This window comes from Scardinius erythrophthalmus (assembly GCF_964197995.2).
Source record: "Scardinius erythrophthalmus genome assembly, chromosome: 16".
NCBI classification, from domain to species: domain Eukaryota; kingdom Metazoa; phylum Chordata; class Actinopteri; order Cypriniformes; family Leuciscidae; genus Scardinius; species Scardinius erythrophthalmus.
The window spans coordinates 10,957,121-11,194,643 of NC_138236.1; the positions used below are offsets into that span (position 1 = coordinate 10,957,121).

General features: G+C 37.2%; 15 protein-coding genes across 30 annotated transcripts; 10 read left to right on the forward strand and 5 right to left on the reverse strand.

Moving 5' to 3' along the window:
• Positions 1-17,025: 17,025 nt before the first annotated feature.
• Positions 17,026-24,239, reverse strand: LOC308704383 (uncharacterized protein). The gene is made up of 6 exons (XM_081388615.1): positions 24,122-24,239; positions 20,104-20,190; positions 18,632-18,718; positions 18,066-18,145; positions 17,618-17,724; positions 17,026-17,337 (listed from the first exon to the last, which is right to left on the reverse strand). Exons 1-5 carry the CDS (start codon positions 24,180-24,182, stop codon positions 17,659-17,661), a joined length of 381 nt encoding a protein of 126 aa, XP_081244741.1. The 5' UTR covers positions 24,183-24,239; the 3' UTR covers positions 17,026-17,337; positions 17,618-17,658.
• Positions 24,240-29,497: 5,258 nt separating this feature from the next.
• On the reverse strand, positions 29,498-55,664 carry plekho1b (pleckstrin homology domain containing, family O member 1b). Of its 2 annotated transcripts, XM_081388297.1 has the most exons (7): positions 55,211-55,649; positions 53,811-53,957; positions 53,552-53,656; positions 42,896-43,036; positions 40,578-40,682; positions 36,720-36,821; positions 29,498-34,159 (listed from the first exon to the last, which is right to left on the reverse strand). In XM_081388297.1, the coding sequence occupies exons 1-7, from the start codon at positions 55,235-55,237 to the stop codon at positions 33,476-33,478; spliced, it is 1,311 nt and encodes a 436-aa protein (XP_081244423.1). In that variant the 5' UTR covers positions 55,238-55,649; the 3' UTR covers positions 29,498-33,475. The 2 variants fall into 2 exon arrangements, with proteins under 2 accessions (XP_081244423.1, XP_081244424.1); XM_081388298.1 differs by lacking the exon at positions 53,552-53,656 and having other exon boundaries at positions 55,211-55,664.
• Positions 55,665-72,297: 16,633 nt separating this feature from the next.
• Positions 72,298-77,577, reverse strand: LOC308703932 (retinol dehydrogenase 13). 2 transcript variants are annotated; one of them, XM_081387976.1, is made up of 8 exons: positions 77,289-77,577; positions 77,122-77,190; positions 76,369-76,503; positions 76,093-76,284; positions 74,013-74,174; positions 73,384-73,503; positions 72,967-73,171; positions 72,298-72,764 (listed from the first exon to the last, which is right to left on the reverse strand). In XM_081387976.1, the coding sequence occupies exons 2-8, from the start codon at positions 77,186-77,188 to the stop codon at positions 72,659-72,661; spliced, it is 987 nt and encodes a 328-aa protein (XP_081244102.1). In that variant the 5' UTR covers positions 77,189-77,190; positions 77,289-77,577; the 3' UTR covers positions 72,298-72,658. The 2 variants fall into 2 exon arrangements, with proteins under 2 accessions (XP_081244102.1, XP_081244103.1); XM_081387977.1 differs by having other exon boundaries at positions 72,425-72,764; positions 77,122-77,297.
• A 689-nt stretch (positions 77,578-78,266) lies between these two features.
• pogzb (pogo transposable element derived with ZNF domain b) lies at positions 78,267-91,933 on the forward strand. Of its 3 annotated transcripts, none has more exons than XM_081388793.1 (21): positions 78,267-78,388; positions 78,883-78,951; positions 79,143-79,255; positions 79,408-79,527; positions 79,833-80,017; positions 80,107-80,215; positions 80,309-80,560; positions 80,838-81,017; positions 81,111-81,211; positions 81,293-81,576; positions 81,740-81,894; positions 84,919-85,019; positions 85,113-85,259; positions 85,525-85,659; positions 85,763-85,959; positions 86,053-86,193; positions 86,334-86,384; positions 86,464-86,576; positions 87,854-89,506; positions 89,742-89,775; positions 89,958-91,933. In XM_081388793.1, the coding sequence occupies exons 3-21, from the start codon at positions 79,147-79,149 to the stop codon at positions 91,789-91,791; spliced, it is 5,901 nt and encodes a 1,966-aa protein (XP_081244919.1). In that variant the 5' UTR covers positions 78,267-78,388; positions 78,883-78,951; positions 79,143-79,146; the 3' UTR covers positions 91,792-91,933. The 3 variants fall into 3 exon arrangements, with proteins under 3 accessions (XP_081244919.1, XP_081244918.1, XP_081244920.1); XM_081388792.1 differs by having other exon boundaries at positions 78,315-78,388; positions 78,883-78,960; XM_081388794.1 differs by having other exon boundaries at positions 78,315-78,388; positions 78,883-78,960; positions 89,991-91,933.
• Positions 91,934-93,516: 1,583 nt separating this feature from the next.
• On the forward strand, positions 93,517-103,597 carry selenbp1 (selenium binding protein 1). Of its 4 annotated transcripts, XM_081388795.1 has the most exons (13): positions 93,517-93,593; positions 94,309-94,436; positions 95,441-95,497; positions 96,894-97,006; positions 97,144-97,329; positions 98,502-98,622; positions 98,696-98,878; positions 98,950-99,131; positions 99,268-99,346; positions 101,316-101,437; positions 101,558-101,650; positions 101,866-101,984; positions 102,704-103,597. In XM_081388795.1, the coding sequence occupies exons 2-13, from the start codon at positions 94,433-94,435 to the stop codon at positions 102,864-102,866; spliced, it is 1,422 nt and encodes a 473-aa protein (XP_081244921.1). In that variant the 5' UTR covers positions 93,517-93,593; positions 94,309-94,432; the 3' UTR covers positions 102,867-103,597. The 4 variants fall into 4 exon arrangements, with proteins under 4 accessions (XP_081244921.1, XP_081244922.1, XP_081244923.1 ...); XM_081388796.1 differs by lacking the exon at positions 93,517-93,593 and having other exon boundaries at positions 94,163-94,436; XM_081388797.1 differs by lacking the exon at positions 93,517-93,593 and having other exon boundaries at positions 94,184-94,436; positions 98,950-99,135; positions 99,272-99,346; positions 102,704-103,404.
• A 418-nt stretch (positions 103,598-104,015) lies between these two features.
• pi4kb (phosphatidylinositol 4-kinase, catalytic, beta) lies at positions 104,016-124,335 on the forward strand. 3 transcript variants are annotated; one of them, XM_081388801.1, is made up of 12 exons: positions 104,016-104,209; positions 106,901-107,925; positions 114,962-115,006; positions 116,883-117,110; positions 117,226-117,453; positions 117,545-117,654; positions 117,920-118,024; positions 118,109-118,232; positions 119,116-119,381; positions 119,469-119,601; positions 122,243-122,363; positions 122,477-124,335. In XM_081388801.1, the coding sequence occupies exons 2-12, from the start codon at positions 106,906-106,908 to the stop codon at positions 122,656-122,658; spliced, it is 2,562 nt and encodes an 853-aa protein (XP_081244927.1). In that variant the 5' UTR covers positions 104,016-104,209; positions 106,901-106,905; the 3' UTR covers positions 122,659-124,335. The 3 variants fall into 3 exon arrangements, with proteins under 3 accessions (XP_081244927.1, XP_081244928.1, XP_081244929.1); XM_081388802.1 differs by lacking the exon at positions 114,962-115,006 and having other exon boundaries at positions 104,017-104,209; XM_081388803.1 differs by lacking the exons at positions 104,016-104,209; positions 106,901-107,925; positions 114,962-115,006 and adding an exon at positions 116,639-116,704.
• Positions 124,336-124,716: 381 nt separating this feature from the next.
• On the forward strand, positions 124,717-139,098 carry myo1eb (myosin IEb). The gene is made up of 27 exons (XM_081389350.1): positions 124,717-125,132; positions 126,422-126,559; positions 127,742-127,831; positions 128,163-128,257; positions 128,363-128,450; positions 129,166-129,255; positions 129,985-130,116; positions 130,365-130,499; positions 130,604-130,736; positions 130,841-131,037; positions 131,389-131,469; positions 131,562-131,648; positions 131,733-131,819; positions 131,919-132,086; positions 133,260-133,345; positions 133,649-133,730; positions 133,947-134,152; positions 134,268-134,412; positions 135,244-135,358; positions 135,541-135,710; positions 135,894-136,039; positions 136,191-136,337; positions 136,460-136,617; positions 137,215-137,289; positions 137,381-137,573; positions 138,036-138,205; positions 138,300-139,098. Exons 1-27 carry the CDS (start codon positions 125,130-125,132, stop codon positions 138,374-138,376), a joined length of 3,294 nt encoding a protein of 1,097 aa, XP_081245476.1. The 5' UTR covers positions 124,717-125,129; the 3' UTR covers positions 138,377-139,098.
• Positions 139,099-139,366: 268 nt separating this feature from the next.
• Positions 139,367-151,054, forward strand: prune (prune exopolyphosphatase). Its single transcript, XM_081389351.1, has 8 exons — positions 139,367-139,515; positions 144,459-144,563; positions 144,713-144,915; positions 145,358-145,542; positions 145,755-145,913; positions 146,027-146,121; positions 148,921-149,079; positions 149,482-151,054. Exons 1-8 carry the CDS (start codon positions 139,477-139,479, stop codon positions 149,890-149,892), a joined length of 1,356 nt encoding a protein of 451 aa, XP_081245477.1. The 5' UTR covers positions 139,367-139,476; the 3' UTR covers positions 149,893-151,054.
• Positions 151,055-153,359: 2,305 nt separating this feature from the next.
• bnipl (BCL2 interacting protein like) lies at positions 153,360-165,603 on the forward strand. 2 transcript variants are annotated; one of them, XM_081389369.1, is made up of 10 exons: positions 153,360-153,560; positions 158,330-158,410; positions 158,492-158,562; positions 158,785-159,036; positions 159,151-159,342; positions 159,411-159,513; positions 159,628-159,759; positions 163,882-163,968; positions 164,079-164,177; positions 164,311-165,603. In XM_081389369.1, exons 1-10 carry the CDS (start codon positions 153,517-153,519, stop codon positions 164,333-164,335), a joined length of 1,086 nt encoding a protein of 361 aa, XP_081245495.1. In that variant the 5' UTR covers positions 153,360-153,516; the 3' UTR covers positions 164,336-165,603. The 2 variants fall into 2 exon arrangements, with proteins under 2 accessions (XP_081245495.1, XP_081245496.1); XM_081389370.1 differs by lacking the exon at positions 153,360-153,560 and adding an exon at positions 156,864-157,089 and having other exon boundaries at positions 164,311-165,602.
• Positions 165,604-166,417: 814 nt separating this feature from the next.
• On the reverse strand, positions 166,418-178,047 carry cdc42se1 (CDC42 small effector 1). Its single transcript, XM_081389372.1, has 5 exons — positions 177,958-178,047; positions 176,051-176,383; positions 171,270-171,374; positions 168,934-169,013; positions 166,418-168,846 (listed from the first exon to the last, which is right to left on the reverse strand). The coding sequence occupies exons 2-4, from the start codon at positions 176,102-176,104 to the stop codon at positions 168,945-168,947; spliced, it is 228 nt and encodes a 75-aa protein (XP_081245498.1). The 5' UTR covers positions 176,105-176,383; positions 177,958-178,047; the 3' UTR covers positions 166,418-168,846; positions 168,934-168,944.
• Positions 178,048-179,420: 1,373 nt separating this feature from the next.
• gabpb2b (GA binding protein transcription factor subunit beta 2b) lies at positions 179,421-185,964 on the forward strand. The gene is made up of 8 exons (XM_081387882.1): positions 179,421-179,596; positions 180,433-180,540; positions 180,648-180,815; positions 180,915-181,109; positions 181,255-181,408; positions 182,382-182,546; positions 182,632-182,750; positions 183,834-185,964. Exons 2-8 carry the CDS (start codon positions 180,433-180,435, stop codon positions 184,188-184,190), a joined length of 1,266 nt encoding a protein of 421 aa, XP_081244008.1. The 5' UTR covers positions 179,421-179,596; the 3' UTR covers positions 184,191-185,964.
• A 92-nt stretch (positions 185,965-186,056) lies between these two features.
• On the forward strand, positions 186,057-187,725 carry elp6 (elongator acetyltransferase complex subunit 6). Of its 2 annotated transcripts, XM_081388340.1 has the most exons (8): positions 186,064-186,165; positions 186,272-186,343; positions 186,425-186,503; positions 186,578-186,648; positions 186,722-186,846; positions 186,969-187,173; positions 187,272-187,427; positions 187,523-187,725. In XM_081388340.1, exons 2-8 carry the CDS (start codon positions 186,290-186,292, stop codon positions 187,643-187,645), a joined length of 813 nt encoding a protein of 270 aa, XP_081244466.1. In that variant the 5' UTR covers positions 186,064-186,165; positions 186,272-186,289; the 3' UTR covers positions 187,646-187,725. The 2 variants fall into 2 exon arrangements, with proteins under 2 accessions (XP_081244465.1, XP_081244466.1); XM_081388339.1 differs by having other exon boundaries at positions 186,057-186,343.
• Positions 187,726-188,606: 881 nt separating this feature from the next.
• On the forward strand, positions 188,607-196,558 carry aldh5a1 (aldehyde dehydrogenase 5 family, member A1 (succinate-semialdehyde dehydrogenase)). 3 transcript variants are annotated; one of them, XM_081388547.1, is made up of 11 exons: positions 188,607-188,691; positions 189,087-189,341; positions 190,034-190,117; positions 190,219-190,389; positions 190,488-190,604; positions 192,368-192,511; positions 192,603-192,746; positions 193,745-193,903; positions 194,188-194,351; positions 194,641-194,699; positions 195,155-196,558. In XM_081388547.1, exons 2-11 carry the CDS (start codon positions 189,117-189,119, stop codon positions 195,364-195,366), a joined length of 1,479 nt encoding a protein of 492 aa, XP_081244673.1. In that variant the 5' UTR covers positions 188,607-188,691; positions 189,087-189,116; the 3' UTR covers positions 195,367-196,558. The 3 variants fall into 3 exon arrangements, with proteins under 3 accessions (XP_081244673.1, XP_081244674.1, XP_081244672.1); XM_081388548.1 differs by having other exon boundaries at positions 188,620-188,691; positions 189,065-189,341; XM_081388546.1 differs by having other exon boundaries at positions 188,691-189,341.
• A 625-nt stretch (positions 196,559-197,183) lies between these two features.
• On the reverse strand, positions 197,184-212,744 carry kiaa0319 (KIAA0319; the record flags this gene model as incomplete). Its single annotated transcript, XM_081388050.1, has 20 exons — positions 197,184-197,394; positions 197,593-197,684; positions 198,189-198,279; positions 198,670-198,792; positions 198,921-199,057; positions 199,195-199,354; positions 200,529-200,667; positions 200,764-200,915; positions 201,948-202,096; positions 203,334-203,463; positions 203,552-203,675; positions 208,956-209,184; positions 209,514-209,646; positions 209,735-209,830; positions 209,933-210,020; positions 210,125-210,222; positions 210,298-210,396; positions 210,515-210,671; positions 211,505-212,214; positions 212,696-212,744. The coding sequence occupies 20 exons, from the start codon at positions 212,742-212,744 to the stop codon at positions 197,222-197,224; spliced, it is 3,129 nt and encodes a 1,042-aa protein (XP_081244176.1). The 3' UTR covers positions 197,184-197,221.
• A 1,467-nt stretch (positions 212,745-214,211) lies between these two features.
• tdp2a (tyrosyl-DNA phosphodiesterase 2a) lies at positions 214,212-218,400 on the forward strand. 3 transcript variants are annotated; one of them, XM_081389396.1, is made up of 7 exons: positions 214,212-214,509; positions 214,893-215,026; positions 215,278-215,931; positions 216,581-216,672; positions 216,750-216,868; positions 217,017-217,187; positions 217,290-218,400. In XM_081389396.1, the coding sequence occupies exons 2-7, from the start codon at positions 215,019-215,021 to the stop codon at positions 217,578-217,580; spliced, it is 1,335 nt and encodes a 444-aa protein (XP_081245522.1). In that variant the 5' UTR covers positions 214,212-214,509; positions 214,893-215,018; the 3' UTR covers positions 217,581-218,400. The 3 variants fall into 3 exon arrangements, with proteins under 3 accessions (XP_081245522.1, XP_081245523.1, XP_081245524.1); XM_081389397.1 differs by having other exon boundaries at positions 214,421-214,456; positions 217,290-218,394; XM_081389398.1 differs by having other exon boundaries at positions 214,431-214,509; positions 214,971-215,026; positions 217,290-218,394.
• Positions 218,401-237,523: the final 19,123 nt, after the last annotated feature.

The window sequence follows — 237,523 nt, forward strand, 5'->3', positions numbered from 1 at the left end:
AGGCCTACTGTGGTTAATGAGTTGAACAAACGCCACTTTAAAATGAGTGTCCACAAAAAGATTTAAAAAATTGTAAATTTTTATTGACAGGAGAAGGGATATTCTGATGTTTACTGTGTGTAGAATTTTCTAAACTCATCGGAACATGAAGTTTTAATCCAACCCAAGCCGATCTGAGAATGCTGCTGCTGTTAAAAATACGCCATTATTTCACCACAGGGTGTCCGTGTTCGTCTAAACTAGTGACCATGACGCTTAAGCGTGTGAGAACAGATGAATAACATCACTACGAACCACGATTTTTTTTTTTTTTTTTTTTTTTGGATTAAATATTTTAATCATTTTGTGTCATTTTTCAATGTCAATCTTTTTACTATGTAGGCTATATGTTTATGCCCAAAATGCTTAACTAACAGCATATGAATCAAAGTAGTTGACTGTCATTCTCTACACTGTATGCATGCTTAAGATTAATTAGATAGCTTATAGCCTATTTAACATCGTTAAAGGCACCTCGCGACCATTCATTCATTCAACTATTTTAAAGACTGGAATAAAGCACCAACACACAAGCAATCATTTTTATTAGTCAAATTCATTTAAAAAATGTAAACTCAACGGGTATGAAATATAAGTAAGAGAAAATCTATTTTTTCCATTCCACTGCGCTAGCCTACCTTATTTTTCAATGTAGCTGCTGTGTGACCGTTGTGTTCGAGTCTCCCGTCTTTTGCATCGTTTCGCTCATGACACGACGTTAGAAAAACGCGGCACACTCAAGTTAGAATAATTTTTTTCAAAGCAAAACCGCTTTCTGTGTGAACCAGCCCTAAGAAGCAGAAATGGCCAAAGTAATTCCATCATGTCTAAACTTTTGAATTGAGAGGGGAGTCCGGGACCCGGGATTTTATCTTATTATTTTACCTCACGTTATTATGCCTCACGATGACGGTAAGATAATATTTCTTTATTTTATGATTGTTTGGTAGGCGTAGGCAGGGCTTAATTTGAGCCGGAACACGCCGGAACATGTTCCGGCACCTCCGACATTGGATCCGGAACCTTTTTTATTGGATCTGGCACCTCCCGTGTCAATAAAATTAATTGCCTAAATGAAATAAAATAAAATTACTGTTTTAGTGTTCAATGTTTGTGACACATGACTTGCGCGCTTGTTGTACGAGTTGAGATTGATGTTAGCCTCGATCGTTTCACTCAGGGGAAAAATGTCAAAAAGACGCTAGACAGTCAGATCCCAAACAAGCAAAAATCGTTTCTGCTGAGGAGACCACGGTGGACACAGTAGCCTAGTATCGACATTATATCTCGTTATTTCGACATAATAAGGGGACATTCTAATCTGCCACATTAAGCGTTATAATGGTTTTCTATATATGGGAGGAAAATGCTTAACGTGTAAATGCGTTCATATTATGGGCTCATCTGATTTTTTGTACATAGCATATTTGTCAGGATTTTAGTATCATAATGATTAATAACGCACAATTATCCGTGAACTTGATTTGAACAAATGCCTTTCACTTGTGTGTGCAAAATTCAGAATTAAATTAATGTGCAGAAATGTGTACAAATAGAGAGTATGTAGGCCTACTATGCCGTTGTAGCCATTAAAAAAGCGCATTTAGTTTCATATTTGTTAAAATATTATAATGTTTTTTTTTTGTTTTGTTTTTTTTTCATTTATGTTGATTTATGAAAAGTGAACAGCACGACCGAGTAAGATAGGATGCGCAATATGAGACATGGAGCGGGTCAGACATGATTTTGTCCGTTGAAGTTGAAGTTGTTTAGAAAGCCTTTCTTTAAAGTGAATTTCGTTTTGTATAAATTGTATCTTAATTTGAATCAAATTTTCATCAACCATTTGCCTGTAGGCCTATTTATTGAATACGAAACAAATATAACGGAGGCGCCCGCGCGCTCACTTGCATTGCACGTGAACTGCAGCACGAAACTCAGTGTATGCCTCACACAGACATGACAAATACATCAAATACACAAAGCTTGAAATGTCTTATATGTCTTAAATGTCTTAAATGTCTCCTAACGAAATAATTCAAAACGAAAAAGGAAAAAGGCTCGATTATGTAATCCATTAGGCCTATTTATGTGCATTTCTCTCTATAAGTGCGTTCACACGGAGATGGCGATCGTCAACTTCATCTTTGCAGCTGAGTCGACACTTTTAGAGAAAACACTTTATTGTTTTTATTAATAAAAATCAATACACGCGTCACCGGATTTACAGATGCACGCACACATATTATTTCGAAATAACGAGATATTTTGTTGAAATAACAGTCATTATTATTAATTTATTTGTTCTATCTTTAATAAAATAAATAAATAAATAAACATTATTATTAATAATAACCTACATCTTTTAGAATATTTGATTGAATGCTGAATGTTAAGTAGCCTACTTGTTCAATTTAATAAAATTAAAACTTTAATTGTGATCATTAACATAACTGAATATTAAATATTTAGTGGCCAAGTTTTGCGCAGCTCCCCGTCAATGATCTATCTATAGCACCCACTCAGCTGGCGCTGTCCCTGCAGAGAAGCTACGTAGGCAGTGTAATTATTATTATTAGGGGTTCAAGCACTTCAGTGCTGAACACCTATTGTAATTGTTAATTTTCCCATGATGCAACATTCAGACATAAAACTGATCGGGCAGACCAAACCGTAAGTCGTGGAGACTTGAAACTTTGGGGGCTGATAGTACTCACACCGCCTACAGCGTCACCAAGGCCCGCCCCGATCGGCCTGACGGGGGCGCTACAGCGGGCAAAAGTACGAAACGGCTCATAACTCATCAACCGTGAGGCGTAGGCTCAAGTGTCTTATATCGCTGGAATCCTTGGCTCGAGGCGGATCAGATGCATGCCTCAGATTTGCTTGCCCTTCAGCGCCAATTTTGAGTAAATTGAGGTTTTTTGAAAAACCTACTTTTGCGAATTACTCCTAGATTTTTTGCCCGATCGAAACCAAACCAATGCAGAAATATTCTCTGGACAGAGACTATCAATAATCATCAAAAAAATTCTTAATTTAAATTCACGGTCGCTAAGGGAAATCAAAATGTTTGATGGCACCAGGGCCACTTTTACTAAAACAATTATAACTCGTGAACGGAAAGAGATATTTTCGCTAATCTTGGGAAACGTGTTTATGAGCTCAATCTGAGATTACTTGAAAAAAATCGCGACGATTGGCCACTTGGTGGCGCTACAACATGGAAAAAAATTTATGAAAATGGCTATAAACGCACCCAACCGTTAGTCCTTTGAAATCCTCAATCCTTCCCGAGTCCAACAATACCAAATATGCCAGGTTTCTCCTTATAGTTTGTGTATCATTGTCATTAAGCACTTAAAAAACTTGCAATTATCTTCGAAACCGATAGTCCAAATTTCTTGAAATTTGAAAACATAGATCAATAGCTAAACAATAACGCCCAAATGTCACAATTAAGATAGGAACTGACAAAAATAAATAAACAAATAAAATTTTTAAATCATTGTCACCCATGGATCATTTTTATTCTCTCATAAACAGAAGTGTCTAAACTTCAAAACAAAATGAGATATTTACAACAAATTTGACAGACATGCATGGGCACACTTTGAGGACACTTGAAGTGGTGGAAATCAGGCAAGATGTGGTGCTATAACTGTCAAAAAAACTTTCCTCAGTAAATTGCCTGTATTGGCTGTAAATGGTATTTTCCATCAATGTTATAAGTTTATTTGTTTATTTGGATCCCCATTAGCCTCTTTCTAGGCAGTGGCTACTCTTCCTGGGGTCCCAAAAAGTAAATCATACAAAACTACATTTAATCAACAACAATAAAAAGTCAAGTCAATGAAACGCACTAACCCATCATCCATTCCAAATATCAAAATCAACAATTTAATATATTTTGCCATTAAATATTCCTTTAAATATTTTTTTAAAACTAATTTTTCTTGTAAAAATGTGTGATATCAATAGTAAATGATTCCATATTTTCATTCCTCTATACATTACTGTCCGTTGGTTTCTAGTGGTTTTCGAAACAGGAAATAAAAAACATTCCTTTTATTCATGCCTGGTGTAAAAAAATATGACTAGTACTATTATACAAAAGTTGAGAGTACAGCGCATTAGGAACTCTAGACACAGAAATATTTCTTATAAAATAAAGCAGAGAGACAATCCTTCACCAGTTCATTCTCAGTATATTAGCTCTTCTATAACAGTTTAAATTCAGTCCTGTCGCTCTGTTCTGGACAAATTTATTTTTTCAATTACATCCATTTTTTTTATTTACTTGATGCACTGGTAAAAACCACTGGGCAAAAACACGCGATTCGTCCAATCACTGATTGTGCTGCAGTGACTGCCACCCCTGAGAGCCAACAGTAGCGGCATATTCTTAAGGCCCGCCCACTGTTCGCGCAGGCGCTGCTGCTGTCAGCATGATGAGAGAACAGAATAGATCAGATGAGACAGCAGCACGGAAACTTTCTTCAGAAACTCCTTGTACTAAATGATCATCATAATCTATCGGGAACTGTGATTGTGTGCACTTGGAAACTTTGGATGCATCAACTTGTCGTCAGAGAAAGGTGTAAAAGGTGAAATCGGAGTAAAGATTTATAGTGTGATAATCTTTATTGAACAATCTTCTTTAATTGAATATGTGATGCAGTCTCGTTTTGGTGAGTGACTTTTTTTTGTCATATGTTATCTTATGACAGATATCTATTTCAGAAATGATTTGATATGAGCTGAGTTGACTAGGCCGCAGTCACAGCGCGAGCTGAACTAGTTAGCCGTGTGCTAAAGCTACCGCGTGTAGCTAACATCTTTGTATCATGAGTTGTGACAGTGACTGTTTTATGAGTGTCGAATCGATGTGTTAAATAAATTTGGATTAATGTGTCATTTGAGCTGTGCATGTCATTTGTTACTGAAATGTTGAGTCAGAAATTAATTATTGTACGTTTGCCTTGTGTTTTCCAAGGCTGCGTTTTCTTGTTCTCTATTTTTTTTTCCCTATGTGAACGTGATCGGCAAGTGTATCCTGTTTTGTGCCATAAATAATCCTGTGAAGGTGAATCGCCTGCCTAGTGGATGCAATTACATGCACAAATGCTAACCAGTGCCCATGGACCTGTTTCCCATTTGAACTGTAATTTGAAACCATCAACTGGTAGGATAACTACAATTTTCTTTTGTTTGTTTTTGTTTTTTATATTTATGTGTTGCTATATAAATAAGTGTTACGATGTGTATAGCATGCACAAAAATCAAGGACATTTTTTGTAACGAATGTAGCGAAAACTAAACAGCGTCTCTGCGCATTGAAAGGCTGTCACTCAGTGCACAATCACATTGTTACAGCAGGCACGTGCACAGGTAGGGCTCAACCTGTGCAGAGCACATGCCCTTTTTGCCCTTACACTCCGAAGTGCCCTTTTTTGGGTGGTGGTTTTTTTTTTTTTTTTTGTATTAATGCTATTGGTCACCATTTACGTCTGTCTGTCTGTTTTACAAATATTTAGCCAATGAAAGTTCTTTAAATGAACTTGTGTAAATCGCATTCGATCCTCAAGCTGTCAGTAAGCTGATAACTCCGCCCCCCTCTATATTCACTGAATCAACTGAAGTTCCACAGCAGCCGCACAGTAGACAGCAGCTGAACGAAGTTTTGCGAAGGGTAAATAAAAATCTTGTTGTTTGAATAAATAGGCTACTACTAAACACGTCTATAAAGGCTAATATTTTATTTATTTGATGTCTGACTCACTGAGACATGTGGGACGTCGCCTGAGACTGAGAGGTATGGCTAGCATTTGCCATCTAGTCATAGCCAATACATAGACACTTAAATAGCCTGTGCATATAGTAACGTTAGCCTTTCATCTTTTATAAAATGCGATTTTGGCCAAATGTATTTTACAGAAGGAAAAACTGATCGCCCATATAGCCAGGTACAACAAACTAGTTGGTTATAACCTGTTGATGAAAATGTAATGTGATGCCGCCGGCGCCGTTTTAATGACGGACAAAAAATGCACATTTTCACACATTTGCTGGTCAAAAACTAGATACTGATAAGTAATACAACAACATATAATTTGTTTTTACCATCGGAAAAATAACAGGTGCGCCCCCGCGCTGTTTCGTACTGGAACTTACACAAAGCGACGAGTGATCCTCGTAACCTAGGTACCATATATTTCTAAGAAGTAAGACATTTCTTCTTTGATTTATGATTGCTGATATACACCTAATTTATTAACATTTAGACTAATCATGTTATGGTTAATTCAAGGCTGTTAATATGCACGTATTATCTAGCTAATTTTTTAATCTATAGTATTCTATTAGTCGAGTCCCAAAATAGATAAATAGCCCTGGATAAGATGCAGTAGGCATTTTTGAGGAAAAGTACTTCAAGTGTTGTTTCTATATGATTTTTAGGTGCTGAATCCATTTCTGCCGTATAACAAGTTGTAAACATCACTGTTTTGGCATAAACAATAAAAACAAAATGGCTGCCAAAAAAAAGAAAAAAAAAACGTTTTAATGCATTTATTGCAGTTTAAACATTAAACATTAGAACTAAACTATGCATTCTCAGAATATTTAAACATGTAAACAATGAAAAACAACATTAACATGAAAGGGACAGTTTTTAATGGCTGCTGGAATTATGCCAAGGTACCAAGGTACACTGGGAAGCATATATCAGTGGAAATATGCAATTATGCCCAGCCCGAAGGGGGGGACTTGGGATACACATGACCCCAGGGGGCTGCATATTGAGAATCACTGGGGTGTCCAGCCGCAGGTGGAATATTTCAAACCCAGGGGTGGCAAGGTGGCTTGCCGAGGGAAAGACACATGCTCAGAGAGGCTTACAGTGGACTACACACGTGGGGGTCGCCCAGAGGCCGTGTTAGGTGTCGCCCAGCCTGCAGCTCTACAGATGTCTGTTAGCGAGGCGCCATGCGCTAGAGCCCAAGAGGATGCCACACTCCGGGTGGAGTGGGCCGTCACACCAAGGTGGCATGGTCGACCTTGCTGCTGGTAAGCCAAAGCAATGGCGTCCACTATCCAGTGAGACAACCTTTGCTTGGAGAGAGCCTTTCCCTTCAGCTTCCCACCATGACAGACAAAGAGCTGGTCTGAAGTCCTGAAACAATGCATTCTGTATACGTAAGCATGGAGGGTGCGTACTGGACAGAGCAGTGCCAAGGCTGGGTCTGCCTCCTCCAAGGGCAGCGCTTGCAGGTTCACCACCTGGTCTCGAAAGGGTGTGGTGGGAACCTTGGGCACATATCCAGGCCGGGGTCTCAGGATCACGTAAGAGTTAGCCGGTCCAAATTCCAGGCACGCTTCGTCAACCGAAAATGCCTGCAGGTCCCCTACCCTCTTGATGGAGGCCAATGCAACCAGGAGCTTCATTGACAGGAACTTAAGCTCCACTGATTGCAGAGGCTCAAAGGGAGCACTCTGCAGAGCAGTTAAAACCACTGAGAGGTCCCAAGAGGGAACGAGAGGAGGACGAGGAGGATTCAGTCTCCTCGCTCCTCTCAGGAAACTGATGATCAGGTTGTGCTTTCCAGTGGACTTACCATCAACTGCATCATGATGTGTGGCAATGGCGGCACCATACACTTTCAGGGTGGAGGGAGACAACCTTCGCTCCAACCCTTCTTGCAGGAAGGAAAGCGCGACACTGATCGGGCCTTTCGTGGGTTCTTAAAGTTTAGAAGAACACCAGTTGACGTTCCACTTCAACGCATAGGCATGTCTCGTGGACGATGCTCTAGCGGAAGTGATGGTAGCCACCACCACTGGTGGTAGGGTACTCAAACCTGCCTCGTCCCGTCCAGGAACCACACATGGAGGTTTCAAAGATCGGGACGAGGGTGCCATAGGGTGCCCCGTCCCTGAGAAAGCAGGTTCTTTCTCAGAGGAATTGGCCAGGGAGGTGCTGTCGCGAGGAGTACTAGTTCTGGGAACCAGGTGCGGTTGTGCCAATACGGGGCAACCAAAATTACCTGCTCCTCGTCCTCCCTGATCTTGCGCAAAGTCTGCGCAAGAAGGCTCACTGGGGGAAACGCATACTTGCAGAGGCCCCGCGGCCAGCTGTGCGCCAGTGCATCCGTGCCGAGCGTGCCCTCGGTCAGAGAATAAAACAGGTCGCAGTGGGACGAGTCGTGGGAGGCAAACAGATCTACCTGTGCGTCCCCAAACTGATCCCAAATCAGCTGAACCGACTGGGGATGGAGTCTCCATTCTCCAGCGAGAGGCCGAAACCGAGACAGATCAGCTGCACGGTTCAGGTCTCCCGGGATATAAATGGCTCGAAGCGACCTCAGATGCTTCTGACTCCATATGAGGAGGTGGCGGGCGAGTTGTGACATACGGCGGGAGCGCAGACCACCTTGTCGGTTGATGTACGCTACTGTGGCGGTATTGTCTGATCGGACTAATACGTGTTGACCCCTGAGCAACGCACAGAAGCGATGCAGGGCGAGACGTACAGCCTGCAACTCGAGGCAATTGACATGCCAAAGGCGCTGGGGTCTTGTCCAGGAGCCCGCGGCAGCATGTCCATTGCACATGGCGCCCTAGCCCATTGTGGAGGCATCTGTTGATACAACAACATGCCAGGAAACTCGTTCTATGGGCACTCCAGCCCATAGAAAACTGAGGTTCGTCCACGGGGTGAAGGTCTGACGGCAGGTCGAAGTCACTGGGACTCTGGGAGCGTGCCGTGTTGCCATGCCCACCTCGGGACTTGATCGCGAAGCCAAAGCTGAAGCGGTCTCATATGAAGCAAACCGAGCGACGTTACTGCGGCTGCGGATGCCATATGCCCCAGGAGCCTCTGAAATAGTTTCAGTGGAACCGCACTCTTGCCCTCGAACTGACGAAGGCAAGTTAGCAGTGACTGCGCGCGCTCGCTCGTAAGCTGCGCGCACATGGCGACCGAGTTGATTTCCATACCGAGAAAAGTGATCCTCTGCACGGAGCAGAGTTTGCTCTTCTCCCAGTTGACCCGAAGGCCCAGACAAGCTAGGTGCCGGAGCACTAGGTCCCTGTGTTCGCAAACCTTGTCTCGAGAGTGAGCTAGGATCAGCCAGTCGTCGAGAGGAACAAGGGCTGCCTCGACAACCTTCGTGAAGACGTGAGGAGACAGGGCTAGCCCGAAAGGGAGAACCGTGTACTGGTATGCCTGCCCCTCGAATTATATATATATATATATATATATACTGGTATGCCTCATTTGCATATGTAAACATGACATTTCAGAAAACTTGTAATACAAAAAATGTCTGTCTCTATGTAAGTGAAAAACTGGGAAGGTTTTATGGTGATATCTATAACTTAAAAATGTTACCCTATCCACCTGTAGTGTTTCGGCTGTGAATAATGCACCTATTGTTTCAATAACAATTACAAGAAAATGGGATCCTTATTTCAATGTTATACGGTGGATCCTTATTCAGGAGACATTGAACTTTCTAAAAATGTGGTATAACAACTTTTCCTCAAAAATGCCTACAGGGTTACACAATCTTGAAGATTCGGACCTGACTATATACTCTCCGCTCGTTCTCACATGGTTTTACTACAGTAATATTGTAGTAGTGACTTGCATTTTTTTTTTTTACAGAAGATGACTGAAATCTTTATATTTTATCATGCAGAATGTAATTCATGATTTAATTCATTCCAAGGCCTCATTTATTTGATCCAAAATACAGCAAAAACAGTAATATTGTGAAATATTTTTATAATTTAAAATAACTTTCTGCATCATTACTCCAGTTCAGTACTCTTCAGTGTTACGTGATCCTTCAGAAATGCTTTTCACTGCAACTGTACTTTTCACACTATTTATTTATTTATTTATTTTTTCATTGCTGGCTTATTTTAGGGTAAGTGTAGTGAATAAGAGACCTTCAAGAGACCAACATCCCTGGCTCACAGAAGGTTGCTGTTAGGTTTAAAGAAGCCCTTAAAACCATGTTTATCTATATTATCTATATTATTATTATTATGATTGTTATTAATCGTGAATAAATCTAAAGCTTTTGAGACTATTATTTTGTGTTATTGAAAATGGGAGGGGGGTGCCCTTTTTTTAGTTTCAGCACATGCCCCTCAAAAAGTCTGTGCACGGCCCTGTGTTACAGCAACGGATTGTCTTTGAGTCATTAAACCGTACATGTACAAACATGTTCAAAAACACTGATTCGTTAAAAAGATAGATGTGATGAAACTAGGTGGTAATTATTTTTAACTTTAAGCTCCACTTTCGAACTTCACCTAATTTAATCGAAGCTTTTAGGCTGTTGAATCATTAAAAAGAAACAAGTCGGTGATGTCTGTTTTCATTTACTAACTCTCTATTGTTCTTATTTGTCACTCATCTTTCTGAAACAAACTACAAAGAGAACTTTTTAATTTATCAATATAATTTTCTCTTTGAATCAGAACAAAATTGTCAACTATTTGCTCTCCTGTTGCACCATTTCCTCCCTCCAGTAGATGATCCTTGCTTCTAATTATGCCCTACCGAATACTATATCTAGGTGTAGCACATCAAGTCAAGTTGCGCACTACATGCTACACAGTGTTGTGTAGGGCTGGGTTTCGATTCAAATTTCAAGAATCGATTCGATTCCGATTCTCAAGATCTTGAATCGATTATCATTATTCGATCCGATCTGATCCGATCTTCGAGATTTAGATAATGTTAATTTCCGCCATGATAAATTTTCCACCATTTTGAATTTTGTCAACAACGTACTTTTACTAACTAGTCCTAGGTTTTTCGCCCGATCGGAACCAAACCAGTGCAGAAATGTATAGAAATCCTATAAATGTTAAACAGCTTAAAACCATGTATTTCCTATGTTACATTGCCTGTATTGGCTGTAAATGGTCTTTTCCATCTATTATGTCAGTGGTTACATGCTTGCTAAATAAAACTTAATAGATTTTAAAGCTTTTGTGCTTTAAGGCCTTAAAGGCCTTAACTGCTTGAACCCCGATAAATGCTGCTTGCAGCTTTAATTAGGGCCCGAGCACCGATGGTGAGAGGACCCTATTGTTTTTGCTCCGTTTATTAGGGCCCGAGCACCGATGGTGAGAGGACCCTATTGTTTTTGCTCCGTTTATTAGGGCCCGAGCACCGATGGTGAGAGGACCCTATTGTTTTTGCTCCGTTTATTATTATTCTTCTTCTCCAAAGTGAATCGCTTTTTAGAGGGCCTAAACATGCTCGAAAACTCATGAAACTTTGCACACGCTTCAGAAGTGGTGAAAATTTACGTGTGATATGGTTTTCAGAATTGGGGGGGGCAAATTCGGTAAATTATTGCCCCCACATTTTGCCCCGGCTCCTGGTTTCACGTACAGGTATGAAATTTGGTACATACATGTAATGACCCAATACCTACAGAAAAGTCTCTTGGAGCATAGCCCTAAACACAACAGGAAGTGAGCTATTTTGAACTTCCTCCTGGATTTTGGGCATTTTTCATAATTTCCTGATGTTGTACTTTAACGAACTCCTCCTACAGATTTGATCCGATACTCTTCAAATTTGGTGAGTGTAATCTTAAGGCCTTTGTGACGTTAAATTGCGAAGATCTAGAGTTTTCGTCGAAGGGTGTGCCCTCGGCGGCCTGACAAACATCTATCTATAAATTACAGGAACGTCTGTCTGTCTGTCTGTCTGTGTGTGTGTGTGTCTGTTCCTCGCATATCTCTCGAACCGTTAGTCCGATTGATTTCAAACTCGACAGGTGTCTCGCCACGGGCACGAGTAAGTGCAGTGCCAAGTTTGACATTGTTTGGATGAGAAATGCAAAAGATATCGTTAAATATATCATTTTTAGAAGGTTGTGGTTTAAAAATAAACATTCTGACATTAGAGAGTTGTATCGGTCAAAGAAGCCCCAAGAAGGCTGTGGTTTAAAAATAAACATTCTGACATAAACACTCAGTCAGCTACACTGTTTACTTCTGAATATTATAGTTTGGTTCCCGAACGTGATAAATCCATCTATCTATAAATTACAGAAACGTCCGTCTGTCTGTCTGTGTGTTATTCGCATATCTCTCGAATGTGAGATAACCACTAAATGTGTGAAAACCACTATTTTCTGTTTCAAACTTTCACATAGAATCTTTAGGTTATAACAACATTGAAAATCAAAATCTGGATTTGAATTTTTTAAGATTTATTATAAAAACGGATTATTTTTTCCCAAAAATGCAATAAATTCATGACTTTTTTTTTTTTTTTCAAAATGCTATTAATCCATTGAATCAATATAAAGTTATTTTTGATCATATTGCCATCGCAAGAAATATCTCCTGAACTTTTTTGACGGCGATCAGCTCACAAAAACTGATTTTGCACGGGCACTTTGCACTGCTCCCTGAATCGAGGTGCTTATTCATTTGTGGATGTAAACTGAATCTGTATGTCAGCTATGCTGTTAGTGTTTACTTCTGAATATTATATTTCATTCTGGTGCGCTTAACGTTGTCGCTACTGTGTAATAATAGCCTATGCTATTCACCAACTAAACATATCCTATTCAATGCGTTCACAGTCTCTTTCACGGGCATCATTTGTAGTTGCCTATTCACAAACTGTTTGCTCAAGCATAGCGTTTTCTCGGAGTTCACTGTGTGCTTTTTACCATGCACAAATAAAAATGTCACTGAACTTTTGCTGTGTAATTGTAACAATGAGCACACACCAAACCAACAATTACTAAAAACACACACAAAAACTGATTTTGCACGGGCATTTTTTGCACTAGTTCACCCAATTTCGGCCTTTTGGTGATATATGCATGATCAGATAAGTTCAATATTAATGTTGCTTGCAGTTCTGATGTTGCTAGGCAACCACAGACAGCTTGCAGTAACTCAGGCATACAATTTTCAATCTGCCACAAACTTCACATGTTTGATAAGACTCCTGTCCTGAACACATGCCAATGCTCATTATGATTATAGCAATAGCACCACCTGCTGGTAGCAGGAAGTGTGGCAAATACAAAACGTGCTCGAAAAATCATGAAACTTTGCACACGCTTCAGAAGTGGTGACAATTTACGTGTGATGTGGTTTTAAAAATTGGGTGGGGCAAAATGGCTTACTTATTGCCCCTACATTTTGCCCCGGCTCGACGTTTCACGTACAGGTATGAAATTTGGTACACACATGTAAAGACCCAATACCTACAAAAAAGTCTCTTGGAGCATAGCCCTAAACACAACAGGAAGTCAGTTATTTTGAACTTCCTGTCAGATTTTGGGCAGTTTTTGCCATTTCCTGATGTTGTACTTTAACAAACTCCTCCTACAGTTTTGATCTGATCCTCTTCAAATTTGGTGAGTGTAATCTTAAGGCCTTTCCTAAAGGTGCCGGGTGGCGGTGGCAGGGGTGCGAGGGCCCTTTTCATCGCTGCTTGCAGCTTTAATTATTATTATTTTTTTGTTCCGTTACCTCCAACCTCCGTTTTGAGTCGCCGGACTTTAATTAAGGACATTATTACTGGTGAAAATGTTCATCAGGTGAAGGCTTTTTTGTGTCAACCATGACAAAGCAGGGTTGCTAACTCTCACGAATTGTGCGTGAGACACACATGCATTGATTATTAGCCTACGCCGAAGACAAACATGCAGATCAACCGTTTTTGTTATGAATTGTATCCTATTTTCTGTTATGTATAGCCTAATACAATTAGTGTAGTATTTAAGGTTAAATGGAGAAAAGGGTTTTAAATTCAATGCAAAGAGGCAAATTAAAGTAATTTTGTGGCCAGAAAAATAATAATTTCCATTTGCAATGCCATTGTTTACCCACTCTCATAAATATACATGTATCTAGTCTAGTTGCTCAAAAGAGTATTGCAGGTCATAACTGCTTAGCCTACTTATTTTTAGCTTTTGCATTTGAATAAATATTTAGACATGATCAAACACTAGATTTTCAAATGAGACATTTTAAAAAGATACTCGTATAGCCTAAGCACACACAAGTGAATATTAATTAATGCAAGAAAATACTGAATTTAACCCAAGAAAAGTAAGTACAGTAGGCCTATTCATGTGAATTGATAGTGAATCAAGAGATCGAAATTGATCAGCATCGTAATTGTATCAAATTCTTTCTATTTTTTCCCTCTTGTAGAAACACTATTGTGAAAAAACATATATTTAATGTAGTCTCTCATTCACCACTATAGAAGTTTACCCAACTATGACAACTTCCGCTTGAAAATATGAAAGGGTTATGTAACTACATTCAAGATAAATTAGTTTTTTTTAATGAAATGCCTACATGTGCACTGTTCAAAGTATATCACCATTAATAACCTTAATAAGTAGCATGATTAACATGGAGTGCTTTCTTAAATATATTCACAGAAATGACAACAAATATAATACAGTACTTTTCATTGACATTAATGGCCCCCCTCTCAAGATTTGATGCTCTCTTTGATGCTTACCCGTATATTCAGACTTGGCTTAGGGAGAAACATTGTCTGTCAGCTGCCAGTAAAACAGGGAGACGAGACAAATCTGCTGAGAAAATCAGGCCACTGTGGGTTGTTCTAAACAACAGTGAATGTAGCAATGCTGGCACTCTCTTTTAAAATAATGCTATAATTACATCTTGTTATTACATAGATTTTTATTTAATTTTACATATAGTAAATGCTCAGCTGCAAAAACGTTCTGAAACACACCAAGTAAATGAAATTCACAAGTAAAGTAAATGAAATTATATTATTATATGAAATAAATAAATACAAATATGTATATTATTAGTTTTTTTTTTTTTTTTTTGTGGGTGGGGTGGGGTGGGGGGGGACCCCCCAAGAGCTTTGACACAATTCGAACACTGAATACAGCTGTACATTAATTCCAAGTAAGATAACCATCTCATGTGAAACTAAACAAGATAGCCTACCACCACACATATTAGACAAGATCCCACACGGAGCAGAAACGGGAAAAAAAAAAACAAAAAAAACAAATGGCATGTCTAGCCCAGAAATAGACGTACATTTGTCAGAGTATAAATATAGCCTACTAAATGTCTGGTCTGAATAGAACATTTGAATATGAGTATGTGATTTTAAAAGATGTAAGAGACAAAAAGCATAAATGGATCAATACAAGAATAATGTTTGAAAGTATTAATCATAGAAATAACCTTAAAGAATAATCATAATAATAATCATACGCATATTTTTTTCTTTTTCTTATACACTAATATTAATGAGTGTGAATGAATAATTTTTACTTTTTAGTTGCATATGTTTGGTTCTTTGTTCATCCTCAAAAAAATATATATATATTTTAATTATTAAGAGGTTTTCACAACTTAACTTAAGTTAACTGTAAACTGCATACATTAAACTTTGCTGAAATTAAATGTCCGTAACTGGAAGTGTTCTATTAACTCTGCCAAACTATAATTACTAAAACTGAAACTAAATTTATAAAAAACTAAATAGAAATGTGTTCACAAAATAGAAGCTAAACTAAAATTGACAAAACTATTAATGAAACTAACTAAAACTAAACTGAAATTTATAGGAAATTTGAAAATGATATTAAAATAAAAAATTTAAAATGCAGAACTATAATAATCGTGGTATAACATCACTGCTTTGAATTTGATGTGAGCAGCTATTGGCAACCAGTGCAAATTGATGAAGATTGGTGTGATGCTGCGCTCTCTTCGACTTGATCAGTTGCAGAGGTTTGACCATACATGCTGGAAGGCCTGCCAAGAGGGCATTACAATAGTCCAGACTGGATAGTACAAGAGCTTAGACAAGGAGTTGTGTAGCATGCTCTGATAGGAAGGACCCGATCTTCCTAATGTTGTAAAAGGCAAATCTGCAGGACCGGGCAAGTCTAGAAATGTGGTCTGTGAAGTTTAACTGATCATCAATCACAACCTCAAGGTTCCTGGCTCTCGTGGAAGGAGTTATGGTTGACGGACCTAGCTGAGTGGAGGAACTGTGATGAAGTGTTGGGCTGGCGCGAGACCACAATCAGTTTCATTCTTTGAAAGGTTGAGTTGAATGGTGGTTTTTCATCCAGTCAGAAAGGTGGAGAAGAGAAGTGGTCCAAGCACTGAGCCCTGAGGCACCCCAGTAGCTAGATGTTGTGACTTGAAGACCTCGCCCCTCCAAGACACCCTGAAGGACCTACCTGAGAGGCAAGACTTGAACCGTTGTAGTGCAGTTCCTGAGACGCCCATTGTCATAAGGGTTGACAGGAGGATCTGGTGGTTAACTGTGTTAAAAGCAGCAGATCCAGCAAGAAGAGTACTGTATTTAATGTAATTAAAGTAATGTATTTAACATCATCAACAACAATAATAATAATGTGAGATGTGTATATTTGTGATTGTTGTAAATTGTAATCATTATTAAACAAAGCTAAATGTTTTACCTCTGACCTTTTATACAGAAACTTTGCTTTAATTAGCATGCATTGCTAATTTTGCTAAGTTTTTCTGTAATTGTTAGTTTCATTTAGTTTTAGTTTTTCATTTATGTTGAAATTTCTGTTTTATTTCAGTTTACAAAAATGTTTTTTGACCAATAGTTTTAGTCTTAGTTTCAGTTTTCATTTACGAAAATAGCCTTGACGTGTATTGAGCTAGACTAGCTGGCTGTCACAGCACTTATTATTGCCCTATTGTTGGTTTGATTACTTCTACTGTTCTCATTTGTAAGATGCTTTGAATAAAATCGTCTGCTAAATGATTAAATGTATAAATAATAACAACATCTGTCTCTTATCCAGTTCTCAGTGATTTTAGCCTGCATATTTGTGTTCTTAAATTATTATTTTAGTACCTCATGAAGAATTTGTCAAATATAAATGAAGTTCACACTTAGAGCTGGAAGTTGCAGACATGTAAATCAAACCAGCATATATGATAATAATGATTTATTTCAACATTTTTTGCAAAAGTGTGAGAATAAAGGTTACATTTGTTAGAAAAGCTCCTCAGATAATGCATAGACCCAATAAATCATGTAAAACAAAACAGTATGCAATGCAATGTGATCATTTCAAGTTAGATATAAAAGTTTCAACCACACAGATATGTTTAGTATAAGTTTTTTTGTTTTTTTTTAAGCTCCAGACTTTAATTCAGTGAAAAAGTCAGTACTGATGCCACAGTGTGCAGACAGTGAAAGGATGTTCCGGTCCTTCCTCTTAGATAACATCAGCTGCATAATATCTTTGAAACATAAAACAAAACATGTTATTGTGACACTGACATGTAGCACGATCATAAATGATCAGACTATTATGATATACTAACAGTGAAGAACGGTGCAATCAATAGAGATTTCCTAAATCCCAGCTTTGACTAAATACAGACTTTGTGCATGAAAAATGCATTTCTTACTCCAGGATGTGAATGTTCTGTAAAACGTCATAAAGGAGAGATAAATAATAGCCAATGAAGTGAATTACTTTTACAGTGACCTTGCATGTGATTGGCTTTTTCAACTCACTTTTTTTTTTGGTCCGTTGTCAACTGTCATTTTCATGTTTGCTAGCAGATCTGCAGCGCCATCAATCCTACTAATATTCCATAGTGTCTATACACTGACACTGAATCCTAAAAAACAGTTAAGGAGTCAGTAAGAATATTTTCTCCCAGTCAAGACAGTTTGCTCTTTGATTTCCTATTTGGCCTGCAGCATTCTTGGTAAAACAAAGCCATCAAGCAGTTGCTTGTTCAAAAGATATTCTAAAGTTTCTACCTCATCTTTCCTGTCATCCTTCCTTTTATGTGTCTGTTTAATCATTCATTCCTTCACTTTATGCAGTGACAGCAATAGCCAAATTAGTTCTATTCATTTCAATTGTCACAAGTACCAAAAAAGAAGGTGGTGGTTAATTAGGCTTTTAGAAATGTGATGCCTGGAGAACATTAATAGAGAGTGTATGCCACTTTACCGTATTCCCTTGATTTCTTTCATTTCGAGTATCGTGTAGAATTTCAAATAAATCATAATTAATGGGTTCGTTGGTGCCATCTGAAATGGAAACAAGCCATAAAAAAACAGTTACATTTACAGCAATGCACATATTTTGCGATTTTTTGCAACCTTTGATAACATTGCATTTCTAGGAAAAAATAAAATTTTATCCATTGGGAATTGTATGTGTTGTACAACTGGACCATGAAAACTAAGTGTTACATGCCAGAATCGAGCCAGACCAAATGTGAGATTGTTAAAACAGCGTCTAAATATTGGTTAACAACGTTATCCATCATTTTTATTACACATACCTCTGGAATGCTCGATTCTGATTGGTCAAAATTGTGGCATTGAGTGGTCAGATAGACTATTTCATAATATTTGCCGTGGAACAACGTTGTTTTTCATCCCATACTCTGTATCTCGAATCACACCGTGGACTCTCACTCTCAGATCGTATTGAAAATGACCTCGGAAGACTTCAGGACTGCTGTTGGCTGAATGCACCAAACAGTAGTCAGGAATATAATGGTAACTTACTGTACATATAGTAGTCGAAGGTAGAGTTATAGTCGAAGTCTGGTGTTGGTGTCACGTCTTCATCGTCTTCACTGCTAAATGAAGCATCTGAGAGGATTTGACAAAATTATTTTATCTTTCATTGGGATGTCTATCAGAAGAGCTTTAATTCTTTCTAATGCCTTACTGATTCTTTTGAATGAATCATACAACAATAAGCATGTAAGGGATAATGTACAGTTAACTGGCCATTATAGCAAAATAAACCTTTGAATGGGGGCAGTTATATCATTGAGATACTATTATAGTTTTTATTATTTTTTGATTAATAAAATATTTTTAATTGTTTTTGTTTTCATATTTTTTCATACATTTTAATTAAAGTTTTAGTAAATTTGATGTGTGTTTTTTGTCAGTTTTTGTGTTTTTAATACATCAAGTTAAACTAATTGAAAATGATAAATGTTGGATTGGCAACTAGCTGACATAAAATAGCTTTAAGGTTATTTTAATTTATACCATGGTCTGGGTGAATACTCGATTCTGATTGGCTGCAGGGTGTCCATTAAAAAGTGATAATGTACTCCTAGGAAAGGCGTCCCGTCAATTTGCCTGATGACAGTTGTAAATGATTGCGCTGGCTCAAACTCACTGATCAACTGCTGCGGTCGGGTCGCTGTGGCCACGTTGCTTGGCAACGCCTGTATACGGGAGATATTAAATAGTGCGCTCGACTTAATAAATAAAAACCCTCAGGATTTTTACTCTAAAACCCATACTCTGTATCTCGAATCACACCGTGGACTCTCACTCTCAGATCGTATTGAAAATGACCTCAGAACCCAGCCAACATTTGTATGTGGGGCCCATATGGGTATGAAATGGGCTGAAAAATGGGCCCCATGTAGGATTGTCCGCGGGTTCCATAATGGCCCCATGTTAATTGCCCAGATGGATTTCATGTAGGATTGCACTTGGTACTAGGCGGGACCAAAGTGGGCAACATGCACAAGACCCATCTCGGTCCCATCTTTAACCCAGTAGACATTTGTATATGGGGCCCATGTCGGTTTGAAATGGGCTGAAAAATGGGCTCTGTATGGGATTGTCCGCGGGTTCCATACTGGCCCCATGTGAATTGCCCAGATGGATTTCATGTGGGATTGCACTTGGTACTAGGTGGGACCCAAGTGGGCAAAATGCACAAGACCCACCTAGGTCCCAGCTTAACCCCGCCGACATTTGTATGTGGGGCCCATGTGGGTTCGAAATGGGCTGAAAAATGGGCTCTGTATGGGATTGTCCGCGGGTTCCATAATGGCCCCATATCAATTGCCCAGATGGATTTCATGTAGGATTGCACTTGGTACTAGGTGGGATAATAACCCAAGTGGGCAAAATGCACAAGACCCAACTCGGTCCCAGCTTAAGACTTCAGGACTGCTGTTGGCTGAATGCACCAAACAGTAGTCAGGAATATAATGGTAACTTACTGTACATATAGTAGTCGAAGGTAGAGTTATAGTCGTAGTCTGGTGTTGGTGTCACGTCTTCATCGTCTTCACTGCTAAATGCAGTACCTGAGAGGATTTGACAAAATTATTTTATCTTTCATTGGGATGTCTATCAGAAGAGCTTTAATTCTTTCTAATGCCTTTCTGATTCTTTTGAATGAATCATACAACAATAAGCATGTAAGGGATAATGTACAGTTAACTGGCCATTATAGCAAAATAAACCTTTGAATGGGGGCAGTTATATCATTGAGATACTATTATAGTTTTTATTATTTTTTGATTAATAAAATATTTTTAATTGTTTTTGTTTTCATATTTTTTCATACATTTTAATTAAAGTTTTAGTAAATTTGATGTGTGTTTTTTGTCAGTTTTTGTGTTTTAAATACATCAAGTTAAACTAATTGAAAATGATAAATGTTGGATTGGCAACTAACTGACATAAAATAGCTTTAAGGTTATTTTGATATATTTTATTTCAGTGTTTTATGGTTTTAGTTTTAGTTTTAGTTAACTATAATAACCCTGAATGGGGCAAATATAAATTATAAAGTTTAGAGTCATTATAAAAATTATATATTCTTAGAAATATTATATTTATATATTATATTATTCTATATTCTCTTACAAATCTTAATTCAGCTTTAAGTGAAGATTTTCATAGTATTCGGTATTCAGAGAACCATGGAATTAAAATAATAAAAACATCTTTGAATTTGAATGATGTTATTGCCATTGTAACTTTTTTTTAATTAAAACGATAGTTGAGTGTTGAGTAACTATTATTCATTGTGTTGATAATATCATCTTCAACTTCATATCATCTTTAACTTCAGCTGCCAAGAATGGGAAATGTATGATTTGTCTGGGCTTGTGTTCCAGTGGTGCATTATTCATTCTTAAGTATGATGTGTTCACTGAGAGAATGAGAGTCAGATAACAAAGCAGCCAGAAGACAGGTGATCCAAACCTGTTTTAGTCCTGTTTTGGCCTTAGATGAATATCAAATGAACCTTTCTATTTGTATGGACTTTTCTGTGCTAATGAACACTTGTGTCCTTCTAATTTCAACATTCTTTCTTTCATTTATTGATGATTTTCCATTTTATTTATCTCTTAAGCATGCCATTGCAAGTCCATTTTTGTCAGATTCACTCTCAACCATGCACAACGATTCAATCAAAAATAACATTTTTATTTCTTTATGCATTTTAAGTAGGGCTGTCAAGCGATTAAAAGTTTTAATTGCATGATGTGCTGATTAATTAATCGAATTAATCGAATATCCGATTTGGCTGAGAAATTATATTATATTAAAGTCATTTTTGTGTTAAATGAGAAAAGCATCAAATATACATTACAAAAAGTAATGTATTTTATTTTATTCATTTTAAAATATATTACACATAAACAGTCATGATTTTTTTCAGAAGCTGAACTATGTAGGCCTGGGGCAGGTGCGTTAAATTATTATAAAACGTTACTTTTCCATAACTAATAAATGCTTTAAAACGACAGCCCTAATTTCAAGTTTTAAAGCCATTTTTTGCTATTGAACAATCTGTCTGTAATTTCATTTTTAAAAAGACTGCATTATTCCTGGAAGGACAAATACCACCAAACTTGAATGGGTTTTGTTATTGCGACATTAATGGTACTGGCCTTTACAGAATAGACCTCTTCATAACATCTGTCAAAAACAAATGAGACTGGCCTTGGCAAACTATCTATCGATTTGGCAGGCTCATTTTTGCCTACATTTTACAACAGGCAGAAACACGATATAGATGTGCTTTAACCTTAAAGAAGATTAAACAACGTTTTTTCCCCCCTAAAACCCTGTCCTTTCCTCCCTCCCTCGCTTTCTTTTGTTAATGAGACACACTACCTTGGGCTATAGTTTGTTGAGTGTAAGATGAACCCAGTGTGGATATGTTTCTTCATGTTTTCTTGGTTAAATCATGGTTATGCAATTTACTTAAAAGAACTGTCTGCCTTTATAACATAATTTAAAGGAATAGTTAGAAAAAAGAATTCTGTCATCATTTACTCACCCTCATGTCGCTCCAAATTCATGCACCATTCACATTTATTTTATTTTATATTTTATTTTATTTACAAAACTTCTTTCATAAAAGTGTGTGTGTGTGTGTGTGTGTGTGTGTGTGTGTGTGTGTGTGTGTGTGTGTGTGTGCGTGCGTGCGTGCGTGCGTGCGTGCGTGCGTGTGTGTGTGTGTACTTGTACAACTATCTTTGTGAGGACCAGTTTGAGTTTTAGATCATTGGAGTGAGGACAAAGAGAGTAAAGTGAGGACATTTTGGCCGGTCCTAACTTTCTGAGACCTCTTTAAAGGCCTTTTTGAGGGTCAAGACTTGGTTTTAGGGATAAGGTTATAATTAGGTTAAGGGTAAGTTTAGGGTAAGGGTTCAGGTTAGGCACTTAGTTGTGATGGGTAAGATTTAGGTAAGCGGCTAGAGATTGCATTGTGTCAATGAATGTCCTCATAAAGATATGTACAAGATTGTGTGTGTGTGTGTGTGTGTGTGTGTGTGTGTGTGTGTGTGTGTGTGTGTGTGTGTGTGTGTGTGTGTGTGTGTGTGTGTGTGTGTGTGTGTGTGTGTGTGTGTACACACCTTATGCTTAGGCTCTCTTGAGTGCTGTTGGCATATTGGCTTCAGTGCTATTCTGGATGTTCCAAGAACAGGGTTTAAGCCTTCTCAAATTCTTTCGGAATTCTTTCGGATGAAGATAATGTCCGCAATATTGCGGTGGAAATTCCCAGCAAATGCCATCTATGTGAACCATGCCAGTCATGCCCCCCCACCACAGATAAGGCCCAATGCTCGCTCGTTTGTGATGCCCTCTGATGGGCATCAACGCAAGCTAAATCTACGGTAAATTTTTTTTATCACATCAGTGGCAACTGTAGCATATAATTGCTCTTATAAATACAAATATTTAATTTATTGTTTATGCAGCAATGTTCAAAGTTTTGGGTAAGTAAGATTTCAGTAAGGTTTTTTAAAAAGCCTCTTCTGCTCACCAAGGCTGCATTTATTTGATCAAAAATACAGTAAAAACTGTAATATTGTGAAGTATTATTAACATTTAAAATGACTGTTTTCTATCTTAATATATTTTAAATGTAATTTATTCCTGTGATGGAAAAGCTGAATTTTCAGCATCATTACTCCAGTCTTCAGTGTCACATGATCCTTCAGAAATCATTTGGTGCTCAAGAAACATTTCTTCTTTTTGTAATCATTGTAAACAGTTGTGCTGCTTAATTTGTTTGTGGGAAATGTGATGATATTTTGAAGAATGTCGGTAACCAAACAGTTGATGGACCCCATTGACTTCCGTAGTATTTTTTTATTTTTTTTTTCTACTATGGAAGTCAATGGGGTCCATCAACTGTTTGGTTACCGACATTCTTCAAAATATCTTCTTTTGTATTCAGCAGAAGAAAGAAATTCATACAGGTTTGAAACAACTTGAGGGTGAGTAAATGATGACAGAATTTTCATTTTGAAGTGAACTATTCCTTTACTGTACATAGCAACAGCATTTATTATATACATTTTTTATAATGTAAAAGTATTTACTGTCACTTTTGATCAAACTTTCGAAGGATAGACTAGTGTAAGTTTTAGTTCCTGCAATGTGACAATAGAACATTTCTCAGACATGACTGACATAAATAATGTGTTCTTGGCTAACCACATGTTTTCAGATCACCCTGTCACTTTTTGTTCCTCAAATTGCCAAGAGAAACAGTAAAACAGTATAAAAGCATAGTGACATTTCTTCGGTGGCCTACTTTTCTGCTAAATAAACCCAAGTTGGCTTAAGGCAAATAAAAAAACAAAGAAAGTTGAAGAGCTACAAAGGGAAAGACATTTTACTGTGCAGAAGAAATGTATAGACACAATGGCATCTTATAATACGCATGAATGTCTGTGACAGGTTAAGGGGGGTCCGTTTTTTACTTACCCCAGTTCAGGGGCAGCAGCAAAGCCCCAGTCACCCAGAGAAAGAACAGTCGTGTGAACATGCTGGAGGAGACAGGAGAACTGAGTGCTTTGTCTCTTACTATCTATATATATGAGCGTGTGCTGATGTGAAATAGAGTGGGAGACAAGACTGGGAAGGGCTTAAAACAGATACAGGAAAACTCCTGACTAACAACACAGTATTGCTACAAGGGTCATTCGCTTTCAGTTGTATAACATTTAAGGCCAAAAGTGTTAATTTATTTTCTTTGCTATTTTCCCTTCAAGTATGAAGAGCATATTTTCTTTAGTTTTTATGTTCTTTATTGTTATAGTCTTAAGAGCCTTTGTAGCAAGCAACCACTAAAAGAATATGAAGCTATGAGTTTCGCACACAGACAAATCCAGACATGCTCTAGACATTTATCAGCAGTTTCATTTGACATGTTTCGCTTGATTTAAATGAGCTTTCAGACTTTTATGGACTGAACGTTACTGTTTTAACACAAACATTAGATTCACCCATTGGAATGATAACAAATGATTCTGGGAAGGCAAGATGGCTTACTCAGGACACAGGTGGCTAATGTATTACTTTGTAAGGATTGTTTTCACAATCTCACAAAAGATGAACACTTCTAAGGCCATTTCTGTTTTACTAATTTTCTTTTATATTCTATTTTTTAAAAGGATTTTGTTAGATTTTTAACGTAAGAAGATTTTTTCTTATTCACGTTTTATCCTCGTCACTTTCCCAAATACAACTGTATGTGTTCAAATGTATTTATTTTCAAATAGGCTAATCTGGATGCAATCTAGCCTATTTGTTTTTCAAGTTTCAATAGCTGTGAGCAGTTACACGGTGAACCTGTTTGCCTACATCACGATGCATCCGAGCCGAGGAATTATTACGGAATAAGTTCTGACAAGTAGTATCTGGAAGTCACCACTTTCCCTTGCCAACCACGACTTCAGGTGGTGATCGATTAGCCCTACATTTAAATACGGCAAACAACCAAAACTATTATTCTGACTGAACAGGTTTCATATGGTAGGCTAAGTACACTTTGTTCTTTAGCCCCAAGGACAGGATTCTGTTATGCAAGTTATAAAAACAATGTTCAAATGTGCTAATCAAAAATAATCAGGTGAATTCAAATTCTGAAGTGTCTACCATATCTAAAAACATGTCAGTGTTGGCTTGTCAAGGAAGAATCTTTCCACAAGATGGCGCTAAATACTACAATTTCATGCAGAAACGGCTAAAACACCCTCTGTAGTTTTTTCAAGCTCCCCCAAATGTTTTAATCAGACAACAATATAAGAAAATAGGATATATAAGAAAATATTTAATGTATTTGCTTTGGTTATTATTATTATTATTATTATTATTATTATTATTATTATTATTATTATTATTATTATTATATGATTCAATTAATAGTTGTAGGTTTCTGCCTGTCATAAAACTTGAAAGTGCGGGGCAAAACTACTAAAGTGTTAGCTATATTTGAGAAATGCGTTGTTAAATATCAAAACCCAGGTGCAGTATTGGGCAGGATGTTACTACTACAAATCATAGACAGTATATAAACGCTACAAATTAGACTGTTCAGTAGCAGAACTAGCTACGCCAGATTCGCCAATGAATCACTCTTGCGAGTCGATTGCTTTCAATGAATCGTTCGCACGTTATCAAAACGGTCTGAATCGATTCGTGAATGATTCACTTTTGCGAGTCAATTGCATCAATGAATCAGTCACCGGTTGTCAAAATAATCTGAAACAATTCGGGAATGATTTATTCTTACGAGTCGATTGCTTCAAACGAATTAGGTTCACGGGTAATCAAGGTTCGGACAAAAATTACCCAAAAAGAACCTACAACAACTGCAAGCACGTCCAGTCTGAAGTACTGCAGGTAAAACATTTCCCAGCCAGAAGATAATTAAAACACTAAAAGTAAATGCCGTGCACACACAGCATCAGTAATGTTGTTTAGTTTCGGGTTTACATTTTATTGGCAATGTTTAAAACACGAATTTGGTCAAATTACATCTGGTTATTTTTAATATTCCATATTTTTACAATATGAAGTTGTGTTTTGCAGTAACTAGCTGTTAGCTGTTATACTTGTTTTTGACTTTAGCTAATATATTTTTTTCTCTGTAACGTTAGCTTGCACACTGTCCAAGAGGCAATTGTTCTGTTTTCAGAAGTAGCACGGCTTTGAAGTACTTAATCTGTATTAATAATAATGCTTTTGCATGAATACAATACTTTGACATAGTAAACCAGTTGTTGTCAACAAGGCATAAATTAAACTAAACATTGCAGGGCCAATAAACTGTCAGATTTGGCTGTCAAAGTTCGAATGCTGGCTCTTCCCCTCAATCTTCGTGTTTTATATCATAAATATATGGAAGTATGAAAATAAATGAAGCATATGATGCCCTAGTGTCACCACCAGTGTTGGGGAAAGTTACTTTTAAAAGCAATTTGTTACAATATGTGTTACTCCCTTAAAAAGTAACTAATTGTATGACTTTTTATGGAAAGTAATGTTTTACATTACTTTTTCTCACCAAGGATGTGATTGCTTGTTTGTTTTTTAATAACAGAAATAAAAAAAAGTTCTAAAGGCCCTTTGACATCAAAAGTGAAATGAATAATCCTCAGACTGAGGGAAATGCAAATTCACGCTTTTACAGTAGAGGTCAATAAATGAGAAAACAGTAACTTGCATTACTTATTTGAAAATGTAACATATTTTGTTTTATTGTTGTAAATTTAAAAGTAATGCATTGCTTTAGTTGTTACTTTTAAAAAAAGTAATCTGATTACGTAACTTAAGTAATGCGTTACCCTCAACACTGGTCATCACCACCGTCAGGTCATTAGTGCAAGTGGTGCTCACTGTAACAGAGCCAAATATCATCCAGCTCCCCCTCTCTGGACATCATCTTAATGGGTGGAGCTTGACCTAATTAGGGTTAGATGCTGCATCCCAATTTGCCTACTTATACTATGCCCTAAAACAAAGTATGTACTTTTTTTTTTTTTTTTTTTTTTTAATGAAGAAAAATAACGTACTTTTGAGTGTGCAGTAGAAGAGAAGACAAGCTTTGGGACATACTATCACGTCATAAAATTGCGTCTTTAACCGATGCTCACATAGCCACGTGCATCCTGTCACCGTAAACTGGCCTGTCAATCATCCTCCACCACATTTTTTTTAATTTAATATATTTTCCTACTGTATTGGAGAGAAAAGAAGTAGAAAGCTGATCTGCCAGTTGTGGGTCTTTCATGCGGAGATCTTTCCTCATATTTTTGCCTAATGATGGATTTAAAAGTTCACGTTGTTGAGGATGAATTATAACACGGATAATATTAAATAAATATTTTATCAGGTTAAATGTTGATTATTAGTTACCCAAACCCCTTTATCTAACCTCTCTAGTCTCTACTTAACCGTCGGTTGCACACATCCGCCATGTTTGTAGTTTTTTTTAAACATTTTTTATTTGTGTTTGTAGTTCTGACCATAAACCTCCTCCAAAACGCAGTGGGTTGTGAGCAATATTAGCCGTTAGAGTGTGCACGGATCCACACTTGGAAAATCCACCAGAATAGTGGACTTTTGGCATACTATCTATCTTTTCAACATACTATCCTTTAGTTTAGGACAGAATTATTCTAATCTCACATACTATTTAGTATGCACACTGGGATGCAGGGAGAGGTAGGGTCACAAATAATTTTTCATAAATTAATATAATAATAAACGACCTCTAATGTGGACAAAAAAGCATTAAAAATTACTTAGACGTTATCTCCTTTCTGCGTGTTGATGTCCTCCTCCAAGCCCCCTGTAGTGAATGGGAACATATGGACAAGCTCAACAGCTGTGGGGTTCAGCCCTACTGGACCCTTGAGATTAATTATTGCTTGGTACCACCAATGTATCCCTTCCCATGGAAGTCACCATGGAAACCCTTCTCGCCAGATTCAAAGTGCCATTTTGCATTGCTTGATTAGCTGTGTTTTAGAACATGTTAGCTGTTTTCTAGCTGGTCTCAGAAGGTCATTAGCAGGTCCAAGCTGATTTTTGGAACATGTTTGATAGTCAACAAGCTATTGGAGCAACTAATAACCAGCTAAGGGCCAGCTTAGACCAGCTAGAAACCAGCTACCATATAAAAAAATAAAATAATAATAGTTTAAGTTGAATTGTAGATGTGTAAACTGCTTTCATAAACCTATAATGCATCATAAGTTGCATCAGCACAACATGAGATATTTGTCTGAGACAGTGTTATTGTAATATTATATTAGATATATTATTATAGGTTTAAATGAGGTTTTTGTATTGTCCATTTTCGTTTTAATTTTTAATTTTTTTAGAAATGTTTTGTTGTTTTTATTCGTTTTTTAAATGTCTATAATTTAATTTCCGTTTTAGTTGTTTTTTTTTTGTTTTTTTCTATTCATCAAATTAAACTAAATGGAATAGAAAAATCTTGTTTTGACAACTAGTTGAAATAAAATAACTAGTTAACTAAGCTTTTTCAGTTTATTATGTATGGTTTTAGTTAATATCCCCGTTCTGAGATGAAGCACTCCTGGGGCTCATCCTTCAGCTTCAGTCAGGCTGATTAGGAAGATCCTGGTAACACCTTCTCATTTCTGTTTGGGGTGTGAGGAATGCATTGACACCTCTTGACACAGTCCTAACCAGGTAGAACGTTTCTATACCGCCATGGCAACACACCCTACTTGGCTCCTAGCCAATCAGTGGCTTCTCCTGTCTCCTGTCAGTCAGACTGCTTACGTTTCAGGCCTCATGCGGTTTGGCACACGCAGCACCTGCTGAGTTTTGTTGTGTTCTTACAGCTCCCTCAGTAGTGTATTTGCACCAATTGATTTATTTCAGTGTAAATGTGCAAGCCACACATTGACTATGGTTGAAATGAAATATTTATGGTTAATTTGACAATAGTATTTAATTATTAATTTAATAAATAATAAATTAATATTCAATTAAAGTTTAATTTAATATATAATAATTTAAAATGTAGGTCATTTCTAGGTTGGCTTGAATACAAGAACAGTCTATTGAGAATATATTTATGGATTAAAAATATGCATTTGGAGTGAATTTATTGCATAATGTGATAGACTGATATGCCTTTTAAGATGAAAACTGTGCCCCTTTCTGATGAACAATTCTTGCTAATTTAATGATGGCAAATGAGACTAGAGGTTGACCAATAGTGGATTTTTACCGATAACTAGGTTGGTCTGATAACTGATTAATCAACAAATAGTTTTTAAACTGGATACTGAATGAAACCAAACATAACACGTAAAATAGTGCTGAACTTTATTACAAAAATTGCAAAACGGCACTGAACCATGAAAATGTACTGTCCTTTTAAAATATAAAAAATGATATATGAATTATACCTTGATCATTAATGTTAGTTCATAGTGCATTAATATTAATACAGCTTTAAAATGTAAAAATGTATTAGTAAATGTTGAAATTAACAAACGATACTTTTATCAACCTTAGTTAATGTTACAAATGGACTCTCATTGTAAAGTGTTACCATTTCATATAAATCCAAAAGGTCATGCTTAAAGATAGCCATCTTTAAATATCTACACAAAGGCCACTGCATTGAAATTAGACACCTATGTATAGTGTATGTGTTTTATGTTTCTGTCGGCTACATGAGCGAGGATACAATTTGCTTACTCGTGTCACTAGTCTCATGTGTCAAAACAAACTCCACGAGGCGTCAGTGATAGTTTTTATTTCGTCTCTAGAGGCCGCTCTCGTACTGTATAATGACAACAGACTCTTCTCAACCTGGAAAAACGAAATTAAAATTAAAACTAGATCAAAATTTTGTTATGATATGAACACTCAGAATTCAGGGATGTTACATGAGGATCACTTTAATTGCACAAGTGGTTGTGTCTCAAGTACATCAGAGATTCGCCGGTCCTGAGCTTACAAACACCCACAGGGTTCTGCTCTCTCTTCACACTGCAAACTGACCCCCATTTACAATTAGCTACAGAAATGTGAAATAATGTACACAGAGATTTACAGTTTTCCATATAAATGTGATTAGCTAGAGCAGAAAAGACAATTGAGTATCTAAGTTGTTTACCAGCAGCTTGTAATGAATTGTCCATCTGAGAGATTGTGTGTTTGTGAGGATGATGGAATTGAAAAATTCCAAAAACATTCAGATTTTCTTCTGTATAAATGTGCATTTCAAACCTTAAAATAGCCAAGGTCTGTCATTGAAAGTAGGTAAAATCGATTGTCCGTTCCTTTCTGATTGCATAAGTCCTTTTTCCAGTGGCAGTCTAGCACTGACGCACTAGCTTACACAAATTCAACATCCCTATGCAAAATTACTAGTCTGACCACAATAACACAGTCAAGAACCAAATGAGAGGTTTTCCTCTTCATTCACATTCACATTTTATCAAAGGTCTGCAGAAGTTCAGAAAAATAGAGACAGCAGATGAACAATGTTATGGCATACATAAATAGTTCAAAAAAGCATGAAGGAAACATCAGCTCTAGGCAGTCACATGGTTTATGATGTCAACATAAAGTAAACGTGTCATAAATGAGAAATTGAATGTATGACTATCAAAGTACAGGAGCAATTTGGCTGGGTTTCTGTTATCCTTTGCAATGGGATCTATGGGATATAGGAAAGATGTCAGGATTGGTTTTGATGTAATCTAATATGAGCCCTGCTGATCAGATGACCTGACAGATACCTGACAGATGCTCTGTTAATTAGATTCACCTTCCGCTGGCACTGTCAGAAAAATCAGATCATAACACAGCCAGCTGACCAAACAAAAGCAGTTCATCTGATTAAACCTGAAAAGATCACTCAACATAGCTCTGTTTGAGATACGAATGTATGAGGTACAGAAAACCTTTGGCATCTGTGTGGCGATAATATGATAAGAATAGAACTTAAAATGTGAGGGGTAGTGAATAAAACCTTTGAGTCATTCACCTGTACTTTTTTAAAAAGCTAAGGACTGCCATAGGCTTTGTGCTTTATTACCTTTGGAAATGGAGATTTACAGTTGTTGTTTTTTAGTTTTTTTTCTGACAAGATTCCAGAAGCGAGGAATGTCCGGTCGAGTTGCGTTTCCAGGGAAGTGTTTTTTTTTTAAATCAAGCGTTTTAAAAGCAAAAACTCTCCTCGAAGTCTTTCTCTACAAAAAAGCACTTTACAATAAAATGTACAAAAAAATATAACACTGTTTATAATCAAGTCTTCGTAACAGAACAGGTTGACCTGTACCCATAGAATTGTGCAAACACATTTATTTAGCTACTAACTGTAAAACAAGGTGTTTTATACTGGCAAGACATACCCTTTGGTCGTTTAACGCAATACCGTACTGCACACTGCCAGTGAATCCTGATACCGGTGGATTATTTCAAGCTTATATGTAGGGGAATCTCATGAAACAAACCCAAGTCACATTTTAAGCCAAAATTAAGAGAGAAAAAAGAAATTATATTTTGCATAAATAAAATGAATACAAGACCATTATTTTTTAATGACTTTTTGTCTTCGTGCCAATTGTGAACATTTTCCAACAAAACGTTTTCAATTTTTTTTAAATTGAATACCAATAAAATTCAACATTTTTTTATCAGCATAAATGGATGCATTATGATGTTTGAAGGGATAGTTCACCCAAAAATTAGAATTGTGTCATTAATTACACACCCTCATGTTGTCTGTCAACACTTTCATTCATCTTTGGAACACAAATTAAGATATTTTTAATGAAATCTGAAAGTTTTCTGTCCCTCCATTGAAAGTCTATTCACCCAAAGCTCTTGATGGTTCAAATTGCTCATAAAGAAATTGTAAAAGAAATCCAAGTCTTCTAAAGAGACTCGATCGCTTTATATGATGAACAGATTTAATTTAGGCTTTTATTCACATATAAACATTGATCAGTCAACATGCATAGAGCACTCAAATATGGCAAAAGGAAGCTCAATCGTACTTACTTGACAATTTGTTGCATCACGGTAATGAGAATTGGGTGGGGATATGCGCACATATGATTAATTGGCATAAAAATAAAGAAACAATACAAAAAATAAGCTTAATTTTCCTTTACGCATAATATAATTTCTTGTTTCTTTCAAAGAAATTTTGGAGAGAAATGTGACGCGTTCATGTTCTTGACTGGTTTCGTGAGATTCACCCATGCAACCTTGCATAGTTCCCCAAAGACAAAAATCAAAGCAAAGCAAAATAAAATCATGCTTTAAAAGCTTCTCTTGAGGTGCAGGCAACTTGTTGGCGAACGTTTCGAAAATTAGAATATACAAGCGTTCAGAGTCTTTGAAATGCAGTTTGCATGTGCCCTTATGAAAATACGCTAAGGCAGCTTTTGATTTTGAAAGATACCAACATTTTCGGAAATACCACTTAGGTGTAAAGACTTGGAGCTACACGACCCATATTTCCCTGCCTACAGTAGATTGTCTGTTCTGCCTCTTAGGTTTGAAAAGATAGCTTGCCAGCGTCACTCTCGTTTTACAGCATTCTCCATAGTGCAAATGTGTAATTATTATTAATCGTTTCCTTTACTGCATGGAGTCTCGTCTTTAATGGCAGCTGTTTTTTCCTCCACTTTCCGCAGCAACTCTGGCACCAGACGTCATCTGTGTTCATGTTCATGGCTTTGATCACAATTGGAGCCCATCTGATGGGATACAGAGCACCGCCGGACAGAGCACATGTTCCACTATCCGTGAGCTTTCCGCCAATCGCCTTTGGCTGCACCCTGATTGCATCTTATTATGAGCAATGGTTTGTGTTAACAGCAGAGCAAGTATGCTGGGAATTATTATTATTACGTACAAAAATGACCCAGGGAGTAAAATAGACCTGGTGGTCTGTGACCATTTTGAAACAAAGCTCCTCCAGTGTAACATTCACATTGTGATGGGCTAGTGATGACAACAACATCACCGCCATCTGGTGCTTCTTCACCCTGTCTCGAGACCGCTTGGTGACTCCGTGGTTTTACTATCCCTGTTGACATCACTGTGAAAAATGATACTGCAGGGTATAGCGCAACAGCTTGTGTTTGGTAAAACCACCGGTCCCTCATACTTTTGTTCTGACGCTGATATTAGGGAGTGGAAGCTCTTTAACGATTCATACATACACGTATAGCTCATGTTATTTGATTCCAGCGATACTAAAGCAGTCAACAGGAAGATTCCATTGAAAAACGACGCCATTAAACCGTTAAAGGACTTTCTGTGTCCTCACATCATGCTTTTCCGGTGGTTTGCTTGTTGAGGGCTGTTTAGTTTGCCGTTCTGTGAAGGACTGAGTGGGGCGGAGTCAAGCTGCTTGTATAAAGCTCTGAGTTCTTTCACTTCTTCCAGTACATCACGAGCCTGACCCCAAGTGGACGCCGCTTCCTCCAGAAGCCGCTCCGCCTCTATCCGTTGAACCTCTGGGCTGGAGCTCTTTCCAGCCGGCGATCCCTTCCCCTTGCCCTGTGCCCGCACCTCTGTCAGCAGGTCTTGAGTTCTCTCCAGCTTCTGGGTGATGAGGTCCTGGAGCTGGCTGATGGGCTGCACTGGCGCTGAAGTCGAGCAGTGTGGAAGGGCCCGCGTCTCGCAGTGCGTGAGGATCTCGTCCATGGAAGCACAGCGGTTCTTCTCGGATGTAGACGTTTTTTTACGGAGTTGCGGCGTCCGATGGTTTTCCGACCAGTCAAAGGCGCTCTCGCTTTTCCGCGGCAGACTCTGGGACTTTCCGGGGGTCTCGTTACATGTTGAGAGCTTCAAGGTGTCTGGGTTGGAGCGCTGGGAATCTAGGGTATGCTGAGAAGCGGCTTTATCGAGGGTATCCTCATGAGAGTCCTGACCCTGCTCTGCAAGGACGTCTTCTTCCTGGATGAGGTCAAGTGTCAGCATGCCATCCGAGTTTGTGGTAGAAGCCTGAAAAGGGTGGGGAGATTTTAGACAAAAGTCTTTCTGTAGGTTAAATGCAAAAATTTTACCGCTTCATTCATTGTGATGGCATTTGAAATTAAAGGTCCCATGACATGAAATTTTCACTTTCTGAGGTTTTTTAACATTAATATGAGTTCCCCTAGCCTGTATATGGTCCCCAAGTTTCTAGAAATTTCAATCGCTGTAAATAGAGCTTTTGCTATCTTTCTCTGCCTTTGAGAAAATGGACGCTCAATCGCGCTGATCTTGAATCTCCTCCTTATGACGTCATAAGGAGGAATGTTACCTCCCCTGTCTCTGCTTTGCCCGCCCAGAGAATATTTTCCGCCCATGAGAAAATGAGCTAGGAAGGAAGTAGGAACGCGCGCGATTTTAGTTTGTCCACGAGAGATATCATGGCTTTTGAGCGAGCGAAGCATAACAATTGCTCAATAATTGGATGTACAAATGAACACCGAAGGGTCAATACAGAGCTGGGCTTGCTGAACGTCTGAAACTAAAGTCTGGATCACTCTCTTTGGCTCAGCTACACACCTCGGACAAGTAAGTCAACTAATGATATATAAGTGTGTTGCTTTACTGTTTATGTTTGCCTAGACTGTTACACGTAGAATGTGGCTGTCACATTAGCTATGCAGCCATGCAGTTTATGTGTGTGAATACACACACTGTAACGCGAGTGTTGTACACTTCTTTGTTATTTGGATAACCGTTTTCCTGTTGGTTATACGGCGCGCGCGATATCCGCATTTCAAGATCGCAGAGCTTGATGATGTAATTGTAATAAGATAAATTACAGATGTTACAGATCTCTCATGAAAAGGCAACAGTAGGTTAGCGTTAGCTACATGATAATAACTGTAAACCATCCGAATAAAGTACCGTATCCAGACATAATATTTTAAACTAACCATTCGGAAATGTCCTGCTGGAACCGCTGAGTTGTTGCTTCTCCATCTGGATCAGATTCTGCGTCAAACTGAAATGCTTGAACGACTGCGTGTCTTCGTGCCATTGCTATATCCAACGTTAACATGCACGGACCGGTACCGTTGCGCAAGATGGTCAAGGCCACACCCACCCTCCACCTTACGCCGCCTATCTCCTCCTCATTAACATTTAAAGCTACAGACACCGAAACGGCCCGTCTGAAGGAAGCTCATTCTGGGACTGGCTTATAGTGGCTATAATTCTGCACAGAGGCTGAATTTTTGAAAAGAGATTTCAGATACAGTACTAGGGACCACTAAGGCCTATATTAAAGCCTACAAAAAATAGCATGTCATGGGACCTTTAAATTTTAAGATGAAAAAGTACTTCACGCTTCTTATGTTCTCAGAGTTTACCATTTTTAAATAGCAGGGCTTAAAGGGATATTTCGGCCAAAAATGATATTAAACCCATGATTTACTCACCCTCAAGCCGTTCGAGATGCATATATCAATCATTTTTCAGACGAACACATTTTCAGTTATTTTAGAAAATGTCTTAGATCTTTCAGTGGTTATAATTTCAAGTTATGGGGTCCACTCCTTCAAGTCCCAAAAATGTACGGTCGACGCGCGTTCACGGGAGATGGATGCCGGCGTATGACGTAGGACGTAGCGTTTGATTTAGCTATACTTCGTTCTACGTCACGACGCTTCCTACACTACGTCCTACGTCATACGCCGGCATCCATCTCCCGTGAACGCGCGTCGACCGTTGCCGGAAGCCAGTTATTTTCATTTATAAAGTTTTAAATATGTATATTTTTACGACAAAACCGCACGGATTACCCTCAGAAGGCCTTCGTTTATCCCCCTGGAGCCGGATGGATTACTTTTGTGAAGGATGCATGCACATTTTTGGGACTTGAAGGAGGTGGACCCCATTACTTGACATTATAACCACTGAAAGATCTAAGACAGTTTCTAAAATAACTGAAAATGTGTTCGTCTGAAAAAAGATTGACATATGCATCTCGAACGGCTTGAGGGTGAGTAAATCATGGGTTTAATATTTTTGGCCGAACTATCCCTTTAACAAGAAGAAGATGTAAAATCTTGGTTACATTAGTAAACATCTAGTCTTGGTTACATCAGTAAAAATGGGTTTAAAATTACAAAACGATTATTAATCTTTTACTATATATGCATTGTTTTGCAGCAAAAGTAATTATAATTTATATATAATTCTCAACTATTATTGCCAATTTTCTTTGTAAAGAAAGTTTAACATTTGATGAAAAAAAGCTATATTTTATAATATATATTATTATAATAAATGTAAAATATAAGCATTTTGAATAATAAATAAAAAAATTATTGTATTGGGGCTAGTGAAAATGTTGGCAGGGCAAGTAGAAATCTGAACCACTGGCCTGGCCTGGCATGAAAATCTGGACAGTTGGGCCCTAAATTGTCTTAGAAACTGATATCATAAAGTAGAAAGTATTTCATCACTGAAAAAAAAAGGTACATACTATTATGGATCATTATAGCCTTTTCCCAGCAGGCTGTTCATGTTTTAATGAGGTGACATTCAAAGCGAATGGACTGCTTACCACAGCCATGAGGTGCCCGCGGGTGGGCAGACGGCGTGTGTGAGGTATCTTAGCTCTGTCACGCGTCGGATGGGCCAACAAGCTGTCCTCTTCCACCGTCACCTAAAGGGGTCAGACAAAAAGCACTGGAATAAAGCCCAACTGAATAAATCAGTCACATGGAAACTATCAGCAGCTACATATTTCACGCCAGCCTGCAGGAGGAGCAGAATTATGTCTGTTTGTTATTTGTTTGTGATGTACAAATAATGATACATGACCACTTGGGAAGAGTGGATGAATGTTTGAGTTCTGGGCAAAATGCTTGTCCAAGCTAGAAGGAATAATCTGAGAATTTGTTACACTGAAAAATAACAACATGCATCAAACGTGTCAACACAAGTCTGTTGTTTACGAGAAAGCTTAAGCTGTAAATGTTAACAACCAAGACTTTGTGTTCTGAGATGGCTTGTGTTTGTTGGCCAATGGAGTGCATGTCTAATCTCACTGTGTTTGGCCAGGATTTATGGAACACAATGAAAGGGTAGTGCACAACGAAACAAAATATTTGTTTAGAAGATTACCTTTGTTTCTTAGCATCTAGCATCTTGTTTCTTCATCTAGCAACAGCATGGTGACTGCTTCATGCACCCTATCCTGCTTGTGGTGGTGAGTTTCGCAAAGTTAAGCTCAGGAATATATAAAATCTAGTATATATTTGTGCATGGTGATGTTTGTGGCTAGTTAAAGCATATTCTCATTGTCTAGTAGGCACTAAACCTGCCTACACATTTCCCACACTTGCAGCTTGCAGCAGTTCTTGGCAACGGATAAGCAGTGCATTGATTTACTGAAATTAGAAAAACCAAACCATCCAGATCAGAAAAAGAATATGTCTGATGTTGAGAAAACAACTGTGAGTGACGCATCCAGCAGTGGAACCTGCTTCTTTCAGTTCCACGACCACAAATAATCAATGTGTGCCTGTTGACATTATAAGTGAAATCACCACAAATGAATTATTATCGAAACACATAAAAATCAAATAGAGTCGAAAGCTTGTCAATTGGAATCGAACTGACTGAATAGATACCCAGCCTTGGTAAAAAATAGAAAGTGCAAAAGACCTTTTTATTGTTGTTTGTTCTGTTTTTTTTTCTTCTGTTGTTTTAAAGGGATAGTTCACTCAAAAATTTAAATTCTCTCTTAACTCACCCTCATGTTGTTTCAAACCCGTAAGAATTTGATCATCTTTGGAACACAAATGAAGATATTTTTCATGAAATCTGAGACTTTTCTGTCACTCCGTTGACAGATACGCAACTACCACAAAAAAGCTAATCCGTATCAATTGAGCGTTTAGTCCAATTTTCGATCGTTTGAGCTTCTGCAAAAAAACAAATTTGTTCTCGTGCGTCAAGCAGTTTCATTTGAGCTTCTATTTATGTTCGCTGATCATAAATTGAATCTGTTCATTATATAAAGTGAACGAGTCTCTTCAGAAAATTTGGACAAACCGCTAGATTCATGTGGATTAGTTTTACGATCTCTTTATGAACTTAGATTTCATCAAAAAGATCTTCATTTGTGTTTCGAAGATGAAATTAATGATGATGACTACGAAATTAACGAAGATGAAACTGGTTTGGAATGATGTGGGTGAGTAATTAATGACAGAATTTTCATTTTTGGGTAAACTATCCTTTTAATTGATTTATGTTGGTATCGTGACTGACAACCGTAAAAAGAACAATGTGATACAGTACCATTCTGTCATTTTAAACTGGCACTGAATGGCTATAAGAACAGTCTAGTTATGAGTAAGGTTCAACAGAAGCACTCTCAACATAGCCGGCTGTTATCGTGTGCTGACTCAGTCTATTTCCTCTCCTGTTGAGTGGTATGGGAGACCTTGCCTGTTTAACTCAACTAGATGTAGGGTATGAATCACACCACAATCACATGTGAAAGGGAAAGCACACGCTCTGCTCTCTGATTTATTTAAATGAATCTCTAGAACATTGACTGTGTCACAGTCAGGCATCCTGATCTGCCTGTGTGTATGTTTATGGTCCTAAGCAATGACCTGGTCCCCATGACATGTCAAGTGTTGATCTGGAAAAAGCAGACAGCATGCATGGTTAGGCCAGATTAAATCTCGTTCATTAGCGGAAGCTGAAGGTGCAGATAAGCTCTGATATGGCTGCTTTAACGCTGAAAGTCGTGACTGCCGTCTATTTTTGGTGGAGTGATTCATTTTCTCCCACTGTGTGTCGAGCGTGATTATAGACCCGCTTTTAAATTGAGCAAATCCCTTTCGCAAACAAACTGTGAAAAGATCAGGGAATGAGAGGGCAGGAAACTTTGCGATGTAAAAGTTTTTATTAAAGTGGCTTCTCCAAGGACCTGCGAATGACAATCTGTATTCAGTTTTTTTTTTTTTTTTAAGAAAATATAGAGCGGTGCTTGCCTATATAAATCACTACTAGGGTGTTCTGGATGGTTGCCTGGCATTATTTGGGTTGCTGTTTGGTTGCTAGGGTGTTTTGGGTGGTTGCTAGGTGAATGCTCACTGACCCAAGTAAAAAAAGTCCTTGCAACCACCATTCTGGGGTGTTGTCGGTAGTTCCCTGAGCATTGCTATGCATTTACAAAGGTGTTCATAATGTTATTAGCACATTGTTATGTGGCTGCCATAGGGTGTTTTGAGTGATTGCTAGGTGAATGCATACTTTATGATATTCCCATCCCTATTGTCAATCAACTTCTTGAAAAACTAATGCTGTGTTCGAAATCGCCCCCTATACCCTTATTCACTATTCCCAAGTACATTTCTCCCCTAATTTAGTCCACTGAAGGAGTCAATGAAAACGAGTGAATTCGGACATGTACTGTGTGTGGCGGAAGCGTGCTTCATTAGTAATGAAAAGATTTATGTTGAACTCTATGCAAACTAGCAAACATAAATCGTAGTTAAACAATCTAATAATCAATTAAAAAGGAATTAATACCTGTATGATAATGCTAACCACATTGGATGATAACCACATTGGACCAGTGGTTTGGAAAATGGATGGATGATTCAGCTGTGGCACCATCTTCTAATCAGACGTGGAAATTCATTCGACACGCGACTCTTACCCTGCTTTATGAGTACTATCTAGCCATTGAGCAAACATCAGTTGTACACTCGTTATTGCGGTGTATTGTGGGATTGAATGAGGGCACTCAGTATCGTCCACTATGGTTTCGTCCACCACTACAAATGGCTGTCCCCTCAAATAGTGCCCTATTTAAGGGTATGGGGGCGATTTCGGACGCAGCCTAAGTCTAGCACACTTTTCTTCAACAAACCACAGGATTGGAGGTGTCATTGATATCTGTAACGATGTTGGACGAATTTATTACTTGTGTTTAGGGGCTAGTTCACATCCTTAATCCTACGTCAAGAAACATAACTAATGGAAGTATGCTATCATATGGTCAGTGCATTACTAACTTACGCTCTGGTTGAAAATGCTTAACTCTTTTCCTGACATTGATGGGATTTTCTTTCAAAACACATTCGAAAAAGAAGCAGAAACAAACGATTAAAGTATTGTTTATGAATGCTGTAGTCTTTGAATAAATGTGATTTTTCTCAGCTTTTTTTTTTTTTATGAAACATGCATTCAACTGTTGATTATTAAAGTATACATGAAGCTAGAATAAAAGTATTTTGATTAAATTGCATGCTAAGAAATTTATTCAACAAAATAGTGTGGGGGCCATGAAAGGTTTGTGAAAATGATCAAAAATACTGGCGATGGCTAGGAACTTTTTTTTTTTTTTAAACAAGCAGCACTGTTATATGCAAAGACATAAGAATATTTAGCTTACCTCATCCAATATGCGATTCTTGGCTCTGGTGATCGCTGCATTTAAAGCATTGATCCATGACTCCTTCTCTTCTGGACTGACGGCCAAAAACACCAGATTTGGAACCTGCATTTTGAGGATGAAAAATACTTTAAAACATGTCTTTTTTTGAGCAGATCATTAATCCAAATACAAACATACAGGCCAGTGCAGTTTATAGAGTAACTGCACAGTTTGATGTATGACCAGTGTTGCCCTGAACCCTGCTGGCTTTTCATTTTTACGCCTACAAACATGGTGAAAATTTCTTCAGTCTTGTGCTAGGTGGACACAAACATGTAGTGAGCCAAGCATAAATGAGCAGGTACAGCCATATGGCTCTGTCTATAGACAGCTGATGCAGCAACAGTGTTGAGGCAGAAACCACCATATTAGGCAACAACACTGCAAGTCTTCCCAACACAGTCTGCTGGAGCCGTGACAGACAGGCGGCCCTTCTGTTGATGCTGCAGCTGTGTAGATAAGACTCTGCTATGCACCCAATGCTACGTATTTGTACTGTTGTTGACACAACACTTTGACAATTAAAAAAGACATAGCATTTGAAATCATCGCTGATAACATTTTTTTTTTTTTTTTTTTATCAGTGCAGCCTTAGTGAGCATAAGAGACTTCTGTTACACTTTATTTTGATGATCCCCTTTAGACATTCTGTTGACTATAAGAAGTAACACTGCACCTACATGTCAACTAACTCTCATTAGAGTTTTAGTTCAGTATTAATAGACTGTTAGGGTTAAGGTGAGTAGATTAAGGGGTTCAGGTTAGTAGAACAAGTTGACCTGCAAAGTTACTTATGGTCAGTGTATGTTGGTGGAACAGAACATTAAGTGTTAGCAGATACTAAGAAGACAGTCTACTAATACACTACTACTGTAATACTTTAATGAGAGCCTATATAATATAAGGCTGCAATGTGCATTATACTAAAAAAGTGCACAAATAATACTGTTCCTGTAAGGCTTTTGAATTATTTGGTAAGAATTAAAAGTAGGTGATGAATCTTACTTGTGGAAGCAAGTTTTTAAGGGTGCAAAAAAAGAGGCAGGCAAGAGAAAAAAGCAGAAAGATGATGATTTTCATGAGGTCATGTAATAGGGTGTCTCCCCTGTTGAGCTGCATATGGAACAGCTGTTGTATGTGGGGCAGAGGGACTTATTAACCATGTAGTGGTGTGTTTCTGTGTGTAAAGGGGTGTGTTTGGGAGGTTGGGTGCTGTATTTTCCTAAGACCCTCCATGTTTTTTCCTAGGGATTAACCCCTTGTCTCTGTGCTGGATTTTAAAGGATTGGTCAGACGTAACCCCTTACAGTCTGTTTCTCCTAGCTGTCAGAAATCCTGCAAATCTAGTCTAGACTGTCAGAAAAAAATCAACAATAAATAACTAAAGCAGACTTCTAAAAGGAAAGTTCCTTTTACTGATAACATGTATTTTAGAAGAGGTTAAATTAAAATATAAAGAGATGGATGGATGGATGGATGGATGGATGGATGGATGGATGGATGGGTAGGTGGATAGATAGATAGATAGATAGATAGATAGATAGATAGATAGATAGATAGATAGATAGATAGATAGATAGATAGATAGATAGATAGATAGATAGATAGATAGATAGATAGATAGATAGATAGATAGATAGATAGATAGATAGATAGATGGGTAGATAGATGGATGGGTAGATAGATGGATGGATGGATAGACACACTTCACCTTTAAGAAACTTGGAGCTTTAACTCAATTGGTAAGATGTACTATTTGTGTTGGTCTAAAGGATAAAGGATATTTGTGGTGGCCTGTGGTTTGCTAGTGAAAGCAATAAGCTGAGCCGTTCTTACTGAAAGCCAATTACACAGGATTGGATGACTACAGAGGTCGGGCCAAGTTTGTGCTTGGAGACTAACATGCTGGAGTATGATTTATTGTCTAATATTTTCTTAGATCGACTCGAGTCTGAATGGCTGCATTAACAAAAATCAGTGTTCTAACTGCATTTAGAAACAGGAGTGACTCTTGAATTGTCCTATTCATATAATCGATTACAGAAGCAGTTTGAATACTCTCTGTATGGCTGAATAACCAGTTAAGAGCACCTATTTTAGTCTCTGTTATTCTCCTTTTGCTCATATGTGTGAATGCAGAGACACATCACATGTGACATGTGCAACAAATGATTGCTTTTCATGACTGCAAACTGACTAATAAACCAGCCCTGACTGGGCTAAACCCATTAGCTATTATCCTCTACTGACAAACCCTACTTCCTGTAGTGACTGACCGTGTTGCCTGGCTGCCGTGAACGCAGAAGCGTGAACTTGCTGTGGTTCTTTTTGCTCCTGCTTTTGGCCTTGCGAAGTTCCTCAGACCTCTCGTAGTCGGTGAGATCCACCACCTCCTGGATTTTCTTCTCATCTTTGACCTGTGGGATAAAGTACAGATTTGGTGTCAATATTGTGCTTCAAATATATATTCGATACAAATATCTCAATATTTAAGTATTTGCTCGGAAATAAATTAAAATGGTGATTTATTATCATTATTTATTTATTTATTTTTCAGAAGAACCATCATTATAATATAACTATTTTAGTAGTTTTAAAATGTTTCCAGTAATGTCTAAAAACATTATTGTTAATTAATTATATATATATAAGTTTCAGTACATTTCATAATTATGAATGGATGATAAATTGACAAAGGTTGCGCTTACAGTTGATGTGACATACTGTCTCTGTATGTGCAGTGGTGTGCTTTCCATAAATCATTCAAACATATTATTTGCTTACAAAGGCAAATTTAAAATGACCATTTTACTTTTGGTTTCGGCACAGGATGTCCAGATGTCTTGTTTCAAACAAGAATTGTCATTTTGGTGCATCATTACTCAAAATGTACTGATTATATTGTCAATCCCTACAGTATTTACAGCTTAAGTCACTTTACAAAATGGCACAGCATTTTAAAAGTATACAATGATTGAGCTCAGTGTTTCGGTCTAGTTGGTGCAGCCACAAAAGTTAAGGACATCTGGATGACCAATCTGACTTTCAACCGGGACAGACGTCAAAACGTAGCTCGAAAACATCATTAGGCGTGGAAGAACCTTTTAACCCAGATTCACAGTGAACACCATGGTCTGATTTGGTATCACCTGCCAAACGATCTCATTAAGTCACAATCAATTTCCATTAGTGCTCTTCTATAGACAAATAAAGCTCTGTCCACGCAAGGCCACATCTGGTAGTGTGCTGTACTACAGAGCCGCTCTACAGTGCAGTACTTAAAAGTATTGGCATCACACCCAGTGCACTATGGGGTGCCACGACAGGGAATGGCTGTACAAATAGTACATCTACTGTTCCAGCAGTACAAAGGCGGCAATTAACTAGCAATCTGATCCAATCCTTTTTTCCAGGAGAGGACAGTCGGGGCACAGTACATTTGCACTCAATACCGGACATTGAAAACTTTTAAATACAACTAGATTCAAGATCATTCTGCAGTTTGCTGTAGTGACTTCTGATGCACTATATAGTGAATTAAAAGGAGGTGTAGAAGAAAGGTGGAAAATATGTATTTGGAGTTAAAAAAAAAAAGAAGTGTGATACCACATTAAAGGACATTTATTTCACAAAGATTGCGTGTAAAATGACCCTGATATATCTGACAACACATCTGGCTCAGTAAAAGACTGTAATCCGAGATCCTACAGAAACAAAAAACTTCACTGGTCAAATTCATTGAATGAATGTGAACTAGAATACTACTTTTGTTGTTTTGCTCTTTGCTCCTTTAAACTGAGTAGGCATATCTCTCCTGAGTCTAATTGAGTGATTGTATATGAATCTAACACCATGTCTTTATGCCCTATTTGGACTTCATAGCATTTGAAACTGCCACTTTAAAAAGGAACTGGCAGATGCACCAGCAGCAAGCCAATTTTTGTATTAGCGACCATTTTAACTGGAAATAAAGAGCATCATCTATATTTAATACTGTGTGCATTACGCTTTTTAAAAAGATGCATCTCTTTGCAGAGGAGACACAGAGTGTGAATAGCCAAAAATGACATCCTGAACAACCAAAAAACAGAGAAAATCGGCAGAACGAAGGGAGGAAAAAGTAGTAGTCTTGCCAGGCTGTCTGAAATGTTCTCTGTAATCAAGCTACTTTCTGTTGTGTAACTAAAGCTGTAGCTGTAAACAATATTTTTGTTGTGTGTGATGTTAGAGAAATGTTCCGGGCTCAAAAAAAAAAGTCAGCTATACAAACAACATCTGTGGCGTGCTGTTGAATACCACAGAAAATCATTTTGACGCATTCGTGTTTACATTGATGCATGATAGGTATACAAATGTTTCAGAGAGAAACCAGAAATTTTATGAAAACAATGTAGGAAGGAAATTGATTACATCAAGAAAAAAAGGATGATTAACAACTTTACATCTCATATAATAATTTTTTTAAACTAAAATAAAATTCTCCTTTGACCATAGAATTTCATTATTGTCCATTTTAAAATTAAAAAATATACATACACTACCAATCAAAAGTTTGGGGTCAGCACCCATAACTCAAATGATCCTCAAGAAATCACTCAATATGCTGATTTGGTGCTCAAGAAATATTTCTTGTTATTATCAGTGTTGACAACAATTGTCTTGCTTAGTATTTTTGTGTAAACTGTAATACATTTTTTCAGCATTTCAGAAAGTTGGAATAGAATAAATAAAATGTTTTAACAATATAAAAGTATTTACCATCACTTTTGTTTTCTTTTTTTTTTTTTTGATTGAGGGAGGAGTCAAAATTATTTTCTGTTTATCGACAACATGGCAGAAAGTTAGAACTTGTATTGAACCTGCCTGGAAAAAATCTTTTAAAGTTTGCTGTTTATTTGTTATGTGAAACATTTGCTCACCAGCATCGTTTCCAAAGTGTATTCATAGTCATGTTATTCAACAAATAAACTGTATTATGGAGCATTTCAGGTGTCCTTTCGTTTCGATTTGAGGGCAGGTGGACAATTCAGAGACAAACAGTCATCATCTCATATATCATGTCATTCAAAGGACTGTCTGAATTGAATTTAGCCATTTACTTTCTTTATTAACCGGTCTTACCTTTCATAAACGTCCATTAGGGTCACAAAACATTGCAGCTGAGAGGGTGTATAAGAGAAGCCAAATACCCTGAAGAGGAATTTGAAATGAATGCTCCCTGGCAATGTGTCCCATCGGCCCACACATGAAAAATTCATTGCAAAGAGTTTAAGTGGAACTATGTGAATGATACAGCCAATCCTGCTTTATATGATATAAAAGCTGCTGGAGAGATCTCAAAGGGTTAAATCCAGCATGTTGGCTCAGTCAGGTGAGAGAAGGGGAAGTTGACATCAGCAACTGCAAACAAACTTTGCCAAACTTTTTATGACTTCTAGCAAAGTTGTTTTCAACTGGTTTTGCTTCACAAGTGGTGACCCAGCACACAATTGCCAAAATTGTTTACGCTCTTAAAAATAAAGGTTCTTTATTGGCATAGATGGTTCCATGAAGAACCTTTGACATCCATGGAACATTCCCAATGCACAAAAGGTTCTTTGTAGTGGAAAAGGGTTCTTTAGATTATTCAAATGTTCTTCACACTAAGAAAAACATGGTTCTTTGGGGAACCAAAAATGGATTTCTATGCAAAACACCCCTTTTGAAGCCTTTATTTTTAACAGTGTACCACATACAAAAGTAAACAAAACATTAACATTTATTCATATCACCATTACACCAAACAATATTACAAGGCCTTTGACATGAACAACAAAAGGCCTGTTCTGTCTTTTTTGTCTTCGCTATCTGTCCTGTTCTGGTCTCCATAGGAACCCATTGTTAAAAAGGGGTAAAAAGAGCAAATTAATTAAAGGAATACTCCACCGTCTTTTCATATTAAACTATGTTATTCCCTTAACTAAGACGAGTTGATACATACCTCTCTCGTCTCAGTGCGTGCACTTAATCGCACTGGCGCGCGGCGAAACTTTGTTCACTCAGTTCATTCAATACGGGCCAAGCAGAGAAGCTACCAAACACCTCCACGGTTTCCCTATTTAAACACAGTTACTCGTGTAGTGTAACTCGACCTAGGACGGTGACACAAAACAAAACGTTGCGCTTTTCTAAGCGTGTAAAATGGATAACTATATTGTATGGCGGAATACCATAGCAAGTGCTTATGAGCACTTCGACTTGGCGGAGTAATATCTTCACTCGTGAAAAATCCTCACACCGGCCCCCGCTCCCTCTGGTGAAGATATTATTCCGCCAAGACGAAGTGCTTACAAGCACTTGCTATGGTATTCCGCCATACAATATAGTTATCCATTTTACACGCTTAGAAAAGCGCAACGTTTTGTTTGTGTCACCGTCCTAGGTCGAGTTACACTACGCGAGTAACTGTGTTTAAATAGGGAAACCGTGGAGGTGTTTGGTAGCTTCTCTGCTTGGCCCGTATTGAATGAACTGAGTGAACAAAGTTTCGCCGCGCGCCAGAGCGATTGAGTTCACGCACTGAGACGAGAGAGGTATGTATCAACTCGTCTTAGTTAAGGGAATAACATAGTTTAATATGAAAAGACGGTGGAGTATTCCTTTAATTAAACAGAAACTTTTTGAACATACTAAAAAAATTCAATGTGTGCAGGGTTAGGCTGTGCTGTTGGGGTTGGCTGCTACAAAAAACAGCAATAACCTGAAGAAATTCCTGGGAAGTACTTGTTTTGAGCACCTGCAAATCTGAAAAGAATGTCTGTATACAGTGCCTTATGCCTTGCATTTTATGCCAAAGACTGGCAAGAGAAAACGAGCATGGCTTGCAGAACTTAAGTTAAAAAACTCCCCATAAAAATATATGTGCACTCTTATCATTTTGAGGACAAAACCTCCAGAACAGGAGCTGTATGTAGGATATGAGCGCCCATCTGTTTTCAGTGTAGTTAATTTTGGGCAGCTTCATGTCATCTACAGTCATTAAACTTTGACGGGTGAGGCACTGACAAAAGTCAAAAGTATAATCATGACACTATGGAGCCATGTGGTTTTAAAAAACATTTTCATAGGTTTAACGTTGCATTATCAGCTCGGAAAATACGCTAATTTGACTAGAAACACCAAAGACTGGAAACGTAAAGTTTAATTCCGCTATGAGGAAAAAGTTTGAACAATCGTGTTTATTTTTTCCTAAATATTTCGTTTTTATTCTGATCACAACAGATTTTGGGGTCATGACCATAGACTGTAAAAAATATGGACGTAGTGTCCGTGACGTCACTCGTATGTTTCTGAAGACCATTTTTGAAGCATAAAGTGGGTGTAGCCGACCGACGCCATCTTGGCAGCGCGTCACTCCCGAATTTATTTATTTTTAAAGTCAGACAATGAGCTGAGGTAACATGACGGCTAATAGACAACAGACAAACGGCTAATGATGACTAATGACCACAGCAGCGGGAATCCACCTGTCACTCAAAAGTGGACACACCCTTAATTATGAAGAAATATAAGGCTTAATATAATTTAAACGGATGAGTTATAAAAAAAATTCACTTTTGCAGCCAGCCTCAAGCGGCCAATTGATTAATTGCCATTTAATTCACTTCCGTGTTGGTTTCAAGAGAGAGACAGGGAGGTTGCCGCTTGGTCATGACCCATCAGTTGAGAACCACCGTTGCAGAGTTTATAATTTCAGTCCAACAAGCTTCTGATTTTGAACGTCCCGATGCTATTCAGCACACTGTTGTTCCAGGGTAAAACCAGCCTGCAACAGGAATTTCTCCCTGACACCCATTCAAAATCTTTGGAACAACTTGCAATTGCAGTGATAATCATCTGACACAATGTAACCAAGATCCCTTAAAGAAACCACCTAAAGAAACCAGACAGAGAAGAAATGCTTTGATGACTATACAGGGCATGACAACCTCCAGCGATCTCACTTTCCAGTAAGTGAGTCAGAGCCGTGCCAAGCCCTGACGTGTGAAATGATTCATCCTTCGATTTCATTTGCGACTCCACTTGTGTTAATGTAGCTGAACGACTGCACCCCATTACCTTAGAGAACGATGACTGACCGCAATTGTAAAAGGAAAACTTCTCACATCTTTCCTTGATTATTTACATACGTATGACGTATGTATCTGCAGACATGTTACTTTTACTATTGCACTGCATGATCCACCTAAAGAAACCAGGCAAGTTGTTCCAAACGTCATTTCATGACGTTTTCTATTTACATCAACTCACAGCGCTAGAATAATGCAGCCCATCTGCAGATCTCTTTATTAGGAAAAGCAATACACATGTACAAATATGACAAATAAACTGAATTTAGATAAATGGGATGCATGAACTAATTCAAGCACTTGATTAAGTAAAGTGCTTGAATCAAAGTGTAAATGCAATATAACATGATCTGTTTCTTTTTAGGGTGGAGACTGATTATGAATCACCTAAATGGAAAGGCTATAATTTCAATGCAGTTTCGGTGGCGCCTTAAAAGGTACAATATGTAAGATTTTTGTAATAAAATATCTAAAAATCACTTGCACAGTGTGATATATTTCCTGCAGTTGTGTACTTACAATATCCCCAAATTTCCCAAAGATTTTTAATTTCAGAGAAATTCCAATTTTAAATACTGGTTCGTCCCCTGGTTATTGTCGCCTGTCAATGATGTAATATCCGCGATATCCCTGGTTTCTGCTCATACTGCCAGCCGTTGTTGTTTCGTTCAAACATTATAGACCATGGCAAGCAGACTTTGGGACAAAAGGAGAACTAAAACGAGGATCAATATCGGCGTGGCGTTTTCGAGATGCTGAGAGCTCCACATCCGCGACAAACTTCGACTTGACAGAGATGCCGCTCTTGCATGTACTTTATTAGACAGGTGAGCAAATGTACATAAAACTAATCAATGTTATATAGCTCAACATGATGAAATGTTAGAATATGATCAGTATGTTTTTCTAATGTTGATCTAGCTTACTGCTAGTCTCATACAGCCAACAAACTAACACATAGAATAACATTATAACTTTCAACATTAGTTTAGTGTGATAGTGTAGAGTAGACCAAGTGAAACAGCGCTGCGTTACCTCACAAGCTTCATTCGTCTAATAAACTTAACTGACCTGTGTGAGTAGTAATTCTGCACTTGCGGGTAGTTCGGTAGAATGAAATATCCTTATTCCTTTATATCTGCGGGACTCGCGTGTGGCGCTGATATCTGTCTCTCATTTGCAATCGCAACCTGCTTCATACCACAGTCATGTTAAAAACATCAATGCATTCACTCATCCATAAACATTATTAGATCCATCAGCATGACAAGTTCCACAGTTCCGCTTATGCGTCATCAACCTACGCCTTTGTTATTCTAAGAGGTTAGCAACTCCTAGTGGCGAAAAAAAATACATATTGTAGCTTCTTTAAGGAAAGCAAAGGGGAAAAGAACTTTGTGAAAGAGGAAGTGTCAAGTCCAGAACAGGCTGTGACCATTATACCCACGTCCATCATCTATACATGTGACTCCAAAAAGCAGAAGAGCAATATATGTCAAAGATCACAACTTCCTTATTTTGGCTTGAGTGGGCAAACAGAAGACACAGGCAGCTCTTATCTTTTTCTTTTTTTGTGTTGAAGCTCTGGTTGATGCCATTTAGGGTAATCGGAAGAAACAGTTTTATAGAGACATGAAACTGTGCTTTGTTGAAACTGCAAAATCAGAGTTTGTGTTGATTGGCTGTCTTAAGCAATCGTGAGAGAGAAATGTACCAGGATAAGTGTGTGAATGTGAAGACAGTCCAGGGTGAGTGGGACAAATCTCTCCTAGTATCTGTGCACTCTCCCTACATCTGCCACTTCGACGCCCAGGAATCTGACCCCAAACAACACTCGCATGACATCTGTTCTGGGAGAGTTTTGCAGGACACATTCTCAGCTTACTGCCACCCTTCAGTCTACTATCATCTGACTGAAATATGTCAATTTGATTTAAGCAGAATCCCATACAATGAATGGCCAGTGGTGCTTGCTATTACAATTTCTCATACCTAGGTTTAGGGATTTCAACAAAACCTCTAACTCTGCAGATACCTCAAATTGTGCAGTTTATTGAGGAGAGGTGTGCTTATACTTTTCAAAGCAATTTGACTTAAATTTATACCTGGTACACTGTTAAAAAAGATTAAGATTAAGATTTTTTAAGTACAATTAACTTGAATGTTTAAGTCATTTTAACTTAAAGAAAGTCATTCGAAAGAACCAAGTTCCGCCGTATATTTTTTCTGATTGTTTGTTCACTCGGATGTGTCACAATATGGAAGAAAAGATCTGCCGCTACTTTTGTTTCATTGCGACTTTAAGTAACCTCCAAGCAATCACACAGCAATGCAGTAAAAAACAATACAGCTCCCTAGTAGCATGGCAGCTAGTTTTGCATCGGCATGTATCACTGACATTTTCATCATAAAATCCCAAAAACTGTTTACACGTAAGCGGTTTCAAATTTTTATGCATTTGGCCGTTCATTTACACGACAACAGCGTTTTGGGTGCCTGAAACGTTTGAAAACGGGTTTCAAAGTGTACGTTTTTGAAAACAGTCTCCATGTAAACAACAAAAACGCAAATCTGTGAAAACGAAGATGTTTTGCACATGCGTTTTCCATATTCAGTCTATAGTGTTTCATCGGCCTGGCAGCAAAATGCAGCGTTTTTAGTCGTTTTCGCGGATCCGTGTGAATGGGGATTGTTTTGACAAGGTGTTGTCTGTATGCGGAAAACAAACAAAAAAGCGTCTCCGTTTTAAGCATGTTGTTGTTGTGTAAACGTACCCTAAATGTAAGATGGTAACCACAGTTTCTAAAGTTGCTGTTACTACTGTAAAACAATAGTATATTAATAGGGGCACTTTTAGAATCTTTCTGTAAGTTTAATTTATTATTTGCTGAGGAAAGTAGTATTATTAAAAGTTACCACAACTTTGTTGTAGCTAACTGTGGTGTTTTGACAAAAACTAATTTCCATGATACATTTTTGAAAATGAATTTACAATTAATCCTTTTCTGATATTTTTTGGGTACTTTCTATTCACTGACAAAATACAAAGTTCAATCATGAAACTCTAGATGGTGCATGCTGATATATCCTTCACTCAACCTGCTAGCAATCACATCATTCTCTAGAGGCACAGCTGATTGGTTCCTGCTGTATCAGTAGACAATGAGCTCGCTGATAAACTTTCAAGTCCTGTACTTGCTCTGCAGCAGCAGCAATGACCAACAGCAGCAACGTAGCAGATCTATTCCACCAAGACCAAACATATCAACAATGTCATATCCATTACCATGCAAAACAGTCCGAGAGTTGCCATGACAGAACTATTATTATTGAAACTATTCATTACAATTTCTTCAAATATTCTCCTATTGTGTTCTGCAGAAGATAAAGTATATGCTTTTGGAATGAAATTTTCATTTTTGGGGGAGCTCAAGCTCAATATTTAGATTACCATATAAATATGGGAATCATTTTGGCATTTATCTTTTAGGAAACATGATACCAAAAACAACAACATCAGATCATTAAAATCTGTTGTCTGTCTAGACAGCTGGAGAGAAACATCTAGACGACAGCATGATGAAACCTCAGTCTGTTAAGCACTAAAAGGGTCAATCCTCCCTCTGAGCTGTGAGCCACAGCCCATATGCTGCCTCGGCATTGTTTGATCTGATGCTGAGCACAGCAAACAGTCTTCTGCGTGACCATGACTCAACCTCAATCCTGCTTTCCTTCCCTTCGTCCTCCCACACTGCAGTAAATCAGCCTCGCTCCAGAATAAAGGGCCTTTATTTTCCTGTTCCTTCATGCTTACTGAACTTGTTAAACCTCTAACATGCTGACATGCACATGCTGACAGTCTGTGTTGCATGGGACTTGGAAATGACAGTCTGCTAATTGAATGTTAACATGTTTATTGTCATGCTTGGCCTTTCATCACAATCACAGCTCTAATTCCAGAACAATGTCTGCAATTGGATGTAGCCTGACCTGAATAGAGCAGGATATTAAAGGATAGTTCACCCAAAAATCTATCAGTTCTATCATTTACTTCCCCTCTCATGTCTTTCCAAATCTGCGTGACTTTTTCCTTCCGTGGAACACAAAAGGAGTTTGTTTATAGTGTAGAAAGTTCAAACTGCTGCTTTTCAGACAGTGAAATATAATGATTTTAATTTTCTAATCTTTTATGGTGCTTTTTGGAGCTTGACAGCCCCTGGTTCCCATCTACTTTCATTCTGCTAAACTTCTCATTTCCTATGAAGAAAGAAAGCCACACAGGTTTCGAAAGACATGAGCAAATGATGACAGAACTTTTTATTTTTGGCTTGAGCTATCTATTTATTTCTGTGCAGCTCATGTGAGAAGCAACCGGAGGAACTCATGTGATTTCATTAATAGAACTAGAGGCAGTTAACTTCCTGTATGTCACAACATACCATCACCAGAACATTCATCATTATAATCAGGGCAATCAATATGACTTTTTACCTCTGCATATGTTATGCTAAAGACCTCATGCGGTTTGACTTGGATCACACTAGATATTTGTAAATAATTTGTTAACATTAAATGCATGCATTTGAATAGCCTGACTGTCTAGGTAAAAAAAAACTAATGATCACAGACCCATTATACACATGACCTCAAAGTTATGTAATCTGCCTACTTTCATCATTAATCGGAAAACAGTAACATTTATTATTATTATTATTACCATGGTGTACCATGAGTGTGCCATTGAGTGATGGGTTTCTTCTTGTCTCCTGAATTTTAATACATTGTGGTCAGTACAAACCATGTTTATCTGCATTGGAAGTATACCCTTATATTGTAGTCTGGATCATATTTTCTTTTACGTTGTGTAGTTTTGTTCATGGTTTTCGAGGATGAGGGCATGTCATGTAACTCGTCCATGCCTCCAAGCAACTGGAACACATTTTACACACTTTCTCACACACACTATACTGAAAGCAGTACTGAATATCATTGTAAGAATGTTACACAAGTAGCATCTCATCAGTCAAATGATGATGATGTGGAGAAAAGCATGAACAGGAAAAAGGTTTTGTCCAAAACTTACCTCTTTTTCAGAAATGTAGAGTTGGTCTCCTTTCAGTAAAACAAATCTGTTTTTCCAAATTTCCCTGAAAATTCCTTTGCCACAGAACTTGCGAATCCAGCCAGTTTTGTCAGGCTGCACGGGCTGTTGATTGGCTTCCTGAGGGCCCTGCGTTTACAGAGAGAAAACAGAAGCATGCCAGTGAGACTTTAGGTTCCCAGTGAGTTATGGTCTAATTGTCTCTTTCAACGCATTTTTGGGCCTTCATAAATCTATGATGCACATTATGCCGTCTAGGAAGGCAGTTCACAAGTTTTTGAGACCGCCGTAATCTCTAGCAAGGGGGATACTTTCTAAAAGACATTGTCTTTGTCATGTAGATCATATCACATTCCTGGCGCTTACTCGCTTTTCTCACACAGCACAAGCACATACACATACACACACCAGTGTTTCCTCGATATTTTGCCTGAGTTGGGATCTTGCCATCTGAACTGAGTATGATAAGATTAAAAGGCTGTACATGCAAAATAATGGAAAGAAAAAGCTTTTGTCTGTTGTGTTAAACTCAAAGAGTGCACAAACAAACATAACATCCATAATTTGGTTATGCCTTTATTCTAAAAAATATGTTTAAATGCTCCTCAGCATCAGCATATTACCTAAATGTATTTAAAATACATTTATTTCATGCTTAGTGCAAACCCATTAACATATTTACGGATATAAATATTATAATTAAACTTTATTTGGAGTACTTCTTTATCGCACAATGCACATTTCTTAATATTAAGCCTAAAACGTGTTTTAATCTCATTATTAGTAAGGATAGTATGATCACTGTAGCTACTTCAGATGAAACATGCCCATTCTTTGCCTGCTATTCTAGTCTGGAAATATTGGAGGCGCCATTTATTATGCTTTTTAGTCGTTTTGGACAGTAATTTAATCGACTCATTAATACTGCATGTTAAGTGTTCAGTTTGTAGATCTAAAACCCAGAAGAGAATTAGCATTTTCAAGCCATGCTTCCCTTGGGAATTTTCTTTCAGGTTTTTAGAATGGATGATTTGTTAAGTTTATATATATATATATATATATATATTTATATATATATATATATATATATATATATATATATATATATATATATATATATTCCGAAGAATTAAAACAAAAAACTTACTCCTTTCGCTACTATAAGCCTGGTCAACAACTTCCAAAAAGGGCGTGCAGAAGAATTTCATGTCGACTTTAAAATGTACAGCCAGAATAAAACAATTATAATGCATGTGCTAGGTTGGAAAATGTTTTTAAACGTTGTGTTTTAGTAAACTGAAGTGTTCGTGCTGCAGTGTTTCACACTAGTGCACAAAGGCTCGGCGCTCCTCACTGACAATAGAGTGGACTCGATGTCTTACCCGCTTTGTTGAACTGTTCTTCTTCATGACTCAATAAAACGGAGCTTTCCGACTCTCCCTCCGCTAAATCCAGATCCTTCCGTGCACAATGTGCTGTGTACAACGAAACAAAATCCTGGTGTGGACTCGAAACGTTCCACTCAAAGAAAAGCACGGCGCTGCTGAATGAGTCGCTCCCCCGTTTGTTTCGTACGCCTCTTGTCTATTTACTCCCATTCAGTGTCCTCCAGATCCGCGCAGATTATCATCCAATGGCTTTTTCTCAGTGGTCACGAAGACAGATCTGAGAAATGTGCCTTCTAGAGCAGCATATAAGTCTGTGATGGTGGCATCAACATCATGATCGTTTCGTATGGGTTGATCTCCTGCCGTCATGTGTGTCTTTCGTAGAGTTGTGTGAGTGAGCTGGAGAACTTGAGGCTGTGTGGTCCCTCTCTTTGTCCTCGACAGCTCCACCTATGGACACCACAGTGATGTCACTGGGAAGAGAGAGGGGGACTTGCTGTACTGAAAGGAATGTGCAATATTTTGCTATCATTTTACATTGTGTAACACAGTATTTGCCTATATTGTAGGCTAGCTAAAATATTATGCATATAGCATTATATCATTATTATTATTATTATAAAAAATATCAATAATGACGTGTTAAGAAATAATTATAGGCCTACTACTAAATACAGAGTCAAAAATGTAACTTTTTTTATTATGGAGCAATATTTGCCTCATGGATTTGTTGAACTAATTGACATGACACAAAAAAATGGATGACATGGTGATAGAGGCCGGAGGTTAGAGAAAAATCTAACCATATCTTGGTGTCACCGTGTCAATTAAGAGGAAAGAAAATCAATCTGAGCAATTATGATTGGTACACAGCAGCAGTTTATATTTTGAAGGATTTTCTTCACATAATATCTAAATGAATGGTTTTATGGTTAAGTCATAAATGTGTTTTTCCCCAGTGATTTCAGGTTTTTTTTTAAGCAGTATTTAGTCATCTATAAATACATTGATAAAATGTGGGTAACACAAAAAAACTGGTAAAAATCTAATTTTTTTAAAGCTTTTACAAGTCATAAATATTATTTAATATGACTGAAGCAACTTTACTGCATTAGGTTTCAATTGACAGAGGTCATTTTTAAGGGTCAGGTAAGATATATTCTATTTCAGTTTTTACAACTTTAGGATACACTTTATTTTAAGGTGATGTAGTTACATTGTACTTACTCAAATGAGTAATATTAATTAACTACATGTATTTAAAGAGAAAGGGTTAAGGTTTGGTTTAGGGTTAGTTGCTTGTAATTATGCATTATTTATGTTATTACCTTAGTAAGTACATGTAGTACATGTGTAACCTTAAAATAAATTGTTATCCAATTTTAATATGTATATAAATATATATTTATATTTTTAATTTCTTTAATCCCCTTTGATATAAAATATACAGTAAATGATGAATTCTTTCACCTATACAGATTAAAAGGAACATTTTGCAGTTCCAACGGCAAGCAGCCGGTGAGGTGTTGGGATAAGGCTCCCATAAAGTGATGTAGCTCAGCAGCAATATAAACATGTCCACCTGTCGTCTTAAAACCATCACAGTCCTTCTTAAGAGTTTAAAAATAGTATATATAGTAATGAATACTGCTTTGATAAGCTTGAGTCTGAAATGCCCCTATCCTTATATATTAGTTTCTTCATTACTTCAACAGTAAGCAATTCACTGCTTATGTTTTTTGTCGTTAAGCCAGGAGAGATTAGGCTACCTGAAAAGGTAATAACTGGATTAACGTTCTATATATAATCACAAATGCATACACAAACATGTTATACAGCCTTTTATGACTGAGATATTATGATCCAAAATTTAAGTAATCACGGATTTCAGTTTAGGGCATTTAAGGGGTCAAAATGGGTCAGTCAGAGCATCTGTTTGTCAGGCGTATGACACAGGGTGAATGGCTGCTGTTAAACAGAGTCTGACACATTTATGTAAGTCCCTTAATAAAAAATCCACAAATTAAGTGAGAAATGAGAGCATTTAAAAGCTGTATCAAAACAGGAAGCTAAGGCAGCTTGTATAACAGGCCGTGTTCATCTCTTCTTATTTATTGGCTGGTGAGACTTGTAAGTGTAAAGATAATTCACTCTAGTCTGTGCTGAATTCTCAATGCTGTCATTTGCCATTTAGTAAATGAATGTCCTTTTTGTGAGCATTGCTGTATGAGTTCATTCCTTAAGATCGGTATTCACCTCACAATCCTTCTGCTTGGCCAAAACAAGAGGCTTTCAGCAAATCCATCTAGGAATGGGCTGAAAACAACAAAATGGTGCAATCTCTCTGTCTTTCTTTCGAGTATAGGCCTAATGCTTTTAACACAATAAACTTTCTTTCTGCATTTTTCCATTTTATGTGAAATAGTTTTCTAATCCTTGCTTGTACAGTATAAATGCCCATTTTTTAGTTAATGCTGGTCTTCATAAACCCAGGTAATCTTACAGTGGCATCATTGTAATGACACACGCTAATCCAGCACTGAAGTAGAATTAAGCAACGCCGCTGTCCCAGTTTAAACAGAGCTCTTGCACAACCGCAGCGGAAATCAGCTTATACAGTTGCTTCTCGTAAGGCTTTCAACTGCTGCCGAAAATAAGAGGAAACATAAACAGCCAGACTTGAGGTCACTTTTCTCATCGAGCTAAATTGTCCATGTGAAGAACTAGACATTTTGTACTGCTAATCACTGTGTCACTTTATTTTATCATACTTGATCAGTTCAAGTGTTCTGTTCTGACACACACTCAGACTTTGTCACTCTATATTGTGATTGAACACATTTATAGTTTATATATGAGGCTTGTGTTTCAGAGTAGCATTCTCATTTGCCATCGAGTGCTAAAATCTATATTGATTTCAAGATTAAGTTTGTGTAATTGGCTGGTTTTTATATCGATCTTTATTGGACAGCAGTGTGTTGACCATCAGATGTCATGTTGGGAAGAGACACAACATGGGCACTATTGCTCCACTGGATATTCTTGGGTGGAGATGAACAGTCGTTTGTACAGTAGATTATGGGGGCGCAGCTGGCCTTGGTTTATCCACCAAAGTATAGGCCACAATACATACATAATTTATAATGAGTGACTTTTAAACAGCTAATATTTAAAGGTTATGGTCTTCATTGGTGTTGAAAGCAACAACAACAACAAATCTAGAGAGAGAAGAAGAAGAATCCAACCTGTCTCCAGATTTGAGAAGAAACGGATGAGTGTGTAGTAGTGGAATCACATGACAGATGCTGATAAGAAATTGATCTAAGCGACCAACTGTATAATGGCCAGATGTTGCTATGCTGCTTGAAGTAGAGATAATGTTTCAGTTTGACCTCAGCAACGAGAGACCAATTAAATAGCACAAAATACCATTAAAGACACTGGAATGACATGAGACAGAGTTCAAACAAAATCTGTCAAATCTGGTCTTAACAGTTATATTCAAATTATATATTCAACAATGTTCGTTGAACTGATGAAAAAAAAAAACATTTAACTGTATAAACTGTGTGAGCTATTAATTTGCCATTCTTTCCTGCATTTCTTTTTATGTGCACGTTGTTGTTACTTTGTTTGCCCTTGTTCTTGTTTTTAACATAGTCATTCCAAGATAAAATGACCAAGGGTTTTAATTTCCAACCCATTTTGGGTTCATTTTTAGTCATTTTAAAACATAAAAAAACACCCTTTTAACCCAAAACAACCCAGCACTGGGTACGTCCCTTTTTAACCCAGCGCTGGGTTGCCAAAAATGACTCAAACTGGGTTGTTTTTAACCCAGTATTTTTTTGGTTTGGGGGTGAGTAAATTCTAACAGAATTTTCATTTTTAGGTGAACTATCCCTTTAATTCTTTAATCACAGGTGCTTGAATTATAATTGCATAGCTGTGTTGCTTATGAGGAGACAATGGGCTCCTCTCCTGTGATTATGTTGTTCTCATACATTATATTCATCCAAATGAAGCTAAATGTTTGGTGACTCTAACCACGTCTCATTGGCCATTTGCACAGGACAGAAACATATACTTAAGTTTGAAGGCATGAGTTTTGGGGATGGTTTTAGAAGGTTTATTGCGGCCCAGAGTGAATGTGGAATGTGAAATAAAAGCCTTAAATTTTGAAGTGGCGTTTCAACTGTGCTGACACAATCAGACAATCAAGACACACCATCCCACATCCTCATACCACAGGGGCTGATTCGACAGAAAAGTAGCCGCAATAATAAAAGCTGTTCCAACCTAATTATCTTGTTGTTTCAGTCTGGACAGGACAACATGCATTCTTTGCTTTGAAAAGTAAAAGCGCACCACTCCGCAACAGTTATGGCCTGACGATTCATTTTTAGACTTTGAACAAATTCAAATGGGTTTGTTCAAATTCCTAACTAAGTGCAATAATAACTGTGATGCGACATTAATTCTTCATTTGTTTTTAAATAATACAAAGTCAGGTGTTTTATTCATTTACTTTAATTCTATTCCTTGATTTGCATATTCGTTTGAGAAGATGTGATGCCACCACAGCAAACATGAAGCTATACCCATCAGTTCACTGTTGGCTCTCTGTCGTTTGTATTGTTACCTTACACTAGTCAATAAAACATTCAGTGAAACCTCATCTCCTTCACACTGATGAATCTACTCGTCAACCTTTGAGTGACCAAGTAGTAAAATGTTAGTGTAGAGTGAGTTGTGGAACTGTATCCGTTCTCAGACGTGTCGTCCCACTAACATTTTCAGGAAATATCAGGCACAGAGGATCTGATTTCATCACTTTAAAATGCTCCGCAAAACAGGAGCACTTTATTATCGAAAACATAACCAGGGTCAGGGTTAAGTCCGTTTCTTATTCTCTTTTCCGCCAGACACTTGAATTGATGGATTGAATTGATTCCAAATTGCACAGAGAAGGAACAATATGACTGATGTTGCATACAAAAGAGCAGCTGCTTCTACATTTAGTTCCAGAATGTACCACAACAGCATGTTGTTTCACTCCATTCATTACATCAGCGGGTCATGCAATGCTAATCTCATGGAGAATGGACTCTTGAGCAAATGTCCCAGCTTCATTGGGATTATAAATGAAAACAGGTGGATTTGGGAGGGCATAACAGTCTACTGTGCTATAAAAGCTGATGCTCTCTTTCAGAGGCACAGAGCATTCTTTCTGTGTTTGGCTTCCAGTGTTGGGCAAAGTTACTTTTAAAAGTAATGCATTACAATACGTTACTCCTTAAAAAAAAGTAACTAGTTGTGTTAGTTACTTTTTACAAAGTAATGCTTTACATTACTTTTGTGCTACTTGCTCACTTGGGCAGGGCTTGCTTGTTTGTTTTTAATAACAAAAAAAACAATCTTCAGAAAAATATTAAACAAATATGTGACCCTGGATCACAAAACTAGTCACAAGTTGCACGGGTATTTGTGGCAGCCAACAATACATTGATTGGGTCAAAATTATCGATTTTTCTTTTATGTCAAAAATCATTAGGATATTAAATAAAGATCATGTTCCATGAAGATATTTTGTAAATTTCCTACCGAAAATATATAAAACATTTATTTTTGTGAGTGAATGCAGCACAATCGCGAATATAAATGGACAACTTTAAAGGCGATTTTCTCAATGTTTCCATTTTCTTGCAGCCTCAGATTCCAGAATTTCAAATAGTTGTATCTCGGCCAAATATTGTTCTATCATAGCAAACCATACATCAATGGAAAGCTTATTTATTCAGCTTTCAGATGATGCATACATCTCAATTTCAAAAAATGCTGCAGGGTCACATATGATGTTTATATAGGCCTAAATCAGCTTATTTATGATTCAATTGGATCTTTGAAGTTCAGCAGCTAAGACAAGATTAAATAAAGTATACAGTATATGTGTTATTTAACATATTTGCACAATCTTCTGAGTTTGCATTTAGCTGTTTTTCTATTTTTATTCCTTTTGAGGAATATTGAATCTGTTTTTGTGCAAGTGAGATGCCTGCTCACATTTAGAACTACAATAGCCATCATGTTTTACCCAGCGCACACAACGCCTCTGCACTTACTCCTGATTTCTCTCAACATGGGGACTGGAGAGGTGTCAGTCAATAAAAGGCAAAACAGTAAGCTGCGTTACTTTTTTTTTTGAAAAAGTAACTCAGATATTTTGTTGTAAGTTTAAAAGTAATGCTTTACTTTACTAGTTACTTGAAAAAAGTAATCTGATTACATAACTTGCGTTACTTGTATTGCGTTACCCCCAACACTGTTGACTTCATAAATCAAGCCTGCAACCATATTTACTGCTCTGTGTGCCCTGAAACCGCACTGATACTCTTTTTACCTTGTTTATAAAATGTGTAAGAAAATTATAAATAAAATTATGCAGCATTTTGTTTATTGTGGGATTTTAAACAATTAAAAATAATAATTTATTTAAAAAAAATTTAACCTACCGTAGTTGTAATTTGTAATCTGTAATCTATTTTTTATTTATTTTTTGCTGATTTTGGGCCTGCAAGCTGTATAAAATAACAAATACGGTAACACTTTAGAATAATTTTCCGTCATTAATAGGTAACTATGCAGGAAGCAAATGCATGAAAGCAGTTCTAACACTTTTACTATTTACTAATATGTAACTAATATGGTCCAGATTACTATAGTTTCTGCAAAGTGGCTACTTGATTAACTAGTGATGCATTGTATGACCATGCTCATTGTAAAAAATAAAATAAAAAAAGTAAATTGCTTATGTCTCAAACACATTAATGTTGTGATTAATAAGTTGATAATTCAAAATTTGTCATAGCAAATAGTTCTTAATGAGGGTAATCTCATTCAGTAAATATTGATTACCTAATAAGGAACTATCTCAGTCCTTAATGTGCGATTACTTATTGGTTAATCTGAGATGTTAAAGAATTAATAATCACAATTTTTTTTTTTTTTATGAACATGGTCATTAAATGCATCACTAATCAACTAGCCACTCTGCAGTAACTACTAGTGATTAGGATCATATTAGTTCCATATTATTTAATGGTAGAAGTGTTAATGTAGAACTACTCATCTCTTCCTGCATAGTTATTTAATGACGGACCATTATTCTAAAGCAAGGATGGGCAACTTTGGTTCCTGGAGGGCCACTGTCCTGCAGAGTTTAACTCCAACCCTGATCAAAACTAACCTGTAGCTTTAGTAATCATGAGGAAAATAATAAGCTTGTTCATGTGACAGTAGGAACAATTGTTGTATATTTTGTTGTAGTGGGGACTTAAAAAATAGGAACACACCTGGGGTTAACCACATCTGCGTATAGGGCTCATAAGTTCATTAAAAAAGAGTCAAGTGAAGTTAGTTTCAGATGCTTGCCTTTATTGAATAGAAAATATGTATACATTATTTCAGGAGTGTTTGATTAGATTTGGAACTAAACTCTGATTGCCCATCCCTCTTCTAAAGTGTTACCACAAATGCTATTATTTTATTTTGTTTTTAAGTAACTAAAACCTTTTGCACAATCTGTTAGTCTCAGGAAAAGAAACGTTACTGTAATACCTAATTCCAGGTAAAACGAAAACCTGCAAAGAGCACTAAAGTGTCATTAGCAATGTAAAGTGTCACATTACGACGGACAGTCCAGATATATCAGAATGTTCAAAAACAAGCCCAATCTGTTGTTAATTCCATTTTCTAATGATAAATGTTCTAGATATTAAATTTTGGTGCAAGAGAAGCTTTTAGTATATTTTAGAGAGAATGTTTTGGACAAAAGATGGATTGCTTCTGCTCTGACAATAGCTGAAGGAGATACAACCGGGTCTTGTAATGCTAGCTGTGAAATTCAACTCTGGAGACCTATCAATTATAAAGCACATCAACGTCAGGGACCTTTAGTGACACTCTCTCCCGCCTGCTATCTTTCTTTAAAATATGTCTGCGCCATTCAGAACAACAGAAGAATAGCTGCAGTTTCATTTTCCAAGTCTCATTGTGGTTTCAGGAAATAGCGGAAATGCACACAGGTGTGTTGATTCTCTCTCTTAACCATCCAGATTTCTGCATGCTTTGCATCACCGAACAGTGCGTACTATCAAGGAATTATTGAACCTTTGACAGATCATTTGGTATTCTAGATGCTTGCATCCTGCATACAAACACATTTCAAAATTAGAAAGGACTGCTTTCTCGTAAAAGGTTTATCAAAACTTTATGATGTCGGCATCAGATTTTTTTTGTAGAAACCCATTTTCTGCATAACGACATTATTTTTTATTTTTTGTAAAATGTCTATCAACATTTTATGACATCAGCATCCGGTTTATGGTTCTCTGCATTTTCTGTTATATTTTCTTTAGGCTTTAATGAGGATGTGGAGTCAAAATCAAAATCCACAGTGCATCCTTGAGTGTCATTTTAGGACTGTATTTTAGCATCACAGGTTGGTCTGAGGTTTATGTGTGATCTGAGTGCCCTCATTCATTATTTAAGCATCTTTTATTGGATTGCACATTATTTATAAGCTTTAAAAAGGGAGCGGTGTCCTCTCACTCATCCTTTAGAGATCCCGTCTTGTCATTAGACCAATCCATCATATACCACAAATAAAATATAGCATTTAGAGCAGGGGGTTTCAACCTTTACAGATCCATGGACCCCCCCACACAGACTCTGAACAAGTCAAATATAAAAAAGCAAGACACTCTATGATCAATTTCAGATCATTCATTTATTTACAGATAGTTCACCCCAAAAAATAAAATGTTGTCATCATTTACTCACCTTCAAGTTCCCAGTTTCTTTCTTCTATTGAACACAAAAGAAGATATTTTGAAGAATGTTGGTAATCAAACTGTTGGCAATAGCCATTGACCTACAGTACATAGTAGGGAAAAATACTATGGAAGTCAATGGCTACCATCAACTGTCTGGTTAGTGGTTACCAACATTCTTCAAAATATCTTCTTTTGTATTCAACAGAAGAAAGAAGCTCATACAGGTTTGGACCTACTTGAGGGCGAGTAAATGAAGACAGAATTTTCTTATTTGGGTGAACTATCCCTTTAATGTCATGAAAATGTAAGAAGATGTTGATTATCTTCACAGACCCCTTCACGTGCCACCATGGAACGCTGGATTTAGCCTGGCATCTGTTTTACAATTGGCTAAAGGTAATAAAAATCATTTTAATTTACTCAACATGCCATGTTTTGTATATCCAAACACAAAACATAACTTGACTCTGCAGTTATGCAATAATATTAGACACCACCATGTCCAGTCAGTTCAAACCAGGTCACTGGGTTTTAGATATTGACCTGCTCCACTGCAGCACAGCGCTGTTGTGTGCCATATGATCTTTCTCCATCACAGACAGACACTGTTTTGTGTTTTTCCATTTAGAGCACAGTGTGGTCACTTGAAAATGTCTGCCGGCTACATTAGGTTAGATAACGCAATCGAAGCTCTCGAGATCAATACAGCCTTCTCTCTCACTCATTACAAGGCCTGTGATCATGCATCAATGTCACAGTGACTTTCAGCGAACATCTGATGTTGTGATGAAACATAAAATGTAACATTTCAGATTGATTTTTATGATTCTGGAAAAATATGGATGAGAAAGCATTATTTTGATTTAGTTTATAATTATAAATGCACTATTTTTAGTCTCTGTAGTTTTTAGTCATTTGTGTGGTACAAAGGAAATATGTAAAAGAAAAATGTCATTTCTATGTTGATTGATCATTAATTTGAAAATTTGTATGTGGTAGGCTACTAATCATTATTTTTTTTTTAAATATGTTAAAATGTTAATAAATTAATGAGAGCCTCAGATCCATAGCAATTATATCTTTCTTCCTCAGTTTTTCAATGAAAAGGTGAAAGAAAACTGAATGGCATTTTAGATGATCCGAAGTAGGCTATATATGTGTTTGCCTGTGTCAGCTGACAGGGAACATTGTTTGGCTAACATTCTGGAAAGGTTCTCTCAGAGTTATGAACAAACATTATTCAAGTAATGTTAATAGAACATTTGTTCAAAGTCATCTGGTCTTTAATAATGTTCTCAAAACTTTAGACCAAAAACATTTATGAATAATGTTTTTAAGAACATGTTAGCTGGGTGGTTGTTAATGTGTTTTGAGTCTGTTAGCATGTTGCTATATGGTTGCTAGCAATGCTCTAGTCGGTCACTAGTTCTGGTCCCTAAGCTGCAGTCTACAAGATTTTTTACCTGACCACAAGGTGAAATTCATAAATCTGATAACTTATAGGCTAAGTAATGTCATTCCTCCCCTGAACAATCCACATGGTTTAGGTATCATTCATTTAAACAGTGGGAAAACTTGCACTTAAAGGAACACTCCACCGTTTTTTTGAAATAGGGCTTATTTACATTCTTTCCTACATTTAGATAGGCGGGCAAATGCATTTTTGTCTCAGTGCATGCATTGTTTTAGTTTGACAGGGTCGGCGCTAGCTTAGCTTAGCATAATGAATGGAATCCTTTGTTGCCAGCTAGCATGTCCTGAGTAAAAGTGATATAAAAAATAATAAAAAAAACACCTAATTTCTTCTTGTGGCCTGCGTATTCACAACAAGTACAAATAGCGATGCAGATTAACACTAGGCGATTTCCTATGCAGATATTGACTTGGGACTATATTAGGGGGAAGCACAGGCGAAGCACTGCTACTTGGGCGCAGAGATATCACGCCCAAGTAGCAGTGCTTCGCCTGTGCTTCCCCCTAATATAGTCCTTAATATATAAGTCAATATCTGCCTAGGAAATCGCCTAGTGTTAATCTGCATCACTATTTGTACTTGTTGTGAATACGCAGGCCACAAGAAGTAATTAGGTGGGGTTTTTTTTTATATATCACTTTTACTCAGGACATGCTAGCTGGCAACAAAGGATTCCATTCATTATGCTAAGCTAAGCTAGCGCCGACTCTGTCAAACTAAAACAATGCATGCACTGAGACAAAAATGCATTTGCCCACCTATCTAAATGTAGGAAAGAAAGTGAATAAGCCCTATTTCAAAAAACGGTGGAGTGTTCCTTTAAGTTTCATAACTAGGGCTAGTCTAAACTACTGATGATTAATACAGGTCTAATTGAGCAATCAGCACTACTTAAAAATCCACAGCACTGATTTTAATTGTTAAATTGGTAGTTACTATAATAGTTAGTGGTTACAATATTATTGTAAGGATTGGTCTCCTAATTATCACAATAAAGGAATGTAAATTTACAGTCAGGAGGTTTTCTTCCTGTTCCATTTGAAAGATGTCTGTGGGGTTGATTAGGTCTAAATGGATAGGATTAAAAATGCATCAGTATTGATCATAATGCCGGGAAAAATAAAGCACTGTTACCAGGCCATTATAAATGAAGATCACTCATCCAAAACAACAATAGTCAGCATACAGTAATCGCAAAAAAAATGTTAAAACAATGTGAATAATCTAATAATATTATAATAATATTAAATTATTTTAATTGTAAAGGACCTTTGTTAAGTATAGTCTTCTATAAGTATAGAATTCGCTGTATGATGTTTTAAATTAAAAAATATTTTGTTACAGATTGAGAATTTAAATGGAAAATGTACTTAATTATCATGAAAATGTCACAGTGCAAATATAATTATTATAGAAAAACTATATTTCACCATTTCCACAACTGTTTTCAACATTGATAATAATAAGAAATGTTTTTATGAGCAGCAAATCAACATATCATAATAATTTCAGAAGAATCATGTGACACTGAAGACTGGAGTATGATGCTGAAAATTCAGCTTTGACCTCAGAGACATCATACAAAATACATTTTAAAGTATTAACACATTAACATACTGTTTTTTACTGTAATTTGATTAAATAAATGTAGCATTGGTGAGCATAAGCATTTTTCAAAGCATTAAAAAGTCGTGCACCTCAAACTCAGAAAACAGCTGAATAGTAAAAGTGATTATTTCTTTCAAAAACATTTAAGTATTCTGTGTCTTGTGAGTTCAGTGCCTTACACTTGCCATGTGTCTGAGACAGCTGGTTGTGGGACATCAGTTAGTTTCATCAAGGAGTTCAAAAGTTCAACAGCACAACATATCATGAAACCTTGTGTGTATGTGTGTCAAGGCTTACTGACCTGCATTCATAAAAGCAGCCAGCTGTTTCTATATCACTCACACGATATTTGTGAGCATGTCCATGTATCTGTATAACAGAAAGCAGTCTGCAGCGATTACTGTACCCAAGCAGCTGCAAGCTTCCGTTAGAGATCAGCATTAATTACACAGCAGCCCTGATGTGCCGAGCAGCTTAAACTCCCATCAGACCAATGCAGATTCAGGGCATGTGAGAAGCTGCTGTGGTGCTTGGTATGATTACGCTCTTGTTCTGTGTAACCTATCATCACAAGAAGAAGGACGTTTGAGGAAGATCCCTCTCATCTGGAAGTTTTCAGTTTTAACAGCTTATATATAGCATACCATAGTAGTATTTAGTTTAGTACGTAGTTTTTTTTTTAAATTCAGTCGATAGAGTGGATATTTTGATGGTCCACTTTAGACATTCCACTAACTATAAGTAACTTTGCAACTACATGTCAACTAACTCTTATTAGAGTATTAGAAGACTATCTGCTTAATATCTGCTCTCAATTTAATTCGATGGTCCTCCAACAGACATTCTACTGACTATAAGTATCTTTGCAACTACATGTCAGCTTATTCTAACCTGAACCCTAAAATCAAACCCTAACCTTAAGTCTACAAATACTCTAATGATAGTTAGTTGACATGCAGTTTTATAGTTAGTAGAATGTCTAAAGTGGACCATCGAAATAAAGTGTAACCAAAAGTCCAAAGTCCGGTTGAAACAGCTGTTTGTTTTTGACGTATAAACAAATCATCAAATTTGCATGTTATATGTAAAAATTACAACCATGCAATGCCACTGAACCTTGTTTTAACAGGGCCGTAGACTTTTTATATCCACTGTATTATGACGACTGTATTATACAAATATTTAATGATTAAACTTTGTTTTATGCATTTAGCATTTTATCCAAAGCACAATAGTCAATGTTAAAGGGTTAGTTCACCCAAAAATGAAAATTCTGTCAGTAATTACTCACCCTCATGTTGTTCCAACCCCGTAAGACCTTCGTTCATCTTCGGAACACAAATTAAGATATTTTTGATTAAATCTGAGAGCTGGCTCACTCCTCCATAGGCTTCTATGTGATTGAAACTTGCTGGCCCAGAAAAGTTATTAAAGAGATCGTTAATATAGTCCAAGTGACTACAGTGGCTTAATCTTAAATTTATCAAGCGACGAGAATACTTTTTGCGCGCAAAAACAAACAAAAATAACGACTTTATTCTACTATTCATTTCCTTCTCTCTCGTAGTGTTTTTGCGTAGCGCGTCTGTGTTGCACGTCATCACGCATCACATACATGACAAGCGTCGACCAATAGTGAGCATACGTGGTGACGTGCAACACAGACGCGCTGCGCAAAAACACTACGTAAACTAACTCGAGGCTCAGAGAGAAGGAAATGAATAGTAGAATAAAATTGTTATTTTTTGTTTGTTTTTGCGCACAAAAATTATTCTCTTCGCTTGATAAACTTAAGATTGAGCCACTGTAGTCACTTGGACTATATTAACGATCTCTTTAATAACTTTTCTGGGCCAGCAAGTTTCAATCACTTAGAAGCCTATGGAGGAGTTACTGACAGAATTTTCATTTTTGGGTGAACTAACCCTTTAAGAGGTATAGTTTATATGAGGACATTTTCAGAGATTTTGGCCCTGACAACTGTAGCAAAACAAGTAGCCTACAAACACACGCGCACACACACACAAACACATCAGTAACCTCACAAGACTTGAAATCCCTACATGTGTGTTTGTAGGGGGTGTCGTGCTGAGTAAGCAGACCGGGAACGACTGCGGTATCCCATCAGCTGTTGAAGATAACTGGTGGCCTCAGATTTCACTCTCCCTCACCTGTTCTCGCCCCTGGCCCACTGCCCCTCCACATCTCCACCTTCTCTCACAGTTGCAGCATGTTTACTGCGGTCGAATCCAAGATCAGGGAGATGAGCTCTCAAGTTTCAATGGACTGTTATGCATGGCAGTTCTCGCTGAACTGATTATCTCTCGAGATAAAAACAGTTAATCTGTGAGTAAAAGAGTGATATTCTTCATGCCTCCCTCTTGTCCCTAGGCTATTTCTGTTAGTAGTTCCCTTTGTGCTGGCACCCCATGATTCAAATAGCTGTAGAGGTAGTGTGTGTATGTGTGTGTGTGTGTGTGTGTGTACTGAGAGACAATAACCCCTAAGGGACTGCAAATCAAACTGGCTTGCCCGGAATGGAGTCCTGTACACTAGTCCATTCTTTCAAATGAAAGACCACTTCATGTACCATTATTATTGGGTCTGCTGCATTCCAGCACTAAGTTGGCCAGAAAACCACGGCGGTTAAGCTGAATCAAATTCCCTCAGAGCTAGTGAAGGGCTGGCTTTAATGGGGCCCCTAACAGTCGAGTCAAGCGAACGGGTCAGCAGTTGCCGTGACCCCTAAGCTCTTGGAGCCAAGCACACTGACTCAGGAAGATGTAGCTTTTATGATCGTTTCAAAGCTCAGCTGGTCTCCAATGAGGTTTTACTACGGCCCTCCCATTTCCCACAAATCCTCCCAAAAGCCTCATCAAGGCACAATGGATAGGGGGTTGAGCACAACATTAACCCCTGGGGCAAAACAAATAGAGATTGTCACGATGACGTACTTTTATAAGAACACAGCCATTTTGACTTGAAGTGCATCAAAATTTTGACTTACTTAAAAAAAGAAATTATATTAAGCCTAAAATGTGTTTTTATATCTAAGGATAGTATGATCACTGTAGTCTTTAAATGCAAGATAATTAAAGTGTACCTAAAGTATACTTGCAATAGTTCCACTTTAGCACAATCAGATATACTTATTTATATCTTTAGTTGCACCTCAGCACTACTTATGGATAACTAAAGACTTTAAGTATAACAATTTATTACAACAAAAGTACAACTGTAGGGTATTCATATTAAGTACATAGATATTTAAATGTATTTGTAGTAGTTGGCACACTGAAAAAAATGATTCATTGAATTTAATAAAAAAATAGGCCTATGGTAAGTGGTTGCACACAATTGATTTTAGCTACATTTAAACAAATGTATTAAGTTGAACTTTTAAGTTGAATTTTAGTTTAACTTAATGCATTTGTTTAAATGTAGCTAAAATCAATTGAGTGCAACCACTTACCATAAAAAAAATTTGATTAAATTCAACTAATCATTGCATTTTGGTATATTTATTTTTCACAAGGGCAGGTATAAAGAATTGCAAGATATAAACTCATAATTTTGAGATATAAACTCGCAATTGTGAGAAAAAAGTCAGAATTTCGTGATTAAAAACTCACAATTACCTTTTTTATATTTTTATTCCATGGCAAAATATACACTTCCAGACAATATGGCAACAGATACAAGAGCCGTTGAAAGAATTCCCCTAAAAATAAGCTCAGACCACATCACATTTGAATACAAAATTTATATTGGTTACATGTAAATTATACATGACCTGCGGGAATGACACGCTGTAATACATCCGCATCTGATGATATCAGCACATTATGGATATTCAAGTCTGAAAGATGATGCAGAATTGTGACACAACAATAGGTTTTAGTTTAATGCTGCTTTTTCTTTTCTTATAATAAAGAGAATCAGCACATCTCTGTTTAATGCTCTTCCTCTTGTATGAAGCCAGTGGAGACGAGCAGGCGTCAGGCATTGCCCACAGGGGCCACACATGCAAGAGCGCTCATTGATTGGGTTCAGCTCTTGACAAGCATTATGGTGCTGGATATGATGGAATGAGTTTAGTGAACTACGCTCTGTGTCGACCATAAATGATTTGCTAATGCTACAAGCTAAATTGCGCTGGGAGTTGGATGGTTTGAATGGCCCGGCAATAGGTTTTTAATTGGATTTCATCTTTATTCTCTGTTGCAAGGCACTCAGAAATGACTGAGGGTGTAATGCATTGCCATGCCTTGCCATGCCTTGATTAATCTTTTTTTTTTTTTGGACTAATTATGTTTACATGAAACATCTCTGTCCTGTCGAGGTGCAAAAGTGGTTCTGTGTGCCACTGTCAGCCACACTGCACACGTTATTATTATCACTTGTTTTCAGTAATAAGCATACAAAGAATTGAATACAGGAAAATGACTCAGCTGTTTGGAAGCAAATTTCACACAGGAAACTTTCTCAGGGACAGAGGCTCAATTGAAGAGGAAGATTTGTTATTTGCTGGCAGTGAACTCATCAGCAATGTTTTTTCAGTCTCAATCAGACAATTATTTCCACATTGTTTGGCTTTATGCAGCAGCTTTTTTACACATACATTGTTATTTAAAAGTTTTGGGTTTGAGGTAATTTATTTGACAAACATTATAACGTAAACATAATATTGTGATATATTATTGTAATTATTTTTATATTTTAATATATATATCGGAATGCAAAATTCAATAAAGAGAAAAAATAGGAGTTGTGCTGTTTAATATTGATTTGAGTGCATGTCCTTGTTACATAATTGCAACTGTAACCTACAACCACATCACAGGGTGATCATGTGATCCAGGGTCTGCATCTTTCCAAACCATATTTTCCTTTAGTTTTCAATTGACCTGCAGTGTTACAGTGTGGAAGGATGCAGGCTTGTTGTATCATAATTCAAGTAGAGGGAAATGCACAGCATGCCGTGCTTCTAAAAACACATATTTAACGCCATCTAGTGGTTAAATTATATATAAATTATAGCAAACATAATCTATATACGTAATTAGGTATGTACATACTGGACACAATGTACCTCTCGTTTCTTTTTAAAGAATCGTACGGGACTTTGTTCTGATAGAATGTGCTGGGCACCATCAAGAATGAATCCTGAGAACAAAGATTTAATAAAAAAAGCACAACTCATTGTTGGATGGTTAACAAACAGAGCATGATTTGCTTCTTGTTTTTTCTCTAAAGCGGTCCACTTCTAATTGATAAGAATGTGATCAATTTCAAATAAAACACAGCCACACACCTGTGCTTTATTTCTTGGAAATCCTGTTCCAAAAACTAAAGCAAAAAAATAAAATAAAAAACAATGCTGACAAATATGCATCTCTCAATGCAAATCATGTAATTTGCCTTGGCACTAGCTCTGCCATTGACGTCCTATCTGTGGTTCTGCTCTAGTAAGTTTTGGGTCACAGGTATCACCACTAGGGGGAGCACTTGCAATCAGGAAGAGTGTCAGTGCTGGTTGTTTAGTCCGACCAGTAGAACACTTTCCTCCCACAACCTTCTAGCCACTGCATCATCTTTTCCTTCTGGAGCAGGGTCTTTTTCAGCACAATCACTGCACAAAACACAGATGCACAGAAACCAGTCTGAGTTGATCTAGTTGACTTGCCAAGTCTTTAAAAGTCGGCATGAAACGGAAGTTGCGTTTGTCTTTTCTTCCCTATTGTGATGTATATCAGAGTGAAACTTTTTTGCTTGCAAATTGTGTTTGAACAAAATGGTCAATGCTTTAGCAATTGACAGAGTATTGCGTTTACCTGAAGTAGCAGCCAGACTTCCTCTCTAAGCCTTCAGTGACAGCGCAGTAGATAGAGGTCTGTGCGCCCTGCCAGGGAGTTTTCATCAGCAGCATACTGGGCAAAGACAGTATAGTCTTCAGCATCGGGTACCATAACAGAACATGACGATTCAGCTCTGTTCGAATCACTCCTGGATGCAGGCAGAATGAGGAAACTCCTGTACCTATGGAAGCATCCATTTATATATAAAGCAACTGGTTGTGAACTTGATTAAACACGGCCATTGAAACAGTATGTGACAAAATCAACAATGACGTAACAATAAAACATAGAATATTGTCTACTTTTTGCTTAAAATAAGCAAACAGCTTTTGTTAGTTTGTTTGTTAGGTTTCAAACTTGTTTGCTATACCAAAAACTGCAGTTGTATCTTACCTTTCATTCTTCGTGCAAGTTCTTTGGAGAAAAGCACATTGGCCAGCTTACTCTGTTTATAGCTGGCCAGAGGACTGTAAGGCCTTTTGTCAAAGAAAAGGTCATCAAATTCAATCTTACCTATATGAAAACAGTGACAAATAAGGATATTTATCGGACTAAAAATGTTCTTTTTTTGTCGTATTTTACTTTAAAATCTACACTACTGTTCAAAAGATTTTAATTTGTAAAGAAATAAATACTTTTTTTCTGCAAGAATGCATTAAATGTAACTTTCTATTAATCAAAGAATCATGATTAAAAAAGTTTTCCACAAAAATACTAATCTGCACAACTTTTTTAAACATTGATAATAATAAGAAATGTTTCTTGAGCAGCAAATCAGCATATTAGAATGATTTCTGAAGGATCGTGTGACACAGAAGACTAGAATAATGATGCTGAAAATTCAGCTTTGCTATCACAGGAATAAATTAAAATTTTAAATATATTAAAATAGAAAATAGAAATATAAGTGATATAAAAATATTTCACAATATTACTGTTTTTTCCCTTATTTTTAATCAAATTAATGCAGCCTTGGTGAGCATAAAAGAACTTTTGAAAATTAGTGAATTTTTGTAAATTACCACCAACATGTACAACACTGGACACATTCACTACGCGGCTGGGGGAGGATCTCTTTAGCACTCCTAATAGTAGATTGGTCAGAAGAAAATGTCCCAAGTGATTGACAGCCATCTGTGTCTCAAAGCCATCCTCTGTGATCAACTTTGGACACATCATCACACCTGTCAAAAAAAAAAAACTTTAAAAGGGACCTATTATGCAAATTCACTTTTACATGTTGTTTGAACATAAATGTGTGTCAGCAGTGAGTGTACACAACTACCCAATAATGGTAAAAATCCACCTACACTTTTTTTTTAATCCCCATAAATCATAAGCAGTGTCTTAGAACATGCCGTTTGCAGAGTCTAGCATTTGTGATGGTAAAAAGGATAACTATAATGTATGGCGGAATAGCACTTGGGAGCACTTCGACTCGGTGCAGTAAAAAGTCACGTTGGTTCTAATGACAGAAGTGAGAGGGAGAGGGGGAGAGGATTTTTCAGGCTTGACTTTTTACTGCGCCGAGTCGAAGTGCTCCCAAGTGCTATTCCGCCATACATTATAGTTATCCTTTTTACCCGCTTAGAAAAGCGCCACGTTTTATTTTGTGTCACCATACTTGGTCGTGTAACTACTCGTGTAAAACGTGGAGATGTTTGGTCGCTTCTAACTTCATCTCTGTTTGGTCCCTAATGAATGAACTGGGCTAAGCTAAGTGCTATCAAAGTGTCGCCGCGCGCCAGAGCGACTGATTGCACGCACTGAGACGAGAGAGATATGTATCAACTCGTCTTAGTTAAGGGAATAACATAGTTCAATATGAAAAAACGGTGGAGTGTTCCTTTAACAGCATCATTCAAGTCAGAAATGTTTTCTTATTAAAGCTACTAAAGTTCAGTCAAGAGCAGTGAGTGATTTTCTGTTTTTCTTTTGTTATTTGATTCATATTAACAGCATAAATAGCAGTAGGTACTGTATATTACTCTGCTTTGACTTTAAAGTCCAACTGAAATCAAAATTGACCCTATTTACTTTGTTAGCGCATATTACTAGTCTTGTGGTGAACAATTAATCCGTGCAAGTTAATACACAGAAAAAAAATTGTTTACCGTCGTAATCTTTAATCAAAGTCTGAAAAGTTGCTTCCGGTCTGGAATGGCGTTCCTTCTCTTATGACGTAGGTATGACGGCTTGGGTTGGGAAACGCTTAACCACTCCCCTCAAACCGTTAGTCTGTAATGAGCGAGAGATGGAGAGGAGGAGTGCTAGAGTAAAACCCTGCCCTCTGTTCAATATTCCTTTTCACTGGGAAATACGTCACAACACTGGAGAAAAGTCGTTTGCAACTTCCGGTTCACGCAGACTTTAATTCTAATCTAATATACACATGCGATTTCTTTACTTGCTGTTTACGTTCATAACCGACTGTGTTTATGTGAACTTTGTTTGACATAACCTTGAATGAATTTGACAGTTTAAGCCAGGGATGGGCAACTTCGGTCCTGGAGGGCCAATGTCCTACAGAGTTTAGCTCCAACCCTAATCAAACACACCTGAACAAGCTAATCAAGGTGCTCAGGATTACTAGAAAGTTACAGGAAGGTGATTTTTTCAGGGTTGGAGCTAAACTCTGTAGGACAGTGGCCCTCCAGGACCGAAGTTGCCCATCCCTGGTTTAAGCGCATGAGAAACATGAGAAAAAAGAACTAGTTTAATACTCACGGGACGTGCCATCTGACATCCAGCGATATGTGCGCCTGCGCTCAGATAACCATATCAGAAATTTAGACTGATATGGCTTTAAAACGCACGCAGATAATAAACTTTCATGATGATGAAGAACTGCAATGTCACGTGAGCGTAACCGCAATAGAGATGATAATCAAAACCAAAGAGATGTTTTCATTTTTGGCAGAGTATTACAAGCAAGAGCTTTAAAGGCTTCGCCCTGTGCTGGAAAGCAGGGTGGGGAGCAGCAGCTCATTTGCATTTTAAGATACATGTATGAAAACAGGGGCATGTAAAAAGGGGCATAATAGGTCCCCTTTCAAATCTGTCTCTGTATTGCTTGCTTCATTCTTGTGAAATCTTACTCACCTGCATTGTTGATGAGTATATCCAGTCGTTCTTCTGTGGATATGAACTCTTTGGAAAATTCTCGGACAGAATAGAGAGAGGCTAGGTTTAAGTGTCTGATGACTACATTGCCATTTCCTGTGGAGCGCCGAATATGTTCCGCAGCTTTCTCAGCACGTGTCAAGTCCCGGCAGGCCATAATTACCCGAGCCCCTATATGCACACATTAGCATATATACATACTTATACAGTGAAAGTAAGAGAATAATAGATGAGGACGAAGGTATTGTGTCATACCTCTACGAGCCATATCTTTTGCAGTTTCCTTGCCAATCCCAGTGTTGGCACCAGTGATCACAACTGTCTTTCCATCCAAACGAGCAAAGCTTTTGCAGACACCACCAGCTATCCATTTTCGCAGCAGCATAAAGCCTGTATGGGAGATGGCATTACATACACAGTGTTCAGAAAGTCTCTTATGCTCATCAAGGCTGCATTTATTTAATCAAGTATACAGTAAAAACTGTATTCTGTATTCTGAAATATTATTACAATTAAAAATATTGTTTTTCTATTTATATATTATTTTAACATGTAATTTATTCCTGTGATGGCAATTTTCAGCAGGCATTACTCCAATCGTCAGTGTCACATGATCTTTCAGATATCATTCTAATATGCTGATTTGGCATGCAACATTTCTTATTATAAAACTAAACAGTTGTGTTGCTTAAAATTTATGAGCAAACCTCTATACATTTTCAGGATTCTTTCTTTGATAAATAAAAGTTCAAATTAACAGCATTTATTTGAAATAGAAACATCTTATAAGTAATACTTTCTACGTAAAACCATTTATAATGGTATAAGTCTTATACCATTATAAATGGTTTTACGTAGAAAGTATTACTTTCTTTTAAAATGTCTTATCACACACAGAGAGAGAGAGAGAGAGAGAGAGAGAGAGAGAGAGAGAGAGAGAGAGAGAGAGAGAGAGATTATTTTAATTCTTAAAGGTTCTAAAGATGTCAAATAATGCACGTAACTTACTAATCGACGTCAGCCCGAGGACGATGCCATAGTTCACTCGATCAGATGATGTGACTCGGTCCATCATATCTCATGTAGCAGGTGTACAAATTGAAGAATAACCCTGGAATGTTACATTGTGTCCTGTGCAAAATGCTATATATAGGTCTTACAGCTTAGTGGCCTACCTGCTGTCCGTTTCGTAACCTGGCTGATTACGCGCGTCTCATCATTTAGCAGCAGATTTGAAACGTTGTGAAACGTTTATCTCAGCATCAGTTTCTGATGAATAGCCACTAGTCAGATAGTGGTTTTAATAATATTCAGCGCTGAGAGTACAGACCTGGGACATTTTGCGGTGGATATTTTAAAATAATGTATTTATGTTCAAATAAAGTACAACATAAAACAATAAAGTTATTGGTTCAGTCAGATTACCGCTTCTTTTGAGTTGTTTTTGATTCACTAAAAAGAATCGGTTCAGAAGAGTCATTTCGTCCTACTAAACTGGTCGCACTGTTTGATGAACTAAAAAGAATCGACTCTTAAGAGTCGTTTGTTCTTGAATCGGACATCACCACTCGTTTTTTTCGTGCTGAATTATTTAGTAGCGACTTTGCAGTAAATTGGAATAGTAGTGAAGTAAATACTGCAATGGGATGTTCCATCCACATTGGCGGAAGGACGCACGTTTGAGAACCGTTAATGAAACCGAATCTCATCAATATATTTCTAGTTTTAGAACCGGTTGGAACCGGTTCTAAAAAGTACTGTTTTTTTGCTTTTTGGTTCCTAACCTATTTATCAGTGCTTTACTTGTAAGGGGGGTGTAAATTAATATTTATAGCCAATATTTTTCTATGGGAGATGTTTTAAGTGATCAATAATTTAAAATCATGAATTGAGTTAAGAAAACACCAGTCTATGATGGTCTTTATAGTTTATCTGCAAAACACCAGCAACGTGTTTAATAAAATCCAAACACTATCTGCTTGCCACTATTAAGCCAGCAGTTGGTTAGATAGTGTAAAATGTTGTCGTTGCAAGGAAGGAAGCCATTTTCTTGTTCCAGTAACCACTCCTCCTTATTTCAGAGATTACAGCCAATCAGAGGTCCGAATCTAAAACAGGAAGTGGCGTTTTGCACGCATCAACCAATCGCTGCCGCAGAAAGAGCAGAACCTCTGCCCATTTAGCGCATTTATTCGTCTCGTCTGTGACGTACCGGCTGGCTTTGTGTGCTTTCAATATATCACATTGAACATATTTCCATATAGACTATAATCCGGTAAGTATTATTTATAAATTCGACAATATTCGTTATATTTGCGCTTTAATCCACACATTAGATGATCGTCGTTCATTATGTGCGCAGGGGACAGTATGCGGAGTGCGCACTTAGCGCGCGAGGTGGTTGCTGCATAATTTGTGACCGAGTAATTGTAATAAACATCGCGCTGTCACTCGTTCCAACCTACTTTACATTTTAATCCACATTTATTGTTATTATACACATCTAAGGCTCATGCTTTTATTTAGGTCTGTCAAACCATCTAGTCTCACGCATTGGATGAAAGGGCACAGGAACTACTTTTCTCTTCGCCTCTTTCAGTTGGATGAAATCACATTGCGCGTACTTAGACAATTTATTGAAGGCTTTCCTGAAGTGATACGGCAGCACACTGAATATCTAACCCATTTTATTACAGATTTGTTATATATAATATATGTGAGCACAAAATGTGGTTTACTCACTCTTTTATTTATTTATGTAATTTGCAGGATGAGGCGGTTTTGTAAACGTCACCCTTGACGTTGATACTGGTCGGACCTGAATGCTGTCAGAGCCCGGTGAATATTGTGAGGGTCTTCACTTCAGACGTCATTCACCTGTCAAAATCTAAAATGAAGCCCTAAAATTTCCCGACTTATGATTTATTTATACACTAAATACCATGGGCAGCAATAACATTACTGTTTTTTTTTTCATGTAGATTGTAAAAGCACGTTAACCGTTTAAAAATAAACACTTTATGTTTCAGAAACATGGACGCGGATTTGTTTATGGAGTGTGAGGAGGAGGAGCTGGAACCATGGCAACAGCAAAATTCAATGGATGATTCAGAGGGAAATGCTGAAAGTAGTACTCCCACTGGTGTGTAATTTTATATATTCTTTTTGTATTAGTTATAGTTAGATGTATGTTTAGATCACACATATTCCAGAGATTCTTTGTGTAATTAAGAAAGATTTGTATTTTAATATCATTATGCCATCTAAAACCTGTCCTTCTTCACTGTTGTTTAGTGTCTTCCACTCCTGCCATGACGGTGGTTGATATTCCAGCTGAGCCTAAGACTGTGGTGATCCAGAACCTGCCACCCGTAGTAAATACGGCAAACGCGGTTCCGCTGATCACAAATACATGTGAGTATCCTGGTCCGTATTATCAGTTATTTTGCCTATTAAAGGAATATTGTGTCATTATTTACTCATCCTCATGTTGCTCCAAACCCGTATGGCACGTTCCATTCTGTTTAACACAAACTAATTATAAATACTATCTTGACTGCTCTTTTTCCATTTAAAATATTATTATAAAAGTGTTTTGTATGATGTGTGAGCACAAAAGTTGTATAAACTATAAAAATGGTACACCAGGGCCATCGCCACTATCTTGATGACAGCATTTTAGCTGCACTATTTCTTTACTCAGTTATTTATTCTTTCAGTGACTCAACGCATGGTTCCTGCTGCTGTGCCGGCGGACATTCCTAAAGCAATGCAAGGGCAGCAGGTCTTTTTAACATCAGGAGGAGGAGGGCTGGGCACTGTGGCTCTGTCGCAGGTTCTCCTGCCTGTCACATCTTCTATTGCCAATGCCACCAACAGCCAGCCGTTTTACTTTACCACACAGGTGCTGCCATCCCACCTCATAGATCCCAGCTCATTTCTGGTTATCTCAAAATTTGTTGATCAAAATGTTTCCTATTGTGTATGATACAGGGCCTTCCTGTGCAGAATATCCATCCTGGCCAGCCCGGCCAGGCCCCAATGAGTTTGGTGCTGAATGTCCAACAAGGCCAGACTGTTCGACCCATTACTTTAGTCCAAGGTATGTCAAAGTGCGCCTTAAACTTCAGTTTTAGTTTTATAGGGTTTGATTTGCTCATTGATTTAACAATGTTTCATTTTTACGTCTTTTCAGCACCTGGGACACAAATATTTAAACCAGCTGTTGGAGGAACCCAAATAATTACCCAGCCAGCTCAGATAAGGGCCGGAGCGCCGGTCACAAACAGGGCCCAAACGCCTAGCACTTTCAGCACGATGCAAATCCCTGCTACTCTCACTATTCGTACCACAACAGCGGTCGCCCCACCTGCAGTCAATTCTCTGGCCACCATGTCCTCCACAACCATTACTCAGCCCTCCACAGCACGAACCACTACTAAAATCTGTAAGATGCTCCTGTTGAGAACTAAACTATATTTATGTTTTTTAGACAAAGATTTTAGCTTTTTTAAGAACGGTATGAAAAAATAATTGAAAAACTAGGGACAAATTTTGATTAAAAAAAGTACCACCCAAATTCATTAAGCACCATCATCTGCTTCAAGATAAATTCACATAAATGAGTTTTTATTACAGATGGTAATATTTATTTTATTACACTGTATTGACCAATACAGGACTCTAATGATCTGTTTTAAAATTGGGTTTATTCCTATTTACAGTGACAATAAAGCCAGGAAATGGACCCTTGGACATGCAAAACATAATGAGCCTTGTGAAATCTGTTAACCTTCCCGGTGGGGCTCAAGCACAGACATTTGTTGTCATGAGCAATCAAAAAACCAATAACGGCCCTATTGTTTCCTCTGCTGTTCCTGTCATGACACATAATGTTGTCCAAAGTAAGTTTGCTGTTCTCTTCTTTGTTAATGCATCAGTTTCATACTAGAGTAAAGCCATGCTGATCAATTCCAAACACTTTTCTTTCTTTGTAGCAATCCCTGTTACCCATACAACACCATCAACGATCACTCATTTGTGTCCTCGTTGTGGAGCTCAGTTCAAAATGATCGAGGCTCTACGGAGTCATATGTGTGTAAGTATATACTTTTTGCAGATACTATATATGTTTCTGGTCACCTAAAAAGTTGTCAATTAATAATTATTCCCCCTTTAGTTCTGCTGCCCAGCACTTGTCCAGGCGCCCGAAACAAGCAGTACAGCAACTGCTGTGAACACACCAGCCACAACACCTAAGACCCTCTCTGTTGTGCCTAGTGTCAAGCTGGATAGCCCACCGACAAAGACTGGAGATACTCCGCCCAGACTTGTCATGCTGGTGGATGATTTCTACTACGGCACATTTGAGGGGAATCGAGTCTATGTACCAATGGACAACTCAAAGGAACCATTATCGTTCAAATGCCTTTCCTGTAACAAGAGACTGAAAAATAATGTTAGGTATGTTGATGGACAATCAAGAATTATGGATATATCTGTCTACTTGCAGATGATATGTTTAATTTTTAGGATATTTCCCAGTGCTTCTTCTAAACTTGGACAAAAGGTGTTTTCTTTCATATACTAGAATGCTGCATTTAGTAAGTGCTTATTCTCATTGCAGGCTTATGAACCATATGAGGTACCATGTTGAGTTGGAGCAGCAAAATGGGGAGATGGACACGCACACTTCCTGCCAGCACTGTTTCCGCCGCTTTCCCACGCCATTTCGTCTTCAATGCCACCTGGAGAGCGTCCACACTTCCATTGAGTCATCTAGTAAGAACTTTTCCAGTATAATAAAGTTAGGGCTCTATATGATTTAAAAAAAAAATGTTTTTTTAAAAGGAAACTTATGCTAACAAGGCTGCATTTATTTGATCAAAACATACAATATAAAGCAGTAATATTGTGAAATATTATTACAATTTAAAATATCTGTTTCATATTGTAATATATGTTCAAAATGTATTTTATTTCTGTGATGGCAAAGTTGAATTTTCAGCATCATTACTCCAGGCTTCAGTGTCACACGATCCTTCTGAAATCATTCTAATATGCTGATTTGATGGTCAAGAAACATTTATTATTATTACAATCACAGTATTATTTTTTCTTTTAAAAAAATCTCACTGACCTGGTAGTGTACATTAATGTTTAGATACAACTGTATTTGTTTGTTTTCCAGAATTATCTAATGATGTTCACAACATTCAGTCTGTAATGTTATTCCAGTTAAACATGTAGATGGGCTGTGATGTTGTATTTTCATCAATGAAATTTATACAAATGTACTCACTAGGGGTGTTAACCGATGACCGTTTGACCAATGGTTGACCGTAACAACGTTAACCGATCAAAGTTGTCGGTAGTCGGTAAAAAAAAAAGAAAAAGTGATCTCTAAATTAGGCTATTATAGACGCTACTACAGTTAGCCATCTCATTCCAAGATCTTTTTGTGTGACGTGAACAAATCCCTCACACTCAATTTTGCATAACTCGCCTGTTTGTAGCCTACTTAATAAACCAATAAAAACATTTGGCGCGAGGTCACAGCGTTTGGGTTTGCGCGCTCACAAGGTTTGCGAAAAGTAAAGGCTAGGCTACAGGCTAAAACACTCGAGGTTAGAGCCAGGGCAGCACTAGCGGTGCCAGGATTTTTATTAAATTTATTTTGAAAAAATAAAAACGGGTTCCCCTTCATCTCCGTTTCAGCACTTTTCTGCGGCACTGAGGACAGCGACTCAGTAGCCTACCTGAATTTAATGCGTAATTAGTATAGGTAAAAAAAAAAAAAAAAAAAAAAAAACTAAAAACAGGAATCTTTTTGTTGCTTTTTAAATACAATTACACTTTCATTTAATTTATTGTTTAATAAAATTATAGGCCTATTATTTTTAGTTTATTAACTGCAACAACAGCTGTAAAGTTCAAGTTGACGATCGCCATCTCCATAGTGAACGCGCCAGAAAAATGCACATCATGGATTACATGATCAGAGAGTAGCCTATTTCTTTTCGTTTAAAATTGTTAAAAAGACATTTCAAGCTTTCTTAAGATATATTTCATGTCTGTGAGGCATACGCTGAGTTTCGTTAAGTTAGGATGAGATGCGCTCCAGTTCACGTGCAATACAAGTGATCGCGCGGGCGCCTCCAGGATTATATCGTCTGCCAGGCTATATTTCTTCTTATTAACTTAACTTCTTATTTATTAAATCCAGGCAATTGGTTGATAAAAAAATTATTAAAATTAAGATACAATTTATACAAAACGAAATTCACTTAAAAAAAGGCTTTCAAAGGTGGTCAAAATCATGTCTGACCCACTCCATATCTCTCAAAATAGTGCGCATCCTATCTTACTCGTGCGGTTCACTTTTCATAATCAACAACATAGATGAAAAATAACATTATAATATTTTAACAAATATGAAACTAAAATGAGCTTATTTAATGGCTACAACACGTAGGCTATAGTAGGACTCTATTTGTACAAATTGCTGCACATTCATTTTATTCTGAATTTTGCACACATAAGTTGAAAGGCATGATAATTTCACTGATAATTGTGCGTGCATTTATTAATTATTATCTTAATGAATAATGTAACAAGGACGAAGCATGTAAACTGCGTTGTTTGTTTAGAATGGAATGGATCGCAAATAGATCCGAATGAAGAAACGTACAAAACCATAGTAGAAAATGGGTAGCGCCGCGGCTGCAGGGCAGATGACAGGATGAAGCGTGCAAAGAAAAGTAGTGTGTGGGACCATTTCACCAAAAAGAATGACACAGATGTAAGTTGCAACTTGTGTGATACAGTGCTATCATCTTTCTTTATTATTGTTAGCACTACCTCAAACTAAAGCGGCGTCTCTTCGGAGATGTCATTTTCTTAAATGAGCCACGGCAATGTTTCAAATGAGCTTCTAACGCTAGACAAACGCCTTTATTTTCAACTCGATCACCTTGTAACTGTTACCCAAACCATTTCGAAACTAAGGAGCCATTTGTCCTCCGATTACATACAAGCTCCGCGGCGCCGCGTTTGCGGGACTCATGTTTCACGCTGTAGGGGATTTTAAAAAAGTGACGCGAGTCTTCGGCCAAGGGCAGTGTGTGTGCGCAATAGCGTAGCATATTTTAAACTAATCGGTTAACCGTTTCAACCGGCTAATGAGGCTCGGTGGTCGGTCAAGAAATTTTTTAGTTTTCGCCATCCCTAGTACTCACAAAATTGGATTTCACATTTGTGTCTCCCACCACCTTGTTGCCAACCATTATTTCTGGGAAGCAATGTGTGTGTGTGTATTTTTTAAACTGTTATTTTCTTGTTCCATAATATTCTTATGCACAAGAAACAATAGCAGCTTTTCTTTACAGTGAAACAAGTCATACAGACACAGATAAAGCTTTTAGAGTTTTTTCATCATCCCACACTCAGTTGGCAACCTGTTGGAGTCAGATTTTTTATTTTTTTTTAAACAAACAAAAAAAAAAAAACGAGCTTGCAAAACTGGTTATGCTGGTTAGAGCCTATGCAGATACAGTGTTTTCAACAGACACACTTTTGCCATGTGCACTAGTATATAATATTTGACTAAATTCAAACATGAAAACTGAAGAGGTGACTGGGGCAACAAGTGTATTTTTAATGTTAACACATTTAACTTTAACACGTATTGTATTCAGATGGTGCCTGTTTGCCTGACTTTTTTTTTTTGCTGGTTTGCTACTGACTGTAAACTGAAGTAAATTCAGTTTATCAGCTGATTTAGTGATTGTTATGCTTTCTGTTCAGCCAAGTGTAAGATATGCGAGTGGTCCTTTGAGAGTGAGCCAGTGTTCCTGCAGCACATGAAGAACACCCACAAACCTGGAGAGATGCCTTATGTGTGCCAGGTAAATTAAGTGAAATTGACCTGCATGAACTTTATTACCCGTCTTTATAATATGAGGAATGTCTCAGCATCTATAATGCCTTGACACTTTCAGGTGTGTGAATACCGCTCCTCCCTCTACTCGGATGTATTTAACCACTTTCGTACCTGGCATGAGGATACCCGCCACCTTCTGTGCCAGTACTGCCTCAAAGTTTTCAAGCATTCCACCAGTTACCAGCAGCACTATATTCGTCATCAGGTGAGCATAAGTTATGAGAATAAATTATAATATAATAAAAATAAATAATAATTGCATGTATAAATATTTTCAACACAATCTCCTTTGCAGACTATTTGCTGCTTTTGCAAAGTCTTAATGGTTAATTAAATAGTGAAGGGACCTATAAGGATGCATTGTTTGAATATTTTGCAAAGAAAGATGCAAATGTGCTCCTATGTCCATTATTGCTTGACTCAACAGACATTTTGAACCATTATGTGACTGTTTTGTTTGTTCTCTCCAGAAATCAACAGTTTACCACTGTAACAAATGCCGTCTCCAGTTCTTGTTCACAAAAGACAAAGTTGAGCATAAAATCAATCATCACAGGACTTTCCGAAAGCCTTGTGAATTGGAAGGACTCCAGCCTGGGACAAAAGTAAAATTTGTTTGTTTGTCTGTCTGTTTGTTTGTTTGTTTGAGAGCAAGTTCAACTATTGCAAAAATATATATTGCTTTATATGTCATCTGTTTATTTCTAGGTGACCATTAGGGCATATGTTGGGATGAAGAAGTCACCAGGTCAGGCATCAAAAGCATCCACTAACTCTCAGAAGAATAGTGTTAGCACTTCACAAACATCAAATTGTAGTGGTGACCAGCAATCACAACGACATGGACCTGTGAAGAAAAAGGTCAGCAAGACGTTTGACTTCTTGTCCAAGTTCCAAGAGCAGAGGTAAGCTTATGTTTAATTTGAATGGATTCATCGAACCATTTCGACTCGATATCGGAATTTTGAATTATGTACTTTTGGTCTTCCTCTCTCCAGGGCACTACTGGGCAGACATAAGTGTGTGGAGTGCACTTTTGACATTCCAGACTTTGCGAATCACTACCCTACTTATGTTCACTGCTCACTCTGCTTCTACAGCACATGCTGCTCTCGTGCTTATGCAAACCACATGATCAAGTAAATCAAGTCGTATACCTTTCTTTACATCCTCTTGCACCTTTGTAAATTAAAAAACTGTGCCACTTGAAATTAGAGTTTGAAGTTTAGTTTGGTATGCCAGGTCAATATACTGATTGCAATGAATTTTTTTATTTCAGCAATCACGTTCCTGGAAGAGTCCCAAAAGCTTCTAAAAAGGGGCCGCCAAGGTAATATATTAATCTTTCGATTTTAAGTTCTATTTTACAAAATCTGAAACAGTACAGGTAATTTGTTGCTCTTTTGTAGCGGCGTGAAGCTGAGCTGTGCGGGTTGTGAATACTCCACTGCTCTGGGGAATATGATGGCCAAACATCTCATTAAGTTCTTTAATCACTCCCACTGCATCTTCACTCATAAAGGTGGGTGTACTCCAACTCAATAGAACATTAATACATGTTTTTCCTGAGTCTTTAGAAAATGTTGTGTCTTACTGCATGCTTGTTTTTCTTTCTCTGCTTTCTTACTTCTGTAGTTAGAAGGCATCCAACTCTATTGTAGGTGTCATTAATTGCATGATTATAGTACTAATACAGTGTAGACACAAAAGTAAAAATACCTTGAAACTAAATTAATAGTATCATGACATACATTGCTACTTGAATCTTGTTAGTACAACTTATAACTGTAAATTACATCTACTAAACAACAGGGTCCAAAATGAATGCTTGTCAAGTGCCAAATGCATGTGTAAACGTTTTTGGGAATAAATAAAAGTTTTTTTTTCCTGGATCTGTAAAATTATTTTATAATATCAATATAATACAAGTTTTATTCACAATGTAAGACCTGTTAAATTGCTGTAGAACTGCCGGAATAGCTTTTCCAGTAAAATGTACGACATCTGCTATTTACACATGCAACACCTTTTTGTCTTATCCATATCTACAGGCTTAATTAAACAGCGTGTAGTAATTACATCAGTTCGTTCAGAACTTTGTAATTGGATCAAACTCTCTGACAGCTGTTTTCTTACATCAGAGAATCTTAACATTGTACATATGCAAACTGTTAAACTTGCGGCTTGATTGACACACCCTGCATAGCACTGTATATACTTTCACAGGCTGAATGTTATTTGTCCAGTCCATAGACACCTACAATAAAGAAGGATAATTTTTCCATGCATACTTAGCTAAACTCAAACATTACAGATATGCTTAAAAACTTGCAAAGTCTTGAGTAATAGCCCGCAGTATGTGATGTACAGCAATCACACGTGTGGGGTATGAACTCAAGCTGTCCATTGTCAAAATGGACAAACGTGGGCCTTTTGTACTTGGTGTGACTTTGCAGGACTTACTGGCAAGCCTTTGCAAGAGCACTCTGGATGAGTAAATGAGTATTTACACAAAACCTGCACACCACCTGAACTGGAGAATATCAGGAGGAGTACAAAAAAAAACCCTAAAATGGGTTAATTTAGAAACATGACAAATGAATAACGACAAGGACTATCCATCGGGAAATTATCTGCTGCTTCTGAGCTGCTTATTGTTTTCTTTTTTCAAAAGCTAACTGACCTATCAGAACCACATATACATTGAGCATGGTGTTATAAAATGGATTATTGGTGATGGTAGAGACTCCAAGGAGAAGACTAACTCTGTGTTCCTATAATCCCTCCCCTCCCCTACAGAGTGTTTGGAGACAGATATTGAGTTCTGCCAGGTTGAGGAGGAGGTGGAGGGTCCACAAGGGGATGAAGCTAGTGATGTTGGGACACAGCCTGACTGGTTGTCCATGAAGCAGTGGATTGTGCCCAAAGAGGAAGGAACTGTGCCAGAATTCATGGACAGTTGTGGCCCACAGCATATAATGGCCCGAAATAGTGATGTCCTCGACTACTTCCAGCTTCTTTTTCCCGACATCCTTTTTGAGCAGATCGTTTTTGAGACCAATTCTTATGCTACTTATTGCTGCTCTTTGGGGCAGGGGGATCCTTCCTGGAACTCTGTGTCCATTGAGGAAGTCAAAGGCTTCTTTGGTCTCTCTATCCTCATGGGGCTTCAAGGCCAGGTTGAGCCAGAGTTGTACTGGTCCTGGGACCATCACCATGGCCGCTATGGCTCCAGAATATGTGAGCTCTTTTACAGGACCATGTCAGTCAAACGCTTCAAGCAGATCAGAACTCACATCCGAATGAGCAGCATGCTTGTGGAGAACGACAACCAGAGTGCTGACAAGTTGTCCTTTTTTCAGCCAATGCTGAGCATCCTGCAGACAAGTATGCGGGAGGCCTACAGGCCAAATAAGTGTCTGACAGTCGATCAAGCTTTTCTACCAAGCCATGACAAAGGAATCGCTCAGGAGAAGAGTAGAAATTCCCAGCCGAGGATATGGCTACTGTGTGACTCAAAGTCAGGCTACTGTCATAAACTGCTGGTTTTAACACAACAGGAGAAAAACAAAGACTTGGGAAAATTAGTTGTACCTCAACTCATAGAGGGCTTTGAGGGTAAACATCACCACATTTTCTTGTCCAGCTCACTTGTGTCTGTGCCACTCATGCGGGAGCTGTATGACATTGGTATATACTGCTCTAGCTCCGTCCTGCCCCAAAGTCCAATTTTGCCCAAGGAGTTTTGGGATGAACCTCCACTGAACAATCCAGGTGATTTCCAACAGAATGAACTCACCCCACTCCTTGCCACAAGATGGAAAGATAACAAGCAGCTGGTATGTCTCTCCACTAATGCTGTTGCAGGCCAGCCAGACGTGGTGTGGAGGAGATCTCCCACTAAGATTGGTGAGCTTTGCGCCATTGAAAGACCCCAGGCCTTTAAGTTGCTCCAGGACAACATGCGTGGTGTGGACATCTGTAACCAGCTGCTGACGTGCAACCAACTCGGCGGGCTGGTTCTTGACACCAATTGGCGGCGTCTCTTCTGGTTTCTTGTCAACTTGAGCATCATCAACTCTTTCATTGTCCTACGAGAGACCCGCAAAGACAACCCACCAGGGTGGTTACCGGGAGGGCACTTTTCCCAGGCCATCTACCGTAAACGTCTGGGGTACCAGCTGGCCAAGTGTGCCGAAAGATATGCTCGCCAGAACCAAGTCCACGATAGCATGCCTGAGCAACAGATTGTTAAAAAAGAAAATCTGGAGACTCAAGAAGGGGTCAGACATCGATTAGCCAAAATTACTCGTAGGACAAGGAGATGTAAAGTTTGCAACCTGAAAAACGAGCGTCATGAGAGTGTATATGGCTGCACAGCATGCCTTGTGAATCTGTGCAAACGTTCTTGCTGCTTCTGGGACTTCCATGGTTTCTCACCTAATTACCAAGGTTATAAAGCTCAAATTCTGACACTAAATATCTGTCTATTTCTGAATGTTTGTTTTCTATTCAGATGTTGCACATAATTAAAGAATACAGTTTTCAAACAGCTTTTTAATTGGCATGCATTAAAGTGATAATGCATTGTATTACATATTTTTAACATGGAAGATAGCCTAAACACATTGTTTACATTTATTGTCTTAGATTATTATAATTCATGTTCATTTTTTTTCCTGTACAGGTAACGCTAAAGTTGGATTTATTGATTCTAAGAGGTACGTATACTGGAAACCAAAGTTGTTTTCTGATGAACTGAAATAATTGTTGGATTCAAAATTGCAACCTGCAATAGATAACTTCTAAAACCCTTGAAATTTGAAATGTAAATGTAATGTGCAAAGGCTTCTTTATTTTTAATTCGCAAACTTTAAGTTTCAACATTTTTCATGTTATACAGACCCTGGAAAGTGACGCACTATTTCCCTTCCAGGGAAGGCACGGAGCCTGGACTTAAATATCGAACTGAAATGTTGGAAAGAGGCCTGCACAGAGCTTCAGTGGACGTCAAAACTTTTTCACGTGTTGCCAATGCTAGTCTGGATGAAGACGTGGACCAGGAAATGGCCCCTCTAGAAGAGGAAGACACTGACTCAGTCTCTGAGACGACTGAAAGCGATGAGGACATGCCACATCAAACAGTGGCAAAACATAAAGTAGAGGGAACGGTAACCAATATGCTTTCACAACCTGTGAAAAACAGAGAGGAGACTCTGTCTATTCATCAGCGTCGAATACTACTCCTTGCGCTGTGCTCCGGGATCCAGAAAGCAGCTAAAGAAATGGACACCAAACCTCAGCTCATTAAGTCCTGGCTTCAAGCCAAAGAGAATCAATTAAATGAATGCTGCAGCAGGAGCTGTGGAGAGGCCGTTGATCATCTAGTGGAGTGGGTTCTGACCCAACGGGAACAGCAGCGTCCTATCAGTGAGGCAAAACTGTTCGAAAAAGCTTCAGAGCTTCAAACCCAAACTAATGAGAGCAGTTCTTTCCGTATTTCTTACGAGTGGGCCGTGAGCTTCATGATGCAGCACAAATTGGGCTTGGATACCTCTTTCACAGTACATCGGGAACTCCCTAATGCCATGGAGGAAAACTGTCGCCACTTCACAGAGTTGGTCCACAGTCAAATAAAGACAAACAACGTCCCACAGTGTGTCATTGGTGCTATGGACCAGCTTTCTGTTTTTGTAGACTTCAACATGCTGAAGGAGAAAACCAGGATAAGCAGAGAGACTGCTTTTCAGTTTGCTGGTTCTGGTAAGCCTTTTGTAAAGATTTACATTGCAATGCTTGCAAACGGTACAATGCTACCTGCAGCTCTCTTCACAAGTCATGCTGCAAGCATGCTGAGCAGAAGCCCACCAGACTCAATCCTACTAATGGCCAAAGAGGAAGGTTTCAGTGCATCGGAAGAGCTGGACGTTTGGGCCACCAAAGTGTGGAAGAAGCATCTGGACTCGCAGAATGCGAACGAAGCCCTGCTGGTTATGGATAGCCATCATAGCCAAACATCTGAGAACGTCATATCCACAATCAGTAGCACCAAAGCATTCCTTGCCACCGTTCCGGCTGGGTGTACGGGCCGACATCAACCTTTAGAGATGTGCGTACGCCCTGTGCTGCAAAGGTTATTTATTGCTCGTTGGGCACAACAACCTAGTGATGCTGCATCTGGGGTTAAGTCTGAAGACCTTGTGCAGCTTCTCGTATCTTGGTTGGAAGAGGCCATGTCTTGCTTCTCTGGTAGGCCTGAATTTATTCAGCACTCGTTCTGCTTGGCCCGTCTGCTTCCTGATCAGGAAGCACATACAAATTTGCCTGGTACTCCGTTAGAGCTGTTAAATATGCTGTCGGAGGCCATGCTTGAACCTGAAATAGTAGATCTGGAGTCAGAAGTAGTAGATCTTGAGTCAGAAGAAGAGCCAATGGACACACATACTGTAGACCAAGTGAACCAGGTAACTGAGAAAATTGATCTGACACTGGACCAAGACGATACAGAAAATGAAATCGATCAAATGAAGGATGAAGACGCAACGCCAATTGAGATAAAAAAGACAGAACAACAAAAGGAAAAAACTGATGAATGTTTGGAAATTGCAAGCGAGTCCACAGATTTTTCACATTCATCCCCTGAATCTGAGACCCCTTCACACAACTCTGAACAAGATCATTTCTCTGAATCCGCTCTGGATCCCAGTGCTTGCCATACAGACTCTGCAAACAGGTGATATTTGATCTACTAAGAGACAATGTGAAGGTAAATAGAAGGATTTGGGTCAGACATACTTATTTTGGGCTGAATGTGACTGTGGATATTTAAAGGAGAACTCCGGTCAATTTTAACATTGAGCTCATTTTTTTGTACATTTGGAGTGCTGTCAATACAGAGAACAACGACAAAAATCGGTGTTGCCTACACCGAGTTATTCTATTTTTAAAATTTGCACCCTATTTACTTCAATGGGGCAAGTAGTAAGCCTGCTTTTTAGCCTCTTAACATCCTTGATGTATCATTACAAGTGCACAGAAAATGTGAGTGATTCCTTCCGAGTGAACACGGGTGAATCTGACTGCAGTAGATGTTAGAGATATTAATAAAAATGAAGTTAATTAAGCCAGCGCTCATACCTCTGTTTACATCCTGTTTTCGGTGGAAGGCCATAGTAATCGATTGTCGAGTTCACGCGCGTGATCATAGGCACTAAACCTATGCGCGTGAACTCGACAATCGATTACTATGGCCTTCCACCGAAAACAGGATGTAAACAGCTATGAGCGCTGGCTGAATTAACTTCATTTTTATTAATATCTCTAACATCTACTGCAGTCAGCTTCACCCGTGTTCACTCTGAAGGAATCACTCACATTTTCTGTGCACTTGTAATGACACTTAAAGGATGTTAAGAGGCTAAAAAGCAGGCTTACTACTTGCCCCATTGAAGTCAATAGGGTGCAAATTTTAAAAATAGAATAACTCAGTGTAGGCAACACCGATTTTTGTCGTTGTTCTCTGTATTGACAGCACTCCAAATGTACAAAAAAATTAGCTCAATGTTAAAATTGACCGGAGTTCTCCTTTAATTTACAACTTATGTGGTGGAGTGAAAATGTTAAAACATTTGAAAATCTTTTTCTTTTTTACCCTAAAAATGTATAGATTTACAGATGAAACATTGCATGATTGACTTAAGTTTTCTACTGTTGGTTCTTTTTGTTTATTCACTTGTATAAAACAATCTAATATCTTCCACAGTGTTAGGCTTTTTTTTGTGTGTCTATGGACAGATATTACGTATTTAGATTCTACATCCTCTGTAAGTAAATCAGTGTTTTTACATCTGCTTATGTTTGTCATTTTGAAACTGTAAGGAGAGAAATTTCAATTCATCAAGCCACATTGAGGCCCGCAGTGGCAGGCGATAATAAAAAAATAAAATAAAAAAAAAGTTTACACTTAAAATTGTAAAATCAAGCAAATACAAAAAGTACTAATTAATATTCTTTAACTTAGCGATAATTGATTATTATTTAGCTCTTGCATTTGGATAGGCCATTACTGAACAATACAACTTTTATTCCATAGCTTTACAGTGTCTGTTCGAGATGCAACACGATTACCATATGTGGCTGTACTAAAGTCCAGATTGCTATGCTAGTTGGACTAAACAGACTCTTAAGTTCTTCCATTTTAGTTATTTATCTACTTACAGACCGCATAAACCATGATACATGCTGAAGAGTCTTAGCATTGGTATTGCAGCAGCAGTGAATGGAGTAGTATCAGTGAATGTATATTCAGTATTACTTTCAGCATCTGAATTTACCGTAGCACCCACAGGATGGTGTAAGTACACTCCAGGTGACATCCATTGACATTCAATTCAAAGATGTTCTGTAGCACTTTATTGGTGCCCTCCCATGTTTGTAAAGGTGCTTTGATTTCATCTCTGTTTGCTGCAACAATTTTGTATGTGATACATGTGATGTACTGAATGGTGAGACTCCATGTAAACATAGTCTGATTACGAAGGTAAGTGGGAGTTTATGTAACTGGGGGCTATATAGCCTAAAATGGATAATTTAAGAGAAAAAGTGTTACGTGTGTGACTTGGCGTTCTTTGACAATTCCTCATGAATAAACTTTAAATAAACTCAACAGAAAGACCACTCTTTTTCCCCTTTTTGCTTTTTTATTTATTTTATTTTTTCACCATGCTTCCCTGGTTATTTTTTCACATTTTGTGGGATACAGCACCACAAATTTTCTACCAAATAGTTTTCAGGTAAATTGAAAATAAACAATGAATTCTACATTTAAGGTAAATTTAACCATTCTGGGAAATGTAAGTTGCTGTCTGTAATGTTCATCCACTGTGGCCCATTAAATTAAAGTTAAATAATTCAATATTATTCAATGTACAAGTTAATGTTTTGACATTTGAATTACATTTATGCACTCTTGCTACCTTAATTCAGTTTCAGAAACCGATTTGGAATGTAGAGAAAAAACGAATCTCTAACAAACATTAATAGTTTTGTGATTTGTTTTCGGCCGTGGAAAAGATCAGCCTATAGCAGCTGCAGAGTTGCTTTTCTCTTGTGTGAGAAAGTTATTCAATTGGGCAAATACACAAGAAAGGGGGTGAATTTCCTGTTTGCGTGCTGCTTTCCAGGGACAGAGGTGCAAACGACATTTGATCTTTTTAATCTTCAATCGAATATCCGGGTGTGGTTTTTTTTTTTAGGATCATCTCTCAGTCCCAGTGGTGTTATCGCTGAAAGAGTTAATCCAACAGTTATAAAATATTTCTGCACGTCCGACGCGCTTTATCGCGTCAGTGAGTTTCCGCCTGTGCAAGCAGCAGCAGCATGGGTAAGTTAATTCACTTCTAATGCACGTTTGCCCATTGCAGAATTATCGATTACACTTTATTTCAAGCATTCGACATTTCCATCTCATGTTTAGAACGCAATAGCTCCAGTTTGGAAGAAAGTGTTGCTTCAGGTTGTCAAAGTCAGGTCGATTTCGTGCAATATTGAAGCTTCGTTTCAACATTTTTACCGAGGCATGTTGAAGACTTTAAAGCCCCATGTAAACAAAATCGAAGTTGTTGTTGTTGTTGTTGTTGTTTTTATCATTGCGGATAGTGCTGCGCATTAACGTTGTTCAGTGTTTACAGTTAACTTAATTCTTAGTTTTACTTTATTAATTGATCTCGTGCAGTAGTGCAATACAGAAGTAGGCCTAATTATGTTAATACAAATAATAAAAAACGTATACAACATATTTCTTATTGGTGCCTCATTAGACTCCACAAGGAATTGACATAATTTAAGACAGACCTTTAAAAAAAAGTTACAATTTTGCTTTATTTCCACAACACTTTTCAGTCAGAGATAGTTGTTCAGTAAGGAGGCTGACCTTACTAACCCATAAACATTTGTCTAGCTATCAAGGGAAGGATGTTGAACAATTCTTGGCAAGACACGTTGTCTCCTAGTTCGTGACATTGGCCATCTGTTGTAGTTGGTTTGTATTTGTACGTGCATTTTTTTAAAAGTACAGAACAGTAAAATGTATTCCAATAGTTCACTTGGCTAGGCATCATTCATGCCTTTTAAGAATCTACACTGTAACGGACTCATACTCATATGGTGGTGCACCATGCAGACAAATATTTTTTCACTTTGAAATAATATATATTTTTTAAACTTCATGCTTTTATTCAATCTCTCAGATTTTTATTACTGATGAAATGCTATAACAAGCAAAGTTGGGTGTATACTTCCCAGATTGCATTGAGTTGAGTCTGGCCTGCTTTCATTTTTGATAGTTTGAGTGTAACTCACATTGTGATATTTGATGTGTGCTTACAGCTTCAACTTGTTCAGGATGTGGCCCAGGATATAAAACCCCTCTGGATGCTATGAAAGGTGAGTTGCTTTAAAAGCACAAGGCAACATATTGTGTGAATGAATAGGTTGGTAGAGTATATTAACATGAGTCATAGTTGCAAGTCACTAAAAGGTAGCTTGCACTACAAGGGATTTACTGTCATCATCTTATCTGGCAGCTCCTCCTCCCTACCACCAGAGGTCCCTCTTACTTGTAGATTGGCATTGTTTTGCATCGTTTGGTTTGCCTTCTGTTTTACCCATAGACAGTAAAAGAAATGGACACAGCGACCCCATTGGAACTCAATTGAGACAAGTGAAGCCCGTTTTCAGCGATTTCTTAGCACTTCCTTTCCTGACGCGCAGACTCAAACCGAGCAAAGCGTTACACGGACCACGTGAGCAACCCGTCTGTCTTCTAGTAGCTGCGCCAAGAGAAATCTGAATCATTCCCTTCCGAATCTTGCAGAGACGGAGAGTGTGATTAGGAGCTGTCCATGAGCTTGGAGCAGGAGAAACTTTTGCTAAGTATTCTGATTAATTATATTGTCATTTTGCCTCCACGTCTCCCCGATTGCCCGCGAGCTTCTCCTCCCGTCCATACGGTAATCTCTCTAGTGTGCGACAGAGAGTCGCGTGGTTATGACGCAATCGTTAGCCTACTTTTACAAAAACTGCTTCTACGGGGCCATAACATAAGCTACAAGGTAATGGAGCATTTTATACATTGTCGTGTTTCTTTAGAAATAAAAAATGGACAAATGGAGTCTTCAAACGCCTCAGATGTAAAGTTATTCGCTGTCAAAGTGACGCCAAAATGAATGGAAGTCAATGGGATTGCTAACGCAAGTGAAGTTCTGCTACAAGATGGCGGCACCCGGTCGACTTCAACTTCCGGTCGACTTCCTTCCCGCTTGGTTTTACCTCACATTTGCCCAGTCCAGAAACCCCCACTGGTGGTGTTTGCACTTGTTCAATGTCCACTTGTCTACTTGCATGACGTATTTCCTGTATTTGGCCCAAGTGTTCAAGTAGGCATGAAGTGTGTATAGAACTTTTGATTACCCGATTGGTCACACCAATCTTTTATAATCTTTTATTGGTCACACCAATGTTTTATAGTCTTGGAAAAAATGCAAGTGTTTACATAGCTTTTTTTTATTTTCAATTCTTTGCATTTTAGAATAAACTTCTAAATGTCTTATAAACGTATAAAAAACACCATAATCACATTAATTTTTAAAATGGAATAAATATATTATTTTTTATTTGTTTATTTAAGCTTGCAACACTCTTAATAGCAGATGTTAAGTGCAATTCATTAAATGTTTTAGACACAAATAGTACACCCTTTAGGAAATTAATTACTAAATTATAGGAAACAAAGATCAATAAATGTTTAAACTCTAAACTTAAAAATAAATTCTTCCAACAGGTCCTCGAGAAGAGATCGTCTACCTGCCATGCATTTATCGCAACACAGACATCCAGAAACCTGATTATCTTGCAACTGTTGATATCAATCCAAAATCTCCCAATTTTTGCAAGGTAAAAGCAAATATGATTCAAAACTAAAACTGTTCTCGATCAGAGTGTGGCAGCAACACATTTGCTTTAATTATTTCCTAGTATAACTGTTGCTTTAGTAAAATTTCCATTTCCATCTCCATTTTGTGATGGTCTAGGTGATTCATAGGTTGCCCATGCCCAATCTAAAGGATGAATTACATCATTCTGGTTGGAACGCCTGCAGCAGTTGTTATGATGATTCCTCCAAAAGGCGCAATCGTCTCATTCTACCTTCCCTGATCTCCTCCCGTATCTACGTCGTTGATGTAGGGACGGATCCTCGGGCTCCACGGCTTCACAAGGTTCGCAAGAGTCTGTCTATATAAGAATACACATATTTTGATGGTGTTAACTTAGTAAACATATGGGTTAGTAATTTGAGGTAGTAAAAGCTCCAGAAGGGCTGTTCTTACTTCAATGCATTCACTTGAGATTTTGATAATTTACTGCTTGCTAAAGTACTTAATACTTCAAGTTTGGTAAACTCAGACCAGCTAGTTTGTATCATGAAAAAAATTTTGACCAATGGACGTCACAATCTAAATGATGAACCACTTGGGTGAACATCAAACAAAAAATGTTAGTGAATTCATATCATCTTGATTTAAAAGCTCGATTAAAGGAATAGTTCAGCCCAAAATGAAAATGATACTTTAATTGACTCGCCGTCAAGCCATCTTAGGTGTATATGACTTTCTTCAGAGTTATATTAAATAATATCCTGGCTCTTTCCAGCTTTGTAATGACATTGAATTGTGCTCGAGTTTTTGAAGCTCCTAAAAGCGCATCCATCCATCACAATGCTTCACATGCATTCACGCGAGAGTCGATTTCCGGCGGAAGGGTGACCTCTGACCTGACGTAGGACGTAGCGTAAGCTTAAGTGAGAATAGACTCGTGAACACGTGTGCGGCCGTTGCTGGAAGCCAGTGATTTATTGTTTATAAAATATAGATTTAAAAAACTCTTCGCTTCAGAATGCACTTATTAACCCACTGGAGTCGTATGGATTACTTTTATGATGGATGGATGTTTTTTTGGGGGGCTTCAAAAACTTGGGCATTATTCAATACCATTACAAAGCTGGGAAGAGCCAGGATATTATTTAATATAACTTTGTTTGTGTTCGGCTAAAAGAAGAAAGTCATTTGCACCTAGGAAGGTTTGAGGGTGTGTAAATTATTGGATCATTTTCATTTTTGGGTGAACTATTCCTTTAAGTTAAGAAGAAAGTTTTGCAGTACAACAGTAAACTTCAGTGCATTTTAACAGTTTGATTTGATTTTAGAAGCCCAGAAGCATGACGTCATGTCCTGTTGCCTTTATTGATTGGGGTCAGAAGTCATTTTCTTTAACATCTACAACACAATGCTTAACCTCAAGAGTGACCGCCCCTTAATACATGACGGTTGACTCTGAGAATGTTTTGCTCTTGCCAAACTCGTGAATTCTTTCCATCTCTGTCCTTCTCCAGATAGTCGAGCCCACAGATCTTTTCTGGAAATGCGGCCTTGCCAACCCGCACACTTCTCACTGCTTAGGCAGTGGCCAAATCATGATCAGTACCATGGGCGATCCCTCTGGCAATGGCAAGGGTAAGATGCTGTGTTTACCTCGCTGTATTTACAATACACACTCGGCTTACTTTTTGTTTGCGTTCATTGTAAGGTGGTTTTGTGTTGCTGGATGGCGAGACTTTTGAAGTCATTGGAAACTGGGAGCAGCCAGGTGAAGCAGCACCGTTTGGTTATGACTTCTGGTACCAGCCTCGCCACAATGTCATGATCAGCACTGAGTGGGGAGCACCCAAAGCTTTGGGAAATGGCTTCAACCCTGCAGATGTCAAAGCTGGTATGTGTACGTTCAGCAGTATACTTGATGCATTGCAGCCGACTGGGAGTGATGATCGGATCTGTTTGCAGGTCACTATGGGCAGCGCCTCCATGTGTGGGACTGGACCACACACAAGCGGATTCAGACTTTGGATCTGGGGGAAGAGGGTGCTATTCCTCTTGAGATCCGGTTCCTGCACGACCCTGCTGCGGCTGAAGGATTCGTGGGCTGTGCGCTTCCGAGCACCGTCTACCGCTTCTACAAGACTCCGGCAAGTACCTAAAAAAACCTTTCACAGTTAAAATCGTATCTAGCCTTTTTATAAAGGCTAAAACGTGAACGTTAAAGGCCTTCTTTTTTCAGTTTTTAGGCAATTAATATTTTTAGCTTCAAATTTTGTTTTACAGAAAGGGGACTGGGCTGCAGAGAAAGTCATCAAAGTTCTTAGTAAAAAAGTGGAAGGTTGGGCTCTTCCTGAAATGCCAGGTAAGTACTTTTAGAAATGTACTATAGTATAATTATTTTTGTTTCATTTTTTTTAATTAATGGAAATACTAGGAACAAATTCTTATGCACAATGTGATTTCCAAAAAAACACAACTGAACAGAGAAAAGAAAAAAAAGAAACATAAATATACTCTAGAAGATCAATAACCCCAAAATATGATGATCCCCTCTCTAAAACAAAGGCGGCTATATATTTTTGTGTATAAAAACCCATATATAAAAAAATTGAAATGTAATATTATACATAAATTAAATAATTGGCTTTTATTGTCGTACTAAAGTCTAAAGAAATTATTAAAATATTGTATGGAGAATATTAATTTGTGGGGGGTTTTCTTTGTATTATTAATGTGATGTAAGATTTATCAACCTTTACATCTGACTGTTAAAAACTTGGGCTGTCAATAAAATAGTTATGGTTATAGTTATTCATTTTTTTATTTGAACTTTTTTTATTCTAGTTTTTAAATGAATCTGTTTTAAATGAATGAATCTGTATGGAAGAGGATTAGGGCCAAGCAATAATAAAAAAAATAAAACCATCTCGAGATTAAAGTCATTATAATGCGAGATTAAACTCGTTAAATTTCGAGAGAGAGAGAAAAAGTCGAAATACAATCTTGAGAATAAACTCATTAAATATCGAGAATAAAGTCGTTGTGTTTCGAGAAAAAACTTGTTAAATTTCGAGAAAAAAGTCGAAATACAATCTTGAGAATAAACTCATTACATTTCGAGAAAAAACTTGTTGTGTTTCGAGAAAAAACTCGTTAAATTTCGAGAAAAAAAACTCGAAATACAATCTTGAGAATAAACTCATTAAATTTCGAGAATAAAGTCGTTGTGTTTCGAGAAAAAAACTCTGTAAATTTCGAGAAAAAAAGTCGAAATAATCGTGAGAATAAACTCATTAAATTTCGAGAATAAAGTCATCGTGTTTCATGAGAATAAGTCAAAATGAAATGTAGAGAAAAACGCATTCGATCAGTGTTCATTGCATAGCTTACTGATAGAGGACATGGCAGAGTTAGATCACTTAATCAAGCTATATTTTAGACTTTCAGTAACAAAGAAATACTATCAACTTTAGCTAATTATGACAGAATAATTAGCATATGAACTTTAAAGAGAATTTGCAAGTGGCTAGGTCTTTTTAGAAGAAAAATCAGTCCAATTTGCGCGATGTACTCGCTTGTCCAACATGAAATGACAACCAGTGGACAAATGCAAGGTTATCGCTGGCTTCACCTACGCGCGATTCATCAAGGTTTCGTGGTTTCCCAGGATACCATAAGACGCATTATTAAACTTGTTGATCCTCAAGGTGTGGAATTTCGACGAAGGAGACGCTTGAGAAGACGCCAGTACACTTGCGCTGGCCCAAATGCACTCTGGCATATGGACAGCTATGATAAATTAAAACCGTACGGCATTGCCATTAATGGCTGTACTTTAGGATCGTTGTTGGTTGTGTATGCCTCCATCCACAGAATGTAACGACTGTAACCATCTATACAACACCTTGAGGGTTTAATAATGCGTCTTATGGTATCCTGGGAAACCTCGATGAATCGCGCGTAGGTGAAGCCAGCGATAACCTTGCATTTGTCCACTGGTTGTCATTTCATGTTGGACAAGCGTACATCGCACAAATTGGACTGATTTTTTTTTCTAAAAAGCATTTACTTTTTACATTTTTTTATATATATTTTATGGGATTTATTTTCTCAATTTTGGACTAGTTTATAAAAGAATAAAATTGTAATAAAATTACATTTTAAACATGTTGCAATAAACATTTAATATATGAAAATACATTTAGTAAAACTTTTTCTTTCTTTCAATGTTTTCCCCTTTTGGATTTTCTCTGGATCCCAGTTTGACAACCAATATCAAAAAGTTAAAAAATATAAGACAACGTTACTCATGGATTTTTTTTTTGCCATAGGTCTCATTACTGATATCTTGATTTCATTGGATGATCGCTTCCTCTACTTCAGTAACTGGTTGCATGGAGACATTCGACAGTATGATGTCACCGACAGGAGGAATCCCCGTATGGTTGGTCAGGTAAGACAACTTCGATTAGCAGGATCAAGATTTGTCTTCATTTATAGAATCATGTGAATGACGAATAAAGTGTCAAAACAGCAAAACTTGCATTTTTAATTCATGAAATGCTGTTTTGAGGTCTTCCTTGGCGGCAGTATTTTGAAAGATGGACCAGTGAAAGTATTGGAGGACAAAGAACTGGACAGCCAGCCAACCCCAAGGATACTGAAGGTACCTTTTCATTTCCAAGTATGCTTCATGTGAGCTCTGTGTATACATTTGAGTTAGACATTTAAGCAGAGGAAAACAGCCTAAAGCTGTTGGCAGCTAACTAATTGACAGATGACCCAGCTTAATGTCCTCCAAATCATTAGGTCATACAGAGCTGAACAGAGCAATTAGAGCACATAATTTGCTTGAGGTCAAAATGTTCTTTTCCTCATCAGGGAAAGCGGGTACAGGGAGGTCCTCAGATGCTTCAGCTGAGCTTGGATGGAAAACGACTGTATGTCACCACTTCTTTATACAGTGCCTGGGACAAGCAGTTCTACCCTGACCTTGTCAAGTGAGACAAAAAAAATATTTTTAGAAATGTTATTTGAGTATTTTGTGTAAGTAATAATATAGGTATGAAAGCTTGTTTTCGCCACGGAATAAAAAAAAACTTAAAAAGGTCATTGCTACTTTTTTATCTCAAAATTCTGAGAAATAATGTCAGATTTATGGGATATAAACGTGTACTTCTAACTTTATAACTCGCAATTGTGGGTTTACATCTCACAATTGTGACTTTATAACTCAAATGAAGTTCTGTATATCTCACAATTCTGAGGGAAAAAATCTGAATTGCGAGGTATAAATTCTGACTTTATTTCTCAGAATTGTGATTAAAAAGTTGCAATTACCTGTGATTGATTTGATTTTTGATTTTTTTTTTATATAAACAGAGCAGATAATTGAGAGATATAAACTCGCAATTCTTAAAATGAAGTCGCAATTCTGAGAGATAAAATATAAATATAGGTATGAAAGCTTGTGTTTTCCATGCAATTAAAAATTTAAATAGGTAATTGCAAGTTTTTATCTAACATTTCTGAGAAATAAAGTCACAATTCAGTCTCAATTGTGAGATAAAAAGAAAAGAAACAATTCCTTTTTTTTTTTATTCTGTGGCAGAAACAAGCTTCCATTTGTACAGGTCAAGCATTATAGGCTTGTAAAGGCTGTTTAAATTGTTTCAGAAATAACCTCTGATTTGTTTATTATGCTCTTATTTCACTTTAGGGAGGGGTCAGTCATGATGCAGATTGACGTGGACACAGATAAAGGCGGCCTGAAGCTCAACGAGAATTTCCTTGTGGATTTCGGAGCAGAGCCAGAAGGTCCTGCTCTTGCTCATGAGCTCAGATATCCTGGTGGAGACTGCACTTCTGATATCTGGTTATGAAATTAGGGCCAAGCCATCATGTTCCTAGGAGCAGAATTACTATTCCCATATTCTCACAATTGAATGGAGATATATATATGTATGTCTATGTATGGACCTAATCCTTAATCATATTATGTGTCTATTAGCGATTCCAAGAGTGAATTATGTTGTAAATGACATCTCAACTTCAAAAACTTATTTTTGATTGTCTTTGTACTCTTTCTACTATTGCTTTAAATACACATTATGGATCCCAATGAACTCAAAGGTTTTGTGATTTGTTGTTGTAAGGGCTTTCCAAATCATTAGAATTGCAAAGCAGATTTTAAACACGTGATGCAGCCGGTGCACAGAGAGAGGACACACTCACCATTACTGAAGTATCCGGTTTCAAATATGTTCTAACATAAAGCAATCAATTGTTGTATTTTTGTCTTCTGTGTTCAGAAACTCTATATGGACATATAACAACTGTAATAATAAATGTGAAGAATTTTACATCTTATTTTTCATCTATGTGCAAAGAAAGAGAATAAATACAACAGCGCAAACAATTTTCAATGAGTTCTTTTAGTACTTGGGCTAGTTAAGTTTTAGGTTTATTGCCATTCATATAATACAAGTATGAAAAGTTATCTCTTCAAGTCTGCAGATAAGGACACATTATTTTGTAAACAAGCAGACTTTTAGTTTTTTTAAGTACTGTAACATGAATAAGTACAATACAACAATAAATAGAAGGAATAGGTAAAATGGTTAGTAATAAATATAACAAGTATCAAGTGAAATGTCATCCACTGACACAACCAGATTAAATCTGCAGTAGTAATGATTGTGCTAATGAAAATGTATTTAAATTTTATTTTTAAAAATTAATAATTACTTTATGTGTGTGTGTGTATATATATATATATATATATATTACTTTTCAATTAATTTATTATCCTTATTAGTATTATTGTTGTTAATGTTCTTTCTTCTTGTTCTTAAATGTTGAGCAAAACGTTTCAACATATGTTTTTAATGCATTAACATCCTATAAAAAAGAGCTAGCATGTAAAATATTTATCACACACACTGTGCCTGTGTCTCATAGCCAAGAGAGCTTTCTACCTGGATAACATTTGTGGGCATTGCATAAACGGCCCGGAATGCTGCCTTGTGTTTTGAGCCACAGGATGTAAGTGTGTATGCTGGAATCAGGCAGTTGATGTGGGCAGCCTCTGCGTGTGTCATCTCCCCAATCACTTTCTTAGCGAACAACACCGGCTATTCAGCAACAGGAGAACCGCACCTCCCAAATGGGGCAGTTAAAACACAGATAAACCGATTATTTATACATTCACCCGGATTATTTTGAGGTAAGTCATATGAAAGCATGATCAGTTGGGTCGGTTCAAAAGTAGAAGAACGTTATAAAGTAGAGACGTTGCGTTAGCTGCTTGGCTAAGTGTAGCATCCGTTTGTGTTTTTATGAGGCTGATCCATTCAGGCCTTAATAACAGTTGAAGTATGTAATAATGTAATAGTTAAGTTATTCTCAAGTCCAGCACACTTACTGTTGCACTGTTTTTCATTTAAAAAATGAGCTTGAGCCCTACAAGAGAGAAAAGTAGTTTACGTGTCTTTTAAAGGTCTCAGCTAAACATGCTCAGATGCTAACTTGAGTGCAAAAGTCAACTGAATGATAGACTGCTTACTTTTTAGCGTCTGAAGTAAGAAAAAACAGGCAATATTATGATTATAAAACATATCAGAGTGTAAATATGGGCGTTATTACGAGGTTTGGCACCAACAACTGCACATATTTAGCTTGATGTGCTTGTACTCCCAATTGACTACGAAAGGAAATAACATTGATAATGTTTTTATGGCAAGTTGATTAACCAGTTCACCACTATCATTTTAGTTTATCTAGATATGTATGTCCTGTTTGGGACAACTGATGCATCACTTCGGTCCCAAATTATAGCTACCTATAACGTTAGCCTATTGCTATTGGCTTGGCTCTAAGTTTGTTGATTTTGTTTCAGTGTGCTTGATCTGAAGAATGTTAGATTTCATGGTTTATTTATGTCGTTACAGTCTTGTTATCTAGTTACTCAAGTGTTTCATCAAATAGTTCTATAATGGCTTTGGATTGTGGAAAGTGTTGTGGGTGTTGGCAGAAGGAGACTCTTGAGACTGATCATTCATGATCTACATATTATGTGTTCCTGTAGATCACTGTGTCACTGTCCTGCTCTCACATTTCAGGGCAAAGCCTGATTGAATTTACTTTTTCCATTGCAATCTGAGAGATTCAGTGAAACGGTTTGATACCAAGAAATAAAGTCCTGTGCTTGTGGTTTGATTGCGTGAATCAGTGTTTCAACTGTTGCCACTTTACGATTGTTGGGTTTTTTGTTTTTGTTTTCAGTTGTGCAGAATTTAATTTGGAGAAAGAGCTGGCAAGCTAGAACAACACACAAAATGTCAGTTCTGAGTAAACTATCCGAGTTGGATTCAGCATGTGATATGTGAGAGGAGAGCTGGCATCTCCGTCAAAGGTGACTCAGTCTCCTCTCCACCAGTTGACATGTGCTTTAATCTCATCACTTTCAGAATCAGTTTTCATTTCTTCTGTTATAGTTTCTGTTCTTACAGTTCGGTGATCTAAGAACAACCACTTTTTCTCATGCTGATTTCTCTTTCATCAAGCTAAACTAATCAATCGAACTCATCTGAATTTCCATTGTTAACTTGAGGACTTTACATCATAACCACTAACAACATGAAAGTGGAACCAGGGATACATCTATTAAATTCATGACCTTTTCTGGTGAACTGCGTCTTTCTGACAGAATGATGTGTTTTAAAGCACAATGGGTTTTATAATGTAGCAGCTTTGTGGAATCTGAGACTGATGCTTCACTTTATCAGATATTGGCCTGCTGGTAATGGTGAGGTAATCTGCTGGAGGCGGATTATGGCGCTGTCCTCCATAGCTGTGGATCAGTGGGATGCCATGACCCTGAGGAAGGGGCTGTTAGTAAAGCCTGTTCATCTGAGTTATTGTGAATTTTATATTTGAATGGCTGTTTACAGGATTTGTGGTCATAAATTAGCCAAAACTTCAGTTTTCTTTCATCAAAATGTACACTACCATAAAAAGTGTTGGGGTTGTGAAAGAAGCCTCTTATGCTCACCTAGGCTGCATTTATTAGATCAAAAATACATTAAAACAGTAATGTGTGTGTGTGTGTGTGTATATATATATATATATATATATATATATATATATATATATATATATATATATATATATATATATATATATATATATATATATTTATTTATTTATTTATTTACTTATTTTTTAAGTGTTCTATTTTAATATATTTTAAAATGTAAGTCATTCCTGTGGTGTCAAAACTAAATTTAAAATCTGTTTCATATTGTAATATATGTTCAAAATGTATTTTATTTCTGTGATGGCAAAGTTGAATTTTCAGCATCATTACTCCAGTCTTCAGTGTCACATGATCCTTCAGAAATCATTCTAATATGTTGATTTGGTGCTCAAGAAACATTTCTCATTATTATCAACGCTGAAAACGCTCATATTTTTGTAAAAACTGAGTTTTTTTTTTCAGGATTCTTTGTTTAAAATAACACCATTTATTTGAAATACAATTCTGTTATGTTATGTTACAAATGTCCCTTTTCATCAATTTAATGCCTCTTTACTGAATTAAAGAGGTAATTTCTAAAAAACAACAACAAAAACGTATTTTGTAGTGTAGGTAATATATTTTTCTGCCACTGTAATACATTTTCTGCTGACATAACTAAGGAAAAATTCAGTCTGGGAAAATAGTTATCAGTGTATCATAATAGCCTATAACGTTTCACATGATCCAATCAAATCTTGATGTCCTGCCCCACATTATTATACAAAATTTCCTATTTCACTCATAAACGTCACATTACAGCGGTTTAAATGCATTGAACGTCATCATGTTTTCTGCTCTGCCAAGCTTGCTGATTGTGTGTCTTTTTGTGTTTTGCAGTGGCCATGGGTGACACAGAGCTGGAGCTCTCTCCCGCCCGGCTTGAGGAACTACAGAAGAGCCCATCCACCTCCTCCACATCCAGTACCTCCTCACTGTCCCTGCCCTCGTCTCCCTCTTCTGGCCCTCGTGCCCTTACCAGCTCCAGCCCGAGCACCAGCGAAGGCCTGCCCACCTCCAGCCCCACTCTAGATGTCATATCAGAGGGAGTGGGCGAACTCAGCCTGGTCATTGATACCGAGGTGGCGAAAAAAGCCTGCCAGGAGGTCCTTCAAAAAGTAAAGTTCCTGAAGCCTGATGGAGAGGTATCTTCAGCCACTTCAGAGCCAGTTTTGGTGAACGGTACAGCGCACCCCGAGTCCACCAATGGAGGAAAACCTCCTAAGATCACCACGGAGGAAGCGGAGCCCGTGAAGAGCGTGCGTCGTCGTCAGAAGAACAACTCCTCCAAGCAGTCCTGGCTTCTGCGGCTCTTCGAGTCCAAGCTGTTCGACATCTCCATGGCCATCTCCTATCTTTACAATTCCAAGGAGCCCGGCGTGCAAGCCTACATCGGCAATCGGCTCTTCAGCTTCCGGAATGAAGAAGTAGACTTCTACTTGCCCCAGTTGCTCAATATGTACATCCACATGGACGAGGATGTGGGCGATGCCATCAAGCCCTATGTGGTGCACCGCTGCCGGCAGAGCATAAATTTCTCCCTGCAGTGCGCCTGGCTGCTGGGGGCCTACTCCTCTGACATGCACATCTCCACGCAGCGCTACTCCCGTGGCACCAAACTGCGCAAACTCATCCTGTCAGACGAGCTCAAGCCCTCCAGCCAGCGCATCCGCAGGGAGGTGCCGCAGCCTCCCCCCTCCTGCCCCCCACCCCTCCACCACGGCCAGGGCATGAGCGAACACAGCCTCTCGCCCTCCAAACGCACCCACCAACGCTCCAAATCTGATGCCACGGTCAGCATCAGCCTCAGCAGCAACCTGAAGAGGACCGCCAGCAACCCCAAAGTAGAGACCAGCCAGGATGAGGTGAGACACCTGTGATGTCACATGCTTGCTTGCCTAGTTAGTTACACGTAAGCTGATTTGAGTTGATCAGCCTCTGGCCGTCACTTCCACCTCGCACAGATGGTGTTTCTCAGCTGTTTCATGCAAACGAGGAAGGCAAACAGCCCAGATTTGTGTGGTTTCTATGGCTGCGCTGGAAAAGGCGTGTCGATGTAAAGCTGACACTCAGACAAGCTCTGTAAAATAAATCAAATTTCATGTAGTTGCTTTAATGACAGACGGATGAGCTACTATTTTAAACACAATGCTGTCTTCCTAGGCAGCATCCTAACTTAAATTGAACCTAAAAAATTACTGATTTGGCACAATCTTCAACAAACAACTCAAACTTGTCAAATCAAACTTTGACAAACAACACTCTTTATGTAAAAGCATAGGAGAGTCAGTTTACAATGGATTCTCATAAACTTTTATGTTAGCATCTAATAAGCATAATACAACTTTTTTTCAATTACAGTTTTTTTAACATAAGATAAATTGTCAATGTTCCTCTTGATATCATCTGACTTTTTGTAATAACTTTTTCACTGATACTGTTGTGATGATGACTTACAATTTGGCCAAAACAAGTTATAAGGCAGCCTTTTCAGAACAGACTTGGTGTCAGGAGTACGCCTGTGATGCCTTAAAGTTGGCATGAAATGAAAATTCTCTATTTCTAAGTGCATGTTATTGATCTATCTTATTGTGAACAATTCATCCATGCAACGTTTCATTTTTTTATCAAAATGTCATAACTTGATCTTCTGGTGAAACAACAGACTTTTACCAAATTTAGTCTGCTCAATCCCTGCCCCTTTCTTACAATTAACTGCAAGCTCACATTCAGAGCTGCTTTTATCCAATCAACAACCCATGGATTGAAACAAATCTCCACCCTACTTTTTTTTCCATTATCCTTTTTACTCGGATGTACGTCACAATATTGAAGAAAAGATCTGTCCCTACTTGCGTTTCATCAAGATTTTAAAATGTTGTCAACATAGCTCATTAGGTTTTGGAACAGAGCTGTGTCGTCCTACTGCGCTTGAGTTGGTCTGTCACATGGCAGTTACGAATATACATTTTTCAGTGCTAATCCCTGTAAAGGCTGAAGCCAACAGGGAGATTTTTGTTTTTGCTATCAGAAAATAATTAACTACCTCTACTGCCTGATTTCCAGAGGAATGATGATCTCTTCAGCTCTTCTTTTAAGACGACGTCCCCTCTTTCTTTGTGTTCGTTTGCACAGTCATGATAATAGTCCTCAGGGCTAAATGTTATGCCACTAACAAATCACTTCTCACGCTGTTAATAATTGCCACGTTGCGAATCACAGCTCTAGGATTAGATCCGAGGTCAGTGTGGCAGACAGATCAGATCAGTTTGTACCACATGCATCGGATTATTATTGTATCATGGAAGTTTCCAGGTGGCTGAAAGTACATTTTAATAATAGCAGATGAGACATACACAAAAAATCGCTGAAACACAGTATTTACTTAAAACATGTGAAAAAGAGAGCTGCACGTAGATTTTGGAACTGCTAGACAAGTAAAGTTACACAAATATAGACTACAATGCACCTTTCAAAGTGAATTTTTTTTTAACAATGTTTTTGAAAAAAAGTCTCTAATGCTTATCAAGGTTGCATTTGTTTGATCAAAAAAGTAAAACAGTAGTGTTATGCAGTTAAAGTTGAATTTTCAGCAGACATTATTTCTCCAGTCTTCAGTTTCACATGATTCTTCAGAAATCATTCTAATATGCTGCTCAAGAAACATTTCTTATTATCAATGTTGAAAAAAAATTTTTTAATAGAAAATTTTGTGGTAACCGTGCGATGCTTTTTTTTCAGGATACTTTGATAAATAGAAAGTTCAAAAGAAAACCATTTATTTGAAATAGAAATCTATATAAGATTATAAATGTCTGACTTTTGATGAAATTAATGCACCCGAGCTGAATGAAAGTGTTAATTTCTTTATAAAAAACGTAGGAACCCCAAATGGTAGTGTATCGATCACTAGCATAAGTAGTGTATGGTTTTCTCTGTCAAACAGGAAGACTTGTGATGACTTTGAACTTTAGATTGTGCATCTTTTTTTCCCTCTTAGTAGTAGGCTAATCGGTGTTGTCAAAGGGAGTTGAGAGTAATTACAATGTAGCAATGCACCATAATACACTCTTTAATTATTTTCTGATAAGGGTTTATGGTTTGTATTCGAAAGACATTTTCATATGTAGACTAGGAAATTAATTCACTGCTGTTTATCAGTGTGATTTTGAAAACCCTTAGCTTGTCCTTGCCAACCATATTAACCCATTTGACAAAATTATTACCTAATGCTGTTAATGTCAAAATGACTGTTTAGTTGGTCTTGCCAATATGTGTCAAAGCTTAAGCAGCAGCTTTTCACCTTCTAGATGGAAACGGTTTGTTAGTATAGTCGTGCCCATTGCCATTTGTATTTCCCGACCATTATATTGTGTCAGTGAAACTGTATGGCAGAACGTTATGTAAGAACCTACCTTGGATCAAGTTCTGTTCTGAAGTGTAACTTTAGAGCTCCCTTCAGATTTCAACCTTGTCGTACAGCACGCCCTCTGTTCTGACGTTCAGTGATGTGCACATGATCACTCGCCTTCCTCTTTTATCTTCCTGCAGCAACAGTTTCTTCCCTTCCTTCTTCCTCGAACGTGATCTTGGTGCAGCATTTGCTGCTATGGCAACGGCGATGTTGCCATTCACATGGCTGTGAGCCGCTCCACTGGTAAATGGAGTAAAGATCAGCGATTATGAAATGCGTTGCTCCATAACTCCTCCACACTGTTAACACACTTCAGCAAACTTCTTTTGAGAGCAGAAGGTGTTAACGTAGGAATGCCTCTCTTTGCTTTTATCTCCACCATGTGAAGTGTAGAGGTGTCTAATGTGAATTGCATTAAGCCGAATAAACATTAATCAGTATAGTGCTGCTCAAAGGCTTGATGGCCTTTCTTTGAGAAAGAACAGCTGAATGATGAAAATAAAAAATACAGAAATGCTGTATTGTAGGGGTGTAACGGTTTAAATTACTCACGGTTTGGTTTTTGTCACGGTTTCGGTACGGTTTGGTATGTGCGATGTTCAGGGGAACTAACTACTGTCAAATAAAAATACAGAAAATAGGAAAAAATAATCAATCAAACAAGCAACAGAACAAAATAAATACAATCGAGCAAAGATACAAATTCCTTTTCAGGTTATATAGGTATCTAACGGTAGTTTTCAGGTACAGAAATTGAATAAAGAAATCAAATGTAAAATAACATTGATTAAGATTAATCATTATTAAAGTTACAAAAGCTATTGTCAAGAGCAGTGAGTAATTTCCTTGTCTTTTGTTGTTTGATTAACATTAAAAACACAGACAATTAGGAATATTAGGCTGCTGTCACTTTAAGACATAATAAACTGATCCAAAATACTGATACACGTGCTGTCTTGTCAGTTTACGTTAACTTAAAGGGATTGTTCACCCAAAAATGAAAATTACCCCATTAATTACAGACCTTCAAGCCATACTAGGTGTATATGACTTTCTTCTTTCAGACGAATACAATCAGAGTTATATCCTGGCTCTTCCACGCTTTATAATGGTAGTGAATAACAGTCCTGATTTTGAAGTCCAAAAAAGTGCATCATAAAAGTATTCCACATGACTCCGGGGGGGTTAATAAAAGCCTTCTGAAGCGAAATGATGCATTTGTGTAAGAAAAATATCCATATTTATAACTTTATAAACTAAAAGAACTAGCTTCCGACAGACGTCCATACGCATCGATTTACGGCGAAAGAGTAACCCCTGACCTGACGTATGACATATTGACGAACGCAAAAGCTCAGATGATAGAGCAAAACAAAACACAGTCACGAATTAGAAGTCTAAAACGTGAATTTTTAAAGAGAAGAGGGTTCTCTTGGGAGGAGCTTGAGTTTGTTGCCCAGCTCTATTTGTCTGAACCGCGAGAGGCGTCACAGCTTACGCTACTCCTACGTCATACATCGTATCAGGGGTTACTCTTTTGGCGTAAGTCGACTTGCGCTAGTTATTTTAGTTTATAAAGTTTTATATATGGATATTTTTCTTACAAAAACCCATCGCTTTGCTTCAGAAGGCCTTTATTTAACCCCCTTGAGTCGTATGGATTACTTTTATGATGGATGGATGCACTTTTTTGGACTTCAAATTCAGGACCGCCGTTCACTACCTTTATAAAGCTTGGAAGAGCAATGATATTTTTTAATATAACTCCGATTGTGTTCGCCTGAAAAAAGATGTACCTAGATGTCTTGACGGTGAGTAAATCATGGGATAATTTTCATTTTTGGGTGAACTATCCCTTTAAGACAATTGACTATGAATTCTCAGCATCATGGGCGTGTTGACATAATTTTGGTGTAAATTTGTCTGTTCAAGCGCAGGACTTGAATGTTTAAATTGGCAAGGATTAAATGAGTTTAGTTTAAACACAGATAGCAACGTGTGCTGTTCAGGTCTCAAGTTAATCATAAGTTAAACAGATCCACTGTGATTTATTTGCACATTTAAGCTGCAGTTTTTTCAACCTAATCATGTAAATATTTCAGTTGCTGGATTTCTCCAAACAGTGAAGATTTATTCTAGAAAGATAAAACAAATCTTATCATCTCCCTCTTTTTTGAAAGCTTTTCAGGAGAGAGGTTTACCATTAGAGAAAGTCCACTGTGTGTTATCGTGTGGAATTTGGACCCCTGTTTGACCAGACAACTCTTTCACAATGTCAATTCATCCAGTACACAGACCAGAAACCTGAGTTACAGTGAGGACAATAGAAGTGAATAGGGCCAAATTGTAAAGATTAAAATACTCAGTGTTTCAATAACATAGCCACAAGTTATTTCCATTTTTATAACTTTGTTGCCATGACAATGTAATGCCTAAAACATTAAAATGACCATAAAAATAACAAGAACAACTTTTACAGATCAAATAATTCACAAGTAAATACAATAAATCAAGTGCTAAAATTATAGGTTATAATTATGTCAAATTAGTTATAACCTTTACATTGCTGCTTTTTACTCAAAAAATGGCAACATTTAATTTCATTGTAAGTTTCACTCTGTAACCTTGATTCTTGTTTTTTCCCCAAGTCTTAACATTATATAAGTGGTGCTTGCCTGTGCAAGAGTTGCCTACACAGGATGCTTGACCACATCTTGTAAACAAGACTGAAATGTAAATTGACTTTGTTTGTTGGATGTGGTACAACTAAACATGACAGCTGCTTGATAGCAAGGCCGCTGTTTGACACTCCCTGAGAACTGTTGTTCGAGCAGCTGTTACACGACCCTGGAGAACAGAGTTCGGTCAATGCAAGTTAAATGCATAGTATGTTTATTGGTGTCCAACGCAGGTTTGTAATTACAAGTGCAGATCCGTTGAGTTTCAGGTGGGCGGCAAGCAGCTTAGGTGTCCAATGGCCATACGATGTGGGGGATTTTTTTTTTGGGGGGGGGGGGGGTATATTTTAAAATAAATGTTTTTTTTTTTTTTTACTTTCTAGCTTTCTGTTCTTCAAAGAATCCTGAAAATTAAATTAGTTTCCACAAGTTATTCACATGTTAAGCAGCTGTTTTCAACATGATGATGATAAACCAAATCAGCATTTTAGAATGATTTCTGAAGGATCATGTGACACTGAAGACGGGAAAAATCAGCTTTGCCATTACAGGAATATATTTTAAAATAAAGTATATTTTAAAAAATAAGATAATAAACAGTTATTTTAAATTGTAAGATTATGTTTCACTGATTTTACTGCATTTTTGTTTTGATTAAATGCAAAATCGTACTGATCCCAAACATTTGAAGGGTAGTGTATTAAATTAAAATATTATTTTTGGTTATATTATATTAATAAATGATATTATGAATTAAACGTTTGAATCATATTTGACATTGTTTTTGTCAACACACCTTAACATTGGCCAAACCACTGTAACTCACAGACTTTTGCGGTTTATTGCTTTAGTATCTAGGAGGAAGTAATCCATTTTTTGTTTGGGGCTTCTTCGCTCTTGTGTGTTAGTGAGCAAGAACACGGCCTGTGTCATGTGAGTAAAAGCATGATTAATTTATGCAGTCTGGAGGTTAATGCAATAATGAAAAGTGCCGTAGGCATAACTTGTTTATCTGTGTATCATATCCACATACTCAAGTCTACAACTCATTTTTGTCAGCATATAGTAATAATCTAGTAGTACTATTTTAATTTGGATAATTAACAATAGGATAATAGTAGTTTCAATGTTAGTAGTATATAAGTAAAAGTTTCATGCTTAGCTCTGCATTTTAACCAGGCGTGGTGTGATACATTAACGTGATTTCACGCTCTCTTTCATGTTCATGCCCTAACCAGCCATGACTAGTGACAGTTATTCCTGTGGCTTTATCACACCCACCATAAAAACTGCTGATTCTGATTACAGTACATTAAACGTTACGTATCTCCTGATTGGCTGTGATCAACAGCTTTTTTGGAAAATAGTAATCGGTATGATCAAAGATCATGGGGAGTGTTCGCTTGGCAGTACACCATGATAATAATGCTTTATGGTTGGTCTTCTAAATCATGCAAGTTTTATGTTAATATTTAGATGATAAAACTAATCCAGCTGTAAGCCCTGGCCTTGTCGGAGGAGTGTGTATGTGTGTGAATGCCTGCTGTAATCCTTCAGCTTGTCCTCACCACCAATCGTGGTGCTTTACATGGGTTTAATCAGAGCGGCTTTCAAGAGTCACATCATCAGCCAGAGATAAATATGACACAGTATATTTTATAGCCCTGCGGAGTCATGGCCAGGCCCTGCTGCTCAAACAGATGGGATGAGTGTAACCTTGAGATGTGTTTTTGTCTTGTTCTGACCCTGCTCCACCCTCCCCTGCTCTTGCACTGTAACTCCCCCCTCCCTCCCTCTTCCTTTTCCCAGGATCTGAGCTCCAGCTCCGACAGTCTCGAGCTAGAGGCTGGTACAGTAAGTCTCTCACCGTCTAATAACACTCCTCTGTGCGTAGTGGGATGATGGCTGTGTCTGTTGCAGGCTGGGTTGACTCCACAGATTCCTTCAAATGTGTGCCTTAAAGATTTGCAATCATGCCATCAAACATCACAATATTGGCACTTCACATGAAAATAGGGATATTTTTCCCTATTCTTTAAAATCAAAATATTTTGTAAACCTCTGGAGACAAAACTAAATATATACGATATGTCATTTTCTTTTTATTTAAAATTATTTTATTTTATTGTAGTGCAAGGTTTGTTTTTAATTTTTTTTGGCAACCCTATTACCTAAATTTGGGACATTTGGTGTCTGAATAGTTTAAAACCAGATTTTTCTTTCTTTAAAAAAATATATTTTTTCTTTTATTACAATAACATTTGGGAACAGTGTTAAATGATAGTTTAATTGCAGTAATCACTACAATTTAATAATGAAAGCTAGTTACTAGTTATGTTTGATATTGTATGTAACAAGTGGATGTAGGATTTGGGCCTTTATTTCTCAAATAAAAAGTAATGAGACACCAATTTGTACCTATTTGGGGAAATGCATATTGCATGTTGCATATTAATATGAGCAATACATCTTCATCGGTGATCTGATGGCATGCTTGCAAACACTTGTTCTTTGTGTGGTTGTTCTTTTCCGTTTTAGCTGTAATTAGTTGGATGTGACATTCTCTTATTAAATAAATCAATGTATAAGTGTATACTTTTTTGACTAATAAAGTCAATAAAGATGGGACAATTCAATTTGTTTTGGGTTCTGTGATCTACTGCAAGACCTGTGGTTTCTTACAGAGATTTTGTAAACCTGGGCAAAGGAGAATTCTCTGTAAAGTGTTTTAATTTGGTGGATTGAATTCTTTCCATTGGTGTTTCGGGTTTTCTTTTGCATATTTGCAAAGGATTAAATGGTATTCTTAGTTGTATGAAAAATAATTTTAGGACCTTGTCATTTGTTTCTGTAACCCCTTCTACATGGATTACAGATATCCATGTATTATTTTGACATCTGTAAACCATAGGTTGCACATGTGGAGGAGTTTGATGAGTCTTTCTCCACATTTTCCTGTCCTTTGATGTCATGTATTTGTGTTAATAATTTTTCCTCATTTCAGGTGATGCTATTCATTCATGACTCACTTGCTCTACCCTGTGGTCAGCTGTTGCTAAAACACTCTACTCTCTCTTAACATTTCTGATTTATTTTTACACCCATGCTTCACTTTTGAGTTTAGAATGCTGTACCGATCATGCATGCAGATATTTAGCAGTTTTGAGCACTGCTCCACACACTCCTGTGCTAAATAATAAAATGCAATAACTCATACATCCGTAGAAATTCAGTGATTGGTTTTATTTGGTTGTACTGTCGGTTCAAAACCAAATTTTAGGCTTTGGTACGATACCAGCTCTTATACTAAAGTATTGATATTAAATTTACATATTTGCATAATGTGAACATTAATAATTGAAAACCAATAATAATTGAAATATCTATATAATATGGCATTTAGCTGGGATAGAAGTATTTTGAAATGGGATAAAAGGACACATCGCATTTAACTTTGTTTTTTGTTTCCTGTCTGAATAGACAAAGTGTGCTGGAAATCAGTACATAAACAAAAATTGTCATAAATTGGTATCATACCATTGTAAATCAGTGGTACGTTTTTAAACCATTTTATTTTTTGTACCCAGTATATTGTGCAACCCTTTTTGGTAAAATAATTCCTTTGCAAATGCCCAAATATGTTTGCATACATTTAATTTTGTGTGGTACAGTAATGTTTCTCTCTTCTCCCCACATCTTTTTGTTTCTTCTCTCAATCTTCTGCTCTCAGCCGGTGCGTCTGACCCCTCAGAGGGAGTTTATTAAGTCTCTGATGGGGATCGGGAAGAGACTGGCCACTCTGCCAACTAAAGAACAGAAGACCCAGAGGCTCATCTCAGAGCTGTCCCTTCTTAACCACAAGCTGCCTGCCCGGGTCTGGTTGCCCACGGCTGCCTTTGACCACCACGTGGTGCGTGTGCCCCACACGCAGGCCGTCGTGCTCAACTCAAAGGATAAGGTGAGGTTGTGCTCAGATCAATGTGCACATGAATCCAGACTTTTTGTTCTATTGGGTTTTGAAAGACACTTTCTTTCCTAATTTCAGTGCTAAATGCCTTTTTGTGCTTCTTCAGGCACCTTACTTAATCTATGTAGAAGTTCTGGAATGTGAGAACTTTGAGACGTCGAGTGTGCCCGTGAGGATCCCGGAAACAAGGATCCGAAGCACTCGATCCGTAGAGAATCTTCCGGATTGTGGCATCACACCCGACCAGCGTGCCAGCAGCTTCTCCACGGTTCCCAATTACGATAACGATGATGAGGCATGGTCTGTAGATGACATTGGAGAGTTGCAAGTGGAGGTACTCGGAAACTGTGACTATCAAAACATCCTTTACAAATTTGTGGTTGTCTTTATCCTCAGAGAGCTGACCTGTTCTTTTTTTTCTTAAGCTTCCAGAGATCCACACCAACAGCTGTGACAACATCTCCCAGTTCTCAGTAGATAGCATCACCAGCCAGGAGAGCAAGGAACCTATTTTTATTGCAGCTGGAGATATCAGGTACACTTGGAGCTGGTATATGTGTGGTTGAATTCAGTAAAGGCCAATTCACACTGCTCTGACAGACGGCAATAGACACTTCGTCGGGTTTTGGCGGAATATTGTGTTACCCCTGTTGGCGTCTGTCAGAGCTTGTTATCGGGTTGTGGAATGTCTGAAAAGTGACATGCTGTAATCTGGTGATTGTCGACGTTGGTTGGTGCAGTGTGAATTCGCATTAAGAAAGACAAATTCAAATTTAACTGAGATGTTTTGGTTATTTCAGACGACGCCTATCCGAGCAACTCGCCCACACCCCCACCGCATTTAGGAAGGACCCAGAGGATCCCTCAGCTGTAGCCTTAAAGGAACCGTGGGAGGAGAAAGTGAGGTATGTGTACAACATTCTCCATCAGGGTAGATTGTTTTCTTCATTTGTTGAGTCTGAATTTGTGTTTCTTGTGCTGTTGAATAGACGGATCAGGGAGGGCTCCCCCTATGGCCACTTGCCCAACTGGCGTCTACTTTCTGTTATTGTGAAATGTGGCGATGACCTGAGACAAGAGCTTCTCGCCTATCAAGTTCTGAAACAACTGCAGGTTGCTATCATCATATTTTTTCTTTCAAAATAGGGTTAGATCTAGGGATGCACAATATATCTGTATCAAATTGGTTATTGGCCAATATTGTTTATGCAGTTGTGCTTGCTCATTTCCCTATTTTTACATTTAAAATACATTTTTACTAGAATTTTATGATGCCTAAATTCACTTACCACTAATGTTATGATGCCTAAATTCATGTAGTATTTAAAACAATTTATTTTAGTTTTTAGTGTTTTTCATTTTAATTTAAATAAAATTGGTTTGCAGCCAAAGCCATTTTTTAAAAAGTAGCAGTATAAATATATGTAAACTACAGGTTTTTTTTTTTTAAGAAGATTCTTATGCTTACCAAAGCAGCTTTTATTTGATCGAAAATACTGTAAAAATAGGAATATTGTGAAATAATATTACAGTTTAATATAACTGTTTTATAAACCATTGAATAGTATAAATTCAGTGTATAAATTGAATAAAATGTATTTATTCCTGTGATGGCAAAGCTTAATTTTCAGCAAACATCATTTAGACATCATGTCACATGATCCTTCAGAAATCATTCTAATATGCACATTTTGTGCTCAAGAAACATTTTCTTATCAATTTTAGATAATTTTGTGCTGCTTAATATTTTGTGGAAACTGATAAAAAAAAATTAAGGATTTTTTTTTTATGAATATAAAGTTCAAAAGAACAGCATTTATTTGGAGTAGAAATCTTTTGTAACATTGTGAATGTCTTAACTGACACTCTAGATAAATTTAACGCCTCCTTGCTGAATACAAGTGATTAATTTTCCACAATTTACAAGTGTTTATTCAATTGAGGTTTGCTGAGGCAGTGTTGCTATATTGAAACTACCATATTTGTGGTCTTCTAGATTATCTGGGAGCAGGAACGGGTTCCCTTGTGGATCAAGCCCTACAAGATCCTGGTCATCTCTTCAGACAGTGGCATGATTGAGCCAGTGGTCAACGCTGTGTCCATTCACCAGGTGAAGAAACAGAGTCAGCTTTTATTGCTCGACTACTTCCGGCAAGAGCACGGCAACTACACTACAGAGGAATTCCTTACTGCTCAGCGTAACTTTGTTCAGAGCTGCGCTGGCTACTGTCTCATTTGCTATCTGCTGCAGGTCAAGGACAGGTGAGACATTGTGAATGGTAAAATCATTGCTGAATCATGTTGAAAACTAAATAGTGTAGATATGTTGTAACCACTCATGTTTTTCAGGCACAATGGAAATATCCTGCTGGACTCAGAGGGCCACATCATTCACATTGACTTTGGCTTCATCCTTTCCAGCTCTCCACGAAACCTAGGCTTTGAGACGTCTGCCTTCAAACTAACCAGTGAATTTGTTGATGTAAGTAGCTATGTTTATATAAGATATAGTTATCATTGGTGGAGTACTCTTGTCCTAATTTTAGAGAGGATTATGACTGTGCTCTAGGTTTTATGGTTATATGGCGAAGTTTGCATGATAAATCAAATCAGTACCATATTGGCTGTCTACTAGAAGCGTAACAATTCACTCGTTTTCAAGATGCATCTATAATATCATTCCATCAACTATCATTCCATATTTAAACATTTCTAAACCATAATTTACTTGCTTGCACAAATTTTTGATGACATTGTGTTGCTTCATTTGCGCCCTCACAGCTCTCCATCACAGACGCGCCTTTCACTTGATCGTGCTCTCTGTCGCAGTGAAGTAATTTCCCTTGCAGTGATTTTGAGTGGCTCAATATTTTTTTTTTGCTATATACATAAGTGTAACAATGTGGTCAGCAGGCAAAGACAAAACAGGAACTAAAGGAAACAGAACAAAAAAGGAAAGGAAACAGAACGGAACAAAAGGTCAAAAATAGGGTCCACATAACAGAACATAAACTTGACAATAAGTTAAGGCTATTGTTATATGCATAAGTTAGTTCCGATTCTTGAATCTGACTGGACGAGAGGCTTTCTAAGACTGCGGATATTTCACCAGTATCAGCAGCACTGCTTGTTTCTCCACATTCTAGACAGGCTATCAGTCAGTTTAGGTTACATTGTTACGCCACTAGGTGGCGGCAAGGGACTGTCATTGAGTGAGCCCTTAAACTGTTCATTCAACTAATATGTTCAAAAATGCTGATTTATTCATTAATGAAACAAAGTGTTGAAATTGTTTAACTTGAAGCTGATGCTTCACTTCCTAGGCCACGTACAAACTGCAGCTAAATTTGGTTGTCAACTCATATTTTAGTGCTTAATCCAGTAATGTACGGGAGTGACAACCGCATTCTACATTCAAATTAACCCCCCGAAAAATGCAGGTAGTGACAACCACATTTACAAAACCTCTATACAGTGTGTACAGAACCGAACTGAACAACTAGTTATTAAATGACGTACGATGAGAGATGACATGTTAAAATACGCATTTTAATGTGCATTAGAGAGTTGTCTCGTCTGTATGTGAAAAAAATGAGCAAACAAGCCCATAAAAACTAAATAAATAGACTATGAAATTCAGATTATGAAATACCTGCTCACTTAAATAATTCCATAAACTCGATCGCTGTACAAGCAACATCCCCAAAACGCTTATAATACGTGGACATGGCAACACTCTGTAAAGCAGCCTTACAAACATAAACAAAGTTTTTGTGACTGTTACAGTTTTTGTGACTGTAATATTTCTTTGGTCAAATAGTGGATACCACCAGAACGTTGCTATAGTTACCACGGTCTCAATCATCACAGTTTCGGGACTGAGTCGTGTTACGTACACACATGGAACGATAATTTAGGGGACTCACTCCCGCATTTAAATGCTGTTGCCACTCCTGAAACTTTACAGTGTGTACGTGGCCATAGAGACCATAGATCTGTTGCATGAAGCTAGTTGAACAAACTCTTGAGTTTCAGAGTAGATTTAGAGTTGACAAATCCACATAAATCCAACCTGGTTGAGATCAGGTTTACCGGGCTCACAACGTTCGGTATAAACGTTCTCTCTGTCAACTCAGGTTTAAAGGTGCAATGGGTAATTCTCTACGGAAATGTTTTTGTTATGCTAGTTGAAAGTCTTCTCATATCCTGATAGCAATCAGAATATGATTCTCCTGCATAGTTAAGTGGTCTAAATGTATTTTTATAAATGTATATCATTTGTAGATGGTGTAGGACAATAAAAAATTAAGAGATCATTATGAAAAAATATCATGAATTTACAAGGCAGGAATAAACACTGCTGCTGTAGAGAAAGTTTGAGAAGGCAGCTGAAAGAAAATATCTGACTATATCAATGCAAGTGAATCAAACAAATAGGCCTTATAAATTAGTTTCAAAAAGAATGCACCTAAGCTTAATCTGTTTAAAGCATTTATATATATTTATATTTAAAAGCAAATGCTAATATTAATTGTAAATTAATAGTTTAGTTATAATATATTATAATCATATGAATTATACAGTTATAATTCATATAATATAAATTAGCAGCAAAAGATGGGCACTTTTGTCTCAAATTCTTTCACTCTAAACTGCTCTAAACAGATACATGTCACTTTACTCACAGCCGATTGGTCCAGTTTTGATCTGTGATCTCTAACCCAGAAGAATGGTCAGCCATCTAGCATAAATTACCATTGCAATGAAACTTGTTAAAAACCAATCCAACTACTTTAGCCCGAAAAACCAGAGTTTGTTCAAGTTAATCTTAAACTTACCTGTGTTGCAACTGAAACCGGCTTCATTCAGTTGATTGTAATCACACGCGCTCATTTGTTTTCTCTCTCAGTCGCTGTCTGTTAGGCTTCTTTAGAGCAAATCACAATGGTACACAGTCTTAAGTTAAAAAAAAAAAAAAAAAGAGCCAGTTGGTGGAGAAAAAAAATGACATTCTCCACTCTTGTTATCATTATTTATCAATCAATACAAGTGTAAAACAAGACGGGCATAGCCTTACGCTCATTCGCCAACATTTTTTTATATCTGTGTATCTCTTGTTTTAGGTAATGGGAGGTCTGGATGGAGACATGTTCAACTATTACAAGATGCTTATGCTCCAAGGCCTCATCGCTGCACGCAAGCACATGGAGAAGGTCATCCAGATTGTAGAAATCATGCAGCAAGGTACTGTTAGTCTGAAGCTTCAGGGAATGGAGCATTTTTTTTTCCGTTCTTTAATCACCCGAGAACATTTTATCGTTTGGCTTTTGTTACAGAACTGTTTGTATGTTCTGCAGGTTCTCAGCTTCCCTGCTTCCACGGCTCCAGCACCATCCGTAACCTGAAGGAGCGTTTCCACATGAACCTGACGGAGGAGCAGCTGCAGGTGTTGGTGGAGCAGATGGTGGACGCCTCCATGCGTTCCATCACTACCAAGCTCTACGACGGCTTCCAGTATCTCACCAATGGCATCATGTGAGCGGCGAGCGGGGTGCATACAGACTAGAGAGCTAAAACTGGGGGAAAAAAAGGCTGCACCACTTTAAAAACCACTCCCAATGCCCACTTCCCATAACCACCCCTGTGTTTCTGCACCCTTCAGACTGATGGACTTTTTTGTTAGTTTTTTTTTTATCCTGACTGAAGAGGTCTTGAGCTGTGAAGTAACCTTGTCGTCTTTTTGTCCAACCGCCTTTCCTTTTGTTTAAACCCTTCCTTTTTGTCCTGTCATCTTGCAGTACTCTGGATGCCCAGAGTTGAATTTTATCCAGCTTTCCAGTGCCTCATGTAAACACTAAGCTGCAGTGACTTCTGGTTTTACTCTCACCTGTGTACTGACTGACTTCAACACCCAATATCATCATCATCATCATCATCAGCTTTTTTTGTTGCATTACCACTTTTGCTGTATACTTTGAATGAATAACATTCAAAATTTCAACATACACACATACAATGGGATGGGAAACAGGAGAATGTTGTATCTACGCCTGTAAATTGCATTGTGAATTGAGGGAATCAGGTGGTAAACATCGCTGCATTGTTCAGCTTTGTGAAGTCAGTGTTACATTAACTGTTTAAGAGATCTTCAGCTCAGTGCCGCACAAAGAGCCGTTAAGCCATGAAACATTTGCTTAAAGGCCTCTCACTTGATCCTGAAGAGCGCTTTGCCCATAATAGGGTTAATGAAGCTTTTTAATTCAGTATGGATTTGTTAAACGTCAAAACACCAAAGACACAGACCAGTGGCTTTGCCAATCATATGAGAGTATTAATCTTTGATTGATACAAAAGCTAATATAAAATAATTAGGACTTAATTCAAATATCCTGGTTGGTTTTCTAGGTCAAAATTAATGTATAAAGAAACTATTTTGAGTTTCCAAAAGTCTGGACTGAAATATGGTGGACTGAGGGATATGAACACTATTTATTGCCCTTTTACAAATATTTCATATACTTACACGACATGTATGAAAAAACACTCTCTCAACATGTTCTCTGTGGATTTCATTTCATTTTGTTTGGCACAAGTTACAATGCAAGCTAGTTTGTACAGCTAACCTGAATTTCTAATGTGCATTCTTACCGCTGACCTCATTCTGAGGTGGGCAGCCATGTTTAAATGTGTGACTGTGAGCCACTGGAGTTTTGTTTTTGTTTGTTTTTAACGGAGAGAAGTTCAGATCTGTTGCACAGGAGAAATGGAAAGGGCTATAAAAAAATTGAGAGAAATCAACACATTAATTCTTAGTTTTTATTTCCTACACATGTACAGGTATAAAATTCCCTGCGTAAAATTTCTAGGTTTTTTTAAAACATTTTTATTATGATTGTTCCTTAATTTCATAGAATTTGGGGCGTGTGTTGAGCCTCGTCGTCTTTCCCTGTGACATCAGTGCTTCTCTTAATAGTTTTAATTCATCCTTTCAGCAGAAGCCACAGTTTCCTTTCATTTGTTTGCCTGAGCGAAGGGCAATTTAGACGATGTATATGTTTTCAACAGCTTATCTTTTCTCTTTGCTATTTTATACTTCTATTGTTTCAACGTCAAACTTTCCTTTGAAACTTGTAAAACGGACCAGCTATTAAGATCATGTGAATAACCTTCCTTGTGAATGTTCCTTTGTATAATAAATTAAATGTTCCCGTTCCACAAATTGTATATTTTCAAAAAGTCTTTTGAGACCCAGTAAGTGATATTATTTCTTTTTAATTATTTATTTATTGGTGCATGACACTATTTTAAATTCAAGTGTAGTGTATGTCTAGGTGGATCCTTTACAAAAAATGTTTTATAAATGATACAGATAGTGTTTAGTAAAATAATACAATAACCTAAATTGGAGTGATTTTGGTGGAAACTATGGTTAACTGAAAAACGATAAATAAATTAAAACCAAGTCTGATGGGTTTCAGCAGGTTAAAGGATACTCAGGAGGGTCGTAGTTAGACATTTTGACCCCTTACCTTTTTATAAATAACATTTTGAAAGAGTTGTGAGCCAGTAAAATCGTTTCACCTCACTGGCTACATCCCTGGCCCAGAGGCTCATTTTCCTGTGCTGTGATTACCTGTGGCGCAGGTAAATTCGTTCAGGATCGTGGGGTGGCGCCGTTATGTGTGAGTATCTGCGATTCCTTCCGCAACCGAGAGAAGGAAAAACTCCGATACCTGCCTACACTTGCTGCTGCATGGACAACACCCGTGGAACCCATTATTTAATCGTTTTACAGTGTTTCCGATACATGAAACACTACATCTAGAGGAGTTTACGCTTTTGGATATAATTAAGAAATTATATCGGAGGTTATAGATGGAATATCAAATGGACGACTAGTTAAATCCTGGAGTTTCACCTGAAGCTTGCAAGAATTCCTCGAGGAATCCAACACAGGACTGGAAGTTTATCAAGGGTGTGATACAGGAAGTAGGCTACCTTTAATTCATCATGGTAAGTGCACTTAAAAAACTTGAAATTACTTATTAAAATTGTTATTTAGGGTTAGTCAATTAAGAGCTGCAGCTGGCTCTTAATGTTGAGTTAATAATAGAAAAGCTGCCGCTGGCTCTAAATCTTGTTCACAAAGTTGTGATTGTTCGATATAGGCATGGCTACTAGGCTACTACACAACATAGAAGTTGCATTTTAATTGTCGAGTAAACAAATGATTATTTATGAAGATTCATTTGGCTTGAAGACATTTACGCCATTATTTTTCCTGTCAGAGCTAGTGAATCCCAACTCACGAGTATGGCCTAAAGAAATAGTCCAGGAACAACTTTTGAAAAACATTTAGGATATTAACTTAGGTGGAAAATGTTTTGCCTGTCAGGGGATCATAAATAACTGAACTTAAGAGTAATTTGAGTTCAAAATCAATTCAAGCCTGAGAATAAAACATTTGTGGAATTTTATTTTTCTATTCGGATGTTGGTAGGGAGCTCACATATTCTCAGATTTACTGTTTTTGACTTATGAAAGGAGGAGATACTCTTGTTATATTTATCACATATTTTAATTGTCACACTTAGTCACCTGACTAAGCTTTTGCCTAAAATGTATTGCTTGGGGATTAGAAGAAACATGACTTGTGTCACGTTTCTTTGTTTTGTTGTAGACTTGGACTATATGCCTGACTTAAAGGGATAGTTTACCCAAAAATGAAAATTCTGTCATCATTTACTCACCCTCAAGTTGTTCCAAACCTGTAGGCTATGAGTTTCTTTGTTCTGTCGAACATAAAATAAGATATTTTAAAGAATGTTGGTAACCAAACAGTTGACGGTAGCCATTGACTTCCATAGAATTTTATAGAATAGTTAATTTTTGGGAGAACTATCCCATAACAATGCTTGTGAATCTAATCTATACAGGAGCTCAGTAGTAGTTTTGTTTTTGTCGTAGTCCAGTCTTGTCAAAGTGTCAGAGGCTTTAACATTTAACGTCTTATGAAAGCACTCATAACAGAAAGTATTTTATAAATGTCATTTCCTCCTATGTGCATGGTTACCACTGGCTCTCAGTTAATCAGTATATTCTTACATTTATTAACTCTTTAATTAACTTGTCAACTTATTAATTCTGCTGAACACCAGCCCGTCTGTCTAATGCAGTGCCGGCAAATGTTTAAAGTTGTAAGATGCATCTAAAGCTTTATTTACCCAACAGTAGGCTATGTCAGCATTTGATCCCAGGTGAACAGAGATGTTTGAATAAATAAACTGTTCTCTCTCGCACAGGGGAGCAAAGAGAAATATCACTGGCAGACCCAGAATGTGAAGGTCAGTGGTGTGGACGACATGGTCCTCCTCTCCAAGATCAGCGAAGAAGCCATCACAGATAACCTCAAGAAAAGATACATGGATGACTACATTTTTGTATCCTTATGTCTATAATGTACAAGAATTATTTGGTTATTTGGTTTGGCATACTTGCATATACACTACCTTTCTAAAGTTTTTTTGGTGAAAGAAATAAATGTTTTTATTCAGCAGTGATGCATCACATTGATAAAGTAACAATAAAGACATGAATAATGTTACAAAAGATTTCTATTATAAATAAATTCTGTTATTTTGAACTTTATATTCATCAAATAATAATTTGTTTCCACAAAAAATATTAATCATCACCTTTTTTCAACTTTGATAATAATTAGAAATGTTACACCAAATCAGCATATTAGAATGATTTTTGAAGACTCAGAAAATTCAGCTTTGCAATCAAAGAATAATATATGTACAAATATTTTAAAACATAAAACTGTTATTTTAAATTGTAATAATACTTTACAATATTTTACTGTATTTTTGATCAAATAAATGCAGCCTTATTAGTATAATACTTTATTTAGGGAGTCGGGTATATCATATCTGAATATTACAGAGATTTGGGGTGGGCTCAATTGTCTTACACCAAAAAGTCAACACTTAGCAACCATGCAGAACACCCTAGCAACCGCATAGCAACACCCTGGCGAGTTTTGCATTGGCAAGCACCACTTATATTTTCCTCTGAAAATTTGAATATCAGTGTCATATATACTATTATCGATACTGTTATAGTTTTTATGAATATTTTGAATTACTATTATAGTTTTTATTAATATTTTGAAAGTTTCATTTTAATTTTATTTTTAGTAATTTAGTTGTGTGTTTGTCATTTTTATAAGTTTTAGGTTTTTTTTAAATGTCTATATTCGTATTTCTGTTTTTGTTATTTTAGTTCATTTTTTTCAAGACATCTCTCATTTTCATTTAGTTTAACAAATGAAAATGAGAGATGTCTTGAAAAAAATGAAAATACAATATTAGTTTTTTTTTTTTGCATTTTATTTCAGTTAACATTTATTTTATTTCAAGCAACAAAAATGTTTTTTTTTTAATGGTTTTAGTTTTTGCTTTGGTTAACTTTAATAGCCCTAGTAAATATCTGGTTAGTTATTGTTCTTGAATTTAGGCTTATGTCAATACTGCTTCTAGTGATTCTGTGATCGACAGGTGATCATCTTTTTTTTCAACCTACCAGCTTTTGTTTTTGCCATAACCACAACTCCTCAGACATACATTGGTCCTGTGCTGATATCAGTGAACCCCTTTAAACAGCTGCCATATTTCACCGACCGTGAGATTGAACTGTATCAGGGAGCCGTAAGTACAGCACACCTAAATACATGAATATGAAATGGAATCAAAGTTCATTTGAATAATCATTCCTGCAGGATAAGACATTTAAACATGGCCAGACGGAGCAGAGCAATGCCATAGCATGTCCAGTCTTGCCCATTGTGCTTCCAGAGACTGCCTACGGATCTGTATTTGTTAACATCTTCCCCTGGGTGGCTAAATCATAGAAAGCACATATGCAAATCAGAAGGTGTTAACGGTTACGGAATAATGTCACTACCTCAATTTCATGCAAATGTGACTTTTAATTTTCCAAGACAGCTGTATTAAACTGCACATGTATTCTTTTTCTCAGGCACAGTATGAGAATCCCCCCCACATCTACGCTCTCGCCGACAATGTGTACCGCAACATGATGATTGACTCAGAGAACCAGTGTGTCATTATCAGGTCAGGGATCAAGGATCTGACGCCCTCACCATGAGGCGCATTTTAAGTATTTGTGTGGCATCAAATGTTTGCATTATACGTGATCTAAATGTGTCTGTGATACAGTGGAGAGAGTGGAGCAGGAAAGACAGTGGCAGCCAAGTACATTATGAGCTACATCTCGAAAGTCTCAGGAGGTGGGCCTAAAGTTCAGGTGAGTTTATCATCTGCTAGATCGGGGTTTCCCAAACTGGGAGGAGCCTCAGGGGGTTTGATGAAAAGCTGATAATTCATTAAATATGATAAAATATATATTAAATAAAATTATTATTATAATAATTTTTACAAAAAAAAAATTATAAAAAAAAAAAAAAAAAAACTTGCTAAAAGATTAAGTGTTTTATTTGTTGACTTGCATGTCATGTCACCATTTAACGACATCAGAGAACCATGAACATGTAAATGTGTTGCTAAATAAACCTAAAACCTCAGGGAGGTACTTCATGTAAGTATTTTAGGTCAAACAGGTGTGGCTGACAAAAAAGTTTGTGAATCTCTGGGCTAGATGGCCATTTGCTTAAAAAGAGCCAGATTGAACTCAACCCAAAATCCATGTGAACTCATGGGTGTGGTTGTTTCTTTTGTTAATATTTCCCACCTTTTGTGCTCATTCTATGTGAAATGTTGCACCCTTGAAATCACCCAGACTGTTATCTGAGATCAGAAACAGTGATCTCTTTGTTCCTCTGTGACTCTGAACAGATCGATACCAGGTCTGATTAAGTATATGGAACGAATCTGAAACTATAAAATAATAATTTAAACTATTTTTCATAGTTTTAAAAAAAATGAACAGAGTTTAGTGTATATCATACATTGCATACTTTAACTGTCTGTGACGTCATGTGGTTTCCTCTTTTCTCGTTTAGCATGTTAAAGACATCATTCTCCAGTCTAACCCTCTCCTGGAGGCATTTGGGAATGCCAAAACCGTCCGCAACAACAACTCCAGTCGCTTTGTAAGTCTTGCTGCAATGATTAGTCTCTCTCTCTCTCTCTCTCTCTCTCTCTCTCTCTCTCTCTCTCTCTCTCTCTCTCTCTCTCTCTCTCTCTCTCTCTCTCTCTCTCTCTCTCTCTCTCTCTCTCTCTCTCTCTCTCTCTATATATATATCAGTATATATGTATATATATATACACACACACGTGCATGTACTGTATATACGTGTGTGTGTAAGTGTGTGTATATATATATACATATATAATTTTGTGTATATATTGTGTATCATTTATATACAGTAAAATATAAATCTAATTTTAAAAGAAATATATGTACTAATAATACATATATAATACAGATTAATAATTATTTTCAATTATATTGAATATATTTAATTATATGCAAATTATAAAACAATATTGATTATTTTAATAAAATATATTTTTTTAAATATTATTTTAAAAATCTATTTAGAAGGAGCATATTAGCCTCTCTGCTGTTCAGTCTCTTGAATCGGTGTGTTGTCTAGTTTTAAGAATGTCATTTGGAGCATGCTGGTTCTCAACATGTCATAGCTTGTTTGCAGGAGTGCAGTTTGTGTGTGTGTGTAGACCGTGGCGTTGTAGTTCAGTAGGCTTTACTGTTCATTCCCTTTTCTGCAGTGGTACTGTATGTCATCACTCGTAATATGTAATAATGTCAGTGCACAAGCTTTGAGTTCACTGCATGATGTGTTTATTTCATACCTCAGGGAAAATACTTTGAAATACAATTCAGCCGAGGAGGAGAACCTGATGGTGGGAAGATTTCCAACTTCCTCCTGGAAAAATCCAGAGTAGTGTCTCAAAACCATGGGGAAAGGAATTTCCATATATACTACCAGGTAAAGCTGTGAACTCATTGAAACAAGAAAAGGTCATTGCAGGGAATGATGTGTAATGCAAGTTGGCAAATTGTTGTGTGTCATGTTTGGACAGTATGATTTCAAGGCCATTATTGTGGATTGTATTGTGTGTCATACTAGTAGCTTATGCTACTTAATCAGGGCGTATTGAAGATTAGTTTTTAAATTGCATAAAAGTCTTGTATGTTGTTGACACCACTGGTTTATTTCCAATGTTTCCATGTCAGCTCTTGCAAGGAGCCACCAAGGAGCAGAGAGAGAATTTAGGCGTCACAACCCCTGATTACTACTTCTACTTAAACCAGTCCAGCACCTACACCGTGGATGAAGTCAATGACAAGAAGGAGTTTGAAGACACAATGGTGGGTGTAAAGCATTGTATCCTAATACAAACCATCTGGTTGTGTTCCTGCCATTCAATATAAACAATCTCATAATGATAAATGATAAATATTACATTTTTTAGGCTGCCATGTCTGTGGTCGGCCTGTCTGTGGATGCACAGGATACTGTGCTGCAGATTGTGGCGGCAATCCTCCATCTTGGAAACATCACTTTTAGAGAGGAGGGCAACTATGCTGTGGTGGAGAGTGAAGACTGTGAGTTTATGCTTGCATTTATTCATTTTGCTGGTCTTTGTATCTGATTCCATTTAGTACAAAACAAGAAATAATTTAAATAATTCACTTTCACTCTGCTGCAGTCCTGGCATTCCCGTCGTACCTTTTGGGAATCAATCAGGATGGTCTAAAGAGCAAACTGACCAGTCGCATCATGGACAGCAAGTGGGGTGGCAAGACGGAGACTATTTCGGTCACCTTAAACACGGAGCAGGCCTCATTCACTCGGGACGCCCTGTCTAAAGCACTGTATTCTAGGCTCTTTGACTACTTGGTTGATGTAAGTCAATCTGCTAGATTCAGATTACCAAATCGTTTTGTGTTTTTACGTATGGTATATACTACTGTTCAAAAGTTTGGGGTTAGTACGATTTTTTTTTGTTGTTGTTGAAAGAAATTAATCATTTAATTACATTTTAAAATATATGAAAATAGAAAAGAGGTTTTTTTTTATTAGTGTATTATTTCTCAGTATTACTGTTTTACTGTGTGTTTGATCAAATAAATGCAGCCTTAGTAAGTGTAAAAGACTTCTTTAAAATATTATACTGACCCCAAACTTTTCGGTAGTGTGTATGTCTCAAAAAGCAAAAGAAAATTCACTTGAATTAGTTTCTGCTTTCATTTGCAGGTCATAAACAAGGCAATGCAGAAAGACCGTGAGGATTTAAACATTGGAGTTCTGGACATCTATGGCTTTGAAATCTTTCAGGTGAATTTAGTTGTATTTTCTAAATGCATCTCTTCTTCTTTTCTTTTTCACTCACATTAATTTAAAATAACCTCATGCCTTTTCCTCTCCAGAAAAATGGGTTTGAACAATTCTGCATTAACTTTGTGAATGAAAAACTGCAGCAGATTTTTATTGAGCTCACACTAAAAGCGGAGCAGGTGAGAATAATGATTTTTAATAAGCCAATACTAAAAGGCCTCTATGGAAGTGTTTGCTGATGTTTTCCGCTATCTCTTTTGCAGGAAGAGTATGTGCAGGAGGGAATCAAATGGACTCCCATTGAGTACTTTAACAACAAAGTCGTATGTGATTTAATCGAGTCCAAAGTGGTGAGTTTACACTTTCAGGGTTTTCTGCATCAAATTGGTTGTAATGCATAACAACACCCATTCGACTAATGGCATCTAATGGGCACTTTAATAACCCAGAATCCTATTGGCATCATGAGCATCTTGGATGATGTGTGTGCCACCATGCATGCAAAAGGAGAAGGTGCAGACCAGACTCTGCTGCAAAAACTGCAGTCACAAATTGGCACCCATGAGCATTTCAACAGCTGGAACAAAGGTTTCATTGTGCACCACTATGCAGGCAAGGTAAGAGACACTTTTTTAAATGTTCAAATAGAGCTCTATAAATTGCTAAATATCTATTTAGCAAACATCTTTAGTGAAATAAAGTTTCAAACTCAGGAATAAATGGAAAACATAATCAGGCTGTATAAAATGCATCTTTTTGATGGTTGGAAGTAGTGTGGTTTAGTGGCCTTTTCGGGTCCTAAGATATGTACCCGACCAGAATTGACCCCAATCACTTCTTATCCTATCCCGACAGGCAAAATTAATTTTTTAAAAAGACAAACCCGACCCGAGACAGACCCAATAAAATGAGATCAGCCAAGACCCGATGGCAATATGTAGATTTAAAAGTATGCCCATCTTTCTACCGTATTTGTAGATGAAATTCATAAGTTGATAAGCCAAGTTGCTTCAAGCCAATTTTTTGTGTGTCGAAAATGTCTGAAAATGTTTTCTTTTCACAAATATTTTTGTTTGAGGAAAAACACAAAACTATACAGTTATGGTTTAATTATAGTTCATTAGATTTAGTTGATTAGTGTGGCATCAGCTGCATTTAGATGGTTTTCTGTTATCAATATCTGCCAACGGTACATCATTTTTCCACTTGGGTGAGCAATTCCAAGTAGATAAAATGCTCACAAACATTGTTGCACTTCAAATGACAAGGAAATTTATATTAAAGTTAATATTAATATACAAATCCCCTCAATTACTCTCTCGAATGGAGGGTTTAGTTATATGCACATAGAAAGTAGGCTTATTCTCGGGTCCATTAGGTAAAGAATTTATTTAAGATTACTCATGACTGGCAATACCAAACCGGTGTCCGAGGGACTCTCGGGTCAGACAGACCTCGGGTTTTTCGGATAGGGAAGTGGACTCATGTAGAACTCTAGTATGGCTACTGTGGATGCAGTGTGTGCATCTCATAGCTTCGACTTTTTACTAATTAAACGTACTGATTGAATCTCTTATTTCAAATTTGTTTGTCTTGATGGTTTCCATAAAACAGCAATAATTTATCAAATTATTCTTTGGCCCAGCACATAACAGAGGACAAGCAGTTTGGAGAATGGATGGATTGAAATATAACTGAATATAGATGTGTTTTAGAGATTGCTTCCAGCAAGTAGTCACACTGATATTGATTCTCTTCTTGGTGAGAGTAATAAGAGCCCTTATTTCCAGGTGTCTTATGATGTGAGCGGCTTCTGTGAGAGGAACAGGGATGTGCTGTTCAATGACATCATCGAGCTCATGCAGAGCAGTGAGTTGTAAGTGGTTATTTGGCTTTTTTTAGCCCGTGTCAGCTGAAGCTTTTTAAAAGCCCCTAATGCACTCATGCACTGATGCAGAATATCTGCAGTTCAGCTTTAATTCTTTAATGAAATAAGAAGTCACATTAATAAATCATAAAATCAATATGGTGTAGCATTTTTATGGAGGATGATGAGTTCATTTTGTGAGAGATATTCTGTGGTGTATTACTTCACTAGAGTCAGCTCTGGTTATGTCTTCCATGTGCTTGTAAAAAAGATGTTTGAAATGGTTAATCCCTTTTCTGGTCATCTCCATAGCGCCTTCATCAAAGATCTGTTCCCAGAGAACCTTGAGGCTGAGAAAAGGGGCCGTCCCACCACTGCAGGTTCAAAGATTAAGGTGAAATAACTGATTTACGAAATAAAGAAATTCCTACGATTTGATTTTAAACCATGTATTATGTTTCAGTTCCTAACAAAGTTACTGGCCAACCATACATGCAATTTGCATCTGGCGAGTGTTTTGGGGCCTGTGTATACTTAGTTTTGTGCTATATATGAATGTAATATTATACTCGTACATTTTTGTCTGATTTTCTCTCTTCTCCCGTTACAGAAACAAGCAAATAATCTTGTCCAGACGTTAATGAAATGCACCCCTCACTATATTCGATGCATCAAGCCCAACGAGACAAAAAAGGCTCGCGACTGGGAGGAAAGTCGCGTCAAACACCAGGTGGAATATCTTGGACTGCGAGAGAACATCCGTGTGCGCAGGGCCGGCTACGCCTTCCGACGTGTCTTCAAGAAATTCCTGCATAGGTAAAATCCCCACTTAATAATTCCTATTAAGATGCCGAATGCTGTATATGGGGATTTTGATAAGTTGCACTTATAAAATGTAATGTATTATAATTAACTGTTCTATTATGTTCAGATATGCAATCTTGACCAAAGAAACATGGCCCCAGTGGCGTGGAGATGAGAAACAGGGTGTCCTACACCTTTTAAAATCTGTCAACATGGACTCTGACCAGTACCAGCTGGGCAAGACAAAAATCTTCATCAAGGCCCCAGAATCTGTATGTATTATACCACGGTCACACTAGAATTTGAGCACTTGAAATTTCTATGGACACTGCATTAGTTGCAAAATGACATCGCACTTGGTGGCACATTTAAAAAAAAATCATAAATGTGCTCCACTTTACTGCAATCCTGCAAATTAAAATGTTCATTCTTTTAATTCAGCTAAAATGTCACTCTGTTGCATATCAATCGTCTATTGGTCACACGTCTTCACGTGATACCAATTTACAGGGTTACAGTTCAACAAACTTGAAATTCGGAACAGCGAAATGCAAAACTACTTCGCTCGAGCGTGCGTTTCCTGTCTCCCACATTTGCATGCGTATGAATGCAAGTCAGTGGCACGAAAAGTGTAGTGTGACCACCCGTTTAGTTTGTAACTTGAAGGTATTAATGTGAACATATGATTTGATGTGATGTTTTCTGAAATGTTTCATTAAATGAACATTTGAGGCCATGTTATCTTCCTGTGTTGCCATTGTTACAAATTTTTTACAGAGGTCGGTCTGTTCATTTTCGTCATGGACAAATTGAATTACTTCTCAGTTTGGCTCCTTAAATGCATTCCTCTGGCGTTGTGCAAAAGATTAAATGTAATTCAGTCATATTAGGTCAATATTCTTCAGCTGTTGTTCAAATGGCTTCTTGTGTGGCTATTTTTCCAAAACATTGTTTATATAGAATAGACTCTGTATGTTCACACACACACACACACACACTTCTCAAAGTTATTTTGGTCATTTCGTGGTTGTCTTTGCATTTTGTTGATATTCTGAAATCACAGTGATGACTATAAAAAATAAGTATGACATGTCGATCTACAGTTGTTCCTGCTGGAGGAAATGAGGGAAAGAAAATACAACGGATATGCTCGAGTAATCCAACAAGCCTGGCGCAAACACATCGCTGTGCGCAAGTATGTCCGCATGCGAGAGGAAGGTGAGCGCAAACTCAGATTCTTCACTTTAATACCTGCATAATAATAATTTAGGCATTTTTTTATATATAAAGACGACTAAGTTTGTGTCCGGATCTCATTGTTCCTCTAACAATCAATAGGCCTTGGGAATACAATCAGATGAAACTGATGTTAAATCACATTGCTTCTTTACCGATTCCAGCCTCTGACCTCCTGTTGAACAAGAAGGAGAGACGAAAGAACAGTCTGAACCGTAATTTCATGGGAGACTACATCGGCACGGACAACCACCCGGAGATTCGACAGTTCGTGGGACGCAGGGAGAGGATTGACTTTGCTGACGTGGTGGTCAAATTCGACCGCAGATTTAAGGTATGACTCAAAGTCCCATTTAACACACTGAAACTCATGGATCACTTCCTCGGTAACTGTCAAAAAATATTTTGTGCTAGTTTACTGAAGCTGCTCAGCAACAGATGTTTTGTTCTGCGCATTGTAGTTCATCTGACATGTTTCATGTGATCACATACTCACATGCTGTTTCAACACCCACAGACTGTCAAGCGTGACCTCGTTCTCACCCCTAAGTTCCTCTATCTGATTGGACGCGAGAAGGTGAAACAGGGTCCTGAGAAAGGCCAGATCCGGGAGGTCTTGAAGAGGAAGATTGAGGTGGAGAAGATCCAGTCTGTCTCTCTTAGGTACTTTATCATGCAATATGCTTGATAACCTTTTGGACTTGAGTCTTCTCCCTACATTACAGCTTCAATATGCCTAATAAATCATACAATTACAGCAGAATGAAAAAGTTGAATTGCATGATGATGATGATGGGTGGATCTCTTTCCTCAGCACACTACAGGATGACCTCTTCATACTGCACGAGGATCAATATGACAGTGTGCTGCAGTCTGTCTTTAAAACGGAGTTCCTCAGTCTGCTGTACAAGCGTTACGAGGAAAAAACACGGAAAAAGTTGCCGCTCAAGTTCAACAACCTGTGAGCAATGTTTCCCTAACTGTGAAATTTACCATGTGCTGTATTACATCATACTCAGAAAAACTATCATATGTTCATATGTTGGTCTTGTAATCCTAACATTCAACATATTTCTCACTCAGACTTGAATTTAAGGTGAAGAAAGGGGGATGGGGTCCGTTTGCATCTGCTGGCTCTCGACAGATCCAGTTTCAGATGGGTCAGGGGGACGATGCAGTTCTGAAGCCCAGCAGCAAGGCATTGACTGTCAGTATTGGCCCCGGTCTGCCTAAAAACGCAAGTGAGTCTGTGTTGAAATTCCGTATTTTAGTAAAACTAGTTTAGCGGCTTACAGTACCACTCAAAAATGAAAATCTGTCTTCATTTACTCACCCTCAAGTTGTTCCAAACTCGAATGGATTTCTTTCTTCTGCTGAACACAAAAGAAGATATTTTGAAGAATGTTGGTAATCAAACAGTTGATGGGCCCCATAGACTTCCATAAATGATGACAGAATTTTCATTTTTGGGTTTAACCTCATATAGATTGTGTTCCATCCGTTTAGTCATGTTTGCAAAATGTTTTGTAATATCTTTATGGGTCATATAATCACTATCTAGTGGTCTTACACCATTGACAACCATTTTGCAGACCATTTTGAGATTGTAAAGAAATATTGTTTAAAAAAAATTTTATATATATATATATATATATATATATATATTTGGGTTGATATGATTTTGTGATGTTTGTGAAAAAAGTCTCTTATGCTAGTAAAACAGTGATATTGTGAAATATTTTTACAATTTAAAGTAACTGTTTTCTTTTAATATATTTTAAGAATATTTTTGTGGAAACTAATAAAAAATTTGTGTTACATATTTATCAATTCTACAGGACCCACTCGGCGTGACAACCGAAAGAGCAGGCACATGGGGAACCAGAATCACAATGTAGGCCAGAATTCACGTGGTAAGACCACAAATTTGACATATTTCACTAAAATTGCTACTAAACTGTTTTAGAAATGGCTTTAAAATGTTTTAATGGCTTGTAATTTCAGAGGCTCCCAGGTCTGTTGGTCGAGGAAGAGGATCTCAAGGGCAGCCCGCCGTTAGGAACTCTCTGCTCCGTCAGCAGTCCAGTATGGATCAGCCCACCCTTCCCCGACTCCAGGGATCTCGCCGCAGTCAGCTCGAGAGTCAGATCTACACCGATATGGGCTTCATGAAAGTTCCTGATCAAGGCGTGGCAGGGTGAGATGATGGCTCATATGACAGCAGGAAGCTCTAATAAAAGCAATCATCAATATTTTATCCTCCAAGCCATACTAACTGAAGACTTAACAATCTGAAAACCTATTTAACTGGAACTAGTTTTCACAGATCAGTACATGACGGGCAATTATGTACATGACACAATTAAGTTAACAATAGCAATTCAAACACTTTTGGGGGAAATAAATTCTGTTACAGGTTAATTATATATATTTTTTCAATTTTAGTTTAGTTTTGTCAGAGATACCTTAAACTAAAAATGTTTAGATTTTTTTTATTTATCATTTTTAAAAAATATATATATTTCTTTATATTATTTTAGTTAGTTTTGGATTCATAGAAATGTATTTTAGTTTAGTTTCAGGTTTTACTTGGTAGTTTTTTTTTAGTGTTTCTGGTTATTTCAGTTTTTCAAAGAAAATAATCGCTCTTTTCTCTCAGGATGCAACGCAGACGTTCGAAAGAGTACAAGCCTCTCCCAGGGTCAGGGCTACCCAAACCCAAACCCAAACCCCGCATCCTACAATGCAGAGCACTTTACCCTTATGATGCTCAAGACACTGATGAGCTCAGCTTTCAATCAGATGAAATCATAGAACTCATACGTGAAGGTAATCTATTTTTATACCATTTAAAAGTGAACTTTATACTGGGTATATTGGGTAAGTGAATTCTGCACTAACCCAAGATGTGCTGTCTTTCCAGACCCCTCAGGTTGGTGGGTTGGCCGTCTTCGAGGAAAGGAAGGCCAGTTTCCTGGCAACTATGTTGAGAAGATTTAAACTGGCATGCTATTGGACAAAATGTGATTCATCGCAGAAATTAGATCAAGAAGAACAAAGCATCAGCATTAAATCAAAACAGCTTGGTGCCAAGTCATATCCCCAAGTGCATAGATGTTTACTGCAAAAGGTGCCACTCTAACAATGTGTTGTTAATATTCAGTAGGATCCTTCTTTATACCCCGATGAACTTTTATGTGATTAATTTTTTATAGAACGTAATATTAGACATAAATGTAGAAGAAAAACTATAATTGTTTCACTATAGGTTTTTAAATGTGTTGTTGGAGAAATCGATATTTTAATGTACTGTATTTTACTGAAGTTGTATTTTTAAAGATCCAAATGCTACTTTTTTACAGATATTGTACAATTGTATAAAATCAGAAAGCTGTTTTCAGATACTCATAGAACGAAAATAAAATGGAACACTTTTTGTTTAATTTTTCCATTATAAGCATCATGAAAATGGTTTTAAAGGCCTGTGATAGTTTTTTTGACAAACACAATTCTTTTCCCGTTATAAACAAAATTCCTAATGAAGCAGAAAGATGGAGTGGGACATATTAAAGGGTTCATTGCCTTTTTATTTTTGTTATTTTATGTATTTTGCTTTTTAGTTGCATCACATCCGTGAGCCATAATGTGCTACTTGCTAGTCAGTAGCAGGTGTATTTAGAGCGAGCGAGGGACTTATCATTCTTGTAAGCATTTGATTGGACAAAATCTGTTTAGTGCAGGATGAATCCTCAATGATAGATATTTTTGGTTTTCAAAACATTTTCAAAAGTGATTAAAATAATTGTCAACTTTTAAGTAGTACACTAGCCGTTGGTCTTAAAGGTAACACACATGGACTAAAAACTACAAACTCACTCATCTTTCGTAACTCCGCAGAACTACATTTTTCAGCACGTAATGTGACGTCAGCGTCAGGACGTAACTCGAGGAGGCGTACGTAACGTACGTAATGTAACGTCCCTTGCTCAACTTGCACACAGTCAGCCGCTAAGACACTTCACATTTCAGAGGCACTGAAGGGCATTTTACACTCCTTTAGGATTTTTCGTTACATAAAAACCTTCGGGCTCCGTGTAACAATGGAGGCATATTTACGGAGCTGTCGTGATGTGATCAAGGTAAGATTATGGTACTGTACGCTTAAAGAAAGAGAGGGTTGCTCGTGGTATGTTGGCTTGGCTACTACCATTTTACCCACTTAAAATATGGTCAGTGGCCAGTTCTTGCACTTTCTGTATGTTGAGGGACATTCATAGACGTGTGTTTGCAGTATATGATAGCTTGGTGTGAAAAATAATGCATGCTTGCTTTGTTTGATGTACACTTGATATTGACATAAGTCATATGGTATGACCGCATGCACCAATGATAGAAACGACCACATCACATGCGTTGAGAGAAAGCACACAAGTTTGTTTGTTTACATTTGTTGCGCAATATTAATTACACGTTTTATTATAGTGTTTTTTATACAAAAAGAGTTAACTGTTGTGTTTTTATATCACCATTCATGTACCAGGCAATGACACACACACACACACAGCTTTGCCATGCTTAGCAGTTTAAGAAGGTCAGTTTGTTCAGCTGTTTGGTGCAAATCCATCTAGAATATGTTTACTATTTTCTGCCAGTGTGTTTAGTCAATAAGAACAATTCCCACTTTTCTAGTTTTACAGCTTAATGTGCTCCGTTTCAAGACTGAAGGTGGCCCTATTTGCAGAGACAATAACACCTGCTGTGACTGTCCTTTGCATATGATCCAACAGCAGTGCGTCTCTATAGCTTAAACACTGTTGTTTTAAACCCAAACACCCTGACACCTGCGCTCACCAACTGCTGGGCAGATATTATGATGTCCTGTGTGTTTACTTTGAGACTCTCAGGTCAAGGAAGCAAGCAGAAATGGGTTCTTTAACTAATTTAGTCAATGATTGAAAAAATGATATGGTTGCACTTGTGGTTAAAGTGCTTTTTGTCTGCATTGAAGCATGAGGTTGTAAATAGAGAGTGCACACTAGAGTTCTTTCCACACTGACCCAAGACCCACAGGTTCTGTACTGTTTACTCACCATCCCGTGGTCCATTTCACATTGCGGTGACTAACTTCCTGTGCTGTCCCACCGGCCGTGCACATATGGGCATGAATAAGCCTTTTTTTCCCTGCACTTCCCCATCTAACAAGGTTTTTGGTGATGATTATCACATGAGAAGAGAGGGAGCTTGCCAAAAGCTCACCCTAAACAAGCCTCACCCCTGGTCTGTGCCAGCTGTGAGCTCAGTCAGTCTGTGTTGACAGTCCATCATTCAGTATTTAAAACAAACCCCAGCTGGTTGCCCAGATCAGAGTACATCATTTATCCTAATGCTGACGTCACAGATGCCTTCTGTATTCGGCTGGAGTAATGGAGAAGGCCAAATGCTAATTAACGCTGGACGAGGAGTCATCATGGCGAGATATAAAAGGCTTTGTTGAATCCAGGGTGATGCACTCAGTGTTATTCTATTAAAAGTGCTCTTCGTCTCACAAGTGGTCCAGCAAATTGGCTTTGATGTAGAGTTGTGGGTTCTCAAGCTCCAAAAAAAGAAAGCACATTTTAAGTAACATTAATCTAGTCCATAACTACACTATTGTTCAAAATTGTGAGGTCAGTATTTTTTATTCTAGAAAGTAATCCTTTTGTTTAGCAAGATGCAAAAAAATTCTAAAAATGTTCTATTCCTCAAAAAATCTTGAAAAAGAGGTATTACAAAGTTTGGTTTCCCTAAAAATATTAAGCAGCACAACTGTTTTCAACATTGATTATAATAAGAAAAAATCTTGAGCACGAAATCAGCATATTGTATCTGAAGGATCATGGCAGAGATGGGACCAAGTCACACATGTGCAAGTCTCAAGTAAGTCTCAAGTCTTAACCTTCAAGTCTCAAGTAAGTCCCAAGTATTTTTTTCTTGGGCAAGTCAAGTCAAGTCAAGTCACAGGCTATGTCAAGTCAAGTCAAGTCAAGTCCTGTAGTAGGTCAAGTCAAGTCCAAGTCAAGTCACCTTATTATTGTAATTTTACCTGCAGAATCTGATCTAAATAAAGTGAAAAGACCAGATATAAGTAACTGTCAATAAATTACAACAATTTGGATTTGCATTGTAAATACTCATGTTCAGTAAAATACACCATGGAATCAAACAAAATTGTAACTTCATAAAATTATTTATTTTTCACTTCTGCCAACAGTGTTTAAAATGTATCGAAGTTTAATGTTGTACGTAAACTGTGTTTACAATAAGTGTATTGTGATTGTCAAAACATTTTAGTAACTAAACTGAATTGTATTCGGTTTAGTGACAACATGTTACAATGTTTACATAGTACAATTTCTGGTAAGCTATGCTTTTTTATTATTTAAATTCAATTCAATTATTGTGATCTGATTTAATATTGACTCATTTGGATAAATATTAGGTAGGCTACACAAGATAGCCATTCATTTTTCTCAAGAAAAAAACAACTCACCTAATGCTGTAAACATACAGAGAGATATATAATGCATATAATAAATATAATAAATATGTAATAGTACACATATTTAGAAAAATACTTTTTTTTTCTAGCCAACTAACGTGCTAGGTCATCAAATGGCTTTCCTGGGGTAAATGTTATGTGACATTTGTTCTCCAGCTGTTTTATTGACCCATTTGTTTGATTGATTGGTCGATATTTGGTATGAGGAATATACATTTATACATAAGTTGTAGCCTACTGTATCTTTCAACATTGTTCATTCGTGTTTATTTACTAGCTAGAGATGATCGGTTCACCTGTCGCTATAGGGATCTGTCGCGTCACATAAGCGCCAAAACGTATTGTTTGAATTTCGTAATAAAAGTGACAGAATCTGAGAGCTGAGATTTTTTTATATCATAAGTAACCTGCTCTTGCGTCGCGATTTTTCTGTGCGTGAGAAAATGAATGTGTGGCGTGAGAGCATGTGAAAAGTGTCGCGTGTCTCTCACGGTGAATGCGTGAGTTCGCAGCTCTGTCTGGCTGTCCGCGATGTTAATGTTGCATGTCTTGCAAAGCGCTGTTCGTCTTTTGCCATCTTGTGAATAATTCTTGAAGCCGAAAGCGATGACCCTCGGAGTCAGTACCCCTCCGGCTGACATGTTGATATGATATCTGATCTAAGTGGGCGTGGTGTGCAAGGTACGAGAGGGCGCGCGCGACTGATGATAGTGTCGTGATCCAGTCATGACAACGCTATTCTCAGCCTGCGCTCCAGCTGGGTAATCAACTTTATTTTTAAAAATAATTTATATATTTTATATTCAAACTGAAAACATGATGTGATTAACACTCAAGTCATTCAAGTCATCGTGTCTCAAGTCAAGTCAAGTCCCGAGTCTTTAACTTCCAAGTCCGAGTCAAGTCTCAAGTATTTTATTTTTTGTCAAGTCAAGTCACAAGTCATAAAAATAGCGACTCGAGTCGACTCGAGTCCAAGTCACCAAGTCACAAGTCCCCATGTCTGGATCATGGGCATTGAAGACTGGAGTAATGATGCTAAAAATTCAGTTTTGCATCACAGAAATAAATTATATTTTAAAATATATTAAAATACAAAACCGTTATTTTGAATTGTAGTAATATTTCACGATTTTACAGGTTTTATTTTTTGTATTTTCATATAAATGTATAATATAATAAATAAATAAATGCAGCCTTAGTGAGCATAAGAAACTTTTTTTCAAAAACATTAAATCTAACAGACCCCAAACTTTTATACGGTAGTGTAAATTCCTTTTGTCTTATGAAGCCAGTGTTATTTTAGGTATCATTGAAGTACTATTAGTTTTTATTAATATTTTGAATTCATTTTTATTTTGATATTTTTCATTTTAGCTCAAGTTTTAGTAACTTTGTAATGCATTTTTATTATTTTTTTTATAATATCTGTAGTTTTTTATTTATTTTTATTTCAGTTTTAGTTTTAGCACGTAAAGTTAAACTAAATGAAAATAAGAAATTTTGCCTATACAATAAGTTTTTATATTTAGTTTTATTTCAATTTCAATTTTTATTTAAATGAAATTTAAATTCAACATAGACTGTGCTGTGGTTGTGCAGTGCAGAGCGGCCCTCTCGCACTGGATGATGTGGCAGACAACTTGCTGTCCAGTCCGGTTGCGTTCACACAGCGCAGGTTTTCCAAGAATGCGGTTGTGATTTCTGAAAATAACTGAACTGTGATGTGAACGTGGCCTTTAATCATACTTGCTATGTAATCGGTTACAAGACATGCAAAATTTTAAGCCATTTGACATTAATATGTCTTCACATGGCAAGTTTAAAAATGTGGATATGCAAATGAGATTTGACTTGGAAGAAAGACATTTCTGGTCTGTTCCTCACACAAATATACCATTTGACTACATTGTACGTAGGTTGTACGCACAACTTATATGGAGCTTCTTTTCTTGATAACCCCTCATCACTAAATTAATTTTATTGTATGTAAAAAAGCACTCAACATCTCCTTTTATGTTCCATGGATAAAAGAAAGTCACACAGGTTTCGAACACAAGAAGTTGAGTATATTATGATGGAATTGTCATTTTTGGATGTACTATAAGAACAACTTTAAAAACAAATAGCCTATTAAACATTAAAGAAAATCTGTTTTGTTGTCATCTGTTAAGGAATACACTGCTGGACTATGTTTGTTGAGAAGCCTCAGAATGTGTTTTATCTTTGACACATTGCACCACTCCTCACACTGGCTGTCAGTGATATAGAGTGACTTGTTGATTATAGGTCAAACATTGTTTGTCAGATGAAGGCCTATTGGATACATTTTCAGCTTGTCATGTAGTTTACGTGATGTAAATATGTGTGCACAGTGCACACATGTCACAAAAACCACAGACATTTTAGTTTTGTATTTCAGCCTGCAGTTTAATAGAGGCCACCAAAGCCTTGTTATGAAGAACTAGGCTTGCAGTTGTACATAATGAATTATTGTCCTATATTAGTCCAATAGCTTGTGACATTATTCTCCTTCATTCTCAGGGTTGTAGTAAGAACAGCCCAGGGCTGCATGTCGTCATGGGAAATGAGGCTTGTGATATGGACTCCATGGTATCAGCCCTGACCTTCGCCTACTTTCTTTCAAAGGTATGCAGTCTCCAACCTAATAAACCAATCATATCTGCTATGTTGTTCTTGGAAAGCTTTAAATTGTGGTGGAGATAATAGACGTGATAATTCTGTACTGGAGGTTGAGGATTATTGTTTTGTTCATCATTATTGTTGACCTGTTGTAGAGTCTTGATTGTAAGAGGTTATCGGTGCCTGTACTCAACATCCCACGGGCTGAGTTTCCCTTGCGATCTGACAGCATCTTTCTGCTGAGAGAAACCGGTCTGTCGCAGGACTATCTGCTTTTCAGGGACGAGGTGGACCTCCACGGCCTTCACAAGAACAAACAGCTAACGCTGACCCTGGTTGACCATAATGTTCTGCCCAGGTCAGTGTTCTGTTCAGTTCAATACATGTATTGCACCATGTTTCATCTTCCATCTTCACAATCACATCAAAAAAGGAATGATAAAGGAGTCAAATTTGAACTAATTCATGAACTTGAACTAAATAGTGAATTTTCATTTTAATATATATACACAATATAATTATTTTACTGTATTAGTTATCTAACAAATGCAGCCTTGGTAAGCTTAAGAGACACCTTTCAAAAACATTGAAAAATCGTATATATGGATATCCATGTACTGTAATAATAATAATAATAACTGCAAATATATGGCTAATTGTATGTAAATAAATGGCAACAAAAATAAATATCAGAATATTGTTACAATAATGGTTATTTATGTCTACCTCAAATGCCAACCAAGTTCTGAAATGATTTAGGTCTGTCTGTTCTTTTATAATAAATCTGTTTTATTCTGTAGTGCTGACAGTGAGCTAGAGGATGCAGTTGTAGAAGTGATTGACCATCATCTCCAACAGAGGCCCTCATCTCCCTCCTGCCCTGTCACCGTGGAGACCGTGGGCTCCTGTGCCACCTTGGTGACAGAAATCATTGCCCAAAAAGCACCTGAGGTACTCGACCAACAAGTGGCTCAGCTTTTATACGGTGAGTGTCATGGCGACATGTTAAACACAGCGAGAAATGTCAGCATGACTGCTGTTCAATCTGTTAGACATCAGATGGGCTCAGCGTGGTCTTCAGTGGCATTTAGCTGGAGCAGATTGACTTGTACATGCAATATGATAGAGATGTGAGATGTCAGCAGAAAGATAAAATCTTGTTAACTTGCAGAATGTATTTCTGCCTTGTGTTGACAGGTGGCATTATCCTAGACTGTGTTAACATGGCACCTGAGGCAGGTAAAGTCACCCCTAAGGACAGCCAGTACGCCATCTTTTTGGAGAAGCGTTTTCCAAAGCTGCCTCCGAGGGGCGCTCTGTTTCAGTCGCTACAGAATGCCAAGTTTGACGTGTCAGGTGAGAGAATCTTTTATTGTGTAGGTTAATGAAGCAAACTGCTTGTAGACTCATTAAAACTATAAAGCATGTGTTCATCAGAAGACATTTCGCAATACTGCTCTGTACTTCAGGCCTCTCCACGGAGCAGATGCTGTTGAAAGACATGAAAGCTGCATCTACTGGGGATCTGAACTTGGCTGTCAGTGTCATTTACATGACACTAGAGGTCAGTACTGTTATGACATCTTTCACTTCATGGTGATTTGGACGTTTTTGTTTGATACAGCTTTTAAAGGGGGGGTGAATTGCTGTTTCATGCATACTGAGTTTTTTACACTGTTAAAGAGTTGGATTCCCATGCTAAACATGGACAAAGTTTCAAAAGTTAAGTTGTACGTTTGAAGGAGTATTTTTGTTCCAAAAATACTCCTTCCGGTTTGTCACAAGTTTCGGAAAGTTTTTTTCGAGTATGGCTCTGTCTTACGTAAGATAGGGCGGAATTTCCTTATATGGGTCCTAAGGGCACTTCTCCGCGGGCGCGCGCGCACTCGTAGACCAGAGAGAGAAGAGAGCGAAAGCAGTACGTTACCTCAAAGCGCTCTGCTCGGCTTTTAGGGAAGTCAATGTCACCAAAGAAGTGGGTTTTTGGTTGCTAGGGCAAGACAAACCTGCACAGATTCCCAAAGAACCCAGCGTTAAGGGAACAGTGGATGGAGTTTGTTTTTTCGAAGCATCAACAGAGGTTGTGCAAGACTCTTTGTTCCCTGCATTTCGACGATGATTGTTTTATAAACAAAGCCCAGATCGACGGATTTGCAGATCGTCTAATGCTTAAGGATCGAGCAGTCACAATGATAAAGGTTCGCTGTCGCATGCGGTGAGTAAACTGCTTCAAATGTCTCTCTGTGTTGTTGTTAGCTCGGTTAGCACAGCTTTAGCTCCTCCCACACGGCCCGCCCCCAGCCGCTCGTTTTTTTCCGGAAAGACTCGGTACAGCCTATCTTTCTTTTATAAATATAATAAAACTAAAGACGTTTTGGAGATATGAAGGATGCAATACTACTCTATAGGTACTCAAGATTAACAGGAGATTGAGTTAAAATGAGCATTTCACCCCCCCTTTAACAAACACTGATATTTGTACAGATATTTATGTAGATATCTTCAGATTCTGATATTTTGCCACTTTCTTTGCATATTTCTTGAAATTATGTCATCAAATTGCTGTTTTGTATATGAATGATGTTTTAAAGGATTTAATTACACCCCTACAAAGAAGTTACGATGGAACATTACACATTACTCACAGGAAGCTTAGTCATTTTTATTCTCTATTAAATGAGATTCAATACTTAGCAATTGTTGGAGTTGGAGTTCAAATTTCTTCTGATTTGTCGTGGGACGCCCACATTAAGTACATGATTTGAAGGTGCGTCTTAGAATCCAGTATCTCCGTGTTGCTAAAAACGCAGGTCTCCCTTGTGATGTTCTAATGAAAGTATATTTTACTTTTATACGGCCAGTTCTTGAGTACGCTAGCCCAGCATGGGGTGGACTGCCTAAAGGTCTCTGATGAGTTAGAGAGGGTCCAAAAACGTTGCTGTCGGATTATAGGTGTTCCAACTTCCACTCTCCCATCACTGAGTGAGAGGCGCGACGAGGCCACTATACGTACTTTTACTAAACTACTCAAGGACAGTTCATCACCACTGCATTGTTTCCTCTCTGTGGCTCCAACACCTACTTATCTACAACAGCAGCGCAGGGAATTTGTTGTGCCCAGGAGTAAAACAATAAGACATGAACTTTCTTTTATTCCACGTGCTCTTAAATTGTTTTATAAATAACTTATAGGTTTTATTGTATGAAGCCTGGTGTATTTCAGGTTTTCTGTGTATCTGTTTTGTTGTTGTTTTAAATTAGGTACATAAGGTTGTCTTGAGTATGTGTTATGTTTGATACATTTCAGGGTTTTGTTCTTCAATATCCTGCCTCGTCAAACTCTAAATAAAAATGATTATTATTATTATTCGCTGCACCTGCAGGATGTACTCTTGTGTTCTTAAAAATATCTTTGGATTTCATCTTGATATTTAATAATACTTATAGCGCAAGTAAACAGTGACATTTGATTCATGGCCAAAATCAAAAGATCTGCTGTTTCACGCTTGTGGCTAATTGCAATAGCTTATATTTTGGTTATAAATATTGGTGACTGTATTGGTGCATCTCTAGAATCTCTATAACCTTTAAGTTATGTATGGAATCTCATTGCATAATTGCAGGCTTTCTGAAACACTCTGGCAGGACTTTAAATTTAGAAGATCTCATGCAAATTACATGTTTCCTCTCGAATGAAGTGAATATTGTGTTTGTGCTATGCATTTAGCCTCAGTACTTGGTTCCTCAAAGAGGGAATGTAGATTCAGATAAGTAAGAAGCTCTTGTTGTGGGCACATGTGCTCATGTGCCCATCCTCATGACTCATGACATGAATTCCTCATTAATACTGAAGCACAACGAGTCCAATTCAGACACACCCAGACTCACCGCAGGGCTGGGCGGCTCGTCTCACACACCCACTGATTACACCAGACGTTAACCTCCGTGACTGACTCTCCTGTCCTCTTGTTAGTACACATACAATAATAAGACAGAATGTTGCTGAATCAGATGTGTATCAAAACTTTGTTCATAGTACAGGAGACGGGACCATTGTAGATTTTTTTTTTTTTAACATGGCATAAGAAAGTTATAGATTCAAAATCGGCCCCAGTATGTAAATTATGACACTTGTAAATAAACAGTATCCACAGAATCTCACTTTATTTCTTCAAAGTAATAATTTCATCTATTTAATGTTTATTATTTTATTATTAACAGCAGAAAAAAAGATATATGTTGGAATTCAAAGGAGTCAAAACAGTAAACGGCAGAAGAACAATATTGGGCGTTGGAAATGTGTATCTCCAGATCAGTTTGTGAATGTAATGCCCATATGTTAAAAGAGCTGTTCTGTCTTTAGGATTTTCTTCAGAGGCATGGCCTACAGCAGGACCTCTGTGAGTTCTGCCACAAACACAGCTACAACCTGCTGGTCGCAATGACAATCTCTTTCAAAGACAACAAGGAGCCCTTCCGACAGCTAGCCGTCTACAGTTCCAGCACTGTCTACAGAGAAGAGGTACTCAGTACACTTTACACTTGAATAAATTCATCAAAGTCTTTCTATTTATCAAAGAATCCTGAAAAAAAATGTTTTCCACAAAAAAAAATTTAAGCAGCACAGCTGTCTTCAACATTGATAATAAGGAGAAAAGTTTCTTGAGCACCAAATCAGCATATTAGAATGATTTCTGAAGGATCATGTGACACTGAAGAATGGAGTAATAATGCTGAAAAGCTTTACCATCACAGGAATAAATTACATTTTTAAATATATTAAAATAGAAAACAGTTATTCTAAATTGCAGTCTTCATTCAAAACAATTACAAAATCTTACCGACCCCAAACTTTTGAAATGTAGTGTATAAAATAAGTTGAGAATCTGTTCTAATTGATATCTATATATATTGTTTTTCATAGATGAGTAAAGCACTAGAAAAAGCCAAAACACCCAGTCTGGACCTTAAGCCAATGGGCAGTCCATATCCGGACGTGAAGGCCTATATACAGGGTAACACACTGGCGTCCCGTAAGAAGGTTATGCCCATAATCACAGACTTCCTGAAGGAGAGGGAAAGGAAAGTGGCTCAAAGTGGGAACATCGAAGACCTAGATCTGGACTATTATTCTTATCAGGACCAGAGTGACTCACAGCAATGTCCTGAGGACGCTGGGATTGAGGACGATACTCAGTTTCCTCCAACGCCAATGAACAGTCTGGTTGAGGGTTGTCCACTGGACAATGGCCTACCAAAAATCAGCCCAGAGGTTTTGGTGGAGAAAGTTAGCAAGATGGCCAGCATGGAGGACTCGTCTCCTGAGGGACAATGATGAAGACCTGTTGTCCAAGAGAGTCTTGGATAAGAGCTGGAGAAGTGAAGTCCCTCTGCGTCTTTAAGAGGATGCGGTGGACATACAGGGCAGTGCATCAGGGCAGGAGAATGTAATGGCACTTTTTTGATCTGGTTAACTCACAAAGGTACGATAAGTACGAAAGGTACAGGATGATTCAAATGGAGCATTACATAAATGCATCATATATAAGATGTTTAAAATTTGGGTGTCATAAAAAGGTCTGTAAAATTTCAGGTTTAGCCCATTTATTTATTGGTCTCAGTAGTATTCAAATTTGATCTTCTAAATTACTCTTTGATTGAGTAATTTGTGGCTTTGACTCCCCCACACCTTTTTCTTTTTTGGTGTGTGGTCCAAACTATTTCCAGGTAAACGTGAACTTATTCAGATCTAATATTGACAATATGCACTCAGTGCAAGCTAGCGACTGACAATTGATAGAATTAACTAATTCCGAATTAATTTCCGTTACTATACAAGTAATTATAAGGTGGTATTTATCATAGCTTTTGTTGCCACTAACATTCTTTGTAGCATTAAAGAAGTTATTTTTAGCTTGTCTGCAGACCATATCTGTTGCATGGCATTGAAACCCGCATTAAAATTATTTGGACTTGTTCCTTGACTTGTAAAAGTGAGTGGAAAAGGCATTTACAGTACTCGTACAGTGTTAGCCTAGCAGGCAAGAGAAGTTTTAATCTCATCTGGATACCGATATGCACTGTTTTACTTTTTAGCCGTAATTTGTGTGAAACTATGAAAGTTAGTTGCATATACACATACATAAAAATATATAATATACATGTATAATAAATCAATATTTTCACAGTGCTGCCTGCTTGTCTGCTAGGCTTCCAGTGTGCGTATATAAGCATATACAAGCAGTTCCTGTTAGGATGAGTCAAAATTATAGATCTTAAATTGATCTCACTCAACAGCGGATGTAAATGAAGATGCATCGGAATAGTACATCTTGTCATGATTCCCCATTAATATCGTAAAAGAGTAATTGTTGGTGAATGAAAAGTGAGTGTAACCCCTCTGTGGCCTTTTGCATGTTATAGGTGTTAACTGACCTGCTCCTGGTTCGAATCAGGGCACCTGCATTTTACTCTATTAAATTTTACCATTAACTACCAAAGACCTCGGTTGTATTTGTGTGTGAGGCATGTTAAGCATTTGATCACTTGAGTTTTAAAATGTATAAGTTTAGTATTTTGTTGATTTCTAGTATGCTATATTATATAATTTATTTGATGATTTAGGTTTTAAAAGTAGGGTTTAAAAAAGGGTTGTTATCATGAACTGTCCTTTTGATTTGTTATATGTGATCCTGGATGATGGATCACAAAACCAGTCACATGTCGCACGGGTATATTTGTGCCAAGAGCCAACAATACATTGTATGGGTCAAAATTATCATGAAGTTTCATGAAGATATTTAGAAAATTCCCTACCGTAGATATATAAAACATTTATTTTTGATTGGATGCAGCACAGTCGCAAACATAAATGTACAACTTTAAAGGCGATTTTCTCAATGTTTCCATTTTTTTGCTCCCTCAGATTCCAGGTTTTCAAATAGTTGTATCTCGGCCAAATATCGTCCTATCCTAACATACATCAGTGGAAAGCTTATTTATTCAGCTTTCAGATGATGTATAAATCTCAATTTCAAAAAAATTACCCATGTGACTGGTTTTGTGGTCCAGGGTCACTGGCTTATTAACTGTTATTATGGCGTGTTCACACCAAATAGGAATTTAATTATTTGCGCGAGTAGATTACATACAAAGTCAATGCAAAGACGCGAATAGACGCAATGATGCGAATTGGGCGACGCGTTTGCCGCGAAATCTCGATAATCGCCTCAATCGCGTCTTCCGCGCAAGTTGAAAAAATTCAACTCGAGCGGAAAATTCGCGTGAAGACGGTGAAATTCACCGAGTTGAGTGCGTTTGGTGCGTCGGCGTTTACAGAGCAGCAATATCATTTATTTCAGACGTCATGACGGAAAAATGATGGCAGAAAGAAATTGTGTTGTTGTTGATGATGATGATGACACACTACTTTTCGCGGGATGTTTTTATTCGCGAGTGACGCGAAAAACGAGAAAAACATCCCGCGAGTAATCTAGAGCGAGTGCGATGCGAATATACACTTCGCGTTTGGTGTGAACACACCATTAGGCATTCATAATCAGAATCTAAAGATCGTTTCATACTGTACTATCATTATAATGATAGTATTCATTATATTAGTAAATACAAAAGCTCAATCTAAGGTATTAAAAAGACATAACTGGATGAATCTTATATGATGACATTTTATTGGACAGTTATATAAAGGCGTTTTTTTGTTCATAGAAGTAAAATTACTAGTTAAGTCATGATTTCACACGCACAAAATAATCAGTTAATATTGAAACATATTAGATGGTTTGTTGGTATTTTGAGGTGTCGTGTATCCCGTGTGAATTAACCCTGACTGTTAGTTTGGTGAGATTTGACATGGTGCCAGCAGAAGATTGCTGCATGCTGCCTCAGGAGAATTAAGCACACTGAATAATGCCAATATCATAATAATGTGGTTTTCAATGTTGATTCAATGTCAATGTATTAATGTGCTATGGTTGTATAGCAGGATATTCAAGAGCGCATCCTCTGTGACGTATTTTATTGCCAAGGCAAAGTATTCCTGGACTCAATATCAATAAAACATTTTCATATTGTTCCATATTTGGTTTGTGAGGTTTATCTATAAAAAAGGTAGTTCCATTACAATCTCATTTTTTATTGTCACCAAGGCTGCATTTATTTGATCAAAAATAGAGTAAAAACAGAATATTGATTACAATGTGATTTTCTACTTTAAATTTTTATTTTCAAATGTAATTTATTCCTGTGATGGCAAAGCTGAATTTTCAGCATCATTACTCCAATCTTCAGTCACAAGATCCTTCAGAGTAACATTTATTTTTATTATCAATGTTTAAAACAGTTGTGTTGTGTAATATCTTTGTGGAAACCGTGACCATTTTTTTCAGGATTCTTTGATGATTAGAAAGCCCTTAAAGTACAGAATTTATTTTTTGTAACATGTAATTGTCTTTACTTTCACTTTTGGTTGATTTAATCCACTCTTACTGAATAAAAGTCTTTTTTTTTTTTTTTTCAAAAACAAAGATCTTACTTACCCTAAACTTTTGAAAAGTAGTGTATGTATCTAATAATATAATAATCAAATGATATGTAGATAGTTTTCCTTTGGAGAGGCTTGTAACTTCAAGGGTATTAGGACCATGAAGTTATGCCTTTTTGTGGCTTCTTCCTCCACCTTCCCAGCCTTCCCTGTGGGGGAGCAGAAGTGCTCAAAGCAGCTGAACCAATGGGAGACAGACAATTTAGTCAGCAGAAGTCAGAAATGTTGAAAAACCTGTACTGACAGTCAGGGTGAGTTCCCTTACACAAGACACAAGATACAGTCACTGAAACTGGCTGCCATTGTGGCGAGGCTCATAAACCACCTCATGTCATGCTCATCAACCGAGTTCACTGAATGCATTTCTAATCTAGACACTTTCTTTTAAAAACTTTAGACATGGGGACTTACTCAGACCAGAAGGAAGGATACCTGCAAAATGGGTAAGTCAAAATTTAGATTGACTGTTGTCAAATCTGTCCCTAAATACTGAAGTAACATTAATAAAGTAATGGATTCGTACACAATATAATGATAACATGGCCTCAAGGTTTCAGTTACATGGTCAAACACATTTATAAGCTCAAAACAAGCATCAGAAGAGGTCATAAGCACATACTGGATAAACCAGAGATGAATTTACGAGATGTTGGTTGTTCTGTTGCGCTGTGAAGTGGACAGTAGTAAGACACGAGAGAAATCCTTGTACAACTTCTGTATCTGTTTGTTTAGAAAAGAGGATTTTAGAAAAAAGGAAGTTGCAGTTGAACTGATTTCCGGCACTTTTGCCAAACTTCTTGACTAATATTTGAGACCTAACAACCACACGGAAAGACATCACCTCTCATATCCTGTCACCTGACGGATCATCAGATTTTCAGACATTAATAACAAGGGTTTTGATGCTTTTATGAGTTAAAAATGCCAGTTTAGTAAAGTGTTATAATATCATAATATGTTAACGCAGAAAGTACTTTTACTACAATCTGTAATGACTGAATTTCACCAGCAGCACCACTTCAAAAAAACACTGTCATTTTTAGAGTGTAAAATAGAGATGATATGAAAGCTTTTATGCAATAATAATGCTTCTGTCATTCACAGAATAGGTCTTTTGACTTGTTAATTTCCATACTGAATTCCATGTTCATGTCCGGACAAGACGAGAATGCATGAAACTTAGTGTCATAAAAGCCCTCAGTGTTTATGTGATGTGACTAAATCTAATAATGCCTGTATCCTTAAAGGGGATAGTTCGCCCAAAAATGAAAATTCTGTCATCATTTACTCACCCTCAAGTTGTTTCAAACCTGTATGACTTTCTTTTTTCTGCTGAACACAAAAGAAGATATTTTGAAAAATGTTGGTAACCAAACAGTTGATGGACCCCATTGACTTCAATAGTAATTTTTTTTTTCCTACTATGGAAGTCAATGGGGTCCATCAACTGTTTGGTTACCGACATTTTTCAAAATATCTTCTTTTGTGTCCAGCAGAAAAAAGAAAGTCATACAGGTTTGAAACAACTTGAGGGTGAGTAAATGATGACAGAATTTTCATTTTTGGGCGAACTATCCATTTAATACAGTAAGTTCTAGAATGAGTTGCTAAAGCATCTTACAAGCCAGTAGGTTTTCACAACAGGCGATTACTTTACTAAATCTTGTAAGAGTTACAACAACTGCTGAAACAGTAGCCTATACGCTGGCATGCATCATTGGATGTAACATGTTGTCTGCCACAGTTGTCATCCATAGTCATCGTCCTAAAAATGCCCTATTTCTTAAAATGTATTATGCCATCTGATAATGCCTGTCAACACTGGACTTGAGATTACACACAACACAGTGAGGCACAGCCTATTATGTTAGAGCAGGTAATGTTTGAAATAATGTATAATCTCTGAGCAATCTTCTGGACAATAGTGTATGTCTAAAGATTACAGGTTTGAAGCAAAGACAATATCATCAAGATCTGAATGAATTTGGTGGTACTGGCTAGTGGCCATCAGAAACCGGTTCAGTTACAGCAGAAGCTCTTATGTTGCTGACAACAGGAGCACACCGGCTCATTGACTGCCTGGAATCAGCTGAAAACAAAACTAGATTTTCTGGTCATTAATGCCACGTGTAATTGCCACATGTGTGACGTAAAGAAATGCTTGAGGTAAAATCAGGAACATTTCAGTTCAAATCTGACAAGGTTGACACATTGGTACTGCTATTTTCAGTATATATAGGCCTAGTATGTTGGATAGAACCAGGGAAAAAAATGAATATAAAATATTTAAATATGAATATATAGAATATATTTGGGATGAATCTGATCAGTTTAGAGATATTCATATGGCGCATCTCCTGCTACTTCCATTTGTCTTACAAAATTGCTCCATATACAGTACAGGCCAAAAGTTTGGAAACATTACTATTTTTAATGTTTCTTCTTCTCATCAAGCCTGCATTTATTTGATCAAAAATACAGAAAAAAATAATAATATTGTGATATATTATTACAATTTAAAAGAATTGGTTTTCAATTTATTATACTTTAAATTATCATTTATTTCTGTGATGCAAAGCTGAATTTTCAGGATCATTACTCCAGTCTTCAGTGTCACATGTGACATCCAGTCTATCACATGATCCTTTAGAAATCATTCTAATATTCTGATTTATTATGAGTGTCGGAAACAGTTCTGCTGCCTAATATATTTGATGAATAAAAGGTTAAAAAGAACTGCATTTATTAAAAAAAAAAAAAAAATCTAATAATATAAATCTTCTTTACTATCACTTTTTATCAATTTGAAACATCCTTGCTGAATAAAAGTATTGATTTATTTCAAAAAAAGAAAGAAAAAAAATTACTGACCCCAAATTACTGACCAGTAGTGTATATTGTTGTTACAAAAGATTTCTATTTTAAAAAATATGCTTCTTTTTTTTTTTTTTTTTTTTTACTTTTTATTCGTCAAAGTATCCTAAAAAAGTATCACAGGTTATGAAAAAATATATTAAGCAGCAGAACTGTTTCCAACTTTGATAATAAATCATCATATTAGAATGATTTCTAAAGGATCATGTGATAGACTGGAGTAATGATCCTGAAAATTCAGCTTTGCATCACAGAAATAAATGATAATTTAAAGTATAATAAATTGAAAACCAATTATTTTAAATTGTAATAATATATCACAATATAAAAAAAAATTTCCTGTATTTTTGATCAAATAAATGCAGGCTTGATGAGCAGAAGAAACCTCTTTCAAAAACATTAAAAATAATAATGTTTCCATACTGTATTTTCACGGATAACCTCTAAATAAAAAATAACCTCTAAAATAAAATAATACTGTCAGACACAAAAATGAAGGTCAAATATTTATTTAAAATACTGAGAAATCTAGCATTCACTTCAGTAAATAAAGACTTAATAAAGGTCTCAAACCATCATCAGCATCACATTTTTCAGTGTTGACAAAATAACCAAATTTTGCACATCACACATGTATTAAATGCAGCCATTTATGGCAAGCTCCTAACTTTTAAAATTTTTAAAATAATGAAACTTTGTTCATGTCCAATTTTTTTAAATGGTATTTACAATCATTCCGATAGAACGTGAAGGCAGCATAAATCTGAACAGCCACAGGTATGATGCAGTATGATGTCTTGGTGTACAGCGGTAGATTTGTGGGCGGGGCGTTTAACAGCTCTCTCAGGTGCGGAGGCTGCGTCATCAGGTGTGACGCGCTCTGATTGGCTGAATCCTGAGTTTGGCATGAGGGTGCTTGCATTAGTTGGGTAGAGAATCGCCCTTGTCGTTGTAAAGGAAAGGTAAATAGCGAAGTTTTACATCAGTGTCCTATAATACATCCCTTACATATAGCACTTAATGTTTAGGCAGTACTTTTTTTTTGTCAAATGAAGAAGGGATTTGTTTTTGATACGCATCTACGTGCTTGTTGAAAAGGTGAGTTTAACATGTTTACATTGTCATTATTTACATATGTCCATAAAGAGCGATGTGATGGGCGTTAACGAGGTTTCAAGTGTAGGCTACACTGCCTTGTTATTAAGTGCTGTTTTGATCCAACACGGTTTAATGTTCATTTACAGTTGTACATCTATCGGTCTGTCTGTCCGTCCGTCTGTCTGTCTGTTCAGAATTGTTTCTAAAAAAATTCGTCACTTCTGCTCTTAAAGGGATAGTTCATCCAAAAATTAAAATTCTGTCATCATTTACTCACATTTAAGGTGTTCCAAGTGTTCTTGTTTTAATTTCTTTCTTCTGCTGAACACAAAAGAAGATATTTTGAAGATTATCTGTAACTAAACAGTTGATGGGCCCCATTGACTTCCATAAAATAGCCTACTATGTAAGTCAATGGGGCCCATCAACTCTAACCCATATTCGTCAAAATATCTTCTTTTGTGTTGTGTAATTCATACAGGTTTGGAACAACTTTAGGGGGTAAGTAAATAATGACATACTTTTTCAGACAATTTTGGGTGAACTATCAATTGATCATTGACAACAATCAGATGTCAGTGTTATTCAAAGACAGGACAAAATGAGTCCAGATTTTAAAACTTTATCAACAGCTAGACTTTGGAAATGAATACACTGAGGGTTTTTATCATTATTATTTTTAATATGCTGTATGCTGTTAAAAGGCAGGTTTTGCATTTCATTGAGTAGCAAAGAATCAGTGAAATCTAGATATTGGGATTTAAAAATGGGTTTTTAAAGACCCATACTTTAGTTATTTTAGAAAACTTTCGAAACATAATTATTTTTATAACTTTAGAAAGGTTTATTTCACCAAACGTTTAAAAATAAATGCTATATTTTAACATAAAGCAATTAGGGAATTGGGAGAGACAGATTTGGTGTTGAATATTTTGTTTTGCAGCTAAAATTATTGCATGAGATGCAAATATATGTATTTATATATCATCAAGGATTAAATCGGGTTCTGTCATTCACTGCAGGAACTCAATTCGAAACATTTTCAAATGGCTGCATATTAAATACTTTATATACATGGATATTGTGCTGACCTGTTCTGTAATTAAAACAAACAAACCTGGAATTTTATCTTGACAAAATTGGTATGCTTAGAATTTAATGGTTAAAAATTAATCAAATTGTAGCGTATGGATCAAGAAGCCCCTGTGTCTTACTTTACATTTTCAATTCATGCATGCAGACATTTGGAAAGCGGCAAGACATCGGCCTTCATCCCTGACATGGAGCTCCGCGAGGAATGGCAGGATGAGGAGTTTCCCAGGTAATCTGCACTAACAGGTACATGCACCTTATCTATGTTCATCTCGAGTGCAAATGGGATTAAATAATGTGATCTTTGTAGGCCCCTTCCTGAGGACACACAGAGTCCTGACGATGAACAGGAAAGCCCTGGAGCTGAGGGAAACAGGCCTGGTAACTTCATTTTTCCAATTAGTTACTGGCCAAAATATGTCTCTTAAATGATTTAGGACTTATGTATACACGCTACTGTTCAAAACTTTTTTACGGTTTTACTTACTGACCCCAAACTTTTGAACAGTTTTACTGACTGACCTCAAACCTTTGAACAGTAATGTGTATATATAGTATTTGCCATTGCCAGGGCTGACCGCTCCTTTCCTTTCTTTCCACTAGTCCCACCGACCAGCCTGGCCCTGACAGGTAATACTGTGAGGAAGAAGCGACTAGTGGCCCCGGCGCTTAGTTTAACGCTGGACAAAACCTCTATGGACCGGAGCATGAAATCAGATGAGTTTGACGCTTCCGCCCTTTCACCATCTGCTGAGGATGACCTAGAGATGGACATTAACCTAGAGGCCTTAGAGACCCCCTCAGACAGCGAGTCTTGCAACTTCCCAGACAGCATGCACGACTTGGAGTGGGAAGGTATTAATTATTTTGACTCTCATTAGGGTTGTGTTGTTTATTGTTTCCTTTGGGTATGGGACAGGCCAATCTTCAGAGAGCACTGGTTTACCATTAGTACTGTGGTCATTGCAGATGATCTTCCTAGGATGGGTAAAGCAGCGATCAGAAAAGCCAGTTTACTGGACCATGCAGAGATGGGACACTTGGACTTGGATCAGGTGGACAGCAATGGGCGGCGATGGAGACGATTCCATATTGGCGGCCAAGAATACCAAGTCAACATGAGCGTTCTGGAGCCGTATCTCCAAGTTCTCTCCCATGGAGGTGAGTTTTTGTGGGACAAGATGGGATGAACATGGTTAATTACAAACTAAATTGACCTTCTTTTATAGGGTATTATGAGGACGGATCGACAGCCATCATCATCTTTACTGCCTGCTACCTACCAGAAAATACAATAGAACATTATGAGTATGTGATGGAAAATCTGTTCAGGTAAAACTTGATGATGATGATTTGGTATGAATTTTCTCTATAAGCAATGATCATTTTTTGGAACTTGAATGTTTATTCTGGGAAAATGCACATTTAATGTTTTTTTGGCTTTAGGTACATTATTGGCACGTTGGACTTGATGGTGTCTGAGAATTACATATTGGTGTATCTGTGTGGAATGGCCCCTCGCAATAAGATGCCTGGCATGAAGTGGCTCCGACAGTGTTACATGTCCATTGACAGAAGGTGAGCTAGTCGCTGTGTAGTTACTGTGATTTATCATCAAGTTGAACAATTTTATGCTTAAAGACAACAGGAAACGACACCGTAAGACATTTTCCAAAAATATTCTTTTAGTATGAAGTTATGAATGGAGGGACTTGATTTTATGCATCAGGATTCCATTTCTGTTAGTGATATTATTGGTTTATACTATTTTTCTCCACTCATGTGGCTAACAAAAAAGTCTGGTGGAGAACATTTACACCATTACATTATAATTTTGATTATGATTACGAAATGAAAACTTTGTTTTTCTGATCAAGAAATGAACGGTTTTCTTTTGAAACAGGAAGTTGTGGCAGAACAGAGAGTCAGTAGAATTTAGGTTGAGACAGCCTGGAAAAACAAAACAAATCATCTTGATACTGCTATTGGTATTAGGGGAAGGGACATCCTCATTCTAAAGATCATTTTATTGGACAAAAATATGTATACTCCCCTGAACAGGAGATGAAAATCAATATTTTTGGTTCGTTTTCCCAGAAGAGAAAGACTGTAATTTTTAAGCTTGTATATTTGATTATTATACACCTTCATATCACAGAAATCTTTGGTCACATTATACATGTTTTATACAAGCGCAAAAATATTAAGCAACACAATTGTTTTCAACATTGTTGATAACTCAGCACATTAGAAAGATTTCTGAACGATCATGTGACACTGAAGACTGGATTAATGATGCTGAAAATTCTACTTCGCATCACAAGAATAAATTACATTTTAAAATATATTCAAATAGAAACCAGTTATTTTAAATTGTAATAATACTTCACAACATTCCTGTATTTTCCTGTATGTTTTGAAAGCCACCAAACTCCTACTGAACTGCAGTGTAAATTTCCATCAGTTCCAGAAGAGGGCGTCTGTGTCTTAGCTCTGACTGTGGTCATCTTCCTTTAGTTTAGTTCCTGTTCAACATGAGATCCCACCTCTGCTCTCTCTTTCTTAATGCCCCTTGTATGAAATATGATAGGAATGCTGTGGACTCGTACATACAGGGCCATGTTATCAGAGTTTTTCCAGACATTCCTAAGATAACCTTTGACCTGTTCTCAGCTGTCATGTTTTTTTTGTTTTTTTTTTGGCTGCTATATTTAGACATTTTTAGATGGCATACTTCATTTAGGATTAGTTCCTTAAGGTTTCTAACTCTTGTGTCAGCTCTCCATGGCAAGTGTAGCTGTTCTCAATGGACGTCACACAAATGGAAATGTTTTTTTTTTTTTTTAAATCACTGTGTGGTTATGTAAGGGATAACGTACAGTCAGCCAGTCATTTTCCCAAAATGAACTCAACAAGGGTGATCAGGATCGGGTCAAGATCCTAAAAGGGGTTGTTTTGTGATTATTGACCAGTCGAAGAAATACCATTGTAAATTCATGTTTAAATTCTCTATATCCTGGCATAGCCATTTCAAAGCCGTATTTCACTCTCCCAGGTGAAGGTCATTCTTATAAATGTTTGATTTGAGGAAATTGTATGCTCTGGAAATTCGTGTCGTTATGGCTTATCATGTGAGATCAGTTTGGGAAATGAGGAACTAAGGAGTGTGGGATGCTCTTGAAAGTCCGATTTGTCATCCCTACTGGCTCCATTGCGTCATTGCATGAAGTTTCCTCTGAGATCATTCATTCGTTGCTGTACAGACAGCAACAGAAAACAACACAAACAAACACCAGCAATCATGACTTCACAGAATCGAGGAGGAGAAAATAACTGAAAGAAGTCCATGTAAATACCACGGAAACTAAAGGGAAACTCCTGTGATACAGTTCTGTAATTTTAGCTTCTCTGATTCTAGTTTTAGTGCAAACACTGACCTTCTAAAATTCTGAGACCACTTTCAAATTCTGCCATTTAAAGTGCTAAAATGCTGATAAATAAGAATACAAAATATTTATCAATAAGTGAATCTGATTGACCATGTCAGCTCCTTCGTATAAAGGTCAGATATTCTTGCTTCCATTGAAGCACAAAAAGCACTTTGGTTTGAAGGGGGACCAACCAAATATTTAAAAAAGTGTGAAATTCTTGTTCAACACTTTTCTTTATTTATATATATATATATATATATATATATAACAAGTTTAAAGTTAGAAAGTGTATTTAATTGTGAGTAATTAAATGGTAGTTAGTAGTAAATAATGTATTACAATTTGAAAATGCAAAATGGACAGATTTTTGCTGACAGTATCAGACTTTTGGACTCTATTACTGTATATAGATCAGAATAAAAGTCTTTGTTTACATAATATGTGTATATTATTATTATTATTATTATAATATATATCTGTATTTGCATATATGTGTGTTTGTGCACAAACACACAATATACAGTTGTGGTCAGAATGAATGGCACCCCTGGTAAATATGATCAAAAATGGCTGTAAAAAATAAATCTGCATTGTTTATCCTTTTGATCTTTCATTCAAAAAATTAGAATTTTTTTTTTGCCCATTCATTTTCTATAGGGTTCAGTTTAGGGGACTGGGACGGTCATGGCAGAAGCTTCATTTTGTGCTCAGTGACCCATTTTTGTGTTGATTTTGATGTTTGTTTTGGATCATTGTCCGGCTGGAAGATCCAACCACGACCCAGTATAAGATATCTAGCAGAGGCCGTCAGGTTTTGATTTTTTATCTGTTGATATTTGCTAGAATCCATAATACCATGTATCTGAACAAGAAATCCAGGACCTCCAGCAAAAAAATAGGCCCACAACATATAAGACCCAGCAGTGTATTTAACCGTGGGCATGGGGTACTTTTTCTGTATCTATAACACATCTGGTGGGTTTGCTGCCAAAAAGCCCTTTTTTTGTTTGTTTCATCTGACTATAGAATCCAGTCCCTTTTGAAGATCCAGTCGTGTCTGACAACTGAATATGCTGGAGTTTATTTTTGGAGGAGCGAGGAGGATTTTTCTTGAAACCCTCCCAAACAACATGTGGTGATGTAGGGGTTGTTTGATATAATTTTTTAGGCTTTCTGACCCCCAAGACTCAACTAATCCCTGCAATTCTCCATCTGTGATCCTTGGAGAGTCTTTGGCCACTCAAACTTTCCTCCTCACCGTCCATTAAGACATTATAGACACACATCCTCTTCCTGGCAGATTCGTAACTCTTTAGATCTTTAGTTGATTACAACTTCTTAATTATTGCCCTGATGGTCAAAATGGGGATTTTCAATTCTTTAGCTATTTTCTTACATCCACTTTCTATTTTGTGATGCTCAACAATATTTTAATGCATATCAGAACTATATTCTTTGGTTTTATTCATTGTGATGGATGATTCAGGGAATTTGGCCTTTGTGTTTCCTCATATTTAAACTCCTGTGAAACAAGAAGTCATAGCTAGACAATTTCATGTTCCTAGTCACCCTGGTGTGCAAAAAATGGTAAATATTTATGGGAATATACTTCAGAGATATCTCCCACCCCCTTCAATTATTGTACTTCAATGAAAGGTTAGATTTTTGCAAATTTTTTGAATGAAAGATCAAAAGGATAAACAATTCAGATTTATTTTTTGCAGCCATTTTTGATCATATTTACCAGGGGTGCCATTAATTCTGACCACAACTGTATATACAAATATAATAATATATATACACACACACAAAGACTTTTATGTTAGATGCGTTTAATCGCGATTAATCGATTTGACAGCACTAGAATAAAGTATTTTGTAGTATTCAGAATAATGTCTTACAAGTCCTAACACTTAAATAACATATGGAAGAAACAAAAGTGGAACTGGTTCTATTTGTGGGTGATTATTTTGGGCTAGTAGACCAGTGGAAAAACAAATTGTCGTCTCCAAGTTTCTGCCTGTGTCCCATGATTCAACGGCCTGCCTCTCATGGTTTCACACGGGTCCGGGTGACGCTCAGCGTTTGCTCCTTTGTGTCCTCATGTTCCGCATGAATCCAGGGAATTTTACCAGCTCCTCTAGTGGGAGAACCAAAGCAGATGTTGGAAACAAAATAGTTTTATGTGGTGATACAAAGTATTTTCCTTTGCTTTTCAGAGTGAGGTCTTACATATATTTTCTTTTCTTTCCTTTCGTTTCTTCTGCAGGTTAAGGAAAGACTTGAAAGGGCTTCTCGTGGTTCACCCGGCCTGGTACGTGAGAGCGGTAATCACCGTCATCAAACCGTTCATCAGGTGAGCACGGATGATCATTCGTTCAGCTTACAGGACAAGATGATCATTATTAGACGTTTCGTTTTAATATCGAAACCCCTCAGCCTGAACCGTTTCTCTCTCGCTTGCAGTGAGAAGTTTAGCAGGAAGATGCGCTTCATCCACAGCTTGCAGGAACTGGCAGAGTTTGTTCCTGTGGACCAGTTGCAAATCCCAGACTGCATCAGAGAGTGAGTGTCCACATCACACCGGATACATTTTCCTGAGCTTCTAACCCCAGTCATTTTTTCTCTCTAAATAATTTCGATAAATCCATAAATAAAAATGAATTCTTGATAATAAATGATTTGTTTTGTTCTGTAGGTATGATGAGCAGATGAACAGATGAAAGTGTCTGATGGAAAGACAGGAGGGGTGAACATACTGTACATACTTCACACTGGGGACTCGGGAGATGGCTGAGGTTAAAGGTCAAGCTTTAGGGGCAAAAGCCCTAATGACAGAAACACTGCTTCCTACCAGACGACTCTTTGATGAAACACACAAAGACCGTGTTGTCCTTCAGAGGGACACAGCTGTGTCAAGCCTCAAGGTGGGTCAGGAGAGATCCGCCAACAACACGAAAGCCTGCTTTACGTCATCGCATTTAACAAACATGCAGTGTTTTCCCAGACTATACAAAATGACACAATACACCTTTCATAAAAGCTTTTATATTTAAGCATGAAAAGTTAAATATACACAACCTTAGAAATATATTGTAATAAAACCATTTCCCTTTTTGACTTGTGGTGAACACCCAAATAAGGGTAAATATTAGATTAAATAAGGTTGTTTAATGGCTCTATTTTAATATTTGCACTAAATGGTTACAAAATCTCATTGTATGTTATTTGAAACCGGTATGAACCATTATTCGTATGTGTACTTCAAACTACTGTCTGTTTTCATCCAAGCGTCCAGGTTTTCGTCTTTTCTGTAAAGTGGTATTGACTGTTTTATTGAACTTGTTTTTATTCTGTAAAATGTTATCAGTGCAAATCTAGCAAGCTTTTAATGCAAAATCAGAGAGCTATTACAATACAAAGTGTATATACGCGTTACATATATAATCGGTCTTGGTTTTCTTCTGAAATAAGGAAATGTTCTCTAATATTCTGCTGCTGCTGCTGCTGCCTGTAAAGTGGCCCATTGAATGTGCTTTCATTTAATAGACTCCTATGTGCAAATATTTATACAAGGCCACACTTGAACAACCTGAGCTTTCAAACTGCGCACATATACTACATGCATGTCTTTTCTATGATATTTAAGGAAATAAAGGGTTATATTAAATACCTGTTGTGATTCATTATTAATTGTAATGAGGAAATAGTGGTTTGGAATGTGTTTTTTTTTTGAGTCGCTATGGAAAAGTTTTTGCGCCTTTCGGGAAACCGGGAGAGGAAGTGAGGTAGCTGAGAGGTGAAACATTTTTCTTTATGCATTGAAATCACAAACAGGAACAGAGAGAGTGCTGGAAGGTTAAATAACAAGATTCCTGTTGTAACGCTTTATGTGCCAGATGTTATAAACCAGTCAATAATGTTTAGTAGAAAGTTCATGTTTTGGATTACTCAAAGCAAATAAATCATTTCAATGAATGAACGAACTATTGAAAGGTTTCAATCGTTTTTAGACCACATATAAAAAATTGTTGCCACAAATGGAATTACAAAAAATTATGCAATACATGTTACATGCAACAACAAAAAATCATATATATTTTAATAGCCAAATAATAATAAAAAATTAGGCAAACTTTTCTTTTTTTTTCCATTTTGTGAGATAGAGCTGCAATCATGATTATGACTGCTGTGAAACCGTATGTATCAAATGAACTTCTCAGGATATATTTTTTGTCCCATCTCTCAAGAATCTGTGGTATCTATTTCAATTTTGTATACCATCAATTCAATATAATGGTGAAAATGGGACAATGCATTGAATGAGGCATGTTTACCAAGGGAAATATCTCATCAATAAAACGTCAGCACCAATCAGTCCATGACAGCCTATTTTACAGTTTTTCAAGCCATTGTTAGAAAAGGAAATTAACATGCAATGTGGTCTGTACTTTGTGCCAAAGGTCCATTGTTTGATTTTTGTAGGCGTTTTGCGCAATCTTTCACACAGGCTGCTTTACTAAGGAAAGTTACAGTAGATGTTAAAACACAGCTTTGATTTCTTCGCCCATAAATTTAAGGCTGAAAACACCAATGTCAAGGAACAACCCGGTGTAGTATTAAGAAAATCCTGTTAGAATCCATTTTTATTGCATTAGTTATGAGCGTTTAACTGAAAGCGAACATGAGTACCTTTTTGCAGCCATGGACATCTTTAAAGTGTACGGTTTAATAGAACAGATACAACTTGTGGTAAAGTATCTGAGCAGAGTATGGCTGCAAATGAACAAATGTGACACTTAATGTAAAATTGGATTTTCTATTAAAGTCAAGCAGACAGAAAGCAAAGAATAAAATTATACAATTATTTACAGAAGTAAAAAATAAAAATCAGTTCCTTAAATGTTAATCCGCTTCTCTCAAACTTCCAAAGAGCATTTTTAAAATACCCTTTAGACAGTAGGATTATTATTATTGTTAAGTGTCTAAAAAAAAAAACCCCAACAGAGAACGCTCTTTGTACAACTGTATTGTTACATATCAAAGCACAACAAAAGGATGCATTGACACCATACCATATAAACAGAACACTATTTATGCTCCCATTTGATCACAATCAATCAGCTGGACTAATAAACTAAAAGATATTTATAAAAAAATAAAATAAAAGAGGAAGGAACAACAAAAGGAAAAGTATCAAGGGACAATAAAGGCATAATGAGTGCTTTGCACAAACATCATGGCTTTCAAACAGTCACACGATACAAACAAAACCAAAAAGCAAAAAGGCTTGCAAGCAACATGCATAATTAAGTTAAGGGAGCTGTTGAGGTCTTTGGCTGAGATGCAAAACTCTGCATGTTTCTCTACACTTTCTAAGAATGAAATGCATTTCTAGAGCGCCACCGGGCATCTCCACACTAAAATTACAGCAAAACATCAGATTTCTAAAGCAGCGTGCACATTCTGAAAGCTTTCGCTACGCACAGTTTTTACTATGGCATTTCCAAATAAATTGCAAGCAAACACTAAAAGTAAATTACAGTCTGGGATCTTGCAAAGCAATGCATTTAAAATACAACATCACAATTACAAATTGTTTAACATTTCAGCCCAACATCGTGCTACGCTGAGCGGTATTCAAAACAAAGTCGAGAGTAAAGTATTCAAAGTGTGTGTGTGTGTGTAAATCAGTGATTTATTCATGGTGCCGTGTGAGGACTGGAAACAGAGAGGGTGTGTTCAAGCTTGTGCGAGGTGGAGCTTGATGTGTGAAAGTGAGACTACATGTGATGTTTAAATAACAAAGGGCAGTGGCTCTCTATTGGCAGGAAGCCTGAACGTATCTGCCATTCAAAGTCTCAACTCAGATAATCAGGTAATAGCCTTTTACTAATACACAGGGAATTTACTCGCACTCCCATCGTTCCAAACTCAAATGCTGCTGCTTTTTTTTTTTTTTTTACAGTGGTGAATTTAAGAATTTTCATGGTTTTGCCCTCCAAAAACAAATATGGTGCACAAACCCAATGTAATACTCACTTTATATTCCAAGTCATCTGAAGCCATATGATCCCAAATTATTGACTCAATACTTCTGAAAACAGTAATTATCAGGTTAAAGGGATAGTTTACCCAAAAATGTACTCACCCTTAAGTTGCTCCAAACCTGTATGACAAAAGAAGATATTTTGAAGAATATAGGTAACCAAACAGTTGATGGACACCATTGACTTCCATAGTATGTGGAAAAAAAGTCAATGGGGTCCATCAACTGTTTGGTTACCTATATTTTGTGTTCAACAAAAGAAAGAAACTCTTACAGGTTTGGTGCAACTTGAGGGTGAGTAAATTATGACAAATTGTTTTTTGGGTGAACTATCTATTTGGGTGACTATTATCAGCGAATAATGACATAAATTTGGTCCGTTCATCTCATGAAGCAAATGTATAACTTCAGAAAACTTGGAAATATAGGTCATACAAGCCTTTTTTCTCAACAGTCATGATGTCATTAGGTGTTGATGTTGTCGTGCATGAAGATTATTCACAAAAAATTCCACAGCAAAAAAGAAAGGTTAGGTTTGAACAACCCAGTCATATTGGCCTTTGTAAATGCAATACCAGACTTGCGGTAAAAATCCTTATTTTCATTATATATCCATCTACTATACACATACCAGAAGGGCTTTTTTTATCATACACTAATCAGCAACAATTTGTGCATCTGTTAATGACAAGCAGCTGGAGACACTGTAAAGGTATAGGTGCACATATATTCCCATTACAAAACAAAAGCAAACACACATTTGCGCACATTCTTATCAATGACAGACTATGCCAAACATGCCAGTTATAACTTTGGGAAGGCAGTCAAATAGTCTCCTGTGTCAAAGTGATAAGAGCCTTTCCTCTTCCACTGCAAGCACAGCCAGTGTCTCAAATGCACACGTCACACATTCACACTCTTTGTCAGGCGCTCTCATTCAATCCGGTCCAAATTTAATAACAAATGTCTCCTGTGAAACATTCCAGAGGATCCAAAATATAAAAAACCTGCAGAGGTGGCGTCCATGTTTGTAGCTGCAGCAATCGGAGGCTGTTGTTTCTGTGATCAAAATCCGCTCTGTATCTCCTCTTTATTGTTCAGTGCAGCTATAGCTGGACAGGTTCTGCTGAGGACGCTTTAAGGAGCTTGGGGTAAAACCAAAAAAAAAAAAAAAAAAAAAAAAACCTGGGGAACAGATTAGGGTCCATGGTTAAAATTGAGTGAACGTGAGAGTATGGCGAGGAAGTAGAAGGTGTGCGTGTTCATACTCACAGGTCAAAAGGCTATAACAAGCTGTTTCGTCCATTAGCGTGAGGCACTTTGGATCTCATCTGTTGCTGCATCGGGCCAGACTGCAAGAGGAAGTGACACAATCAGGTTATCGGCATGGAAAACATGCATAATTATTAACGAAAAGTCCACAAACAGAAGTTCACTTTAACAAACACAACTATTCTTTTAGTAGTAAAGTCATTTTTCATTGAAAGTCTTAAAGTAGTCATAAAGCACCATTTGATTCCTCATGATGTTTTGAGGTTTATTTTTTAACGCCACGTTAGCATTGAGGCAACATGGCAAACACAAGGTCAATATCACAATCCATAAAATTTTAAATATTACAACATAAAACATTTCAACTTGACTTGAGATAGAAAATCTAAAATACATTCTGGTGAAACATTCGGAAATATTCCATGTAAACATGTTTCTGAATAAAAGCGTTTTCTAGCATTATCAAAAAAAATTAACACTGATGTTTTGAGGTAAAAGAGTCTCATGTACTAGGAAAATACAGTAACTTTCAGAATGCAAAACCTTCTTCTGTGTCAAATAAAAGAGTCCTTCCAAAGGATCCCAACATTAAAGTGCCATATGCCGTTTTAAAGGTTCCAATTTTTTTTTGAAGGTCTGATACAATATGCATCCAATGTCAAAAAAAAAGAGAAAGTTTTTTCATAATATGAGCCTGTGTGTGCACATCACCTCATTTCTCAAAAAGTCTTTAAACATGTCGTTCGAAGATTCAGTCTTTCTAAACCCCGCCTTTCCAAGCGCCTACTCTGCTCTGATTGGTCAGACGGCCCAGTCTGTTACATTGTTATGTAGGTATGTAAGAGAAAGTTGACGACTTGTTTCAGCAGTTCAGAAGCGATTCTTTCTTTTACGAGACAATAACTTTATTTGTCGTGCACTTTGATCTTTAAAACTTTGCAGACTTTTTACATTCACAAACAGCTACATTAAACACTAATATCTGAAAACATGATATTTAATAACAAAGATGATGATTATTATTATTATTATTATTCTAATGACCCTATGCCGTCTTTTTAAATGAAGCTTTTGTTTATATGGCATACTGTTGCATAATAAATGCTGCATAAACTAAAAGAAGTTCACACTTCTCTAGGCGGAGCTGAAAAAACCCCTACATCCTTCATGCAACAACAAGCCTGTTTCACACACAGAGCTCTTCACAGCGTCACACCCATTGTTACATCATGTGTCTCAGGAACACGGAATCTTACAGCAGAACGAGGAGGAAGTCCATTTCACTGGGTCATTCTATACACAAGTTCCCAGCACAACACAAAAGAACAGAGACACAAGGGAAAACCCAGCGAGTCAATCACCTGTTCAACACTCGGTACATCACATGGACTATGAAAGGCTGATATCAACTAATACAGCTTATCAGTGAAAGATTCAGCTATCAGTATTGTTAACAGGTCCAGTTTTAGCTTTGATAAAACTATTAAAGCCGCCATTGAATATACTGCTCATTTCTTAAGAGGTGTGGAGTAAACTACACATGAAGCTAAAGATCACCACTTCAAAATCAATCAATGACCACTGCAAAGACCTTGACGAACATTTCCTCATTTAAAGAGCTCTTTTCTGGCTCTGATGGGCCGCCCGCCAACATTCCTCTGAGCAAGTTGCAGTCTGCTTGATTCTGCCCAGGTATTCACATTCAGTCCCTCTGTGAACTGCAGGATTAGGTAACTCATCACTTTCTTATTTGACAACACAACAGCCCAATGAACACAAGCTAAGATCTCACACGAGTTCCACTTCAGGTTCACATCTTACACGTGCACCATGTCTACTTTTTTCAACCACACATGCTTTGTGAATTAGATTTATTAGACAGAATAATCATTTTATTTATTTATATTTACAAACTTAAACTAAATACAAATATATTACCCCCCTTTTGTTTAGTTTTTTTTTTACTTATTATTAAAGAAAAACTGAAAGTCTTGGCAGCACAGGAGGACCACTTTATTGGGAAACGTCCAACATCCATGTCAAGGAGTTAAACATGACATGCTCAGACAACTGGCAGGTCCAGCGGGTGTGAGGGCAAAAACGAAAGGGAAAGAGGGCAAAAGAAAAACCACAGGGATTTTCTAAATGTTTGACAGAGGGTGTCAGGTGTATTTGTACAAAAATCACCAGCAACCCCGTTTGCCTGTATGACTCAGAGGTTAAGTAAAGAATCCATGCAGAAGCATTCATTCTGTCACTGTACATTTATTATAGCCATGTCATAAACATTAAAATGAGTGAGTCCCACTGTACCAACACAATAAAACATGTCTTACCGGCTGCATGCCATCTGCCATTTCACCAGAGCCTATGTGTGTCAGATGAACGAAATTTGTGGGCTCTCCGATCATGCTACGGTCAATTCTCCTCCGTTTCTTCTTCTGTGAACATAAAGGCTTATATTAAAGAAAGTCCAGCATAAAGATACAAAGCACATGACTGGCAGACAACTTAAGCCACAGGTGTTCAAAATATAAGTGTAGTGAGTGATCTCAATGAAGCCCGTCATGTGACCACACCAGTGCCTGGATGATATTACACTAAATTTTCCCTATGGAATCTATTCCTGGATACATCCTGAAGATCCTAAAAATCCCCAAATGTTATACCGTTTACTCAACAGTTTCTCTTTTCTTTGTTTCCCAGATCTCGCCTATGTGGTAAAGTTACAAAGAGATTATACCAGTAAATCTAAAAACAAAACCTTGTATCAACAACCGGAATAATTATTTGATGAGATCATGTGCCAAAGTAGGGGTGTTGGCATACATGCCATTACTCGTCTGCCCACAGTGAAGAAAGTGCGTTTAACACCACATGACACTGGATTTATATTGTCAAGCATCAAATATATTTTCTAGACTCATCTGAAAACTCACACTATAGTTTTGAAACAGGCCAGAGATCATTTGATGTCAGTGTTCAATTCATTTGACTGATGTAAAAGTGTACAAGTAAGCCGCACCAGAGTCTGTTTGAAAAGGTGGTCTGTGTATGGTTCATTTAAACTCTGGTACAATTCACAATTGGTATGAACCATCCTAACTCACAGAAGTGAGTCGCTTTTGATTACACATTTGCAATGCATGTTAATAATAATAATAATAATTCATTAACATTATTTTTATCATTACATAAATAGTACTTTCTAAATGACAGTAATATTCTAATTAAACAATCATCACTGACAAATGTAATAAATACTTTGAAGTACAATTTAGACTAAAATAGGGCTATAAATATTTATTTTTAATTTATGCATGATGATTAAAATGATAATTATTAATATTATTTTATAATATAAATATTTATTTCTAAATAGTAATTTAAGAAAGGGTCATGACATGAGAAATCAAAATGGCCTTGATCTTCTGACATATTAGAGATCTTTGTACATTATACATCCTGCAAGTTCCATAGCTTAAAACGTCCTCCTCATTAATATAAACAAAGCATTTATTTAATCAGGCTCCAAAAACGACTCGTAATGATACTGCAGGATCTGTGACATTACAATTGACTGCCTCCAGACTTCGACGAATAGTTATAATCGCATCATATGCCCCGCCCACTTGCATTGAGTTGCTTAATGGCTGACATTTGGCTACATCTGAAGTGAGCTTCGTGTCGCATCAAAATCAAATAGAACCCATTATAATCACTGATGCTGTCTACAATGGATATAGTACACAGATGCACGTTCAGTTTCGGACATATTCACACACTTGAGTCTGTCGACAACAGGACAAATGAAAGTGTGAAAAACGTTCACTTTGACGCGTCCCGTTTAAACAGCTCATTTGCGTCTCTGTACAGACTTAAGAAGAATCCCAGCATCAGGAACAAATGGATGGTTTATATTAATGCTGTCCCAGATCACATCAGATAATTATATGTTTGTTCAGAGCATTTTGTTTTGCAAACTGGGGAGTGTAATGGAGAGCTCGCAAATAAACTTAGAGTTAGAGAGTTAATTTTGTTAATGAAAAATGTTTGTCGACAAGCTTTTTTCCCCATGACGAGAAGATGATGAGATGACAATAAGGTGCAACATGCAATATCGTTGACGAAAGAAGACCAGACTAAAATGTAGAAAGAAAAAAAAAAACTTTACCAAAATCTCTTTGTCAAAAAAAACCCCTATAATATTACAGAATGCTGTACTAGCCTCTAAAAAACTAAAAAGTACATTTGACACAGGACTAAGACTAAATAAAAAAAATAGCTGACAAAATTAACTCTAGTTGAAAGATGAAGAAGCCAAATGTATTGGATCTGACAGCAGCTGCATCGCAATCCGGAAGTAAATTATTTCATAAGGCTTTTTCATGGGTGTTTTCAAAACAGTTACGCTTCACTATTGACTTCACTTACACACGTGCATTAGCAAATGGAGTGGATGTTGAGACTGTTTCCTATGCAATGATGTTAGCCAATCATAACAGTGGCAGTTTACTGACAAATCTTAAAGGAGTCGCCCCTTAAAAACAGATCATTTCAGACGGTGTCAGAATGAGGGTTAAAAATAATCATTTTTCCACATATTTGTTTGTTTGCTTTTGTGCAAAAAAATAACCATTAACATTATAAGTGAACCTCAAGAAACATTAAAATAAAAAATCCATATCATGACCCCTTTAAAATAATTAGCCAATATGACAAAGTCAACGGGCACTTTAAGGTACTTATGAATAAAACATGGTTATAGATATTTCCTTTTAGTTTATGTACAACAATTACCATAATAAATAACAATAACAAATGCATTATTATTGTTATTTTTAAACTATATCCCTTTTATTAAATTTTTTTTACCTCAAAGTGCTAATTAGACTAGGCATATTGCTGTTAATTATTATTTAATAAGAAAGAATACAATTATTAGTATTATTATGAAAGAACGAACCATCCAGTGTGAAAACAGCCTAAAGTTATAACTCCATAAATGCAAAACTCTTGTCTAACTCCAGACATCCTTCAAAGGTGTTTACTTTCATAATCTGTATATAGCCAATGGCCCATAGCACATGTCCTTATCTGATGCAAGGAGACATTTAAAGTAATCATTTTATCCAAATCAGTTTAAGAAAATTGCTCTTGCACTGGGAAGTAGAATTGGTCCGTATTACAGATGCCCACTGATGTCCAACCCCACCCCCCCACCCAACAATAGAACAAACAAGAACCTAAAAATAAAAAGAGGAAGGAGGGAGGAAAAGAATGAGCACTCCCAGCTCGGAGGAGCCAGCTTCCCTTCAGAACCCCCTGTCATTGTTACAGGAGACCATGGTAAACCTGGGTCACTCATCATTGGCTCAGAACCCCAATCCAGATAAAGCAAACTGACTAACAAAGATTGAATGGAGCCAAATAATTTGTCAAATGCATAGCTATTCTAGAAATAAAAACATGATTCTTTTACTTCCAGGAATGTTATGGGGATAGTCCAGCCAAAAATGGAATTACTGTCATCATTTACTCACTTTTCCCAAACTTTACTTTGTTTTGTTCAAGCAACACAAAAGGAGCATGTTAGCAGAATGTCCAAACTTTCTCTTTTTCCAATGAAATGAAAGTAGACAGCCAGGGACTGTCACGTGCCAACAGGCTCATAAAAGCGCCATAAAAGAGATCCATATTGTATAACTCATGCTCTATTTTCAAAGTCTTTTAAAGCCATATGATTATTTTGTGTGAGGAAGACTGATAATACAGTCATTGTTCACAGCAATAATATAATAACGTTTGAGGTCACACCTGGTACAACACATCTTTTGAGGCACCACATTTGAATATGCACAAGCACGAATGAGATTTTAGAGCTAAAGTGGAAAATAAAATGTTTAGATAAAATGTAACATCAAACCATATGGCTTTAGAAGACTTGGAATATAGTATGCGAGTCATGCAATACTTTTATGGTGCTTTTTGTTCATTTTGGAATCTGACATATGGTGGTCACTGCATGAAATATAGCAGCATCAACATTATGTTAAACTTAGGGTGAGAGAATGACAACAAGTTTCATTTTTGGGTGAACTTAACAAGAACACATGACGAATTTAACAAAAAAATACATTGGAAGCATCATACACTACCGTTCAAGATTTTGGGGTCGGTAAGATTTTTTAAAAGATTTTTAAATAAGCTCACCATGGCAGCATTTATTTAATCAATCAGAAAAACAGAGTTAAAAAAGGAATGTTGTGAAATATTACTACAATTTAAAATAGCTATTTTGTACTTTAATATATTTAAAAAAAATAAAATTTATAATTTATGTTATGGCAAAGCTGAATTTTCAGCATCATTACTCCAGTCTTCAGTGTCACATGATCCTTCAGAAATCATTCTAATATGCTGATTCGCTTCTCAAGAAACATTTCTTAAAACATTTTGAAACCAGTTGAGTTGCTAAATATTTTTGTGGAAACCTGCGATACATTTTTCTTGGTTCAAAAGAACAGCATTTATTTAAAATAGAAACATTTGTAACATTATGTCTTTAAAGTCACTTTTGATCAAATTAATACATAACTGCTAAATAAAAGTATTATTTCTTTAAAAACTCTTACTGACCCCAAACTCTTGGTCATAAATCCTAATAATAAATATGCATGTATGGGCACATTTATCAGACTTCCTTCACATGCGAAGTGGTTCGGATCCATGACGCTACCTCTACACATCCACCCGTCCAATGACAGAGCATTCTTTGTCCATCTAGGTTTCACGTCTGGCTTCACTCTCCAAAACACATTTGCACTCCTGACAAACTCCTGAGACTATCTGGGTCACATTCACATCAGCTGAAAGGTTTCTTTTCTATCCTAGACCAGCGTGAGTCATTCTTCGCGTGATTAGCGAACACAAAAATTGCATGAGCCACGGGGAAGGCCAAATTGACGAAATTAGTCCAGATGTTGATCTCAAGAGGAGCCTGGTATCAATACCTGTGACTCATGCAGATTCTTAAAAACTAGGTTTTATTGTATTAGAATGGTTTATGATGAAAGTCTGGGAAGAAACTATAAATCTCTCCAAATGAGGCACTTACCGGAGTAGGTTTGGCTACAACGCAGCAGCCGATCTTATGCCAGAACGCACTCATCTCCGGCGCGCACCGGTTGGATTCCCCCCTCTCTCTCGCCACCCTGCAGGCCGTTTAGAGACGAGATAGAGAGAGAATCTAATCCTCAAAACTCAGCGATATAAGCCGTGGCACGTCCAAAAACCTCTGTCCTGATCACCGACAGAATCCTTATTGATGTCTTTGCTTTAAGTGTATACACAAGACCCCTTAATTCCCTCAGTTATTCTGGGCCCCTAATTTCCAGTTGATTCTGTAGGACTGTGGTGTTTATGCCAGGCAGTGATGTTGCAAACAAATCTGTTTAATGAAAGAAAAAAAAAAAAAAAAAAAACGATTTTAATGAAGTAGACATGATCCATCATACAAGCACACCATAAATTTAGCGTACCACATAAAAAAAAGAGACAGATTACAAATGAAGCACATAAAACCAGTAAAACAAATACAAGATCTTGACCAAAAATGTATGCACCTCTTGGCGGAAATAAATATTGTGATGTTATTTCAATCAAGATGTGCATCAAGATCTTGTATTGACAATGCAAGAGTCAAGCACTAGCCTACCGGTATGTAAAGTTTACTCCAGCACATCCCAAAGACTTTCTATGAATTTAAGGTCTAGGGTCACAGGTGCCAATTCATGTGTGAAAATGATTCTTCATGCTCCTTCCCAACCATTCTTTCACAGTTTGAGCCTGATGAATCTTGGCTTTGTCATCCTGGAATGTGGCCATGATATGTCTTTCTTCCTACATGGTTGTTTAAGAAATGAAAAGCTACTCTCTCCATCAATTAGGGTTAGAAGAACTGTTGCCAAACATATTTCACATGCTAGAAACATAATAATCAGTAATCACTGATTAATCACAATGCAATAATGACCAATAAAAGACTCATTTTTTTTTGGCCGGGCAGTGTTAGTACTCCAAATAACCTTTAAAAAAATCTGAATAGTCCTACTATTTGCGTAAAATAAAATGTAGTATGGCTGCCCATCATGCAGTAATATCATGACATTTCCAAACATACAATTTAGTAATACCATGCCATGGTAGGCTTACTTTGCTACAATTGTACTGAATATTTCATAGTACTCCAATTCATTAAAAAAAATAGCATGGTATGGTGGATGTTGAAAAAAAACAACACATGGAAGTAGTACCATGGTAGTTTATAACAAATTAATGAATTAGTTAATAAACAAACAATAGTATTTAATCCAAACTTTGTAACTGTCTCAAACGTAGAGCTGTGCTGTCTAGATAGACAGCAATCATAGGGCCCTTATGCTGTCTAGGAAGGCAGCTCACTATTTTTTTTTAAAGACACACAACCGCTTTCTTGTGCACTGACACTTTAAAGTACAAAACCGTTACAACTAAGCGAAATACACGGAAAAATCGGTGTAACAATGAGCAACAAACCTGTTAAACAGACAGCTACTAAACACACCTAGAATGAGTTCAGTAAACGAGGAACAACGGTTTACAAACGTCACAAACCACTCAGCCGCAAGCAGAAAAAAACAAACAGCCCGGTGGAAGTTAAGGAAAACACTAACGCAGTGTCTAAACGTTTAGAAAAGTTTTTTTTTTTCGACAAGTTTTAACTCGCAGCACCTCGATGATTAAATTGTCAGAGAGTAATCCGACCAAAGTTAATTTGACTATCTATCTCGTCTTTCTTACTCGAGCACACAAGCGCTGTTCTTATTCAAACCGAACTGTTACTGAAAGTTTGGCACAACAATTCAGCTCGACACCGGGCCATGGTAGCGGCTCAAATGAATTAAAAAAGTTCAACAGAGTCTTGGGAAAAGTTATTTTTCCTCATACGATATAAAATACAAAGAAATATGCTTACTTCCTTACATGTAAAAGAGAGTCCCAGTGAAGCGCCTCTTGTGTGGAGAGCCGAGGGTGGAAATGACTCTGTGTTTCCCAGATCACTGACTCTGAGGTGTGGTTGAAGTTTCCCCCATTAATATGAGGAAATACTTTAAAACAGAGACCATCAGCGCCACCAATGGGCTACTGATATAGACCCAGAAGACAAAAGTTGGTGAATTTAGTATTTTTTTTCTTCATGTCATTACATTGTTAGAGCATAAGAAACAAATGAAAAAGAAAAAACAAACATTAATATATATATATATATATGTATATATTGTATTCCTATGTTATGCTGTGTAAGTTTAGTGTAGTGGACTACCACTGTGTAGTGGACACCAGGACTCGTTTAAAATATAAAAAGGTGAATGTCCTTTCATTCACCAATCAATTTTTAGGTTTCAGGATTTTTTTTAATCCAAACTTTGTATAAAAATGATTCTCAACTATTTTATGAAAGATATAATTGAAATACATTTTACTTTGTGCAAAATGTGGGTACACATGCTGATAAACATGCTTTAAGTCCTGGTGTCCTCTACAGTGGAAATGTATAAAATCAATGGCCTGTTTTGTAACAGAAAGACATATTTTGATTAAAAGCCACATAACATTTTCCTGAGATGTTAATTTATGACAAATAAATTGAAAATTAGTCGGATTTAAATGGTAATTACTAAATATTATCATATAAGAGTGCTAAATTTGATGTCAGTCATGTTTAAAGACCAAGAAGTTGTTGTAATGGTGAAACCTCCAAACATTTGGTATCTAAAGAGGACAAAAGTATATTCCTTGTATATTCCAATATATCTGATGTATGTAAACATAAAATTTAAGAAACACATAAACATGCATTTCTTTAATCTATAGATTTTTTTTCCATCTGATTTGTCAATTATCTTGTGAAATTTGTGAAATTCGTTTAAATTAAATCTCTCATAGTCTTTAGGATAGAACTGCTGAGAATCCCCAATTTGCCAATTCTCACTATTTAAAAACAGTAAATATCAGTGTGCACTTTTGCATTAAACTGTGTATTAAACATAATGCAGTGTGTCACATTGAGTAAACAATAGCATAATGTATTTTTAATGAAACATATATTTAAAATATTTATTAAAAATTTGAACAGCATCAATACTACATTGGCAAAAAAAAAAAAAATTCATAATGTGACAATGCATTATGATTAATACACAATTTATTTCAATGCAAACGTGCACATGACCCCGAATTAGTGCTTTTAAATCTTTTAAATTGAAAAACATAGCAATCTCAGCAGTCCAATCCTAAAGAGAGATTAAAATAGTCAAATAACAAGTTGGAGGAAATTAATTTCCATAAACCTATCTACAAGTTAATGCAGTAGGGTGCGCTACAGACGTCTCAACTTTTAAACACTACCACAGAAGAACCAATCAAATATTTCTACTTCCGGTACCGTTCGTGCGCCATCTTTGATGATAAATAGTCAATCTATGTTATTTTTGTTTTCAAAAAGTATCGAAAAGTATGATAGAACACTAAATCGCATTAAACAACCGAAGCATACGCCTGGTTTTTACCGTGTCTAACGTGTTATAATAAAGTAATAGTCTTCGGGAAACATTTCGGTGAGGTGAGCAGCTGAAGTTTTGCTTTATTCCGTTTACTAAAAACTGCCTGCAGGAGTTTGATGAACTGTCATTAAAAGAGATTTTAATGACATATTTTACATGGTTTTGGTGATTTGTAACTGCAGACGATCTCCTGTCAATACGGACAGCTATTTTCTAACTTAAAAACTTTTAAGCGTAACTTAACTTACTCAACTTGTTGAAGAGGATAAATGTGCACTTTCAATAATTTGTTCTTTACTTGTCAGATTATCAGCGTGCGCACAAAAACAGTTTCTTAGTTTAATATCTCGGAAAATAGACTGTATATTAAATCACGTTGAAGACAACCAATATGGCAACAATAGTCATTGTTGGACTTGTTTTGATAGAAATCTAACTTTTTGTGTTGTAAATAATAACACTATATAATTGACGGTTAACCTGACTTTTTAAATTAAAGTGTGTGAAAATGTCCATCGAGCCACACACGGGTATTGTAAACAAAAGTGTCCAGCATGAAATCAACTTCCCCCGGAACTTGCCATATTATAAAATGATGACTATTTCCCGTCCTGTCATTGATGATGAATTATGTCTTACATTAATGTACACACCCGCTTCCTGGCACTGTGGAAATCCCTGTGGAATAAAGTCTTATGATTAATATAACCACAGTGTCCTTCAGCAGCACACAGGTTGTGTATATATAGATATATATATAGATAGAAAACCGTTTCATTAACATCTTTTGGACATTTTTTTTGAAACACTACATCTGGTTTAACACCCCATGACTGTAAACAGGTGGTTGTCCAGATATAAAGCAACTTTTCAGTATCAATATTTGCATCATTAGATGTCGCTTGTGGATTTGGGAAAGCGTTTGTTGGAGGCAGCGCGGAAAGGACAGGATGATGAAGTGAGGTCACTTATGGCCAATGGAGCCCCTTTTACTACAGACTGGGTGAGTTGTATTTGCTGCTCAAAGGATACTACAAATGCAGACCTATTGTCTGCTATTTATAATCTGCATTTCACTATAACAGTAATGACAGTGGGAATATGTTTTAGCTGGGAACCTCGCCGCTTCATTTAGCAGCACAATATGGGCACTACTCCACCGCTGAGGTGCTTCTCCGTGCCGGCGTGAGTAGAGATGCCCGCACTAAAGTCGATCGGACGCCCCTCCACATGGCTGCGGCTGAGGGCCACTCGAGCATCGTTGAATTATTGGTCAAGGTAAGAACAGATGATCTCAGAATAGTATTGGATTGTTTGAATTTTAACATTCTGAATTTTTATTGTTGTTGAATCTGATTTTGCACTTACCTGGGACAGAGTGGAGCAGACATCAATGCCAAAGACATGCTGAAAATGACAGCCTTGCACTGGGCTACAGAACATGGGCACAGGGGAGTCGTGGAGCTGTTGGTCAAATACAGCGCTGATACTCACGCCCTCAGCAAGTTTGACAAGACGCCTTTTAACATTGCAGTGGACCGAGGAAACACTGAGCTGATGCTCTTGTTACAGGTGGAAATTTGCTTTTTAATGATGTGTTGTGCTAGTAGATATTAAGGCTCGATCTACAAGTCACCAGCTGCTGTGTATTTAACAATGGTCTTGGGTGAAATCAAGCTGCAGTATCTTAACTTGACTTTATTGTTTATTATTCTAGGAGGGAATGCAGAACCAAGTGAACATGAATCCAGAGAGGACTATCCTAAGCAGCACGTCACCCGCCACCGCCAGTCCTCCTCAGTTCATCATATCCTCCTCTGGGGTGGTCAATCTCTCTGATATTGTTCTCACCAATTCTAAGGCTAAAACAGGTATTTGAACTTTCTATTCATTAAAGAATCACTGTTTCCAGAAAAATATTAAGCAGCCCAACTGTTTTCAACATTGACAATAATAAGAAATGTTTCTTATGCACCAAATCAGCATATTATAATGAGGAATTCATCAAAGGAATAAATTACATTTTTAAATATGTTAAAATACAAAAAGTGTCAGTCAGTGTTGGGTAAGTTAATATAAAAATAGTAATTAATTACTAGCTACTAATTACATCTTTAACAGTGTAATTAGATTACTGTACTAATCACTGTGTCTAAAAAGTATTGCATTACTTATTAATAATTACTTTCTAAATCCCATATCAACCTCGACCAGTTGAACAATACAAGAATAGACATAAAACTGCTTTTAAAAATAAATATAAAATTGCATAAATTGCTTTTGAACTGACCAAAGTATCGAGTAGCGAGAAGGTTACATTAAAAACATACATTTTAACATTAGACATTACATTTTGATGATAAATCCAATATTGTTTTATATAGAATTGTTCTATAGTCTATATACTGTAATGCAATTACATCAGAAGTAATTCAATTACAGAAAAATTACACCTCAACACTGTTCACAATATTACTGTTGTTTTGATCAAATAAATGAAACCTTGGTAAGCTTTATTAAAAATGCTGTAAACTTATGATTAATTTTCCCTTGAGGTAAATGCGTTAGTTGTGACATGTTTCTTTAGCAGGGTTCTACGACTGATTTTGTTGCAGGTCATAAGAAAATTACCTGCCAACTGGCATTTTATTTACTCACTAAAGCCAATTTTTCTTGCATTTTGTGCTTGTTTAATGTTCATTTTAATATTGACATTTGGGAACATAGACAACAGGATTAAATTAACCTTTTAAAGTTTGAACCTATATTTGAACTGTATGCACCTAGAGAATGTTATAGTGTATTTCTCCCTTGCAAACAAACTGCTTCTATGTATTTCTGCAGGAGCTTCAGAGAGTGTGATTGCTGCTGATTCAGTGGATTCTGCCATCCAGCATCTTGTTGGGGAAGATGGCCAGAGAGTCATCACCATAGTAACCGACCAACAGGGAAGCCTGCAGTCTGGCAACTTGGGACAGAAATTCTTTGTCACAATGCAGGGGCAGCAAAGTGAGTAGATTGCTGCAGCATTAGTTTATAGTTCTTTTAGGACTTGGATGCAGTATTTATATTCTGACATGCCTGTATATATTAGTGGTTGCAGTGCCAGCGGGCCAGATTTCAGAAGAAATCATAACAGAGGACACCAAACCAGTTCCAACACGGAAGCGGAAATTCGAATCAACCGTAAACCACACAGATGTCAAACATAAGGTGCGACCAGTAAAGATTCTTATTTAAATCGTACTTTTTGGAATGCAAAACTAATATCAGGGTTAAAGTCGGCATGAAACGGAAGTTGTGGTAATCTTTTCTTCACTATTGTGACGTATATCTGAGCGAAACTGCTTCTCGAACAAGAAAAAAAATGTAGGGCGGGACTTGATTTTGTCCATTGAGAATTGATTGGATCATTGTGGTTTGCTGTTGCTGTGATGTCATATGAGTGACAGGTTGTCCTGGATAAGTCATTTATAATAAATATTGCAATATTCTATTAAAAAAGAAAAAATTTAGATTTTTGATTTCATGGGGCTAGGGTTGGGTATCTTTTGAACTTGAGCGATTCCGATTCTGATTGATTCCCAGTTTCGATTCCAATAGGGGTCAAACATTAATATATCGAACATTTTTATTATTATATATTCTTTCTATTTGCAAAACATTCTGTTGAGGTTGAATACCATGAAGAAAAATCAGCAGCCAGATCTACACTTCAAACATTATTAAAGACAAGTAAACAGTCAGTAATACAATAAGAACAAATAAGCAAATTAGCAATAGCACAAATAAATACACCTGAACAAAGTTCAACAATTTAAATTAAATGTAAAATAACACTGCATAGTTTTCTTTTATAAATAAAATATAGATTAGTGAGTGATTTTCATTTTCTTTTGTTCATTGATTAACAGTAATGAGTGACAGACGGCAGTAGGTTTATTAGGCTGCTGTCACTTTAAGACCGAATGCACAGATCCAATTTACTGTTACACATGTGTTTTCTTTCTCAACTGTTTGTTCACTTAAGACATAACTGACTGCATTTCCGAGGATATTTTGATCAGTTCAAGCGCAAGAAGATGCAAAAGAGAACTCAATTCATTATTCGCATTCTGAATTTGCATCATCTTTGGCTTGAATGGTTTAAGATCATATTAAAATGCTCACAATCATATTGAAATGCTAAGTGTAATCAAATTTTTTATTTTATAACAAGTATCCGATTCCAGAATTGGGATCGATTTTTGATTCCCAACCCTGATGGGGACTTTAATTGTTTGATGTTTTCTGCAGGAGTCCGATGAGAAGGACAGTAGGGAGCTACTGGAACAGCAACTAAAAGAGGCAAACAGAAAAGCCCAGGAGTACCGACAGCAGTTACTAAGAAAGGAACAGGAAGCTGAGCGGTACAGGCTTAAACTAGAAGCCATTGCCAATGGCCAGACCAATGGCACCAGCACAGAGCCCCAAGAGGAAGTGGTGCTCCAAGAAGAGGAGGAGGAGGAGGAGGTGGTTGGTGAAGAGGAAGTTGTCATGTTGCCAGAAGGGGCCATCATCATTAAGGAGGAGCCCCTTGATTCAACAGCAGGAGAAACAGTGACGTTAGTAGAGGCGGCAGATATCACAGCCACTTCTGAGGGCACACCGTAGCAGTGAACCCAAAGACTCAAACACTCAGGAATTACATACACTCTTCTAGTCTGTGTACCTGGAGTGGCATGTTGTATTTATTTATTGTAAATCATAACCTTTTGTTTGATCCTTTTTACACTTTTAGCATTCAGTTTCTCTACAGACCTCTACAAAGACGTAGCGTGAATTATATTTTGCTAGGCTGCTCAGATTGGCAGAATAGGAAAATCAGGCGTGTTCTTTTAACATACAGCGGTGCAAGATGCTTTTCAATCAAGCCCTATTATGCAACTCCAGTGCATACTGTACTATTAGTATGCACAATAGTGTACTTAAAGGAATGTTCTGGGTTCAATGCACACCATTTTGACTCATCCTTTTCTAGTTTTATTTATTTTTTAAATGCAGGTCGTGGTTATAGGAATACACTTAAAATAAACTAGTAAACTTTTTGTTTCTTTAAAAAAAAAAATAATAATACATTGCAAATTGTGTCAATTTAGCTTAACTTGAACAGAACATTCCTGAAATAGTGACATGAGAGTGAAGGTCAACAGTATATCATATAAACCATACTAAACATTATTGAGAGATAAGTCATCTATTATGTTATGGCTTTGTGTAACATTGACCTGCTCCTGCAGTGTGAGGCGTGATAATCGAAGTAGCTATGTATTTACTTGAGCAAACTCTTTCATGTTTTATAACACTTTTAGCTATTTATAGAGATAACTTACTCTATTCAGAGTACAATAAAGAGCAATGGTTGTTTAACTTTTTTTTATCTTCCATAATTTCCTTTGTTCTGTTAGACACTAAATCACGATTTGCATTTCAAAGTTTTGTGCTCTAAAAGTATGCAACATGTCTGTGCTTGCATTCCATGGCGTGGTCCATGTGCCTATTTTGTGTTTCCCTGTAAAATTCCCCAGTTGGCAGCTTTTACTGTCAGTCTTTCCGTGAAGTTATATCATCAGTTGGTGTATGTCAGGTTTTAAAATGTAAATGAATGAATGCCGTAAGAAATTTTATGGAACTAGACCTCAAATGCTTTATAGATTTCCTTCTCATAGAAAAGTTTTGCATTATCTTTTCTGTTTTATTTGTTTGTTTGTTTTTAGGTACACAGCTGATGATTAACCTTCCACAAATTGAATTTTAAGGGCTTGCATAACCATTATTGTGCACAACTTATTTTATTCTGTACATATGAAAATATTTGTTTTCTTCCATCTAAACCCATGAATATTAAGATTTTGAAGGACATTGCACTATTTATTGAATGAGCGATTCATTTGGACAAGACCATGTTTTTCCCTTTTATTTTTCTTGCTTTTTATGCACTTAGAATTTCAATTGTATATGATGTCTTCAGCAGTGCTTTATAGGTAAAAAAAATAACAATCTTATGTGAACATCGACATTAGATAATATCTGTTGAAATTAGTTTCAGGTTTGTTTACACTTTTATTTTCTTGTAAAATTTGTTTCAGGGCCAGAATTACTCATTGTATTTCAGTTTGATGGAAGCAAATGCTTAGAGTTTTAACTTAAAGCAGACACAAGCACATGATATATAACATAGATCAGCAGTTTTTCCCTAAGATTTCTTGTGTGTATATTTTTTACATATATATTATTTTTCTAATGAAACACTATTGGGGCCTGTCTTTAGTGCATTTGCAGCTGCATTTTTGGTCAAAATAAATATTTCTGAGGTTTGGTATATCTTCTACTGATTTATTTATTGAAGAAAATATTCTTTCACTTATTAAAAAACGTATTTATTCACATTTTCCTTCGTAGTGAAATTCCTCGCTTTCGCTAGTCCTGATTTCAAACTACTCAATCGAAACGCGTTTTTCAGAATGATTGTCCTACTGCGACTTCCGTACCCACGTTACTAGCACAGGAGGCAAGCGTGAGATATTTCTTCATATTTATATGTATCGTTTCGTAATGTAAAAGCAATTGATGTAATTCCACACTTTAGGTACATTATTATTATTCTCACGTTTTCTTCTCCTTTACTATACGATACTGAAGAAAATTAGAGGTAGAGAAAAGACACCATCATATCCTGCTCAACTGTTGTGTAGTTCATCTCTCTCACAGTCATGTTTCCAGAATTGAACAATATTCTCAATTCCACTCCAGACAGTTTCAAACCGGTAACTGATTATAGTAATTACAGCTCTTAATGTAAGTCACAAAATGTCATTGTCTCGAACCGATGTCTTCTGTACTTGTAGAGTGACTTCATCCTGGTGTCTGACAGGCAAGCTGATGCATCATTCCTCATTCATCATTATCTGTCTTTCTATTTACGTGGTAAGTGACCTACTGTACACAGTGAGGAAATCTTGTGTTAATATAAGTTTATTTTTCAACTTATATATTTCCAGCTGGCTGTAAGGTGTGTTTTCTGGGTCTTGTTCAGTCCTTCAGCCACTATAGTGCTGTCGGTCAGAGGCTGGTAAGTCTATTTGCTCTATTTTGACATTTTGATTATTACATTGATATGACTTGTTCATAATGTTTCCGTGCAGGGAGTGAGTCTGGCCCAGGCAAGAGAGAAGGGCCAGCTAGTGTTTCTCGAAGGACTGAAGGACTCTATCGGAGCTATATTACAGGAGGAGAGCAGTCAGGGGACACAACATTTGAGTTATCTCAGGCATGTATAGCATGCTCTGGAAATCTAGTTTAAATACATTTCTCTCCGTTCCCTCTTCCTATAAGTTTAAGTTAGATATATAAAGAAAAAAAAAGACTAGACTTGCCATTTTGTTTTTCTAGGTCCCCAGGTGCTGGATTGAAAGATCTGTTCAGATTTGTGGAAACTTCTGTGAGTCAGAATGGAGATGGTGATGATGGTGAATCATGGGGTCCTCCAGTGTTACTCATAGATGATCTCAGCGTGCTCCTGAGTTTAGGTGTTACTGTTGGATCAATACTAGACTTTACCCTCTACTGCCAAGCCACTGTGTGCACTGAGTTACAGGTGAGTCAGTGTTTTTGGGTCAGTGACTGAAATAATGTCAGACTATTGATTCAATGCTTCATTGTGTAAAGACATTATTTTTTTGTCTTGATGTCTAGGGTAATATGGTAATACTGGTGAGATGTGAGGAGGAGGATGTAGATGATGATGAAGAGGGAGCAAACCTGCTCCAGAGGGGACTAGTTCATCAGTGTAACTTGGCATTACATGTGGAGGGGTTACCCACGGGTTACTGCAGGGACATACATGGACAGGTGCAGTTTATTGTTAAAACTCTGTAAAATTTGTTACTCTGTAACAAATGGCCCTGATTTGAGTTGACATTTTGATGTTTGCTTATGTTTTCCAGATGCAGGTTTGGTGGCGACAGAGTGGAGAGACTATGTACATCTCACGAAAAATATTTCATTTTAAGGTCCATGATAAAGGAGCGTCATTTTTTGCTCGAGGGACTTCTAGTGCTGTTCTCTAAGTTTTCAAATGAAAGTCTAAGTCATACATAATGTAATTATGTATTTTGTTTCATGTAAATAAATAGATATATAATACATCACCAGTTGCTGTTGTTTTGTTCTCTTGTTGTTTGCATTACTTGCCGAGTTCATTTTGTGTAGCAGGAAATGGGTGCTAGCAAAAGCATCAACATTCAATGTACAAACATACATCAAGAGCTTGATGCTAGTCAATGCTTTTGTTTAAAGGGACACAAGAACAAAGCTCAAGGAAAATCCATAATTACTGTGGGGATATTTGAACATATTTGATTTCTGACTAGTCCTGTGATGTGTCCAGGGTGTCCCCTGCCTGTGGCCCAAGACATTAGAAAAGGCTCCAGCATCCCTGCGGCCCTGTAGAGCAGTGTTTCTCAACTTTAGTCCTGGTGTTTTAGATGTCTCACTATTTAAAACACCTGATTCAACTCGTCAGCTTCTTGGTGTGTTGAACAGGGACACATCTGAAACATTCAGATCAAGACCCTCAAGTGGGTCTTGAGGACTGGAGTTGAGAAATACTGCTGTAGAGGATAAAGCGGTGGATGAATAAGGGAGAAAGCAAATGCAGTTTCATCTTGTTTGAAGACTATTTTTATTCTTCCTTTGAGGTGTCCTCAAGCATAGGACATACTATATATATTTTTAATTTACGATACGAGATTTTTTGCATAGTCGCTTATGTAAAGTTGCCACAGAAGGCGCTGTTGAGCTTATGTTGCTTGTATCAGACCAGAGCTGTTTATGTGCCACGCAGATTCATTTCCGCGAATCGATTCCTTTGAACAGTTCGGTTCAAGGCTAATAATCTGGCATATTACAGGCTACTGTGTGGTAAATACCATGGGTAAATAGAAGTTATATGGTGTGGTTCAACGGACTGACTCGTGTACGAATCATTTGGACCGTTTTTTAACCGGTTCAACTGATTCATTAATAAGTTCCGACTCTTTCATGAATCGGACGTCGCTAATGTCGTCTTCCACCACAACCGTCTCTTGAACCCGATAGAATTTCCTGCTTTGCAGTGAGTGAAAAGCAGAGTGTATGCAACATGCCACATGCAATCCAAACGATCCAAATTGTCTTATAATTCCGTTTTAACACTCCGACTTTAGCGTTTTAAGAGTAAGAGCGGAAATTAACGAAGCAATTTTTTTCAGCTAACGTTATACATATTGAATGAGTCTATAGCATAATTAAATAAGGAAATACTGTTACAAGCGCATAATCACGTGTTATTTTTTTTTTACAGTCTATGGTTTAAAGCGACCGCCCTCTTAGACTGGTTTGATCTTGATATTAGACTTCTTGCACGCCTCAATCTGCAGACAAACATACAGAGCTGTTGTGTTATTAGGCCTGTCAGGTTTTAACATGGGCAGTTTATATCTCTCAAGAGGTCGGTGTATTCTCCGGCAGGTGTTCTCTGGCCGACCCACAGTGCCCATCATGCTGCAGCAGCGGCCGTACAGCCTCGACGTGTCAGCGCAGCTCCTGCGGACTGAAGGCTTCATAGATGGGCGCTGGGTCTCCGCTGCATCCACGTTCCCCGTGTTAGATCCAGCCACTGGAGAAGAAATCGCGAATGTGTCAAACTGCGGTACTAAGGAAGCTCAAGACGCTGTCAATGCTGCATACAAAGCGTTTCACCTGTGGAAGAGTCATACAGCCAAGGTGAAATTAATATGTGTGGGAAATGTTATTATTTTGCTGGATTGTCATTTAACTCTTCTGCATTGGACTTAATTCTTTACAAGAACGAACCGGTGCATATGTATGTATGTGTGTGTGTGTGTGTGTGTATATATGTATGTATGTGTGTGTGTGTGTGTGTGTGTGTATAACACCGTGTACACACCGTAGTATTTACATGGTACTCAAAGGTACCTAAAGTTACACTTTTTCCACATATTATTTAGAAAAATATTCACTTTAGTTTACAATTGTTTTCTCCCTTAAAAACTGGTCATATTTCTTTCAAAAATAAACAAAAATGTAACCTGTATGTTGCATAATTTAAGTCTAGTGTTGCATTAATACATTTATTCAGCGAGGATGCATTAAATTGAACAAAAGTTACAAAATGCATTTTACATTAAAGAAATTTTGTATTTCAAATAAATGCTGTACTTTTGAACTTTCTATTCATCAAAGAATCCTAAAAAAAATATTGGTTCCTTCAAAAATATTAGGCGGAACTTTTTTTTTTTACATCGATTATAAGAAATGTTTCTTGAGCAGCATATTAGAATGAGAAATTGTAATAATATTTCACAATATTACTGTTTTAGTTTTTTTTTTTTATAAACAAAGTTTTCATTTAATTTGATATAAAAATTTGTTCTCATATTGATTTCTCTTTGCAGGAAAGAAGCATTTTGTTGCGGAAATGGTTTGATCTCATCATTCAGCACAGGGACGATCTTGCCAAGTTGATCACAGCAGAGTGTGTAAGTATACTGACCTATTACATACAGTCTACAACTTCTTAACATGTCCATTTACAAGGATCCATATTTTAGGAGATGTTATAACACATATGTGTGTACAGGGGAAGCCCATGAAGGAGTCTCTTGGAGAGATTACATATTCTGCCTCCTTTCTGGAGTGGTTCTCTGAAGAGGCCAGACGTGTATATGGAGATATTGTTGCACCTTCAGCCAAGGACCGCAAGATCCTGTTACTCAAGCAGCCGGTGGGAGTGGCTTCCATCATCACACCTGTGAGACTTCCTTCTTCGTTCTGATAGCATAACACCATCAGGTTCAATGAGCTGAACTAAAACTGCCAGCTGTGGTTTTCAACTTTTTCTCCCTACAGTGGAATTTCCCCAGTGCCATGATAACCAGGAAGGTGGGCGCCGCGCTTGCGGTGGGCTGTACTGTAGTGGTGAAGCCGGCTGAGGACACACCTCTCTCTGCTCTGGCCCTTGCTGAGGTCTGTCGGTTTCCATTAAAGCCATTAAACTAGTCATATTATAGATACATATTTATAGATACACTACGTAAAAAAGTTTGGAGTCAGTAAGATTTTTATTTTTTTATCACTTCCCAGCAGAGCATGCCAGTGCGTGTCATATTCAGCTCTATGCCAAATCGCTCCGCTCAGTCACTTACGGCCCATGCGAACGCTACACTCACGTACTGCTCACACTCACCGGTTGAACTATGTTTGCTCAAATCTTGCTCTGAAATGAAATTTCTATGTACTAAACGTCTTTCTGTTTGTAATTAATTTCTTGAATAAATATCTCAATTACAGTAGGCCTGTAGATAACATGACTAAACAACTATTTGTGGCTTTAAAGTCCCCCTGTAGTCAATAATTTTATCACTTAAAACTCATCTTTGATGACCAAAATGACATTTTTAAACGTTTTCCTTGAAAAAAAAATCTTCATGCCTTAAAATAGCTTGAATGTAACTCTACACCCTTGCCTCCTTTAGTATACGTGGTTCTATGAATATTTAAATTATCCCCGCCTGCACTCACTCACACCAGCTCAGAGATCCACTCGTTGACGATCACACGTTGACGTGATTTATTTACAAGGTAGTTTGTGACGTCAGAAACACCAGCGATTTCAAACCGTGTTTTTTATACTGTCTGCTTCACTGCAGTTTTAAGGAGAAATTACTCAGCAATGGTGTTGACTTGAGAATTTGCAGATGGTTTGTCTTAAAGCATATTAAAAAAACACCATATAGACATATAAACAATTTTTAAAAGCTTGATTTTCACCACAGTTTAAAACAATATTGTAGAAATTGGTATAAATGAACGTGATGTGACGATTGAATAGTGCCGAATTGCAGAGCTGGTGCAAAATCTACATCACTATGATCAGATGTTTTCTTTACTTCTTTTTTCTTACCGCTGGTATTTTTGTTTACATATTCATATAAACTGTGCTCTCATCAGCGTGGGCGGTGTATACCACTGCAAAGGTATTTCAGACTTCATCTTCGCAGTGAGTACATCACAAACTGAATCTTTGCTAACTCGGGTTCTCCACACTCCCTTTCAATTTCTTCTTTCTTCTTTCTTAACTTTTATGTTTACTGTGTATTCATGTATAAGGTTCGCATTTTCATTTAAACAATATTTGAACTCCATAACCTTGGACTTATTGCTTATTTCACATATTCTCAAACCAGCAATGCTCTAAGGGCATTCTAGGTTAAGGGATCGGCCTTGAGCGGACTGAGCGAGCGGAGTGGAATCTTCCAAAAAGTGCTCTCTGCTCTGGAGAAAATCTTACCGTATCACATGCTCTGCTTCTTAGACATCCTAAATCTGATTCCGCATGTTCAATCGGCGAAAACAAGCTTCAACAGATGCCAACAGACTCAGTGGTAACAAACTGATCTGACAAAACCCGACAAAGTGTCTGTTGCCGTCTGTCGGTGTAGTGTGAAGTGGCCTTTCGAATGATTTCTGAAGGATCATGTGACACTGAAGACTGGAGTAATGATGCTGAAAATTCATCTTTGCCATCACAGCAATGAATCAAAATAAATTAAAATAGAAAACAATTATTTTAAATTGTAATAATATTTCACAAAATTTTTTATCAAATAAATGCAGCTTTGGTGAGCATAAGAGACTTCTTTCAATAACATTAAAAAGTTTTATCGACCCCAAACTTTTGAAAGGTAATGTATATGAAAGAATTTATAATCTATTGTATTCCTACCTAGTTGTCGGTTCAGGCTGGCATTCCTCCAGGGGTGTTTAATGTGGTGCCCTGCTCAAGAGAAAAGACCCCTGCTGTGGGAGAGCTGCTTTGCACGGACCCTCTAGTGGCCAAAATCTCATTTACCGGTTCCACGGCCACTGGCAAGGTTAACATCCACCCAACATCTCATTTATGTGTGCGGTCAACATTTAATGTTCGACATAATTTAGTAATTGCCTAAGTAAATGCTTTTGCAGATACTACTAAGACATGCTGCAGGAACGGTCAAAAAGGTCTCCATGGAGTTAGGAGGACACGCCCCCTTTATTGTATTTGACAGCGCAGATGTTGATAAAGCCGTTACTGGAGCGATGGCCTCCAAGTTCAGGAACTCAGGCCAGGTGAATGTTATTTCAATCTTATATCATGGTATTATTTCAATCTTATATCATGCTTATATCATAGTCATTTTAAATCGCAATAATGTACACAATAAAGTTATTGCTTAGTTATTTTTGCAGTAAATTTTAGAAATCTACTAGCATGATGAATGAATTCTTTTTAATTTAAATAAATATATTTGTATAATATAATTACATTCATGAATTTTATATTAAATTATATTAAGCATTACAGTAATGGGAATTGTGAGGAAAATGTGCTTAATTTTCATGAAAAAATAGTATTAATAGGATGATTATTTTTTTTTCCTGTTTATTTTGGGGAGAAATATGACCCATACATTTCTTTTTGAGATTCACTAAAACTAGGGATGCACCGATATGAAAATTTTGACTGATATCGATAACCGATAATTCTTTATATTTGAAAGCCGATAACAAATATATTGGCTGATAAATCTAACTCCAAATTTTTACATCATTTTTGAGAGCCTGATTACAAAAACAAAAGTCTCACAATTAAAAGCCATGTCCCAAGCACACAATAAATAATGCTCTCATTATAATTTTATGTAGCCTCTATGACAGATTTGTGCTGCACTTCTTGCGCTTAACTGTATTTTCCTTTATGAAGTAATTCCAATCATATTTCAAGCAATTCAAAAACCATCATGTTGAACAGTGTGCATCTGAAGTGTCTCAGCTGAAGAAAATAATCCTTCTTTCTTATCGGGCCGATAACGATAACATTAAAATGAACATATATCTGCCGATACCGATATGGTGGCCGATATATCGTGTATCCCTAACCTAAACAGTTTAGAGAATATTTTTCATAAACAATGAGTAAAATAGTGGAACTATAGGTACTCATCAGGATTCAGTACAATGGTATTCTTTGAATTGCCTTGAGTAGCATGTAAATATCATGGTGTATATGACATTTTTGTAACCAGCTGTTCTTCTCACAACGCATCTTGTACTCCTCTCTGCTGTAGACCTGTGTGTGCTCCAACCGCTTTTTGGTGCAGAGTGGGATTCACAATGCTTTCATGGAAAAGCTGGCGAAGGCTATGGATGGCGAGCTGAAGATTGGCCACGGCTCAGAGCCCACCACCACACAGGGGCCGCTCATCAACACCCGCGCCGCAGAGAAGGTGCCTCATGTCACTGTCAATCAGCACACACACCGAGGGTTGCCAGGTCTGCATAAAAACCAGTCCAATTGCTAATCAAAACTAGCCCAATCACGGCAAAAACTAGCCTAATTGGCGTTCCAGTGGGTAAAAAACGAAGTTGTCACTTCAACCAGCGGACTTAAACAACAACCCGTGGTAACAGTGTAAAAGTAGCCTGACTTGGCAACACTGACACACACAGATAGATCATGTGAAGGAAATTTGGTTGAGATGAAAGGATTTAATGCTGGTGTTTCTCTCAGGTGGAGGGTCAGGTTGCAGATGCTGTGGCACAGGGAGCAGTCATAGTTCGAGGTGGGAAGAGGCTGGAGGGCTCCTTCATGCAGCCCACCCTGCTGTCCAATGTCACCACTGACATGCTCTGTATGCGGGAGGAGACCTTTGGACCCCTCATTCCTGTTGTTAAGTGAGTATTTACAGGTTTTTGTATTATGTAACTTGTTGTTAACCTCAAATGTAGTCATTTAAAACATTTTCTTTTTCATTACAGATTTATCTATCTACAGATTTCAATATATTATCAACATAATTTGAGTGAAAAGTTTAATTTATTTTTTTACAAATATTTAGATTGATAAAATCATAACATGTTTTGTGAATAGGTTTTAATGAGCGATATGTTTCAGGTTGAATGATTTAACATAACTGGTTGAGTCTTCCGCCAGCTGCTGACTGTTTTTTTTCTTCTTTTCCAGGTTCAACACAGAACAGGAGGCACTTGCTATTGCCAATGCTTCGCCTGTTGGTTTAGCAGGTTTGTCCATCTGTACAAATTAATCATGTTTTTTTTTTGGTTTTTTTTTTATGTAGTCTCTACATTTCAGAGTTTACAAAGTTTTTTTTTTTTTTTGGACAGTCTTGAGTTTGGCCACTTTTTCTCACATGCCTGTTTATTTATTATCAGACATGGCTGAAAAGATTAGAGTGTTTCTTATTGGTTGAACGGCATGTACAATAGACTACATTAGAATTTTTAATATATATATATATATATATATATATATATTTATTTATTTATTTATTTATTTATTTTTATCATATATTATGGAACCACAAAAATCACATTTTCCTTTAGCTCTATTGTACCCTAATGTATCTGGATGGTCAAGTGAGTGCACCCTATTATAGGGCTGTAAATAAACCAAACAAGAACAGCTAGCTCTTGTCATTTTCAGTGGCATAGCATTCAAAACTGTTTTCTTTCAACAGGTTACTTTTACTCCAGAGACATCAGTCAGATCTGGCGAGTGGCCGAGCAGTTGGAGGTGGGCATGGTCGGGGTCAACGAAGGTCTGCTCTCCACCACAGAAGCCTCTTTTGGTGGAGTCAAACAGTCTGGACTGGGCAGAGAAGGATCCAAATATGGCATTGATGAGTATCTGGAAGTAAAGTACATGTGTTTTGGGGGACTCTCTCCTTGAAGACAATGGTTACTAGCGGTTAGAGCAAAAAATACAATTGTAGTGTGCCATAATTCAAGCGACCATCATAAAAACATAATCTACAAAACGCTGTGAACCATTCTCTCTTTTAGTTAGATGTAACTGAATATTGACGATAAGAATTGATGTTCTGAAAGAGCAGAGACATTTTGATGACTGTAAAAAGAGGTGGTACAAATTGCCCTCTTTTCATATTCTGTCCATCATAACTGATTGAAAAACTGATTGATAAGACTTAACATACACTGCAAAAAAATCGTTATTTTTATGTAAAAATAGCTAAACATCTTTAAAACAAGACAAACCTATTTTTGTGTAATTGTGTAAGATGAGATTTCTTTAATATCTAAAGTTTTTGTGAATTATTTTTTACCCAGTTTAATTTTTTATTTTATTTTTTGCAGTGTAGCTGATTCATTTAATCACAAAAAATAATCAAACCCAATTAATGATTAAGGATGTACAAATATAGGGATTGGGGGTTGATCCAGTGAGAAATAAAAGCACAAACTTTCTAAAAAATGCTATTCCAGAGTGTTAATGTTAAACTTACTACGTGTTCTATTTTTGTAAATCTAGAAATAGAGTAAGACTGCTAAACATGAAACACTGACTGTGAAGGTTGTTTGTTTCTCTTTTGTAAGTCGCTTTGGATAAAAGCTTCTGCAAAATGTAGAAATCTAAATGATGGGATATATTTGGGTGCTTAAACTGTTCTGATTTGAGGTACTGAAGTATAGAGATTTGTCTAGCAAGTTAACAAAGTTGTCATTGTGGCCAAATGTTGTGCCAACGTATTTTTTTTTTAATGAAACTGTCCTCAATTTAAGTTTTTTTTTTTTATTGTTGTAAATATTAATTCTCAATTGATATACCTAATTGTATTGTAAACTGTATGTTGAGAAGTATGTTAATTTTCGTACTTAGGATTGAAATGTTTCCAGAAAAGTGCTTGAAGATGTAAAGACTAATAAATACAGCTGAAACTTTATCTCTGGACATTTCAACTTCTGCTATTAGTGATGAAATGGCTTAGCTAAACTAAGTAAATGCACTGTTTCATGACATTTGACACTGCTACTATAAATATTTAACTCTTATTTTAGTTATAAAACAGTCTTAACCTCTGTGAAGTGCCACGTCTTTATTTATTTTCATCTCCAGCTGCATTAAAACAAAAAAGAAAATTTAAGAAATGCATCTCCTCGTCACAATATGCCAGGTACAAATGGCTTCTATTGCAATTTCAGCTGAAGCAGAAATTTTAAAAGCTTGTAAAACCAGAACGTTAAAAAGATACAGTACAGTATCAGAGACAAGACTACAAATACCAAAAAATCATAACAAAAAGTGTGCATTTTAATCAGGCACATTAACATTCAAAAAGTTCAGTACAGTTAAAATGTTCTTGCATAAAGAAGATTGATATCTGCTTTCTTTTTTTAATTTTGCTTTTGTAATAGATCAGTTATTTACAGCTTCTCCCTAAAATTGATCATTGAAGCATCATATAAATAGCCAAAATAACCAGTCAATTGCTTGCACTGTGTCACTGAACATACAAGCATTACATACAGTACTGAGGAAAACTGCGATTGTGTGAGTTAAATGCACGTCTTTTTATATTCAGATTGTATATGCTATTGGTAACTTAACTACATGTACGGAATCATTTAGCAAACCATGATTATTCATTGCAAGACCATCTGCATTCAGTAGTCATTTAATAGTTCATTCATTCAGCCAGTCTTTATCTAAATTTGTGGAATATTCAACAATACCGTTGCGTTGTAACTATCCACCATGAAGAAATGTCTATTTGTCCATGTGAGACTCAACCCTCCACAGGACAAAGGCTGAGAGTGTCTCCATTTCTGACCACTCCATTGGCTCTGTTCCGAGCTTTATCGGCTCTCCCATAGTTAAAAATGTTGTCCGGCTCACTGTCCAGCTCTGATTCTGACATCATCAGACTCGAGTTGTGCTCTGTGCTCCTGTGTTTAATATCTAAAATGACAAACAAAGAAAAGTGAATGCAGAATGAACACAATTACAAACCTAATGGTCTGCCTCTAAAAAAAAAGCAATGGTGCAAACCACTTAAAAATACAAGCCTCCAATGAGTGCAAGCATGTCTGTCTTCATTCCTCCCTGCAATATTGCAGCATGAAATAAGTTAATCAAGAAATCAGGTCTGAAACTTACTATACTTCGGCTGAAGTTCCATCCTCTCCTGTTCATCCATGTTGTCCAGTATTGTATACTTGGTTTTCTTTCTCACTTTGGTGCGTCTTCCTCTAAAACAGCGCAAAACAAAGTATAGAGTAAAGATATTCATACCGTAAGTACACAAAATCACCATTATGTCATTGTTTCTCATGGAACAAAAAATGCCCACTAAATATAATGAAAGTGAATGAGTACATATGCACCAAAAATATAAAAGCAGTCCATACAGAGCAACCTGTACACTATATTCAAAGTCATCTGAAGACAATAGCTTTGACAAAATTTGTTTAAAAGTGGCAAAATTGACCACTTTTATGATGCTTTTGTGTTGATCCTGAAGTTTAAAAATCACTTGTCTTTGATGGAAAACAGCAGTTAAAACATAATTTTGTTCTACAAAAGAAGTTGTATGGGTTTGAAACAACATGAGGTTGAGTAAACAATGGCAAAATGTTTTTGTTTTTTTGTTGGCTGAACTATCCCTTTAATACTGGACTTGTAGGACTGACATAACTCATACCACACATTTGAACAGGCCATTTGTTTACATGCAGTAATAGAATCTTTATCACCTTTTACAGCAGCAGACGCAAATCCAGCTGATTGACAAGAGGAAAATGATTGTCACCAAACAAGAGATTGTGACATACAACACGCTCCAGTCTGCAGGGAGGAGACAGAAGATCAGCCCTCAGCCTTTCCACTGCTGTCAATCATTCTAGATTTGTTCATTTCTATATAATTTAGCACAGCAGAAAGCACCAATGAAAGTGTGGTCACGTTACCGACATTTTGTGGGAATAAAACGTCCATTGTCAATAGCAAAAATCACTTTCCAACCAAACAGCTTTCTGTTGTCAATTTGCAGGCCCAACCTCTAACCCAATGCAAAATATACATAAGGAAACTCCCGCTTGTGTAAATTCCTATTGAAATAAATTGATTTTGAACGCAAAATTTCACAGATGACCACACCTTAGGTCTGAACTTATTTAAAATGTCTCATTTACACATTTGCCTTATTTAGAGATAGAATAGAGAGGTCACACTAACCGCAATTGCTCTCGCCATCTTCAAGGAAACGGCGAATGGGGTTTTCCATCCAAAGAGGGTCACAGGAACAGCTCTTTGTAACGGGGTCACACTGACCACGTCCAGAACACAGCAGCAAACACACTGAAATATTCAAAACAAGAAAGTCTGCATTAAGCTTTTTAATTTATTATATAAATTACTTTTACCATTTGTTGGTAGGGAAATTAAATGGAAAAATGTCTTTAAAGACAACAAATCAAGTCACTCACTGACTGTGTCCACTCTTAAGACCTTAAAGAGCAAGAAGTCGGTTTTCTCTCGCAACAGCTGGTTTCTCAGCAGACGAGTGAGCTTTGGGCCTGGGATCGTACCATCAGGACCCTGCACTGAGAATCTAAATACTGTGCTAAAACACAAAAAACCCGTTTAGGCGTTAATTAAACTAGGATTCGTTTCTAGTAATTATAATTATGCTTCATTTAAGAACAAAACAAGTCAAAATGGAGTTCTCCTAGATTAGTTTGGTTAATGTGTGTGTTGTACCTGATGTCTGTCTGGCCGTGCAGGCCCTTCAGTGCGATGTCTGAGTCCAGAACGTGCAGTAGGGCGGCCAGCTGTCTCACTACAGTGTCCTTCTGCAGCTGGCTGACCTGAGCCACACACACCTGCAGCTCAAGCTCCACCTCCTCTCGCTCACGTGGATCTGCACACACATATCAATGGCTTCAAACAAAAGTTTAGGCTTTTATTCACATAAACATTCATTAACTCACACATCAGTTGTGGAAAGTGGAAGCATGTTCGCTTGATGTGCGAGAACCAATGAGGTTCATTCTCGTGTGTTAAGCAGCAGTCTGAGCTTCCACAAGAGGTTTGTTCTCGCGTGTCAGGCAGGTTCGGTTGAGCTTCTGTTTATGTGCGCTGATCAATGTTTATATGTGAATAAAAGCCTAAATTCAATCTGTTCATCATATAAAGCGATCGAGTCTCATGGATTAGTTCTACAATCTCTTTATGAACTTTTTAAAGCGTCAAAGTGGTAGTTGCGTAGCTGTCAATGGAGGGACAGAAAGCTCTCAGATTTAATGAAAAAGATGTTTATTTGTGTTCTGAAGACGAACGAAACTCTTATGGGTTTGGAACGACATGAAGGTGAATAATTATTGACAGAGTTTTCATTGGGTAAACTATCCCTTTAAATGTTTACATGAAGGTAGAAATATTCTGATAAGGTTTGTTTAAGGATAACATCATTCTAATGTTATTTCTGACTACCATTCAAAAGTTTGTAGGTTCATTTGTAAAATTGAATTTTTTGAAAGAAATGAATTCTTTTATTCAGCAAGAATGCATTAAATTGATCAAAAGTCACAATAAAGACATTTACAATGTTACAAAATATGCTGTTCTTTTGAACTTTATATTCATCAAAGAATCCTGAAAAAAAGAGAGGCTGCTCACTGCAAAACCATGGGTGGAGCATGAAGTCCAGCTCCCCCTCTCTTGATGTCATTTGGGTGTAATGGGTGGAGCTAGAAGCTTCAAACACACCCTAATCCTACCCATAATAACTCGATGCCTCCACCCATTAGATCCACAGAGGTGAAACTGGACTAGGTCCAGGTCAAGCTTGAAAAAATGTATAATAATTATTTTCATTTGTAAAAAATAAAAATTCCTATTGAATATAACGGTTTTTACTGTATTTTTAATCAGATACATGCAAAAGAAGCTTCTTTTTTGAAAGTTTTTAAAAAATCTTACCGACCCGAAACTTTTGAACAGCAGTGTATTCTCAGCCTATACGACATGCCAAATAAATGATGCATTTTAAATATCTAGCAACTGTTTTCTACAATGAATGAGAAATATCTTACCAGGGCGCACTTCCACAGTGGCCGTAGCCATGTTCGAGCGGCCCTGGGCATCAGTGACCCGGAGTTGGAATAGGTACGTTCCTTCTACCAGATTGGCGAGGTAAAGGAAGGCCTCATGATCTGAGCCATATAAAACATCCTACTCTCGAAAGATATGAAAACAAGAGAGAGAGAGAGAGAGATCATCAGGTAAAACACTGAGCCACAGCAAATGGTGTACAAATAACTCACTCACCCCGGCAGCAGGACTCTGTTCATCTCGGACCCAGAGAAAGGACACGTTTGCTGTTCCGCTGTTGGACACCGAGCCCCTGAGCACCAGAGAGTTGTTGGGCAGAGTGAGGGTGTGGCTGCCGCTGGCATGGGCCACTAGTGGAAGGCTTTTGGCTGTGAATTCAACAACACACTGAATTGCTTGAAACGTCCTAAAACGCTTTTTGTCAGAATATCTATTGTATTGTCATTTAAAGTCAGACAACCCTTTTTATGAAATATTTCACTTGCAAGGTGTTCTTGTGATGTCTTTCTTTAACTCTCTCGTGGTCTCGGTTTTTTTTTTTTTTTTGTACAATTTTTTTACTTCATCGGAATGGTACGAAACTTGGAAAAGGTTTTGGTACTTGCTATGTGAACAAAAAATAATAATAATTTACATTATTCAAAAAGGTTAAATGGTCCTGAAAAAATAGTCACACTTGTACTCCTCGCAGTCAAAAATGAAATAAATGGGCAACGAATTTCATCTAGTGAAAACGTTTGGTAGTGCGCCCAAACTAAATCTTACTGAAAACTCATTTTTTGAGATATCAACCTTAAATTTGGAACACATCTTGTTTAGATTTATGGCTTTAATTTTCTAGCAGTTTTAAAGTAAAACATGTTTTGGAAAATATATATTTCATATTTAAAAAATGAAATAGTACTTTTGTGCATTTTTCATAATAAACGTAAAAATTCTATAACTTTTTAAAACTTTTTTTCACTTCAGCAATAATCTGTCAAGAGTGACGTCATTCATTAAACCAAACTTAAGCCTGTGCTCCAAAGCATTCAAGATTTATGACAGTTTAAGCTGGATGGATATTTCATTTTTAGGACTATGCTCAAAAAGTGTATAAATGGATTACAACTACCACATAAATATAATTTAGTACCATAAAATCCCCTTAAAACACAAAATGTTAAATAAAAAACATAGAACTAAAATATAGTACATTCATTTCATGGAAATTAAAAAAATAATAAATCGTTCATTTTTGACCACCATGCGAAGAGCTCCTATACGTTAAAATAAATTCCAATTGGTTTTCTATTTTGTGTAATGCAATGAAATTCATGCATTTTAAATGTCAGTGTTTAAATTATAGAAATGCATATTATGTGTTACTTATATTTATCCATTTACATAATTCTGCTCACCTTCTTTAATGCTAACGGTCAGGACTGCGCTGTCTGTTTCTCCCTGCTGATCTGTCACAGTCAGTTTGATCTTGTAATTCCCAGATCTCAGGCCAGTTGCTATGGCAACTGCTTTACTGGCATCTTTTATCTTCAAGCCTGGAGGGCCACTTCACCGTTACATAGGAGAGTGGTGATGGCACATCAATACAATTTTCACCAAAATCCTTTACTATTCATGCAACACTGAGGGTGATTGAAAATGTAGAAATGTGTTTTGAAATATGAGACAGGGTTAAGCAAGAGCAGATTCTACTGAAGCATTCTTAAAGACAATATGACACATTTGTCCAGTTACTTTAGGAGTTGAGATGTCTGGCTTATTTTCATGAATACATTTTTTCGAATAGTTTGTTTCAATGAACTGGTTTAATAAATATGATTTAATGGTTCTTTAACATTTCGATGCTTCCCAGATGTCCCGTGACATTTTGTGCTTTAAATTTATTTTTTTAAATATATTTTAATAAAATGCCTATGTACAGTACGGTTCAAAGGTTTGGGGTTAATACAATTTTTTTTTAAAGAAATTAATACTTTTATTCAGCAATGATGCATTCAACTGACAGTAAATAGGATTTATATTATTGCAGAACATTTCTATGTCAAATAAATGCTGTTCTTTTGAACTTTCAATTCATCAAAGGATCCTGAAAAAATGTGTCACGGTTTCCACAAAAACTTACTGTTTTCAACATTACTAATAATAAGAAATGTTTCTTGAGCAGCAAATCAGCATATTAGAATGATTTCTGAAGGATCATGTGACACTGAAGACTGGAGTAATGATGCTGGAAATTCAGCTTTGCCATTACAGGAATAAATTATATTTTAAAATGTATTAAAATAGAAAACAGTTATTTAAAATTATTACAATATTTCACAATATTACTCTTTTTATTTATTTTTTATTAAATTAATTCGTTAAATTAAATAAATGCAGCCTTGGTGCACATAAGAGAGATTCAAAAACATAAAAAACTGTTACAGAGCCCAAACTTTTGAACAGTAAATAAGTAGGTGAAGGTAATATTTATATATGATATAGTTTAAATGATTTTAAGGTGACGTAGTTACATTGTACATACTCAAATAAGTACTGAGTAATATTAATTAACTACATGTACTTACTACAGAGTAACAGTTAGGGTTAGGGTTTGGTTTAGGGTTACTTGTAATTAAACATAATTTACTAATTACTATGTAAGTACATGTAGTAACGTGCAACTACTTCACCTTAAAATAAAGTGTTACATTTAAATGTATTTACAAAGAAATAATTTGGTTCATGAACCAGTTCATCCAGTTCAATGTAAAGAAGCAACGTTAAAAGAATGATACTGGTACCTGATCATGTCCCATTGGTAGCTGCTGATGGCCTGATCATCGGTGCTGTCGCTGCCATTCAACGTGATGCTGTCGACTGGGAGGAAGAGTTGCCTGTCTGGCCCTGTTATAGCGACTGGTGCTTTGTTTGCTACCACACAACAAAATTTCAATTATAGAGAATGTATAGATTTTCTTTATACACACTGAATCTGATTGGTGTGGTGGGTTTGTTTTACCAGGTAGCACAGTGACTGAGATGGTGTCTGAATCCTGTTGACCTCTGGAGTCAGTGACTGTCAGTTGAAATGTGTACCGACCCTCCTGGAGATCAGAGAGCTGCAGGAAAGGTGATCTCACATCCTGAAAACACATAGCATATGAAAACTTCAACTGCTATCTATCTATTACCATTTCAGTCATATCAAACTCTTGGTAAATCTATGGCCATCTCTTGCCATTCACAAGATACTGTCCATTCATTTTCTTGACAATGATTTTTCCGGGGTAGGTTGCCAGTTCTTTCACTAACCCTCCCCATTACACGACTTGGGACTCACACACACACACGGACAATTTAGCATCTCCAAATCACCAATACTGCATGTTTTTGGATTGTGAGCATCCAAAGGAAACCTCTGCAGACACAAGGAGAACATGTAAACTCCACATAGAAAAGACTTCTAACTCAGCTGGGACTCGAACCGGGACCTTCTTGCTGTGAGGCGACAGCGCTACCTACAGAGCCACTGATCAACTGACCAAATCCCACTGACCAAATCAATTGTTTCTCAGAGGTAGCAATGAGGTTAAATGGAGAGAAAATTAAGACTTGGGCTTTATTTTCCTGATTCTTTTTGATTTTCAGAAGAAACTGCATGCATCATGTTATCATTTATAATATGAACCATTGAATCATATAAAATGAAAAATGTAATGATTCATATCCAGTATTTGACAACAATCTCTTCTGAACATATTATAGTTGACATTAAGTTTTACAGTTCTTTACTCTCACAGCAATTGTCTCATTTACTTGTGTTTTCTATTGATCTTTATTTTACATTACATGTACTTAACTGAGAAAATACTGGGTAATATAAGGTAACTACATGGGTTTAGGTTTAGGTTCAGGGTTAGTACCTAGTTATTATTTCGCTTACCTACCCTGAAGTGATAAAATAAAATAAAATTCTGTATCAAAATTTATAAGGAAAGACCAGTACTTTGTTTAGTACGGTGACGCATTGCTGCCACATACATATTATTTTTTCCCCTCAATTATGTCGTTTTAACGACATCTTTTCTCGTAATAACGAGATCTTATGTCGTTTTAACGACATCTTTTTCTCGTAATAACGAGATCTTATGTCGTTAAAACGACAACTTTTTCTCGTAATAACGAGATGTTATGTCGTTAAAACGACATCATTTTTTGCCCTTATAAGGACATGTGTCATGTACAAAATATGCCTTTATCCACATAAAATTGACAGCCTATCGCGCATTTATCACACGTTCAAAAAGCTTAAGCAAATAGTAGTAGCCCCCAATCATGCAAAATTAATCAATGAGGCTCTTTTTGAAAATATATTTTAAATAGGCCTGTAAGTTTTTTTTTTTAATATAATATATTATATATAAGATTTATTTTTGTTAATAGGCTATATATATCTTCATTCATTACCTAGAGATATAATTAAACAAAAAGTAGTCAAAACACATCTAAAAGAAAATTTTACAACATTGTGTTCTTATTTTGCTTAATTAACGAAATGTCAATCTTCGCCTTTATAACAGAAGATACAATACAATACAAAAATCTTCAAGATACAGCCTACAATCTTCACATATATAACGGATTGTCACCTTATAAACAGTCCTTTGTGTGGTGGAATAAGCAATGCTATATAGAAATATATGGTTAGTATCTTAATTTAAATTTTATTTTATTATTTTATTAGTTCATTAATTATGCTAACTCAGCTAATTAAATGTGACGAGCTGGATACTTACTAATGAAATAATGTCAAATATTAAATGTAGGCTATTGATTAGAGTTGCCATAGACTAAAGGATTTTTCTAGTCATTAATTTAAGCAATTAGGACTAATCGCACGTTTATATTCAATCCTGGGTGCATGTAGGCTATAGCCTATATTCCGCGCTCAAGCGCATGCATAAAACTTGCCGCAAAGCACCAGCAAAAGTAGGCTAATGATATAATAAATGTATCTGAAAAAAAAAATAAAACGAAGCATTTTAATTGTTTATTAATTAACTAGTCTTTTCTAAATCAGTGTAGGCTGCCTGCATACATATCTCCATACATCTCCGCTGTAATGTAGCCTAGATGCGCCTTTATTACGGACAGGATTACTTAATCAGATAGTAGCTACCGTATTTGCTTTCGATTGGATTTTTTTTTCGTTGGTGGACATTTTTTTTATTAACTTTATAGTTATATTTCTCATGTCTGTGAGGCTTGTCTATACACTGTTTGTCAGTTCATTTTTGAGGCGCGCTCCAATTCACAGAGATCATGAAAGCGCGCCCTGTTCGTTTTATTTTGTTTTACAAAGGCACACCGTTTTCTTGTTGTTGTGAGTTTACACAAATAAAAGTAGTTGCGACTGATGTATTATTATGTTCTGTATGAACAGAAATGATGGAGTATTTTAAGTTGTTTCCACTGTTGATAGGAAAATGCGAGTGATGGCACCGGCGCCTTCATCCATGTCATAGTGCGCGCTCCACACTCCGCACAAACACTTGGATTATGCGCTTCATAATAGCAAACATTTATCTAGGTTAACGTTAGAGCGAGCGGTCATGCCAGACAGATAATCCTCTTCATGTTTAACTAATCAAATTCTGTTGCATTTTATTGCGCCAGTTTGAAAAGGGCGGCTGAAACACTTAGCCTACAGATAAACGCCCAACGCTGGTGTTTTTCTTTAAACAAATTCGTTTAGACTTTAAAATAAATATTGTTTATGGGCTAATTAATGCCACAATAATTTGTTTATTTTATTGGCTAATTGTATTTTTCATTTTTGTTTTGCATTGAATACCATTGAATATTTTCATTGAATGCATTGAATATTCGCTGTGCACCGCAATACCACCCTCCCATAGAAAGACACGTTAAGAGCCACCTATTTTCTTTATAATAAAGGGAAAGAAAACGCTTAATGTATAATTAAATGCATTGCGTTCATATTCTTTATAACTGAAGCGTTTTCTTTATTATAAGGGTGTATTATTCCATTAAAAAGGACTGTTTATAAGGTGACAATCCGTTATACATCTTGAAGATTTTTGTATTTTATTGTATCTTCTTATAAAGACGAAGATTGACATTTCGTTAATTAAACAAAATAAGAACACAATGTTGTAAAAATAAACAACTCAGGCTTTGTTCTGTTAGATGTGTTTTGAATACTTTTTGTTTAATTATATCTCTAGGTAATGAAGATATAGCCTATTAACAAAAATAAAATCTTATTAGGCCTATATAATATATCATATTAAAAAAAACTTAGCCTATATAAAATATATTTTTAAAAAGGGCCTCATTGATTAATTTTGCATGATTGGGGGCTGCTACTATTTGCTTAAGCTTTTTGAATGTGTGATAAAGGCGCGATAGGCTTTCAATTGTATGTGGATAAAGGCATATTTTGTACATGACACATGTCCTTATAAGGGCAAAAAAAGATGTCGTTTTAATGACATAACATCTCGTTATTACGAGAAAAAGATGTCGTTTTAACGACATAAGATCTCGTTATTACGAGAAAAGATGTCGTTAAAACGACATAAGATCTCGTTATTACGAGAAAAGATGTCGTTAAAACGACATAAGATATCGTTATTACGACATAATTGGGGGAAAAAATAATATGTATGTGGCAGCAATGCGTCACCGTAGTTTAGGCTTGGTTTGTAGAGAATTAGAAACCTGCGCACATCTATTCAAACGCACATAACTATAGAACCAATTCTTAAAGCAACAACATGGAACTTTTTCTGCGGTCGCCCTACAGGTTGGAAGCGGAATTGTCCATTACCGCTGTCGTAAAATGATTTACGGTTACTGTATGAAGCATGCAGGTTTTTTTCATATGGGCAATGATAATATTATTAATCTTCCCCCTTTCATAATTTATACATGTTTAGTAGACTAAACATTTTAACTCAAACATTTGCGATTTGCATGTCGATTGCAATGCTCAAATCTGAACGAGAATGATAGCGATAGCATCCTAACCATCTAAAACTACCATGTTAGTGTTTACTAGCTACCACCAGATTGATAATTCGCTCATCTACTAGCTGATTCATGAAGATAAATGGAGGACCAGATAGTTTCTGTAACGTAGCCAGGCAGACAACAGATTAGAAAAACTAAAGATAGTATGCAAGCAATTTACAGTTACTTACTAGTTCAACAGCATGACGGCCAAGTCAGCATCGGTCTGGTAACTCTCCTCCTCCATAAGCTAACGCCAGCGAGCAAACGCTCGACCAATATTGATCCTCGTCCTGCCTTTCAGTTTATCACTCTCCCTTTTCCTCTTCCGACTCTACTCCGACAAAACCTTGGACTTCTTACGTTTCGCTGCTGCTTCAGCCATGACGAAAACAGACGTACGAAAACAAACGCGCTGGTTGGCCACATTTGAGGAAGTAGTGGGCGAAGTGACGTATGCCGTAAAGCAGTCGAATTTTGTAGTTCTTTTTGAGCGCTGGTTACTACCCGCACCGCGAAGTTACATAGTGCCAGTAAAAGCGATACAGACCCCGTCAGGCTCTGGCAGACGTCTCATTCAACCTATTGTAAGTCGATGTACTGTCACAAGGGTCTTGGAAATATATTATGAAGGTTGAAAATTTACATGTTGTTACTTTAATGTGCATGTGAACGCCATCAGCGTTTATCACAGGTTTGCATTTAAAGTCTGTGTAGAGAGAATGGTGTCATCTTGGCGGCTCCTAATTTAATAACAAATAATCGTTGCGACGGAAGCGAATCAATCAAAACTAACCTTAGCTGGAAAATAACTTTATTAAAGAACCGCTATAAAGCCAAAACAATCTCTATTACCTTAAATTATACGCTTATCTCTGTAAAGCTGCTTTGAAACAATCTACATTGTTAAAAGCGCTATATAAATGAAGATGACTTGACTTGACTTGACTTATTACCCAGTTATTGTAATTACTGTAATAAGTACATAGTATGAAGATGGGGAACCGGACTGTAAAATAAAGTTAAGTTACACTTTGTTTTAAGGTGTCATTGTTACAGTGTAATTATAATATATTTAAGTACTGAGTAATATTAACAAACTACATGTACTTACTATAGGGTTAGGGTAGGATTAGGGTTTGGTTGAGGGTTAGTTGCATGTAATTATGCATAATTTACTGTTATCACTATGGTAAGGACACTGTAAAATAGTGTTACCTAAAGTTTTACCCTGTTTTCCAATTTCTATTTGTCTCATTTATTTTTATCTTTTATTTCTTCTTATGAATTTTAGGATAGACATCTGAGACATCACTACAAACTCCAGTAAGTGTTCTTCACTTCAGTGCAACACATTTTTCCACTGGGTAAAATAAAGATCTAATTACCTGCATAGTGACTTTCTGGGTCAGGCTTCTGGGATGGAGACTCCAGAGGTAACTGGTAATGGCATGGTCATCGGTGCTGAGGTTACCCGACAAGGTGAGGTGGTTGAGAGGCAGGGTGATGACCTGGTCACTGCCTGGTCTGGCCCGAGGAGGCTCATCTTTTGGGCTGCTGACCCTTACAGTGGCAGTGCTGGAGTCAGTCAGTCCATCAGAATCTGATACTGTAAGCCTAATGTAGGACAAGCAAAAACCAGGTCAGGATTGAGTTAATGAGGTCAAGCCAAATTAAAAAAGCCCCAGAGGAATCGCCCACCAAAGATTTCAACATCAAATCGTAGATGAAGAATGAAAATTACACAATACATAGGCCTATTGTTACAGTACAAACTTAGCTAAGTCCTTATGCAATGTGCAGACGTAGGCCAGGAAGAGCTGTGTGTGTAAACCTGTGGTGTGTAAAGTGGTATTTAGTGTCCTTGTTAGCGCGCACACATCCACGCCGGAGATCCCGGTTCGAATCCTGCTTGGAGCAAGTCGAGAATGACAGGTTAAACTTACTTGAAGGTATATTCTCCTGGTGAAAGATTCTGTAGCTGTAGTACAGGTGTGTCAACAGGCCCCTCAGGTTTCCAAAAAGGGCCGTCCACCTTTTCCCACAGGTAACTGACAACTCCAACATCATCCACACTCTCTGGATAGCATCAGGATGCACATTTGGTTAAAAATTCATGAATGATCTAAAGAAAATCTGAGAGAAATGGACAAAACAAGCTACATACGACTGCCATTAATAATGAAGATGGAACCTTCTTGGAGAAGCACATCTTGGCTCTTGGGCAGAGTGACGGCTTTAGGAGGCTTATTTATATCCACTGCTGCAGAATGAAAAGTAAGCCTGTTCACATATAAAGCACATGCAGAAAGAGTATGCTTGGCAAATAATATCAAATTATGATCTAAAGGGGGTGAAGTTATACCAGGATGTACTGTGAAGTTCACAGCACTTTCTCCATACGCTTGTTGTGCTTTCACACTCACTCGGACAGAATAGACACCGATGGAAAGCTGGAATAAAGGAAACAAAGATGTTTTTAGAAAAAGAGCATAGTCTTATCTTCTAAATGATCTCTTGGCACTCATACGGAAAGTGGCCAGGAGTTGAGTCTCACTTCTGATATTTTAACAGACTTGTTGTGGTGCCCCTCCATCACCCCGTGGTGTCCATCAGGAGACGTTACCAAAGTCCATTCATATGTGTAAGGAACCTCTGAGGAAAAAGCCACTGTCAACATAATAGTAAATGCTTAATTACGATTCAGGAATGCAGAAGGCCATACAGTACCTGAAGTGTCATCTGGATTAACAGCAGCATTAAGTTCAACTGTATTTTGAGGCAGTGTTAATTCCACTGGGCCTTTAATGGACACAGACAGGGCTCTTTCTGAACAAAGAGAGTGTGTGAAACAAACGTTAATCTGAGTAATTAAAATAGTGATGCTTGCTTGCATGAGTAAGCACCACTAATAATTAGAAATAATGCAGTAACACATCTGTAGTACCTGGCTCTTCTGTGATCATCTGCGATGTGGGTTCAGTGCTGGGTGAAGTACTTAAGAAACTGCTGACTGCGCTGAACCTCGAGGGCTCTGTGCTGATGTCTTGCAGGACATCAGGTGAAACAGTTGCAGACGAAATGTTGTGTGGGTCTTCTTCAAACTTTAATGATAAAAGTAACATTGTTTTCCAAACTCTACTGTTGTCACCCATGTCAACCAGAGTCTGTGGACTAGTACAGGACACCAGAACAAGGCAATAAAATGTGAATGATATGACTCTAACCAGATAATGATTAAGTGTTATTTACAAATTTCACAAGATTTGACACAGCAGATGAGACATGAAAGACTGATTAAGCACTTGGCCAGAGTGAGAGTACATTTGAGACACCATGTTTCCCAATGACGCCACAATATTAAAATAGAATCATGACATTTCAAGTCATGATGATGAACTGGCAACTAATACCATCTACAGTATAAGAGAAAAGCCAGTTCCTTTCATTGCTGATTGCTGCCAACAGCCTTGTCAATTTTATGATATATATATATGTGTAAATGTATGTTCAATTTAAATTATTTTCATCTTTAATTATAATATTCTAAATGATATATATATTGAAATACTATTACAATTTAAAATCAGTTTTTTTCTATTTGATTATAATTTATTCCTGAAAATGGCAAAGCTGAATTTCCAGCAGCCATTACTCAAATTATAAGTGTCACATGATCCTTCAGAAATCATTCCAATATGCTGATTTGATGCTCAAGAAATATATTTATATATATTTTTGTGCCAATATTTTTGTGGAAACCATGATACAACCACCCCCCCCCGTCCCCCCCTTTAAAAGTTAATGAAAGTATGTCTTTCAAAAATAGACCCAAAACTATTGAACAGTAGTCTATATAATATTTATATACCTGTCTGTTTCCAATGTCTTTAGGGTGTCTGGAAATTATATACATTAATCTGTAACCAACACTCACCGTTATGTTAAGTACAGTGTTTGTTTGGGGAGTAACATCGGATTCTGCTTCAATAAGAGATGATCTGCTTTCATTTCTCATTTCTGGGAAGTGACCTGGGGGAAAGGAGCTACTTTCAAGAGAGCCCTGCACTGTCATCGATCTTTCACCAACTCTCTCCGTTTCTGATTGGTTGAATTCTTCTTTTCCTTGAACAAGTGGCCAAGCATATAGCCCAGGGCTTTCTTCTTGTTCTACAGTTGTGCCTTCCCTGTCTTCAGCTCTTTTTTCTTCATCCAAACTTTTAAAGCTCTCAGCATACTCAGCATCAGTGTTGTCCAAATCTTGAATGCCTTCCAACAAGGCAAGGTCCTTCATATGGTCCTCAGAGCCCCTGTGCCTGGGCAGAGGCTGCCAGTGGTTTGGGAAAGACTCTCCTCGGACCAAGGATTGGAGAACCAGTGTCTGCGGGGGCCCACGTTGCAAAAAGGCCAGGAGAGAGTCAGTACCAGGTCTTTGCTTCGGCTGGCAATTTTCTTTTCGCTGACAACTGAGCACATAGCAGCGGTGCTCAAAAAACCAGGCCAGGTCACAGCCCAGGAGACCACAGCAGGCCCCCACACACTGGGCCATAGACGATACATCCGGAACCCGTAAAATACTGCTGCTCCTCAGATCCGGAGACACCACGCTCTCCGTGTAGGTTGCAGCCTGCCAGCACTGTCCCGATACTGCATCAGAAACACACAACAAATGCCTAATGAAATAAATGTTAGGGTTTGTCATTTTTGATTCAGTAGTCCAAAAAGACATTACACAACCAAGCCTCTACAGAGTATTGCAGCATCTCCAAAAAAAATCTGAAAGAACAAGAAGGAAGTTCAAATATACGTTTATGGAAAAGATTATGTGCATTTATCACCTAGATTTTCTCTCAGTGTCTTTCATGTCCTCAAGTCATGTTTAAATGGCAGCTTACTTAATTTGCATTTACTTTTTTTTTTATCATTCACCTTGACTGTGAGCTCCATACTCTCACTTTATCATACTATATAAGTCATAGAAGCCTGAAGTATCAAATATGATACAAAAAAAATTAAACAAATAAAATTTTGTCTAAAGCTTCAATACATTGTTCCATTAAAAATATACACATTCATATGGTACAGATTTGCCTTGGTGGTGATGCATGTAATGCAGAAATATACTTGCCTCTGATACAGAAGAGTAGCACAAGTGAGAGAACTGGTGAGACGTTCATGATGACACTGCCGCCTTTTCACAGCAATGGATCTTGACCGTCATTACCTCTTCAAACTTTCTATAAAGAGGAGACAAAACACGCAAGGCTATCACAAACAGACAGATCAAAAGTAACATTATATCAGCATTAATTCATTCATGGTAATTTAAAGCAATTTAAAGCTAGCTGCCATTTGTTGCATGGTCTTTTTTATTTGACTTCTATCCCTCACAGCAACCGGCCCTGAGGGCTTAGATACCTCTGGAGAAATGTCATGTGACACTATTATCCGCGATGTTACATTTTATTATTTACCAAAATTAACACAATTTGTTACATAAAACAAGCAAACCACTAAAAACAATGGGACTAAATAGAAAGTCAACAGCAAAAATGTGCGCTGCTATTGTGAGTTGTATCTGTACCCGTGGGATGTGACGCTCTTATTCAAGCATCTGTTTCCATGGCATCGAGAATCAGCTTCCGTACTGCTGCTCCATAGCGAACCTGCGCTGGATACTGGAGTAATGCTGGGATGAAGACCTGCTATTGTGGCAGTGATGCTGAGATGAAGGTCTGATTATGATATTGCTAGAGAGATGTTGAGGTGTATGTCTGCGAGAGGGAGTGTCAGCAGAGAGCAAACAGAGACGAGCAGCAGGGCGGAGGGAGACACGTGACGTGATCTCTGTGATGTTGCAGAAACACACCACCACACCACATCATCACATCCCTTGATGCCAAGTAGAAAGTTTCTTTTACGTTTTTTCTATTTTTTTATTTTTTTATTATTATATTATTTAAGTATTTTTTATATATATATATATATATATATATAAATACGTTATTTTATTAGCATTAATAATTATACTATATTAATATTATGTCGACCACACCTCAAAACGTGGTCACAGAAATAACAACAACCATTATATTATTGAATTATTTAAAAAATAAGTAATTATATTATCATTATTAATTATAATATATTAGTATTATGTTGACCACACTCCAAAACATGCGGTTAGAGAAAACAACAGAGAGCCGCTTGGAACAGAGAGCTAAAAAGGGGCGGGGTTTAGCAGCCGGGTTCGTCTCCTGAAATAATACTCGTCTCATGCGCTGATTTCACGCAGCCGCCATTTTGAAATCGAAAGTGAGGCTCCGGTGGGAAAAACCCCGGAAGTAAAGATAAACAACAATGGCTTTGGACTACCAACCTAAAGCTGCTGCCGCGATTTACACTTTTGGATGTTAATATCCAATATAGGATATTTATATAGTTCATTCCTGCTTCTTTTTTTACTTTCTGAATAATATAAAAAAAATATTTTATTTATAAATGAATTTCACTGTATATAGTCTAAAGTATGAAAGAAATGTATGTACAGTTTTAGAATTGACAAAACATCATTAAACACGACAATACGCCATCGCATTCACGACTCTCCTATGATTAAAGGCGACACTTCCGGTTTTCTTCCCACCGGAGCCTCGCTTTCGATTTCAAAATAACGGCTGCGTGAAATCAGCGTATTTTAACGCTTCCCTGCGGTTTTAATTTATTGTAATTATCTTACTGTAAGTATTTAAATATTTATACCATAAAGTACGAGAAAAACCTTCTGAGATTTGAATTTGTATATATATTGCCGCTCAGTTTTTCATAGACCAACCTCACTCTGACGTATCGTGTGGGAAATCGAAACTAACTGCTGCACAATAAAAAGGCAAGAGAGTGATGCTTTACTCTAGACTTGGGAGACAATAACTGCTGTTGTCTGTAAGTACGACATTTATGTTATGCTATCTCGTAATTGGGACTTAAATCTCGCAGCTGTTAAAGTTTAAGTTAAAGGCCTGACTATTTATCGTACTTACGACACTATTTTACAGTATACTATTCCGTGTTTATTTAATATAGGCTATGGTAGCCTCTCTCCAAAGGTTATATAGCCTAATACAGGTTAATATAGGTTATATAAAGGAGTAGCACGTACACATAACAGTTCAATTTTAGATGTATGCTATAGCCTACAAAATTATAAATCACATACCCAGTGATAACTTAGCTACCTATGGGTCTTACCTGTTGCCTAATATTCATATTGTTGGCATTTTGGACACATTGCATAGTGACTAATGAGCTAACCATGTTTTTCATAGGCATAGGCTGAATAAACTTGTTCATGTCTGGTTTAACTTGACTGCATATTGACACTGTCAATACCAAACCCTGAACAGAAATAGAATCTGAAAGCTCCAAGAAGTACAAATATCCTCCCTGTTAAAATGGATGGGTAGGTACACAATTCAGTATTATTAAGAAACATTGAAAGCATTTGTATTTTCTGTAGTTAATCAATGTCATATTGTATACAAAACTGTTTGCTTTGGTTAGACTGTTTAATTTTTAGTTAGATTATCTAATTTAAAAATGTCAAGCTGCTTAAGTCTTGATAGATGCTGCTGTTTTATTTTTAATGGATTAATATGTATAAGCTCGCAACACAATTGAATTTTTGATATTCTGTATTTTATTCTGATATAGTGATACCTGCTCAGGAGAGCCCCGTGTGGGCTGTAATGACAGTGCTCCTTGTCTTGTGGACACCAAAGTTGAGGGGAAAACTGGGAAGAATAAAAAGCATAAAAAGAGACGCAGTGCTGCATGCCAAACGAAAACAGGTGGTGATTGTACTCATGTCACTGTTGGAGAGCTGTCGCCACCCTCACAACACCCGCCTGAGCGCCATGAAAAAACGTCTGCAGGATCAAAGCAAGAAAAGAATACTTGCAAAACAAGAAATCCTTCTATTTCACCTGAAACTTCTCCTGCACTCTCCTCTCATCGACAAAAAGCCCAAAGTGCACAGAAAACATCAGCTCGGTCTACCTGTGACCAGTCAACTCAGACGGAGTCACCCCAACTCCAATCTGTCCAAACGCAGTCAACACAAACCCCTCCGATCCAGGGTGAACACGCACCATCAACAGAATCCAAGTCCACCCAGACAAAACAGTCCAGTTTTCCGTTAAAACAGGCATACTGGGGGAATTCATTCACAGATCAGTCAGCTGATCAGCAGAAACCCCAATCCAGCTCCAGAAACAGCTATCTGACAGTCATAACCTGGAACATAGATGGTCTGGATTTGGATAATGTCTTTGACCGGGTTAAAGGTCTGCTGTCACTCTTAGGAAAGTAAGTGTTACTCACAATTGTAATTTTTTTATATTTTCAGTATGCATACATCTTCAGACCAAACATTAATATGAATAGATTTCTCTTGCACAGATTTATAAGGTTATTAATAAGGTTATAGATTTATAATTAATATGATTAAATAGTGAATCAAATTTTTAAATGATCAGGTTTAGAGAGTTTACAGTTGCACAGTAGTGTTTCTGAGGTTGTTTAATGAAAATCATTCACATTTAAAGGTAAAGTGTGTCATTTCTGCTCTACTGGTGGCACTAAGCAGAATTTTGAAAAAATATGATTGTTTTCCAACAATCAGTTTCCATGAACACTCTCCTGTCTGTCATAGGTTAAACGGATGGTCCTGCCATAAACTCAAACCATTTGTTGAGCTGATGTTACATACTATTAGAGATGCTCAAAGAAACAGATCAATCTTTTGAATCTACAAATAAGTTATTGACTGTATTTTTTTCTTACTGCAAATTTTCTTTGCATATTAATCTAAAAAATGTTTTTAACATTAATAGCATTGCACATATCATATAGCATTTAGCAGTCTTAATTAACTAAAAAAAGATCTAATGTATTACAAAACCACTTACAAAAAGACTTTTAGTGATTTGATCACTAAATTATGATTTTAATGCAGGTACCGTGCAGATGTTGTACTGTTACAAGAGCTGATCCCTCCTTCTTTGGAGATTTTACAGAACATTATGACAGATTATCAGTTTCTGCAAGGTATGTTAATGGTTGCATACAAGCTCAATAAATAAATACTATTTCTGGTATGAATATTAGATGATTTTGTGTTTCAGCCAGTGAAGAGGGCTATTTCACTGGCATTTTGCTCAGAAAGGAAAGAGTACAATTCGTCCAGAGCAGCATTGTGAAGTACCCAACCACAGAGATGGACAGGAACCTGCTAGTTGCAAATGTAGGTCCAATTTTTGCTAGCCATTAGATAGTTATTGTTTCGATATGCCTGACCCCGTTGACCATATTTATAATAATAAAAGTCATAATGTAAATTTAGACCATTCAAAACATTCAGCGTCCCGTTTTGTGTTCGCATGTTTGTTTAGGTGAGCTTTTTAGGCCATCCGCTGTGCATTATGACATCTCATCTGGAGAGCTGCAAGACAGGTTCTCAAGAACGCCTGAATCAGCTGCGGAGAGTCTGGAAATGGATGAAAGAGGCTCCAGAGGACCACTCAGTTATATTTGGAGGAGATACTAACCTCAGGGATTGGGAGGTTGTGTGTGATACAAACATATGTTTGCTCTAAATCAAAACCCACATTTTACTCTGTCAAAATGTGACGTGTGAATTTGTTTGTCTGTGTTTGTTATGACAGGTGAATAAGCTCAAGGGGCTGCCGGACAGTATCTCTGATGTGTGGGAGATGCTAGGGAAACCAGAGGAAAGCAGATACACCTGGGACACATCCATCAATGATAACAATGAAATCCCTAATTCTATACGCCTGCGATTTGATCGAATTTTCCTCAGACCAGCCGCAGAGGGTGCCCAGCTACGGCCGGAAAGCATGACCCTGATTGGTCTGAAAAAGCTGAAGTGCGACTATTTCATCAGCGATCACTGGGGCATTCTTTGTACTTTCACTTTTGAGGCATCAGAAGAGTAGTGTGTTACTATTCTTTTTTATGGCCTGCGCATGAATATAAAGCTAAATGGGTCATACGCTTTTTAAACAAATCATTATTGATAAACTTGACAATCATAAACTTCTGGTAGATTAACTTATACACCAACTATACCTATAAGGGGGAACAAGGCTAGTTGTCACACTTTTTACTCCAGTGATTCAGTGAATATTTCTCAGTTTCTATGTAACCACATGTCGTACATCTTGGCTACAAAAAAAAAAGCCTCCTCAAAATTTTCCAGTTATTGCACAGGACAAAAATATAATATAGTTCATGGAACTCACACTGGCCATTTGTGACAACATATCACAATGGAACCTGCCAATAAACAACCTATTATTGGGTTTTAAACCAAATTTAAACCTTAAAACAGTGATGAAACAAAATCAAACCATTGTTTTGGACAACAAATATTTTAAATAAAAATGTAAAACATTACATTGTGTAACATTAAAAACAAATATGACAACTTCATCTTGACTTTATTATGTCCTACGAACATAGTTGTCCCCTTTATTTTTCCACTAGAGGGAGCTCATAGGACAGCCTATGATGAACATCAACCAGACCAATATAAAAAAAACATTAAAAAATATATAATTTATTATATTCTGGGTTTGGAACAGAGTAAGTAATGTTACTACATAGCATATATGAATACTTCTAATGGTTTTATGTTAATGTTTTTAGATTCCATTTAAGATTGCAGATTTAAGAATGCTAACTAATTTTAGTTCATTATAATTAAGCATCATGAATAGGAAGCACACAGCAGTACAAAATAAAATGTGGACTATGTGTATGCGTTTTGATTCAATATGCATATGTTGAAAGTCCGGACTAAATCTTTTGGATGACCATGAGTAGTTATATTTAAATGGATGGATAGGAATATATTCTTTTGGTGAGGAACTGGCAAACATGGCCCTGTTTTCACTTAGAGAAATGATTTGCAGCACATTCTCTCTCCTAAACTAAACAGAATTGAAATGTGCCAATACAGTTAGAGAGAGGTGGCAGGCTGACAACAAGAATTATTTTTTGTCATTGGCATGGAGTCAGGAATTGGATTAACAAAGAGCTATTTACCAGGACAGTCCTCATCATGGACAGCTTAGGAATTTACTGTAATGTGCCACAAATCTTCTACACTGCTTCTGTTTCCTACATTTATTTTGTACTTGTGTTTGTCTTAAACACTCATTGTTATTATCTAGAGAGTCTAAGAGAGATTCTGCAGCATTACTTGTCACATAATTGAAAACTTACATCAGTAAACAGAACATTGTCAGAATTTTATGGTAAAGGAAAACAAAATGTCCTTTAAAATGAATGATAATATCATTAATCAAATGTTAACGCAGTAAACGGATCAATGTTCTGTCATGCTAATCTGTTTCCTTCATAATACATAACTGAAAAAGAAGAATTAATTGCCATATCATCTCCATAAAGTATTTAATCACATGTTGAGGTATTCTATCAGCCTAACTAGAAGGAATTATTTAATAAAGACCATCATGAAGGTTGTGAAAGATCATTAGCTCCCACTGTTATAGGAAACCCTTAGTCATTTTACTACAACGAACTAAAAATATACTCACATTAATCATTTTAGAATATTTTATGCTGTTATTAAATTGGGTCAAACCAAGAGTCTATTTGAATATAGTTTGTGTGGAGCCATGGAAATCATGCATTTTCATAAAATATTATCTGAACATCTGGTTTCATAACAAAGAGCCAAGAATCCCTCAGAACAGTTCCTATATATCTGAATCAGAAAGAGTTTTATTGCCAAGTGTGTTTGCACACACACACAAGGAATTTGTTTTGGTGCCAGAAGAAGCTTCCAGTAAACACAGACAACAATAAAAACAGACAACAAAATATATCACCTTATTGTACATGTTTGGTTATGATTATTACCAGCCAGATCAAATATAACATCTGTGGTGGTCTATAGTAATTGTAGTAGAGTTATCAAATAGTTTACTGGAAATAACATTTTAGAGGTTTGAGTATCCAGAATCAGAGCCGTCTTGGCTTCTTTAATAGTGTTTTCGCACTTTTTGTCACATCATGTTGTGCAGAGTTCATTTAAATAAAGGCCTTTTCAGCAGTTTTTTCCCAGTTCAATGACACATCAGCAGGGGTCATAGCAAATAACAGTGAGCCTGACACCAATGGACATATCAGCATATATTTATTATAAAACACTTGCAAAGACAGTGAATATATTACAAATACTTTTAGAGAAGTCACAGTTTGTGAAGTGTCATTATTGCAAAACACAGCGTGTAACCAGAGAACATGGCGTGCCAATTTTTACCTTAAAGGGGCAATTCAAAAATAAAAACCGTCATCATTTACACAACCTTGTGTTTTTCCAAAACTGTCTGGCTTTCTTAAATGATTTATTTATATATATATTTGACTGCATCAATATCATAAAAAAGCACCAAAAACCTAATCAAGTAAGTGAAAAATGCTGTTTTATTTGTTTCTTTGTTTGTTAGTGTGACAAAAATTCCAGGACTTTATTAGCACAGCATATTTTAACCAAAATGCCCCTTATGGATCCATTGTTTTAAGGTTACATACTAAACTTGACTTCTGACTTGCTCTTGAGGTGACAGCTATAACCTTATCATTCATACAGTTTTAGAAATGAAATAGCATTAGAAGTGATTTGAGTGTTTAATTAAGATAAGATCACATAGGATTATGGGAGTATCCTGTCCCGCTTTTCATCCCACAAGAATACTTACCGGAGCTGCTTATGATTTTCCAATATGTTAACAAATGTTGTTCGGCACAAACAGGACAATAGCATCTCACCTCACAGGATTGCCCATTATTTTACACATACTGTAAAAGCTTTCTTTCATTTGACCCTTTTGGTTAAACGTTCTAACTAATAATAGGTCTGTTGTATAGGACTAGATGTTGATATTCCTCAATAAATACTTGGGGCACCGATGGAAATCCTTGGGATGGTCAAATGAGTGAGGGCACCCTTTGGGTTATCAAGTGGGTGCCCTCCTTCTTCGGTGTTTCGCTGATAGACCCACGACACCTCCAGAGGGTTCAGCAGTGAATCCCAGCGTCCCAGGTTCACTCCCTAGGTGCCATCTACTCACTTGAAGGCCCAGGCGGAGTCCTTTCTCTTCATCCACAGCCACTGGCTCCCCTTTTTAGCAGCCCTGGAGAGGTCTTTGACTGCCTGCCGATGGGCCTTCCCTCGCACTCCCATCTCCCTGAGTAGCCTGGATGTTAAAATGGCTACGAACCCTCTGCAACCTACTTCCACTGGGCGTATGTTCGCTTTCCAGCCTTGTTGTTGGGCATCAGCTGCAAGTTCAGCGTACCTCAGCCTTTTCCATTCGTAAGCCTCCTCCACTGCACCTTCCCAGGGCACGGGTGAGCTCGATGATGTAAACAAGCTTGAGTGAGGCTGACCACAGAACAAGGCCTTGGGTGAGGCTGGTCTTGCATCCCACTAAGATGTGCTTCAGTGTTGCTGGACTTGGGCATAGAGGGCACGTGGGGTCTTCGGCATACCACTGGCTAAGGTTGGCGGGGGAAGGCAGGACATCGTAGGCAGCCCTGCTGGTAAAGCTTGCCCTGAATGCCTGCATCTCCCACAACTCATTCCAGGAGATCTTCCTCTTCTCCACTCCTTTCCATGCCATCCACTGTCCTTGCTTTGCCTGCGCCACAGCTTGGGCGCACCTTCCTGCTTCCTCCTCCCAACGTACCTCCTGGACCACCAGCTTGCGTCTCTGAGATGTAGAGGCCTTGCTCCACGCTGGTGTACTGGCCCCAAGGCCAAGACCACTCCTCCCCTCCTGCACTCGGCCCACAATGTCCTTGTGTCTGAGTGCTGCCTTTGCCTGCTCAGTAGCAGCCAATGGGGTCCACTTCCTCCTGGTGGCCAGGATGGGGGCAGCTTGGGCTACGAATGGATCACACAAATCCAGCAGCATCATCTCCAGTCTGACTTTGGCGCATTTGTACTCCTCTGTCAGACTGGAAATGGGCAGGTGTAACAATCCTTTGCCGTAGAGCCCAATTCTGCTGAGGCACCTGGGAAGGCCAAGCCACTTCCTTGTATATATGAGCTGACCAGTCTCTCCAGCTTCTCCACCTTTGAGAGCGGGACTTCATAGAGGGTTAGCGGCCACAGGAGACGTGGAAGTAGTCCATACTGCATGCGCCAGAGCTTCAGCTTGCCAGGAAGCATAGTTTTGTCGATGTTCTCCAGGCCGCTGGCTACCTCTCTCCTGAGCTGCTCTACTTGCTCTTTGTCTTTGAGGGAGGCATCATACCAACGACCTAGGCTCTTCACTGGCTTCTCGGAAACCATTGGAATGGGTTCCTCGCCAATGTGAAATCGGTGGTCTGACAGCTTCCCCTTGATAATGGAGATGCTTCTAGACTTGCTCGGCTTGATGTTCATGCAAGCCCGCTCAATGTTTTCCTGGAGCTTTCTTAGTAGCCGCACGGTGCAAACCTTAGTCGAGGTGAGAGTTGTGAGGTCATCCATGTAGGCTCTGAGCGGTGGCAGCCTCAGCCCTGGTCTTATACGCTGTCCGCCAACTGTCCATCGAGAGGCCCGGATGATGACCTCTATGGCCAGGGTGAAGGCCAGCAGGGAGATGGTGAAGCCGGCCATGATTCCCACTTCCAGGTGTTGCCACTAGCGTGTTCTACACAACCGGAGAAGCCTGAGATGCCTGCTTTCTGGATTGACGTGTCAATCAGATTGTTCCTTGGCAGGTATCCTGCCAACCTGTGAGCGATCACGCTGAAGAAGATTTCTCCCTCAACGTTTAGAAGGCTGATCTGGCGGAACTGGACGATCTCTGATGAGTCCTTTTCCTTGGGGATTAGGATCCCTTCGGCTCTCCACCGAATGTTGGTCTCTCCTTATTTTGCCACACAACTCTCATCAGTTTCCAGAGGAATCGCAGGACATCTGGTGCGTTTTTGTAGAGCCTGTATGGAACTCCGTTGGGACCTGGAGATGATGCGTCCCTTGCTCTGCGCACGGTTTGTTCGACCTCACTCCACCTGGGTAGACTGATATCCAGTTCGTGCTCTGGTGGATTGACTGGTGGCATGTCAGGAGGGAGCGTAACTTCTTCCTGGTGTCGGTCATCTGTGCAGGAATTTTTCAGATGTTCTTCCAGGTCAGCCTTTGACACTGGGAGACTTCCGCTCTTCTCCTTTGTAAAGAGACTCTTCACAAATTTGAAGGGAACTTTGTAGAAGCGCGATCTTGTTTGCACCTTCCTTCTGCACTTCCTTAGAAGGTTTTCAGCTCTCCTCAGTGTTGCAAGCCTGCTCTGAATCTCTTCTTGCAGCAGGTTTATACCTTCCTTCTCCTCCTCTGTTGCCTTCCTCCATTGCTTCTTCAGCTGCCTCCTCTCTTTGACTAGGCGGTCTATTTCTATCTGCCTTTTGGATTTGGTGGGGATTAACAGAGTAGCTTGTTTGCCTTCGACCACTCCGAACCGCTCCACACCATAGGAATAGATAAGATCGGCCATTCTTTCCAATAGTATTTAGGCTATGTTATTATTGTGATAAATACTCTAATATTTCATCATCATCATCCTCTTACAAACAAGATGATATCCTAATGCAAATGCTAGTTTCCAAATTCGTATATCATAGCGTTAAGATCATAATTCACCGTTCAAACTGAAATATGACAAATGACTCCCATGCTATGGGTGCCCTGCACACCCCCTATTAAAGCAGGTGACATTGCAAGTGACTTGACAGCATGGAGATCAACTGATACCACGGCGGTCCAAAGCCCACCTGTGCATGCTCAGATTAGCAGAGGAAATAATTACATTAGAAGGCTTCCTCCACTGTACACTGGACATATTTCAGACATGATAAGCCTGAGCTGTCAATAAGGATATGCACAAGGCAGGCAGATAATACAGAGAAAATGAAGAACAGGCTTACAGATAGACAGATCACTGATTTAAAAGATAAATCGGGGGAAGATATTTGTTTGTATTTATTTATTTAAAATAGAACAGATTAATTAACATCACACGTTATATCAATGCTGCAGATTCAACCACAACGCATCATTTTAATCTGCTTTCCCTGATATTTGAAAGAAAATCATACACAGTAAAATATATTCTGTTAAATAAAAACTGGCAACTGTGTTTGCCAGAAATTCACTGTTTGGTGACACTGTTTTATTTATATAAAAATCAAAAACATAATTTTAACAATAATTTACTGCAAAAGTAAAATAAAATCAAGTAGCACACCTAATAAAAGATGTTCATATGGCACGTATTTGTGTGCCAATTTTCCATTACTTTGCAACAACTTTACTTTAAAGTAAACAAACTGTAGGCTATTACATATTACAGTTTAATTCACTATGACAGAGCTAGTAGGCTACACCGGTCTATTCATACAGATTGATTGTGGACTGCCTAATCCAGAGCAGGTGGCAACAAATGTAGGCTACTATATGTAATTACTTAAATGAATGGCTATTCCTGGATTCTCATATTATATGCAATTCATTTGCATATGAGAAAAGAGCTCACGATAATGAGATTCGGCACCCTGTTGGTGGTGGAAATTCTAATATGGAAATTGTACAGTAAGCCCGGTATTAATGCATTGCTAATGCATGCAAAACTTTACCGTGTTAAGAAGAACATTGACCGTCTTTCAGCAAATTTTCACAGGCAAAATACAGTTATTTCAGAAGGAATCCACGCAATTGTAAATTTCGCACAAGGAAAGATTTCCCTTCACTGATTTTGCAATGTGTTCGACGGATTCGCCGTGTTGACTTTCATAAATTTGATTGGAATAAAAAAGAGTTCTGAGGCAGCTTCATACAACACAATGGATTGATTGGCCGCAAATCTGCACGACCAACTTGAACCCGTTGCGAAGTATGTGGAAAAATTTCTTTCGCCCTGTTTGCGTAGATTGCTAGGTCCATGAAAATTAGACGATCAACAATAATCGCAACTATTTAAAGGAGGTCGACTTTTAAAATCTGTCAGTAATTAGTCAGTTTCAACATTAAACTGAATGTGTTTGTGCATTGTAGGCTACCTGTTGCCACTGCCTCGGGCGATAACGTGATTTCTTTTTACGAGCGTCTTTAGCTGATTTGAGAGTTGTGTTGTTCCACACATGATTGTATTATTATTCCAATTATTCCCTCACCTCTGTTCCTAATCAAGAAAGAATTTAAGGCATGCTCCCTGTGGGATGGCATAAACAATTAACCATGATGTGCTCACTCACAAACAGCTGAATTCTGATGGCTGATGATACACCAATGAACTGCCATTTTCAAACACAAACATCGTAATAATCTCACAGTCCTCTTCTATATCCACCCTGGTACCAGGAGACTGTGAATGAGACATATACAATGTATCATTAGTAGCTACCAATAACAGGCTGGTGATTAAAGAGGCTCTTGATGAAGTGTGGCAGCTCAATTATTTGACGTGCTGGACACAGTAAACACGTTTCACCTTCTGAAACCTGATGGATCAGTTTGGACTGCTTCATTTAATTTTCCTGTCTCTTCGTCCAGGTTGATCTTCTGTAATGACACCCAAAGGGCTCTCCAGCCCTCATTCTGTCTTTATGGCGTATTTGGCTATGTGTCAATACTCTTGATGAAAGATGAGAGATCTAAGGTTTGAAAAGGATGACACTGAACACCCAATTATCGGCTAGTGGCAGTTTTTTTTATTTTTGGAAAGCAATCCACTGTGCTCTGTGGCACTCCTATTGTTCTTCTAGGCTGCGGTTGCCATGAACACCACGTCGGTGGCGTCTGACATGGCGGTGACCTGTGGAGAAAAGGTTGGCAAATGGCTTGCACACCTTCTCCAGCTGGTAGATGTTGTCGCTTAAAACATTTCCCTGCAGCTTTTGCCATGCTGCTCATGATTGTCTGATGCTCTTTCAGACAGGCATCCATTTCTTTGTTGTTGTTCTAGAGGAAATTAGTAAATGCACCCTTCAGTCAACTTGAGGGCATGAGGACAATAGAGTTGATTGTTACAAACAAAATTGCTTTTTTAGCTCAGATTTGCACTTATTATTCCAAGTAGCTGTTTGATTTTGATTACCCAAAAGACAAAACCCTCAAAATTATTGCTTACCAATTATAATTCACCAGAGGGGAGGATTGCTTATGGGCTTTTTTTTGTACCAGGCAGAAATGCAGCATTAAAATCAAATCAAACCATCATTTTCCTGGGAAACCTTTTGTCAAAAATCATACAGTTATTATCATCAGCATCATCTGGATCTGTCTTCCCTGCCCCAGCGTCTCTCAGAGTCTGATTGGAACCTCAGGGAAACACAACACTGATTTGATTATTTGCCTTCCTATTGTCATGACTCCCTGAAAAATAGGCTAAGTTATGTCTCTATGGCAGAATGATAGTGACTGAGAAAAACACAGATTATGAATACTTCTGCTAACCTCTGGACCTTCTGAATGGAAAATGTTAAAAAATCTGTCATTATTCAACCATAGCATGTCACAAAAATATTGTATTTACAATAAAACGTTAGTACGGTTGCTATAAAAAATGCTTCAGACATTGCTAATTACTTAATTTGACTGAATGTTTTAATGTTCATGTGTATATAAATAGTTAAATAATATTAATTTGCTAAGTTATTCAACTACAAAAAATCTGCTTAACACAGTGTCCTAACCAGACACGACACTGCGACAGAGTTTTTAGCCTAACCAGCCTCGACGGCAATATGCGATGGTTCTATTTTAGAGACAGTTTCTATTTCAGCAAAGTTTCTGCATTTAATGTTAAAATGGTCGAATATTTATGAATTTGATTATGTATTTATCCATTTGGTTGCGAGTATAGTGCTTTTGCAGAGAGACTCCGTCCACACGCTCTTCTCATTGGCTCCTCTCGTCTAGTGTGGGCAGACTAATTGCTTGTTGCTGGAATCTTATGGCATCATGTCTAGGTTAGGGCACGGTGTTACACTTTAAATACTACTGTTAACTATCATAATACAGTAAAATATACAAACACTTGATGCCTTAAAGTTCAAGAGTTGGCAAAAAAACTACTTTTAACTAAAAAACATACACACCCATGAGAATGTATTGTATTTTATAAAATATTATACTATTATTTTACAGTGCGATACATGTATTTTGTTAAATATAAATGTTTTTTTATATATATAAATATAAATATAAATTTTTTTGATGACATTCTTAAATTTTTTTACAACAACGTGTAATTTATTTTCACTTTTGTTAAAAGGCCATTAAAGCACCAAAGTATAACTCTACTGGTCAGTTTTATGGCTATGTAGGACATCACATATGACCCGTGACTATTTATATTGGCTGTTGATTGGTCAGAAACACAAAAAAAGGCTCAGAGCCAAACAAACAGTGTCCAGTGTAATGAATCATTATCACCAGGAAAAGACAACAAATAAAGCCCACGGTGGTTAGGGTGTGCATGCATGCATGTGTGTGTGTGCATATATTTTATCTTGAATGCACTTGCTCGTCCACATCGATTTCCATGTAGACACACTATTCATCACTATGAAGGAGACTAGTCATTAAGTTTGACTCTGTGTATTGATTTACATCACTATAACCCTATAACTCCCCAACACAGCTGCCACCTAACTGACTCTATAGATGAAAAAGCGTGTGGATAAAATATATCTCTGGTTGTCCGCCCTGAGGATCAGTGTGAGCCGTTTGTTTCTATTTTTCTCATAAGATGTGACTTTATGTTTTCTGCATTTAATGTCAACACCAATTCCTATTATTACACTGCTTTACAGAAATTCACTTTCTAAATGAAGAGATCTGTGTCAAGACAGGGCAAAAAGGAAATGGAATAGATTTTCTCTAAGTTCAGTCTGCTGACACTTGTGCTTTAGGGAACAAAGCTTTCTGGCCTACAGATGAAATGGGGACCAAATGAAACGCAAAAGTACTGGCAGGTTTGGAGTGACTGAAGTGCCCCCAGGAGCCGGCCTCTCGTTATCACCGTAATACTGCGCACATTTGTATTCACATAGCATGATCACACATCAGACCTTTGGAAATGACTGTTTACTGGGGTGATCTGTAGAACAAGCATGCTGACACATGGAAAAGGAAAACAAAACTAACATAATGCATACATAGATGTTGACTGGCAGACATTTTATGCATACAAATTTGATTTAAACCGGACTAAACTACATAATTTATTGTAAGATATATACTGTGTGTGTATATATATATATATATATATATATAGCTATAATATAAATATATGTATAGCTATAAACCAATAATTAATATAAAATCCAAAACATATCTCACTTTTACGTCAACTCTTTTCAAAAGAAGCATTACACTGTCTCTGAGAAGCTGTTACTCCTTGACTTCACATGCTGTAAGAAATATAACTAACTGTCTTGCTGATATTCACCAAGCACAAAGAGGTGCAAGTGAAAGCTAAAGCTTAGTTGCCATAACTGATGCCTTGAAAGGAAGATAATTAGAGTGGTTTTTACCCTCCGTTGCCTCCCTCTTTGTGTTTTCAGCTTTCATTTGGCTCTAGGGCCTGCAAGTAATACATTCAGAGATAGCAGCAGATAAACAACTGTTATAATCTCACATGATTTACAACCTATATTTATATTATTACAAAACCAATGACCTATAAAAAAGGACTTGGTATGATGGGGCAATATGATACCACAGTAAAGGCCATTTCCCCTCTGAAATGAGCAACTCATGAAAAACAAAGCTGGGGAGGCAGTTGGCAAAACGTACAGGAGATTTATAAGAGTCATAAAGTTCAGATATTGACAGGTTTATGTGCTTTGGTAGTTGCTTTCATTGGGTTAAGCCTTTATATCAAGGGTTAATTTAATATCTGTGAATTTTCCATCAGCAATGAAACAATCCATTGATTTGAAGGTAATGGGACAAAGGGTGAAATAATATCATGTGAATCAACATTTTTTTATATGACCAGCTGATCTCCGTTTATTTAATGGACTTAACTCGTTCTTCATGGTGCAGATCTTCCAAACACGTTTATTATAATATCAGAAAGAAAAAATAATAATGAAAAAGAAATAAAGTATGTTTCACATTATCTATTTGTTCCTATAGCAGATGTGGCAGTACACACCACAGCTGCTTGTGGAAAGGAATGGCCAAGCATCAGAGCATGTATGTGTGTGTGTGTGTGTGTGTGTGTGTGTGTGTGTGTGTGTGTGTGTGTGTGTGTGTGTGTGTGTGATCATGCATGAAATTATCACACCAGGGTGTAAACACCACCGAGATGAGAATAACAATGCACTCCCAACTGCACAACTCACCACCACTCACAGTATAACTAAGGGGAAACTGCACACCATCACAGGTACATTTGACAGCCTCGTAAACTTAATCTATTGTTTGGGCAGTCCAGAGAGAGGTGGCGAGACCTCATTTTTTACAGACAGTCAGATGTTTTTGCTTTTATTGAAGCACAAGACAGTCTTTGCTGGAGATGATTATCAGGTTTCACACAAAATACAAAGTTTGAATGCTCCTGTCTTTAAACAAAATGGGGAAAACATACTATTAAATATCCAAACAAATAATAATTTCAAATTTTACTACATTTTTTTCTGCTGATTTACAATGAAATCATAAAAAGGCACAGATGGATACAACAAACAAATCTGAAATATTAATTTTCATTTCATTTTCAACCTTTCACAGATTTTTATGCTGATAATGTAATTTGTAATGGAAAAAATTATTAAAGCAAAAGATGGACAAAATACAGATTTTTCATTTGAAAGTATCACTCAAAATTGTATGCTGATAATATAATTTATAATGAAAAACATTTAAGAAAATAATGATAAAAATACTAACATTTTATCTAATTTGGGACCTAACTACATATACTGTATCTGAACCAAAACCATTTTGTTTTGTTTTTTAGTAAAAAAAAGAGTTGTCAAGGGTATATAGGGGTGTGCGCAATATTGACAAAAAATTATGTATTTTTTTCGATAACAGTTATTAGACAATTTTTTGCTGAGTGTGTTTATTGTGTTGGTACCGTGGACAGCTGACTCCTTTTCATATTCTTCATATTCTGTGCAGTGGTCAGTTTACAGCAGTTTTTTTTATGGCCATTTTTAACCTCACTAAATGTATGCATCATCTTTTGCGTCAAATTCTTACATTTAATCAATACATTTAATTAGAATAATAAGACACAATAGGGCTGTTACCAATCAAATGAAATCAGCCGTTTGTAGTGGTGTCTGAAACCATAGTGGATGTTATCGAGTGCACTCATTCAATCCCACAATGCACCGCAATAATGAGTGTACAACCGATGAGAATACCCATAATGCACTGTGAGAGTCACGCCCCGAATGAATTCCCACGATGGACCAAGATGGTCCCGCGCCGCCGCAGCTGAACTGCTGGTCCAATGTGGCTACAGCATAATAGTAGCATAAATTCCTTGACAGTTATTTTATAGTGTAACTCTCACCAAAATGCAACCTAGGGTCTTTTTGTTAATCTACCCAAAGCAAATTTTCGTTTAAAAGCATAATTAGAATGGAAACGCCACTTTTATGTTTGACCGTATTTTAGTTTTGGGTCAAATTGCCTTTTGAATGGGAGTGCTAGGGGCACGACTATGATAGCATCAAAATAGCTATTTTTAAAACACTAAAAAGGCTTGACACAACATGAAACTTTGCTCAAGGTATCACCAGGGGCTCTACACATGAACTCGAGCATTGAGAACATTGTTTGTGTACACAGAGTTTACTAAAAAGAAATATTTTGAACAACTCACTGTAGCTGTTGTTGTTTCCGTCCGCCGGCATTTTGTCAGTCAAAAATAATCGATCTCCGAATGTGAATGAACTGATTCTTATATTAGGATCCTTTTTCAAATACAAGGTCAATACTGATTTTCACCAATGACAAAACAAATTATCCGTGAATTTGTATGGAACTAAGCTTTAGGAGCTTTCCATCTTTATTCTCCTCCCTGTTACGTTGCTTTCGGAGATCATTAACAAACAAACTGTGTGATTTAAATGTACATGCCTCTTTCTATTCAGGAGACTCACTTTGTTGTTGTGGCCAGTGATCTCCTGGGCGTGAATAAAACTTAATTTCTACAAAGAGCATCTTGGGAGTCGTGTCACGTCACGTATATGCTGCGCAGCTGAGAGATAGATTCTACGCTCAAAAGACAACAACAGAACATCTATGTGTGATTGAGGGAATAGAAGTACTAAAGATTCTACGCTCAAAAGACAACAAAAGAAACAGCTCAAGTGTGATTGAGGTAGTGATAGTAGCTTCTTGACCGGATGCCGTCACCTTACTTCAGGGAAGTATAGTAAGTATTCAGAGAATTCAGGGAATTACCTCGAGATACTGTAGTTATTATTTTTAACAACTGGAAGTTGTTAGTAGGTCAGATTTAGTAGGCTGTATTCGTATTAAGAATTTCCATGACACGTCACACATCGTAGACGATATATATCGCACACCCCTAGTTGAAGGGATTCAAAAGTTTGACTGTGGCTTTTCTTTAAATCTCATGTGCGAGTATGACAGAATAAGCACCATATGTTGTTAGTCAGCATGAGTGGCTTAGACTACTGACTGTAGCAGAGCTCTGATTGCCAAGACCGGCAATGCATAAAAACTAAAAGTTGACAACTTCTCAAACAGGGAAACATTGAGTCCATTTCACTGCGGCTAACATGCTTTGTTTCATGAGCTAGCCTGAATTATCATCCTCCAACAATCTAAAAAAACAACAACTATGGAATATTCTAGCAATGACAAGCAGTATGGGGGTTCAATTAATTCACCTATTTACCAAATTATATTCTCCAGTCATTTAGTAAATCTGTCAGACACCTGAAAGTGCCCTCTTCACTTTCTGATCTTGTCTGACCTCTGTCTCATTTTATTTTCGCTTGAAACCTGACCCTTGCCCGAAGAAGAGTGACTGCGGTGCTCACTTGTTAAGTGTTTGGCATTTGAGAAACAAAAGGCTCCCGCGTCCTGAATGTAGCGATGGATCAGTCTGTAACAAGCTCTGTCGCTAATGGGCTCTAATGAATTCAAAGATATGCAAACCCACGTGGGGCTCTTATTCAGATAAGGTGAAACAGAATGAATCACATTCCCGAAATACACAACCATTAACCTTTCTTCACTTGTCAGGCATGAGGACTGACGTTTCTCGCTTTCTCTCAGGTCAAATGCACAAAAAGACAACATGCTGCCTGCAGGGACATCCTTTTGAAAAGGACCAAAACTACTTGCTTTTGTTTTTCACCCGAGGATCAGACATTTTCCTAAATCACTGTTTAGTACTAAAATATTAAAATATTTAGCTTCAGTCAGAAAATTGACAATTCTCATACTGTATAGGGGAGACGGATGCTAGTTTTTACTATAGTGAATATTTCTCAGTGTGGGTTTATTTTTTGATTAATGGGAGGATTAATTGAAGTCATTTTACAAATCATAAGATTTTTTTAAGCAAAATCTCAGTAAAACAATTATGAAACTAACATATTAAAAAACAACTTTTTTTAAAATGTAACATTAAAAAATATAAAACTATATTTTTGTTCAACAATTATTATAATCAATAATATGCAAATCATTTAAAGTGTAAATATAATGTGACAAATTTCCCCAACCAGATGAAAAATACCCTTTTCCTGTTATAACTTTCAGTTAAAATTCTGTGTGACAACTAGCCCCGATGAGTTTGTGACATCATTTTGTGAAATATAGCACTGCAAGGCCATTATCTTTATTATCTATTTATTATTTTATTTTCCACCAGCAGACCAGTGACAGAAAAAAAGAGGCATTTTATCATAATTTGTAACCTCTCATCTTACCATCTGATATGATTCGAGCTGGACATCTTCCTGACCATATCTCATAATGGTCACATCAGGAGCACATCATTGCTGATATGTTGCCTCAGGGTTTTTTTCTAGGTTAACAGCCATATGAGCCATTGAGAGGGGAGAAAAAAACATGTCCCTGCACAGATCTGTGGCAATGGGAGGTAAATTATAGTAAGGAATCCCCGAAGAGAGATTATGGAAGTACATGTTCTCATGACACGGCAACGACAGATAACAGGCTGAGTGAGATGGAGAGGGCTTGATAATCTATTCTCCCATCACTGAACTGTCATTCCACCAATGACATCCTCAGATAAATGTCATCACTCATAATCTAACCCTGTCATCTCCACAATGAGCATTCTTTCACCTTTAAGATGCTCAACTGTTGCACAAACATGCCTGAGGCATGTTATAACCATCCGCCACTAAGAGAATGATGGGAAAAGACTATTATAACTGGTGGGTATTTTCTGATCTGATTACATAGAGATCTATTTTTCGGTCCATTCTCACCTGGTCTTTAAGCTGTAATTGATTCACTCACTTTTCCTCTATTTTAAACCTCCTGTTGAGCTCAGAATGAGATGCATCGATTGGATAAAACATACAGTGCTCAAAAACTGCCTAGAAGCATATGTTCTCATTCAGTCTATTTTCAAAGTGCTGATGTACTGTTTATTCAAATGTAAAAATATGACTCTACAAACATTGTCAATCTCCAAAGAGATAAGTGGACTAACAGAAAGAGCATTTTCCTTTTCTTGACCTTTCACCATGCTAAGTCCCCATGGTGAATAATGAATAAGCATGCTTTACTTTGCTATATAATTAACTTTCTGAAGTACTAGCCTGCTACACTGTAAGGAGGGTAACTGACTGGACTCCTCATGAACCGGCCTGTCGGTGGGCCTGATTAGCCATGTGAAGTACCCATGTCCTTGTGTGAAGAAGGGAAATGATCTCATTCATATGTTCAACAGTGGCTCTTCTAAAAAAGATCTATGAGCGACAGTAATGACTCTCTTTTTCAGCATCCGCCAAAACCCAGTGGAAATCATCACACTGAAGTTCAAAACAACATCTTTATATTACTTCCCCTCCTGTGAAGATTAATATGGGAAAATGCCAACCCTTACTGTTTCCAGCAAGTAAGCTCAGTATGGAATACACTGCTTTCATATTATATTCTGACCTTTTATTTTTTCTTAGTTGAAGGGTGATATTATAATTATCTAGAAATTGCTTGCAATTCTTAAAGTCGGAAGTAGTGACAGATCAATTTTACATATTGTGATGTACATCTGAGTGTAACGGAAAGAGAGAAAAAAAATGTAGGGTGCCTGGCGACTGTTCTATGAATCATTTGTATTTTGTATTTGAGACATCGTGGTTGCACTCAAAAGTGCAGCAGATGAATGTGAGTGTCCTGATACATCACCGGAGAAAAGGTGTTTTCACCAACATGTCCATTTATGATAATTTAATTAAACATTACAAGGTCAGAACATAAAAAAAAAATATTCAAACATAAAAGATGAACTGTTCACAATTATATCTATGCTAACATGCATTTAGAAAATAGGCCTAGATGAATAGGTGAATTTTTATTTCATGCTGATTTAAACTCTATAGGTAATTCAAGCTCTCACTGGCAATTTTGTAAACTTTTCACTTCTTTTCACTTGCAACACACTGGCAACCACTCAAATGACCTTGGCAATGGATTATCAAACACAGGGAAAGTTATTGTGTCATCTTCAATATCACAACTCACCGCTCAAATATTCTTAAGAAAAATGTAATTAACTCTCTCATTTCATTATAAAATGCAATAATTTCTATAGCTGTCTCATTGTCAGTGCACTGAAACGTATGGAAGCCCGTTTCTGCCACAGTTGAGTAAAAAATGTGGCGGAAACGGGCTTCCATAGGAAACGTATCAGGTTACGACTGTAACCTATGTTCCCTGAGAACAGGGAACGAGACACTGTGTTGAATGGCGCTTTGGGGAACGCCTCAGGTGTGACAGGTGTCTGAATTCACAATCAAATCACGGCAATCAGATTGACCAGCGACAGCCCATGAATCATTAGTGTGCGACCTTGAAGTACAAAAGGGCGCCTTGCAAACATGATAATCACCTTATCGTCTGAAGGGACCGTTAGGCAGGCAGGCCCCGAGGCATGGCGAAAAGACACAGTGTCTCGTTCCCTGTTCTCAGGGAAGACAGGTTAAAGTCGTAACCTGAGACTTTCCCTTTCGAAACGGAACTCGCACTGCGTTGAATGGCGCTTTGGGGAACGATATACCCACGCCACCATGCTAAGGGGAGTGCATGCCAAGTGGCAGTGACAACTGTCAGAACCAGCAAATTCAAATGAAACGCTAGAACCACTCATACTCAGGTCACTGGGCTGTCAGTGACAGCATTCCCTACGATCATAGCCCAAGCTATAAGCCTCACAGGAAAACCTCCATAAACATATACCAAAAGGCCTACCTGGGCCTGCTCAAGGGCTGGAACCACAGCTTCAAATTAGAAGGGGTCCCTTCTAGTGAATGTGGCAAGGTAACCCAAAGGAGTCCCAGCCAATCACTATTCAGGGGAACATACTCACCCGAAATGACACCAGGAAGGCCTGACCTCAGAAACATAAAAACCAAGCGTTCACTTACCGGAAATGTCATCTTGTTTTCTTCTGTCTGGAGAAAACAGAAATGGAGGATGAGCGTTTACGGTAAGTTACGTTTAGAAAGTTTGGACAGCGAAGTAGCACGACAAACATATTACAATACAATGTTAATAACCGTTCTGACAAATACAGCAAAGCCGTTGATAAATACACAGTGACGTTTTATTACGTGACAAGGTAATCACGTCACATGCCACTCCAGTATAGTGTCCCGATGTTTAGTGGACCAAAACCCTGACAGTGCCCGTGTTTACGTTACTTAACGCAACATAGAGATAGGAATGAGACGCATTAATTATCTATTATCTATGTACGCAAACAGTAATCTAATCCGTAACAAACACACACACACATAGGCTGTATTCATGTAGCCTATGTATGGAGAATGAGATCTGAATTATAATAGGCCTACCTTCGTTTGCAATTGAATTTATTCAAAGATTAATAGAAAATGGTGTTTCACATGTGATTTGTCAAAAAGTAATTTCCCAGTTTCCTCAGCTGATTTACCAGAAGAAAATTCCATTCAAGGAACATTAAGCATTTTTGGGGATAATGTAAAACCCGTTCTGTGACATTACACAAGACATTTCTAGCATTGGAGTGGTATAAATTTGTATCACTGATTGAAGTTTGGATTTGCTGTTCCCAAACATTTTTTTCTGTGTGTGTTTGTATGTGCATAACCATTAAAGGCAGAAATGAAATGACAAATTCAACCTGCTGCCTTCTCTCATAAATTTTCACTATGCATCAAAAATCTCAGTCCTGGCTTTAAAATAGACACCTATGCAGAATTTAGCAATAGATTGCAATATTTGAGACATTTTATATCTATCATTCTATATGTTATTTGCATTACTTGCTTTTCACGATTCATGATTTTCTTAATAACAATTATAAGACCGTTTTGAGAACTTAAATTACCAATATGCTACTTTCAATCTAACTTATGAGGTCGATGTAAAGGTAAAACATGGTGTCATGTAATTATTAATGTGCTGATTAATAGAAAATGCCCAAATTCACATACAGTAAACACCCCTTTTGCATTCCACAGAAGAAAGTAAGTAATTCAAGTTTGGAACGAGTAAACAATGACAGAATCACAAACAGCTTCACAATGACTGTGTTGTAAGATCATTATTAATACATGATTAGTCCTGACCTCTCAGCTGAGAAATTGCTGATGTGACGCACAGATTTATAGATCTGTGCTTCCCTGATTGCATCAGCAGTTTGTTCCATTGAAATAGCCTAATTGAGTCTGATTTGTCAAGTTCGTTAGGACAGAAACTTATTGGGACTATGATGATTAATCTGTTGACAACAAAGGAAATATATATTTTACTTATATTTGTTTTTTATTCAGAGATCTTGGCCTGGATATGTAATATCTGATTTTGCATACTCGCACAATGTGACCTTGAAGTGCTTTATTGGCAGAAGAACCATGAACAATGTGAGTAAGAAGCAGAAATATTATTGATTTCAATTGCCCAAGAGAAACAAGTACATTTTTTCCCCACAGTAAAATAAGCAATGTTTTCTGACAGAGGAGAGATGAAGGAAGAATTCCACAAAGATCATATATTGATTCAAAAGTAAGATGGTATTGACTCTTAGTAAAGTGATGTCATTATTAGTCTAGTCATCTTACAAATTGCTTGTGGAGCAAACCAGTCAGGAGAGTCTAGAGGTTTCAGGCTTGACATTTCAGTCACGGCCACCCAGCGAATATAGACTTGATGGATCATTAACCTTTGACCTCAATAAAGTTAGGTGAGATGATTAATTATAGGTTGATCTAAGTCCATTGAGCTGATGTTAGTGAAGCTATGTGCAATTAAACCAGTCTGGATGCACTATATAATTGATATAGGTATGATACAGAAGGGAGCCTTTTTGAACATACTTCTGCTACAACAATGATGAAGGTATACGTGCTACATCACCCTATCAATGTAAGTTTCTTGTTTGTGTAAGTTTTCTTGTAAGTTTCTGGGTTTGCTTGACTTTCTTAATCTGTGACTGCAAATATGTTTCATAATTATGTGATTTTCAAAAGTGATTTTATTGTAATGGAGAGTGTGTGATTATTGAAATCTTATAATGAAATGAAATCAAATAATTTTGTGTATGTGTGTGTGGCTTTTAGTTGGTCTGTCTGTAGTGTTTGAGTGTCTTTATATTGTTGCATCTTTATCTGAACTGGCAGGTTA

Coding starts and splice junctions, on each gene's coding strand:
- LOC308704383 (XM_081388615.1), bottom strand. CDS start 24,182: ATGTTCACACGACTGTTCTTTCTCTGGGTGACTGGGGCTTTGCTGCTG. Junction 18,146..18,631: donor CTTCGACTACTATATGTACA/GTAAGTTACCAT, acceptor TTTCCATTTCAG/ATGGCACCAACGAACCCATT. Junction 17,725..18,065: donor AAAGAAATCAAGGGAATACG/GTAAAGTGGCAT, acceptor ACTGTTTTTTAG/GATTCAGTGTCAGTGTATAG.
- plekho1b (XM_081388297.1), bottom strand. CDS start 55,237: ATGAAGAAGAACAGTTCAACAAAGCGG. Junction 53,958..55,210: donor AGAACAGTTCAACAAAGCGG/GTAAGACATCGA, acceptor CTGTAAACGCAG/GGCCCTCAGGAAGCCAATCA. Junction 34,160..36,719: donor GCGGGCACCTCATGGCTGTG/GTAAGCAGTCCA, acceptor CACCCTTTTCAG/GCTTCTACCACAAACTCGGA.
- LOC308703932 (XM_081387976.1), bottom strand. CDS start 77,188: ATGATGGACCGAGTCACATCATCTGATCGAGTGAACTATGGCATCGTC. Junction 76,285..76,368: donor AAAAGATATGGCTCGTAGAG/GTATGACACAAT, acceptor GTGTGCATATAG/GGGCTCGGGTAATTATGGCC. Junction 74,175..76,092: donor TATACTCATCAACAATGCAG/GTGAGTAAGATT, acceptor TTTTTTTGACAG/GTGTGATGATGTGTCCAAAG.
- pogzb (XM_081388793.1), top strand. CDS start 79,147: ATGGACGCGGATTTGTTTATGGAGTGTGAGGAGGAGGAGCTGGAACCA. Junction 81,895..84,918: donor CACTTCCATTGAGTCATCTA/GTAAGAACTTTT, acceptor CTTTCTGTTCAG/CCAAGTGTAAGATATGCGAG. Junction 86,385..86,463: donor TCTAAAAAGGGGCCGCCAAG/GTAATATATTAA, acceptor GCTCTTTTGTAG/CGGCGTGAAGCTGAGCTGTG.
- selenbp1 (XM_081388795.1), top strand. Junction 101,651..101,865: donor CAACCCCAAGGATACTGAAG/GTACCTTTTCAT, acceptor TTTCCTCATCAG/GGAAAGCGGGTACAGGGAGG. Junction 101,985..102,703: donor TTCTACCCTGACCTTGTCAA/GTGAGACAAAAA, acceptor ATTTCACTTTAG/GGAGGGGTCAGTCATGATGC.
- pi4kb (XM_081388801.1), top strand. CDS start 106,906: ATGGGTGACACAGAGCTGGAGCTCTCTCCCGCCCGGCTTGAGGAACTA. Junction 117,454..117,544: donor TTGGAGAGTTGCAAGTGGAG/GTACTCGGAAAC, acceptor TTTTTTCTTAAG/CTTCCAGAGATCCACACCAA. Junction 118,233..119,115: donor AAGTTCTGAAACAACTGCAG/GTTGCTATCATC, acceptor GTGGTCTTCTAG/ATTATCTGGGAGCAGGAACG.
- myo1eb (XM_081389350.1), top strand. Junction 130,737..130,840: donor TGTGGTGGAGAGTGAAGACT/GTGAGTTTATGC, acceptor ACTCTGCTGCAG/TCCTGGCATTCCCGTCGTAC. Junction 137,574..138,035: donor CCTGATCAAGGCGTGGCAGG/GTGAGATGATGG, acceptor CTTTTCTCTCAG/GATGCAACGCAGACGTTCGA.
- prune (XM_081389351.1), top strand. CDS start 139,477: ATGGAGGCATATTTACGGAGCTGTCGTGATGTGATCAAG. Junction 144,916..145,357: donor GACCATAATGTTCTGCCCAG/GTCAGTGTTCTG, acceptor TTTATTCTGTAG/TGCTGACAGTGAGCTAGAGG. Junction 145,914..146,026: donor TGCCAAGTTTGACGTGTCAG/GTGAGAGAATCT, acceptor TCTGTACTTCAG/GCCTCTCCACGGAGCAGATG.
- bnipl (XM_081389369.1), top strand. CDS start 153,517: ATGGGGACTTACTCAGACCAGAAGGAAGGATACCTGCAAAATGG. Junction 153,561..158,329: donor GAAGGATACCTGCAAAATGG/GTAAGTCAAAAT, acceptor TCATGCATGCAG/ACATTTGGAAAGCGGCAAGA. Junction 158,411..158,491: donor CAGGATGAGGAGTTTCCCAG/GTAATCTGCACT, acceptor TGATCTTTGTAG/GCCCCTTCCTGAGGACACAC.
- cdc42se1 (XM_081389372.1), bottom strand. CDS start 176,104: ATGAGTGCGTTCTGGCATAAGATCGGCTGCTGCGTTGTAGCCAAACCT. Junction 171,375..176,050: donor TTGTAGCCAAACCTACTCCG/GTAAGTGCCTCA, acceptor TTATGTTCACAG/AAGAAGAAACGGAGGAGAAT. Junction 169,014..171,269: donor TGGCAGATGGCATGCAGCCG/GTAAGACATGTT, acceptor TTCCTCTTGCAG/TCTGGCCCGATGCAGCAACA.
- gabpb2b (XM_081387882.1), top strand. CDS start 180,433: ATGTCGCTTGTGGATTTGGGAAAGCGTTTGTTGGAGGCAGCGCGGAAA. Junction 180,816..180,914: donor TCGTTGAATTATTGGTCAAG/GTAAGAACAGAT, acceptor TACCTGGGACAG/AGTGGAGCAGACATCAATGC. Junction 182,547..182,631: donor CACAATGCAGGGGCAGCAAA/GTGAGTAGATTG, acceptor TGTATATATTAG/TGGTTGCAGTGCCAGCGGGC.
- elp6 (XM_081388339.1), top strand. CDS start 186,290: ATGTTTCCAGAATTGAACAATATTCTCAATTCCACTCCAGACAGTTTC. Junction 186,344..186,424: donor CTCCAGACAGTTTCAAACCG/GTAACTGATTAT, acceptor CTGTACTTGTAG/AGTGACTTCATCCTGGTGTC. Junction 187,428..187,522: donor GCAGGGACATACATGGACAG/GTGCAGTTTATT, acceptor TATGTTTTCCAG/ATGCAGGTTTGGTGGCGACA.
- aldh5a1 (XM_081388546.1), top strand. CDS start 189,042: ATGGGCAGTTTATATCTCTCAAGAGGTCGGTGTATTCTCCGGCAGGTG. Junction 189,342..190,033: donor GGAAGAGTCATACAGCCAAG/GTGAAATTAATA, acceptor TTCTCTTTGCAG/GAAAGAAGCATTTTGTTGCG. Junction 194,352..194,640: donor CCCCTCATTCCTGTTGTTAA/GTGAGTATTTAC, acceptor CTTCTTTTCCAG/GTTCAACACAGAACAGGAGG.
- tdp2a (XM_081389396.1), top strand. Junction 216,673..216,749: donor AGATTATCAGTTTCTGCAAG/GTATGTTAATGG, acceptor TTTGTGTTTCAG/CCAGTGAAGAGGGCTATTTC. Junction 217,188..217,289: donor CTAACCTCAGGGATTGGGAG/GTTGTGTGTGAT, acceptor TTGTTATGACAG/GTGAATAAGCTCAAGGGGCT.